Raw genomic sequence first — 288,358 nt, forward strand, 5'->3', positions numbered from 1 at the left:
ATTCAAGCCTTCTGTGAATTCATCTGATGAGGAGGATCTATATCACATCTGGAACCCCGGTTTCAGGGATGTGCCAAGTGTCAGTTGTTGCCTCTCAGCTCTGAATTTACCCCTTCATCACCTGCTCTGTGATACCAGACTGGATTCAGACATTTCTTTGTAGTGATTATGATGTTAACCTTTGCCAGCAGAGGGTGTCGGAGGGATTTTACAGGATGAAGAGGGTTCTTGCTTTTTTTCCACCTGCTGCATGGATGGATTGGGTATGAATATGTGAGGACACCAGTGATGTTCTGCCCAGCCGTGCATGCCCAGAGAGCACAGTTACTGCCTTGGCCCAGGATTGGAGCCACTTTGTCTTGGTTTTCCTGATGTGGACACTGTGTGTCCAGGCCCAGCACCCACAGTGGAGCCCCAAATCCCAATGTGCACCTGCACTCCATGCCAACACTTATGGGATGCAATAAAATTATCATTTAAAGGGAAGTTTATAGTTTTGAAACGTTAATAAAAACAATAAAGACTGAAAAAATATTGAGTTAAGTATTAAAATTGAGAAAGAGCAATGGAGCAAATTCAGAGAATAAGAGGAAAGGATATTACAAAGATAAAGGCATAAATCAATAAAATAGAAAACCACAGAAAAAGAGAGGATGAGCCAAAGAGTAAGTGAAAAAAATAGGAAAAAATTGAGAAAATACAAAGAATACATAAGATGAAACAAAGTAAATCACAGTAAACAACAGATTTTAAAACCTAGATGATTAGAGTACATTTCTGGAAGTCCCCCATAACAAAAATATCCAGGTCCAGATAGTTTTAAAAGTGAGTTCTACTTAAAAATTAAGCTTGTTTTCCATGACATTCTAGTTTCCTTCAATTCAATTCATCAAAACTTTAAGCTCTATGTGGGGCCTGAACTCAAGACCCAGAGATCAAGTGTTGCAAAAAAAAACAAAAACAAAAAAGAGTCACATGCTCTACCCAATTGAGCCAAACAGCTGTCCCCAATTCATCAAAACTTCAAGAGCTGCCAACTCTATACTTGGTACTTTTATCAGTGAAAAATATGTTGACTCATATGATAAATTTTTTTGCTTGGCTACAATCAGCAAGGCACAATGCCATGGGTAGGGATATAGTTATGAATAACTTAGAAAAATCTCTCGCCTTTATGATGCCCATATTCTGTGGATAAAACACACACACACACACACACACACACACACAAAACACCCACAAGTAAATATCAAGCAAATAGAATGAAGTATAGTCACACATGTGAACATTATGTATATTTGTTTATAAATATGGGATGTATTTGAATTCACAAAAAATAAATAGTGGGCCATATTATGCTTTGGCTCTTGAAATTCAGAAATAATTAAATTTTTTAAATTAAAAAAATTTTATTTTAGAGAGAGACAGCATGCATGTGAGCAGGAGGGGGAGGGGAGGAGAGGGAGAGAGGGAGAGAGAGAGAATCTCAAGCGGCTCCATGCTCAGCACAAAGCCCAAAGCAAGGCTCAAGGCCACAATCCTGGGTTCACGACCTCAGCTGAAATCAGTGGGAGATTCAACTAACTGAGCTATCCAGGCATCCCAACAATTAAATTTCTTAATAATTTTATTTATTTTCTATTTTTCAAAAAAAATTAGAAACTGTCCTGGCTTTCTTTTTTAAAATAAAGAAAGGGATGAGGTCACTTACAACAGGCATATCTTTTACGAACACGTACTATGTATCCTGAAAGGAGGAAGGGGGCAAAAATCAAAATATGTTTCCTAGGAATAAGCAAGTTTTTCAGGTCTAAAGCTTAAAATAAAGTAAAAGCATTTCACAATGTGAACATTTTATCTTTTTTTGTTAAAAAAAATTTTTTTAACGTTTATTCATTTTGGAAGGATGGAGAAAGACAGACTATGAGTGGGGGAAGGGCAGAGAGAGGGGGAGACAGAATCTGAAGCAGACTCCAGGCTCTGAGCTGTCAGCACAGACCCTAACATGGGGCTTGAACTCATGAACCACAAGATCATGATCTGAGCTGAGGTTGAATGCTTAACCGTCTAAGCCACCAGGGCACCCCCAAACATTTCATTTTCTTAATCTTGAATAAGGCAAGGACTCAGCTAAATACAGATTTATCAGGAGTTATTTTAACTTGGCTTAATCTGCTAGTTAAAGCTCTTTGTTTAGGTTCAATATTCTTATCAGCTCAAGGTAAGGCCTTCTAAGTACACCATCTTTATATACGACACGTATGTTTTGTAGGCCCAGGGAAGGAGGTTCCTCTTTGTACAAGACTCTTTCCTTTTATTGTTCATTTTTCATCAAGGCCAAGCCAAAGGAGACTCACGCAAGGATGGTTGGTGTTTTAGGGCCCAATATGTGAAAGCATTCTTCCCTGTCTCTTGAATTTTGAACCAATTGAGAAAGCTGTGCAAGAAACAGACAGCTAGAGACCAAAGTGTTAGCTTTAGTACTGATAAAGTTAATTGGACAATGTTGTTTTCCGTTTGCAGACAAGTGGGCAACCAATATTTCGTTCTTGAATGAGACCGAGTTCCTAGGTTCTTGCTCAGGTCCTGGCACACATACTCCTATGCTGGGCAGATAGTGGATCAGAACTCTTGTCTCTGGCAGACTGGTTCAATTCCTTTCAGCCTCACCAGTCAGGTACATCCTCCTCTCGTGGGGTGAGGGGTGGGAATGAAGATCAGGAGAGCAAAGTTATCCTGTATTTTATCTGATAACTCTACTCCCCCTGGTCCCATTTCAGCTCCTTGGGTCACCTCCAGTACATTTTCAACACCACAGTTATGATTCTTAAAATTCTTACCTGATCATGTCACTTTGCAGTTTTTATTTTGTTCAAAATTCTTTGTTCATGTTAAGGTTAAGTCCTTTTTTCTTACTATGGCCCTCCTGTCCCTGCCAACCTCTCCAGCCCCTCCTGCTTTAGATTAGAGCCTTCAACGTGCCAATTTTGCCTCTTACCTTTAGTCCTCAAGCTTTGGTGTCAGCATCTCCTCCAGGAAGCGTTCCCTGATCTTCCAAGCTAAGTCAGCTCCCCTCACAATACTAACTTAATACCTATTTGTCCTTCTAGAGTGTAAAATCCAGGAAAGACCTATAGGTATCTAGTAGGTACCCTCAGGGCCTGGTTACATGTCCAGAGCAGAGTGTTCATTGATAAATGATGAATAAATGAACACAAAACATTTCTTGAACTTTTCTCAAAGACTGGGTTCACCACTGTATCACCCATTATCCTACTCTCTGGGAGATACTGGTGCCTCCACTATATCTCTCTGTTCTTGCCTCTATTTATGTTATTGGCCCCAAGGTGGTTATACTTTTTGAATCAATTTGACTTTTTAAAAAAATATTTTTTCTCTTCTTAACTCTGTTAACTTTAAATATCATCTGTTAAAGTTACTTCTTGCTTGGGAGAAGAACAGGAAACAGATATCTTAATTCCGCCTCACCCCCTCCCACCCCACATCAATCTGCCAGGGACTGAGAACCCAGACAACAAGATCTCTGAGAACCACATTTATTAGATTTTGAGAGGACTGAGGGGTTCGCTTAAAAGGAAAACTCATGGATTTCAGTGGGTTCCTGGCAGTCTTATGGTTTTCTTGTTTTTTCTGGCTATTTTAGGTTGACAGATAAGAGATTTTGAGATAAATGAGATGCCACTGCGTAATTTTTCCACTGCTCAGATGCTGATAGTTTAAAATCGTTTCCACAAATTTCATACTGCTAGATTAATCTTCTGGAAGAGCATATTTAATTAGATCATTCTCCTGCTGAAAAGCCATTGCTTAATTAGAACAAAGCTAAATATTCTTTTCCTAACTTTTCTTACTTTATAACTTTTTCTTAACTTTTATTTCTTTTCTAAACTTAAAATGTCCCAGGCACGTAAGTGCTTTCATGCATTTTATTTAATCTCCCTAATATCTCTATAAGGTAGGTACTAGAGATGTATCATTTTATACCAACACTTATTTTACTCAAGTTCAATGATACTGGCTCCGGAAAGAGAGAGCAAGCAAGAGTGAGTTCTCTAGAAGAAAGGACTTTGACAATACTTCTGACACCCCTGAGGCTCTCTGGTTGGAGCATAAAGAGATAGGGGGGAAAAAAAAAGCATGCATCAAAACAAACTTCCTTAGACCCATGACTTCTAGGTAGGGCCAAGGCTAGGGGCTGGGACTAAGAGAGTGAGACACTTGCTTTCAGCGCAAAATGTAAGGGAAAGCCAAACATTCACTAAGCAAGATGAAATATTTAATACTGTATTTAAAAAGATCAAAATTAACGCAAAATATCCACCAAAAACAAAATGTCAATTTTAAATGAAGACAGAATCTGTCTGACCTTGCACTTGCAGGACTCACCTCCCACTACTCCTAGCCCTGTTTTCCAGCCTAAGTATACTATTCAAATCTCAACCTGTCATTTACTGGTTGTGTGATGTTAGCCAGTTATTTCATTTCATGTACCTCAATTTCTTCATCTGTAGAATGGGGGATGATAATGCTATGTCCTTCATAAGGTTGTTGTGAGGATTAGCTGAACCCTGCTTACAGTGGATTCTAAGTAAACGTTGGCCATCACCATTGTGGAAACAAACACCTTAACAGAATCCTGTTGCATGCTAGATGGTTTTATACCTTTTCCCACTCTTGAAAAGACCTCAGAACTATGTGTCTCACACAACTGCCATAATTTTTGTCATGTATATATGAAAAAATATATACATATTTTTGTATATGTATATATACACATATATTATTTATGTATATAAATATACATATATATATAACATATTTATATATATATAACATATATATGTATATATATATAAATATGTTATATATATATAAATATGTGTTTTATATATATATATATAAATATGTTATATATATATATATCTATCTATCAACTTTTCCTAAAGCAGGATTAAAAGAATTGACTAAAAAGTGTAAAAGCCTTACCTTGGATTGGAGTGAGGGTAACCCTTTTGCAAGTCTGTTCATTCCATCGACCATTCAGTTAAGTGCATATTTTGAATGTTTCCTTAAGCTAGTTCTGAAGATAATTCTAAAAATGCTATAAATGATGGCAACATTGGCTGAGTGCACTGTTTTCCAGGGTGACTAGATCAAGACAAAAATCATATTAATCAGAGTATACTGGGAGAAAAGAAAAATCTCTCTCAAATAAGAGGTACCGAGGGGAGGCCCTCTTGGAAATCGCCTGGTGCCAAAGCATGATTAATTGACCACCACTGCCCTGGTTCCCCTGCTATAACTTTGCACGATTTCTATCTTGACTTTTTTGTAGTCAGTGGTTTGCGTGTTTATCTCCCCAGCCAGACTCTCCGGCAACAGCGGCCCGGTCTACTTCATTTTTTTGAATACCCGACACCAGGCACTTGCCAGGCACGGGACACTCACTACACACTCAGTGAATACATGAATGAATTGAATTTGGGTTTGGGCACATTTAGCCCAAAGGTTTCCTCTTTCAAACAATACAGTTAAGGAGACAGGGGAAAGGAGCCCAATACAGCATCTCCTCTTAACGCTGTAAAAATTATTTACCATAAGTTTCCCAATTATTGTAAATGCAGAAAGGGGTTTGTGTACACAAGCACTCATAACGCCTTCTGTGGCACACCGATCTTGCAGGGATTGCTCTCGGTTGAGAGCCCAACCCAGCCTGCGGAGAGCCCGCTGCGCACGCGCGGACGGGAGGGGCCCTCGCCCGCCCTCCGCCCCTCCGTCCGCCAGGTGGCGCTGGCCGCCCCGCCGCCGCCTCCGCTGCCGCCACCTCCGCCTTTGCCTCTCGCCGGGCCAGACCGGGGCGGCGCTGGCCGCCTCGCGGGCCGCGGGTCCGCCTCCGCCGCGCCGAGGGCGTGGGCTCCCGGCTCCCGGAAGCGGCGGCCGCGGCGCGGAGCCGAGCGGGCGTCGATCCCCGGAGCAGCAATGCGTGGCGGCCGCCCCTTGTGACCTGAGCGTGGCGGCCGGGCTGGGGCCGCTGAATGGCGGCTCGCTGAGGCGGCGGCGGCTGTGGCTGCTCCGGGCGTGGCGTGGCGTGGCGTGGCGGCTGCCGGGGTGATGCTGCTCAAGCTCTTACAGAGACAGACCTATACCTGCCTGTCCCACAGGTATGGGCTCTACGTCTGTTTCGTGGGCGTCGTTGTCACCATCGTCTCCGCCTTCCAATTCGGAGAGGTGAGTAGCGGCGCGGGAGCCCGGGCCGGGGCGGCTTGGACCCGCACGACCCCGGGGCGTTCCGAGCCCAGGCGCGCTTGCCTTTTGCCTCCCCATCCTCCCTGCAGCTCTGGGGACATGTCCCATAGCCTGACTTTTCCCCCGGAGGCTCCTAGAACTCAGATCTCCCCGAGCTCCAGTTTCAGCATCTGGGATCCAGATCTCGTCCGCCTCAGGGTTTGGGGGATAGGGGCTCGTTCTACCGATTCCTGTGCCCTCCAGGTGCTTTCTTCGGGGCCCCCAAGTTATTTGATTTTTTCGCTCGGGCCTTGTCGTCCTCCCCGAAGCCCCCTCCCGGGACCCAGAGTCGGTGTCTTTGTCTATTCCTGAATTCTCCAAAATTCTCATTCCCTGCCCCTCCTACAGTTTTTCTCCTCTGCAGTCACCCTTCTAATCTTTTCACTTTTGACAAAGGCACTTTGTCTTCTTAATCTCGTTTCTTTCCGGATTTCATAACTTTCTTCAAGGGGTGTGTGTTTCTTTGCACGTGAATTTGCAGTGAGGACAGGGTAGTGGCCCCAAATTTAAAGACTTACTTGTGAAAGGGATTTTTTTTTTTTTTTTGCACTTTTGCTCTGTTATTGGGGACATCACCAGTTAGCCTGTAGAGGCTCTACTGGTAGATGTGCACACACGGATGTGAGAGATCTCTTGGCAGCCTCAGACATTCTTCCCTATCCTGAGATCAGCTGGAGGCTGGGGCCCCTTCAATTGACCTGGAAGCCCTGTCTTAAACTCCAGCACCCAGTCTCTTGGGAGCCAACACAAGCCCTTGGGTCATGGGATATGCTAATAATTTAGACTCCGAATAGGAATCACACAAGCCAGGCCTTTCTTGATCTGCCCTTAGGTAATGTGCAATAAAATAGTTCAGTTAGACGCTGTAAATTCTTTAGAGGGTCCACACAACAGGTTTGGGAGATGGAAACACCCAAGTTTAGTAGATTTTGTGCCTCTCTGGATATGTAGATGAAATATTTTCTTGAATGAAACAACCCTTTGGTTTAGGTTGGATGGTTACATTACTGACAGTCTAATTTGGTATTCATCATAAACAAGTGTACAGAGACTGGTTAGGTCAGAACTGGAAGAGCACATGCATATGATTTTAGAGAACATGTTTAAAAATAAGTATAGCAACTCAGAGAAAAGTTGTATTTTCAAATTGTTAAAAATCTGTTTCCTTGTTTTAATATTTATTCCCTGCTTCCTCCCCCCCCCCCCTTTTTGGGTAGGAGGTTGCAGAAGATTTTAAAATTAAGAGAACGGTTTTTAGAAATACCACAGTCTACATTTGCTTAAGGTCTGTACGCATGCTGGATTGTAAACTTCTTCTTTTTTTTTTTTTTTAATTTTAACGTTTATTTATTTTTGAGACACAGAGAGACAGAGCATGAACGGGGGAGGGTCAGAGAGAGAGAGAGAGAGAGAGAGAGAGGGAGACACAGAGTCTGAAACAGGCTCCAGGCTCTGAGCTGTCAGCACAGAGCCCGACTTGGAGCTCGAACTCACGAACCGCGAGATCATGACCTGAGCTGAAGTCGGACGCTTAACCGACCGAGCCGCCCAGGCGCCCCGGATTGTAAACTTCTTAAGAGAAGGTGCTGTCTGTTGAAATACTGTAATCCTGATGCAGGGTACCTGTGCCAGGTACTGCCGGAATATGCAGTCTAAATATTTGTGTAATGAGTGAATGATTTAATTATGTGGCATGATTTCAAGTGTACACTTTTAGTAGTTCTTGTTCTAGAGAACTTTCCAGATTAAATTAAAATAAGTCTTAACAAGTAAGGGTGAGAAAGTGCCCCAGACTTGTAAGTGTGGAATATATACCTAATTATTATACCACCTGCTGTTTTATCTTTGTTCCATATGTTGCAACTTAATACAGTGAATATATCTATGCATAGTTGTCTTATTCTTGATAGAAGATTTTTTTTGGCCCCGAGTAATTTTAAGTTAGCTATTTACTAACACCCCTGGAGTGTGAAGGTGACTTAAAGGCATCAGCTGTTAGAATTTTTCATTTTCTGTATTCCACACATGGTTATTTATTTACCAAAAGAAAGACGCTTGTCAGCTTTGAAATGGTCACCAACCTTAGAGTTTGGAATGGACGAAAGAAATAAGAGGCGAAGAATAGGCATGGGAGGTGGAGACAGCTGGTCTAATGCCACTAATATATTGCCTGTAATATAGTTTCTTTCTTTTAAAGATTTTGTTTTTAAGTGATCTCTACACCCAATGTGAGGCTCGAACTCACAACCCTGAGATCAAGAGTTGTGTGGTCTACCGACTGAGCCTGCCAGATAACCCTGTAGTACAATTTTTGCAGCATAGTGGAAAAGAAAGCCATGGATCTGGGCAGGTCAGGGTTTGAACGCTAGTGCTTGTATTAATGATCATGATGATAGCTAGTAGATAGGGCTTACCAGATACTAGGTGCTCTCTTAACTGCTTTACATATGTTAGTTAACTCATTTAATCTTCATGACATCACCCCTGAGATATGGGTAATATTATAATGCGCATTTTATAGGTGATGAGAGTGAAGCACTTGCACAGATTACTCCAGCTAGTTCATAGCAGAGCTGGACTTTAAATCAAGGCACTATATGGTTCCAGAGCTTGTACTACTCTTCCTGGTCTTTCAGTCTGAGCTGTCCTTTTGTATGATCTTGGAAAAGATACTGAGCCTTTTTGAACTTCAGCTTCCTTATCTTTGAGAGATAAGAATACCTTCCTTGAAGGTTGATAGGATTAAGTAAGGCTTCTTATGTAAGGTACTGCTTGAGGTTCCTAGTAATTGCAGACTTTCTTTAAATGGGAGTAATAAGTATTGGGGGTACCTGGTTGGCTCAGTCGATTAAGTGTCTGACTTTGGCTCAGGTCATGATCTTGCAGTTCAAGTGTGCCGTTGGGCTCTGTGCTGACAGCTCAGAGCTTGGAGCCTGCCTCGGATTCTGTGTCTCCCTTTCTTTCTGTCTGTCTCTCTCTCTCTCAAAAATAATCAATAGACATTAAAAAAAAAAATGGTAGTAAGTATTGTTACTGTTATTATTCTCATCAACTATTTTATGCCGTTTCAAAATATTTAAAATATTTAAAATATCAACTATTTTGAAATAAGCCCTTGAAATAGAATATTACCATCATACAGTTAATGTTACCAACTTGTTAATAACTTTGCTAATTGCAGTGGATAAAAGGACTAAGATGGTCCTTGTTAATTGTGAATTCATTAATATCTTTCTCCCACCTCTTGGTAGAAGTGGTATTGGCTGCTACCTTTTGATAAGCCATTTGTACACTCATCCAAATTTTGAGGAAGGAAAATGTAATTGAGGGAGGGAGGTATTAACACATAACAGTATTTAAAAATTTTTCCCTTTAAGTTGAGCCAGGTACTCTTTAGAGAACTCTTGGGAACTCTGATCAAACGAAAGCAGAGCTAGATCCAAATGCACAGGGAGAGCCCTCAGGATGGGGACTAATAACCACCGCAGTGCACTGCCTTGGGGTGAGGGTAGCAGAGAGGAGCTTGTCTGTTGTAAATTAGTTGATTGAACAAATCATGAGGCTCTGGGAGCCTCAGTTTCCTTATCTATAAATGAGGACACTAGATTAGATTACTATGCTCTGAAGATCATTTTTTGCTCAGCAACTTCTGATTTTAAATATTTGTCCTCTGTTGGTTGCTACTACATAGAGTTTAAAACATGTGCTTTTGAGGTAAAATTTTATTATTTCAGGGCCATCATTATTTGTTGAACCATTTATATACAAATCCACAATTCCATATCTGAAAATTCTACTGAATTAACCTTATAATTAAACATTAGTATCTTTTACAGTGAACATAGGAGTAATCTCACTCAGGACAATAAAGACTATAAATAGCTTCAGGTCAGTTTAGGCCAAGTTTTGCCACCAAATGAGTTCAGCTCAGATCAGATTTTGTTGCCAAGTAAGGTACAAAAAGGTCTTCAATTTTTGAGAACTTTTTGGATTTCAGGATTGCGAATAGAAGCTTGTAAATCACTGTTGGGTGTGTATGTGTGTATCTGCATGTGTGTGTATGGTTTGTGTGTATATGAAATATACCACTTCCTTGTTTCCTTATGGAAACAAGTAAATACCCCAAAATTAACTTTCATGAGGAAGCAGATTCAGATGGAATCTACCTGTAGTGGGTAGTTTTCCCCTGGCCTGCTTGTTCCCTTTGGCTTGTCTGCCTTCCTGCCATTTTGGATTAGTGAGATGTTACTGTTCAGCGAAAAAGAAGGTTGAAAACTGGGTCCAGCCAAAGTCATGCTCAGCTGCTATGACCAGTTTCTCATCCTGGCTCCATTTCAAGAAAGAAATTAGTTACCATGCTTGTATTTGATTAGTTCACTCATTAGACGTATATTTTGAGTGTGTTCTTTCTTTGCCAAAGGCAACAAATAGGTGGAGTCAAAGGGATCTGGCCTGAGAATTGGGAGACTCTAGCTCCTGGATAAACTATGACCTAAGTGCTTTGTTACTTCCCCTGCTTTGTTACTACTTCTAGATGCCTCCTGGGCTGGCGGCAGCCACTCTTATTTGTTATCTTATCTCCTGTGGATTTGTTTTGGGGTGGGGAAAGCTTTCATTGTTAAAAATAATGTCTTAAAATATCAAAATTTCTAAGACCCCCCATTTTAGTTTTAATGTTCTATGAATATACATTTATAGAGTGCTTCCCATGAGAAAGCATGAACTATAATGTAACGTAGTTGGCACTACAGAGAAAATGCCTTGGCCACATAGAGCCCTTTTAAATCGTCTCTTTCTTTTGTGGGATTTGGGAAAGATACACAGTCCTGCTGTCAAAGCAGGGACCTTTTCTTAGTCCCTCTATATTCTTTGTACCTAGGAAGTGCTTGGTACCCAGTTGGTGCCAACTAAATACTTGATGATAGATGGATGGATGGATGAATTAATTGGGGTGAGCTTAACAAACGTCCCTTCAAACTCATTTATTTACAATAAAGATAAGATTTCTACCCTGATGTTCAGACTGTCTCTAGCTACCTTTGATTTCTCAGACACAATTGGTCTGATTGTACTTTGTATGGTGAAAGGTTCTAGAAAAGATACAAAGAATTATAGCTCATCTTTGGCCATCTTTGTCTAGTTGAGGTGAGGCCATGCTGTATATATGAGTAACAGTACAAGGAAGTGAGCGATTGAATGCCTGAATAGATACACAGTATTTGCTTAGAAAATCAGAGGAAAGGAAGAAAACTATGGGTTGAAACGTCCTAGAGGAAGGTGAAATTTTTTACAAGGAGGCAAACTCTTTCCTTTTGAGCTATTAGTGGTTTAAAATTGCTGCAGGTGTTTGTTAGCAGCACTTCAGACAGAATCCGACTCAGACCTGCCTTAAGAAAAAGGTAGGGGCGCCTGGGTGGCTTAGTCAGTTAAGCATCAGACTTAGGCTCAGGTCATGATCTTACGATTTGTGAGTTCAAGCCCCACATTGGGCTCTGTGCTGACAGCTTACAGCCTGGAGCCTGCTTCAGATTCTGTGTCCCTCTCTCCCTCACTCTGCCCCTCCCCCTTCATGTGCGCACGCTCTCTCCCCCTCTCTCTCTCTCTCTCGAATACATAAACATTAAAAAAAGAAAAAAGGTAGTTTTGGGGGCACCTGGCTGGCTCAGTCAGTTAAGCATCTGGCTCTTGGTTTGTCCCAGGTCATGATCTGCGCTGTGTGCAGACTTCTTGGGATTCTCTGTCTCCCTCCCTCTCTCTGCCCATCCCCCCTCACAGAGAGGTTGGGTTGGATAGAAGTGCTCACATGATGTCATCAGGAATCTCATTTATGTCCCTGTTCTCCAGCTTTGTTGGTTTAGTTCTCAGGCTAGTGCTGCCCATATGGGAGGAGATTGCTGCCAGCAACTCCAGCTTCTAGTCTGCTAGTTGAGTAACCTTAGCAAAAAGAGGGTTTCATTCTCGTTAGTGCCAGCTAGGTCCAGGGTGGCCTGCCCAGCCACAGAATGAGTGCCCTTGCTATGCCCTTGTTAGCCATCTGAATCACCCCCAGAGTGAGGGTTGTGGGTGGCATAGTCAGCCTTAAATGAACCACGTGAACTCAGGGGCTTCCCCAGAGGGAAATCATGAAGTTGTTATCAAGCGAAGGGCCAGAGCAACAGATGGCCTAGACACTGCCTCGAGCCAAAACCCATTTCCTTTCCTGGGCATTTAATGTTGACCTTGTGACTATGATAGCTCTTAGCCCTTTACCTTCTTCTAAAAGATGTAAAAGTTGTTTCCCTTTTTTAAAAAGATTTGATTTTTTTGGGGCGCCTGGGTGGCTCAGTCAGTTGAGCGTCCGACTTCGGCTCAGGTCATGATCTCATGGTCTGTGAGTTCGAGCCCCGCGTCGGGCTCTGTGCTGATGGCTTGGAGCCTGGAGCCTGCTTTGGATTCTATGTCTCCCTCTCTCTCTGACCCTCCCCCGTTCATGCTCTGTCTCTCTCTCTCTCTCTCTCTCTCTCTCTGTCAAAAATAAATAAAAAACATTAAAAAATAAATAAATAAAAAATAAAAAGATTTGATTTTTTTAAAGGTAATCTCTAACTCAACGTGTGGCTTGAACTCACAACTGCGAGATGGGTGTGTAGCAGTTGTCATGTTGAATGAGCACAACTGATGTGTAGCAAGTATCTTCATTTTTGTCTCCCGCTGGCCCTTTATATTAACTTGTAGGGTTGGTTCTGCCTCTGCTTCTGGGCGAAAACTCGGGTGGGCCTAAGCCTTCTCTTGTCACTCTAGGTAACCAAAAGTCTTGTGGTCACTTCAGGTTATAAAACATAATGTCATTTCAGCAACTTTGAGTCTGCTGAATTCATAGCCTCTTACCTCCCCGGCTCTGGCAGCTTTGTCTCCCTTTGACAGAAAGCTCTAGGCAGAAAGTCTGCAATTGAGGAAGGAAGATGAGGCACAGATGAGGATGCTTTTCTCTTTCCTCATCTGGTGCTTCTCTTTCTCCATAGCCTGTTTCTGGCCCCTCTTAGGGGTCAGCACCCTAAGAGGTTGGAGCACCTAGAAGAAGGAAAGGAAGTGAGGGCAGGAAGGTCCTTCCAAAACAGGTGCCAGAGCTCTGGAATTTCCAGGTGTCAAAACTTGTTCCCTCTTGAGTGCTTTCAACGCACTCCTTCAGAGACCACACCCTCAGAGCCATGACTGGCTTTAACTCTGATGAGAGCAAATGCGTCTTCATTGTGGCTGGTTGCTTATGCCTTCCTTGGTTCTTAGGAGTCTGATGCCATCGTAAGCCTCTCATCTCAGTGTCCTTTTCTTTTGGGGGGCCCTGGACCTGAACTAAGTTGACCCTCTGCAGGTATTCTCTCTCTTTTTTTTTTTTTTTTTTTAATTTTTTAAATGTTTATTTATTTTTGAGAGAAAGGGTAGATAGAACATGAGTGGGTGAGGGGCAGAGAGAGAGGGAAACACAGAATCTGAAGCAGGCTTCAGGCTCCAAGCTTCCAGCACAGAGCCCGACGTGGGGCTCCAACCACAAACTGTGAGATCATGACCTGAGCTGAAGTCAGACGCTTAACTGACTGAGCCACCCAGGAGCCCCTCTGCAGGTATTCTCTTGTGCATGGCACTCATCTGGTGCATGGAAACCCACATGCTTTGCTTTGTAGGGGAGGAATTTATCTTTTTCCTCTGCTCTTCTAAAGTTCTTGGCTAGGGCCCCTGTAACTAAAGACAGGTTGATAAGAGAAAAGCATACAGGTTTGTTTAATATAAGTATTACATGTTGTAGGAGCCTTCATAAGGAAATAAAGACCCAAAGAAGCAGTTAAAGCTTAGTATTTTTATTGCAGGTTTGATGAAGAGTGGAGAGTTTGGGAAAAACGTGATAGGAGAGAAATGAGTATGAGCTAAGTGTAGTAGGCTGGGGAAACACGAGGCCTGTTCGTTCAGGTTCCTTTTGGCATCGCTTGTTCTTCCGAGATAAGGATGCTCCTTTCCTCCAGGTGTAGGTAAGGCATTTCTCACAGAGGGTCTGATGACCTGCTTCAGGGGAAGGTCAGAAAACCCTTCCTGCACCTGCTGCTTCTCAGATCCCTTCAGCTTGAAATACTCAATAAGCCAATGTGCCATATTTGGGGGTAGCATATCCTGAACCCTGTCAGCTCGAAGTGAGGGAGGGTGGGCTGGCTCCAGCATAGCAGCAACCTCTTCCTTGCCCTCAGTGCAGGTAGCCGGCCAGCCCTTCCATTTCTCAGGTGTGAGTTGGATGTGGCATCCTCCCAATCGCAGGGATCTGTAATGGGCTATCTTGGCGGTCTCACTGAGCCCTTTTCCTGCTTGGAATGGAATCTTGAATGGAAAGATTTTCCACCTGTCCTCTTTAGATAAGGTGGAATGGAGTGCAGAATGCCAGCAGCTTCCTAACCTGTACCCTTCTACCACAATTTGGATAAGTTTTCAACCATCTCCTCCAGAAACTGCCTCTTGTTTCAACTCTTCATTTTGGGACGAGGCATCTGGTCTTTTGGTGCCTCAGAAGAAACTTAGATTTTCTCAACTTACAATTGATTGAAAACTCAATCAAGTTTGCCCTGGAGATGAAACCTATTTGCCATTTCTGTACTCAGCATCCTCAGCACAAAGACATTGCCTTTCTTATCTTGCAGTCCCTGCGCCCCAGCAGAACACCAGAATCATTCATTCATTCAGTCAGTAAATTCTTTGAGCACAGTGCCGGGCCCCTGGGCATGGAGAGTGAACAGAGCAGACAGATTCCAGCAGAGGACCAGTTTATATTCTGGTTGTACAGTCAGACATTAAATGCTTCTTAATGACAGTTGTGAGAAAGGCTATAACCATGAGAGGGTGTTGTGGGAGAGACCAGCAGTGTCTAGTCTGGTTCCTGGGTCAGGAGAGGCTTTCTCGATGCAATTTGAGCTCCACTTTGAAGGGTCAAAATTGCTGAGGCAGAGGACAGAGGTGGGCAGGTCTGTTCTAGGCCATCGGTTCTTAGCCAGAGACGATTTTGCCCCCAGAGGCATTTGGCAATGTCTGGAAACATTTTAGGTTGTCACAGATGGGGTGTAGAGTGGGGTTGGTGCTACTGGCATTCAGTGGGTGGAGGCCAGAAATTCTGTTAAACATCCTACAGTGCACAGGCCAGCCCCACCACAAAGATTATCCAGCCCCAAGTATCAGTAGTGCTCAGGCCCTGGAAACAATGTGAAGGGCTTGAAGTTGGGGTACGTTTGAGAAGGTGAATTGAGGCCTAAGTAGCTGGAGGTTAGAGAGCAAGAGAAAGCGAGGATCTGGGGAACACTGGTACAGTTGGTAGCACCCTCTTCCCAACACTTGGGAAGATTAGGTGTTCAGGATTTGGGTGTTCTAAGAACAGTCAGATGCCATTCAAGGTTATTATGTACTGGCATGTAGTGGGTGGAGGCCAAGGATGCTGCTGAACTTCTTGCAGTGCACAGTATAGCCCCCCAAACAACGTGTTTTCAGGTCCTAAATGTCAATACTGCCAAAGTGGAAAAACCCGGATTAGAGGGAGAGCAAGAATGGCTGCAGGGCACTTAGGAGCCTTGGACAAGGCTGGTAGAAGGGTATGTTAAGAGAAGTGGACAGATTGGAGAGATTTAGGAGGCAAAATTGTCTGGTCTTTATGTTGCATTATGTGCCAGATACTCTGCTGCCATGTTGGGATACAAAAGTGAGCAAGGTAGACAAGTTCATCTCTCCCAGATGCTATCTATAGAGGCTACGAGAATGAATAGGTGCTTTGTTGAATGAATACTTATAAAATTTTATTTTTACTCAGTGATTGTGATCGAGCCTTAGGAAGGATGGTTTAAATGACATGCCTAACGTTTATCAGGCACCTTGCACAGTGCCTGGTACAAGGTGGTCAGTAAATGCCACGTGTCCCATCCCAGGATTGTTCTTCCCTTGGCCACGAGGCTCAATGAAGAGTGCAGCGGGAGACCTACCTTCTGGTCTGGTGCCCAAGGTCCCATTGAAGAGTATATTAATCCTTAGGGACAGAGCAGAAAGGTTCACAATTTCTTTATTATGGTTAATATGAAAACAGAGGGAGCAAGTGCATTAATTTAATACAGCTGTGCTTTACGGTAATGCATATTACTCTGGTTCCTCCTAAAATGTAACTATCAAGTGTAGCAGTGATGAGTTATGCATATCTTTTAATATCTCTCATTGTCCTTTAGATTGATCGTTCCAGTCTTGTGATCCACATGCAGTATCTTTAGCAGGTGATTAGTCAGCCTATGTGTGATTCATACTTTGCACTAAATTAAGCAGGAAAAAAAAGTGATCTTTCAAAAATGTTATAGACTAAGTCACACTTGTGCAGGGATATTGCCCACTTTAAAATTGCTTCCTAAAATTGTTTCTTCTTTTAGGTTCTAGTTTATTCTTCCCACTGGATATACCTCCCCATCCCCTTCATTACCTCGTTCCATTAACTTCATTTCTATCTGTGATTAATTCCAAATTGGATAAAACCAAATTTTTTGAAGCTGATTATTCGACAGAGATTTATGGAAGTGTTTGCTCTGGGCCAGGTACTCTTCTGCTTACTAGAGACACAAAGATGGTTCAGTTTCTTTCTACTCTTGAGGAACTCGCTCTAGACAGGGAGATGGGCAAGCAGATAGACAGATTAAGTTGAAGAAATAGGAATGGGTGTTTCTCAGACATAAGAGTGACATCTGAATTTGATGTTGAAGGAGATGGCTGAGGGAAGAAAGGGGAACTCCCCCGACCCCCTTTTTCAAAAGCGAAAGATGCCCTCGGTGTAAAGGCACTGGTTTGAGAGGCATTATCATCTTGCAGGAACAAAAGAAGTTCTGAAGGGCTGCAGCACACTGGGAGTTGAAGCTGGAGAGGCAGTAGCCTCCAGGTTAGGACTTGCCTGTTGAGTGATGGGAAAGAATATGGATTCATCCTGAAGAAAGTAGGGGCCACGCAGATGATTATTATTTGGCCCTTTATAGAAAAAATTTTGCTGATCCCCTGGCTTAAAAGAACATTCCCTTGATGTGCAGGACAAATGGGAGCTGGCTGATCTGGGTTGGATTTGGTGGGCTCTGCTCCACTTTCCTTCCTCCTCCTGGGACCAGTGGGCCAGCCTAGGTGTGTTCTTCTCAAGACAGTGGTAAGGGCACAAAAAATCAGATGGATACTTGGCAGACCTTTCTGAGGTTTAGACTTAGATCTGGTGTATTCACTGTCTTTTTATTCCCTAAACCCATCAAATTTGTTTCTGCCTTAGGACCTTTGCGTTATTGTCCCATTAGCCTGGAGAGGACTGCCTCCAGACCATCATGTGACGGGCTCCTTCTTGTCTTACAGGTCTCAGCTCAGTAGCACCTTCTCAGATGGGCCCTCCTTACCACCCAGCCTACAGTAGCCTCTTTCACCAGCTCATTCCTTATGATAGTCCCCCTTTTCTTTTTTTAAATAGTACTTAGTCTGAAAGTGTGTGTGTATTTGTATATTTAATGTCTTATCTCTCTCCATCAAAATGTAAGCTCTGGGAACAGGGTTTCTGTCTTATCCAACCTTTCTGTCTTATTTACCACTGTATCCTCAGCTCCTAGAATAGAGCCTGGCACCAAGAAGTAGAGTGCAGAAATACTTTGTCCTAGTATCTAAATATAGTAAGGTCACCTGCAGTGATCAGTTTCTAAATTCAACCTTAATGGAAAGTATATAGGTTTAGATGATATACATGTGTACTTATATTAGGGTTCTTCAGAGAAACGGAATCAGTAGGATGTATGTCTGTGTGTGTATGGAAATAGATTTATTATTTAGAATTGGCTCACAGGATTGTGGAGGCTGACAAGTCTCCAAGATCTGCATTTAGCAAGGCTAGAGACCCAGGAGAGCCAATGGTGTAGTTCTAGTCTGAGTCCAAAAGCTTGAAAACCAGGAAAGCTGATAGTATAATTCCAGTCGTAAAATTGGCAGGCGTTAGACTGAGGAAGAGCTGATGTTTCAGTTCGAATCCGAAGGCAGGAAAAGACTGGCGTTCAGCTCAAAACAGGTCAGAAGCAGTTTTCTCTTACTCAGCTTTTTAATTTTATTTAGGCCTTCAACTGATGCCTAAATAAAATTCAACTGATTTGAATCAGTCTGTTCATTCAAATGTTAGTTTATCCAGAAACACCCTCAATGACATGCCCAAATAATGTTTGATCAAATATCTGGACATCCTCTGGCCTAGTCAAATTGACACATAAAATTAAACATCATGATAATTTAATAGGTTTTCTTTTCTTTTTTTTTTTTTTTTTTTTTTTTGAGAGTGAGACAGAGAGTAAGCAGGGGAAGGGCAGAGAGAGAGGGAGACACAGAATCCGAAGTAGGCTTCAGGCTCTGAGCCGTCAGCACAGAGCCCCATGTGGGGCTGGAACTCACGGAACCGTGAGATCATGACCTGAGCTGAAGTCTGATGCTCAACTGACTGAGCCATTCAAGCACCCCCAATAGGATTTATTTTCTATAGCAGCTTTAGGTTTACAGAAAAAATTGCATGAAAAGTGCAGAGATTTCCCACATACCTCCTCTCCCCCAGCATATTATCCCATTTTTAACACTTTGCATCAGTGTGGTGCATTTTTATAATTGATGAACCAACATAGATACATTTTGAAAAATTTATTTATTTTGAGAGAGGGAGAGGATCCCAAGTGGTCTACAGAGTGCAACGTGGGGCTTAATGCTGCAAACCGTGAGATTAGGACCTGAACTGAAAGATTTGGATGCTTAACTGACTGAGTTACCCAGGCACCCCGATAGATTTTTATTAACTAAAAATAAATTGAACATTAGGGTTCCATTACATTAGGATTCATTCTTTGTGTTGTACTGTCATATCATGTATCTGCCATTTCACTATCACACAGAATAGTTTCATTGCCCTGATAATGCCCTTGCCCTGCACCATGCCTAGTGCTTGCTTTCTTCTCCACTGGCAATCAGTGATTTTTAAAACTTTTTAAAACTGTGTATATAGTTATGCCTTTCCCAAAATGTTATTTAGTTCATTGCTGTTATATAGGAAAACAATAGATTTTTGTATATTAATTTTGTGTGCTGCAACCTTGTATCCTGTAACTAATTGTTTATTAGTTTCAGAAGATTTTTTTTTGGTCAGTTCTGTAGGATTTTCTAGACAGTCATGTCATCTGTCAACAAAGACAGTTTTACTTCTTCCTTCTCAATCTATATACCTTTCATTTCCTTTTCTTGCATTATTGCATTATTTAGGACTTCAATATGTTGTTGAAAAGCAGTGGTGAGGGGTGATATCCTTGCCTTGTTCCTGATCTTAGTGGGGAAGCTTTGTGTTTCTCACCATCAAGTGTAATGTTAACTGTAGGTCTTTTGTAAATATTATTTTTAAATTGAAGAATTTTCCCTCTATTCCTAGTTTGCTGACATTTTTTTTTAAATTTTTTTTTTTTTTTAACGTTTATTTATTTTTGAGACAGGGAGAGACAGCATGAACGGGGAAGGGTCAGAGAGAGAGGGAGACACAGAATCAATCCATTACTGGTAGAATTGTCTACCCATGACAGGGTGACAACTGCCATCCACCACTCGGGTCTCTCGTGATGCAGGGCGGGGAGCCTAAGATGCCTATTCAGTCTATTTGCTGACATTTTTTAAATCAAAAATAGGTATTGGGTTTTGTCAAATGCTTTTTTCTGCACCTATTATGATCATATGATTTTTCTTTTGCCTATCGATGTGATGGGTTACATTAACATATCTAGAATATATCCCATTTGGTTGTGGTATATAATTCTTTCTGTACATTGTTGGGTTTGATTTGATAGTATTTTATTGAGGATTTTTATATCTATGTTCATGAGAAATATTATTTGTAATATTTTTCTTCATAGGATGAGTTAGGAAGTGTATTGTAAAGATTGTAGAGAATTGGGATAATTTCTTCCTTAAGTGTTTGGTAGAAATCACTTGTGAACCTCTTTGGGCCTGGTGCTTTGTTTTGGAAAGTTATTAATTATTGAGTCATATTCTTTTATAGGTATATGCCTATTCACGTTATCTGTTTCTTGTTTGAGCTTTGGTAGATTGTGTCTTTCAAGGAATTGGTCCATTTCAGTTAAGTTGTCAGACCTGTAGTCTTAGGGTTATTCATAACATTCCTTTATTACTCTTGTAGGGAGTATTGTAGTGACTGTTCTTCTTTTGAATTATTGTCGCAAAACACAAATAACAACATTTACCATTTTAACGGTTTTTAAGTGTACAACTCAGTGGCATTAATTACATTTTCATTGTTGTGCAATCATCACCACTATCTATTTCCAAAACTTTTTCGTCACCCCTAACAAACTCTGTAACTATTAAGCAGTAATAGGGACCTGGTAACCTCTGATTTCTGTCTGTATGGATTTGCCTGTTCTGAATATTTTATATCATGGACATTTCATATAATATTTCTTTACTCGTCCTGGCAACGTCTGCTTGTTTTTCAGTGTTTCGGGGGTAGGGGGGAGATTGGATTTGCTTACTCTGCCATTTTGCTGAAATCATGCTTCAGATTGATTAGTTTTGATTGTTGCTTTTTCACATGATATTTTATCAAACATTTTATCCTTTGATGAGGTTGTTTGCTTTGTTTTGGCCATGGCTATGTCCTCAGAGTCTAGAATGGTACCACATAGTATTTATTGACTGAATTAAGTTACTAATTTTTATAATTATTTGAAAATATGATTTTTAATAGCTTTATAATATTTGTATGACTGTACCATAATTTATTTTCCTGATTACCTATGTTTAAGTGTTAAACTACCGTGTCCAGGTTTTATTTTTTAAGTAATAATGGCCATTGTCATATTTATTCAGGTCTTTAGGTACATCTATGATGATTTTCTTGGCATGTATATCTAGAAGTGGCGTTAGCCAGAACAGAAGACATTTTGTTTGGTCCTTTGATACATGATGCTAATTGCCTCTCGTGAAGGGAGCAGTTTTTAAAATGGCCTTGCAGCTGTTTAAAAATATATGACATACTTTTCAACTTATTTATGACTTTTCTGTACTTCAGACTCATAAAAAGAGATCTCTTCTTGTCACGTTTTTAAAAATGTTTATAACTAGCTAATAGTATGAGATAAAATTTGTTGATGGAAGCGAGTGCAGTAATTATCACAAGCAGATACTTTGTGAAACTACTCATTTTACTAAACTTTTTAATATAAATTAAAATTTTATTTAATTTTGCCAAAAAAAGTAAAAAAAGAAACCTTAATTTGATGAGTTTGGGATTCTGGTTTAATAGATTTTCTTAAAAAATTTTTTAGTGTTTATTTTTGAGAAAGAGAAAGAGAGAAGGAGGGAGAGAGGGGCAGAGAGAGAGGGAGACACAGAATCCAAAGCAGGCTCCAGGCTCTGAGCTGTCAGCACAGAGCCTGACATGGGGCTCAAACTCAAGAACCGTGAGATCATGACCTGAGCCTAAGTCAGATGCTTAACCGACTGAGCCGCACCCACCCAGGTGCCGCTGGTTTAATAGTTATAATGGAAATGTTTACCAGGTTCGACTATACTTTCAATCATATTTTGGTTACATTTTTCACGTGATATATTACAATTATTTGTATCATATTTGTCTCCCCAGCAGACTTAAGCCCTTTGAGGGAGTAAATAAATTCAATGTGTTTTCATAGTCTTAATATATTTCCTATAGTACTTTGTAGTTGTCAGAATATATAGATATACATCTGTTCACTTGTTTTTTGCAACAACCCCTTATAGAATAAGGTATTACTTAAATTTTACATTTGGCACTGAAAGAGGTTTAAGTGACTTGTCTAAAATCACAAAACTGGGGCCTTCTTGTGTGACTCTTGTTTAAGGATTGAATGGCCACAACACTGTCCAATAGAACTTTGTGCATGATGGAAGTATTCTATAATTCTGAGCTGTCCCATATGGTAGCCACTAACCCAATGAGGGCTTGAAATGTGGCTGGTGTGACTAAGTTACTGAACTTTTTATTTAATTTTATTTAGTCTTAATTTAAATTAACCATATGTGGCTAATGCATACGGTTTTGGGCAGTGCAGGTCTAAACTCATAGGTAGAATAACTGTTTGCCAGGACATTATAGCAGAGATTCACACACTGGCTGCAGAGTAGAGCACTGGATTTAAAGTCCGTCCTATACAATTCTGTGATTCTATAAACTCTGACCAGTAAAACAAGTAAACCTACGTATATCCCAGAAAGTCAGTTTGAATACATTTTGAAAGTCTCTTTGGTAGGGTTTTTTTTTTTCTTTCATTTTATTTAAGTGTGGTTGTAGGAGGGTTTTTTTTCCCCTTTAGATATAAATTTTTACAGTGAACTACTATCAAAAGGTTTAACATTTTTAATTCTGCCTTTTAATATGGTTTCTTCCATGATGTTGCCCACCTTTCTATCCCTGTGGCAAACAGTCCTCCTTTTCTGTCTGCTCCTTCATTTCCTTAAAAATCTCAGTTTTTGCTCCTAGGAAAAGGAGATTTTGTTAAGTTGCTATGATTAACCCTGTCTTTGGTTATCATTTTCCCTGACAGTAATCTGTTTTAATCTGTACTCATTTAAAAGCTGAAATATTCCTAAATGTTATTTATTTATAAGTAAATATTTCTAAATCATTTCATGTAAGTATTAGTCCTTAACAGGGATGTCAACTCTTTGAGGTCAGAGGCCTGATTTCTATCTTGTGCTCCTTAAAATGTGTAACAAATATATGTTGTGTGTCTAATTCTGTGAAGGATTCAAAGAATGTAGAAATGGTCTAGAAAAGTGTTCTTGAGTTTAATTAATGTTTGAGTAGATAATGGTCATACGTCTTGGGTGTGGGTCATTTCCTCTGTGTGAAATGGGAGAAGTCACCCAGTTTTAACAACCATTCAACTCCTAATAAGAAATGGGTTAATCTTTTAATTTAGTCACTTTGCATTGGGAAATGCTATAGACTGAGTGGTTGTGTCCTTCCAAAATTTATACTGTTGAAGCCTTATCTTCAATGTGATAGTATTAGCAGGAGGGGCCTTTAACAGTGGGTGGTGGGGAGGTCATGAGGGTGGACATTAATGCTCTTCTAAAGAGACCTCAGAGAACTTCCTCACCCCTCTTGCCATGGAAGGTGACACAAGGAGAAGGCAGTCTGTGAACCCGGAAGCAGGCTCTCACCAGACACCCAGTCTGCTGGTGCCTTGATCCTAGTCTTCCCAGTCTCCAGAATTGTGAGCAATACCTTTCTGTTGTTTACAAGCTACCCAGTCTGTAGTATTTTCTCATAGCAGTCGGAATGGTGATGAGCAGGTTGACTTCCTGATTGCTATCAAGGAGGAGAGGAGGGTTAGTAGAAAAGATAAAACTTAGAATATCTTGTCTCTCTTTTACTACCTTTTAATGAACAAAAATAAATTTTTTTCAGAAACTATGAAGAACATGTAATCCAGGAATATTATAAACTTCTTTTTTTAGAATATTATAAACTTCTAGTATTATTATTGATATGTGAAAAGCTCTGTCAGTGTTACAAAGGGTTCTTACTGCTTGAGGTTGGAGAGCCCCTACATTTTAAGTTTTACAGAGTAACAGGTTACATTTCTATGCTTGAAAAATTGAGGAAGGGATATTTGCTTTTACAGAGAGTTTTATACCCTTGTGTACCTAGCCTAGTGTTGTCTCTTTATTAACTCTAGCCTTTAGCTTTTACCTTGAGTATCCTGGAATGAAATCTGAAAGCAGAAAGTCCTGGAGTGACACCATGTCATGTAAACTGTTCTAGGATGTTTGCCTTGTAAAACTAGTAGCCATATTTATTCATTCCAGAATGTTTATTGGTTTTATGTGAGGCACTGAGCAAGGTTCTGTGAAAAAAATTATAAAGAGATCAAGTTCGTGGCTTTGAGTTGCTCACAGAAGTTTACACAGATATTTAAACAGGTAAATTATATTGCAGCAAGAACTGGTGGTGAACAATTTGCGTGGAGGTGTTGTATAGCCCTGTATGATCTACACATCTCATTTACTCATCAGATCATGTGAAATAGGTGGCATTAATTCCCTCATTGTACAAAAGAAGAAATTGAGAGTAGACAAATGCCCTAGATCATTTATTGATAAGTGTCAGATTTAAACTCATGTGTCTGATGTAAATCTTATGATCATTGCACTGTATGCCAGTTCTCTTCTGGATAATAACCTTCCTGTTTTCCTTAACTGGGGAATTCCTCTGATACAAAAGATTATGGAGTTTATGTCTCATTAACTATTATTCCACCACAGGCATGCATTTGAACTTGTTCTGTGGTGACAAAAATCTTCAACCAAAGCACGCATCAGTTTTATAACTCCAAAAAGTTGGGGCGCCTGGGTGGCTCAGTCGGTCAGGCATCTGACTTCGGCTCAGGTCATGATCTTACGGTTCGTGAGTTCGAACCCCGTGTTGGGGCTCTGTGCTGACAGCTCAGAGCCTGGAGCCTGCTTCGGATTCTGTGTCTCCATCTCTCTCTCTTTTTCTGCCTCTCCCTTGCTTGCTCTCTCTGTCTCTCAAAAATAAATAAACATTAAAAAATAATAAATAAAAATAAAAAGTTCATCATCTAAAAATTTTAGTATTTGTGTGTACACGCCAGTTAAAGGACTGTTAGATATTCTAAAAACCCTGGGGAAAAACATAAATTTATTATGTGACTGTGGTCATTTAGAAACACGCATGGGAAACAGATTTGGGTCGTTGAATTAAGGATGGTAAACATACCAGTTTCAGAACTGGTTGAATGACCACATTTATAAATGTGTGTTTGACAAAGCTAGCTCTGTGTAAGTAAGCAACAGAGGAGGCAGCCTGGTGAGGCTGAGAGAGCCTGGGCAAAGCTAAACAGGATCGTGGACTCCAGACTTGGATTGATTCACGTCTCAGCCCCATCATACATTGCTGTGTGGCCTGGAGCTTCTCTTTGGAAAATGAGCCATTGAAGTGCCTACCTTACTGTACCGTGTTGCAGGGATTCAGTGAGGAGGAGCACCTGGCATTATGGTGCTTGGTGAACGCGTGAAGGTGCCCCTTCTCAGTGATCGTTAAGACTAATCTTGGCTGCAATTTGTGAAAAATGATCAACAATTGATCTTGAATACCTTGAATGCCAGGATTATTAAAATAGAGTCTTAAAAGTAATAAATATTGTAAGCTAGTAGAAGAAACTACCTTTAGATGATTTTTTACAATACTTTATTAATAATACATTGTTTTTATGGTATTTCAGAGCTCATATAGTATTTTAATAAATATTATTTTAGTTCCTTGTGTCTTAACTTTTACAACAAACTACTTTTAATAGCAGAAAAAAGTAAATACTCTGAAGAAAATAGTGTAGAGAGGAGATTTGGGGGGTGGGGGACGTGGGGATTGCTCAAAACGGTAAGTAGGAAATTTTTTGAAGGCCAACATTTTGTCTGTAAAAATCACATCAATTTCCTCCATAAAATGTTTGCATTACTATCAATACAATATTTTAAATGTCTTACCATTATAAAAATGATGGTTCAGGAAGATATGCTTTTTTTACCCAAGATTTCTAACATGCCTGGTACCTTCCTCATGCCTTTTGTTTACACACGTCATTTGAGAAGCACTGTTCTCCTACAGCGACACAGCAGACTGATGAAATACACTTTGTACTTGGTTCATAGTTGAGGAAATTGAGCACCCAAGGCTACACGGCTACTAAATAGAAGAACTGGAAGGGTCTTCCCCTGACCGTGTCCCCTATCCCCAAATCCAGTCTTCTGCCACTCCTGCTGTAATGAGATAATACTTAAGAACAAAAAGATGGTATATAATGAATTGTGCTGGGTATGAATTGATGAGTAGAATTGTAAGTAGTTCTTTACCCTCAAGCGGTTTCTAACTCCATTGATCTGATAAGATGCTACCTTGAGGGGGTTGGTAAATAACAAAAAAGCTAAGGGATTCTAAGGCAAGCAATGCTAAGGGCAGTGAGTAATTGATTTCCAAGTAAGCGGTTGAGACAAATGTTAAAGTTCTGAGAAGGAAGCATTCAGGTTGGGCTAAATATAGGGAAGCTTTGTGGACGAAAATGGACTTGATTTTACAGTGTAGTGTTTCTCCAGCCTTTTCCTCTGGTCTTTTGTTTATTGCTAATAATGGCTGAAAACAAGTTCTGATTGCAAGCTTAAGTCTGTTTTGGCTTCTTTGTTGTTTGAAAGGTGTTTATATTTGTACAGCTTACCCCACAATAAATAATTTGGTAATTGCCCATTCAAATTTCTACTCTTTTCCATCCTTGATAGTGTAAGAAAATGATCTGATGCTAGCCCTTAGATGATTTTTATTTCATTTTACAAGGCTCCTTTTTGATCCCCCATTAGCACATTACTCATTCACTTAAAGAATTTGGCAAGATTTCCATAATAGAGTGTAGTTGATGGTTGGGATTAAGCAGAAAAGGGAAATGGTTAAGATGGAAGAGAATCCGGTTTCAATGTTGATGGTTAGGTCCTGGGACCAAAGACCTAGAGGAGACCGAAGACAGGAAGAGAAGAGACATAGTGTCCCAGTGGTGTTGACCTGTGGGTGCAGGGAAAAAACCGTGCCAGTCACACTGCAGTCACACAGCCCTGTGCCTCCTTCTGTCATATGTTCTTAGGGCTGGAAGGTATTTGAAGGATGGTTTGGTCAGACCCACTTCACAAAATGTAAAAGAGATGAAGAAACAGCCTAAACAGATCAGAGAACTTGCTTAAGGTCTCATAAAAGTGACAGAATTGGGATGAAACCCTGTGCCCCCCGAGTCATAACCCAGCATTCCTACTATCTCCCCTGAGAGCATAGTGTGCAGAACTCTGGGCTGATAGGAGCATTCCTCAGTGTATTAGATAAGGACCTTTTGCTGCTGCTGTTCTTTCTAATACACCAAAGTGGTTTGGAGATGGTGAGATTAATTTATCTGATGAAGGAAGGCACGTTGTGTCAACACATAGCGTGTCAGAATTTTTCAGCCATTTATGAAGTGTGCTTTCTCTGATATTATCTTCCCATCTTCTAGGTAGCCCTGCTAGCCAAGAGGAATGATACTGAGCTTCATTTTTTGTGGTTTGTTTTATAAAAATAATATACTGGTTGTCCTTTTGCAACTACATAGGGATATTGATGGAGAGTCATCTCAGTTTGAGCTCAATTAGTTGATCCAAATCAATACAATCGTATTATTAAAAATAGATATGTATTCTATATTTAACAAGGAAGATGGCATTTTATAGCTATATGCCTGCTATATAGTTTGGTGCTATGTATGATACTAAAGTAGAGCTCATTGCCCCGCCTCTTGGAATTTCCAGTCCAGTTGGAGAGGCCAGTTGTATGCACATACAGCCTCAAATCTGCCATGACTAAAATGGGAATCCTACCAGCTCTCATCCCCACTACACCTGTTCCTCCCATGTCATTTAGTGGTCCCATTGTCTCTTCAGTCACTCATAGTAGAAATACTGGAAACCTGGCAATCACCTTTGCTTCTCTTCTTCTTCACTGCCCCATTCAGTCTGGTAGCAGATCCCTGTAACATACTCCCTGTCCCCCAGCTGAACTGCCGTCAGACTCCTGTTCATCCTTTAAGACTGTTAACATTGCTTCTTCAGGGAAGTCTTAAGTGTCTTCCTTCAGTGCACTTGTAGCCAGCAATAAACTTTTCTATTAAGCACTGGCTATAGTTTCTTGAAGTCAAGGAACTTACCTTATTTCTTTTTGTAAACCCAGTACAAGGCACATTAGACCCTAAGTTTTTAAATCAGTACCTTGAGTGATGGGAGGGTTATTAGTTGTATTTATGGTGTTTATGAAACAGCCCAGTGACGTAAGTCTATAAAGATAGGCAGAGGCCAGATGCTGAAAGCCTGAATACCATGCAAAGAAATGTTCAGTTGTAGTTGGGCACATGGGTTCACAAGGTCTTTCCTGTAGCCACATATTGTCATGTGACTGCATTCTGGCCAGTGAAAACAGAAGTGGTAGGTGCCCCTTCCAAGAAGTTTCTTTAATGGAAGGGCATTTCATTCCCTATCTCTCCTCTCTGCTGGCTGGAATGGAATCTAAATGACTGGGCTCCCCCGTAGTCATGTGAGTGTAGCAGGGCCACACATCCTAGGATTTGTAGTGTGGGAAGGAAGCCAGAAGAAGCCTTCGCAGAAAGGAGGACATTCCAGGAAGAGGAATAGTGAGAGGACACACTTGAAGGTCAGATAGAAGAAGATGACCTGGCAAAGGAGACTGAAAAGGAGTCACCAGAGTGATGGGAGGAAAACCAAGTGGTTCAATAAGGAGGAACTGGGCAGCCACTACCAACTAAGATAGAAATGGCAAAAAATGTCACTGGATTCGACAATATGGAGGCATTGGTAAGACCACTGATGTGGCGAGGGCAGAAGTGATATTGGAATAGGCTAAAGGGTGAATAGAGCCTAGGAGGTGACTTTCTAAAGACATTTGCCCTTGAAAGAATTTGGAACAGAGGGACCAGCTGGCAGAGCGTGTGGAGTGAAGGGAAGGTTTTCCTGAGATTACTGGAATATGCTGACGGGAATAAGCCTGTTGAGAGGAAAAGAGAGAGCAGGCAAGGTCTTAAGATGAGTTGATGAGATCCAGAGCAAGTGGACAGAGGTGTGATGTTTGCAAGGAGGAAGGACGCTTCCTTTGTGGTGAAGGGAATGAAGAAGAAATGGGGCACATTGGGTTGGCTTCTAGATTTCAAGTGCAGACATGAGGGAGCTCCGATCTAAAGACTTCCGCTCTCTCCTGAACTCTTCGGCAAGGTCATCAGCTGAAACTTCACAGATAGTAAGGCTTCATATCTTGTCAGTTTCTTCTGTTTTAGCTTTGTTCTGTGCTCTGAGGAGAGTCTCCAAAGTTTTGGATGGATCGTGTCGCTTGCTTGAAAATCCTTCAGTGCCTCTGCTTCCCATGGCACACAGGGCACAACACAGTCAAGGCCTGATTTCCCTTCTCAGCCCCATTCTCTCCACTTACTCCACTTTGCTGCAGCCAAAGCCAACTGCACCATTGCCCTGAAACAACTCATCCTTGCTGCTTCTCAGCCTCGGAACCTGCTCTTGTGATGCTGTCCTTTTCTCCCTACCTGGTGAACTCATTCTTGAAGACCCAGTTCTCATATTGCATCCTTTTAAATCTCTTTGATTTCCCTCCCCTTTCCACAGGCCAGTAACTATAGCTTTTATTTATATATCTGTATAACTTTATATATCTGCGTAGCTTTTTTATCTGGGTCGACCACAGTGTCTGGTATACATGAGTTGGCATTGGGTGAATGGATGAATTTTAATTGCTTTACCTGTTCCTTTAGTGATTTTTAATGAAATTGAAATGAAATGAAAGTTATATACTCTTAGTATTTGATGCAGAGAAAACATTCTTTTTTTTTTTTTTTTTTTTTTTTTCCTAGGTGGTTCTGGAATGGAGCCGAGATCAGTACCATGTTTTGTTTGATTCCTACAGAGACAATATTGCTGGAAAGTCCTTTCAGAATCGGTAAGAAGAAATCAGTTTTGGAGAGTAGCTTCTTTGGACTTAGAGGATGAATCACGATTTCACTCTTGCTTTAAATGTAACAGTTCAGGTTGAAGGGGGGGGGGTCTTTCCAAGTGTAGATATGGTTTAACTTATTCAAGGCTACTCCTATCTGTGAAGGAACCTTGTAGTCTGTCCTCACATTTTATGGTTGAAAAATCTGATTCCCAAAGAGTAATCCTGCCTTGCGGTTTATTGAGTACTTTGAGTTACACGATCTCATTTTATTATTGCCCTAGTTCTATGAGGTAAAGGTAATTCAATCTGTCTGCAGGATGAGGAAACTAGCTGGCTACTCTGGCCAGTAGTCTTCTGTTCCAAGCTCTGGCCCATATTCTTGTTGACTTCACTCTGTTAACCAGAGCCATTCTGTGGAAGCCACTGGAATTGACCCCCTACCTACCCCTGTGGTCACCATATCTTGCTGCCTCACTGTGAGGAGGAGCAAGCCTTACAGGTTGGGTCTTTTTCTCTTTAAGGCCAAGCTTCCTGGTGCAGCCACTCTTAGATGCTGTCTTCAACCTTTTCCTTCAAGATTTTTTTCCTCCTTCATAACACAGACCTCAGAGTGGACTCAATCTTTCCCCACATCTTCCTTCCCTTCCTGCAGCTAAAATGATTTGCACAGGCTCTTTTTGGTTTTTGTCTATAAAATTAGTGCTTAAGTTGTTTTATATCGTAAAAGCAGTTTATGTCTGTGGTTGAAAACAGTTCAAACAGTACATAAAAATAAAAAGTTAAGCCTCTCTGTTCCATTTTGAATTTCCCCTCATCCAGAGGAACCGTTGTTAATGATTTTTTTAAGTTTATTTATTCATTTTGAGAGAGAGAAAGTGGGGAAGGGGCAGAGAGAGAGAGAGACAGAGAGAGAATCTTAAGCAGGTTTCATGCTGTCAGCACAGAGCCCGACACAGGGCTTGATCTCATAAACCATGAGATCAAGAGTCGGATGTTCAACTGACTAAGCCACCCAGGTGCCCCTGTTAACAAATTTTTGTTAATGATTGTTTTGGTAATCATCATTCTAACTTTAAAACAATAAGTGGAGTTCTCTCCTTTTTTATTCATTTTATGCAGTATCTATTGACTCTTTTCCATTGTAATGGTGCATAGCCAGTCGTTATGGGGCTAAGAGCAGTAGGTGACCAGAACAAATGTGGGGTAGCTAACAGGGGTAGTTAACCTCATTAGACCAGAGTCTAAATGTCAGAGGCCATAACCACAAACCTCCCTTGATCCTGACTGTCCATTTTCCCCTGAGGATAGTTCTCATAAATCTTTCCCTCTGCTCTCACTGAACCGGAAAACCTAACGAAACTGCAAATAACTACATTTGATGTCGGTTGGCTCACCTTCAGAGTTATCTGAGGATCTGTAGACTGCATCACCAATTCCTCTGGAGCCCTTGCTCCCTGCTTAGAAGTACTTCCTTGTCCCTCTGTTCACTTTTTATGAGTCCCTATGTGGTTTCTGTCAAATAAGTGTTTTTTTTAAATTAGTGTGCTAATTAGATGTGTGCACTATTATAGTCCTGACCATCTTAGGGAGGAAGGGCTATGAGATTCTTTGAATTGACTAAAGCTTTACTCTTTGCTCAGTGCCCTATGTGTGAATGACATCCCTCAATTTGCTCCTTTAACAGAAAAGGAATCTTTAAGCCTTACTCTGTTTTAGACACTGATATATAACTATCTGTGGTAAAGAATTTCATAGTGTGGTAGGGAGAATGGCTTGTAAGCAAGTAATTAGTGAAGTAGGGAAACTCGAGGCTTTTCTCTTAGGATCTCTTAAAGATAGTTTTCAAAGACTCTAGGGTTCTGCAAAACCCAACTATTTTTTATAAGAGTTCTAAGGTGTTACTTGCCTTTTGTACTGTGCTGACATTTGCACTGGTGGTGTAAAAGCAGTGCTGGGTAAGATCGCCAGACCTTAGCATGAATCACTGTATTCTTCACCACCCTATATTTGCAGGGGTCAGATAAAGGTTAGTTTCACTTAAAAATGTTCTTGTTGAAGCACTAAAAGTTATTCATTTGGCTATATCTTGACCCTTTGGCCACACATCTTTTTAATGTTCCGTGTGATGAAATGCACCTGACCGTATGGTGATTGTCTTGAGGAAACCCTGGTGTGGTTGAGTTGCAACCTAGACCAGCCCTTCTGTTTCATGGGACACCACTGTCATAACTTGAAAGGACAGATGACAGTGTGATTACTCACAATGGTCATTTGACAGATGTTTTCTTGACAGTGAATAAAGCAATTCTGTCTCTTAAAGGAAAATGAATAATAGTATCCGTTGCCAATTAGTATCCGTTGCCAATGATAAAATTTGAGCTTTCAAATGTAAATTAGAATTTGGGAAAACTTGTTTCTATCACTGTGAGCTTAACAGTTCACATATCATAAAGACTTCTCTGACTAGATAGATATGTGGCATTGTCCACAAAAATCACATTCATTAATATTATATAGGAAAATTAAGGAAATATGTCACCATTTGGCAGATGTGTATAACTCAGTAAGCTGTTATTTTCCAGATAACCGATACATTGTTACAGGATCCTTACAGGTGTTTACAAAATCTTGCATGGGTAAAAAAGTCATTCAAAGTGTAAGAAAGACCAATGGATTTTGGTGTGAAAGCACAAAAAGTTCTTTAATGTGGCTTCACATTCCACACTGCAACGAATTTTTAAGCAGCTACCACTTATTTTGGTAGGATCAAAGAAGAAAACCTGCTGTTACCTGAAAAGGCTATTAAAATACAACTCCCCTTTCCAGCTACATTATCTGTGTGAGCCTGGGTTTTCTTTATACACTTCAGCCAAAACAACACGTGGGAACAGATTGCAGACAGAAGATCCAAGGTGCTTGTTCTTTTCTACTAAGTCATTAAAGAGATTGGCAGAAAAGTGAAACAATGCCTCTCTTCTCACTGTTTTTTTTTTATTGTTTGGGAGAGTATTATTTTCATTAAAAAAGTTATTCATGTTAACATTTTAAGATGAATTAAGTATTTTTATAGTGTTTCATTTTCAAATATGGCAAATGTGAATAGTTACAATCTATAAACAAAAGTTTTTGGGGATCCTTAATTTTTAAGTGTAAAGGGTCTGGAGAGTAAAAAGTTGGTAGAGAACCATTTCTCTCACATAGCAGTTCTTAAAACCTTAGTGTGCAGCAGAATGCCATGGAAGGCTTGAGAAGATACAGTTTCCCCCACCCCCAGAGCTTCTGCGTCTGGAGGTCTCACAGGCGCTCACAGAATTTCCATTTCTAACAAGTTCACTGGTGGTACCGAAGCTGCAGGTCTGGTGACTACGGAGAATACTACAGATTCTTGATGAAATACAATTTTCCTACTTCTTCATTTTCATTTTAGCTGATTTTCCTAAGAAAAGCTCAAAATGGATTGTCTTTTTAAAATCAAATATTTATCAACCTACTGTGCTTTATGCTGTGCTAGGTGCTGATGGTGCAGTTGCATGAATCCCTGCCCTGAAGGAGCATCCAAATTTTAGAAGGAAAAGTAGCTTTAGAAAATCCAGATATTGAGGTCAGCGGTTTTAATCAACCATTCTTGTTCTCTTTCTGAAAAATTTTGTGTATGGGTGTTAAATATTTCTCCTCCTAATTTTAGATTGCATTAAAATATAGTTTGGTTTTTATATAAGGATATTTCAAAATTGCCTAATTTTGAAGATGACAGGTAAATAGATCATATATAACATATCACATGTTCTAATACATTTTAAAATACCATAATGTTTATAGGGAGTTTTCATCATTTTGCCAGTTTCTCTGCAAGTCTTTTTAATGTTATTTGAAAAAAAATTTTTTTAATGTTTATTTTTGAGAGAGAGAGTATGAGTGGGGAAGGGGCAGAGAGAGAGGGAGACAGGATCTAAAGCAGGTCTCTGCACTGACAACAGTGAGCCTAGTGTGGGTCTTGGAACTCATGAACTGCAAAATCATGACCTGAGCCAAAGTGGATGCTTAACCGACTGAGCGACCCAGGTGCCCCTTTTAAAAGAAAGGTCTATTCTATATGTCAGTAACAAGTGAATATGTAAATTATCTACTACTAATTATAAGGCATTAAGTCAGTCTGGGCCTAGTCTTGTCATCTCTAAAATGTAGGTATTAGATTAAGTGTAAAATCTCTTCCAACTCTTTGGCACTAAGATACCATTTAAGTTCTGAGTTTTCATACCTACTTTATAGAATGTAGAACCAAAGGACTACATTCGTAGTATCCTTTACATGTCATAGTGCCTGTGTATTCACTTAAACCAAACTGATTAAAATAAAAGCTGTATTACTGTCACCATGGCTTTGGTTCTGAGTCACAGGTGACTTATTTAGTCTTCAACTCTAAGATAAAGGCTTTCTTTCATCTGGAAACTTAGATATAGTGGTCTTGTGGTCAGAAATAAAGACTCAAACTCATTGTGGCCATGTCTAATAGTAGAAAAACAACTGACTCACTGACCTGGGGCAGATCACACGATCTCCTTAGTTTGTTAGTTTAACACCAGAGAATTAAATTGATCTTGTAATACAAACTTATTAGAAGAGCTAGTACATGAATCCATTTTATACTTAATTATTTCCCCAAATGAACATGTATGGATATCTCTTGATTCTATTAAAAGATCTTTAATAGCAGGTGATTACTTTTACAGGATAGCTTTGGAAAGTGCAATTCTTTAAAAAAAAAAAAAAGTTTAAAAAATATGTCATCTAAGCAGTTTTTTCAAATTAATTTTTAGTCTGAGAAATTGAGAGTGAGATGACCTTGGATAATTTAGATGTGGGAATACAAGACCGACCTTCCTTCCTTCCTTCCTTCCTTCCTTCCTTCCTTCCTTCCTTCCACAAAAGACTGATTTATATGTTGAGGGAATGAACTTAGAGTTTTAATTTAGCCAATGAGTATATGTTAAATCCCATTCATGTACCAGGCCCTATTTTTAAGCATCTTGTGATGAACAAGAGAAACTCACTGACCTCATATAGAATTGGCATTTTGGGGGGGGAAGCTTTTTTTTTTTTTTTTAACTTAAAAATGTGAACTACAACCTGCATATAAATCATTATTTCTCAGATTTCTGGACTGGCAGCATTGGCATTACCTGGGATCTTGTTAGAAATGTGAGTTCTCAGGCCCCACTCCAGACCTAATGAGTCAGAAACTCTGGGGATGGAGCCCAGCTATCTGTTTTTACAAGCCTGAAGGTGATTCTGTTGCCTGCTAACATTTGAGAACCACTGGTATAATAAATGCGATTAAAAAACCTAGCTGAGGAAGGTTTGTGTACTGTTACTTATGGTGAGGAGAGAGAGTCTGAAGATATGGGAAAGAGAGGAAGTAATTGAAGCAGAGCACAGAATGCATAGTACCATTTCTGCCCTAGAAATACTCCATCTAGTGGAAGATAGACATGCATAAAAACTAGTACAACATAGTATGCTAAGAGTTCCTTAGAGTACAGAGTACAATGGAAACTGTGTGGTAAGCAGTACATTCTCTTTGTGGGAGGTGAGGGAAGAGGGCAATTGGGGAAGGAGGATATTTTAGACAGTGGGAGAGGCATGTTCAAAGGTGCAAAAGCTTGCAAGTCTTACCCTGCTTGGGTAAGCAATTGGAGTGTCTAGAGCACAAGGGGCACATTATGGAGGAGTTTAGATTTTATTCTGCAGACAGTGGTGAACATTAACAGGAGGGTTGGTAGATGCTCAGCTATCACATATGCCTGAGTATGAGGTGATTCCTGATTTCCTGTGAAGCTCTGGGTCCCTGGTTCCTCTTTGACCCTCATCTTCTCTTATGCTCTTCCTCTTGCTCCCCTTGTCTGTGACACACTGGCCTCTAGTTCCTTGACTGTGCCTGTTGGGTGTCTGCCTCAGAACATTTGCACATGGTGTTCCCATTCTCTGGACCATTCTTCCCCTAGTTACTCACATGGCTTGCTTCCTCTCTTTCACGTCTTTGCTGAAATGCCACCTGCCTATGAGTCATAATGAACTACTATATTATAGATCTGAAGTAGACCTGAAAGATGGGGAGGATTTGGTTAAGTTGGTAAAAGAAAGGGGAAGAGAGCTTTCAGCAGGGTTAAAACCTGAACAGAACACAAACATGAGGGTTAGGTGGGATACTCAAGAATTAGATGCCTGCCTCACTCCTTATTTTGAGGAAAAGATTAATAAGGAAAAACTTTAGCAGTATCAGGAAGGTCTTTGCTAGTGTCTCACATATATCATGGACTCATTGAACAAATACTGAGTGCCTGTATGCTGGGCACTTTTCTAATTGATTGGGTACATTAGGGAACAAAACAAGAAGGTTTCCTGCCCTCTTGGAGCTTACATTCTGGGGGAGGGACACATACAATTACCAGTGTAGGTAACAAGTTAATTATTTAATATGTTAGAAAGGTGGTCAGTGCTATGAAGACAAGAAAATGCAGGGCAGGGTGAGGAGGGTTGGGAGGGGCTGGGCTTGGGGCAGCAGGGAATAGGAGGACTGCAGCATTAAATAGGGCTAGGTCTTCATTATGGACTGTTGGATAACTCCTTTTTGGTAATTTTGTTTTGCTTTTAATTTCTTTTCTCTGTTTGGGGGCATTTGCATTGCAACACCCTTGTTTGTCAAACTGAGCATGTAGCAGTGTAAACTGAGCTTCTGGGACCTCCTGACGGTCTTAGAAGTGGAGTGATGGCAGCTTCTTTACAGGGTGGTTGTGAGGATTAAATGATGCAGAACTGCAGAAATTATCTGCGTGAATCTTGCAGAGAAAGTTTTTTTTCAACAAGTCGTCTCCCAGCTTCAGCTTGAAGTCATGCAAGTCTGTGATACAGTTGGCTAGATTACCTTTTCATTGATTTTTTTTTTTTCATAATCTTTGAGTTTAAGTCCTGTTATATACTCTTATTCCTAAATGTATTGGAAAAATGCATGTAAGCTGAAGGACCTGTGGCTTTGCCCTAGGCTCTGTCTGCCCATGCCAATCGACGTGGTTTATACCTGGGTGAATGGCACAGATCTTGAACTACTGAAGGAGCTACAGCAAGTCCGAGAACAGATGGAGGAGGAGCAGAAAGCAATGAGGTAAAATGGAGTTTTAAAAAACAAAACACACTCTGGGGTGCTTGGGTGGCTCAATCATTTAAGCATCTGACTCTTGATTTCTGCTCAGATCATTATCTCATGGTTCACGAGATCAAGCCCCACATCAGGTTCCGCACTGACAGTGCAGAGCCTGCTTGGGATTCTCTGTATCTCTCTGCCCCTCCACTGCATGTACCCATGCTCACCCTCCCCCCCCTCCCACCGAAAATAAATAGAACTTTAAAAAAAAAAAACTAACAATAATTGGAATTAAAAAGAAACAACAACACACAAAGTTCTATGAATACAAGTAACAGTGCATTTCAGAAGGGTAGGGTGATGTTCACAGTGCTAATCCAAACAAAAACCTGCATCTCAAATTCGTGCCATTACAAGATTTTGTCACCCATGTGTCTGACCCTTGTTTCTTGGTACCCAGTGAGGACTCAGCCACTTTGTCAGATGGCCATTTTATGACTGTGCTATTCTAGTGATGCCTTGCTCTCTGAGGGCCTGAAAGGAAAGGAGTCTCCCACGGGTTCTTGCTTACTTAGTCTGGGTCCCATGTGTGATACCTTCATGAAATAAGGTGTTATTATGGAAAAAAGTTTCATGGTAAGACCCATTATTCCCTTGAAAATAAAACAGGCCTACAGACTTAACTTTTTTCCATTTGATAAATACAGTACAAAGTATGTTCCCTTTACCCCTTTTAATGTTAAATCATACAATATGGAATTAGAAACTGCTAATTTTTTTATATGTGGAATTTTGATCATTTTAGTTCTTTTATCTGGGAAAGGTACAATGCACTTGAATGGAGAGCCTTAAGAGCTAGAAATCTGGCTGATATAACTTCCCCTCTGATTCCTTAGCATTTTCTGAGAATTTCTCCATTTCTCCATTCATTTCTTCATTCATTTCTTCATAAATATGAAGTTGCAGGTCATTGGCCATGTTACACTGCAACAAATTTTCTCTTTCTCTTTGTGTCAGAGAATAGGATACCTTCCCAGTGCATGAAAATAACTTTGGCAGCCTGGTACCATGTTTTAGTAGTAAAATGTAAAAGCTTAAGTCAACTTTCATGTTACTATGGGAGGTATGTGATAATAATTTTTGAGCATATTTCATTGAAACTTAAAATTTATTATGCATATTAAATGATGTAAGCATTGTATTTCCTAACCTACTAGTTAGTCCAGTGGAGTAACTAAGAAAATCATTGTTGTTAGTTACCTTTTGTTCACATTTCGGACTAGTACTAGCTCATGAATATGTAATGAAATATATTTGCTTTCATTAGAGAAATCCTTGGGAAGAACGCAACAGAACCAACCAAGAAGAGGTAAGTGTTTTGATTTTCCTCTTAGGAATAGAAGTTGAAGTGAAACTTCCAGGTTCTTGTTTTTTGTTGGATATACAGTATTTTGTGTTTATTGTTCCTGTTTAATCCCTCATCTGGTAGCTTTAGACCCCCAAATTAATTGCCTCTTTTAGATGGGAAATCTTGTAATGCCAGAGGCATAGTTGATTGAGAACTCTTGTTTGGGTTGTAGCTAACAAAAGCTTTATTGTTTCTGGATGGGTTAGGTTTTTGGATGTAAGGTTTTTCTGCTCTGCTGTTTCCATCAGTCTGTCTTGGTGTGCTGTTCTCTTGGTCCACTTAATGTGTAACTTACACCCAGTGTTTTCATTTATAGGATTTATATCCATCATTCAATTGTGTGTTCATTATATATTTCCTTATTTTTAAAAGCTGTCATAGTTGTATGTCTTATATTTAAGGACTTGGGAAGGGGATTTAGCTCAATGCCAAGAATCAGATGTGTCTATTGTGATTTGAATCCTACCAGACTCTGATAGGTCCTTAAAACAAAACTGCCTCACTGACAAGCAGAAATCTCTGTTAATGGCACTTTCTCACTTAACCATTAGTCTTAAAATAAAAGAGTTATTTTATAGAAATGATCCTGAGGAATTTTGAGATTTACAAGTACCTTCTGAATCATTTCTTTATGTTCTATATATTTATTTATAAATATACCACTGTTAAAACTGTTATTTTTAAATGACAAATAAAATTTTTAATTATTTAAAGTAAGGATGCCATGTTACAAAGGATTGAGAGGAGTGAAAAGAAGATACTTCTATGGCCCCCATTCAACAACTGTGATCATTTTATTATTCCCTTTTTGTGCATATATTTATAGTTGTAATTTGTAATCTCTGTGCAATTTTGTATCCTGCTTTAAAATTTTATATAATCTACACAGCTATGTTCAGAAATTATCTTCATGCTTCTTACTTATTCTTACTTATCAACTTTAATTGTTGTATAATATCCCGTAAAGTAACTGTACTATAATTTACTAAATATTAGGCACTTCTGTATTTTCACTATTGTAAATAGTTTGCAATCTTATATTTGGGTCTGTGGCATTTTCTGTATGTGGGTTTGTTTTTCCTGTTTTGTTTCTCTTCTCCTACTTGGACTAGATTCCTGGAAGTGAACTACTGAGGTAGAAGCATATGTATAAGTTTTTATGGCTCTGAGTATACACACATATACTATGAAATTGCTTCTCCAGAGAGAAAATGGGAACACCCATCTGCAGTGACACCAGCAGTGTTTGAAAGGGATAGGTTTACTGGACTTGCAGTAACATTGAGTCCATTTTTTGAGCGATGCTAATTTAGTAAACAAAATGTGATAACTCTTTTTTTTTTTTGCATTTCTTTATTAGTGCAGTTGGACAATTTTATATATTGCTTAACTAGTCATAGCTCTCTCTTTGTGAATTCTCTAGCCGTGTTTTGTCCATTGTTTATTTAGGTAATATGTTTATTCTAGGCATTCCTTACATTTAGATAGAAATACCTTATACATTTATATTAGAACCTTGTCACATTTGCTGTTGTTTCCATTGGTGTCGTGTCTTTTGAATGTACTTTATTGTATTCTGATCAGAATTGATAAATTGTATCTGGTAGGATGATACTCTATTAAACAGAATTTATTCCTGCTCTGCCAAATGATATAGGCTTCACTGGAATTATGAATAATCTTTAAGATGGTAGTAATGAAATGCTTAGTTTCTTGTGCACCTTTGAGTTAGTAAATTTTGGTGACAATCATATTAATAGGAGTTTGAAAGCTTGAGAGCTGTACTTGTTTAATAATTTTATGTCCTACTTGCTCTCTTTTTCTATTCTTGAGATAAAAATTCTTTGTTTATTAAAAAATTATGATTTTTTTATGGATCTAGAAAAACATCTGCAAAATTCAGTAGTACTAACAAGATTTTTAGTGTTGATCACATTTTCACGAACGTTTGTGAGCATGTTGGTGTTTGTTTCCAGCGAGAAGCAGTTGGAATGTTTGTTGACATACTGCATTAAGGTGCCAATGCTCGTCCTGGACCCAGCCCTGCCAGCCAGCGTCACACTGAAGGACCTGCGATCTCTTTATCCTTCTTTTCATTCTGCCAGTGACGTATTCAACGTTGCAAAACCAAAAAACCCTTCCACTAATGTCTCAGTTGTTGTTTTCGACAGTACTAAGAATGGTAAGATCACCTTATGGGTATTTGAAAATCATGTTCTCATTGGCAGTTTGAATAACAAAATTCTGAATGGAACAGACATGATTCAATTTTAAAGAAGTGTCCGCTAAACTAAAAACATAACAAGAGAGGCAGAAGAGCTGCCGCTGTATTTCAGCCCTAACTTCAGAAAGGGATTTAATACATTTTACTCTGTGTAATACACTTGTCTTTCTGTGCTGTGGTCAGGACCTTAACTTTGTTATGTAGATTAACCTTATTCTCTAGCCTCTGAGTCATTGTGGAGGCTTATTATTATTATTATTATTACCACCATATAACTCTTCAGCAAGGTTGTTTTCTACAGTATGGACAGAACATACCTGGAACATTCTTACTTTACGTCCTGAAATAACTGGTTATACAGTTGATTTGGCCAGATAATAGAATTGAAATTGTAATTTCCGGCCTAGAACAATACCTGCATCTAGAGATCCCATCCTCCTACTTGGCCACTGCGTTGCTGAGCCCCATGCCTGTGTCTCCTCTGGTATGCTGTCTCTCATGCTTCCTCTGCACTGAGCAGAGTCTCCTTAGAGGCTCTATGTTTTTCACTTGTGTAAAATGAAAGCTGTCACATTCCCTTTATAGCATTGAGGCCTAGTCTCAAGTTCCCATTCTTTCAGTGTCATACCTCCCAGCTTAAATCTTTGGAAGTATCTTCGATGTGTTCTTGCTTTTTAATCTCCATCACCAGTATATTGACCTCACCCTATTACTTTTGCTTTCTGCAAATGATTCTCCCCTTTCTTACTCATCTCACCTCCCCCACACCAGACCCAATTTCTTCACACAGGCTCCAGTGATAGCCGCCTAGCTGCTCTGCCTACCTACCTATAAAGTTCTTCTCCAGTCTGTCCTGCACATAACTGTAAATAAATCAGAAAGCTCTGATTTTATTGGTTCGCTCCTTTTTGAAGACAATACAGTAGTATTTGTTTTTCACACGATAGAGAATCCTTTTCCCTGGTGTTCAGGACTCAGCTTTGATTGCCTTGACTCTGCCCATTGTTCCTCACATTCCAGCCCTCCAGCATCTCCTTGAGGCTGCCCTTGTCATCACACGTGGTGCTGCTCTCCTGGTCCCCTTTCCCTCCTACCCCATCTCCTGTTCTTTCCCACCCCATCTCGAGTTCTGTCTCCATGAAGATCCCGAGCAGTGCATTCACAGTGATTCTATTTATTTTGACTTTTCTGTATCCCTGTACTTGTCACCCGACTCACAACTTAGTTGTTGGTTGTGCAGGAGTTTATGGTATTTTCATCTAATTTTTTAATCGAGCAGAAACCTTATCACTTACCAATTTGTGTCCTGAACATTATCTAACATCACACTATCTTCCTGGTACTTAATGAGGTATTTGTAACTTGAAAGGAAATTCAAGTTTCCAAGTTAACCTTTCTAAGTATAGATATCGTCCCTTTATGCTATAGATTTGTTTCTGAACTGTTTTGTATAAAATATTTTTGTTTTTAAGTTACAGTTTAAATATATAGGGAAAGTAAAGGGATAGTCTTGGACAAATTATAGCAAATTAATCTGTTTTCTTGTTTGGCTAAATTCAGCTTTGTTATGTACGTATGTATATATGTATGTATGTATGTATTTCATTTTGAGAGAGAGAGAGTGTGGGAGGGACAGCGAGGGAGGGAGATGGAGAGAGAATCCCAAGCAGGCTCCGCACTGGCAGCACGGAGCCTGATGCGGGGCTTGAACTCATGAACTGTGAGATCATGACCTGAGCCGAAATCAGATTCTCAACCAACCGACTGAGCTACCCAGTCACCCCTAGCTTTGTTCTTTAAGTAACTATAGTTAAGGTGCTCTGATAACATTCCATCTGAAGAGAAAAAGGAATGACATTATGTTAAGAATCATAATAATTCAGTTATAATATCTATGGAGAGAATCTTGGGTTTTTCCTCTGCGAATTTTATAACATGGTAAAGACTTAAGAGGTTGTAAATTTTGATATAAATAAAATCTGTATTAAACTAGAGTCTTCTAAACATTGTTTTTGAATTCCCACCTGGGTTTCTGTTTGCCTGCCCTACTTACTCATTTGTTGAGTAAAGATTTGTTGGGCCATTGCGGTTGTTCCAGGAAAAAGGGAAATGGCAGAGAACAAAAAAGACACATCCCTACCTTCACGGAGCTCATATTTCTAGTGCGCCGTAGACACATTCTTTATCCTCAATTATCTAGATGAAGGATTGCCAAATTCTTTCTTAAAGGATCAGATAATAAACATTTTGGGCTTTATGGGCCAAGAGGCAAAATGGAGGATATTATGTAGGCATTTATATAAGTATTTAACATTTAGCCTTGTTAAGATGTCAAAACTGTCCTTCACTTGGGGCTGTACTAAAACAGGCAGTGGTTAAGTTTTGGCCATGGAATGCCGACCCTGATCTCGATAAAACATTTGTTCCACATTTGATGTTCCATTTATCTCATTTAACCTCTTTTCAGTTAATTATCAAAAACTGTTGACTTTTTTTCTCTTTATGAAATACGTCATTTCTGCCCCTCCGATGACTCTGCTACCCTATCGAGTGGACAGTACTTCAACAACCACACAGTCTAGCCCTGTAGCCTGGGCCTGGGTTTCCTCAGCAAAGTGGTGTTTCCAGTTAAGCTTACTCCCTTTGATCTAGAGGAACTGAATTTTCTCCTGTGATAGATCACTTTACCTCTTGACTACACTGACCTTTACAAGGAATTATAAAGTGTTTCCTTGTAGCTTTCTCATGCTGGTTAAACTTGTACCCTTTGGAATCTTACAGAACTAATGTAATATACTCCCTTTCCCATGTGACATTTCTTTTCATTCTTACTCCTTTAGCTGTCTCTTAGGGGCTTGTGTTCTAGTTTGTTCTTCTCAGAATGAGCTTTAGTTTCTGTTACTTTTATAGTGTGTCAAGTAGAATAGAACCTTTTTTTTTCACTGTGGTTCAGTCTGCAAAGAGAGTGGGTCTGTTCATTCAGTAAGTATTTATTATTGAGTGCATACTCTGTGCCAGGTACTTTTCTCAGTGCTGAAAATGCAGCAGTGAAGAGAGAGACAAAAATCTTTGCCCTCATTGAGTTTACCTCTTGGCAGAAGGAGACAGACAAATACAGCATACAAATAAATTATATAGTTTGTAGGAGACAACTGGTGTACAGAAAAATTGAGCAGGGGAAATCGAGTGATAGGGGCAGACTCACTGAGAAGGTGATTTTTGAGTGAAAATTTAAAGTAGGTGGGAGGACCAACAACATGAATATATGGGGAAGGAGTGATTCACTTAAGTGGAATAGCACTGCAAAGTCCCTGAGGCAGGAGTGTGTCTGGCGGGGAGGCTGGTGTGGCTGGAATAGGGTGAACAAGGGAGAGGGGCAAGAGATAAGCCTAGAGAAGTAATGGGGAACATAGGGGGTCTGCCCTGGCAGCCATGGTGAGGACTTTGGCTTTAACTCAGAGTGCAGTGAGCAGTCATTAGAGGGTTTGAGTACAGGAGTGATATGATCTGACTGATGTTCCAAAAGGAGCAGTCTGGCTGCTGTGGTGGGAATAAACTGAGGAGAGGCAAAGATAGAATCATTCAGGCAAGATTCAGGCAAGAGGGAAGGTGACTTGGATCAGAGTAGTAGAGAGAACAGGTTGGATTGAAGGTCAGTCTAACAGGATTTCCTGATGGGTTCATGGTGGTGAATAGAGCCCCGCTTTCGGTGAGCCCCAGTTCCTTCTCTCTCTCTCTCTCTCTCTCTCTCTCTCTCTCTCTCTCTCTCTCCCTCCCTCCCTCCCCCTCTCTCCCTCTGACCTTCATGGAACACTCTCTCTCTCTCTCTCTCTCCCTCCCTCCCTCCCCTCCCTCACTCAGCACCCTCTGTCTATTAAATAAATGAGTGAGTAAATTAAGCAAGCAAGCAAGCACAGAATTACAGTAGAAATTCAGTATGGCCACAGCACATTGTTGACTCTTACTGAACTTGCCCTGGACTAAAACACCTGTCTTTCTAAAGAAACAATCCATGCTAGGGGCGCCTGGGTGGCGCAGTCGGTTAAGCGTCCGACTTCAGCCAGGTCACGATCTCGCGGTCCGTGAGTTCGAGCCCCGCGTCAGGCTCTGGGCTGATGGCTCGGAGCCTGGAGCCTGTTTCCGATTCTGCGTCTCCCTCTCTCTCTGCCCCTCCCCCCTTCATGCTCTGTCTCTCTCTGTCCCAAAAATAAATAAAAAACGTTGAAAACAAAAAAATTAAAAAAAAAAAAAAAAAAAAAAAGAAACAATCCATGCTAATGCTCCAATACTTCTTAATTTATGCTCGTGTAGTTGGTTTTTGGTACCAGCTTAAAGGTCTTAACCTTTGTAGCAGATTTCATTTTGTTAGGTCTGACTCATTGCTCCAAATAAGAACTTTGGGGAACCCCTAGTATGTTATCCAGCATAATCACTTCTCTGTTGGCTTTATGTAAATCCACACATTTCATAGAAGCATGCCTTCTATGTCTTCCAAAACCTTGAAAGACTGTTGAACAACACAAACCTATGGCACGATCTTCGAAACCTCTCTCTAGGTTAATTGTGGCTTTATAATTTCAGTTTTCAGTCAGAATTGGTTATAATCCACTGAACTTAGGATCTAGGCTAAGTGTCTGTTATGTCCATAGAGATGACGTGAGATGTCATTAGCTACCTTGCTGAAATTGTGCACAGATGACATACCACATCTATCAGAGTTCTCTGATCTGCCAGCATAGGAGAGAGACAGAAAGAGACAGGTGCATATCTGATAAATTTATTTGTTATGAACTCATAATTCTTACTGCTCAGTGCTTCCTTTAAAGATTAACAGTATACTGCAAAGGCTTTGCTTTTTTTCATTGCTCACCAGTTCTATTTTTATGGTACCTCTGAAACTCTTTCCCAGGATCGACAGCCATCTTGACAGGCCAGACCCTGCTTTCCGTGCCCATTTTGAAGATGACAGCCTTCTGACCTCTCCTATTTAACAAGATCCTTGGGCTCTCCAGATGACAGCAGCAAGCAGATGATCTCATTTGTCCCCATCACTTTAGAACACTCTCCCAGTTGGGCTGTGTCATCGCCCCTCTGCACCCTCCAACTTAATCTGCTCTTTTCGGCCTTACCTGATGAATTTTAGGAATTCATTGTCACCCTTGAGGGAACCCTAGGACCTACAGTGGTTCCCTGCTGTTAATCATAATGCCATTGGCCTGGCTTTCAAGGGCCTTTCTTCTGGTTACCCCTTTTTCCTAGTACCCACCACTCCCAATGAATCTCTTCTACAGCACTGCAAAATTTAGCATTTAATTGCACACTGGTATTACATCATTCCCCTTTTGTTGGATGGGTTAATTTTGTTTCCCCCAGCTACCTGTTTTTGAGACCATATAACAATCTGCTATACAGTCTCAAAATGCTTTGTAGTGTCCTGGCAGATATCATAGTAGTATTCATTAAGAATGTGCTTGCTTATTGTATTCTTTATTGTAGTGGAAGATGCCCAGAATGGAATGTTTAAAGGAAACAGCAAACAGACAGTTTGGAGGGGCTATTTGGTATGTTATTTTAAATCAATTGTATTTATACAGTAGGTTAGAATAAAAGTATAAGTAATAAAGCTGTTTTACCTTGAGAGGCTTTTTGATACTTTTCCTCTCAGCCTAGCTTACAAGTATTAATGAGTGCCAATTTAAGTAACTGTAATGTTCTGATTTTGAAGCTGGTTGATAGATGTAGTAAATCTTTACTAGTTTTCCCAGCTGTAAGTTTTTACCAGCCATATGGTGTGGAAAGTGAGTTGTGTTTTTCCCTCTCTTATTTTAGACCACGGATAAAGAAGTCCCTGGGTTAGTGCTAATGCAAGATTTGGCTTTCCTGAGTGGATTTCCACTGACATTCAAGGAAACAAATCAACTAAAAACAAAATTGCCAGAAAATCTTTCTTCTAAAATAAAACTGGTAAGAGCATAGGAACTGAGCAGTGAGTATAACATATTTCATGTAATGCCCGACTGTTCTCTGTGGTCCATTTGAATTCTAGCATAGCTGATAGTCATAAGCAGAGCAGGTCTCTATTCTGCCACAGTGTTGTCTTTCTTTATGGAAGATCCTTACCCTTTTCTTTTTATTTGGGCAAAAGTCGAAGAGTCTTACTTGGTTTACTGGATTCCCAGACAGAAACATGATTCATTTGTTTAACAAATGAGCTCCTACTGTGTCTCAGGTGCTGTTACACCTGCTGAGAGTATAGCAGTAGACAAAACAGACAAAAGCCCTGGTGGAGCTGACAGTGCAAGGAAATGGAAGCACAGGGGAGGGAGTAGGGGAGGTCAAACTCACAGTAAGTCGACAGGGACTGCAGCCTGAGCCTTTATTAAGAGCCTTCACTCATAGAGGAAGGATGCGTCAGATACTTGGAATTTTGATAACGTGAAAGCCTTCTTCACTAATAGCTAATTGAGCCACCAACGTATTTAGAACTTGTACCTATTAACTCCATATGTTTTTGTTTTTTTTCTAAAGTTTTTTTTAACATGTATTCATTTTTTTTTCAACGTTTTTTTTTTTTTTTTGGGACAGAGAGAGACAGAGCATGAACGGGGGAGGGGCAGAGAGAGAGGGAGACACAGAATCGGAAACAGGCTCCGAGCCATCAGCCCAGAGCCTGATGCGGGGCTCGAACTCACAGACCGCGAGATCGTGACCTGGCTGAAGTCGGACGCTTAACCGACTGCGCCACCCAGGCGCCCCAACATGTATTCATTTTTGAGAGAGAGAGAGTGTGAGTCGGGGAGGAGCAGAGAGAGAGAGACACAGAATCCGAAGCAGGCTCCAGGCTCTGAGTTGTCAGCACAGAGCCCAACATGGTGCTCGAACCCACAGACCGCAAGATCATGACCTGAGCCAAAGTTGGATGCTCAACTGACTGAGCCACCCAGGCACCCCTAACTCTTAATGCTTTGATGCCATTTCTTAGGGTTGACTCTGGAGGCTGACCCAAGACATGCCTTTTCCTTAACATTTATTGTTTTCAAGCCACTTGCTCTATTGTGTGGGTGTTCTTTCCTTTTGACCTTATGTCAAGACGCCTGCGGTTCTGTCAGAAACATTCCGGGTTATGAAACATGAATGCCTTTTTCTTAGAACAGAAGGCATAAAGTTCTGGGCTCAGAAATTTTTAGGGTCTGGTTTTCTTGATTTTGCAAGGAAACATTCTTTAAATTCTGCCACGGTCAGGTTCCTGATTCTTACTTCCTTCTATTGATGTCGTTTAACAATTTAGAGGTGAAAGGGTAGAGATGAGGAAGCAATGGTGGGGGAGAGCAGTGATTGGAGAGTTCTTGAGTTCCTGTCTTGACCATATTTTTTATACTCTGCCCCACTCCTAAAGTTCCCTTTAACTTCTTTTCTCCATAAATGTACCACTGTTTTAAGATATACTACATCACCTCTGTAAGTGCGATGGTAATAGAATGATATTTATATTCTTTCTTTTTTTCATATTTTCCTGTTTTTTTTATGGTACCTGGAAATATGGTAGTGTGCAGCTAGATCAGGGTTGAATTATTACTGATCTTCAGTTATTTAAAAATAGATATTCCTCCTTCCTATAAGTTTTTTTGTTTGTTTAAATTGAAAAAGTTTGACATAACACTATGTAAATTTAAGGTGTACAACATGTTACTTTTTTTTTTAATGTTTATTTTGAGAGAGAATGAGCGAGCAGGAGAGAGGCAGAGAGAGAGGAAGAGAGACTCCCAGGCAGGCTTCACGCTGTTAGCAAAGAGCCTGATGCAGGGCCCAATCTCACAAACTGTGAGATCATGCATGACCTGAGCTGAAACCAAGAATCGTCTGCTTAACCGACTGAGCCACCCAGGTGCCCCTATGATATGTTACTTTAAATACATTTATGTATTGTAATATGATTGCCATGGTAGCAGTATTTATCACTACATAATTATAGCACAGTATTGTCTATATTGATTATACTGTGTATTAGCTCTCTCTGGCTTATTTATTACTCATTGCAAAGTTTGTGTTTTAAAACATCGGTCTTATTCCCCAGTCCCCCATCCCCTGGTAAATACCATTTTACTCTGTTTTTTATGAGTTTGACTTTTTTGGACTCCACATATAATTTGTCTTTCTCTGACTTGCCTCACTTATTAGTGTAATGTACTAAGCATTAGGTCCATCTATGTTGTAACAGATAGCAGGATATCCTCCCCTCTCACGGCCAAATGGAATATTACTATATTCCATTATGTATATATGCTACATCTTTTTTTTTTTTTTTTAATCTGTTCACCTGTTGATGGGCATTTTGGTTGTTTCCATATCGTGGCTATTGTGAATAATGCTGTAATAAACATGGGAGTGCAGATGTCTCTTCAAAATCCTGTTTTCATTTCCTTTGGCTATATGCCCAGAAGTGGAATTGCTGCATCATATGGTAGGTTTATTTTTAATTTTTTAAGGAACCTCCATATTGTTTTCCATAGTGGTTGGACCAATTTACATTTCCACCAACAGTGGACAAGGGTTCCATTTTCTCCACGTCCTTGCCAGCACTTGTTGTCTCTTGACTTCTTGATAGTAGCCATTCTGACAGGTATGAGGTGGTATCTCATTATGGTTTTGATTTGTATTTCCTTGATGATGAGTGATGCTGAACATCTTTTCATGTCTGCTGGCCACTTTAATGTTCTCTTTCAAAAAATGTCTACTTAGTTCTGCTCATTCTAATTTATTATTTATTTATTTCTCCTTTTTAAATTGGATTTTGTTGTTGTTAAGCTGCATGAGGTCTTTATATTTTGGATATTAACCCCATTATCTAATATATGGTTTGCAAAAATTTCCTCCCATTCTTTAGGTTTTCCTTTCATTTTGTTAATTGTTTCTCTTGCTGTGCAGAAGTTGTTGAGTTTGATGTAGTCTCATTTATTGATTTTTTATTTTGTTGTTTGTGCTTTTGGCATCACGTCCAGAAACTCATTGCCAAGATTGCTATGGAGGAGATCCTTCCCTTTGTTTTCTTCTACGAGTTTTATGGTATCAAGTCTTATGTTTAAGTCTCTGATCATTTGTAGCCAATTTATGTGAGTGGTGGGAAGGAGGGATCCCTCTTTTCACTGTTCTGCATGTGTTTTTCTCCCGTCACTTATTTTTCGTACTGATTTGGACAGATAAAAGCATAGATTAGCATTCGTTTCCCCCAATGTTTATTTAGCTTCTTGGCTTCCAAGCTATTGGTTCGAGAATTATAGACACGTGTAGCTGTACTTCTGACTGTTAGCTCAACTTCCTTATGCAGAAAGAATGACATTCTTGAATCTGTTTATATGATTCCAACTGTAATACATTTTTAAAGGAAAGAAGGTTCATGATACATCTCCATCCTCCACTCGGGTTTGACCACCCCACTGCTCTTTGGCTGCTGCAGGTGCTCACCAGTGCTGACGGCTTTTGGTGCGTCTGTTGGTGGATGGGTGTGTGCCACCAAAGAATGCCAATCCTAGTAGCAGTTAACCCTTCAGCAAACTACTTTGGGTATGGAGTGGTGTGTGCAGGTAGAAGTAGGGCGGGGGAGTACCTTGAATTGGACGAGGAGTACCAGCAAGCTCTGTGCTCTGTGCATGATGATACCCCCTTCCACCATTCATTCACCCAGCTGGAGCTTTATTTGGACTCCCAGACTTGTCTTTGTGGAGGCTATCACCCCCTCTGAGGGTCAGGCTGAGTACCCACAACATTCATTACAGGTCATTTTCCTGATGCCAACACCTGCAATCAATTTCAGGGATTAGAACTTCTGGTTTTTGGAGGCTAAAGAGAAAATGACCAAGGGGAACAAGAGGAGTGTATCAGCAGTTGAGGCCAATTCTTCGAGTGACTGTTTTTCTGTAGGTTCCTCTTCCTGGTTTTATTATGAATACCTTGAGAATGAAGTTTCCTGTCACTGGGTTCCTGTCACTCCATTTAGAGTGTGAGCTTTTAGTAAATGTCTGCTGTGTGCCAGGGAGTGTGCTAAGGATCACTGAGTGAATAAAAGCATTTAAGTAATTTTGGGGGGTGATCACTTCCAAGTAAGTGTTTATACAGTGTTGTAGGAACACCTGGGCTTTAGTTGTACTGGGGCAAGGAAGGCTTTGCAGAATAGAAGGAATCTTAGCTGGGCCCTGAACACAGCAGCCGTTCTCCTGGCAGAGAAGGGAGGGGGAAAGACCATTCCAACAGTAAGGAACAGCTTGAGCAAAGGACTGGAGGCCTATAAGTCAATGGTTTCCTGAAAACCAAGGCAGCTGGTTCCTGGAGGCTAGAAACCAGGCAGGGATTTTGCTGGTGCTGAGAAAGGGGAAAAGAGATTGAGGCCAGATTGAGAAAGATCTCCTGTTAAGGTGCCTGAACTTTATCCTGGAGACAGGGGGCAACCAGGAGCACTTAATCTGTTTCTAAGGAATGTAATAGGTGAAGGTATGGTAGGCAGAGATTAAGCAAGATGAGGCTGTGCAAAAAACCAGTTCAGCCACTGTGGCTATAGCCCGGCAAGATGTTCAGGTTCAGCAAGTGCCTTGGCAATGGTGCCAGTGATGAGAATGGTTCCAAAAACATCTGCAAGAAGTCCTCAGCATGACCTAGTGACTTATTAGCCATTGGTGAGAGGGAAGGAAAAATGAAAGGGGAAGTGGATGTTACTAGTGAAGATGGAAGTGATGGCTTTAACCACATTTGGAGCCTCCATGGGGGAAGCAAGTTTTTTGGAAAGGAAATCCAGAGCTTAGCTTAGGGCGTGTTATGTTAGAGGTGCTTTGTGGCATGTGGGAGAAGAGGGCTGTTAGACACTGGACTTCAGGACCTGAACGAGCTGGACCGTTTTGCCCTCCCAGGGTCCTCCGGGAGGACTTGAGGTAGGCCTGTGGCCTCCGAGCACCCAGGGCTCGGTTATGTCCTTTAGACCCTGCCTGGGCACGAGTGCCCAGGACAGGCACTGCCTGTTCACTTGTGTACCCCTCATGATTACCACAGGGCCTGGCACCTAGGGGGCCACTCCAGAAATGCTTGTGGAAGGCATGAGCAAGAAGAAATGCTGTGACTGAGAACATACCTGCCGTGTACCATGGCCTGGAATATAAAGGGAAATGTTTGAGCAATGTGATTATTCTAAGAAGTCACTTTGGGTTTTGGTACCATAGTCATATACGTACAACTTTGCATTTATCGTTCTGTTTAGAGCAAAACCAGAATCTCCTCACTCCCGAGGAGGGAAAGTAGGGTTGAGTGTAGTTGCAGTTGCAGAACAATAGATTTGAATTCATTGAAACTCTTATGTGGCCTATAGTTTTACAAATAAGTCTTTTCTATTAAAAGCTTTCTAGTTTGATGTCATTAATAACCCTTTATCTGTAGAATTTTTGTACATGATGGACACAGAATTCACCTTTTGGGAAAGGAGATTATCCTTTGGTCTTTATTTTTAGCTCACTCTAAATCATTCTGTATTTTCAGTCATTTTTACTCATAGTGGAGTTTTCACTTGTTTTTTGATTTTTCGTTCACTTCTTTAACATATGTTAGAGCATGTGGAAGAATCTTCCCAGAGCTCTCAAGTACATTCTACCATTTGGTTTATGCTTCAGTGCTACTGGTTGCTGAGCGAGTGTGCAAAAGAAGTAGAGAACATGGACTTATCTTCGAGCTACTTAGAGTCATGTTTTGGAGACAGTATGTGTGCATGTGAAGTATTCAAGCAGCAAGACAAGACAGTGTGATATTAGGTATCGAGCAGAGTAGCAGAGGCTTCGGGTTGGCATTTAGAGTCAGGAAAGGTCTATGTGGATTAGAGACATGAGAGAAGTTTTCAAAGACTAAGAGCCTGTACAGATCCTTGAAGGCTGACCAGGGTGTTTGTTCCGACAGGAAGGACAGTGCGGGTGGGGGTGAGAACAGCATATTGTCCTACCTGGACTCTGTTCCCTCAAACCTCTATTCAAGGCACATTCAAGGTAACAGTAAATTATTGTAATACTGCATTGATGCTCATTTTAGTGACTTCCCTGAAATTACCTTATGCACCTGCTCTTTTAAAGGATAGTACCCTTTGGCCTGTTTTATTCCTAAAGTAGGCACTTCAGTAGATTAAACAAACAACTCTGGAACTGATTTTAGTTTTAGAAAATTCTTGAGTTGTCTAATTACTGGAATGAGTTTATTTTTCATTTATATTAGTTGGCATGTTTTTCCCCTAACCTTATGCCACCATGTATAGGTATATCGATCCATTATTCTAGATAATGCTATAGTAAACAAACATCCTGAAATCTCTGGCTTAAAAATAACAAACCTTTTTCTCCATCAGGTTAAAGAAATGTCTGTTGTGGGTCTGCGGTGGGTGGGTGTAGAAGTTGTTCTCTCTTTGAGAAACTTATAATTTAAAGAACTTAGATGAAATGATAATTTCACATAAGAAGCTATATATGGAGGCAGTTGCCCATAGTTGCCCAAACTAGGAACTCCAGCCTTGGGCACTTACTACACCCACTTTTCCTTACCACCTCCTGTCTCCCTGCAGAAGTAATTAAGTGTCCAGGATTAGGGTGCCACCTAGTGGCTATCAGAGGATACTTCCTCCCCAACTTTTTCACCACTCACAACTTGATGGCAGCAGAAAAGCTTGTTTCAACATGTAAATAGTTCCTGAAGCTCTTTACCTTTCATCTTTCTAATTAGGAAAATGTCTATGAAATTTCAGAATGGTTTCTCAGACTACAGTCATTTCGGATAAAGAGATTAAGATAAGGATATTTACCCAATGTTAAAACACTACATTTATAAACATTTGGTGATTTTATATTCCAGGGAGCCCTCAGAGGTGCTGTGGGAGGCAGTGAGGGAGGGAGGGGTGAAGCAGGGGAGGCTGGGGTGGGCAGTGAGACTCAGTAGATGTCCGGATAGAAGAATATCTGCCCTGCCTCCTACCTGTCCCACCACATAGCAAGGTAGGATATGACAGCAGTGGGAGCTGACCTTCGGTGAGTGCTTAGTATATGCCAGGTACCATTAGCGTGGAAGAAGGTAATCTGTCAGAAGACAGTATTCACTTGTGCATGGACATGCCCATACACCCACACACAATTTGTGTTAAGGGGAAAAATATAAATGAAATTCTAACTTTAACTTCTAGTTTTTGGCATAAATAAGCTGATGAAACATTGAAAGATGAGGTAAATATAGTCATGTGGCATATACAAGAGTTCAAAATGAGCCCATAATGATTTATGTTTGCTCTGTTTTATAAAGTAAGAAAGGATGTCATAAATTAAGGAACTGGCCCTGTTAGAAGAGTCAGTTGGGCAGAAGGTTTTGCTTTCCAAGATTAGTAGTTTCCAATCCTCCCTACCCTTTAAGGTCTGAAAGCCTCTTTTCATAGGAAATTGAATGATACAGAGTTAGAACATGAAACAGCTCAAGGGTGGTGTGGACTCTGGTAGTGGTGGGAAAGCCTGTTTGTAAAACATGTTGATGTTTGTGATGTTCCCTTAGACATGATTTCTTTGAAAGCTTTGCCCCCAAAAGCGCTTTTCGTATGGAAGTCCTACAGTCAGTCCTGTCAAAGGTACTCCTCTTAAATGTGGGGCACAGAAGCCGATTGGAGACCCTGCTAACAGGCGTGCTCTCTGCCAGTCTGGGCAGTTACTTTGCAGGTTTCTCCCAGTAGAAGCAGATTGGTAATATTCTAGAACAAAGGTCACAATTGGTGACCAGTTGTGTTTTGTTTGAGAGCATGACCATCAAAAACATTCGAGTCAGCATTGAAAAATGGGGAGATTTCTTACAACACTCGGGGATCCTGGTGTCTCAGGATCTGGCCGCATTTGTCAATGTTGAGCAGTGGCTGCAGCTTGTGGATGGCCCTGAAATGTCCCATTTCCCACAACTTCACCACTCGCTCTGCTTTACATGCCTGGTCTCTTCCGTTCACTTGGGAAGTGTGTCTGGCCTCTTCAGGTCTTCTTTTGGTGATAATAGCCTTACTAGTTCATAATCTATATAAAGAAATACATTTAATCTTTAAATATATATACAATATGTTTAAGTATGCATCATACACTATGTATATATTTAAACATTAAAGATCAAACTGGGATCAAACGTGTCTCTTCTTTGAGGTTGAGTTTTTCTCTGGGTAACCCTTCTGTTATTTTACAGTTGCAATTGTATTCAGAGGCCAGTGTAGCACTTCTGAAACTGAATAACCCCAAAGACTTCCAAGAACTGAATAAGCAGACCAAGAAGAACATGACCATTGAGGGAAAAGAACTGACTATAAGTCCTGCCTATTTATTGTGGGACCTGAGTGCCATCAGCCAGGTAAGGCATGAACCTGGATCAAGGGTTTAGATTGTTAAAGATTTGTAAGTCATTATATTAGAAGGAAGAGGATTTCCAGAGAGAGGAGTTGATTGGAACTTTTCTAATTTTCCAATCACTGCCATTGGTTAACATTAACCGAAGTGACCTAGAATCAGATCCGAGAAACTTCTCTCTTTAGAAAGTGCAAAAGGGGGCAACTGGGTAGCTCAGTTGGTTAAGTGTCCAACTCTTGATTTCAGCTCAGATCATGAGCTCATGGGTTTGTGAGATTGGGATTCTCTCTTTCTGTGCCCCCACTCATGCACACGCTTGCTAGCTCTCTTAGAATAAACAAACTTAAAAAAAATTAAAAAGTACAAAAAAAAGTTGGGTACGTATGTATGTATGTATTTATTTATTTAGAGGTGGGGAGGGGCGGAGAGAGAGAGAATCCCAAGCAGGTTCCACACTCCTGGCGGAGCTTGATGTGTGGCTTGGTCCCATGACCTGAGCTGAAATTAAGAGTTTGATGCTCAACCAAATGAGCCACCCAGGCACCCTTGTGTTGTTGTTTTAAATATGCCAAGTGTTTCGCATTTTTTTGTAATGTTCAAATGTAGGGCTTGGTCTTTAAAAGTCTGCCAGAGCCTGAGAGCAGATTGGGCAGAGGGATAGCCAGGAGGAGAAGGTATGACTTAAGTGGTATTTTACATCTTCACATGTGAAATGGTTTTCTCAGTCTAAGCAGGATGAAGATGTTTCTGCCAGCCGTTTTGAAGATAATGAAGAGCTGAGATACTCCCTGCGATCCATTGAGAGGCATGCTCCGTGGGTTCGGAATATTTTCATTGTCACCAATGGGCAGATTCCCTCTTGGCTGAACCTTGATAATCCTCGAGTGACAATAGTCACACACCAGGTCCATGACTTTCCATGTATCACAAGGCTGTGGTTTTTCTGTTGCTCACTGCACCTTTACCTATCCCTCATTTCATTCCCCGTACCCTCCCCCTCCCCACCTGCATCCCCTTCATTTTTCTTCTCATCTCCCTTCTTTCCTCCCATAACCAAAACCAAAACAAAACGATTCTTATCCGCCCTCTTTTTCTCTTGCCTTTTTATGTTGTCATTTGCTTAAAAGGATGTTTTTCGAAATTTGAGCCACTTGCCTACCTTTAGTTCACCTGCTATTGAAAGCCACATTCATCGCATCGAAGGGCTGTCCCAGAAGTTTATTTATCTGAACGACGATGTCATGTTTGGGAAGGATGTGTGGCCAGATGATTTTTATAGTCACTCCAAAGGTCAGAAGGTGAGTGCCTAAGAGGAAGGGATGCCTAGCTTAGAAGTCACTTAGAAGTTATAAACAGTAGGTCAGGACATCGAGTATGCGTACTACTGTATTCAGTTTTGAGTGCTAAGCTCAGGAGAGTTAATAATTTGGGAGTACAAAAACTGTTCCCTAGTAGTTTTTTACTTTTCTGCCCTGTCAGACACCTAGAACCCACGTTCTAAATTATTCTATTACAATAACAGCAGAAAAAAGTAAAGTCACTATGAAATATGAAATCGTGGTTAGAACATCAGCAAAATGGCCAGGATAAAAGTGAGCTCACTTTTCTGCTTACAGCCGTGGATAAAATTTCATTTAAGGCAGTGGTCTCACTCTGGCTTTGAGAGGCATGATGGGGAAGTGGCTTTGAGCACAGAGCCCGGAGCAATGGTTGAAGACCGTCCTGGGCCAGTGACTAGATGTGGGTTTCCTGTCTGCAAAGTGCGGAAGCTAGAAGTACCCCTGTGGCGCTGTTGGAGGGAATCAGTGATGAGTTGGAGACTTAGTCATAAGCTTTTAAGTGCCAGAACCCTGCAAGTGGAAGTACTAACTGCACAGAGCTACTTTCCTGTTGCTGTTTATGCTTCCCCAGAGTGCTCATCCTCTCCTCCCCTGTTCACTTGCCTCCTCTGTGTTTGTGGGGCTGCCACGCTGAGCTGCGGCTCGGCAGTGGAGACGTACAGAATCGGGGCCTTGAACGGCGATTTCCGTGCCGGCAGGTATGCCCTGGTGCGAAGAGTGGGAGTTCAGGAGGCTGAAATCCGGACCAGAGACTAATTCCCATCTGAATTGAAGTGAACTTTGAAGAACAAATAGGAGTTAACTAGATGAAGAAAGACACTCCAAGTAGATGGAGCACGCAGAGGCATGGAGTGCATTTTTTAAAAAATTAATTTAATTTAAAAAGTAACCTTGTGGGGCGCCTGAGTGGCTCAGTCGGTTAAGTGTCCGATTTCAGCTCAGGTCATGATCTCACCACTCATGAGTTCGAGCCCCGTGTGGGGCTCTGTGCTGACGGCTTAGAGCCTGGAGCTTGCTTCTGATTCTGTGTCTTCCTCTCTCTCTGCCCCTCCCCTGCTCATGCTCTGTCTTTATCTCCCAAAAATAAACATTGAAAAAAATTTAAAAAATAAAATAAAATAATAAGGGCGCCTAGGTGGCTCAGCCAGTTAAGTGTCTGACTTCAGCCCAGGTCATGATCTCACAGTTTGTGAGTTCGAGCCCCGTGTCAGGCTCTATGCTGACAGCTCAGGGCCTGGAGCCTGCTTCGGATTCTGTGTTGTCTTCTCTTTGCCCCTCCCATGCTCATGGTCTGTCTCTCTGTCTCTCAATAATAAATAAACATTAAAAAAAAAAAAAAAAAACAACCTTGTACCTTGTCACTCATTTTGAAAGCAGGTGAGTTCACAACTCAGAACACTGTGCTGATAATGTATTACAGGACCTTATGCACAGACGTAAGGATATTGAGAGTTCATCTGCTGCTTTTCTCAGCCTTGGGACAAGATTATACATAAACACATTTGGGAGTTAATGACAGTTGTTAACAGAAAAGCAGTGACTTGTATGATATACTTTCCACCTGCTTTGGCACGTTTTTTATTCACATTCAAGCCTGACATGTTGCTATTTTATTTCAAAATACATTGTAAGACCATGTGAAAAACTAACCCATGAATTGAGTCCTTGTCTGCTTTCCTTGAGTAATGGAAAAGAGTAAATGTACTTAGTAAGAATCATCAACAGAGCAGGAGGACTTTGCAAACTGTTGCAGGTACCTGCAGACTTAATGCAGTATATGCCACATGGATGCAGACAGCCCAGGGAAAATTGTAACCTTTTCTAGAGGCTCACTCAATTTCTTTTCTTTTTTTTCCTTTTCTTCTTCTGTTTTTAAAAAGGAATCCTACTTTGAGATTGGAAAGTGTCAGAAACCATTTTCTTTCTGGCTTTGTCCTAGGTTTATTTGACATGGCCTGTGCCAAACTGTGCTGAGGGCTGCCCAGGTTCCTGGATCAAAGATGGCTATTGTGACAAGGCTTGTAATAATTCAGCCTGTGATTGGGATGGTGGTGACTGCTCCGGTAAGGGTGTGTTCACATGTAATTTATTTATGTTTATGGACTTTTTTCATTCTTTTTTTTTTTTTAACGTTTATTTTTGAGAGAGAGATTGAGCAAGTGAGAGTTGGGGTGGGCAGAGAGAGAGGGGATAGAGCATCCAAAGCGGGCTCCATGCTGACAGCAGCGAGCCCGACTCAGGGCTTGAACCCACAAACTGCGAGATCGTGACCTGAGCCGAAGTCAGATACTTAACCAACTGAGCCACCCAGGCACCCCTGAACGGTTTTTCATTCTTTGTCATTATTGAATATGTACAGTGACTTAAACATTCTGCTTGTATGAAAACAATCAGTAATCCATAGATTCTGGAGATAGTAGGGCTACTGTCCCCATGTAGATCAGTTTTTTCATATTCGCCATTGTTGAGGGCATATTTCCATGCTGGCCCTGCACTTGAAAATGCCTTTTATTATTTAAAATACGAGAGTCAGGAATAGCCTTAATTATGTAAACTCAGAGCAAGAATCATTCTGACTGGGTCTTGTAGGAGCTCACAGCTGGTGGCTTTCAGCAGCAGCTTGCTATTAGTGAGTAACTAAAGAGAAATAAAGATCTTCTGTCTTCAGCATCCCCCTTACATGGTTATGTTTACACTTGTTGATAATAACGTGTTTTTACATTTGTTGATTGCCTTTCAGTTTATAAAGCATTCTCCATTATTCACTTGAATTTTTTAGTCACCTAAGGAAGAGAGAATATGTGCACAGGTATCATCCCCATATTCCACATGCGGAAACAGATTTGGAAACGTGTTGAGTATTAGAAAAAGCAAAGCTTTAAGTTGTAGTCTGGTCAGATCTATCCGATGCACTGAAAAATATAAGCAGCTGCAATAAGAGAATGCAGACATACCCGGTGGATCTGTGCAGTCCAGAGAACTCAGCCCCTAATAGAACTTTAACATTTGGTAGTGATATTGGCACCCATATTTGGACATGTTTTGGCAGTTCTGACAATCAGTCTTCAATAACCTCTTCCTGTTTCCCTGCTCCTCCACACAACCTCCACACGCCCCCCCACACGCCCCTTGGAGCAAGTTTGTACTTCAGGGCTGCACAGCTAGTGAGTGCCAAGGCCTGGTCATCCCATGCCTAATCCTCTGGCAAGTGATGTCCCCTTTTTAGTTTGTTTTCTTCTTAAGGTACATGAAATCTGGGTGAACCTTTTCTGACTGAAATGTAGGCATTAATCTCAATAGCACTATTGAGAAAGAGAAACTGCCCTTTGTTCAAGATGATAAGCACAGCAGGATCCTGTTCTCTTCCTTCCTCTACAGGTAACAGTGGCGGGAGTCGCTACGTCGCAGGAGGCGGGGGTACTGGGAGTATTGGAATTGGACAGCCCTGGCAGTTTGGCGGAGGTCTAAACAGTGTTTCTTACTGTAATCAAGGATGTGCTAATTCCTGGCTTGCTGATAAGTTCTGTGACCAGGCTTGCAATGTCTTGTCCTGTGGGTTTGATGCTGGCGACTGTGGGCAAGGTATATTTATTGCCGTAAAAACATATTTAGAATAAGGGGATCAAAATCCTTGATGAGTAGAGGGGAGTTTGTTGTTATTTAAAATAATTACTCTCTATGTATTCTTCACCCATCCTTGCATTCAAACTAGCAGTAAGTGAAAAGTAAGAGATCTTTAAAAAATAGTAGATACTGGAGCTGCTGCTTTTCCTGCTATTGCACCAGTCTGGCTGATTTTGTACTAAGCAGATATACCTTTGTTGAAAATATATAGTAAAGGTTTAATTTAGAAATAATAAAAAGAGACCTTATAATGTACTAAATCCAATATAATGAATATTGGATCTTTTTTCTTTTAGTGTTTATTCTGAGACAGAGTGAGAGAGATAGAGGGAGAGAACAAGCAGGGTAGAGAGGCAGTGAGAGAGAGAGAGAGAGAGAGAGAGAGAGAGAGAGAGAGAAAGAATCTCAAGTAGGCTCCACCATCAGCACAGAGCCTGATGTGGGGCTCGGTCCCACAACCCTTGGATCATGACCTGAGCTGAAATCAAGAGTTGGATGCTCAACCAGCTGAGCCACCCACGTGCCCCTGGATCTTGCTGATAGCTTATCAGTGGTGGTCGTTTGGGCAGAATGTCATACTTTTTCAAATGGACACAAAGCTGAAAGTTCATCACTGAAATCTGCCATATCTCTATAGTAAGTTAGACCCTGCATTTCATGTTGATAATAGTGATTGCTTCAGATAGTAAAATGAGCCCTATAACAGCAGCTCTTGTGTTAGAATGTTTGACTATTTTGAAGTCAATTTAAAGTCATTCTTAGAAAGTGAAAACTCAAACCTTCAGAATTAAAGGAAAAGGAGGGGAAAATGCCTCATTTTTTAAAGTCATGTTTGTGTTTTTTCCTCTAGATCATTTTCATGAATTGTATAAAGTAACACTTCTCCCAAACCAGACTCACTATGTTATTCCAAAAGGTGAATGCCTGCCTTATTTCAGCTTTGCAGAAATAGCCAAAAGAGGAATTGAAGGTGCCTATAGCGACAACCCAATAATTCGACATGCTTCCATTGCCAATAAGTGGAAAACCATCCACCTCATAATGCACAGTGGAATGAATGCAACCACAATACATTTTAATCTCACGTTTCAAAATACAAATGATGAAGAGTTCAAAATTCAGATAATAGTAGAGGTTGACACGAGAGAGGAACCCAAAGTGAATTCTACAACCCAGAAATCTTACCAAAATTTGGTCAGCCCCACGACACTTCTACCAGAGGCAGAAATCCTGTTTGAAGATATTCCTGAAGAGAAACGCTTTCCAAAGTTCAAGAGACATGATGGCAACACAACAGGAAGATTCCAAGTGGAGATGAAAATTCCCCAAGTGAATATTTCACTCCTTCCGAAAGAGGCCCAGTTGAGTCTCAGTAACTTGGATTTGCAACTAGAACGTGGAGACATCACTGTGAAAGGGTACAATCTGTCCAAGTCAGCTTTGCTGAGATCATTTCTGAAGAACCTACCAGATGCTAAAATAAAAAGAAATCAAGCTATAATAACAGATGAAAGAAATGACAGTGTAGAGGCCCCGCTGGAAAAACAGGTTCACAAAAGCATCTTGCCATATAGCTTGGGAACATTTGAAAGATTACAGAAGTCAACTTTTCCAGCAGCAACAATAAAAGTGAATGGCCACTACCAGAGTCAGAATCCACCCCCAGACTTAGAAATGGAAGGCAAATTTAGATCTGAAATTCTGATCCAAGAAGTAAGAGGCGAAAGTGTGTCAAAAGAAAAACTCTCATCTCGAATTGTTCCACTGCAAGACCAGATGGCAAAAGAAAAAATCACAGGGAAAGAACAAGAGAAACACAGAATGGAGGAAAATGTGAACAATTATATCAATGTTAATGAAGTATTACCTGGCAGAAAACTGCAGCATCACGCAGACAGTTACCTGGGCTTTTTGCCATGGGAGAAAAAAAAATATTTCCAAGATCTTCTTGATGTAAGTTACATCCAGCCTAATTGCGTCCCATGCTCAGGAAGAAATAAATAACCTTGTGAGTAATAACTATAATAGGTGCCATTTATTTAGGACTTCCTGTGCCAACCATTGGACTAAATGTTTTTTTTTCTTTTACGTGGTTTAATATAATTGTCTCAATACCCTTAACATAAAAATACCTTATAAGGTTATCCACTGTCAGGATCCCCATGCTATAGTTTAGAGTGAAACAGCCTTAGAGTGAATGAGTTGGGAAGTTAGCCAGGGGCAGGCCCCGAGTAAGTAGTGGAACAGGGATGGCACCTTACCTTCACTTGGCAGGTTGTGATTTCAAAAAATGCTTTTGTGTATGTTGTGTGGGTCAGACCTAATATTTCTCCAATTTTACTGATGGAAAATACCCCAAGGTGCAGATATATTCATTAGCTTCCAGTGTGAGCCTAGCCTCGAAGTTTGAGTGCTCACCCTCCTGTACCACGGCCTCCGCGGTGTCATGGTGTCATTTGTACATCTGCCAAGTGCTGGCACTGTGGTCACTGCTGGGGAATGCAAGACTATTAGAACACAGCTCATGGAGTCTCAGGGGGCAAGCTGGGAGGACAGATTTGTGTGTAAATAATTATAGCAAAGTGATAGGGGTCTCTTGAGGTAGGGGCAAGGAGTCCAAAGGGAAAAATTCCTTAACTCCAGTGAGAGTATTGGGGAAGGCATCGTGAGGCAGTGCCCCATAAGCTGACCTTTTAAAGGTGTGTAGGAGTTGACCAAGAAAAACACTGTGGTCTAAGCTGGATCGTGAGCAGAGCACAGTCATGAGTAGATGTCCAGCTGGGAGAAAAAGAGGATGAAGAAGGGAACTTATTAATCTCATTGTCTTTGGAAAGTATTTGTTCCTGACACAGTAGTCATTTACTAATTGTTGAGTGAGGGACTGCGGAGTTCTTGCTTATGACGATTTCCTCACTTTTCCAAGCCCCTTTCTTTATTTTATGTTCTAAATGTTTATTTATTTTGAGAGAGTGAGCAAGTGGAGGAGGTGCAGAGAGCGGGAGAGAGAGAATCCCAAGCAGGCTCCACACCATCAGCACAGAGCCCAATGTGGGGGCTTGAAAACATGAACCGTGAGATCATGACCTGAGCCGAAACCAAATCGGATGCTTAACTGACTGAGCCACCAGGCAACCCCTTTATTTTAAGTTACAAAAGTGTTGCAGGCTAGTGGTAAAAATTGCAAGCAATCCAAAAAATACACAATGAAAAAGGGAAAGATCTGCATCTTTCCTTCCTTAATCTCCCTACTTGAAATAATCACTATGAAAAGTTTCGTGGATACTTTTCTGGTATTTTTATATAGATATGCAAACATACAAACTATATAATACCTGTTTTGCAATGGTGAAATGACACTATTTATATCTCTCTGCCATGGCCTGTTGATTTAGTGGTGAGCAAACCCATGCCAATGTCATTGTTTTTTAATAGCTGTGTTTGTTTTGCAATTAACAAATAGGGTTGCAATAAATACTCTTGTACACATATCTTACTCTGGAGGAAGTTTTTACTTCTGTGGGTAGAATTGCTATGTTACAGTTAAATTTGACTGTGTCCTTCTGAAACCCTGTACCGCTTCATACTTCCACAGTGTATAGTACAAGAGTGCTTGTTTCTCCACAGGCTAGCCAAACAGCAGTTAATGTCAGTCTATGGTGTTTTGTTTTACCAGTTTGAGAAGCAAAAATATTTCATCTTCATAAAGTGTGTTCATATATTTTGCAAGTATTCTTTACCCATTCACTTAGTTCTGCCTCTTACTGGTTTTGACAGGGCTCTTTATGATTTATAATATTAACACTATTAAGATGGCAAAACAGTTTTTTAGTCCTTGTGTTCAGAACTCAAGTGCTGACTGCTTTGGTGTCATCAGTAGAAATAACTTGATATTGATCGAGTTATCAGGGGCACCTGGGTGGCTCAGTTGGTTAAGCAGCATCCAGCTCTTGACTTCAGCTTAGGTCATGATCTCATAGTTTGTGAATTTGTGCCCCACATTGGGCTCCATGCTGACAGTGTGGAGCCTGCTTGGGATTTTTTCTCTCTCTCTCCCTCTCTGTCTTCCCCTCCCCTGCTCGTGCTCTCTTTCTCTCCCAAAATAAATAAATAATCTTTTTTTTTTTTAAACAAAGTGCTATCAAATTTGTTTTTAAATACATTTTCTAAATATTGCATTGAATTGGCTATAAAATTTCATGCTTATCCTTGAAGAATACCCTATAGAACTGTATCATACAACAGTTGTTCACAAGCCAATAGTGGTGTTACTTTCACTGAAATCTAGTTTAGTTCTGCACTTAGGATCCTTAAAGTGACCTGTTAGTGCTCATTTCATTTGCCATTGTTAGTGGCTAGTTATATAACATAGTACCTTTATCTGTTAACAGAGTATACACTTGTGCACTAAACACAGCGCTGTGTTACATGGAATTCTCTTTTCAGGAAGAAGAGTCATTGAAGACACAGTTAGCATACTACACTGATAGCAGACACACTGGGAGGCAACTAAAAGATACATTTGCAGATTCCCTCCGATATGTAAATAAAATTCTTAACAGCAAGTTTGGATTCACATCTCGGAAAGTCCCTGCTCACATGCCTCACATGATTGACCGAATCGTTATGCAAGAACTTCAGGATATGTAAGTATTGATTGTTTGAGCTGCTTGCACATGCTCAGAGCTGCTTTAAGTCTGCCTAAAATGACACTTCGCTGTGCTACATGTATGGCTCTAATACTTGATGACTGATGTGTTGAAGGTTTACCTAAATAAGCAGGAAAGAAAAAGATTCTAACTCCACAAATGTTAGAATATATTTTAATGTAGATGAATGTCTATATATATTTTTTAAATGCCCAGAGCTCACTATATATGTTATGTTTGGGCAGGTTTCCTGAGGAATTTGACAAGACGTCATTTCACAAAGTGCGCCATTCTGAGGATATGCAGTTTGCCTTTTCGTATTTTTATTATCTCATGAGTGCAGTTCAGCCACTGAATATATCTCAAGTTTTTGATGAAGTTGATACAGACCAATCTGGTGTATTATCTGACAGAGAAATCCGAACACTGGCTACCAGAATTCATGACCTGCCTTTAAGTTTACAGGTGTTGTATTTTTTTCCCTAAACTTTCCCCTTTTCTCTTACATATTTCAGTACAATGCAGGTAAAAGTAATTCTCTTAATTATGTAATGAAGCTGTTCACAACTAGTCCATTTTTGGTGCCAGAATTAAACCGAATTTGAGGTTCATATTTTATGAGATTACGTTTCTGGCTTTATGCATTGCTATTGTATTATCTGGAGAAGAGCCAGACTGTCCCTGCATATAAGATTGTTGTGACAAGTTCATTCAGGAGTTTCGGGTGTGGCCAACTGGAGTTATGTCTCAGCCAGGCCTAGGTTGTTGCACAATCCCCAGTGTCACGGCATCCTCTAGTCCCAGGAGTGAGAGAGTCGCTAATGGAGAGTGCCAAAATGAATCTAATCACAGGACATCCCATCTGGGCACTCCACTGACCACCCTGTGTAAAATAGAGCCTCACAGTCCAAGACGTATTACTTCTAGATGAAGATGAAATATTTGTGTTTGTATTATCTCATTCTGTTTTTTCTAGGGTGTTTTTATTTCAAGAATCATCTAGTCAGACTCTCTTTGAAGATAGCAGTTAAATTAAAAAAAATTTTTTTAAGTTTATTTTTGAGAGAGAGAGAGAGAGAGAGAGGGAGAGAGAGGGAGGGAGGGAGGCAGGCGTGAACGGGGGAGGGACACAGAGAGAGAGGGAGACACAGAATCCAAAGCAGGTTCCAGGCTCCAAGCTATCAGCCCAGAGCCCATGAACTGCGCATGACTTGAGCCGAAGTCAGCCACTTAACCAACTGAGCCACCCAGGTGCCCAGAAGATAGCATTTAAAGAAGTTTTGGAGACATTTACATAATTTTTATTTTTAAATCATAGTTATTACTTGTATTATACATAGGTTTATCCTTTTATTTTGCTTTGTTAGGATTTAACAGGTCTGGAACACATGTTAATAAATTGCTCAAAAATGCTTCCTGCTAATATCACTCAGCTAAGCAGTATTCCACCAACTCAGGAAGCCTACTATGATCCCAATCTGGTAAGTGGCATGAGTTCCTTTATGTAAAACAGAAAATATACTTTAAACAGTAGAAGCAGGCTCTGTATTTATCTTTGGTAGAAAACAGTAGTCCAGATAATCCAGAATCGTTTATATCTTGCTTTTCTCTTGCCTAGTGGATGATAAACTAACGTTGAGATTGGTTGCTAATATTCTGTAACCAGACATCTGTTCACTAAGTATAGCAGGAGATAGCCAGTGAAAATACTTGAGAGAGTTTTGCTGGTGGCACATCCTGTGTTCACACTCATTCAGGACTTCCCCCCACCTGTACTTCTGTATCTGTCCTTCACTGTCTGTCTTTCCTCCTCTAGTTTTCTTTCTAAAGCTTATAAACTTTGGGTTCTTAGTAAGACTTTACAGTTACCAAACCCCTGCACTTACACAGAATTTGCACGTTTCTCAGGAATATGATTTACAGATAGAAAGCAGTTATTCTTGTGTTGTTACAGGCACAATTAAAGATTATTGAGAGATTTTAGTTCCCTTTTGAAATGCATATTTTCCTTTATTAATTAGCAAAGCATTTCAGTATTTGCCAGCTTTCTGGCATGAGATTTAGAATCAACAAATAAATATCCTTTGTATGTTAAGAATTAAGTAAAGTCTGCTAACGATTATAAGTTAGTCTTGAGGCTTATGCAAATAAACTGCTTGGAGCATGAGTACCAGTTATACTGGCAATATAAGTTAACATTACTCAAGTGAACTCTTAGCAAGATGTTGGCTTCATTACTGTAAGTAACTGATTACATGTAGGTTATTTCCTAATTAGACTTTAAGAATGACAGGTTAGCTTATGAGTATCATGTAGACCAGTTCATAACAGTTTGTTAAAAATTTTTCTTTCTGAAAAAAAAATTGTAACAATAACTTATGAGACTATTTTAACAGATAGTATATAGTAATGTGTGATTAAAAAAAAATTTATAAAAATAGGCTGTTAGCCTGCAGGCTATAGCATGCCAATTAGATATTTTTCAAATATTGGATTAAAATATTTGTCTTTATTACTGAGCCTTTGGTTCCCTCCTCCCCCCTTAAATTTTACACTGAGGTTAGTGCTTCACTTGCCTCACCCTGGTCTTGGCCTGATGCAATGTCTGTATTTTCTCATAGCCACCAGTCACTAAGAGTCTAGTAACCAACTGTAAACCAGTAACTGATAAAATCCACAAAGCATATAAGGACAAAAACAAATATAGGTAAGTAGTACGTACATTTTCTCTGTTTAAGAATAATTGTAGGAGTCTGGTATTTTCATAATTTTACAATAGTTTATCTCTTAAGCCTTTTAAAATTTATGTGAAATTGTTTTCTTTAGTAATACCAAAAGGTTAAGTCATTCTCAGGATGTTGTATTTATTCCCATATAAATATTTAAACTCTTTAAATGTTTTGATAATTAGGTTTGAAATCATGGGAGAAGAAGAAATTGCTTTTAAAATGATTCGTACCAATGTTTCTCATGTGGTTGGCCAGTTGGATGATATAAGGAAAAACCCCAGGTACTTTTTTTTTTTTTTAACCCATAAACTTTTTTGAGTACTTTTTTAAGTTCATAGCAGAGTTGAACAGAAAATAGAGAATTCCCGTAACTTTAAACAATTACCTTTAATTATGCAAACAAACAAGAGAAAGAAGTGGCTTGTTTTGTTTGGAGTAGATGGAAAGGTCTAATGGTGAAGTAGAGTTTGAGCTACAGAAAGCAGTTGCGAGTTGAGATAGGGTTCCCCCAGGCACAGGGACTAGCATGGACTTCTAAGAGTTTGGTGACATAAGCTATTCAGTGAGGCCAAGCCGTGGGCTCCATTGTGGGGAGTGAGGCCAGACAGCTGGGACTCTTGTAGCCTTTCTAAAAAGGTGCTTCCAGAAAAGTTGTTTTGGCAGTTAGACTTTTTAATTCAAAGTTCAGATTAGTTTCTGAGGAAAAAGAAATGTTCTCATAAATGTGAAAATGAATCCAGTAAACTTCAGTCATTCCTTGGGGATGAATAAATGTTCAGGTTTATATTAGCCTTGAAAATTTCCAGCCTGGGAACCCTAACATTTGCCTAAGATAGTTCGATAAAAATTGGTTAAAACCTGCATTTTTGTGTTTTGAACTTTAGTGGGAAGCATTTCATCAGGAAAAATTTCATCAGGAAAAAAAGGTCTTTTTTTCCAGGAAAATTGAGTATTTCTCACCTGAGTCTTTTAAAATGCTTTTGTAAGTCTTTAGTTTCCTTATATGATGATTTTATTTATAAATGATCAGAAGATATAAAATTTCTAGACATTTTAAAGCCATGGTATTTTTTTCTGAAAATCTCATTCCTGGTTGTGGGTGGGGGCAGAAATGGGAATTTTAAGAAAAATGGAAACACCTTTAATGCTTATTTAGTATATTCAGTAATTTGGTACAATACTTCCTACAGAATAACAAGTATTTCCCAGAAGCCAAGCAAACAGTAAGCCATCATAATAATCACCCGGCTTGCAGCTCTCTGTATTTGCTGTTCCCTCTGACTGGAATGCCCTGCCCTAAGTTTTAAAAATAACTTTAAAAACCAATTTCAATACTTGCTTTTTGCTTCTCCCATTTGTTGGTGTGCTCTCTCAGTCATTTAGTTATCTATAGCAATACCATGTGAGAATTTGTAGTTTTCAGTTGTACCTTATACTTTTATGTCTTTGTGCCAGTTTGAAAGTTTTTGGATGAGCAGTTCATAGACCTACATGGTACTTAAAGAGACAGGATTTTAACTAGAAAGACACATGGCAGTCCAGGCTTAGTGTCTCCCCTGCCCAGATACCTCCTGTGACCTTGAACAGTCTTACCATTTTTAACTCTTGATTTGCTTTGTTTTACTTTTATGGGTGCTCATTTATTTTTCTTTTAATGTTTATTTATATTTGATAGAACACAAGGGGGGAGGAGAAGAGAGAGAAGGAGACACAGACTCTGCAGCAGGCTCTAGGTTCTGAGCTGTCCACACAGAGCCCAATGTGGGGCTCGAACCCACAGACCATGAGATCATGACCTGAGCTGGAGTCCGTTGCCCATCCGACTGAGCCACCCAGGTGCCCCTGTGTGTGCTCATTTTTAAGTTAGGAGTGGAAAACCAGTATTCTGACTGAAAGTTTAAGGACACATTTGCACCATTAACAAGGAGTCTGGGCTAGGCTGAATCCAGGCTTTTTCTTCCAGCCTCCTCATCTCTGCTGCCCTCCTGCTTGTGTTGGCTTCATCTTCAGGCGGGAGATAGGGCAGCCACAGTAATTCTAGATGGCCCTGCAGATGGAGCCATCCTCTGAGGCAGAAAGGGACTGCCCCTTTTGTGCTGTCCCTCCACTTTTACTCCAGTCACTGTGAAGAGGAGGGATTCATGTAGAGTCAGGAGCTGCCTCGGGGGTGAAGTGGGCTTGCCTCCCTTTGAATCAGCTCATGGGGAGAGAAATACTGAACAAAATGCAAATTCTCTTTGGAAGAAAGGGAGTGGTGTTTGCTGGGCACCCAGCAGGGTCTGCTTTAGCTACTTGTATCCACCCCCACCCTTTGTCTCATGCACATGCCTTCTTCTTTCATTTTTCCCAACTTTCTGAAAAATTTTGAAGATACAGGAAAATTGAAAAAAGAAATAGTACAATAAGTCTCATAAATACTTAACCCAGATTTTAAAATTGTCAGCATTCTGTCATATTTGCTTGATCTCTTTTTATCTACACATACACAGACACACACAGGTTTTGTTTTTGTTACTGGATGGTTTTTTAACCATCTGAAAATTAGTTTCAGACATCCATATACTTTACTTCTCATTATTCTAGTACATATATTCTAAAGCCAAACCATTCTCCTTTATTTTTATTTTTTAAACATTTTTGAGAAAGAGCATGTGCATGCATGGGGTAGGGACAAAGAGGGGTGGGAGAGACAATCCCAAGCAGCCTCCACACTGTTAGAGCAGAGCTTGACGCAGGGCTCAAACTCACAAACGGAAATCATGACCTGAGTTGAAAACAAGAGTCAGACACTTAACCGATTGAGCCACCAGGAACCCTCAAACCATTCTCCTTTATACCAAAGACCATTAACATGTATCTGAGAACCTTAACAGTGACTAATACCACCTAATCATCTATATTCAAATTTCCCTAGTTGCCTCCAAATGCCCTTTATAGCTATTTTTTTTTAAATGCAGGATATAATTAAATCAAGGCTCATGCATTGTTATTTTGTTAACCTGCCTTTTTAGTACTCCTTTAGTTTAAAGCAGTCCTCAAGTTTAGAGAGTAGATAGGATAATGAACTTTCACCCATCACTCATCTTCAATAAGAAGTGATTTATGGTTGTTCTTCTTTCATCTAAACACATCATTCCTTTACTACCACTTCCTGATTGTTTTTATGTAAATCTCAGACACTGTATCATTTTATCTCCAGATTTATATATATATATATATTTCTCCAAATTATAACAACTCTTTAAAAATAACCAGAATATCATTATTTACTCCTTAATATGATAAACTAGTCAGTGCACACATTTCTCCAGTTGTCTTTTCTAAGCATTTATGTTTTTTAAGTTTATTGATTTGAAGTGGTATCAAGTAAATTCACTGCATTTAAATCTACAGGTTTTCCTTCAACCTCTCTTAGCCATATAATTTTTTGTGTGTATACGAAGAAATCCAGTTATATATTCTGTATTTTTCCTTACTTTGGATTTCTCTGATTGTGTCTCAGTTCTGTGTGTGTGTGTGTGTGTGTGTGTGTGTGTGTGTGTGTGTGTGTCAGTTCTTTAACATGTTCCTAGGTTTCTGTTTTTCCTATAAATTGGTAGTTGAATCTGAGAGCTTTATTAAAATTTGGTGGGGGTATTTTTGTTGTTACTTCTTTTTTTTATTTTAAAATGCACAAGTACTTCAAAACTGGCGTTATCACTGACTATTGTTTCAGTGGGTGACTTTGCCTTGAAGGGAACTTGAAACAAGTAGGGAAGCATCTGTCATGTGCTTTTTGCTAGAACAGTAGTATCTTATTGGTTGTTTGGAGATATATTAAGAAGTCATCAAACTCACAGAATCTATAGCTATAAGGTACCATATCTATGTCACTGTTCTTAGTAGTATAACTGTGGCAGTTTAGAGAACTTGCTTTCAGGTGCTTAACAGTTTTTTCCCTGGCTGCCAACAAAATGCTCTAGTCAGTAAACTACATTTATTAAACACTTAACTGGGGACATGCTAAACAGAAATCATTAAATTAATTTACTCCCAACAGCTAGAAGGCACTTTTAAGATTATCTTCCCTAGCTCTTCTTTGTTTTATAAGTGAGGAATATCCAAAGAAAATTTTATAGGATATTACGCTCCCAGAGAATCATATCCGTACATGCAACAGCTTGGAACATGAGTTCATTTAAAATATATTTGGAATCTACATTTCTTGTTTTATTATGTCAAGATCATTCTTACCCCAGATCTCTATTATCTCTAGGAAGTTTGTTTGCCTGAATGACAACATTGACCACAATCATAAAGATGCCCAGACAGTGAAAGCTGTTCTCAGGGACTTCTATGAGTCCATGTTCCCCATACCATCCCAGTTTGAGCTGCCAAGGGAGTATCGAAACCGTTTCCTCCACATGCATGAGCTGCAGGAATGGTAAGGTCTCATGTTCACATATGGTGTGTGTGTGTGTGTGTTTTAGAGAGATGAAATTTCTTTAATGTATTATTTGATCTATAATTACTTTGTAAAAATACGCTTAAAAGTTTTTATTGAGCTTACTGGCCAAGCACATCTGCTGAGCCTCATTCTCTACCATAAGAATAGCTACCCTATTTCTTGAGTACCTGCTGTATGGGAGGAGAACATAGTAACAGAAGCTGAGTGATTTGCTCAAGGTGAAGTAGCTGAGAAGTGGTAAATCCAGTCTGATTTCCAACCCTCCAGTTCCACTGTAATCCAAAGCTATTTTATAAATGTTTCCTTCATGTCTTATTTTACTACTATTTACCCCATGCAGGGCTAGGAATACATAGACGAGAGGAGTATGGTGCCAGGCTATGAGGCATTCACAGTCCCTTCAGGGAGACAGGCTGCAGGCAAACAGTTGTGATACCAAGTGCTGTGGCATGGTTCAGTGCTACTGGAGTTTGGATGAGGGAGTAGCTAATTCTGTTAGGGGAAGGTGACATTTGGACCTGGTTTTGAATTATGAAAAGGACATTTCCAGGTAGGAAAGCATGTTCCTGGTAGAAGAAATGGCATGTGCAAGGCACAGAGGTGTAAAATAGAGTGCTTTGGAGAGAAGGGAGAGATTGTGAAGGGCTGTATCTGAATTAGGCTTTTTTTCTGTAGAGAATGGGGCTCCCCAGAGAAATTTTTTTAGATGTTTGTAGTGATCAGACTTCATGATTTGGAAAGATAACTAATAGTATGGGGTTGGACTGGTGAGGAAGTTGTTTGGAGTGAGGCAGTATGGTCTAGAAACTGGAGGCAGGGATACAAGTACTAAGCATTTTAGTAGTTATGAAACAGTCAGTCAAGGTGTGAAGCAAGGACACACAGTTCAGGAAATAAGGAGAAAGCAGTAGACAGAATTGGGACAGATTGTAGAGAGAAAATTAGCAATATTGGCAACTAGAATACTTTGGTGTCTTGGAGTTGGGAAAGTGAGACAGCATGTCGATTGCTAATATTTATATGTTTTTATTTTTGAAATGAGAAGTTATTACTAAATTGTGGGTCTTGTCTTCTAGGAATGGTTTCTCCTCATTTTATTTTCCTTTAGCTCAAAGGAAAGAGATTTCTGGATGGTTTCCCCAAATCCAGTTTGTGACTTAATTTATCTTCAAGGGCCTAATTGAGTGAGAAAAGAGTGGGCTTAAGAATAGTTTGAGAGGACTTTGATTTCTGTGCTATACAAATGAGATAAATCAGGTGTAGGACCTTTTTTCAGTTCCCTGATCTGGGGGCTTCATTTTCCTCATCCTGCTCCACTTCTGGATCATCTCTCACTGCTGAGCTCCAACACCACCCTACCTTCTAGAAACTTTACTTTTTCTCTTTCCTTTCATGACATCGTGCTCCTGTGTCCCCTATTACCTTTCTCTGGTTTCCTGATAGGCTTTCTTCTTGTTCCTTGGGTACAGCACTTTCTGCACTGTACAGCAGTCTATAGGGTGCACTTGTCTCTCCTGGTAAACTGTGAGCCTACTTCAGGAGCAGAGATGGTGTCTTACTCTTTTTGAGTCCACAGTGCCTCTCTAGCACATGGTAGGTGCTTGGTGGATGTGAGTGACTGAGGAAACCTCTTTTAAGGTTCTCTGGTTGCTGGGACAATTCTTTAGTTGTGTTACAGTCTGTGGTTTCTTGGCTCTTTAAATTACATATTGATTCTGAATGACACTGTAGACATTAACTGACTGCATTGGTTGTGATCCTATTAAGAGACATAGGAAATACAGGAGGAAAAACAGACGTACCATTATCAATACGGGACTTGAAGTAGAGACATCCACTGCCAAACTGTAAATGAGGTTCTGAACTCAGTGCAGAGGCCTAAATTTGGTAGTCATTAATATATCTTACAAGCCTATGTTAAAAGCATATGTTTAATCTTCATAATAAATTATTTCCAAATTACAGATGAGGAAACTGTGCTTTACTGCCTCTATCCCCAATATCCTATTTCCAAGTCCAGTTGCTTCTACTCTCAGATTGTCTCTTCTGTTGCTTCTTTCATTCTCACTGCCCTTCACTAGGTTTTCATACCCAGACTAATGTGACTGCCTGGCTGGTTACCTCTGGTCACCTGACATGCATCCTTCAGATGGCCACCTTTTTCACCCTGATTGTCTCTCTCACACAGACACACACCTGCCATTTCATATGCTTTCCCACTAGAGTATTATGTCCAAACCCCATTGCATGGTTTTCCAGAACACCTGCAGTTTATGCCCACCTGCCTTGCCGTGGCTTAGCTCTCTCCCTGATGCCCCCTAGGCCTGACTTCCTTCATTCTGCAGGACTCAGCTTGCTAATCTGACTCTGCTGATGCTCACAGCCTTACTCAGCTAAATGCTTTCCCTCTCTGCTTCAAGGCTTGAATGAAATGTCACCATCCCTGAGGTGCTTTCTTCATTATGCTGTTTTCCCCAAGACTTTGCTTTTGATAATACATTTTTGGGTCCATCTTGTGTGATGGCTGTTCATCTGCAGGTCAGTGACTCCCCAGGTCGGTAAACACTTTAGAGCATGGACTTCGTCTTGTTCATCCGTCTGTATCCACAGGAAGTATTGACTGAGTGACGATGAAGAAATGGATATGAATGAATAAATAAAAGTAAATGAAAGTGTGCTTTTGTTTAAATTCTAAATGCTAGAAGTAATTTTCTTTTGAAGTCCTCTTTTCTGCCTGGATAACTTTTACAATTCAGATATAATGTTTACCATGACATAATGAAAAATCTGAACTCGTGTTGGAAACGTACATTGTATTAACATTTTCAAATTGCCTCCAGTGATTTTGTGTTTCAAGACTTTTTGGTAAACTAGCATATAACTAATACAGTGAAACTATGCACAGAAACCAAAGACTGTAAGACAAACATATTTGTTTTTTCTCTCTGAATAGGAGAGCATATCGAGACAAATTGAAGTTTTGGACTCATTGTGTACTAGCAACATTGATTATGTTTACTGTATTCTCATTTTTTGCCGAACAGGTAAGTGTTACATATTTTATGTGGGGATCAAACTGTTTTTTAATATGTGAATATTTGATTCTTTTAGTAAGTGACATTAATTCACAACAAGAAAATTTTAATTTCTTTTGGCATATAACTCAGGTGTCGATATGTCAAACATATTTCAAAATATTCAGGCAACAAACATAATAGCTTTTTATTCATTTACCTTCTGGATACACTACGAGTATTCTTTTTTACCTGGAACTCAGTAGATTAACTTGTAGACATCAAGCTAAAACAAAAAATCTCTAAGTATTTCTAACCAAAAAACCACCTAGAATCCTCATCTGATACTGATTTTGTATGGGCTTCCAATTTTTTTTCTTATAACCTTTCTAAAAGGTGACCACCACAGTGTCTTATCTTCAGGTGTCCCAGTGTTCTGTGGACAGTGCCCATTGTGCTTGTGTTTCTCTCAATTACATTTCCTTTGAATTGCTAGGAGTTCTCTCCATGCAGGCATGCACACAACTCCTTTAGGAGTATAAGGGAGGTTTGTGAGGTAAAAAGAAAGGGATCAAAGAATCCTTATTTGGTGTAGGCATGCAATGCTCTAAACAGAAAGGGCTGAAGAAGAAAGGGAACAGTGTCTGGGCTGACCTGACTTACTGGGGCATGCAAACCTCACCTCAGCCTTCATTTGAGGTGACTGTTGAGTGGAGATTTTATAGCTGTCACTTATGGGAAACTTGCACTGAGTTTATATAAACTGAGAAGGAGGAAGAGGCTGAAGTATTGAGAACCTTAGAATAAGCAGTGCATGGGCCTTCTGCTCCAAATGGAAGGAAATGAAATGGAGATTGGGCAGTTGAACAGGATTGCTATTTAATCTTCACCTGCATCCCAGTAAATCTTGTTCTTGATATTTGTTGCCATTATTCCTGGCAGGTAAAAATCTTAGAAAAAAATCTTCAAAAAAAATTGTTCCTGCTTTAGAACAGAGGTCCAATGAGGAACGTAGGAGTCAGCTGTGTGCTGGCCTGTGATGGGGAAGGAGAGGCATCTCGGCTCAAAGGAACAGCTCATGGCAGTGGGAAGGAGCAAGAGGGCCAGTCTTTCATCTGTGTCATTTATACCAGCAGAGAACAGGGAACTAGAAAGGAAGAGGGAGAAAAGGGAAGAATAAATCCTGTCTTGTCTCCTTGCTCTTTACCTACTTGAAGCAAATTCCTTAACCTCTACCACGCTCCCCAACAAACCAGCCAGTGCTGCTGCTTCCTCTGCCCCACAGTCCCAGCTCATCACTCAAACCGTGGTGGCCTATGCTTGGGCAAAGCCCTGCTTCTACCTTGAGATGGAGGGGTAGACAGTATGATCCCAAATTGAAACCATAAAGAACCCATTTGTTTTTCTCACTGACACTTTGTTATGATGGGGGTCAGGTTTTTTCAGATGTATCATGGATAAATTTTTTTTTTAATTTTTTTAAATGTTTATTTCTGAGACAGAGCATGAGTGGGGGAGGGGCAGAGAGCGAGGGAGACACAGAATCCGAAGCAGGCTCTAGGCTCTGAGCTGTCAGCACAGAGCCCGATGCGGGGCTCGAACTCACAAACCTGAGATCATGACCTGAGCCGAAGTTGGTCGCTCAACCAACTGAGCCACCCAGGCACCCCGGATAAATGGTTTCTATAAGTATTTATCCAAGTTCTAAGCCAATAATTTACAAAGTAGCATTTTGTGTTAAAACCCATTTCAAACTCAACCAACTGAGCCACCCAGGCACCCCGGATAAATGGTTTCTATAAGTATTTATCCAAGTTCTAAGCCAATAATTTACAAAGTAGCGTTTTGTGTTAAAACCCATTTCATAAATTAGGTATTACCTATATTTTCAAATGATATTGCTATGTTTAAGGGGAAAGTGATAGGATTTTAATACACGGTTTTAAAAAAAAAATTGACATATTTAGTCATTTTCAGATCAAGAGGCAGTGTTTTAATAAGCTACACAGGTTTCTAGAAAGACTTGACAAACAGGTATCTTGAAAATAAATGTGCTTGGTAATCACTATGTAAAAATTTGTGGTTATAGGTCTTTTAAATAGTGGAGCTGGGCCAAAATAATTTTAATCCTTGTGGGTTTAAGTATTTTGTGGGCACATATCTAGGCATATTGACTCTATAACAAAAGTAGTAGTTGGTTTTATTTTGGGGAGGAATGATGGAGACTTGTTTGCTTTTTTTTTTTTTTTTTTATGTAGAAGACTGGAAATGATTAAGGTCATATGACTATTAGAATTTAACGTGTGTCGACATGGAGAAAATTTATTTTCTGTCTTTATTATCTAGTTAATTGCACTAAAGCGGAAGGTATTTCCGAGAAGGAGGATACAGAAAGAAGCTAGTCTCGATCGAATCAGGGTATAGAAGATCTTCATTTGAAAATCATCTACCTCAGCATTCACTGAGCATTTTAAAACTCGGCATCACAGAGATGTCTTTGTGACATCAGCCAGCTTGGCCTGAAGAAGGAAAAGCATCCAGTACAATACTTGTTTTGTGGTGTGAATATAGCCTACTGACCAGTAATTGTGTAACCAAGACATGGAAAACTTGTGTGTTGAGCAGCTCTGGACTGGTTTTACTTTAAAGCATTTGCTCCTGGACCCATCATTCTTTTACTGAAAAGGCTCACTGACAAGAGACAGCTGCTAAGTTCCCATAGCAACCATTGCCAATTAACTTTCACATGAGAAGCCTTGGCTAGCTTGGGAGCCATTGCTAAGAGAACCCAGTCTTTGCATTCCAAAGCCTTTTGCTGTGGTTTTACATTTTTGGATTTTTTTGTTTTTCCCATTTCCTATTTTTAAAATAAGTAGCTACTAAGTTAACTAGTTACCTTTGCTTCCGAAAATAATGAATTGGGATATCGAAACACATTTTTATAAATGTTATTTAAATAATGCAACAATACCACCTCCTACTGGCAATACCTAAATTATGGATTTTATTAACATTTAAGACTGTAAGTGGTCAACTACTGAAGAGATCAATGACTGACATCTGAAGTACTTTGTGCTTGTTTACTTCAGCCCCTAAGAATGTGATTTCATGTGGAGGCCTAATTACAAAGGGCTAGAGTTAAGTAGCAGAGCTACCTTTCAGATGTAATTATGTTTTGGAAATGTACATATTCAAACAGAAGTGCCTCATTTTAGAAATGAGTAATGCTGATGGTACTGGCACATTACAGTGGTGTCTTTTTTAATACTCAGTATAGTTCTAGTAGCTATCTCTTTCAGCTGGTTTCATATAATGCAGGGGTCAGCAAACTTTCTGTAACAAGCCACATAGTAAATATCTGCAGGCCATATGTATCTCTGTTGCATATTCTTCTTTATTGTTTAGGTGCTTGTTTTTTTTTTTAACCTTTAAAAATGTCAAAACCGTGTTTAGCTTGCAGCTGTACAAAAACAGGCCACCAGCTGAATTTGGCCCACACGCCATTGTTTGCTGACCACTGGGATAGAGAACTAGTATTTTTATGTATGAGTAAGCCCTGATGCTCAGCTCTATTTTATTTATATCATTATATGGTGGATTTCTGGAGACCAGATTCCGTAAGTCCTTTTTGAACTCTAACAGGTATTTTAGATCATGATCTCAACAGTATTCTTTCAAAATGGCACACATATTTTGTAAAAAAAACTTGTAAATACAGTGTTTGTGCTACAAGAGTTATGTATTTCAAAATGTGAAATCTCATAAAAACTTACATTTTGTCTGATGCTTTGATTTTTAAATCTTTGAGGAATGAGTTTATTGTTATCCAGAGTCCATAATCACTTGAGTGCTTGTACAGTGTATCAGTGTCTACTGAACACTACTGATAATAAATGGAAAGTAGTGTAGGAAGGTAGTACTATAACATACTGGAGAATGTCCTTTTATAGGGGGGAAAATAAGTTCTAAATGGGATTTATTATACAGTAAAAATTTAGGATGTATCTGGGTATTCTAAGCATGAATTTATTATAGAAAAATTGTAGAGAAATGAATGGGTGTACTGGAGATTCTGTAGTTAAATGAATAGTCCGTATCTAATTAAGAACATAACAGATAATGTGATAGAAAACAGAATCCTAGAATATTCATAGAACCATTCATCTAAATGGTTCTGTAGAATTATCAGAGTGGAAGAACCTCAGAAGCTGATGAGTTTCAAAAATTTTAAAGCCCCAGAACCATTAATTCAAATGAAATCCTACCGAAGACTAGTGTGTAATATAGAAGGAAAGCTCCTCATCCTGCTTGACCCCAAGCTGATGCCTCCAAACTCTCAGCCTTGATAGGAAAAATTTTCAAAATGACTCCCTGGACTACCCGTTGCATTTTATCATCAAGGACACCAGAGTTAGGAAGATTATGTGATTTGTCTAAGATCTCACAGTCAGAAGTATATGTAGTCAGACTTCTGGGATTTGATGGACATTGTTTGCTACAATTCAGCTTTCTCCTAAAATGTGGGAGGCAGTACCTGGTGTTTACCTCAGAGACTTATGGTGATGATTAAAATAAATGGCAGATGTAGTATACCCAGTACAGTGCCTGGGAAATGACTCCTGCCTGGTAATGTCGGTGGTGATGATGGCAGGGTGAAAGTGTGTGTGTAAAGGACTGCTATCTAGACCAGGGGTGAGGTTTTTCATCCCATTTCATTGGGATGAAATGATTACATTGCCCTTAGCTAAGAAAGTTATACATATTCTCATTAAAAAAAAATTAATTTTTTTGCCTACGCTGTTTCTCTGAAACTATTTTATTTTTTGAGAGAGCAAGAGTGCACAAGCAAGAGAGGGGGAAAAGGAGAGGGAGAGAATTTTAAGCAGACTCCATGCCCAGCAGCCCCTGATGGAGCCTGATGTGGGGCTCAAAATCATGACCTGAGGTAAAATCAAGAGTCGGATGCTTAACACACGGAGCCACCCAAGTGCCTCCGAAAGTGTTAATTTTTAAAATTATATCTACATATACCAAAAAGCATACAAAGTATGATGAGTAACAGCTCAAGGATTTAAAAGGGAAGTATAATCATAACTCAGGCCAAGATATTTAAGGAAGAAACAGCATTGATCCCACAAAAATCTAGATGGTAGAAAACAAAGGAAACACCATCTAACCTCATCCGTTGAGGTGAACACAAAGCCTGGCTCAGTTACCATAAGAGAGGAAAACCACACACCATCTTATCTCATAAGAATCCCATATGAGGGGTGCCTGGGTGGTTTAGTGGGTTAAGCATCTGACTTCCGCTCAGGTCATGATCTTGCAGTTTGTGAGTTCAAGCCCCACGTCGGGCTGTGTGCTGACAGCTCAGAACCTGAACCCTGCTTCAGATTCTGTGTCTCCTTTCTCTGCCCCTCCCCCACTTGTGCTATGTCTCTCAAGAATAAATTAATGTAAAAAAAAAATCCCATATGAAAACTAAGCCAGATTCAGTTATCCTTCAAAGGGGAACAACTCTTTTTATTGATCAAACTGAGTCCACTCAGGGAATTCAAGGTTGACCCAACACTTGAAAATCGGCACAGGTTTTGGGAACGCAAACTGGTGCAGCCAGTCCGGAAAACAGTATGGAAGTTCCTCAAAATAGTAAAAATAGAACTACCCTACAACCCAGCCACTGCACTACTAGGTATATTATCCAAGAGACACAGGTATGCTGTTTCAAAGGAGCACATGCACCCCAATGTTTATAGCAGCACTATCAACAATAGCCAAAGTATGGAAAGAGCCCAAATGTCCATCGAAGGATGAATGGATAAAAAAGATGTGGTATATATATATACACACACACACACACACACACACACACACACAGTGGAGAATTACTCGAAATCAAAAAGAACAAAATCTTGCCATTTGCAGCTACATGGATGGAACTAGAAGGTATTATGCCAAGCGAAATTAGAGAAAGACAAATATGTAACTTCACTCATATGAGGACTTTAAGATAAAAAAACAGATGAACATAAGGGAAGGGAAGCAAAAATCATATAAGAACAGGGAGGGGCACAAAACTGAAGAGACTCTTAAATATGGAGAACAAACAGCGGGTTACTTGTGGGTTGCGGGAGGGGGGCTCATCTAAATGGGTAAGGGGCATTGAGGAAACTACACCTGAAATCATTGTTGCACTATATGCTAACTTGGATGTAAGTTAAAAAAAATAAATTTAAAAAAATAAGTAAAAAAAGACAACCGAAAACAAAAAAAGAAAATCAGTACAGTTTACATCAGGACTGACAACTGCATGACCATCTCAATGGACCTTTTTTCAAAAAAGATTATAAAAAATTTAAAAGTAGAGTCTAGCATAGGACTTCCATCTGTTCAACAGTTACCAAGATTTTGCCAATTTTTTTGAGCTATTCTTTGTTTTTCTTTGTTGATATATTTTCAAGTAAATCCCAACTTCATGGAGTACAAAGTCTCAGTAAGGAGAGGTGAAGGAGCTTCTTGTTAGTCTTAGTTGCTCCTTCTTCCACTTGCCCTAATGACAGCTACATCTTTGTAAACACATTGTGTGTGCTAAATGCTTTATGTTCATAATCCCATTTCATCCTCCCCACATCCCTACGTTATCATTGGGACCTAACTAGTTTAAGTGGCTTGCTCAAGGTCTGTAACTATTAAGTGGCAGCATCAGCTTTTGACCCAAGTGTCTCCAAAATTAACTCTTAGCCACTAAGATACAAAAAGGGACAAAAAGAAGGTTCAAAAAGAACAACCCACTTAAGGGATAAACAAGGGTGGAGGAGACAGATACCCTGCCAGGACTGTTGTTCAACACAGCCCAACCCTGCCTTGTATGTCAGCATTTCTCCCCAATAGTGGGGTCGTGGCAGCTCCTGGCTCATATCTCTCATAGAGGCAGGAAGTTTCCTCTCTGGCTCTAGTATGGAAAACATTGATGGAGAGGAGTTACTGTGATTTGTGCCTACTTCTATAGACAGGCAGATGGAGACTTTTACCAAAAGAAAGAGGGGAGGGGTGCTGTGGTGACAAACACTAGCTTCACAGAATAAAGTTTGGGTACATGTGGAAGATCAATTCCCTGGGTTACTTAAGTTGAAGGCAAGCTGTCATACTTTAAAAAAAAATTAGAGGAAGGCTTCTGGGAAGATGGTGGCATAGGAGGATGCTGGGCTCACCGTGTCCTGCGGATCACTTAGATTCCACCCACACCTGCCTAAATAACCCAGAAAATCCCCAGAAGACTAGAAGAATGTATTCTCTGGAGCCAAGCATAGACGAGAGGTCCACGGAAGAGGGTAGGAAGGGCAGAAAGGTGGTGTGCACCACACAGACTGGTGGGAGGGAACCGGGGCGGAGGGGCAGCCCGCTGGCAAAGCCGAGCCCCCGCGTCTGGCTTGCAAAAATGGAGGGGTCGGATGGAGTGTGTTCTGACAGCAAGCGGGACTTAACATCTGGAAGGTTATAAGTTAACAGATCTGCTCGGAGAACGGGAGGGCTGCAGGACAATGGGAGGGAAAGTTGTTAAGCCCCAGACAACAGAGCACAGCTTGGCAGGGAACAAAGGTGCTCACCAGCGCCATCTCCCTCGCCCATCCCCCAGCCAAAATCCCAAAGGGAACCAGTTCCCGTCAGGGAACTTGCTTGCACCGCACAAACACCCAACACTGTGCTTCTGTGGATCCATCCCTCCGGCGGGGGGGCAGGTCTGACTCCCTCCCGGTGCAGCAGGGCCCCTCCTGAAGTGGATCACCTAAGGAGAAGCGAGCTAAGCCTGCCCCTCCTGCCCCCGTGCACCTTGCCTACCCACCCCAGCTAATACGCCAGATCCCCAGCACCACAAGCCTGGCAGTGTGCAAGTAGCCCAGACGGGCCACGCCACCCCACAGTGAATCCCGCCCCTAGGAGAGAGGAAGAGAAGGCACACACCAGTCTGACTGTGGCCCCAGCGGTGGGCTGGGGGCAGACATCAGGTCGGACTGCGGCCCCGCCCACCAACTCCAGTTATACACCACAGCACAGGGGAAGTGCTCTGCAGGTCCTCACCACTCCAGGGACTCTCCAAAATGACCAAACGGAAGAATTCCCCTCAGAAGAATCTCCAGGAAATAACAACAGCTAATGAACTGATCAAAAAGGATTTAAATAATATAACAGAAAGTGAATTTAGAATAATAGTCATAAAATTAATCGCTGGGCTTGAAAACAGTATAGAGGACAGCAGAGAATCTCTTGCTACAGAGATCAAGGGACTAAGGAACAGTCACGAGGAGCTGAAAAGCGCTTTAAACGAAATGCAAAACAAAATGGAAACGACGACAGCTCGGATTGAAGAGGCAGAGGAGAGAATAGGTGAACTAGAAGATAAAGTTACGGAAAAAGAGGAAGCTGAGAGAAAGAGAGATAAAAAAATCCAGGAGTATGAGGGGAAAATTAGAGAACTAAGTGATACACTAAAAAGAAATAACATACGCGTAATTGGTATCCCAGAGGAGGAAGAGAGAGGGAAAGGTGCTGAAGGGGTACTTGAAGAAATTATAGCTGAGAACTTCCCTGAACTGGGGAAGGAAAAAGGCATTGAAATCCAAGAGGCACAGAGAACTCCCTTCAGACGTAACTTGAATCGATCTTCTGCACGACATATCATAGTGAAACTGGCAAAATACAAGGATAAAGAGAAAATTCTGAAAGCAGCAAGGGATAAACGTGCCCTCACATATAAAGGGAGACCTATAAGACTCGTGACTGATCTCTCTTTTGAAACTTGGCAGGCCAGAAAGGATTGGCACGATATCTTCAGTGTGCTAAACAGAAAAAATATGCAGCCGAGAATCCTTTATCCAGCAAGTCTGTCATTTAGAATAGAAGGAGAGATAAAGGTCTTCCCAAACAAACAAAAACTGAAGGAATTTGTCACCACTAAACCAGCCCTACAAGAGATCCTAAGGGGGATCCTGTGAGACAAAGTACCAGAGACATCACTACAAGCATAAAACATACAGACATCACAATGACTCTAAACCCGTATCTTTCTATAACAACACTGAATGTAAATGGACTAAATGCGCCAACCAAAAGACATAGGGTATCAGAATGAATAAAAAAACAAGACCCATCTATTTGCTGTCTACAAGAGACTCATTTTAGATCTGAGGACACCTTTAGATTGAGAGTGAGGGGATGGAGAACTATTTATCATGCTACTGGAAGCCAAAAGAAAGCTGGAGTAGCCAAACTTATATCAGACAAACTAGACTTTAAATTAAAGGCTGTAACAAGAGATGAAGAAGGGCATTATATAATAATTACAGGGTCTATCCATCAGGAAGAGCCAACAATTATAAATGTCTATGCACCGAATACCGGAGCCCCCAAATATATAAAACAATTATAAACATAAGCAACCTTATTGATAAGAATGTGGTAATTGCAGGGGACTTTAACACCCCACTTACAGAAATGGATAGATCATCTAGACACACGGTCAATAAAGAAACAAGGGCCGTGAATGATACATTGGATCAGATGGACTTGACAGATATATTTAGAACTCTGCATCCCAAAGCAACAGAATATACTTTCTTCTCGAGTGCACACGGAATATTCTCCAAGATAGATCATATACTGGGTCACAAAACAGCCCTTCATAAGTTTACAAGAATTGAAATTATACCATGCATACTTTCAGACCACAATGCTATGAAGCTTGAAATCAACCACAGGAAAAAGTCTGGAAAACCTCCAAAAGCATGGAGGTTAAAGAACACCCTACTAACGAATGAGTGGGTCAACCAGGCAATTAGAGAAGAAATTAAAAAATATGTGGAAACAAACGAAAATGAAAATACAACAATCCAAACGCTTTGGGATGCAGCGAAGGCAGTCCTGAGAGGAAAATACCTTGCAATCCAGGCCTATCTCAAGAAACAAGAAAAATCCCAAATACAAAATCTAACAGCACACCTAAAGGAAATAGAAGCAGAACAGCAAAGGCAGCCTAAACCCAGCAGAAGAAGAGAAATAATAAATATCAGAGCAGAAATAATATAGAATCTAAAAAAACTGTAGAGCAGATCAACGAAACCAAGAGTTGGTTTTTTGAAAAAATAAACAAAATTGACAAACCTCTAGCCAGGCTTCTCAAAAAGAAAAGGGAGATGACCCAAATAGATAAAATCATGAATGAAAATGGAATTACTACAACCAATCCCTCAGAGATACAAACAATTATCAGGGAATACTATGAAAAATTATATGCCAACAAATTGGACAACCTGGAAGAAAGGGACAAATTCCTAAACACCCACACTCTTCCAAAACTCAATCAGGAGGAAAGAGAAAGCTTGAAAAGACCCATAACCAGCGAAGAAATTGAATTGGTTATCAAAAATCTCCCAACAAATAAGAGTCCAGGACCAGATGGCTTCCCAGGGGAGTTCTACCAGATGTTTAAAGCAGAGATAATACCTATCCTTCTCAAGCTATTCCAAGAAATAGAAAGGGAAGGAAAACTTCCAGACTCATTCTATGAAGCCAGTATTACTTTGATTCCTAAACCAGACAGAGACCCAGTAAAAAAAGAGAACTACAGGCCAATATCCCTGATGAATATGGATGCAAAAATTCTCAATAAGATACTAGCAAATCGAATTCAACAGCATATAAAAAGAATTATTCACCATGATCAAGTGGGATTCATTCCTGGGATGCAGGGCTGGTTCAACATTCACAAATCAATCAATGTGATACATCACATTAACAAAAAAAAGAGAAGAACCATATGATCCTGTCAATCGATGCAGAAAAGGCCTTTGACAAAACCCAGCACCCTTTCTTAATAAAAACCCTTGAGAAAGTCGGGATAGAAGGAACATACTTAAAGATCATAAAAGCCATTTATGAAAAGCCCACAGCTAACATCACCCTCAATGGGGAAAAACTGAGAGCTTTTTCCCTGAGATCAGGAACACGACAGGGATGCCCACTCTCACCGCTGTTGTTTAACATAGTGTTGGAAGTGCTAGCATCAGCAATCAGACAACAAAAGGAAATCAAAGGCATCAAAATTGGCAAAGATGAAGTCAAGCTTTCACTTTTTGCAGATGACATGATATTACACATGGAAAATCCGACAGACTCCACCAAAAGTCTGCTAGAACTGATACATGAATTCAGCAAAGTTGCAGGATACAAAATCAATGTACAGAAATCAGTTGTATTCTTATACACAAACAATGAAGCAACAGAAAGACAAATAAAGAAACTGATCCCATTCACAACTGCACCAAGAAGCATAAAATACCTAGGAATAAATCTAACCAAAGATGTAAAAGATCTGTATGCTAAAAACTACAGAAAGCTTATGAAGGTAATTGAAGAAGATATAAAGAAGTGGAAAGACATTCCCTGCTCATGGATTGGAAGAATATTGTCAAAATGTCAATACTACCCAAAGCTATCTACACATTCAATGCAATCCCAATCAAAATTGCACCAGCATTCTTCTCGAAACTAGAACAAGCAATCCTAAAATTCATATGGAACCACAAAAGGCCCCGAATAGCCAAAGTAATTTTGAAGAAGAAGACCAAAGCAGGAGGCATCACAATCCCAGACTTTAGCCTCTACTACAAAGCTGTCATCATCAAGACAGCATGGTATTGGCACAAAAACAGACACATAGACCAATGGAATAGAATAGAAACCCCAGAACTAGACCCACAAACGTATGGCCAACTCATCTTTGACAAAGCAGGAAAGAACATCCAATGGAAAAAAGACAGTCTCTTTAATAAATGGTGCTGGCAGAACTGGACAGCAACATGCAGAAGGTTGAAACTAGACCACTTTCTCACACCATTCACAAAAATAAACTCAAAATGGATAAAGGACCTGAATGTGAGACAGGAAACCATCAAAACCTTAGAGGAGAAAGCAGGAAAAGACCTCTCTGACCTCAGCCGTAGCAATCTCTAACTTGACACATCCCCAAAGGCAAGGGAATTAAAAGCAAAAATGAATTACTGGGACCTTATGAAGATAAAAAGCTTCTGCACAGCAAAGGAAAAACCAACAAAACTAAAAGGCAACCAACGGAATGGGAAAAGATATTTGCAAATGACATATCGGACAAAGGGCTAGTATCCAAAATCTATAAAGAGCTCACCAAACTCCACACCCGAAAAACAAATAACCCAGTGAAGAAATGGGCAGAAAACATGAATAGACACTTCTCTAAAGAAGACATCCGGATGGCCAACAGGCACATGAAAAGATGTTCAACGTCGCTCCTCATCAGGGAAATACAAATCAAAACCACACTCAGATATCACCTCACGCCAGTCAGAGTGGCCAAAATGAACAAATCAGGAGACTATAGATGCTGGAGAGGATGTGGAGAAACGGGAACCCTCTTGCACTGTTGGTGGGAATGCAAATTGGTGCAGCCGCTCTGGAAAGCAGTGTGGAGGTTCCTCAGAAAATTAAAAATAGACCTACCCTATGACCCAGCAATAGCACTGCTAGGAATTTACCCAAGGGATACAGGAGTACTGATGCATAGGGGCACTTGTACCCCAATGTTTATAGCAGCACTCTCAACAATAGCCAAATTATGGAAAGAGCCTAAATGTCCATCAACTGATGAATGGATAAAGAAATTGTGGTTTATACGCACAATGGAATACTACGTGGCAATGAGAAAGAATGAAATATGGCCTTTTCTAGCAACGTGGATGGAACTGGAGACTGTGATGCTAAGTGAAATAAGCCATACAGAGAAAGACAGATACCATATGGTTTCACTCTTATGTGGATCCTGAGAAACTTAACAGAAACCCATGGGGGAGGGGAAGGAAAAAAAAAAAAAAAAAGAGGTTAGAGTGGGAGAGAGCCAAAGCATAAAAGACTGTTAAAAACTGAGAACAAACTGAGGGTTGATGGGGGTGGGAGGGGAGGGTGGGTGATGGGTATTGAGGAGGGCACCTTTTGGGATGAGCACTGGCTGTTGTATGGAAACCAATTTGACAATAAACTTCATATATTGAAAAAAAAACAACTGAGAACAAACTGAGGGTTGATGGGGGGTGGGAGGGTAGGTAATGGGCATTGAAGAGGGCATCTTTTGGGATGAGCACTGGGTGTTGTATGGAATTTTACAATAAATTTCATATATTAAAAAAAATAAAAAATAAATGTTAAAAAATTAGAAAAAATTGATTATAATACAGTGAACCTTATAAATTTTTTTTGGAAAGATTCAAAGAAATGTTTGCAAAGCATCAGTACAGTACCTGCCACATAATACTCTCTAAATGGTTCACAATTATGGTTATTATGGTTCACAATTGGTCCTACGTTGTCTTTCTGATCTGCTTTTCCTCCCCTGCCAGTCTCACCCCTACCCACACTGTCAGCCACACTGCATTTTCCCAAACATGTTGTGCACTGTTTTGCCTCTGTACCCTTGCAGATAATATTATTGGTTTACCTGTCTTTTCCTTGCTTATCTATCCATTAAACTCCTACTCTTATGTCAAGGTATGGACTTATGGACTTATGGACTTATGGACTTATGGACTTATGTCCATCATCAGTAATCCATCTAATGAGAAGTTTCCTAAGAGACTGACTATATCGCCTTAGTTCTTTAAAGCAATGAAAAAGGAACCAAGGGATGAAATATTTAGGCTTTCAAATGACCTTGCCAAGATTCTACATCACTGGTTGCTAAAGAAAAGGAGAGGACATTTTGTCAGGAATCCAGGTAATTAGAATAAATGGGCAATGATATACATGGAGGAGTATTAATGTGGTCTTCTAAGAATTACCTGAGTTCGCTGCAGCATTATTTATAATAGCCAAGATATGGACACCTAACTGTCCATTGATGGACATACAATGGAATGTATACAATGGAATACTGTTCAGCCATAAAAGGAAGGAAATCTTGCTATTTGTTAACAACATGGATGGACCTTGAGAGTATCATGTTAAGTGAGATATCAGAGAATGACAAATACCATATGGTGTTACTTATATGTAGAATGTGGAAAACAAAACTCATAGGTACAGAGAACAGACTGGTGGTTATCAGAGGGGAAGTGGTTTGGATGGGTGAAAAGGGTAAAGGGAGTCAACTACATAGTGACAGTAACTAGACTTATTGTGGAGGTCACTTTGTAGTATATGCAAATATCAAATTGTTATCCATCTAAAACTAATATGTTGTTATATACGAATTTTATCTGGGACTTTAGGCAATCAAAGTGTGATCAAAGTCAATAAAACCCTGAAGCCTTTGTTTGCCAAATTTAGATACAAGTGGTAAAATATATGGCTAAAAATAGGAAAAAGTTTGCAGAGTTTAATTGCAAATTAAGGCAGATACAAAAGTCAAAAAATATTTTTAAATTATTCAGGGGAAAATCCATTTATGCACAGAAAAAATGAAATACCTAAAATTTAATTGTGTATTATCTCTTGGTAGTGAGATTACAAGTGAATTTCATTTCCTTCATAATTATCTTCTAAAAGTTGTTTTACAATGAATATTTATTACTTTTTAAACTAAGATAACAATTTAACAATACATTTTAGGTAAAATTTTAATGACCCATGTTAAATGCTTACTGGGAAGTAGAATGTGTTTTATTAGCTAACTAAAGAGAAAGCTAACTTTGAAAATCCATAAAATACCCTTGGTTCCATTTTAGGAGACTGTGTAATGAATGAAACAGTCATTCCAATCCTTATGTTTTTATTTAGTTGGATAAGGATTAAAATTTGAAACTTGAATATAAAGGAATTCTCATTTGGAGCTAGAAAAGTCAAAAGAGGACATAATCTAATCTTGGCTATTCAGAGGGCAGGTAATTCATTCATATCTTTTGTTTCTTATTTCCTTTCTGTTTTTCACATCATTAAGTTTCCTAACGTTTGAAAAAATAAGGCACTGGTGTTAGTAAGACATGAGATGGAGATGTTGAGCTGTTCTTGTTAATGTGGCAAATCACATTGGTGGTTCCAAACTTTCATCAGTATGAGAATTACCTGGAGAATTATTTAAAATGCAAATTCCCAGTCCCCACCCACAGAGTTATTCATTTGTTAGGCCTTACATGGGGCTTAAGAATCTTCATTTTAACACTCCTCTACCCATCCCACCCCCCTACCACACAACATGTCCCCACTTCATCCTCTGCAAGTGATCCTACATAGCCTGGCCCATAAACCACTCTTTGAGAAACTCTTATATTTGAAGCCACAGGTATATATGAAAACATTTAGACAAAGAATACAAATTGAGAACTGAGAAAAACCAAGTTCTGGGGAACTACAACATCTGAGGGTCCACTGAAGAAGGAAGAGTTATCAAAGATACTGAGAAGTTGCCAGAATGAGAAGAGAATAAGAGATGCCAAAGGAAGACAAGGAAGGAAAAAAAGTAGCTAACAGTTTTGCCTGTTGTTGAGAGGCAAATGAGATGAGGACCAGAGAACATCCCTTTGACATGGAGGTCACTGGTCACTTTAGAGTGAGCACCAATTTAAAGAGGAAAGGGCCAAAGGTGGTTGGGGTATTTTAAAGGGTATATGGAAGCAGAGGAATTTGAGGCAATAAGCTTAGATAATTCTTTCTTGAATCTGGAATGCTAAAAGGAAGGCATAGGGGACTAACAGTTTGTTTGGAAATAAGGCCCAGGAATTTAAATTGTGGAGAGATTTTGAGTATTTGTAAATGTTAATGGGAAGGGATAGAGCAGAGAAAGGGAAAGAAATAATGGCTAATGTAAGATTCTTGGAGCACAAGAGGCCATGGAATTCAGAACACAGGAGGAACATCTCTAGTCTAAGAGGAGGAAAGAATGGACACAGATGTAGGTAGGTTGTAGCTTTGATGGAAAAATTTTGGAGGTTTCAGTGTGAACTACTCCCTCAGAAAAAAGAGGAGGAGGGTTAAGTACTAAGTGAAAGAGGGGTGACAGTGTTGAAGGCTGAGTAGAGTAGAAAAGGCTTTAAAATGGTAATTGGGGACAATGAGTTGCCACAGGGAAATGGGAGAATCTAGGGCAATGTTGAGGGCCCAACTGAGGCTAGAACTCATAAATATAAGTGCTACAAGTTTTCTCCTTTGGTTAATTTGGTTAATTTTCCCCAGAGGCACTGGAGCAAGGATAGGTAGTACAAAGAAAGGCAATTGGCTGTTTGCAGAAATAACATTTTGCCATACAAATGTAGTGAAAGCACAGGTTGTTATTTGCAAAAGACTGACTAAAATGATGGAATTTGAATCAAAGACAAGAGGGCCAATGGAAAAAGGAAAAGTAAAACAGTAACAGACTGAAAGTCTGGATGAGACTGGCAGGTTATAGTTATATGTATCTGTTATAGTGGAAACAGATGAGACTAAGCTGGAGAGGTAGGAGGTATTGATTGGTTTGAGGGTAAGATGTCTGACAGGAATTTTGAGGGTAGAACAGCTTCGTGTGTGCCCATAAGAGTTGGGGGACTTTGAATGGAGTCTTTGAATGGAGTGCAGGGCCAGGTCATTTTAGATGAGGACCTTAAGGAACCGAGAGGTCAAAGGATGAGGGCAGGAGTCAAGGTGAGAAGATTGTGCCAAACATCACTGTGTTCAGTAAATGAACAGGGAGACCAAGAAGGATATCAAGGATGCTTGGGATATCTGCCTAAAAGATTAACTTTCCAAATTGTGCTCTTTATTCTAGCTGTGATTGCAAAATTATTAACTAGTTATGTATAATTTTATTCTTTTCAAACCTTCTAAGGAGGGTCCTTTGTTTTGGTAACTGGAGTTACAGGGTGAATACAACAGAAGCATGAGAAACTTATCTTGTTTACTAAAGAAAGTAATAGAGTGACCCAAAAGGGAAGATCCAAGGCAACGGGAAAAAGGAAAACTTGGCAAGAGGTGTAGTGGGGAAGCAAGCGAGAGAGATAGTGGGAGAGAACGGATAGCTGCTATGAGGCCCTCTTATGCGGACTTGGAGGGAAAGAGCTCCCTGGTTAAAGAGATGTCTAGGAAGTTGTTCTGTTTGATATGCCAAGTGTCACCTGACTAAACTTAATAAAATCATATCATCTGCCTATTACAGGTGCAATGAGATGGGACATGTGAGAGAATGGCCTCAAGACTGTGAGGGGCACCTGGGTGGCTCAGTCGGTTAAGCGACCAACTTTGGCTCAGGTCATGATCTCCCGCTCTGTGAGTTCCAGCCCTGCGTAGGGCTCTGTGCTGACAGCTCAGAGCCTGGAGGCTGCTTCAGATCCTGTGTCTCCCTCTCTCTCTGGCCCTCCCCCGTTCATGCTCTGTCTCTCTCTGTCTCAAAAATAAATAAACGTTAAAAAAATTAAAAAAAAAAAAAAAGACTGTGAGAGCAGTAACTACCACAGGGTCCTTTCAAACCAGCCTATGCAAGCAGTCTTGCTTTTGTTTACCTGTGGGCTTCTTAGGTCTTTTTTTGAGAACTACTTCCTTAAAGACTCAGAATGACCTGTAACATTTTATGTTCTAAGTAACTCTTATTTTTGAAAAAAAAAACTCATATTTTCTATCCCTAAATCTGCATTTGTTAATAAAACATTAATTTTTATGATTAAAATTTTCTGTTATTTAATATGTCTGGCACTGGTAGGCACTCACATGTTTGATATTCAGGAAATAGTATACCAGTGACTCAACAAGTACCCATTATAATATTAGTAATGTTGATAACTTGTATTTACTGAGTACTTGATATATACTACTACTACTACTGAGTGCTTACTAAGAATTTTTATGCCTTATTTCACTTTTTAAAATCCAAGCTTCTGTGAGATAAATACTATTATTTTTATTCCCCCTATGTTAGTGAAGACTAACAGGTTTAGAGAGGTCAAGTAATTTGCCCAAGGTCTCATGGTTAACAAGTGGAAGAGCCTAATTTAATTTTGTTCTGTACTTTCATGTCATGTTTTAAACCATTTTTATTAATTTCTCCTTGAATAACACTATACTTGCTGTTAGGTGTGAACATGTGACTGATTTTCTAGGTGATAAAATGTAAGCAGAAATAATGTGTGTCACTTCCAGGTCTAGCCCATAAAAACTTCCTACCTGGTGCTCCTCCCTATTCTTTTCCTATTTAGCTGGCTGGGATAGAGACCACTTCTGTGGCAACTCTGAATGCCACAAGTTGAAGATGGCAGAGTTTCCATCAGTTTGGGTCCCTAAATGCCTGCATACATGAAAGCTGCCCTGAGGACCTATTTACTTTCCCAGTATAGTTATAGGAGAAATAACTTTTTTTTTAGTCATTATACATACTTGGTTTTATTTGTTGCAGTAATAGTCTACCCTAGCTAATGCAAACTGGGTTAAAAAAATTCAGTTATGCACTTTTGTATCATTCAGAATTGTATTTGGTTGCATTTCACATGGTGATTTAACCAAATATATAATTGCCCACACTGTAGCAGAGATACAGGGAGGTGCAAAATAGAAAACAGAGGTTTGTAATATCTTATTTGCAGAGATGAATACAATAACGCCTGTGTCCCTGTAAGTACAGATTTATGCTGCTTCTCCCACCAAGAGGGAGAATTTATTTCTTCACTCTTTGAAGCTGGGCTTAGTCATTTGAATAATTTTGGGACATGGGACAAATGCAGAAGTTTGAAAATGATTGTGCCTTGGGGCTTGCTCTCTTTCGGCTTCAGTTAGAACCTAGGAACTGATGTGGATAGGCTTGAACTAGCTTCCTGGAGAGCCCACTTTGAGAAAAACTGAAATACCCCAGCCAACAGCCTACATGTTCCCAAACATTATAGCATCAAACAAAAATGGGTATGTACAATGGGATACACATGAAATATAAAAGGATGTAGAAAGTTTAAAAGTAAACACATGAGAAAAGATATTCTGGATAAATACTGAAGAAACATGAGGACATTTTATTAATATTAAACAAAATAGAATTTAAGACAAAGAGCATTATTAAGGTCACCACATAATGATTAAAGTTTCAACTGACAGAAAGATGAATTCTAAACATATATGTACCTAATTAAGTGTCTTCAAAATACAAAAATCAAAAACTGACAGCACTATAAGGGAAATTTACAAATCCACTATTGATGTAGAATATTTTAACACATATCCAATAACTCTTCCATTATTCCTAGACCAAGGAGACAAAGATATCAGCAAGGTCATAAAAGATTTGAATGACACAATTAGTGAACTTGATTGAATGGACATATCTAGAACTCAACATCTCTAAATTAGACCTTACTCATTCTTATTAAGCACACGTAGAATAATTTTTATGAAGTTTATTATATATTTTGAGAGACAGAGGGAGAGAGAGAGAGAGCAAATGAGGGAGGGTCAGAGAGAGAGGGAGAAAGAGAGAATCCCAAGAAGGGTCCACACTGTCAGCTCAGAGCCGATATAGGCCTCGAACTCACAAACCATAATATCACAACCTGAGCCGAAAACAAGACTTGGATGCTTAACTGACTGAACCACCCAGGCGCCCCTAGAATAATTTTCTAAATGGACCTTGTGCTAAGTCATAAAGCAAGTGGTAACACATTTCAAATCACAGGTATGATCCAGATTATAGGTATCAAGTTAGAATATTTCAATAAAAAAGATAAAACTGAAGAACTACATTTGTTTAAAAGTCTAAAAACATACTAGGTAACTCATGAGTCAAAGAAGAACTCATAACGGAAATTTTAAAATACTTAGCACCGGATAGTAATGAAAATACTGCCTATCACAACTTGTGGGATTCAGCTAATGGGCACATAGAGAGAAATTTATCCTCTCAAATGAATATGTTGGAAAAGAAGTCTTGAAAATAAACAAGTTAATGATCCAACAGAAAAAGTTAGAAAGAGACAAACAAAAGAAAATAGAAATAAGGAAATAATAAACAGCAAAAATTAATGAAAGAAAACTAAGATTTAATAGAAAAGATCAATAAAATATAAAAGTTATTTTTTTAAGCCTGGTGATGTTTAAAAACCAAGGAAAGATTTAGGAGAGAATTTGGCATATGGAGATTAATGGTGACCCCCTGAACCTGAATCTCTCCACACATCCTCTCTGAGAACCATAAGATAACAAAAGAGTGAAAATAAAATCATACACAACCCATGCCTTCAGCATTACCAGGAGACAGAGAATACAATGAACTTCTCTAAGTAGAGAAATGACAAATTCCAACAGAGCTTGTGCCATTGGTGCGAGCCCAGGTATAAGTACAGGTACAGGTATAAGTCTGCGCAGGGGAGGCTTAAAAGACTACGCAAAAGTGGGCTGAAACAAGATAGAATAACGTCTAGCAAGACAAAGTCTAATACTAAGAGCCAAAATACAGAACACAGGCCTAGGATTTGGTAGTTCATGGTACCAGCTAGGTTTTGAAGGTAAGCAGGACCCAGTAGTGGTGGCAGCCTCAGGGCCCCATTGCTTCCAGAGAGAATCAGATAATAAAGAAGGGGTGGTGCCCCTTGGAGATACCAGAAAGTTAGAAGGGTATAATTAAACATCCTGCAGAAGCAAAAGCTAAACAAGTCACCTAACCAAACCTCCTCATTCCCACGTTATTATCACTTAAAGAAACTGCACTTCATTATACTGACAGAAGAAGGTGCTCTTGAGCTAGAAACACCATCCACAAAAAACAAACAAACAAACCCCAGGAATAGGGGAAAACAAAAACAAAACAAAAACAATTCAACTCCACACAAAACTCAAACCAAAAAATCCCAAAACAGACAGGAACAGGGAGGAAATAATACCGCAGAAATTAAAAAAATCTAAGTAGACTACTCTATACATCTCTATGTATATGTTTACAAAACTAAATGAAATCAAGAATTACTTAGAAAAAGACAGTTTACTGTAACTGACCTTAATAAAGACAAGTGTTTAAAATGACCAATTTCTATAAGAGAAATCAAGAAAACTATCAAGGAGCTACTTCGCATGACATCACGAGGCTCAGATTTTACAAATAAATTTACAAAAAAAGCATTTAGAACCAAAGAATCCCAACACAGTTGTTTCAGAGCATAGAAAATGAAGGAAAACTTCTAAATTCTTTTTATGAAGTATAACATGATCTAAACCTGATAATTGCAGCAACATAAAAGATAATTATAAAATAATATTCCTTATGAATGTTAATGCAGAAAACCTGATCAGACTTCAATATTAAAAGAAGAAAATACTGGTCTGGCTGTGGAAAGCTGCGGGGCCACTGCCAGCATCGCCGCAGAGCAGCAGCCCGACCCGTTTCACAGCAGGAAGTATCTCTGGTAAAACTCTCATTAGCCAACATGGCGGAGGCGTGTGTGCGCTGTGAAGGAGGGCGCATGCGTGTGCGTGCACGTGTGTGGGTCCGTGCGTGTGCGTGCAGGGCGCGCGCAGGACGTGGGAAAGGCGCCGGGCAAGAACCTGAGCACGTGTGTCAGCTGCAGGTCTTCGAGCCCCGGCTCCGTTTTCTTTACCTTAGCGGAGCTTCCCAAGCCAGAAACAAACCCCGTGCCGGGTGCCCTGGTTTTGCCCAGTCCGGGCAGTCACTGTATATGTTCATTTCCACTGATAAAACTTACCTAACAATCAAAACAATGGCCCTTGTAAAAATAAAAGAAACAAAATCTGAGAAACGTAATGAAGAACCTTTCGACCTCCAGAACTCCACTCCCCAGAGATAAGCAGTATTGACCTTTTGGTATTTATCCCTTCAGTATTTTCCCCATGCATTCATACAAATTATCTTGCAGGCCAATGTGATAAATTATTTTTGTAAAGTTGCTTTTCAAAAAAAATGCCATTACAGGGGCTCCTGGGGGTCTCAGTCGGTTAAGGATCGGACTTTGGCTCAGGTGATGATCTCGCTTGGTGGGTCCGAGTCCGGAGTCGGGCTCTCTACTGTCAGAGCAGAGCCCACTTCGGATCCCCGGTCTCCCTCTCTGCCTCTTCCCCACTTGATCGCTCTCTCTCTCAAAAATATATAAAGTGTTAAAAAATATAAAAAAAAAATAAATAAAAATAAAAAAATAAAAGAAGAAAATACTACACCATGGCCAAGTAAGATTTATTCTAAGAATACAGAGATGAAGTAATATTAGCAAACATTTTAATATAATTTATATTAATAGGTATAAGGAAAAAATTGTATGATTATCTTGATGGATGCTTGAAAGAGCCTGTAACAAAATCTAACACTCATTTTAAATAAAAATACAGTTGTAAAGTCATCATCTTAATAATTGGGAAATACCTGAGGCATTCTTTCTAAGGTAAAGAACAACACAAAATGCCCACCACCTCCACTACTATTTAACTATTTGACACTGTTTTAACTACTATTTAACCATTTGACACTGTTTTTGCTAATGAAAGAGTCAAGAGAAAATAAAGACAGGAATCAGAAGAAATAAAATGATCTCTACAGATGTCATGAAAAATACCTGGAGATCTCTAGAGACTCAGTGAATAAACTCACTCAAACGTGAAAAGAATTCTGCAAGGTGGCAGGATATAAAAGTAACATGCAAAACCCAAAAGCCTTCATATACACAAAAGATAATCAGTTAGGTTATACAATGAAAGAGGAAATAAATTTCACTTATACTAGCAACAAAAAAGACAACATATTTAGGAACAAACAACAAGAAACATTCAAAACCTACATTAAAATACTTTAAAATACTTCTTAAAGACACAAAAGTATACTTAAACTAGTGGAAAGATATTCCTTGTTCTTTGTTGGAACATTTTAACATCATTAAGATTTCATTTTTTTCCTAAGTAAATTTGTAAGTGTAATGCGATCCCAATAAAAAACCAAGGTTTTTCTGAAACAGGAAGAAACAGAAAAAACTTGGAACAGACCGATAACCAGCAAAGTAATTGAATCAGTAATCAAAAAATTCCAAAGAAACAGAAGTCCAGGGCCGGATGCCTTCGCAGGCAAATTGAACCAAATATTGAAAGAAGAGTTAATACCAAATTCTTCTCAAACTATTCAAAAAAATAAGGAAGGAAAACTTCCAAATTCATTCTACGAGGCCAGCATGACCCTGATACCTAAACCAGAGACTCCACTAAAAAAGAGAACTAAAGGCCAAATCCCTAATGAACATGGCTGCAAAAATTCTCAGTACTAGCAAACCAAATCCAACAATACATTAAAAAAATTACCACGATCAAGTGGGATTTATTCCTGGGTTGCAAACATGGTTCAATATTTACAAATCAATCAATACACCACATTAATAAAAGAAAGGACAAGAACCATATGGGCAGAGTGGCTCAGTTGGTTAAGCATCCAACTCTTTTTTTTTTTTTAATTATTTTTTTTACATTTATTTATTTTTGAGAGACGGAGTGAAACAAAGTGAGAGTGGGAGAGGGGCAGAGAGAGAGGGAGACCCAGAATCCAAAGCAGGCTCCAGGCTCCGAGCTGTCAGCACAGAGCCCAACACAGGACTCGAACCCACAAACCATGAGATCATGACTTGGGCTGAAGCTGGACGCTTAACTGACTGAGCCACCCAGGCGCCCCATAAGCATCCAACTCTTGATTTTAGCTTGGGTCATGATCTCATGGTTCATGGGATCGGGCCCCGAGTCAGGCTTTGTACTGACAGCATGGAGCCTGCTTCATATTCTCTTTCTTTCCCTCTCTGACCGTCCCTCACTTGCACGTTCTCTCTCTCTAACAAACTTAAAAGAAAAAAGAAGAATCATATGATCATTACAATAGATGCAGAAAAAACATTTTACAAAGTACAGTATCCATTCATGGTAAAAACCCTCAACAAATTAGGTTTAGAGGGAACATACTTCAACATAATAAAGGCCAGATATGAAAAACCCACAGCTAATATCATCCTCAATGGGGAAAAACTGAGAGCTTTTTCTCTATGGCCAGGAACAAGGCAGGGATGTTTACTCTCACCACTGTTAATTGAATATTATACTGGAAGTCCTAAGCACAGCAATCAGAAAACAAAAATATATAAAAGACATCCAAATTGGAAAGTAAGAAGTCAAACTTTCACTATTTGTAGATGACATGATATTCTATATAGAAAACTGAAAGACTCCACCAAAAAAATTGCTAGGACTGATACACAAATTTAGTAAAGTCGCCACATACAAAACATATAGAGAAATCTGTTGTGTTTCTATACAACAATAATGAAGCAGCAGAAAGAGAAATTAAGGAATCAATCCCATTTACAATTGCACCAAAACCAGTAAGATACCTAGGAATAAACCTAACCAAAGAAGTGAAAGACTTGTACTCTGAAAACTATAAAACACTGATGAAAGAAATTGAAGATGACACACAAAAAAATGGAAAAACATTCCATGCTCATGGATTTGAAGAATATTATTAAAATGTCTATACTACCCAAAGCAATCTACACATTTAATTCAATCCCTATCAAAATACCAACAGCATTTTTCCCAGAGTTAGAACAAACAACCCTAAAAAATTGTATGGAACCACAAAAGACCCCAAATATCCAAATAAACCTTGAAAAAGAAAAGCAAAGCTGGAGGCATCACAATTCTGAACTTCAAGTTATATTACAAAGCTGTAGTAATCAAAAGAGTATGGTACTGGCACAAAAATAGACACATAGATCAATGGAACAAAATAGATAACCCAGAAATGAACCCACAACTCTTGGGTCAATCTTCAAGAAAGCAGGAAAGAATATGTATATAATGGAAAAAAGAGGCTCTTCAACAAATGGTATTGGGAAAACTGGACAGCAATATGCAAAAGAATGAAACTAGACCACTTTCTTACACCAACACAAAAATAAATTCAAAATGGATGAAAGACCTAAAGGTGAGACTTGAAACCATAAAAATCCTATAGAAGAACATAGGCAGTAACCTCTTTGACACTGGCCATAGCAAATTCTTTCTATATATGTCTCCTGAGACCAGGGAAACAAAAGCAAAAAGAAACTATTGGGACTTCATCAAAATAAAAAGCTTCGGCAAAGTGAAGGAAACAATCCACAAAACCAGAAGACAAACTACAGAATGGGAGAAGATACCTGCAAACAACATTTGCATTGATAAAGAGTATCCAAAATACATAAAGAACTTATAAAACTCAAAGCCCACAAAATTAATAATCCAATTTAAAAATGGACCAAAGGGGTGCCTGGGTGGCTCAGTTGGTTAAGGGGCCAACTTCGGCCCAGGTCATGATCTCCCAGTTCGTGAGTTTGAGCCCCGCATTGGGCTGTGTGCTGACAGCTCAGAGCCTGGAGCTGGCTTCAGTTTCTGTGTCTCCCTCTCTCTCTGTTCCTCCCCTGCTTGCACTCTCTCTCTCTCTCTCAAAAATAAATAAAGATTTAAAAAATAAATAAATGGGCCAAAGACATGAATAAACATTTTTCCGAAAAAGACATACAGGTGGCCAACAGACATATGAAAAGATACTCAATATCACTGATCATCAGGGAAATGTAAAGCAAAATCACATGGAGATATCACGTCACACCTGTCAGAATGGCTAACATCAACAACACAGGAAGCAACAGGTGTTGGCAATCATGTAGAGAAAGCAGAACCCTCTTGCACTGTTGGTGGGAATGCAAACTGGTGCAGCCACTCTGGAAAACAGGATGGAGGTTCCTCAAAAAGTTAAAATAGAGCTATCTACGATCCAGTAATTGCACTACTATGTACCCAAAGAATACAAAAATACTAATTCTAAGGGATACATGCACCCTGTTTATAGCAGCATTATATACAATAGCTAAATTATGGAAGCAGCTGGACTGTTCATCAACTGATGAATGGATAAAGTAAATGTGGTATAGGGGCATCTGGGTGCCTCAGTCGGTCAAGTATCCCACTCCTGATTTTGGCTCAGGTCATGATCTCACAGTTGTGAGATCAAGACCCAAGACCCACATCAGGCTCCATGCTGGGTGTGGAGCCTGCTTAAGATATTCTCTCTCTCTCCCTTAAAAAAATGTGCCAATATAATATATACATATATATTACTCAGCCATAAAAAAGAATGAAATCTTGCCATCTGCAATGTCATACAATTAAGTGAAATATTCAGAAAAAGACAAAGCCATATGATTTCACTCATGCAGGATTTAAGAAACAAAACAAATGAGCAAAGGGGAAAGAAAAGACACAGGGAGGTAAACCAAGAAACAGACTCTTAATTATAGAGAATAAACTGCTGGTTACCAGAGGGGAGGTTGGTGGGGGGATGGGTAAAATAGATGATGGGGATTAAGGGGTGCACTTGCTATGGTGAGCACCTGGTGTTGTATGAAATTGTTGAATCACTGTATTGTACACCTGAAACTAATATCACACTGTATGTTAACTAATTGGAATTTAAACAAAAACTTTGAAAAGTCAAGGTTTTTTCTTAGACATAAGATGATGCTAAAATTCATATTTAAATAATGTAAGAATAACTAGAAAAACTCTAAAAAAATAGCTATGGGGGAACTGGTCTATCAAATATTAAAATATACTCATAAGTGTCTGTAATTCAGTGTGGTACTGGTATATAAACCAATGGCATGTAACAGAAAATCCAGATGTTGACCCACTCCTTATGGAAATAAGTAAAGGCAGTGATAATAAAGGCAGTATTTCAAATCAGTGGGGGAAAAATATTGACATTTTAGTAAATGATGTTGGGATAACCGGATAGATATTTGGAAACAGATGGAATTAGATCTGTTCCTCACACTATATACAATTCTTTCTGCCCTTCAGAGTTTACATTCTAATGGGGGTTGGGGGAGACAATAAAGTAAATAAGTTACCTTTACAATAAAAAATGGTAAGTGTTGGGAGAAGGGTACATGGGGAAGGGGAATAGGGAAAGAGGCGAAATAAGGTGCAGAGTTTACATTTATAATATCTAAAAGTAGGGGCAGAGAAGGCCTCATTGATATGAATAGTAGCATTTGAACAAAACCTTGGTAACGTGAAGTAAGCCATGTACCTAGACTTGATTCCAAACTAGATAAGGGCAGAAAATTACAAGCCAATCTCAGTCATGAAAATGGACACAAAATACTGTACAAACCAAACAACAATGTGCTTAAAAAGTTAATCCATCATAATCAACTTGGGTTTATCACAGGAATGTAGATTTGATTTAACATTAAAAAAACATAAATCTTATTCACCGCATTAACAAAATAAAGAGAAAAGATCATTTCAATAGATATAGTAACAATTTAATAAAATGTAGCACTCATTCATGATTTAAAACAGAATTACAAAACAAGCAAACAAAATCTCTCTTAATGGAAACCTTAGAATCATAACCTTTAAAACAGGAAAGAATGTCCAGTATTGCTGCTTCTATTCATCTTTGTACTGAGCATTCTAGCAAGTGCAGTCAGAAGAGGAAGGGAAAAAAAAAGCCTAAGAATTAGAAACAAAAAAGTCATTATTCAGATGATATGATTATAAAATCTCAGCCTCTACAAATTATTAGAAGCAGTAAATGTTTAGCAAGTTGCTGGATATAAGATCATATCAGAAATCAACTGGATTTTTAAGCAACAGCAGTTAGGACAAAGTAACAATAAGGTATAATTTATAAATAAATCTATTTAAAGTGCAAACCCTGCACAGACAAAAAAAGACTTAACTTTATTGAGGGATATTAAAGAAGGTCTAAGTAAATGGAAAATATACTATATTCAAGCACAGAAGACTCCCATTTACTCAAACTGAGCTACAGATTCATTGCAATTCCAATAAAAATCCAACATTCGCCACCGCCCCCCCCACCATGGAACTTGGAAAACAGATTCTAAGGTTTACATGAAAAGCAAAAGTTCAAGAATACACAGAATACTCCTAAAGAGTATTGCCCTATTAGACAACAAAGATTTAATTAGGCTGGAATGATGAAAAACTCTTGTTTTTGGCACAGGTATAGAGGGACTGACCAGTGGACAGGATAAAGAAACAGACCCCAAAACATATAGAAACCTGTCATACAAACATGGCTGTTGCAGGGAAAGCATAAATTGGGTTCCACATAGGGCAAAAAAAAAGCATAAATTGGGTTCCACATAGGGCAAAAAAAAGCATAAATTGGGTTCCACATAGGGCAAAAAAAGTAACTGGATTCTACCTTGACACTAGGCACAAAAATCGATTCTAGATAAACCCTTAAAAAATAAAACGCTAAAACCTTTATATTTTTGTGACTTCAAGATAAAGATGTGTTTCTTTGGAAAGATACAGAAAACAGTCATAAAGATTAATGGCTGGTATATATAAAGACTTATAAATCAATCTAAAAACCCCAAATAAGAGATTTTCATGGAAAAGGAAATGCAAATGGCCAATAAGCATAACAAGAGCTTAATCTTACAAGTAACTACAGAAACATAAAGACCCCAAAGTAATATCATTTTATACTAGAATGGCAAAATTAAGAAATGTGACTATTCTAGGGGTACCTGTGTGGCTCATTTGGCTAAGACAGACTTCCACTCGGGTCATGATCTCATGGTTCCTGAGTTCAAGCCGCAAATCAGGCTTGCTGCTGTCAACCCCAAGTGTGCTTGGGATCCTCAGTCCCCCTATCTCTCTGACCCTCCCCTGCTGGCACTCCCTCTCTCAAACATAAATAAACTTAAAAAGAAAAAAGAAAAAAGAAAAAAAAATCTGACTATTCCAAGGGGTGAGTATATTGAACAATGAGAACTCTGCCGGTGGAATTGGAAACCAGTTCCCCATTACTGAATGTCATCCAGCCTATGACCCAGCAACTTCACATCCAGATTCTCTGCGAAAACTTTAGCATATATGTAGATCAAAATTTCATAGTGACATTGTTTATACAGGCTATATTCTGAAAGCAATCCACATGTCCATGGAATGAACTATGGAGCACTGAGTCACAATAAAATACTATACAGCAGTGAAAATGAAAGAACTATGGCTACACCTAATAATATAGATTCTCTTAGTGACGTAATGTAAAGAGACGCAGAATATTACAAAGAATACGGTACAATTTTTTCTTTTTTTTTGTATGGCCCAAACGCAAACAAAACCAAACAAGTTTAACGGCACATATGTAAGGCAACAAAATAAGAAAACAGGAGGATGAAGATTTACACAAAATTCGGGATAATTAAAAAAAAAAAAATCTCTGAAAGGGGAATGGTGGGGGATGGGATGGTAAGGCAATCCTGAAGAAATTCCAAGGGTTCTGGTAAAATTCTACTTCACAAATGACATGGTGTTTAACCATGTTTCATTACTTACATATTCTTCTGCAATTTTCAAATACTACAAAAATTTGAAACTTAAATTAAAAATCAAAACTAGAAAAGAACATACCTCAACCATAGTAGACGCGCAGGCTACCACCCGCAAGGCACTCTGGGTCAGCAGTCTCGTGGTCAGTTGCCCGTGGGGGCGGAACCTGTGGCCTTCTATAGGCATGCGCGCTACCACCAGCCAATCAGCGACGCCCCCAGACGAGGGTCGCTTGGCTTTTCTCCCGCGGGAATTCTGAGTTGCCTCAGAAGAACGTCGCGACAGCCAAGCGGATACCTCAGGTGAGGTGCTGGGTTGTAGGATGCTGGAGTGGCGGGGACACCCGTAGAAAGACCTATATCTGTGGTCATCGGCCATTGGGGTTTTTTTCAGGGGTGAGGAGGGGAAGATTTTGTCTAGCGCGGGAGAAGGAGCCAGGGGCTACTCTTAATTTGTGAGGCAAATCTTTCCGACTGGCACTTCCTGGGTGGGGCCTCAGACGGGAAAATCAAGTCCGTGAACTTCACCGAGGGCAGGGCCTTGAGCAGGCGAGGGCCAGGTGGAAAGCCGCGGGCTGAGTGGGTTCTGACAGGTCTGGAGACCCTGAGCAAATTTATCTCTGGGGAGGAGGTGGGCCTTCATCTGTGGGCGCATCTCTCCCTCGTCCCCGCCCCAAACCCGTCAGAAACAATTAAAATGAACCGAGGGCGTCTCTTCGTTTGTCCTCGATGTCTATGTTGTGAAAAATCTTAGGTGGAATTGTTCTTTTCCGAGGCACAGATTGCAGAACGTTTTTATTTTATATTTATTTCGCTGTAAACTCATTTTGGGGCATGCTCACGACCGATCCTGTCAACAACTACAATTTCGCTCTGTGACTGAAATGCACAAACTAGATTCGCCCGAATTTAGCCAGAATCCGGCAGAAGCGGGACTAAAATTCAGATCTCAATCCTCAGGTGCAAACTCACCGTCGACGCTGTCTTTATCTTCTTTGTTAACTTTCGGGCCAACAGATTAAGTGAGAAGACTCCCCAAATGTTATTCACCTAAGATGATCTTTATTTGATAGCGCTAATTTTGAAATTTACCGGTTTACTTAAATGGTGTCTTTGGATTCAGAAGGTTTGAGAGACTTATTTTTTAAAAGTCAGAAAACAACTAAATATGGTGCCGTCTGGAAGAAAGCATACAGGGAAATCTGGGAAGACATCAGTGGAGGATCAGGTCGTAAGAGCCTATGACTTTGAGAAAGAAGATAAAAAGGATCTGAGTGGTTCAGAGGAGGATGTCACTGAAGGTACAGTATATCTAATATTGTTGGGCAGTGACCATGTCCTGTACTTCACTTGTTTTGAATGCACTACATTTTAAACGATAATAAAACTTTATTTGTAAAGCATTTTGATGTGCTTCATGTTTCTCATTTGGAGTTAGAAAAGCTTACACAGCATCTCTTGCCTTTACAGTCATTATTCTCCAGATTTCTGATTGATTGGTAAATAAAATATATAACACTTATGGCATAAATACATATAATATGTAAAAATAAATAAGTACAAACCTGGCCTATTATGACATTAAGACGGGAAGACTTGCAAAATTGTTCCTATAAAATGGTCATGGATCCTGATTTAATTGCATCCAAACTGCAGAGAAAGTACTGTGTTTATATGTCTGCTTTAAACAGTAATGTTGGCAAAAAAATCCTAAAAGGCCTCAAAATTAAGATACTACACCATGAAAAATTACCATGAAAAATGGCATACTTAGTTTTGAAAATATTTTTCTTTCTTACTGTCAATGCAGGGAAGACTCCAGTAATTGATAAGCACGGGAAGAAAAGGACTTCTGCAGGAATATTTGAAGATATGGGGTGATGTGCTCAAAATAATTTTTGCCTGTTATATAAAGTACTTTAAGAAAAGTCTACTTTGGTTGTCCCGCAACTATTGTATGTAAAATACTGGGTGTGTGATATTTTGATCCTTAATTAAAAGCTTTTTAATGTAATTTCACAGGGGCGAAGTACAAAATATGCTGGAAAGATTTGGAGGTATGTTTTAGGAGATATCTATTTTTCATGTTTAGCTTTTTTAAATCATCTCTAAATTAAAAAATTTAGTTAGGAAAGTCAGAATCGGGATAGTAATAGCTGAAAGTTTTCTTAGAAAAAAAGCAGTCTTGCTTTTTAATATTATACTTTAAGATTTAATTTTAAATGTCTTTCCAAAACTGTTGAACCAACTGTACCCCTATTTAATTTGAACATGTGGCAACAAAATAATTTTCATCAACATTAAGTTTTAATAAGTATTTATTTTCAATAAAGCTGACATTAACAAGGCTCTCCTTGCCAAGAGGAAAAGACTAGAAATGTATACCAAGGCTTCTCTCAAGACTAGTAACCAGAAAATTGAACATGTTTGGAAAACCCAACAAGAACAAAGGTAAGGTTGTTGGTTTTTCACAGACACAACGTTTGTATCATTTCTTAGTATCCGTTGGTGCAAATTATGAAAAATACTATCATTTTCTATTTATTGGTGTTTCTAGTAAAAAATATATTTGGCTTTACTTTTCTCTAAGTCCTTTCTTTACTCTTATAACCGTACTCCTTCATAGACTTGAGATGATTTCCTAGAAATCAATGATTATCTTTTTCTCCATTTAAATAACCATTGAGTGGGGCGCCTGGGTGGCTCGGTCGGTTAAGCGTCCGACTTCGGCTCGGGTCATGATCTCGCGGTCCTTGGGTTTGAGCCCCGCATCGGGCTCTGTGCTGATAGCTCAGAGCCTGGAGCCTGTTTCGGATTCTGTGTCTCCCTCTCTCTGTGACCCTCCCCTGTTCATGCTCTGTCTCTCTCTGTCTCAAAAATAAATAAACGTTAAAAAAAAAAAAATTAAAATTAAAAAAATAAATAAACGTTAAAAAAATATAAAAATAAAAAATAAATAAATAAATAAATAAATAACCATTGAGGTTTTTTTACTATAAAGGAATAAAAAGTAAATGTCATCTAAATTATGAGTCTTGTGATAGTTACTTATTTAACAATGTAGAAAAAGATCAATCTTATTGTAAATAATCTGTATATTTTAGCTAATGGCTTAATGTTACTGTTTACAAAATCATTGTCATACCAAAATGGGGAAAAATTAAGTGAAATATTTCTATTTGGAAATCTTATAAACATAGTAACTTCATTGAATCTGTTTATCATATCAGAAACTATATTCAATTGGAGAAAATGAGAAATAAACTGCATGGAGATAAAATGAAGTTTTCTGGAAAATTTGTATATATAATAAAACTTCCATAGATCTTAAGAACTAAAGCATACAAGAGGGATTTTCTGTCAGCTGGTTAGGAAAATAAATACTTCTAGAATCAGCATAAATCATTATTTTACTTTTTGTTTTCACATCTGAAAATTTAAGGAGCCATTATTTCCTTCCTTTATTGTAGTATTAATTATGTCAAATCAATTTTGTTTTGAATGTTTTTTCTATTGGTATGAAATATGATAATAGTCATTCTTATGTTTTAACAGGCAGAAGCTTAATCAAGAGTATTCTCAGCAATTTCTGGCTTTGTTTCATCAGTGGGATATAGATGTGCAGAAAGCTGAGGAACAAGAAGAAAAACTAGCTGTTAGTATCACACTTAGTTTTATAATTAATCTATTATAACCAAGTGTCAAGTAGGAATGGAGAGCCTAGCTGTGTAGTAGATCCGTAACACTCAGCTGGGTTTCACTTCCCATGCTGGCTATGTGTTTTGGCCCTGCTGAACGGTAAACCAGAGAATTATGGGTACACACCGTATTTATAAAAGCTGTTGTTCCTGTATTGGTTGTGATTCTTGCAGTTCCAAGTGACAGAAATTGTCAAGGTACAAAAAACACTATTGGTTTATATAAAAGAAGTCCAGGAATAGTTTGGTTTCAGGCATAGCAGGATGGGTATAAGGAAGGATTGTTTACATAGTGTCATTTGGGCTCTGTCTCCAGCTCTTAATAGGCTGTTTCAGTGTGGTAAGCAAGATAGCTTCTTGCATTTGTAAACTTGCTACAAGTTTAGTAACCTCAGTGGATTAAAATAGACTTTCTCAATAACTTGCAGAAAGAAAAGTCCATTGGAGGAATATCATTGATCTAGTTTGGATTATTTGCCCATTCCTGAATGAGTCATTATGGTTAAAACATGGTTTACTTTTAATGACTAGACTGTTGTTACATGCCCATCTTTATAGGAGATGGAAGTGAGCCCCTCCCATATATAACTGTGTTAACTATCCTTGTATTTAATTCTTTCATTTATAAAATTATCACACATTTCTTATTTAAGAGCTAAGGTACTATTCATATTAAATAATCTTAGGGGTTGGTTGATCAGCTCAGTTTTAGAAATGTTAATATGAAACAACCAAGGGGATGTGTTGAGTAGGCCATTGGTATATGAGTCTGGAGTTCTGGAAAGAGACATGAGTTGAACTTACAAAGTTGGGAATTCTCAACATAAATACATCATTTAACCATGAGATTGGATAAAATCACCAAGGGAGCAATTGTAAATGTGAAAGAGAAGTAAGTCTAAGAACTGAGCTCTGGAATAGGTACTTCAGTGTTTAGAGTTCAAGAAGATGAGGGAGAACCAGTAAAGGAGACTGAGAATGAGTGGCCTAATAGGTAGAAAAAAAGACTCCAAGTGAAGTCAAGAAAGCCTTTGAAGAGAGAGGATAAACTTTGTCATATGCTACTTATAGGCCACATAGGGTGGATTTGGCAATGTGGAGGTTGTTGGTGTTCTTTATCAGAATGATTTGGTAGAAAAGAGAGTACAAAGAGTTGACTGGAATGAGAATAAGAGAGAATAGGAAAGATAGAAATGGGGTGGTAGCCTGAGTAGAAAAGGAATAGTGTGTGGTTTTTTGTTTAAGAATAGAGAAAGAGCAACATGTTTGTGTGCTGCTAAGAATAATCTTGAGAAAAAATAAGGAATTGAAAGAGGGGGACAATTGCTAAATTCTTTAGAATGGTTGGGACATGTGAAAAAGTTGGCTGTAGCAGAGAACAAGTATAGTTCATCCTTAAAAATAGGAAATAAGGTAGAGTATGTGAACACAGATAGATGTAGTTGTGTAGGTAGATATGGTGATGGGGACCAAAGTTCTCTTTGGATTACTTCTATTTATTTCGTGAAATAATTAAGGTCATTGGATGGTAGAAAAGAAGTTGCTTTTTGAAGTCAAATGAGACAGTATAAAATACTTTCCTGAAGAGTGGGCCAGTGAATAGACTAGGAAAATGTAATTTCCAAGTAGCGTTAAGGACCAATTTAGGCTAGTGATCACAGTGATCATGATTTAAAGTGAGACCTACCAGCATATAAGTGTGGGGTTTTCTGAAGTCATGACCAGCTACAGACAGAGTAGCTGGAAAGTTGAATTTAAAGAGTTCAGAGTAGTATCTAACACATGGTTACTATGAAGTTTGCTATTGTTAATATTATGTAGAGGTTGCAGATATTGGCAATTACAAAATCTAGGGTATGAGTATGTGCATGAATGGCTAAAGTAGAATGGGAGACACAAAAACCATTGGTGGAAAGTAGGCCAAGAAACTGAAAAATCAAAATTATTGGAAGGATTAGCCAGGGTGATACTGAAAGCACCAAGAATTAAAACATATTTTGTGTATTGTTAAGTGTTCCTACTCAATAGCTGTTAGGTTTATTACATTATTGTTGTATATGGTGGTGAACTTGGTAATAATAGTTAAAACAGTGTTGATTAATTTTTTTAATGTTTATTTTTGAGAGAGGGGCACAGAGAGAAAGGGAGACAGAGAATCCGAGGCAGGTTCCATCCAGGTTCTGAGCTGTCAGCATAAAGTGAGATGCAGGGCTCAAACTCATGGGCCATGAAATCATGACCTGAACCGAAGTCGGATGCTTAACCGACTGAGTCACCCAGGTGCCCCTTAAAACAGTGTTGATTCAAAAACTATACCTTTTAAATTTAATGCAGAATTATTTTTTGTTAAATTTTAAATTTTATCCAAATTGTTAAAATTTTTTTTCTTTTACATTTGTAGAACCTGTTTCGACAGCAACAAAAGGCTTTTCAACAATCTAGAATTGTTCAGAACCAGAGACTGAAAACAATTAGACAGTTATATGAGCAGTTCATAAAGGTCTGTTGTATTTGGTTATGTAATACATTCTTATATAACATTATATTTGGAAATAGAAGATAATTTTTTCCTTCTAAGGGAAAAATTTTGCTTACATATTTTAAATTCTTACTTTCCATTTTGTTACAAGTGTTAAATATATTTTCATTTCAAGACTCTAATGTTATCGTGGGGATTATTAAAAACAGGAAATGGTGAATTGGGAATTTTACCTAAATGTACATATTATGCATAAAATTCATACTTTATTAACTTTAGTAATAGTTCTGTCTTAACTAAAAATAGAATGTCCATTAATTATTTCTAGGTAGTCTTTTACTTGTCTTTGTATCTCTAATATTTGCTAAATAGAAAGTACCCAATTGAAAATGAGGAATATCTTATTTTCTACTGTATTATATATGTGCTTTATGGTATATTTGCTTTTAGGATTATTACAGTGACTAAAAATAGCTTTATATGCCATCTTATAATCATAAGAGATGGCTCAGACATAGAATAGAATGAAAAAGCCAGTTGATTAAAAATTTGTGGATTGAGAATTAGCTGACACATATGCATATTAGCAAATTGTGGTTTGTGGCATTGCCCTCTTATTCATGCAGATACATATTTTTTTAGTATCAGTTCATAGGAGTTCATTGGAATCCTGCACGTACTTTTTTTTTTTTTTGATGTGGGGGATCCTTTTAGATAATCTTGTTCAAATGTTAAAATGTCACCCCTTTTAAAGGAATTGGGATGCTCTGAATAAACTAGTAAAATAGTTTAAAACAATTATTTTTAAAGAAGTTTAATATGTATGTACACCAAAGTTATTTTTAAAAGTGTTTCCAATCAGGCGCACCTTGGTGGCTCGGTTGAGTGTCTGACTTTGGCTTAGGTCATGATCTCATGGTTCAGTTCGTGAGTTCAAGGCCCACATTGGGCTCCCTGCTGTCATCGTGGAGTATGCTTTGAATCCTCTGTCCCCCTCTCTCTGCCCCCCTCCCAATTGCGCTCTCTCAAAAATAAATACACGTTTTTTTAAAAAAAGATCCCAATCAGCTTGCTTTAATGCACTCTAAAAACCATTTGTTAATTGGTGAAGGTAGATGAAGTACTAGATTTTTTAAAAATCTTATCACTAAATGTTACACTTAGATTAGGAATTTTAGTATTATATTTGATTCCTACATCTCCCTTATTCTTCACATCCATTTATTAGTAGGTCCTGTAATTTTTGCTTCTGCAGTGGTTCTTTCTCTCAATTCCCAGTGCTACTATCCTAGTTTACAACCTCATCATTCTTTGCTTTTACTATTAAACCTCAACTGATCTTTCTGTTCTTCAAACTACCCTTCATAGGTCTGTCATACTATCTTCCTAAAACATCTTTTCCCTCCTGAAAGTCAGTAACTTCTCATTTTCAATTCTTAGGTATTCAAGATCTCCCTCCCGCCCCAGCCCATAATGTTATCTTCTTTTTATGCTTCAATTACTACATTTGTCTGGTAATTCCCACTCCTCCAGATAATTGCTTTCTCTGAACTCACTCACTATGTACTTCCATTATGCTTATGCTCTTGCCCTAAAATACTTTTACTTTTTCTCTCTATTGAAATTGTATTCTTTTGACAACTAAATTGGAATTAATCGTATATTTTCTACTACATAGCCATAGCAAGTTGCATTTCCATTCCTGTTACAAAATTTTGCATTGTTTATATGTTTCTTCTTACTGTGATAAAAGCGTGATCATGTATTATTGTTTCTAAATTTTTCCATACACTTAATATAGTACTTTTTAGATAGTAGGAGTTAAGATCACTGTTTGTTAGATGAATAGTAAAGATTTATAACATAATTTGTTTCTCATAAATTGAAAAAAGTATATTATAGATCATTTTATTCCCTCTAATAAATTCACACCCCACTATTAGTCATAATAATATAATAACATAACTACCTGATATTTTGAAAGCTTATTAGAAATTTTAAAAATTATGGTATTTTTTTTGGTTCTATTTTGACCTTAACAGCTCATTAACTTGTTATTTTGAGTAAAATACACTACTGTCGTACCTCCTATAATAACATTTGATCCATGTCTGATGCTTTTTATTCCTTTAGTGCATGTCTTGGTTTCTTCTATTACTTAGAAAATTTTTATTTAGATAAATAATGCACATTATTTAAAGATCCTACCTTTAAAAAAAATTTTTTAAAGTTTATTTATGTTGAGAGAGAGTATGAGCGTGAGCAGAGGAGGGGCAGAGAGAGAGGGAGAGAGAATCTCAAGCAGGCTCTGTGCTGCCAGTGCAAAGCCCAACATGGTACTCAAACTCATGAACTGTGAGATCATGACCTGAGCCGAAATCAAGAGTGGGATGCTTAACCAACTCAGCAACCCAGGCACCACTTTAATTTTTTTTTTAATGTTTATTTTTGAGAGAGAGAGAGAGAGAGAGAGAGAGAGAGAGAGAGAGAGAGAGCGCACGAGTAGGGGAGGGGCAGAGAGTGAGGGAGACATAGAATCTGAAGCAGTCTCCAGGCTCTGAGTTGTCAGCACAAGAGGCCGATGCAGGGCTCAAATCCACTGACTGCAAGATTGTGACCTGAGCCAAGTCGGACACTTAACTGACTGAGCCACCCATGCACCCCTGAAGATCCTACTTTTGAATACTAATTATACAAGTTTAGAATCTGAGATGAAAAGTGGTGGTAACTGAACTAGCCTTTTGCGTTTTAGAGTATGGAGGACTTGGAAAAGAATCATGATAATCTACTTACGGGCGCACAAAATGAACTTAGAAAAGAAATGGCTATGTTGCAAAAAAAAATTATGATGGAAACTGTAAGTCATTATATTTTAAATTGAGAAAAAATAAGGATTAATGCAAGCACTGAAATATTTTATTTGCTGAAATATGTATAACACTTATCTAAAAATTAAACAAATGTTTAATATTTCCTTTCACATAACAGCAGCAGCAAGAGATGGCAAGTGTTCGAAAGTCTCTTCAATCCATGTTATTCTGATGACTCTTTGAAGGAAGAACTTGAACCTAAATGATATGATACAATTATAACATTAGCTAAGAAGAATGTAATTGTTTAGAGTGGTTTAAAAATTCTAGTTTAAAATAATACATCGTGTTAATTTTAGCTTCAGTGCAAGAACCCCTTTCTGTTAACCTTCACATAAAGCTGAACAGTTATGTGAGTAGTAGCAATTCCTAAATTATATATACTAAGCCTTCAGTTCTTTAATAGTAATTGTGAATTTTTCTCTTTAACACTTGTCAATTAATTTTTAGCAATAAAAATGATTTAATTTCAGGTTTTGGCTTCAGTGTATCTGCATTAGTCCCAAAAGGTAGAAAGCACAAGCATAAAAGGTTAAATTGTTCTTTCTTAAGAAAAAATGTACAAAATCTATGTTATATATACATCCTATCATGTATACTCAGTAAGTTGCACAACCAATTCTAATGAAATTAAGATTTCAAAAGAAAATCTATTCTATTGACTTATAAAATTTATTAAAAGAAACCTAAGTTTGTGTTCAGAAATAAACTGCTAAAAACTATTAAGAAAACCAAACAAGATCTATAATCAGTTTTAAGACGTGGATTTGTGAATATGTCATTTCCACAAAAACATCAAAATGCCATTTAATTGGATTTGGTCCACAATTAAATGACACATGCCCTTAGTAACGATTAAACGTATATCTAACATACTTAATTACTTATGGTTTAAATGCTTCACATCTGTCTTTAAGTTACCTAGAAAATATTTTGTTTTTCAGTTTTAATATTCAGTAAATATATAGAAGTTTGATTACATTCATTTCCAAACGAACAGTTGATTTTATACCTTGTCTCTAAAAATACGCATTTTTTTAAACATAGCATAACATATGAAACACTTGATTTAATAAATATTAAATTGTTTCACATTTGTTTGAAATAAGTTAAACTTACTATTTTTTGCTGAAATTGCTTTCATTGAATCAGTCAAAACAAAAATATGCCCTTGGAGGAAAAGGAGTGATTTTCTCCTGTTTTTCCATGTTTTAAATTCTAATTTTTACCCCTATTACCCACTTTTACCTTAGTTAAGATTTTCCAAGCCTAAAAAATAAGCCCATACTGATTCTCTTTTTCTAGCTGTGATAAGTTATACAAGAAAAAATTAATGATTATCTAAGGAGACAGTTCCAATTTTTTTTTTGCATTTTGTAAAGGACTTCCCTTTTAAGCCAAAGTTGGAATGTAAATCTTAAGTACTATTCAAACACTTTAAAAAGTCCTATCCAAACACTTTAAAAAGTTTACCAATAGTTAGAGGCAAAATAAGTACTCCAGAGTGATTTCTATGTACTTAATTTACATATTTTTTCCTTTTAAAGAATAATCCCCTTTCACTATTTTTTCAATATACCTTTTTATTGTCTAAGACACAGTATGTGTTCATTACTCCTTTAATTTTGATTATTTCATCGTATGGCTTAAGGTCTACAGACTGTTGGATAAAATTAATAAGGTAAGATGGGAGTGTGAATCACAACAATCCTTGTAATAGTTCTAATTTTCATAATGAGCAACATAAATGCTTTTAAGTGAGAGTGGAAAGATAATCAGTACATAATGTATTTAGTGATGGGACAACTGATATTTATCATCTCCCTATCATGAGTCCATGTGTATTTGAGGTTAATTTTGCTGAAATTTTAAAGGGAAGATATTGCCATGTTTTCATAAATTACTAATTTTCTTATGTCAACTGTGCTTTAGCTGCTGTTTTATGATTCATAAAAGGGAATGTTTAAAGTCCACTTTTTTGTGAAAATTAATTTTAACTCAGAATATCAAGGAATGTATAAAGATTCATTTGTTTTCTGAACTGGTAAGACAAATTCCTTTTAGTAAATACAAATTATAGAAAATTCCAGTAGCCCATTTAAATTCTAGTTGCAAGCAAGTATTTCTTTTTATACAACAGTAATTAACATACCTCTTTTGAAAAATGGCTAATTAAAAATCATAACATCATTTGACTCAATAATTACAGTATTACAGTCCATGAACTTATATGGTATTATGAACTCATTTGTCAATTTTTAGCAATTAAAGTAAGCATTGCCCTTAATATGGCTAAAATCCTTTAAGTCCTAAATTTTTTTTTTAATTTTTTTTTTTTTAGCGTTTATCCATTATTGAGAGACAGACACAGAGCGTGAGCAGGGAAGGGGTAGAGAGAGGATGAGACACAGAATCCGAAGTAGGCTCCAGGCTCTGAGCTGTCAGCACAGAGCCGGATGCGGGGCTCGAACTCACAAACTGCGAGATCATGACCCGAGCCGAAGTCAGTTGCCTGACCAACTGAACCATCCAGGCGCCCCAAGTCCTAAATTTTTATGTAATCCCTTAGCAATGAAAACCCAAAGTATCTGATAAAGATTTCTGAGATAAAGAGACTCATCTTTAGAACCACAGTGGTTTACTTTCTTATCCTCAGAAAATTGAAATTTCTTTCTTTGGCTTTCTTTTTAACTAATATATTGTAATACTCTGGTAATACCTGTGATCAAAAATGTCGATATACAGTGAGGGCTTTACAACTGAAATAAACATAATGGAATCTACAGGACTTAATGTTTTACATTCAAATATAACCTTATTTATTGTATACTAGCCTCCTGCAAAGGGGAATTTCCTTCACTCATAGGTTCCCCTAACTGCTTCTCCTCTTTTCCTTGGGCTATTAGTCAATATGCTTGTGAACCTGTTCAGGTGCTTCATGACATGAAGTCTTGAAGATATTTAGATGAAGGTGTCTTGAAATTTGCAGGCACAAAGCACTAAAGTACATCATCATATCAAATGAAGAAATGACCTTTGGAAGCAAAAAAAAAAAAAAAAATGGATTAGGGCCTATCTTTTCTGAAGCAGCAGTTATTTTTCTGTCCCCTTCCCTACCCCACCCCCCAGAATCTCAAACCTTAACCTAAATTCTTCAACGAGAATATTACATTTTACAGTACTTTCATATATTTCATATTTGGACCTCACTATAATCCTCTGGAACATGCAGGATATTTCACAGTTATAAAAACTGAGGCTCAGAATGGTAAAAGGCCTAGACAAAAATACAAAAGCTGGAAAGTAACAGAACTTGTCTTTTGACTCCACATTCTTTCAATTTTCTGCTATGCAACAAAGTCATAAATTTTCTATTAGAAGGGACTATTAGTCACTTAATAAAATCATCCCATCATATACATTTCTTTTTCCTTTGAGATGGTTTTAAGAAATAAAGGCCTGGAAAAGACACAATAGTTGAGGAGAGGTATATACAAAATTGTGTTGAATACAAAATTAAGGAGAAAGGCACACTCTAAAAAGTTTATCAGAGACCAGGGGCAAATGCTTCCTTTCAGAGAAAGGAGGCTCACAGCTCTGCCAGTGGAGAGAGAATTCTCACCCATGAGGGGAAAATCTCCCATATCATTTACTTGAAAAGTTCTGTCTGACCGTTTTCTCTCTGAAGCAAGGACCTTATGTTTTTGTTTGGTCCACAACCAAACTATATGTCATCATATAGTGTTTTTGTTGCTTTTTAATTGTGATCGACATAGTGTTTTAGAGAAAAGTTCAATTTGCCTTCATCACCATAATCTCTACCAGTGGCATAAACCAGGCCAACTCATGACAAAATAAGTACCTGAATTTTTTTTTTTTTTTTTTTTTTTTTTAAGTAGGCTCCATGCCCAATGTGGGGCTTGAACTCACAACCCTTAGATCAACAGTTTCATGCTCTACTGACTGCGCCAGCCAGGCACCTGGTTCTTGAATTTTTAACACCTGATGTCTTAATTACATTAACAATTCCATTTGGCAATGTATATTTAACTTTAGTAAAAGAAACCCTACATTGAATTTTTGGATATTTTGAATAATTACCCCCTATTTTTAAAATTTAGATTGTTTTGGAGCCCTAAAAATATGTATAGTGGATAGCAAATTAAAGAAAATTATTCTGATTTTCGAACACTTTTTAGACTATTGCCTGAAAAACTTCCAAGGATTAAGATTTACATCTCCCTACCATTTAAAAAATGAAAGATTTTTGAATGGACCATGAATGGGTATTAAGCTATTTACTCCAGAAAAAAAATAATACTGTAGAACATAGTATAAGGATCATCAGATGTACTATGGTCCATGCACAGAACAGATAATATTTTAATGCTTAAATCTAACAAATACGGTAAATTATTCAAATTACCAAGAGATTCACTGAAGGATTTCCTTTAGCACACTTTAATATGTGTTTATGTATCACTAACAATTAGGTGAAAGTCACTGAGGTCCAGAGGTAGGGGAAAATACAGCAAAGTTGTTCAGAACCACTATTAACTGAAGACCATAAAGACAATATCTCAATAAAATAAAAAATTGAATAATGCTCCCTTTATCCATGTTTGTGATTAAGGTGTTAACAATAGTGATTCTCTTTTCTTCAGATGGCTAGAGCTTCTCTCTTAAGCACCATAATTCTATGTTTTATAATCATTTTGAATAGAAACTAATATATGTATGACATATATACCACTTTCTTAAGTAGAATGTAGACAATGAGAATTTAACCTTTGCTTGATGAATCATTATTATTGATATAAATTATGCACTGTCCTCATGAGGCATACAGGTACATCAGGTTGCTTAATTCTAGCACAAAATGGTCCCAGAATCCCATACTTGGTAATACTGTCTTTTCTATTTTGTTTCTTCACTATTAGCTGACAGTTCTTGATGCAATAAGTGCCCACATTTGCTAACACTAACTCCATCTAATTTACCAGTTACCTGCTATAAGCTCGGTATAATTCTAACAAGCTTGATTAAGTAAAAGTCAGACACTTAATAAGTATTTGCAGTTCTCTGGGCAGAGTGAAATCATTTTTGACATCTTTGTATTGTTTTTGGTAGGGGAGAAAAATATATTTTTAAGGTACACAGTTGTGTTTTTAAAGATTTAAGTTGTTGGAAGCCTGATCTCCAGATAATGTGGGCCATTTCTATACACACACAAAAATGATTCACGGCTTAAAAGGAGTATATTTTTAATATTCAGAAACATTTACAGTATACATAGTGAGGCTATCTGCTATCTCACTGAAATGACTCTTAAGCATAGGGTTATCTGACATATATTAAGAATAAATAAAAATCTTAGCAGAAAAGAACTTACCATTGCTATCCAAAGAACAACATATTCGTCTATAAAATTATTAAAGTATTGGTCTAAAAATAAAAGACCTGGGCCAAAAAAGACAGTGTCTTGAAGATACAGTTCACTTTTGGTCATGTGAGCTATCTATAAAAAAGTAAACAAAATAATTTCACTATTAAGTTTTAAATATTTTAGCTTTTACTTTTCAGGACAGAATCGTAACTTTAATTCACTATTAAGACAAAGATAAAGAGACCATTTAATCTCACATTTGATCCGGAAATACTGATTCTAAAACTTCTCAAATTCATGACTAGGTAGCTCGTTAAAGTTCCCAATATTTAAATTCCTTGATATCAAAAACTTATAGTTGATAATTACAGCTAAACAGATAATTAAAAGACTTACCATACAGAAAGGAAATTATCTCCCTGAATATAACATTAACTCATTCACAGTTTTACTTAGAACATGAATAGCTATTTATTGTAATGATAACATCATTAAAAACCTAACCATTGTATGGAATACTTTCCAGCTTTGTATTTGAGGACCAAGTACATTATTTATACCATGAAATATAAATTAATTTCTTACCACCAATTTTTGTGAGACTTTAGCAAAGACACATCCAAACATCAGGGTATAAAGACAAGGATGCTTTTCAAACACATTAGTTGCTGACTTTTTATAGATCATTATTGCCAATATAATAATTATTCCTATGTGGAGTCCAGGTGACAAAACACTAGTGCCCTAAGGGATAAATCAGAAAATCAGCATTATATTTTAGCACTACATTTATCACAGTGCAAACATTTTCTGAATATCTATTTTGTGTTAAGAATTAGAGACCTAAAGAAGGGAGAATGGGATGTCCATGGCCTAAAGGACTATGTAGATCTTAACTGTGCCTTCAAACTTCCACAAAACTATAGGGTTACAAAGAGGTAATACAGTGCCACAGATGTTTGATTTCAGTTTTATATACACCACGCATTTTAAACTAACAACCACTAAAAAGTAACAATATGATATATTCTATACAAAATTTTACTATGCTGAAGGCATAGTAAAAATCCAACATTTGGATTGCTAAATTAACATATTTTTGTCCAGATACTGGAATAAAGCTTAGCCTGCCAATTTTATTTTTTATTTATTTTTTTAACATTTTGTTTTTTAAATTTTTTTATTTATTTTTGAGAGAGAGACAGAGCATGAGTGGGGGAGGGGCAAAGAGAGAGGGAGACACAAAATCTGAAGCAGACTCCAGGTTCTGATGTTAGCACAGAGCCTGACACAGGGCTCGAACCCACGAACCATGAGATCATGACCTTAGCCGAAGGCAGACCCTTAACTGACTGAGTCACCCAGGCGCCCCAAGATTTTATTTTTAAATAATCTCTACATCTAACATGGATCTCAAATTTATAACCCTGAGATCAAGAGTCACATGCTTGATTGACTGAGATAGCCAGGCATCCCAACCTACCAATTTTAAAAAATATTTTAACCACTGATTAGGAAGAGTTTAATTCTGCCCTGGTCTCTCTATATACCAACACCTCCCACCCTCACCTTTTTTTGCATTTAGACTGCAAATGCCTTCTTGTGTAACACTGTAAATCCAGCCCATTACATTTTTACCTATGTGAATCAGGATTCTCTCAGTACTGCTTATCCTAAACAAAATTTAGACTAAAAAAAATAGTGCATTTATCTGTATTATGGTTCTGTAGATTTTATTCAAGAAAATCTGCTGCTAAAACCATCGGAAAAGCACCAGTTTAAGAGTTAGAAATCAACCACTTCTTAGCCATAGTGTTTGATTTTTTATCTTCCTTCAAAATATAATCAATTATTTCTTAATAAAATATTCTCTAAAGTAGACATTGATCCTGACTAAATCTTATTTTCTTTAGTGGAATTCATGTTCCAGGTAGTACTCTATCATCCATGGTCAAGCAACAAGTATTCGTAAGTACCTCATGCACAGTGCTGTCCTGAAATCAACTGAAGAAAACACTTCATAAAACGACAAATTAATTTTTCCAAACATATCAGGACTTATGTATCTATATGATTTATATTTTGGTTTTGGATTATGTACATAATATGTATTCATAAATATTGATAATTTATGAATTATGTGGATTCCTTTGAAATTGTCTTGAGAGCTAGTTTATAAGTCATTTAAGAGAATGAGACTTTTTTTTACTAAAAATGTCATATTTCACGTTTACTATTCTTATTTATTAAATCTGGCTCCATATCACTTTCTTTTTCTCAAAATCAAATCTATCCTGAAAGGACAGAAATTTTGAACTACAATACCAAGGAAATCAAGGAGAGTAAGTTACAGCTCAAATGATTCTAAAAAGGCATTCCAACAATGTTTTGACAGAAGATGACGTCACTGGACTAAGTACTTATCTTCTTAGGTTGTTTGTTTTTTTAATGTTTATTAATTTCTTTTGAGAGATAGAAAGAGAGAGATAGGGAGAATCTCAAGAAGGCTCTGCACTGCCAGTGCAGACTTGGCCTTGATTCCATGAACCACTGTGAGATCATGACCTGAGCGGAAATCAAGAGCCAAAGGCTTAACCAACTGAGTCACCCAGGTGCCCCTTTATCGTCTTATGTTTATCTTAAAGATGACAATATGGCTTTTTAAAAACATAAATATTGTATTTGCTTAAAAAGCTGGCAGGAATTCTGACCCTTTCCCACATAAAAGCACTGAAGTTTAAAATATATATATATAAATAAATACATGGGGCGCCTAGGTGGCTCAGTTGGTTAAGCGTCCAACTTCGGCTCAGGTCACGATCTCATGGTTTGTGAGTTCAAGCCCCATGTCAGGCTCTGCACTGACAGCTCAGAGCCTGGAACCTGCTTCAGATTCTGTGTCTCCCTCTCTCTCTGCCCCTCCCTGCTCACGTTGTCTCTCTCTCTCAAAAAATGAATAAACATTAAAAAAAATTAAAAAAATAAATAAATACAAAAGTATTATAGTATGAGCAAAGGGGATGGGGAAAAATAGAGGGAGGGAGGGAGGCAAACCACAAGAGACTCTTAAATACAGAGAACAAACTGAGGGTGGACAGAGGAGTGGGGGAGAGGGAAAATGGGTGATGGGCATTGAGGAGGGCACTTGTTGGGATGAGCACTAGGTGTTATACATAAGCCAATATGATAATAAATTATATTTTAAAAAATGTAAAAAAACAGAAACACACGGTGTACCTATTCAACTTAAGAATTAAGGTTTAAAATTTTACCTTTTAAAATATTAGAATTTTAAAAAATTTTTAATGTTTATTTTTGAGAGAGAGAGAGAGAGAGAGAGAGAGAGCGCACACAAGTGGGGGAGGGGCAGAGAGAGAGAGAGAAAGACACAGAATCTGAAGCAGGCTCCAGGCTCTGAGCTGTCAGCACAGAGCCTGATGAGGGGCTCAAACCAACAAACCATGAGATCGTGACCTGAGCCGAAGTCAGACGTTCAACTGACTGAGCCACCCACGTGCTCCAATAGTAGAATAATTTTTAAAAATATATTTTAGTGAAATTTCACTAAAATTTACTTGATGAGTAATAAATTGCCCTGTATGTGAAGCCATGACCTTTGGCAACTTTCCCGCTATTAAATCAGGAACTCATTCCCTGAGAATGGAAATTCTTAATTATGTACACTAATGAGACAGTAGATGATTAAATAGAATGTCAGAAAAGTCTACAAGAAAAAGGCTTCAGAAAAGAGGAAAAATGCTTTATTGGTTAATATGTTTTAAAGTGCTTTTGTATTACATGCTTAAAAAGAAAGATAGTTCCCTTCCCTGTTCTTGGAACACCAGCATATTTTTAGTATTTCTGTATCTGGTAATAATAAAATTTAGAATAAAATTAGTAATAAATGATGATGAAATTAGTATCTTACTGCTATAGTGGATCCATTCTTGCCAACACCACCATGGAGGATAACATTGAAATAATTTGAACAGGAAAATATTGCTCCACCTACTACTCCAAGAACTGGAAAGATCTTCAATTTTATTTCTAGAATGGGTATCTTTAGGGGTAGAGGAAAGAAACAAATCATTAAGAAAATAGAATTTATTTTCCTGTTAAATAGTAAAGAAACATTATCATATGGCCCTGTATAATAGGCTATCCTTTTTCTTGTATAAGCAAGCCTTAACTCCTAGATGTAGCCTGAAGTGGTCACTTTTCTTTTAGTGGTTTTATTCATTAAGTGAAAAATGAATCCACCAAATTCAGGGAAGTCTACTTACATAACTGTGATGAAATATTTAATCTCATAAGCCTTCATCTGATTTAAACATGAAAAATGAGAGTTCACTTGAATTTAGTACCTCTAAAAGGTAGCATCACAGGAAAAGTCAGACACCATGATCTGCATCATGAATGTGACAAATATCACAGTGTGTGTGCATGCAAGAATTTTGTGTAGTTAATATCCAGGATTAAATCTCTAACAGTATATTTACCTGTTGGTCAATTTGCTGTTCAAGAAAACTTCCAAAGGCAGCAAAGGATTTAAAAAACAGTAACAATAAATTGCCAAAAGCTATAGGCTAATGTGTTTTGAAAATAGACTGAAATTTATACTAACATTTGTGGAAACTACAGATGAACAAATTTAGAAAATCTACATCTAAAATAAGTATTCTTGTTGGTAAGAATAAGCAGGTGTGCTTTCTTCCTATGGTATTGCCAAAACGTTGAATGAAATGATTTTAAGATTAAATTAAATTCTTCCCCATTGTAACTAAATCAGAATTAAATTTAAGGCAACCACATCTGACTTAATAAATAACCCAACTGCCTCTAGGTCAACATTCACCTTTTTACGGGAACCAGCTGGGCAGCTAACATAAAAGACACATCGCATCCCTCTAGTATATTTGAGAGGCCTATAGTGGCATATCCTTGATTCTATCATTCTTACAGGATGAGAAGGAATATGAATGTCTCAGGAAATGTACCACTACTTAAAAATATGCTCCAAGTCTGAGCCCAGTGTTATGATCTGTAGCTGGCAATTCTGAAATTAACTGCCTTAGAGAAATCTTACTGTTTTTTTTAATAGACTTGATTTTTAGAGCAACTTTAGATTCATGAACAAAATTGTATGAAAAATACATAAAGTCCCCATATACTCTCTACCCTCAACCCCCAGGGTATCCCCTACTATCAACATTCCCTACCAGAGTGTTAACATTTGTTATAATACACGAACCTATCCTGACACATTATTACCCAAAGTCTGTAGCTTCCATTACAGTTTACTCTTGATGGTATATAATTCCGTGAGTTTGGACAAATGCATGACAGATATCCACCATTATAGTATCATGCCAGAATAGTTTCACTGCCCTAAAAATCCCCTGTGCTTTTTCTATTAACCCTCCTTCCCCAGTAACCTCTGGCAACTGCTACTTTTCACTGTCTCCATCATTTTGCCTTTTCCAGAATGTCATATCGTTAGAATCATACAATATGCAGCCACCTTTGCAGATGGTTTCTTTTGCTAAGTAATATGCACTTGAGGTCCCTCCATGTCTTTTCATGTCTTGATAGTGCTTTCTTTTTAACACTGAATAATATTCCATTGCCTGCATGTACCATAATTTATCCATTCACCTACTGAAGGACATCTTGATTGCTTCCAAGTTTTGGCAATTATGAATAAGGCCGCTGTAAACATCCATGTTCAGGTTTTTGTGTGGACATAAGTTTTCCGCTTATTTGGGTAAATATCAAGGAGCACAGTCGCTGGATCCTATGGTAAGAGTATGTTTAGTTTTGTATCTCTTACTATTTTTACCGGAGGTATATATATATATATGAGTGACTAAAAACCTAGAGTCTGGAATTAGACTTCTTAATTCCAGTACTTACTAGCTATGTGTCCTTGGAGTAATTACTTAATCATTCTAAGACTTATTTATACAACAAAATAATGATAGTATCTATTTCATGTATTGTACCGAGGGTCACAGTGATGGTAAACTGTGGGAACATAAGGTGTTCAGTAAATGTTATTTGTTAGCTATTGATATTATCCTTCTTATTCTTAACTCTATGGGCATGAGGTTGTGAGTCAGCCATTGTTATGGACTTAGGTTGTAAAGATAGAATCATTTATTTCTTCATAAATTCTCTTTCTATGCAAAGCATGAATTTATCCCAGTGGCCTCCTGAGAGTCAACTTTTACCAAAACACTGAGGCCAACCAAGCAGAAAATAAAAACACTCCTAATATGGGAAACTTTACCTCATAATAGATTATAAAAAATGCAAATTATTAACTTTTATTTCCTGATATTGAGGGACAAGTTTCAAACATGAAATATTTTACTGAATTTACTCTTTCATATATCTGTTTTATGAGATAAATATTAGTCTGGAAAAGGTAGTTCAACTAGCGTGTTAAATTTTGTATTAGGGCAATGGGGTCATTTTCTTCTATGTGATAATATATTCGTGCATAGGGAAAAATGCCATAATAAGGTATATAGGAATAGTAAAATTACAAAATGAAGGAAAAAAGGTTAAGAAGTGGTATGACTAGTAACTACAATGTGAAGAATTTCTAAAGAAAATTAACAATGCATTTTCCTAAATATTTGTAAAGTACTTAAATATAAATTTAAATATTCAGATTTACCGTATAGTCCCACATTGTTGCTCCTCCAAGTGTAGATAATATAAAGACGATCACTAAAGCTACCTGAATTTCAGTTACATCCACTCTAAAAAGGAAGCACAAAGAATAGAAAAGATGTTTGTAAATAAAATTCCTGAATATGAACATCAGTTAACCATATGTTAAATATCAAATATGTAAGAATCTTTATAAGTTTAGCTTATTTGTACCTTTAGGTCTATCACTGAATTATCAATTCACACTGTTGAACTGAGCACACTGAATAGTATGTGCTCATATACAGGTAAACATTAGGATATGCATGGGGGAGGGAAAGCTTGTATATCATGTATAAAATTGCTGAGAGCAGTTATCATTGAAATTACAGAAGGATTTTACTTTCTACTTCATGTACTTCTGTAACATTTGAAGTTTTAAATAACAATCATGTATTAGTCTTGTAATGAGGAAAAATTAGAATAATATGAAAACAACCAGGTAACTTAGGACAAATTCTTAAACACCCAAGTGAATTTCACTTAAAAAGTAGGGAAAATTCAAACAGCTTTCCTAATATTAGGTTACTAATAGTCATTATAGTTTTTTCGTTTCCACAGACATTTTCCCCTACATGAACATGTTAAGTTTAAAAAAAAAACAACAAAAAACAAAAAAAAAAACCTCCACTAAACCAACCAACATCAGTCTCTAGTCTGCATTCTCTGAAGCTACTGACCCCTCTTCTCCTTTGCTCCATAAACAGGATAACTGAAAAGTGGTCTACATTTGTAGTTTCCTCCTCTTCATATTTGCTGCTTTTTTACTGTCGTCTGGTTTTTGGCCCCATTCTACTAAAATTGTTTAAGGTAAACAATGACTTTCAATTGATCGAATCTAAGGGATACATTTCAGTTAATATCTTGGGTAACTTCTCTTCAGTCTTTAAAATGCTGATCATTCCCTTTCTCAATGTTTTGCTATGTTCTTATTTATTCCATGCTCTCTCTTGATTCTCTTGCCTTGCTAGAAACTCTTCTCATGCTCTTTCCTAGACTGCTGCTTCTTCCACATCTGAAATGCTACCATTTCCATAATTACATCTTTTCTCCTTTTAGATTTTCTGAACGATTTTATCTATACTTAGATTACCATCTATAGGCTAAGGACCTCAAAATTCCTATCTCCAAATTCACATCGTTTTTTCTAAGCTCCAGGTTTCTATATCTGTCTACCTACCTGACATCTCTGCTTGGATGCCCTGCAGTCTTCAGATGCTACAGGAATACTTACTGCTCAGCAAATATAAGACATGTAGCGTAATCATTAGATGATAAATTAAAACCAGGCAGGGAAGAAAAGACTTCCAGACTAAGTTACTTGGGGGCAGTTAAGAGGAGAAGGTGAACTGAACATCAACCCACAAAGAAAAGGAAAATATAAAAATGGTAGCCAGTTTTTTTGTTTTTTTGGTAAGATCAGTGGCAGGCAAACCAAGGCCTCCAGGCTGCGTAGAGAAATAGTCAAGTTGGCTCAAAAATGTAAACATAATAGTATAACATGTAGTATTTTGTAGAGTAAAAAGAAGAAAAGTACTAACACTGAGCATCTATTGTGAGTCTTATGAGCTATAAATTATTCCAATAAATTATTTTTTGGAAAGGGAAACAAATGATTTTTCCATGCCTGTACTGGAACAGCTGAAAATTGCCATAGGAAAATGAGTTCATAGCCAAGCTCTCTTCCCACTATACTTACGACTCATACCAGAGTTCTGTGCTCTTTTCCAGTAACAGGGGTAGAATTACACTAAATTATCCATAATTTCCCCAGGGTATGACTAGTGACCAGAAGCAACTAGGAAAGATGGCAGGGATTATAGAATAAATTTTCTCTCAATGAACTAAATGATGCATACGAGGATTGAGCTAGGAACCTGGGTTTCACATATGCATCATCATATCACAGATTTTATATTAAACTCAAAGTTTCATTCTCCCTTAATGACAGTTCTTGAGTCTGGAAACAAGAAAGCTGAAAGAATATGATAAAAAGAGAGAATCACTCACCAAATACTCAAATATTTGAACTATGAAGAAAGAGTTGAAGCTTGAGAAATATATTATGCCTAATATATTTAAATAAAAGAATATTCTGTATAACAGTTTACAATGAGAACTCATTAATGGGTCCAAGTTTTTAAAATTTGGATCCAAAAAAAATACTAAAAATCCAAGAAAGATGGACCCTGGGGATATTGTGTAAGAATATCCTTAATCCCCAAACTGTTATCATGAAGGACAGTCTACAACAGTGCTATTGAAAGTGTGGTCTAGGGTTAGTTACCAGTCTGCAAGGAGTGAAGGGGAGAAATTGAGACTAAGCATTTAAAAACTTCCATGGTAATTTGACAGAGTAATTTTGCATTTGTTGAGTTAAATGAAATATTGAGGATGGTATTTTGTAAGCCTGTTTTTGTTTTTTAGTTTTTAATTGCATGTTATTAGTCCACCATGGGTGGAGGGTAGGGGTAGAAACTAGTCCTTTACCGTAATTTTTTTGACAAATGAACCTAAAACCATATAGAAATCCTCATGCTTTTGAAATAAAAAAAATTAACACCAAGTCTAAATGTTCACATGTAAATAACAAAATAGGACACAATACAACTGAACATTGGACATGGTTTAGGATTTAAGATTAAGCTTTAAGCATTGCTCTATTGAATTACACAAGATATTTGCTACAGGAGAGCAAATGTGCTATAAATAAGATATGCCTTATCCCACAAGACAAGCATTAGTACAGAGACAGATTTTAACTGTAAGTCTATATTGTGCTAAGGAAAACACTAACTAATGTGCCACTGACTAACTAAAAAAATCTTTAAGAGTTAAAAATTATAGTTAAAAATACTTATTAACATTTTATAGTTTAAATGATCTAATTCAAGGTAACAAATTCATATTTGCACTGAAACCCACATATTTTTAAATAACAATGAAAACAGCCACAAGTAGAATAGCATTTACATTTCTCTTCCATATTCCAATAATATAAATACTATAAAAATTAAGTCTCTGAATAGATGAATGGATAAAGAAGATATGAGATAAACACACACACAAGAATATTATTCAGCCATAAAAAAGAAGGAAATCTTTGGACTTCAAGCTGTATTACAAAGCTGTAATCATCAAGACAGTATGTACTGGCACAAAAACAGATACTCAGATCAATGGAACAGAATAGAAAACCCAGAAATGGACCCACAAACATACGGCCAATTAATCTTTGACAAAGCAGGAAAGAATATCCAATGGAATAAAGACAGTCTCTTCAGCAAGTGGTGCTGGGAAAACTGGACAGCAACATGCAGAACAATGAACCTGGACCACTTTCTTACACCAGACAAAAAAATAAACTCAAAATGGATGAAAGACCTCAATGTAAGACAGGAAGCCATCAAAATACTTGAGGAGAAAGCAGGCAAAAACCTCTTTGACCTTGGCTGCAGCAACTTCTTACACAAAAAGAAGGAAATCTTGCCATCTGCCATAACATAAATGGAGCTAGAGGGTAAAATGCTAAGTGAAAGAAGTCAGCCAGAGAAAGAGAGATACCATATGATTCCGCTCATATGTAGAATTTAAGAAATAAAACAAATGAGCAAACTAAAAAAGAGACAAACCAAAAAAGGACTCAATTAAAGAGAACAAACTGATGGTTACCAGAGGGAAGGACGGTGGGGGGATGGGTGATATAGGTGATGGGGATTAAAAAGTACATCATGATTTGTTTATTTCAGAAGACCATGGGGGAGGGGAAGGGGGAAAAAAACCTACAGAGAGGGAGGGAGACAAACCATAAGAGACTCTTAAATACTGAGAACAAACTGAGGGTTGATGGGGGTGGGGGAGAGGGGAAAGTAAGTGATGGGCATTGAGGAAGGCACCTGTTGGGATGAACACTGGGTGTTGTATGGAAACCAATTTGACAATAAATTATATTTTTTTAAAAAAGTACATGATGGGCACTAATGTACAGAATTGCTGGATCACTATACATCATGTGCCTTAACTAACATAACACTATATGTTAACTATGTTGAAATTAAAATTAAAAAAAAAATTAAGTCTCTCAGTGACAAATTTTCAGGAAATCCATCCTAGCCAACAGACCATTGATACTGGCACAGTTTGTAAACATTTCTAAAGGCATGATGTGCTACATATAGACCCTTCTTGTAATGTTAAGCTGAACCATCATCCTACTCAATGCTCCATGATATTTTTACTTTGACCAAATGATAAACTATAGTGCCTAGGATCTCTGCAATCCAGTGTTAGTATTTTATTTATTTTCTTTTAGTATACACACACACACACACACACACACACACACACACATATATATATATATATTTAGTGTATATATATATATGTATATATATATATATTTTTTTTACATTTATTTTTGAAAGAGAGAGACACACAGAGTAAGCAGGGGAGGAGAAGGGAGAGAGGGAGACACAGAATCAGAAGCAGGCTCCAGGCTCTGAGCTGTCAGCACAGAGCCTAACACGGGGCTTGAACTCACAGACTGCAAGATCATGACCTGAGCTGAAGTCCAGACACTTAACTGACTGAGCCACCCAGTCACCACTGTTTATTTTGAGAGAGACAGCGACAGCATGAACGGGGAAAGGGAAGAAAGAGGGAGAGAGAATCCTAAGCAGGCTTTATACTGTTAGCTGTTAGAGATGCAGGGCTTGTGACCTAAGCCAAAACCAAGAGATCGTGACCTAAGCCAAAACCAAGAATTGGATGGTTAACCTACTGAGGCATCTCTCCAGTGTTAGTATTTTAAATGGCTATCCCCACCCCTCCACCCTTGCCCCAGCATTGCAGGATTTCCTTTCCTCTATGTGGTGGAGGAAACAGCCATTTCCCTAATGTTCTGAGTACTTTCTTTCCTCATGCTTCTGCCTAGATTTACTCCCATCTATCTGGCATAGTCCATCCACAAGTAACTCATCTTTGTATGTCTAGTTCTGGGCACACAATAGACTCTCAATCAGTAGCAAATGAATGTAAAATTTACATCTAGGCCAAGATGAACTAATTCATTTCAGAAAGATTTTTAGTGAAGTTGGAAGCCAAAAAGATAAGTTGGTCATTAATAGTAACAACAATAATAATAATTAACCAGAACACCGCATTATTATATTACTCTAGTTTACCATAGCAAGTTCGGCAAATTAAAATGCATTAGATTTTGCAAAGTTACTTTTCTATTTTAGCATCTTAATTTATAAATAGATACAGATTAATTTTCCATAGTTGCCTGGAATTTTTAACCAGGCTTTTTGTTCCTTGGGATCTTGATCAGTAGACAGGGAATCAGCAAAAGAGTCAGATTTTCCATAAAAGTGTTCTTAAACTAATTCAACCTACAATTACCTTTTCCTTACGTAGGATTTCTTCAGTGCTTATGGAAACCTAGCGCAAGTCATTTTACACTTGGCAATGGACTGTATTAGCAGTGTCACAGAAGTATTATATCATCCCTTTGATACACTATACTATATAGCTCCTAAAACAGGAATTTTTAAAAAAATGCATTTTGTATCCTTCCACAGAATCTAATACATTGCTGGTCCCAGGGAACTGAACAACAGTCGCTAAGAGTGTGGGGGGTTTGGAGTCAAATAGACTTGAGTTTTAATCCTGGCTCTATACTTAACAGCAGTGTAAGTTACAGAATCTCTCTGCCTCATTTGTACAGTGGAGGTAATACCCTTACAGGGTACTGTGAGGAACAAATGAGCTAATGCATGTAAAGCACTTAGAACAGTGCCTGACAATGAGAAAGAACGAAATATGGCCCTTTGTAGCAACGTGGATGGAACTGGAGAGTGTGATGCTAAGTGAAATAAGCCATACAGAGAAAGACAGATACCATATGTTTTCACTCTTATGTGGATCCTGAAAAACTTAACAGAAACCCATGGGGGAGGGGAAGGAAAAAAAAAAAAAAGAGGTTAGAGTGGGAGAGAGCCAAAGCATAAGAGACTGTTAAAAACTGAGAACAAACTGAGGGTTGATGGGGAGTGGGAGGGAGGGGAGGGTGGGTGATGGGTATTGAGGAGGGCACCTTTTGGGATGAGCACTGGGTGTTGTATGGAAACCAATTTGACAATAAACTTCATATATTGAAAAAAAAAAAAAAGAACAGTGCCTGAAACATGCAAGTGCACTAGGTGGTACTACAATTATTCCATAATTTAGAATCAATGTGATGAGTTGCCTAAGGCCTTCCCTCTGTTACATGATTCATAGATTTGGGCTTCTCCTGATGATATTTTTAGTATCATCAGAGGTTTTTGTTTTTGTTTTCCATGGCTGTTTCTCCTATGCAGCAATAAAGTGGGGTTACAAAGAATCAGTAGATGCGGAAAGGCAGAGCTGAGAATGAGCCAACGGCAGATAATTCTTGAAGGATCAGGCAGAGAGGGAGCTGATGGGACAGAGGAAAACAGAATCGAATTCTTGTTTTCGGCACTATTTCCTGGTGTCTAAGAAAGGCATCAGAGGCATATTTATCATCTGATGTTTATCTCTAACATTTTCAAGGTGCTTTTACATTATCTCATCAATTGTCTACCACAACTGAACAGTCTCACAATTATCTTGTTGGTGACTGATGTAAGGGGTGCCCCTTTTTGGGCACATGAAGATTTGACCAAAAAGGACCCTTAGATTCCATATTTCATTATTTTATTATGTAAGTCAAATGCTGTTTACTTAAGTACTTTTTACTCAGGTCCCTTATTTTTCTCTTTCTCCTGTATAATGTAAGCTTGAGTTAGTAAGCTACTAAAAGGGAGAAAGAAATAAAATTACTATCAAATACATAACTATTTATAACGTGCAGAATCCCTGCAAGACTTAAATTAAGCTGTAGCATTTATGGATGCTCTAATAAATTAAAAGATAATTTAAATTCCTGATGGAAGCATTGTTCTCCTTATGGATAAATAAAATATAACAGATTGTGAAAATAAATTGAATTATATTTAAAAATGTACAACTTAAAAAACATACTTACTTTCCAAACCTCAATACGCCTGAAACATAAGTCTGCCAGTGAGCACAATAAAACATGAACATCCCAATAAAAGAGCAGAAAAACAACCAGTCAGGATGAGTTCCTAAGCGCACAGCAACCGAAGCTCCAACTGCCATAAATACTGAAAGAAACAAGGTTTAAGAACCATTAAGAATTAAAAATAATTAATGAAATAATTGCCATTATTCATTCAGAGATACAGAGTTCAGAAATGCAGAGTTTTAGGGTATGTAACCTTGGCATCACAATAAGGTACACCAAACAAAATTAATTTTTGAACATACTTTCAAAATACACTGTGAAAATTTGCCCCCAAATGTATGCTTATCCAAAAAGTTGACCAAACAGCTCGGTTCATGTTAGTTTTTAAGCCATTATTAACAACAACAACAACAACAACAACAACAACAACAACAAAATTGGGAAAAACCTTCACTAATAACGCTAATTTACCTGTGGAAAGAGAGTCACAACCGTGGTCGAAAAGTTCCCCTAAGGGAGAACAAGAATTTGTTCTTCTGGCTTGTTTCCCATCAATAGCATCCAGTGACTGGTAGATAAAGAGTCCCAGTGCACATAAAAGGTATGTCCAATATGGTGCCTAAAGATAAACGTGAATAATAAATACTGGTACGTGACAACAAGCTAGCTTCTGTTTGAAAATAGTTCAACCTAAGCCAATTGATACATTTTCTTGTGTTCTCACCTTATATCACCTCAGGGTGTTATAAAAACCATTCATAAGCCTCCTTTGACAGGTGAGAACGAAACTGAGAAATCAGATGAATTGTTCTAGGTCATCTGGGTAGAGGGACACAGAAGTCCAAAGAGTGAGAAACACAAGGTTAAATGAGCAAGGATGAGGACCTTGATTTTGGTTCCTAATTCACAGCTCTTTCAATATATGATTTATATATGGTTTTTGATTTGAAATTATTCAGTAAGTTTTTGCTAGGAAAAAAGATCTTAAAGACAAATCACAGACCTGTGCTTCCATTCATGATGGAGTGTCAGGGGACTGGATCTATGTCCCCACCTTATACAACTAGAAAAGCAATAAAACAAATGCAACAATTTTTCAGACATGGCAGGCAGTGCAGTACTGTGATCCCTGCCAGAGGGAAACAAATGAGATGGGCCCAACAGTGCTCTAGTTTAGTACCTACAGGCAGTTTTCAGACCACAGTACAGGAATGGGAACCTGAACAGAGCCCAGTGATCTTGTTATGCTGAGGAGAAATGTAGCAGAATTCTGGAAGGTCAAAGCAGCTAGATTCTGTAGAGCATAGCATCAGAGAAAAGAGGGACACATGATCTACAGAAGGGTATCTTTGAGTCTTTGGCTGAGAAGTGACCTGTGCCTAAATGAGATAAAACTACTAACCAAGGCCAAGGAAAGAACCATGGGACAGTATAAGGTCACATAATTCTTTTTATTTTTTAATTAAAAAAAATTTTTTTAATGTTTATTTATTTTTGAGAGAGAGACAGAAAGCATGAGTGGGGAAGGGGCAGAGAGAAAGGGAGGCACAGAACGTGAAGAAGGCTCCAGGCTCTGAGCTGTCAGCACAGAGCCTGACGCGGGGCTCGAACTCACAAACTGTGAGTGAGATCATGACCTGAGTCAAAGTCAGATGCTCAACCAACTGAGCCAACCAGGCACCCCAAGGCCATATAATTCTTGAAGGCCACACAAAGCTGGAAATTTTTCATGCTCCCTCAAGGCACAACACAAAAGACTTTGTAATACATTAGGTAGAGTTCTCAGAAGTGTATTGCCTTAGCACTGGGGAGAAATTGGCCCAAGACTAAAGGCCTCTTGGAAGAGTCCTAACAGACATAAAGTCCAGCCTCAAAAGAAGCCAACTGATCCTATGTAACTCAACTACAGCCAACACAAAGTGCAATATCTCAAAGGGATATATAAAAAAAAAAAAATCTAGTACTCAAACATGTAAAATTCACAATGTTTGGCATCCAATCAAAAATTACCAGTCATGCAAACAAACAAAAATTACTAGTCATACAAAAAGCAGGAGAATATGAACTACAACTAATAGTAAAATCAATCAATACAATCAGACCTAGGAATGACACAGAAAATGGAATTAGATGTAATTGGATGGACATGAAAGGTTATTATAAATACGTTTTGCATGTTCAAGAAGGTGAAGGAAAATATAAAAGACTCAAGTGAAACCTCTAGATATGAAAAAAAGGTATTTGAAATGTAAAATGTACTGGATGAGATTGGACAACACAAAAGAAAAGATCAGTGAACTTGCAGAATACTGATGGAAACTATCAAAAATGGTGCACAGAAAGAAAAAAGACTACAAATAATTGATCTGGGTACCAGTGACCAGTGGGACAACAGAAGCACTCTAACATATTTTTATTGGAGTCTCAGAGGAGATAAGAGAGGGTTGGGCATAAAAAATGTTAAGAAATAATGGCTGGAGAAGTTTCCAAATTTGAAATTTATACACTCACGTATCCAACAAGCTCAACAAACACAACAGAATAAATACTTTTTAAAAACCCACCAAGACACATGATAATAAGAAGCCAGAGGAAAACAGAAACATCATATATAGAAGCATAGATAATAGTGAGAGAGAGGAAAGAGTCTGTAAAGTTGAATACAGATGAATAGAAATGATTCAATTTGAAGAAGGCAGAGAAAAAGAGATTTTAAAATGACCATTATTTTCTTTCACACTTTAAAAATATACTCTTCTTCCTCAGGGACCTGTGTGATGATAGCAATGGTCAAGCCAGATTTGTATGTCTTAGGGAGGAAGTATAGCAAAATTATTAAGAAGTAAGGCTTTGAAGTTGGATCTGTGTTCGAGCCCTTGACTCTGTCACTTAATAGCCAGATGACCTTGGGCAAATCACTTAACCTCTCTAAACTGTGGGTACTCACATGTAAGATGTGAATAATCCTTATAGTTGTATCAGATAAAAAATTCTTAGATAGCTCTTTAACAGAGCCTGGCACACAGTAAGTAGGTGCTCAGTAATGCTCAGTAAAGGTTAGCTATTCTCATTAAATTGTCTTGTACACTTTTAGTGGCAAATATAAGTTTTAATATACCAATCTATGTATGGTTTATGTGGTAATTCTACAAATATCCAATCAACCTGCTACTTTATTCTTCAATATTTTTAAGTAAATAGAGGTTTACTTTGAACTTAACTTTAATAGAAGTTTCATTATTTGTTAATATTAGATGCCCAGTATTAACGATTACACTACTAATTGCTTAAAAGGACTTATCAAGTCTCTTCTAGTTAAAAAAAAAAAAGCAGTATAAATTAGAAAAAATTTAAGAATAGAAGTAACCTGAGCTGTGAATATGCATATTAAAATGTCACAAAGAAACAATAAGTGTCTGTGAGGATGCACTGTTGGTGGGAATGCAAACTGGTGCAGCCACTGTGGAAAAGTCTGGAGGTTCCTCAAAAAATTAAAAATAGAACTACCCTATGACCCAGTAAGGGTATTTACTCAAAGAATACAAAAACACTAATTTGAAAGGATATATGTGCCCCGATGTTTACTGCAGTATTATTTACAATAGCCAAATTATGGAAGAAGCCCAAGCCAAGTGCCCACTAACTGATGAATGGATAAAAAAGATATGGTATGTGTATATACGTGTATGTGTATATGTGTGTGTACATATATATACACATAAATAACTATATATACATACATACATACATACATTATATGTGTGTGTGTGTATATATATATATATAAATTATTCAGCCATAAAAGAAAATGAAATCTTGCTACTGGCCACACAGATGGAGCTAGAGAGAATTTTGCTAAGTGAAATAAGTCAGTTGGAAAAAGACAAATACTGTGACTTCATATGTTGAATTTAAGAAACAAAATAAACAAAGGGAAAACAAAAAGACAACCCAAAAAACAGACTCTTAATGATGGAGAACAAAGAGCGTTATCAGAGGGGAGGTGGATGAGGGGACGGGTGAGGTAGGTGAAGGGGATGGAGTGCACTTGTCGTGATGAGCACTGAGTAATGTATAGAAACTATACATAACACTGAAACTAATACAATACTGTATGTTAGCCATACTGGAATTAAAATTTAAAAACTTAATAAAAAATTAAAAAATTAAATGTCACATTCAGTTCTGATTAGCATGTTTTTAAAAGCTTATCTGCAAACTGTAAAACAATTAAGAGAGGGCAAAAAAACAGAGAATTGCTAAATCATCTTGACAGTATAAGAGTGGAAAACACAAAACAAAACAAACCACCTCGAATCTTTTTGAAAAAATCCCAAAGTGTTTTGCAGAGAACAATCCCAGTGACTTTTCAAATAAGCAAATTCTTACCCATTTTTTTCCTGCTATGAAAAATTATATTGTTTTCATTTTGAAAACCAAAGGAGAGAGGTGACATTTCAAATCTATGTAAAATTGGAAACTTGAAATTATTAAAATTTCTGGAATGACATAAAAAGTCACTTTTTTATCATCTATTTTCCACCAAATACTTTCCCCCTAAATGACAGACTTCTCAAAGTGCATCATCTACCTGAGATGTATTCCATTTCTCCCTTCTATGCCCAGAACCTTCTTATACTAAAACAACTGGAGCCAAGGTCCAATTAAGCATTAAAAGCTTAATTCTGACCTCTGGTCTGGGAGACTGGCCACAGGCAAATTGAAAGGTCAAGGTGTTAACGGAAATCCATACTGAAATAAATTCGCTCACTCCTGGACACGACAGTTGGGGGTGGATTCTGCCCCTCATTTGGAAAAAATAAAGGAAGACTGGTTCACTAGTTTAAGACTACTTCATTAGGATACTAGAAGAATTAAAGGTTTAGAGCTTAAACAGGTAAGAGTGCAGGGGAATTTAGACAAGAAAAAGAGAGAGGAACTCTCTGCAGAAACGAAGGTTGAGGCCTGGAAAATGAAAGGTTTACTCATGAGTCAGTGACCAGATCCCTGTTTTGGGACCAAGAGATCAGATTGGAAAGGTAATAACATTATCTAAAACAGTACAACAAAGGGCATTTTTCAGCATTATTTTATTTGATACAGCAATCCACAGAGACAGGGCAGTTACCATGTTCTCTTTATTAAAGACGGAAAGTAAAACCTAGGAAGGGATGACGAAGTCCCATCCAGATGAGTGGCCAGATGGTCCAGGAATCAGGTCTTCCGACCTCCCCAGGCTATGGGATCCATCAGGCTGCAGGCTGCACAGACATGAATTCTTACTTCACTGACTACCTATTTCTTTAAACTTGCTAAGAAGCACTTTCCTGCTTACACAATCCAATTTCAAGTGCAGTGAGCCCTAGGAAATGGCTGTGAGCCATGTGACTGACACTTCCTTCCTTTTAAGCCCAGAAAGGCACACTGGTCCCCAGTACCTGGTTCACTCCTTTCCAGTCTTCCCAAGGCCACAGGGACCTAACCTACCTTCTCTCTTCCCTGCTGTCATCACCTCCACCCCCAGCTGGAAGCTATTAAATAGGCTGCAAACTGTCATCTTCTTTTCTAACCTGTTATCTCTGCAAAACCAGCTCCAGGTTAGAGATGCACTGGCCAGGAACAGGATGACCCTTCCTTCCAGGAGTCCTCAAAACAGGTGTAATTACAGAAGACTCTGGGTCTTCTGTAAGGAGGATCTACAAGAGCCACCCCAATTCATTTCAGGTTTTCATGTGAACTTATTTTCAAAAATTTTAAACATAAGCATGGAAAAGTCAGGCTTAGATTATGCATTATAAAGTCATAAGCAGTTTATCAAAAAACTACTACAGAAGGAACCTATTCCCCAAAGTAGAACTTCTTCAGGTAATATTAAACTCCTAACGTGTAAACTTTTAAATTCTGTAATTTTCATAATATCTACTGTATCTTTTAGGATCAGAATTTAACAGTATGTCATAGGAATCTTTTCAGGTAAACCATGAAGACCTACATTACTCTTGTAAATGACAACATGGTATTCAATGATGTGGCTATACCACAATTTAAGTAATAACTTCATTAATGATGAATCTTGCATTACTGCATTAAAAATTATTATGTAAGTTTATTCTAGAAAACAAAAATAATTACTAAGAATCAATCATAACCCTTAGTCATTTAAATTAAAGCACTAATAAATTTAAATTGCTTTTCAGTAACACCACTAAAAAACAGCTGTATAAAAGTAAGTGGGAAATTTTACTTTTTCGGTTACTTAAATTATAGGATGCTATTATTCATTTTATAATTAGAGAAACCAGAGTTCTGAACCAGATCATATGGCAACTGTTCTCGTTAAAAATAACTCTGGGTCAGAGGGAACACTCACATATAAACCAATTTATCCTCTTTTGATACATGCATCTGAATAAGCACACACGAATCAGGAAAAGGAAGAAAAGACTTATTAGAAAGTGATCGGTGAGCACATCTCTGCTCACTGGACAAACTTCACTTACAAGCTTGGACCTTAAAATACTTGATTTTCTGGAACACATCCTTAGGTCTTTTGTAAATGAAAATGCTAGACTAGATAGTCTCCAAGGTCCCATCTTTCATATTAGAATATAATCCTCTCAAGGATATGAGACATGTTGTCTGTTTTTAAAATCTGTTTTCCATACCACAGGAGCTAAAATAACTAGATGATCTAATTGTTCCTTATCAGGTAAAACAGTTTCCAAAGGGAAGAATTCATGCCCCGGGCTGTTCTTGCACACCTGTTAGAAGTGTGGAGTCCCGGACTCTACCTGTACCCAGATCCTTGCTTTCATCACTGGCTGAGTGAATTGGATGAGTTACTTAACCTCTCAGTGCCTCAGTCTCCCTTTATGAAAAATGAAAATAATCACTGCTCCTGTCTCACTGTGAGGATCAAAGAAAGAATTACAGGGGCCCCTGGGTGACTCAGTCGGTTAAGCAGCCGACTTCGGCTCAGGTCATGATCTAGCGGTCCGTGAGTTCGAGCCCCGAGTCGGGCTCTGTGCTGACCGCTCAGAGCCTGGAGCCTGTTTCAGATTCTGTGTCTCCCTCTCTCTCTGACCCTCCCCCGTTCATGCTCTGTCTCTCTCTGTCTCAAAAATAAATAAACGTTAAAAAAAAAAATTAAAAAAAAAAAAAAGAATTACACGGAAAGTGTTAAGTGCCCGCCATATGGAAGGAGCTCAGCAAATTTTAATTACTGTTATTGTTATTACTGATACTACATAAGACACTTTTAGATGATTCATGGGTCAACTTTTCATTTTAATATTTATGACTTTATATTAATATATTTTGGAAATATTTTAACATATTTAAAAAATAGCTAGCATAGCTGTCAAAATCTATGACTTTATAGATATTAAGGCTTAGAACGAGTCCATGTCTTTAAAAAGTGATTTAAAGCTGATGGAAAGAAAAACAGTAAATAAAAAATAGTATATATAGGTAATACACAAAAGTAAACATCTTCCCAAATTAAAATCTAGGAAATACTGGAACTATATAATGCCTATTTATATAAATTTTTATACTTGAAAAAATTACCTCTTTGCTTTAAATGGCCTTGGGTGTGAGATGACACATATGCAAAAGGTATTATATAATCAGTAACAACTGGATCAGATGCTAACAGGGAGATTTCAATTATCAAAAGAGCAACTGACCTCTCTCTCCATAAAAACGAAAAGTGCGTTTATAAGAGGTAGGAAGAAAGAAAATTAGAAGACAGATCATGCACATGTGGAAAAATGTAATGCTAGTGTGGTGTTAAAAAGTGGATTTTTAAAAGAAAATTCATGGAATTTCTAACAGACTACTAGTCTGACACTGTTCTAACAGTGATTAAGGAGGATTAAGAGATTGTTTACTGTGTGCCTCTGGCTGGTGGAGCACTTCCTTGTTTACAGAGGGAGGGCTCCCAAGGGAGGCTTCCAAGGCTCCAGAAGCAGTTGGTGGTCAGCAAGGATAAGATCATTCTCAGTGCCAATCGGAAAGGGCCTTGGGGGCTTACTGGTTTCAACCCAGACCTTCAGGCCTCAGCTTTGATTAGGGGCCAGCATTTGAGGAGAGTATACCTATTTTCAGGGAATGAAGCAGGTAATAAAATGGGGGAAGGAAAGCCAGCAGCTTATACAAATGCAGTTCAACCAACACTTTGGGACCAAAGGGTTCTTTCATGACAACAGAAATTTGTACTTTGAAATGTAGATTTCTTTCTTTTCATATTTTGGGGAATAGTCCTTTTTCTTTTCCCTATTTTTTTTAAGCCTTCTTCAGTACTTACTAGAGTTCTTGTTGAAAATGCCAGCCTCTCACTGTGCTCAGGGGAACAAGAAGGAGGAGGGATATGAAGAGACTCCCTGGGGTCAGATCTATCAACATCCACTGTACTGGGTGCTTTAACATCTGCTCTGTTCTTTAACTTTGCAAAACCCAAGTGGTCAGAGCCTTTCTGCCCAGGTCAAAAGTCTCAAACAGAAACAGCTTATATACCTTGGGAATCAAGTTAAGGAAAGCCTTAGGCATCAGAGGGATAAACCCCAAGACAATTAGAAGCTCCTTCTACCGGTGAGGAAAGTGAGGCATCCAGGCTTCAGAAGCAGAGGCTTGCATTTACCCCCAGGGTCAGGATCATACATGTGCTTCCTTAAATCCTGAGGCCTGAGTACTTGCTTGCCTCACTTTAGTCTCTGCCCAGATTCTAGAATTTTCAAATCCTGAAAGGAATTGGAGTTTATATTTTGTTTTAGTAAGGGAGGCCACTCCCTTACAAGAGTCCTGCCTTAATAAATGATGCTTGATTTTATTGAGCTGGTTAAAATAAAGAAAAAAAAAAAAAGAGGGAGATAAGTAATAAAAAAGAAAACACTAGATTTCAAAGAAACCAAACCCAATTAAAAAAATGTCTAGGGGCGCCTGGGTGGCTCAGTCAGTTAAGAGTCTGACTTCGGCTTAGGTCATCATATCGCAGTTTGTGGGTTCGGGCCCCGCGTCAGGTTCTGTGCTGACAGCTCGGAGCCTGGAGCCTGCTTTGGATTCTGTGTCTCTTTCTCTCTCTGCCCTTCCCCTGCTTGTGCTCTGTCTCTCTATCAAAAATAAATAAACGTAAAAAAAAAAAAAACCTTTTAAAAAAATGTCTGAATAGGAATCTAAAGATTATTTTCCTTTTCTTAATATTCCCCAACAAATAACCCTTTACAGAGCAAAGGCAACTATAATCTGAATTATTTATAGAGGGAATAAACCATTTCTTAAAGTCTTTCTGATTCTTCAGAAAAACTTCCTTTTTGGTTCAACTTTTTATCATCACAAATAAAATAAATGTATTAATTCCCTGACCAATAGGTACCTATTTGCTATAATTCCTACTCTTTTTTTTTTTAAGTTTGTTTAATGTTTGTTTGTTTACTTATTTATTTATTTAGAGGGCGTCTCCACATGGGGGAGGGGCAGGTAAAGAGGGAGAGAGAGAGAGAGTTCTGAGCAGACTCCACACAGCCAGTGCAGAGCCCGATATGGTTCTTGAACCCACGAACTGTGAGATCGTGTCTTGAGCTGAAATCAAGAGTCACTGAGCCACCCAGGCACCCCTATAATTCTTACTCTTAACAGAGACACTGATGTGTCTCCGACATTTACTCAAGTAAGCTTAAAAGAGAATGGAGCCACACTTTATACCAGTCAAAAGTAAGTGTATGGGTATTTTGTGGTAAAGACTGTTATTAGGCTGGAGCCTAAAGAACTAGATTCAAATCACTGAGTTTTCTTATATATAAATGTAGGAATGGCATTAAATAAGCTCTAAAGTCCTTTATGTAGAAGTCTGTGATCCTATTTTAGGATTAGGTAGCAAGGAATGGGGGCCAAAGACTCCATACAGAGTAAAATTCAGATAGAAATGCTTCATCGAGGTGAGGAGGGGGCAATTCAATTTCTGTTTTCTCTAGTAGCCCTAATTCTTGCTTACTGTTCTTAAAATTCCCAGGCCAAACTGATAAGTATTTATTCCAAGACCAGCTTGAACTGAATAAGAGTAGAAAAACATTACCTCCCAAGATGACATTTCATTCATGCAGTCAATAATTTAGCAAATATTTACCATGCCTCTGCTTTATACAAGGTGCTGTGCGGTGCAGAATGTACAAATGGGCAATCTCTGAACTTTAAAGTTGGTAGGTTGTCCTGCTCAGTAAGGACACACATAAGCAAAAAAATTGGAGAAGTTCCACAGGAAACCTACAAAACCCAGTGGTTGAAGCATAGCTTTCTAGCTTGGAAAGCTGGTCTCCATTTAAAGCTACCTACTCATGGGGCTCCTGGATGGCTCAGTCGATTAAGTGTCTGACTTCGGCTCAGGTCATGATCTCATGGTTCATGGGTTAGAGCCCTTCATGGGGCTCTGTGCTGACAGCTCTGAGCCTGGAGTCTGCTTCAGTTTCTCTCTCTCTCTCTGTCTCTCTCTCTCTCTGTCTCTCTCTCTCTCTCTACCTCAACCCCACTTGCACTTTGTCTCTCAAAAATTAATAAATGTTAAAAAAAATTTTTTTAAAGCTACCTACATAGAAGAGGTTAATTCCCTTCAGTTTCATAATCTATAAAATGGGGATAATAATAGTACTACTTCATAAAGTTGTTGAGAGGATTAAATGAGAAAACAGGCTAAAGCACCTTAAAATAATGCCTGGTACACAGTTAATACCCAGTAAATGTTAGTTGTTATTGTAGTTTTTATTGGAGTTTAGAAGATTAAGTGGTTGATTTGACTCCAGAGAAGGAAGAAAAATTTCATAAGGAAGTCATGTTAGAACTGGGCATTGACAGATGGAAACAGGACAGTAGGAAGGAAAAGGAAGGAGAAAAGAGAGGGACAAAACAAAGAGAAATCCTTGGTGTAGCAAGTAGTTCAATTTGGCTGGAGTGGAAAGTTCCTTAACAGACACAGTGGCTGCAACCCCAATCAAAATAGCACCAGCATTCTTCACAGAGCTATAGAACAAACAATTCTAAAGTTTGTATGGAACCACAAAAGACCCTGAATAGCCAAAGTAATGTTCAAAAAGAAAACCAAAGCTGGATGCATCACAATCCCAGACTTTAGCCTGTATTATAGAGCTGTAATCATCAAGACACTATTGTATTGGCACAAAAAACAGACACATAGGCCAATGGAAGAGAACTAAAAACCCAGAAGTGGGCCCACAAATATATGGCCAACTAATCTTTGACAAAGCAGGAAAGAGTATCCAAGGAAAAACAAAAACAAAAACAAAAACAGTCTCTTAGCAAATGGTGCTAGGAGAACTGGACAGCAACATGCAGAAGAATGAACCTGGACCACTTTCTTATACCATACACAAAAATAAATTCAAAATGGATTAAAGACCTAAATGTGAGACAGGAAACCATCAAAATCCTAGATGAGAAAACAGACGGCAACCTCTTTGGCCGCAGCAACTTCTTACTTGACATGTCTCCCAAAGCAAGGGAATAAAAGCAAAAATGAACTATTGGGACCTCATCAAGATAAAAAGCTTTTGCACCGCAAAGGAAACAATCAACAAAACTAAAAGGCAACTGACGAACTGGGAGAAGATATTTACAAATGACATATCAGATAAAGGGCTAGCATCAAAAATCTATACAGAACTTACCAACCTCAACAACTGAAAAACAAATAATCCAGTGAAAAAATGGGCAGAAGACATGAATAGACATTTTTCCAACGAAGACATCCAGATGGCAAACAGACACATGAAAAGATGCTCAACATTGCTCATCATCAGAGAAATACAAATCAAAACCACACTGAGATCCCACCTCACACTGGTCAGAGTGACTAAAATTAACAACTCAGGAAACAACAGGGGAACCTCTTGCACTGTTGGTGGGAATGCAAACTGGTGCTGCCACTCTGGAAAACAGTGTGGGGGGTTCTTCAAAAAATTAAAAATACAATTACCCTACGACCCAGCAACTGCACTACTAGGAATTTATCCAAAGGATACAGAAGTGTTGATTTGTAGGGGCATATGCACCCCAATGTTTATACCAACACTATCAACAATAACCAAATCATGGAAAGAGCCCAATGTCCATCAACTGATAAATGGATTAAGAAGATGTGGTATATGCATACAACGGAATACTATCAACAGTGAAAAAAAGAATGAAATCTTGCCATTTTCAACAATGTGGATGGAACTCGAAGGTATTACGCTACGTGAAATAGGTCAGTCAGAGAAAGACAGATATCACATGATTTTACTCATATGTGGAATTTGAGAAATTTAACAGATGATCATAAGGGAAGGGTAGAAAAAATAAGATAAAAACAGAGAGGGAGGCAAACCATTAAGAGACTCTTAAATACAAAGAACAATCTGAGGGTTTATGGGGGAGGGGGTATGGAGGGGTGGGAAAAAATGGGTGATGGGCATTAAGGAGGGCACTTGTTGGGATGAGCACTGGTTGTTATATGGAGGTGATAAATCACTGGAATCCATTCCTGAAGCCAGGACTACACTATATGTTAACTAATTTGAGAGTACATTAAAAAAAAAAAAAAAAAAGTAGCTATACAAAGCAATAAAATAAATTAAAAAATAGAAACAGTGACATGATATGCAGTTCAGAACACCACTGTAGAACTTAATATAAATCACTTAATTTTTTTCTATTAATTTCCCTCATCCCCACTTATGTCCTAGAAATTAACAGTAGTAAAAATTAGATGAAGTGTTATTATTAATATAGATAATGTAGTCAGCATTACATATATGTAATCCTATTCGGGTAGGATTACATCCTATATGGGTACATAAACCAAAGTATCTAAATCCAAAAACCTTATGTATTTTCCCTGAGCCTTTCTGGAAGCAATCTGTCAAGTTTGAAAAAGCACTAATAATTCTTAAGACTAAGAATCAGAAAACACATTCCATGCCAGGTAAAAGTCACTTAACCCTCTGGGCCTCAATCTTCTCTTAATAAAAATGTATATACTACTATTACTTCAGGATGGATGGATAGAAGAAATGCTAGAATGGTGGTAAGGCTATTGTAGGAAGGGAAAAAACTTGCCAACCTCCTTGGGTAGACATAAAACACAAAGGCCACAATTGATGTAAAAGCACTTTACATACCTGATAAATCTCATATAAAACACAAGGAATTTTTCCTGCATACCACATACAGAAAGGCAGGAACTCTGGACCAGAAGGTGGTGGTAAATGATTTTATATATATATATATGTCTATGTAGAATACATAATATATATAATATATAATATATATATTACATATATATAAATGAAAGTTTTGGGGTTAGATTGACTTAGATCTGAATATGTATATTATATATTATATAAATATACTATATGTATAATATATATAATATATATTATATATACATATATATATTATATATATATAATATATATATATGTTTTGGAGTCAGATTGACTTAGATCTGAATCCTGTCAGGGCCTGTCATACAAGTTCTGTGACCTGAAAGCAAAACAGCCTGAACTACTGTGTTTCTTTCCTGCTATTGATGCGATTTTACCAAATACACAATGTCAATCCTATAATGGTTTTTCCCCTCACTGCTTCAGCCTCTTACAAGCACCTACAGGATCTAGTGACTTACATTTCAGAAATTCTTGTCAGTTTCACCTTATTATTTTAACCCTTACGCCTCCTTTTAGGGCCATTCTGATTTTTTCACTTTTTTTTTTTAAGTGTCTGAGATTTCCCCCCACCATCACCATTTTTTTAAAGGCAGTTAAGCCTAAAATTAATTAATCATAATTTTACCTCTTCCATCAAGCCCCTCTTGACCCTCCTAAACATAATCTATTAGACTTGTTTATGTGTCCTGCTCTCTGTAAGTGCTCAACAAATGCTTCTAAAGTTAATAATATTGACAAGTTCACAGTTTAATTGGCAAGTATCAGAAACATCCAAATGCGGTTAGCCAAATCTAGGCCCAATAAAAACTAAATTTTATTATATATTTTCAGGATATTTTTAATAATAGTGATATTTTTAATGTGTTGAGTAATATATTTAATTGTTGGGCAAACTACCTTTTTCTACATTTATCTGCAGGTAATGTATTATTTAATTCTCATTGCGTCCTTGTAAAATTGGTTTGGCAAGTATGATTTTCTAATTCACATGTGGGAAAACTGACCAGCAGTTATCTCTCTCTATGGTGCTGTGGAGCCCCATGAGAACTCAAACCTTCCACTTGTAAATCCAGTGCACCAACTCCGGGAAATTCTGCAAACAGACTGCAAAAATGAAAAACTAAAGAAACTTACTTTTTGCAAACAATATGGAAATGAATAACAATGGAAACATCTGCCAAGAACTCATATGTAATAAACATAACCATCAATTGGCAAGGTATGTTTAAAATGTAGGCTCCATTAAATATTTTTTTAATGGACGGATAGTATGGAAGGCATAAAATATTTCCATTGTATTCCTGCTATCCAATTTCAACTTGAATTAATTCCCCACAGAACCTATACTCAAATAGGATTATAAAAGGGATTTCACTATTTGGAGAAAAAAGACAAGAAAGCTGTGTCACAGAATGTGCAATGTGATACTTATCTCATGTACTATGCCTTAAAGCTACAAATGGGAGTGGACCCCCTTTGCCTCCTACCCCATCCACACTGAGCCCAAGGGGGCTTCTGATTAACACTTGTCCAAAGCCCACGTTATCTACTTTTTTTTAAAATTTACTCTTATTTCAGATATATGTCAAATACGCATTGCTAACAAAATCTGTTGGCTTTTGTGACCCCTGGGTCGTGATAATAAGGATTATCGTCTGCTAATAATACCTTAGTTTGTTTTGCAGGTCAATGAGGCAAAGTGGAAGTTACCTCTTGGAAGTAACTTATCTTTGATCAGTGCTACCAGTAATTTCAGGATCACTAGCACAACCGTGAGAAACAGACGATTATAAAAGTGTCCAAAGGGTAACTCCGGCTTGGCCAACCCGACCTCAAGCCCTGGTGCCAGACAGGAAGGACGGAGACTGGGGGCGTTCAGTCCCCAGTGTGCAAAGTAACCGACAGCTTGTCCATCCCACAGCTCGGCGCCGGATGGGATGGAGGCCGGGCAGGCAGGCTTGCTGTGGCCCGGGGGAGGTTGAGTGCATACCGGGTTGAAGCAGTGACCTTGACAACCCCTCCGCCGCCCCGGGAGGCTCGGGGTGGACGCAGGGTTAGGGTAGCGGTGCGACAGCCTCCAGGTGGCCCGGGGAGTCTCAGGGCGGACGCAGCGCGGGGCAGTGGCGGTATCCCACCCCCACCCCCCACCCCCGAGGCTGAGCCTCGCGGGGGTCTCCCGGCTCTCCCGGGCACCTCCAGCTGCGGGACGGCGGGGCATCTCGGGCGGGGCTCGGGCGGGGGACCGGGGCTCCCGGGACAGCAGTTGGGGGTCCCTCCTCCGCGGCCGGGAGGGAGGTGGGCCCTACCTCCTCGGTGGCCGTGGGGCAGTAGGAGATAAGCACGAGCGTGGTGAGCAGGTTGATGGCCAGGCCCAGGAGGGTGATGGAGTTGGGGGCCATCCACAGCGGGATCCACTGGAGCAGCCAGGTCCAGTAAACCTGCAGCGGCGGCTCGAGCAGCGAGACGCCCGCCGCGCTGTAGCGGTGCTCCTCCAGCCGCCGCAGCTGCGCCGCGCTCAGCGGCTCCGCCAGCGCCTTCAGCCAGCGCGGCGCCGGCCTGGCCCCGGCGCCCGCCGCCATGGCCGCCTGCGGGCCCTGCCGCTTGGAGGGAGCGCGGCCCGTGCCCGGCGCCAGGGCGGGGAGAGGTGAAGGGAGGGGCTTGCGGACCGGGGCCTGTGGCTGCCGGGTGGGACTCTCCGGTCGGGCTCGCTCGACCGAGGTCGAGGTCAGGCGGGGCCGCCCCAGGTCCCGGGGCCGCCCCAGGTCCCGGGGCCCCCGCCCCCAGAGCGGCCCGGCCGCTGGTGCGACCGCGGGGGTGGAGTGAGGGCGGGGCCTCCGGGGAGAGGACCTGGGGGAGGGGTTGGGGAGAGTCCGGCGAGGTGTCAGGGAGGGTTGGACCGGCTCTCGCTGGCCACCAGGTCACCACTAGGGTCCCGCCAACAGTAACTTTCTGGTTGGCGTGCAAGGGCCCTGACTTCCCCAAGGGGCTGATGCACCTGCCTCTAAAGTTCGATTCTTCTCCAAGAATGTCTGGTCGGGCTCCCGTGAGGAAAAACTCCTCGCTAGCTGGGCAGTTAGAGGCTGGTTCCTCTAACCTGTGGTCTTGTGCACAACTCTTTTCTCCTGGTGTGGGTGTGCCCTGGCCTTTGGCTAACTACTGAAGGACGACGCTGCGTGTGGAGTCTGGCGGGAGGGGAGGGCGGTTGGTTGTGTGAGAACATGATTTTGCACATCTTGGGTCACCGGCCTCATGGCCCCATCTGTCTGTCCAAAAAGAGGTCCTACTTGATAAACGCACCACAAAAACAATTCTTCTTCCAACCCAAAGAACAGGGGCCCTTTAGCTCTATAGAACTCTCTCTGTGGGTTCAAAGACCAAGATATTGAAAGGAAAAATCAGGACTTGAAAAGGCTTGCTAACAAGGGGACTGAATGGTTGAAACTCAAATGCCCTTTTTTCAGAGCATCCAGTACCAGTAATTGGACATTTTTACACGCAGCCTTCTCTGGAGATAGAGGACAGAGATCCAGGCAGCGTCCTCCCACTATACAGTGGACTGAGCACACTTGCCACACAATGGTAGCTCACCAGCCCCTTACCTCACAATGCACCTCTTTACACAGGGGACATCCTGCCATAAACATTGCACAGCCTGAGATAAGCCTCCCTCTTGCCTTTTTTTACTTCCTGGTTCTGATCTTTATGCAATTTTCTAAGGCATAGAACAAGCTCAGAGACTGCTTTCAAGACAGTGTGTTAAGAAACATGTATCAGCAGATGCAGTTTGTCCCGCAGGATTCACATTATGACACCTCGGAGAGGAGTCAGCAAACTACTAACAGCCCACCACCTGTTTTAGTACAGCCCACGGGCTAAGTATGGTCTTTACATTTTTAAATGGCTGAAAAAAAATCAAAGGAATTTTTTTGATGCAAAATTATATGAAATTCAAACTTCAGTGTCACAAATAAGGCCACGTTTATGCTTCACATATTGTTTAAACTACTTTCTCACTCAAAAGCCGAGTTCTGTGGTTGTGACAAACACCACACGGGCCTGCAAACCCTGGAATATTTACAGTCTGGTCCCTCACAGAAAAAAGTTTGGTGACCCCTGCCTTAGGTGTCTATAGACCAAACCATTCTTTGGATATATACCTCCTAATCTTTCATGTGAAGAAAAAAGTGCTGAAAAATGCAGGAAAGGAATCAGAATGACAGAGATCCATTTTTAACTATGCTGGTTTTATGTACAGTAAACTTGGAGACATCTGTTTTTTTAATTTATCAATGCCATGAAAAATCCAGGGTGAAATCCTTTTTCACATCAATAAATTTAACTATATTACAGATAATTTCTAGTGCACATCAAAACATCAAAGGAGAATGAAAAGACACAAGCCATAAACCAGGGAAAGGTATTTCCCTGAAATAAAATCCACATTGACTACTACCCAGATTATATAAAGAATTCCTAAAATCAACAAGAAACAGAAAAGCAATCAACTGGGCTTATATTCAGATACCTGTAAGAAAAATCCCCAAAATCTGGTGACATAAACAAAATAAGAGTTTATTTCTTTCTCGCATAAAAATCTATAATCGCAGTGGCCTCATGATCATCAGGAACTCAGGCTCTTCTGTCTTTCTCCTCTAACATCCTCTCTCTGACTTGTACCTTAAGGTAATTACTTGGTTCTGAATGGCCTCTGGAGCTCCACCCATTCTATTTGCATTTCAAGTAGACAGAAAGAGAAAGGGAGTGAAAAAAAAAAAAAATAAATAAGTTGGATACCACTCAGCCAAGCCAGCAAAATAAGGTGCTTTTCTAAAATTCCAAACCAACACTTCTACATGCATCCCACTAGCCCAGAACTTAATCACGTGGCCTTGAGTGCAAGTATTAGCAAGGAGGAATAGGAGGGGACAACCATTTTGATAAATAATCTGGCATTATCTGGTAAAGTTGAATATGCACGTACTCTAGCACCACAATTCTGACCCAGGAGTACATCCTAGAGAAATTCTTGCACATGTGTCCTAGGAGATAGGTATAAGAATATTCATCTTTGTACAATAATCAACAACTATAAATACCCTAAATGTCCACTAATACTGAATGGATAAGCTGAGGTGTTTTCACACAATTTAATATTATACAGCAAGTTTAATATAGCAGTAGAAAATAAACCATAGCTACACTTATTAACATGAATTGCACAAGTATAATACTGAGAGACAGGAAAAAAAGCAAGTTACAGAAAAAATGCACATAATATGATTTATTTAATTCACACAGAGTTCAAAAACATGTATGACTTTGTATTTAGGAATATGTACATATGTGACATAAGCTATGAAGAAAAGGAAAAAAAATGATATATAAAATTCCAGAAATGGGATTGTAGAAGGGCACACAGATTGATTCCAAAGTATTGGTAATTATATTAATTAGGATACAAAACCCCATGGTCTAAGTATTTTTCTCTCACCTATTGTCAGGGAATTCTGGGCTGGTATGGCAACTCCAAAGTGTCAGGGACACTGATTCCTTCCATTTTATTAGGACGTGATGGTGATCTGGCTGTGACATCTGTCACCCCATTGATCACCAGGGTTGATTCGGCTTATCTGGCTGGGTAGGCGGGTGTCCCCTTCTTCCCTCGCTGCTGCATGTGCATCCCTCCTGAAGCTGTGCACTCCGTAGAAGAGGACGACCTTCCCCAATACAGGAGGATCATTCTTCGGTCAAGGGTATACGAGTAGTTGCGCTCCCCTGCTAGAACCTCCAAACAAGCTCTAGAGGTCCATTTTATTAGACTGTCACCCTCGGGATGTTGCCCCTTGTCCTTGTAGTAAAAAATGACTAACCACAAGTTCCAACCAAATCAAATGGGAAAAAAGAGAAGCTGTGCTCTTTTCCTTGCTAGGGCGCGGCCTAAAATTGTACCTGTTTCTTCTGCTCTTATCCTATCGGCCAAAACTTGGTCGCATGGCTATGTGTAGCTGCAAGAAAGGCTAGAAACGCAGTTTTTAGCTGGCTAACCATTTTCCCCTGTAAATAATTTCTGTTATTACTGAAAGGTTGGAAAATGGATATTGAAGGGCCCTTTTGCTATCTCAGCCACAATTTAAAAAAAAAAAAAATTTTTAACATTTATTTATTTTTGGGACAGAGAGAGTCAGAGCATGAACGGGGGGGGGGGGGGGGGGGGTCAGAGAGAGGGAGACACAGAATCTGAAACAGGCTCCAGGCTCTGAGCTGTCAGCACAGAGCCTGTGGCAGGGCTTGAACTCACGGACCTCAAGATCATGACCTGAGCGGAAGTCGTTCGCTCAACCGACTGAGCCACCCAGGCACCCCTCTCAGCCACAATTTTTAAACTAGGTAGTAGGAACATGGTATTTATTTTATTTATGCTATATATGTGTAATCATTTTTCTTTGCAAATATGGAATATTATATCATCAAAAAGAGTAAACGTAATAAAAAATTAAAAGCACATTTTCTCTAACACTCATACTCTTAAGCTGCTTTCTACCCTTGTTTTTTGGGGAAAATTTTTGGAAATGTCAAATGAATTCAAGACCTATTAAGGCCTACCTGTCTAATGTCAAAGAAAAGTAGATTAGAGATTTCCCATTATTTCACCTCTTGAATCGTGGCTTCCTTTGATTACCATGGTTTATCACATAGTGATTGATGTTCACAAATTTTCCATTTTTGAACTAACATGGTAGCTTACATTTATGAGCTCCACTGAGGCACTGTTCTAAGCATCAGGAGTTATTTCATTTAATATTTTAAAAATCCTATGCAGTAGGTATGATTCTCATCCCCATTTGCAGATTTTTTTCATTGGATCCCACTGAGGTTCAATAACTTGCAATGACTGCACAACTAGAAAAGTGGTAAAACCAGGATTCAAGACCACATAGTTTGATTCCAGAGCCTATACTGCTAACCATAGCTAAATGCCACCTACTAAATTACATATATAAACATTGGACTTAGATGGATATTTTTGTCAATATTCAACTGTCCAGTTTCTATATATCATGTAGATTTTATGCCATTCTAGATATTATGTAAAAAATGGTTTTATTTAAATACTGAAACTGATGAAGAATTCCCTTGCTCAGATGCCTTTGGTAAAGTCCAACCTCCCTAGCTTGGCATTTGAAGGCTGAATCTACTTTTCCAGTCTTACCTCCCAAATATCTCCTCTAACCTCGCTTCCCTTTCTAAGTCTCGTGCTCCAACTTTCATTAGCTGTTGCCAAACACACCCAGAATTTTCTCATGTCCTGATTTTCTCCCTGGGCTTGGGGAGTACCTTCCATCCCTCATTACCCCTAAAACATTGCCCGCCAATCAAGACTCAGCTTAAATTCCATCTTCTCTGAGATGACCTTGCACATTCTTCCAGTTTGACCTCTCCTGCTTCCACACAACCAGAGCCTTTGTACTTGTATTCCACTCTGTCTTTGGTCACTTACTTATATACCAATCTACCTCTCACCCAGCTTATAGAGTACTAGGATCACATTCCTGCACTGAGTGTGTTCCTCAATACCTGGCACTCAATAGACATCCATACTTTTAAAAAACTTTTCATTTTGAAATAATTATAGACTCAGAAAGTAGCAAAAATAATACAGAGGGGTCTCTTGTACTCGTCACCTACCCTCCCCCAATGGTAACATCTTAACATATTCACAGTACAATAGGTCCACAAATTTTTACTTGATTGTTTAGCTAAACTGAATTTCTTTCCCAAAAGAGAAAGGATATCTTGGTTTTACTTCTGCTTCTCTTTGTGTATGTAACTTTCACTTACATTTCAAAACTCCTTCCTCAGCATCTCAGCCAACTTCCCACAAAAGGTAACATAGTCTCATATAGTCAGATCAGGTGCATCTGTTGTGATATAACGGCTTCAAAAAGCCACTGATTTCCATTGGTTTGGAAAAAGGCATGGGTTGCAATCAAGAAATCACTGGCTAGGGTTGCCTAGCTGGCTCAGTCTGATAAGCCTCAGACACTTGATTTCGGCTCAGGTCATGATCTTGCCATTAGTGGGTTCACGTCCCCTGTCAGGCTTTGCATTGTCAGCGGGGAGCCTGCTTGGGATTCTTTCTCCCTCTCTTTCTGCCCCTCCACGCCTCTCAAAAATAAAAAAATAAACTTGAAAAAAAAGAAATCATTGGCTAGATTTGGGGTGTAGCAGAATGTTATCATTTAGGGAGTCAAGCTGTGTGTTTAGAGGTTTAGACTCATAGGATGGAGTATTTATAAAGATTAGTATGGTTCTGCAGTTCTTTTTTCATTTACTTGCTTTGATCTAATTTATGTTTTTATAGTTTTGTACTTTGAGACTTTAAAGTCCATACTTTATAGAACTATGATACCTTACAAAATCCATGAGCAGACATGCAGTGTTTAATAGTAGGTTGCCAAAACCCTTTGCTCTCTTCTTTTACAAATGCTTGATTTCCTGAACGAAATCAGAAAACAATATTTCACAATATAGTCCCTGAGATGTTGTAATTGTGCTTTTTATCTGAAATTGTGAAAGCAATTTAGGATTAAGGAAACTGATTTCCCTCAGAGACAGTTCTTAGCACTCTTTTTTTATATCCTTTAACCTTTTTAATTTGTTAATCTTTTCTGAGTTCACATCCTACTGCTTTAAGATTTTTTCCACAATATGATTTGAGGAGCACTAGTGGGAATGTTCTTCCTCAAAAATTCCTTCTTCAGCAGTCTAGGGTGCCTGAAATCCTACGAGTTATTCCTGTCTTCCGGTTAGGGCTTTTAGGAGTGACAGGTTAGGTCACATGTCAGTGTTAAGTTAGGTTGTTATCAGGAATACTTTAGGAGGGACACTTTTATCAGACTGACTTTCTTTTGGGCAGGTGAGAGACAATGGCCCCAAATAAATATCCATATAAGGAGCTAGAGAGAAAGAGGGCTGGAGCCACACCTGTCCTGAAGGAACAGGTACAGGACTCACCTGGAGATCCTGTTACAATAAAGGTTCCGAGTGAGGAGATGTGGAGAGTGCATGGTGCTGAGTTTTCTTTCCTAACATGCTCCCGGATGATGCCCATGCTGCTGGTCACAAGACCACATTTCAAGTGCAACATCCACTCTTAGAAGGCTTGGGTATAGGCATTGCTCTGAAGAAGCCCTTTAAACCCCAGGTGGAAGGGGGCTAGGGCAGAACAAAGAGAGAAAGCACTGGGGGCAGTTAAGGGACAAGAAAAGAAAGACCAGTTTGGCTCACTTAATTCTGTTTAAAGCTGTTTTTTTCCAGGACAAAGAAGAGTTAGATGATAGATAGATAGATATTTAAGATTTTGTATTTTATTTTATATTTCTGATTTTATATTATATATATTACATATATATGTATATATTTATTTAAAACTCATTACATAATGTTCTCACCAGTGGAACTGAGATCCACTTGTTGGTCCCTGGTGAAGGTGTTGGCTGCTGGTTGTTGATGAGGCTTTTCTAAGATTATGCCATGCTTCCAAGAACTGGGACACCTTTAGCTCCCTGACAGTGTGTCTGGAACAACATCCATTGGAAGATCTGGGAATAAAAAATGGTTTTGTATTAAAATAAACTCCTATATCACAGAGAAGAATATAACATGTGCATAAAGTTCAATGGGTAAGCATGCAAGGGGTTGTGGTGGTAGTCTCAGGCTATGCTCTCAGGTTCTGTCCAAGGTTTTCTTTTCTTCTGCAAAGAGGAATAGGGAGGGTGGTGGGGGACAGGTTAAGAAACCACTGCTGAGATAATGCCTGTAAAACACAGAAGTAGGTGCTTTTTAAAAAAATTTTTTTTATTGTTGATTTTCTCTTTGCCATTTCCCCTTTCTTTAGTTCCTTGCCTTGTGAGGTTATTTCTGGCTTCATTTTTATCTCACTGCTCTTGATTTCCCCTCCCTTGGTGAAAATAATAATGTGTTAGTCAGTTCTCCTTTTCTCCCCCTGGTTTGGTGTTGATTCTTGGTCTTGCCCTCCACCAAGCCCCTTCTTGCCATCTCCTGCTGATCTGTCCATCACTCTTGCTTAACTTCCTCAGAGAGTGGAGTTACTACTTTGGTGACACTTTGGTTCAGAGTCCATGCTTGCTATTATGAGGACTCAACAATCATGGAGAAACTTGTCTCACCAAGGAACTCCTACTATTGCTACCTAATGTTTGTTGAACCCTAACTAAGAGCTATTGACAAGTGAATAAAGTCACCCTGTGCAGAGATGCTCTGCCTCTTCTTGGCAGTCTTTGCTACCACCCAACCTGGCTCCAGCTCAGCGGTACCTCCCCAGGGCAGGAATGGGAACTGAATGGACAATGACCCCCAGTGGACACTCAGGAGTGTGGCTGGGATGACCAGTCCAATGGCACTTCAGGGGATACATTACTTGGGTGTCTAGTGTCTGGAATTTTCCAAATGACCACATGACTCCAAATCAGTTTTGGTTTATTTTGCAACATGGCTTCTTTCCAATTACCCCTTGTCCTAATCATCCAAGAAGGATGCCTTACAAAGTCCAAATAATGGTTCCTTTTCTTGCCACAGTGTTTCTGGTAACCCCTAGTTCTTTTTTATTTATTTTTTCATTAACAAAACAAAAAAAAAGCCGATATACACGCCAATAAAATTGATATGTAATGTCTTTAAAATGTTTTCTTGGGCTCCAAGACTGGGATGAGGGGGAGAGTTCAGGAATAAAGGAGGGAGCCTCTTGCCTGTGGATAGCTGTGTAAGTGCTTATCTACGAAGAACAGAAAGATGCTTTCTAAAGCTATTGCTTGGGAGTGAAAGAAATTATGGTGGACTATGCGCTTGAGTGCGATGTTTTTTCCTTTCATGACTAGAGTCAGCCGGTGCCCCAAGCCACCCTGAGTGACTTCTCTGGGAGTGTTTAACTGTTTTGCTGCCTCTCTGGTATTTTGTTCCTAGTAATCTACTCCAGAGAGTAGAAAAATATTCAGCTAGGCCATAGGTTCCTCAGACCAGAGCAGTTGGTTGTTCATCAAGTGGTTTGTTTCTCTAGTCCATTCTAAGTTATCAAAGTTTAATAACAAAGGATTTTATAAATATATACATGTAGCAAGCACCTGAATTTTTGGTACAAGGATGGTAATTAATGGCCCAGCTAAAATAAGAACTAAAACACGGGCACCTGGGTGACTCAGTTGGTTAAGCCTCTGACTCTTGATTTCGGCTCAGGTCATGATCCCAGCATCCTAAGATTGAGCCCTGCATCAAGCCTCATTTCAAGCTCTGCACTGAGTGTGGAGTCTGCTTAAGATTCTCTCTCTCTCTCTCTCTCTCTCTCTCCCTCCCTCCCTCCCTCCCTCCCTCCCTCCCTCCCTCCCTCTCTATCTCTCTGAGGCTCAGTCGGTTAAGTGTCCGACTTTGGCTCAGGTCATGATCTCATGGTTCTCGAGTTTGAGCCCTGCATCAGCCTCTGTGCTGACAACTCACAGCTTGGAGCCTGCTTTGGATTCTGTGTCTCCCTCTCTCTCTCTCTCTCTGCCACTTTCCTGCTTGCGGTCTGTCTCTCTCACTCTTAAAAATAAATAAACATTAAAAAAATATTTTAAAAAGATTCTCTCTCCCTCTGCCCCCTCCCCCCACTTGTGCATGCTCTCTGTCTCTAAAATAAAAAAATAAATAAATAAAATAAATGTGGGGTTCAATCTAGAGTTCAATTAATATCATAGGAGAATTGGTACTGGTATTATTATTTCTGATTCTATTCCTACTTCCAGGAAAAAGAGACCAAACTTGTATTTCTAGAATTCTCTTCTATAAAACTTAAGTGAGGAAGGAGATGGAGGGTCAGACTTGGAGTTTGGTGAGTGGAGAAAGGCTGGAGTGGGAGAGAAATTGGATGGAGATACAGGGAAGGAAACAGAGGTGGTTCAGGGTTGGCTACTCCTTTTATTTTTTTTTAATTAATTTATTTTTTAAAATTTACATCCAAGTTAGTTAACATACAGTGCAATAATGATTTCAGGAGTAGAATCCAGTGATTAATCACCTACATATAACACCCAGTGCTCAACCCAGCAAGTGTCCTCCTTAATACCCCTTGCCCAGTTAGCCCATCCCCCCACCCAAAACCCCTCCAGCAACCCTCAGTTTGTTCTCTGTATTTAAGAGTCTCTTGTGGTTTCTCCCCTTCCCTGTTTTCATATTATTTTTGCTTCTCTTCCCTTGTGTTCATCTGTTTGTGTCTTAAATTCCACCCATGAGTGAAGTCATATAATATTTGCCTTTCTCTAATTTCACTTAGCATAATACCCTCTAGTTCCATCCACATTGTTGAAAATGGCAAGATTTCATTCCTTTTGAACACCAAATAACATTCCACTGTGTGTGTGTGTGTGTGTGTGTGTGTGTGCGCGCGTGTGTGTGTATACATATATATCACATCTTCTTTATCCATTCATTTGTCAATGGACATTGGGCTCTTCCATACTTTGGCTATTGTCGATAGTGCTGCTGTAAATATTGGGGTACAAGTGCCCCTTCGAAACAGCACTCCTGTATCCTTTGGATAAATACCTAGTAGTGCAATTGCTGGGTCATAGGGTAGTTCTATTTTTAACTTTTTGAAGAACTTCCACAGTTTTCCTGAGTGACTGCACCAGTTTGCATTCCCACCAGCAGTGCAACAGGTTTGCTCTTTCTCTGCATTGTTGCCAACATCGGTGTTACCTGAGTTGTTAATTTTAGCTGTCTGACAGGAGTGAGGTGGTATCTCATTGTGGTTTTGATTTGTATTTCCCTGATGATGAGCGATGTTGAGCATTTTTTCACGTGTCCGTTAGACATCTGGATGTCTTCTTTGGAAAAATGTCTATTCATGTCTTTTGCCCATTTCTTCACTGGATTGTTTTTGGGGTGTTGAGCTTGATAAGCTCTTTATAGATTTGGGATATTAGCCCTTTATCTGATATGTCATTTGCAAATATCTTCTCCCATTCTGTTGGTTGCCTTTTCATTTTGCTGGTTGTTCCTTCACCGTGCAGAAGTTTTCATCTTGATGAGGTCCCAACAGTTCATTTTTGCTTTAGTTTCCCTTGCACTGGGAGACATGTCAAGTAAGAAGTTACTGTGGCTGAGGTCAAAGAGGTCTTTGCCTGCTTTTTCCTCTAGGATTTTGATGGCTTCCTCTCTTACATATAGGTCTTTCTTCCATTTTGAGTTTATTTTGTGTATGGTGTAAGAAAATGGTCCAGGTTCATTCTTCTGCATGTCGCTGTCCAGTTTTCCCAATACCGTTTGCTGAAGAGACTTTTTTCCGTTGAATATTCTTCCCTGCTTTGTGAAAGATTAGTTGGCCATATGTTTGTGGGTACATTTCTGGGTTCTCTTTTCTATTCCATTGATCTATGTGTCTGTTTTTGTGACAGTACCATACTGTCTTGATGATTACAGCTTTGTAATACAGCTTGAAGTCTGGAAATGTGGTGCCTCCAGCTTTGGTTTTCTTTTTCAGGATTGCTTTTGCTATTCAGGGTCTTTTGTGGTTCCATACAAACTTTAGAATTGTGTGTTCTAGCTCTGTGAAGAATACTGGTGTTATTTTGGTAGGGATTGCACTGAATATGTAGATTGCTTTGGGTTGTATCGACATTTTAACAGTGTTTATTCTTCCAATCCATGAGCATGGAATTTTTTTCCCATTTTTTTGTGTGTCTTCTTCAATTTCTTTCATAAGCTTTTTACAGTTGTCAGTGTGTAGATTTTCCACCTCTTTGGTAAGGTTTATTCCTAGGTATTTTATGGTTTTTGTTGCAATTGTAAATGGAATCGATTCCTTGATTTATCTTTGGGCATCTATTGAGAGGATCATGTGGTTCTCATTCTTTCTTTTATTAATGTGATGTATCACATTTATTGACTTGCAGATATTGAACCAGCCCTACATCCCAGGAATAAATCCCACATGATTGTGGTAAATAATTCTTTTAATGTATTGCTGGATCCAGTTGGCTAGTATTTTGTTGAGAATTTTTGCATCCACGTTCATCAGGGAAATTGGTCTGTAGTTCTTCTTTTTAGTGGAGTCTGTCTGGTTTTGGAATCAAGGTAATGCTGAGGACTGGCTACTCCTAACTTCTATAGCTCATGTACATAAATATTTAGAAGTTATAAATGAAGCTAATGGATGGTTAATAAACTAGTTGTATTCTCCAGTCTTAATGAGCTGAATCCATAATGACTTGGAAGGCCAGGTTTGAATTGTAGAACTGTCAGATTCTTCAGAGATACTTGCCACAATATGGTGACCCACTGCCAGTCTCCCCACTCTTTACATCCTAGCTCCTTCCAGCACCACATCAGGAGGGTTCTTAGACCCACATGAGCAGATGCCCCACCTCATGCACAAGCTCTAGTCACATCCCCACACCCCTGCCTCCTGGCAAACAGGTGTGTCTCTGTCCTAACCTTTGAGCCTCAATGTGCATAAACTGGCCATGTGTTTCTTTTTAGGGAGTTTGAACTCAGGGAAAAGGCCCACAAATTCCCTAAAAGTTAGCTTGGGTGCAGTTTATAAGGGGGATGTGGTAAGGATTCTAAGTAGGCACATCCCCTTGGCTTTGTGGCCCTCCTGCCCTGTGGAGGAAATTAATGGGTGGAGGAGGGCCAGAGTGAAGCTCTTGAAAGTGTAGAATTCCCTCTTGCCCAGGTCCAAGGCTAGTACTAAGTGGTAGAACTGTCCAGTGTTCCCACAAAGAACATCTTTAAAAGTAGCAGGTAAATAGTGAAGCTATGGCCTTAGAGGTCCACACTTATATCCACACTTGTCCAGGAAGTTCAGAGTCTTTGAGTGGACCATAGTGGGTTGGACACAGACATTCCACCAGTATGGAATAAAATGGAGAGACTTTCCTTCTCTCCATTTTCTAGGCACAGAAAATATTCCAGCTGACCCAGGGCCTGAGGTAGGACCCCCGAACAGGAAAGAGAGAATTTCTCAATTTCACTAGCTAGTGGAGAGCTCATCTAGCTAGTGGAGAGCTCATATTTTAATTTGATTTAGAAAAATAAAGTCATGTGGCATGGCCTATACTTCATTCTAGTGTGATACATACATGGATAATAACAAATACATAAACCACATTATCCAACTTCTGAATCCTTATAGGGATCTCTTACACCTGCTGTCTTCCCTGTTTATGTCTTCCCCTTTGTTTACTAGTCTTCTACATTATAAATTCTTTGAAGGCATGAAGTGGATTATTCATCATTGGGTTCTAGCTGAATCCACCACAGTGCCATGTACACATCAGATATTCAATAATTCATTTGTTGAGCTGAATAGAATTTTTCCGAAAGATTAAAAACGAGTGGCTAAGGATATATTACCTTGTTCCAATGCTTCTTGGAACTAGTGGGTTTTTCTCCTATTTCTGTATTAATTTAGATGAAACATTCATTAAGCTTTCTTCTAAAGTAAGTAAATAAATATGATCCTTTACAACATTTAATAAATGTTTAGTTTCTAAAAAGAATTCTTGGTAAGTTTCTGTGACATATAATTTTTCTTTAATAAAGTCAAATTCAAACAAAATTAGAACAAAGTTATACTAAAGGTAATAGCAATGACAGCTTCTGACATTTTTTGCTCTTTGTCATTTCAAAATAGACTTTTTCTTCCTTTTTGGAATTTTGTGGTGCATGAGTACCCTTAAAGAGGTCATATGTAGAAAAATAACACTATCTAGTACAAAATATATTTGAGAGCATGAGTCATGACTGGGAACCAATATTTTGTAAGGATACTTTACAGTCACTTTTAGGCAATGTTTATACAAAGCCTAACAAACTTGACCCTGACTTGGCAAAATCAGTCAATGAGTGAATTAGGCAACCAGCTTAGTTGCTGTCCTGGAGTTCAGACCAAGCAGCTGGGCTGCAGGGGCCCACACCAATTAGTTTTGCCAGACAGTTGTTTATTGGGTTTGCACATAAGGATATGATCTTCTTGACGTTACAGAGATGCCAGGTTTCTTTTACATAAAATATCTTAGTCGATAATGTGTAAATATATTTTCTGATTAAAATGGGTATTTACATAGGGGTTGCGCACATTACTGCTTCACAATGATTAAGGATATGGGGTAGTAGCCAATATTCTTCACAACCGATAAGGCAGGATCACCAACTCATCAGAACAGAAGAGGCAGCCATTATAGTTTGGACAAGAACCCAAGTTTTCTCTTGCTGTTCCCAAAGGTACTGCAGCTACCTGAATACACCACTCCTTCCCTTGATGAGACCCACGTCAGCCCAGGAGTGTGATCTCCCCCATACCTCCCAGCTCTAACCTGGAAAGGAAGCAGGGCAGATATTTTAAAATGTTGTCCCAGGATCCTATGGGCCCACCTACAGGTCACAATGTATTTATCTCCTAGGACAAAAGACCAAAAAGAAGAAATGGGGGGCGGCGAGGGAATAAACAGTAATGGTGAGGTGACTTACTTACCCTTCACTCCCTTAACTGAAACTTTCTCTAGAACAGCAGGAAGAGTCAAAGGAAGCGCTGAAAAGATGATGCGCGCTCCTGCAAATGTTTCTCAGCTTCTAGGATTTTGATGGTCTTCATTAGTCTGAATGGATGCCATCAGCAATCTCTAAATCTATAACCGCTCTGTCGTCTGCAGTAACTCTCTGTCACTAGCACTAGCTGTTTTGGCAGGAGCTCTGGTACATTTGGCCTGGAGGCTGTGCCAGAGACAAATGAAGGTCAGGCCTGAGTTTGGTGGCACCTGGCTCCCAGGCTTTTGTCCTCCGTTCTGTTTGCGCACACACAAACCCCAAGCACATAAAAGAATACTGTGTGATCTCATCATAAGTGCTTCAAACTTATTGTACCATTTATTGAATACAATTTCCCTTCTGTTGAGAAAACTGTGTCTGAGAGACTTTATGAAATCGTCTTATAGGGAATACAAATGGGAAAAAGAGTACAGATCCACTGGTGTTAAGCAGGATTGTGTGAAATAAACAACCCCGTTTTGCTTAGAAAAATCTGTTAGATCAAGAAAAGAGTGACTTTTCAAGAGAAAGATGGGTTTTCAAGATCTGACCGTGGTATATGGTACTATGTCATTTTATTTTGGAAAAAAGAAAGCATTTACAGCCTACTATTTTAAACTGAAACAACAGCTTTTGCTAATTTTCTAGCTTGCTTTTTTTGTAAAGTACACTGACCAAGCACAGACAATCATGAGCAAAATGTTGACTTCAAATGAAATTTTGTATGCAATTTTTAATTAAGCAATCCCGTGCAAACATTTTTTTTTTCTTCTTTAACATCAGGAGGAAAGAAAACAACCACACTTGGGTGCTGGTGGAAAACAGAAAATGCTTTCTCATTGCAATCAGATTTCAAAGCAGTGGAGTGTAGGGAGGCAGGGCCCAGGCCCTTAGTATTCCTCAGGGTTGCTTGATTGCAAGTCTCGCAAATATGAATCAATTATGTTAGGAGGTACGCCTTGCAAGAGAAGCCGGCAGAAGGAAAGACCACCTAGAGAGGACAAAAAGGAAAAGGCCAAGTCAAAACCGTCTACATGAAAAATTACTGAAATACTACTTCCTGACTAGCTGCCTAGAAATGTGACTAATTATGTTCCAGTTAGTCACAAAGATTCATTCAGTCCTACTGGGAAATCGCCTGCATTTAGTACATTTAGAATTTAAAGCAGTTGGCATCTAGAAGGAAAAGCAAGTTCCCGGCAGATCCATAGCAGTTTCTTGTTCCCTGCTATTATTCCATCTTAGTTTAAATTCCTAACTGGTTTTGGAAAGGATCTATTGCTCTTTTGGGTTTTGGGATTCTTCTATAGATGATTTAAGCCTTCTGGTTGAATGGCACAGTAGATGTAGACCATGTTATGAATCAGTGAGAAGAACTGTTTTCCTGTTCGTTAATGTTCCTTTTAATTTAGCACAAAGAACTCCAACTCAAGCACAGTGGAGAAGAAAAAAGGAACCACTCCTTTAATTTTGGCTATTTATACACTATCAAAGTGCAAAAATTGGAAAGATTTTGTTAAAAATAGTAAAACGTGCCCAATGCCTTCTGAACGTGAAAAATCCTACTACTATTTCAAACTTACCTTCCATGTGTCTGAATTATATTTATAAAATAAAAGTACCCCTTCACAAGAGAACCCATGAAACTATAAAAATTCATGGTCCTTTAAGGAAGTGCTTCACTACTTGCTAATAAACTCACGTCCAGGCAAAAACAGCATGCCATTTGAACATTCTTAAAACTTCTTTAATGCAAATTTGGGAAAGTCATTCTCCTTTTCAAAAAAAAAAAATTCAAGTCACATATTGGTAGAAATGATGCCGCTTATGTACATGTCCATTCCTTGATGCAAAGCGTTCAGAATGCTTGGGTATCATTTTCATCAACATTAACTGCATTAATTCATGCTTTACTGCATTCAACAACTTGCTTCATGTCAACAGGAGATTGTTGTGATGAATAAGTACTAGCTGTTAATGTCAAGATACTTAAATACAAATTAAAACTACAAAGTTAGAGATTTTAAATAGTCTATTTTCATTGGATTACAGAATGAAAATCATGCCATACTCCACAGGCTTTGTATGGCTTATGACAGTCATAAGCTTCATATGCCAAAACCATATGAAAGCTTACCTTAGATGATAATATACATTCAAAAATCCTTACTGTGCTACAACTAAGGGAAAGAGAGAGAAAGAGAGAGAGAAGTTGTAAGCATTAATAAAGTGCTAAAACCAAAGTTGAGTACTTGTTGGATGAAATTATAGTCATGATTATGATGAGGTGATTTCATTAATCCTTAGTCATGTGAAAGATGTAGGAAAATAGAAGCATATGGAGTGAAGGGCAGGGATCCAGTCACTTCAAAAGGATAATTAATATGTAAAACATTTATTAATATGCACAACAACTTTGCCTGATCAGGTGGCAAAGCCAACTTGATTGTACAGTGAATATTTATGGTAAAAGCTTCCAAACCATTAGCTTAAAAAAAAAAACCTACAACATATATATATTGTGTTTTTCAACAAAAGAAAAACAGAGACAAGAGACAAAGCATTAGTGTACATATATATATGTTGAAATGCTAAAAGGCAAAATTATCAAGTAGATAAAAATATTAAACTAGTATATTCTATAATATTGTATTCTGAACTGATTATATATGACTGATCTAAATAAACACAAGGCCTAAACAAACTTAGGGTAGAAAGCTACTCTATGTATAATCTACAAAACCTTAAAGAAAGAGCCCTAATTTGGTCATCTTTTGCAAGCTGACATTATCTCTGGGAATCGTAAACTCAGGCATAGATTTACAACATTAGAGTTTACATCAGGTTGTTTACCCAGTCCCAAAGAACTTCTCAATTCATTATTCCAAATGGGGGTGAATTATACTTGTAGAATAGCACTCATTTATTGTTTAATACATTTAGTAATGGGACCCAAAATTTTCTTTCAAGTTCATAAATATATGAAATAATTTTAGTTCCATGAAAATATCCAAAATGTCCAACAGATGGATAGGTCATAGATATTCTATTGGTAAATATTTCATTGGAAATCTTAAATATGAAAGTTTCCAAATATTGGATCTAAATATTCTAAATATTTGTGTCCTCTCTTCATCAAAAACGTCTAGAATATTTTTCCTACAACTTAGTAAATTAAAAATGCTCAACATGAATCTAAGGAAACTACAGCAGAAATTATCTTAAAGGAAGATCATATTTCTCTTCATTTGGAAAATGAAAATATTAAAGAAATGTCATTGATTCCCAAGTTTTGATAATCTGATATCTCCAGTGAGGTCATCTTAAAATGTAGCTCTTTGGCTTTATTTATGGGGATGTGTGGTATGGTACTTAGTTTTCTGACAAAACATAGTGCCTACATTAATTAATATCCTTGAATAATTTGGCCTTCCTGTTCATGGCATAAACACTGTATGCCATGAGCTGCTAACAGATACAATGAAAAGCAAATGAGAAAGTCAAGCTTTACATGCAAAGTGCGATTTCATGTAAGAGGAATGGAACAGAAAGTAGAAATATCCAGTGGGATATGAACTTTTAAAACCTGTTGCTGCCCCTCCAGGAAGATTGGTTGTCCAGGGGTATTTAGTCCTTGATATATCACTGTAGAATTAGAATATTTGTACCAGTATTTATTTATTCTCAGTTGACATTCTTACCTTTTTCTTTTTTTTTTTTTTTTTTTTCACAGCTTAACTTGATTCAAGTCACCTATTATCAGATAACAATCTGATGATAAACAATCTTGGGTTTACTCTTAGGACTAAAAGTTTTCACCAATATACCACAGTTGATGCCTTATTATGAACTCATGTACTAGGATACATTCTTTATATTATTAAATTCAGTTACTATATAATTTACTATATAATTACTATAAATGATATATCATCTATCTGTATAGTATTATTTGCTTCTATGGAGGATCCCAAATGTTGAACCATTTATGAAATAATCATTTTACACCATTAGCAACATTCTTTTATTTCCAAAGCATGCAGAAGTAGTACTAGTTTTTTGTTGGATTTTGTTGGATATTGAGACATAAGTACCAACAATACTTTAAAAAAGCTAGGGGTTGAGAAACCAGATATATTTGCAACTCTTAACTTAGTTTGAATTTAGAACTAATAAACAGATAAAAATAATGCTTAAATTTGTAAACACTTTCTCAATAGTCATGTTTGACACTTTGTAAGAATATTATTGTTTTATATTTGAGAGAAAAAAATTTAAACATTTCTACTTATTCAGTTATCAATCTACTATACTGTATTACTTGAGAATGGACAGAAATCATAGCAGAAAGAATACTGTTTTTTTAAGTTATGAAAAAATTTTTTCCAGAAGTGTCTTTATTTATACTAGATTTAAGACTAAAACCTCTTTTTTAATATTAATACCTTAAGTATTTACTATTTTTTTCTACAATAGATATTTACAAAGTTATCTTTCTGACTTTTGAATCATAATTTCTTCATTACAGAGAGGTAGAAAAAATAAAGATTTTGGCTATCACAGAAAAGCAATATAACATAATAAGAAAAAGAGAAAAGACATTAGGATCATGTCACCCATTATCTCATAACAGAGACTCTGACAGCTATGGTTTTCGTGGTATCCCAAAGTACCATTCGATTGTCAAGAAAAAAACTCCAGTATAAAAATTACACCCAATTACTATAAAAATTGATTAAGATGACAGGTTATTCTGAGACTTTTCTACCACATAAATCCTTATATGTTTTCTTGGTTTACATTAGTTGCAGCATTTCTAAAAACTAGTATAAATGAAATACATACCTGTAAATGGAAAATTTTTAATGAGATTTTAAAAGCAACTGATTATAATACAATAATATGGATATGCTATATTCTCTATGTGCAATATTAAATGCTAAATTAGCAAACTTACCCATATATATATTAGACGTTTCACAAAATAGTAAACTAATTAAAAATAGTGTAAATTCCTTAATTGTAGCTTCATTAGATGAGCTTTTGCACTAGACTTTTTAAATAAATGGATTATATCATGAAAGTCATATTCCCTTGACTTTACTCATCCTCACCATGCTGTACACATGCTAGCGTTCCACTGACATTAATATTCATTTAGTTAACAAGAATTGCAAGAGATGAGAATAAGTCTATTTAAACAAATCAGAGTGAATGCAGAATGTAATAATGTCTTCTGTCCCAGAATTCTCTCTCCCCTTCCTCTGCCACCCCCAAACATTTTAGCACGTAATTTGGATTTTGCAGTAAGGACGATAAATAAATGATTTTCTTTCATTTCAGTTTATACATGAGATCTTTGATGTCATACCTTTCACCTCCAGTTTGCATTCGATCTCCACTGTCCCAAGGTCATTGACAGCTTTGCAGCAGTAAGTGCCTCCATCATAGGGGCTAGGCTTGCGAATCTCCAGAGTACAGACCCCTTGGTTGCTGAACATCCTGTATCTTGGGTCATCCACAATAGCAACTTTGTTTTTCATCCAGGTTATTTTGGGCTGAAGTTAAGATTGAAGAAAATAAGTCAAAATATATCGGTATTTAGCATAATAAATAATAGACCATTAAAGCCAGTGACCAAATTTTAAAGCATGGCTTAGAAAGAAAGTATATCTGAGAAGAATCCACATCTACTTGAGCACTGTTCCTTTCAAATTAAATTCTACATGGTGCTTGGCAAGAAAACAAATGGGCAGGTCTGAAGCAAGCCAGACTTGTTCAGAAGACAGCTCTGGGGCTCTCTTCCCAAATGAATTCAGATGCATTCTAATTTGATCTACAGGTTCCTGATGTCAACTTACCCTGGAGAGTGTATGTTGCTGGGCATTTTTCAGAGAATCCTCATAAGGTGTCACAACCATCTGATTTTCCCCACTTCCTTTTCCTGACATTCTTTTCTAATTCTTTAGGGGCTGCTTATGCCTCCTCACCATTTCATCTCTCCTCAAAGAGCTCTATTCATCATCTAGGGGAATGGGCCCACTTCAGATAATGCAAGATCAGTAACGACCAGTCACCCAGGAAGCTGACTCTATTCTCCTTGGCCTCTGAATTACATTCGATCACCCTTGACCCTCCCCCCTCCCTTCCCATATTCTCTTCTCCCTTTGGTAAATGTACACTCTCCATATTCTCTCTTCTGCCTCTTATATGCTTTTGCCTTGCTCAGACTCTAGAGACTTTCTTTTCTGTCTCCTTCATACCATCATCTTCCTCCCTCCATCCTTCTTCGTCCTTTCAAATGGGAGCATTCACTGAGGCTTACCCCTTGGACTTTGGCTTTTTGCTTACTAGTCTCTTTCCTCAATGATATTCCTTTCTATAGTTTCGGCTCCAAGAGATGGAATATAGCACCCCCATGCCTAGGATGAGTCACAGCTCTGGCCTTTCTCTTAAGCTCTGGTGACCTCTCCTCTCCCTCCTGGTCATTCCTGCTTGTACCGACCTCACTTCCAACTAAAGATGAATTCAGGATCTTCCTCTCATTCTCAGTGTAACTTCTCCCTTGACTCATCTATTCCTGCTGATATTATATGCAGGAATCATACCACTTTGCAATGTTTCCAAATTCTAGGGCACTTTTCCCACGGTGCCACCAGGAAAAAAATATCTCTATGGGCAACATTCATTAATTCATTGCTCTTTTCAAATGCCATCAAGAAACCTTAAAACCTTTCTAAATCTCTTCAATCAGATATGATTTCTTCCTTCCTAGGACAGCACATTTTATATTCTGCCTTGCATTACAGTATCATCATTTGCTTTAATCTATTTTAGAAAATTTGATGAATCAATATTACCACCAGATTTTTCAGGTGAAACAATATTACTTCCATCTCCTTACCTCTCAGTATTTTTTAAAAATGGGTGTTTTGGGTTTTCCTAAATAGTCATCTTTTATTTAGTAAAGAAATATAAGCATTTTTTTACTACTGTATTTAAATAGTGGACCTAATTATCCACCAACACCACAATGCTGCACTCTCCTCCCTATCCCAGAAAAAGATACAATAGCACAACTTATATTGTTATTTGCAATTATAATGTGTCTAACATAAAACAAAAAAGGGATTTGGGGGCGCCTGGGTGGCTCAGTCAGTTAAGTGTCCGACTTCAGCTCAGGTCATGATCTCATGGTTTGTGGGTTTGAGCCCCGCATCAGGCTCTGTGCTGACAGCTCAGAACCTGGAGCCTGCTTTGGATTCTGTGTCTCCCTCTCTCTCTGCCCCTCTCCCGCTCATGCTCGGTCTCTCAAAAATAAATTAAAATGTTAAAAAAAGTTTTAAAAACAAAGGGGAATTTGGGACTAATTCTTAAATTTAACTAATGTGATTGAAAAAATGGTACCTTAGGATTTCCTCTCACACTGCAGTTCAGGGTGGCATTGTAACCAGCCACAGCATAGGTGTTAACCAAAGGCTGAGTAAACATGGGTGCCTCCGTGAAATCAAAATCTTCATACACTGGATTTTTGTAGATTTTACCTTAAAAACAAGCATTAGAAAAACACAAATTGGCCTGAGAATATGTCATTCTTGGCATACTTTATTCATGGTTAAAACTCCCCTGAGCTTATAAAAACATGTAAAAATATGGGTGAATTCCACACAACATTCATTCTGAAGTGTACAAATGGACAATCGCACCTGGGACACAAAGTCAGTATGGTCATCTGAGACTGAAAGAAATACTGAGAAGAATCTGGTATCTGAATATTTTGATCAACAGTATATATTAATGTAAAGGCAATGAGCAATGAGGACTTTAAGGACAGTGGTTTATGAGGAAATGAAATTCCTATCTCTGATTTTAGCCATCCAGACCCACAGCCCAGAAGTTGGAAAGAAGTCAGAAAGTTTATATTTTTTAAAAAATGCAATATTAAAAATAAAAATAAGGGGCACCCTGGGTTGTTCAATCAGTTAAGCCTCTGATTCTTGATTTTAGCTTAGGTCATAATCTCAGTTTGTGAGATTGAGCCCCACGTTGGGCACTGTGCTGACAGAGTGGAGACTGCTTGGGATGCCCTCTCTCCCTCTCTCTGCCCACCCCCTCTCAAAATACGTAAATAAACAGTTAAAAAATAAATAAAAATAAAAATTTTTACTGGTAAAAATCAACATTTTACTCAAACATTTTTACCACAATTTAAAAATGTGTGTGTATCAGTTTCTGAATTCCCTTTCACCACATCTCTATAGCCAGTCTTTTGAGAACATCTAGTCATTGAAAACTGGGGTTTCCAGATGTCCAGTTGTAATATTGTGATTTATAATAAGAAATACATTAAAACCTTGGTTTGCAAGCATAATTCATTCCGGAAACATGCTTGTAATCCAAAGCACTGGTATATCAAAGTGAATTTCAGGAAACATTGGCTTAGTTATGATCACGTGATGACCAGCATCACATACTACTAGCACTGCAAGACAACTCGTTTATCTCATAAAAAGACATTAGAAATGTTCGCGTCCTGCGGAACACTCGCAATCCAAGACTTCACTGTAAATATTTGGTCTTCTGGCCCCATTTCTGTCACAGAGCTCCTAAAACCCTTGAAATTTCCTAAGGGAGGAAAGTTATAAAAGGGTCTTTTGTTAAATTAATGAGGTGACCTTTGGACTGAAGGATGGGGACTTGTTGCCAGCTGTGATTAGTGGTTTCAAACTTTCAGTCCCATCCCCAGACCTCCAGGGAAGGGAGAGGGGCTGGAGATTGGATTTAATCGTGGTAGGGAAGCCTCTATAAAACAAAACAAAACAAAACAAAACAAAAACAAAAGGAAACCCCTCACACCCCCACATACTGGAATTGAGTGCAGAACCTCCTTATATGAGTCCACTGCTAACTCACCATCCTTGGCGATCACAGCACTCTCCTTAGTCATTGTTGCATCCTCGCTGAGGCCACACATGTTCTCAGCAAAGACCCGGAAATAATATTCATTTCCTATGACCAGTTCACTAATGGTAGCATTGGTTCGGTGATAATGCTCAATGACAGTGAACCATTCCTAAAGGAAAAAAAAAATTTTTTTTTGAGAAAAATCATCTAAAAACACACAACTATTCCAACTGTTGATTAGAATAAACAGTGGGGATGTTTTATTAACTATGAGAAAAATAGCACTGATTTTTATATTAAGAGTACTAACAACGTACATTTAATTTGTTTAACATTTTATAATATACTTATACTTGATTATGTATAATTTAATATTTTTAAAATCTTTATTTATTTTTTTTTTTTGAGAGAGAGAGAGAGCGTGAGTCAGGGAAGGGCAGCGAGAGAGGGAGACAGAGAATCCCAAGCAGGTTCCACACTATCAGCACAGAGCCCGATGAGGGACCTTGAACTCACGAACCATGAGATCATGACCTGAGCTGAAAGCAAGAGTCAGATGTTTAACCAACTGAGCCACCTAGGCACCCCTATAGTTTAATCTTCATTTACACATTAGATTCATATACCCTAGATGTCAACTCCTACCTTTATATTTTCTTCCTAAGTGTACAGTGTCTGTCACCTATCTTTTGTATAACAACATCTGATTTTAGAATTTTAGTGTAAACAGGGGTGCCTGGGTGGTTCAGTCAGTTAAGCGTCCAACTTTGGCTCAGGTCACGATCTTGCGGTTTGTGAGTTCGAGCCCCAAATCAGGCTGTCTGCTGTCAGTGCAGAGCCCACTCTGGTCCCCTCTCTCTCTGCCACTCCCCTGCTCTCTCTTTCTCTCAAGAATAAATTTGAAAAAAAACGTTAAAAAAGGATTTTTGTGCAAACATCTATTCTGAAGAAGAGATGATACTAAATCACTAGAGAAAAATTAATATCACCCAATAAGTTTGCCTAATATTATTAAAGCAGGTTCTTCCGGGTCTTTGCTCAGATATTAAACCTCTTCCCTGACTGTTCACCCTCCCACCATTCTGTGCTGGTTATACTCTCTCACCTTAACCTGGCCAAGTTTCTTTGCAGCACTTGCTACCTTAAATTACATCATATATTTACTGTTTTACTTGTTTCCTGTCTACCTCCTCCACTGAAATGGACACAGCACGATGAGAAGAAAACACAACTTTTCTTCTTACCCCTGTATCTCCAGTGCCTATTATAATACCTGGCACATAGTAGGTACTATGCACAAAATAAATGTTTATTGACTACCCGAATGAATGAATGAATGAATGATTGAGAAGCTAAAACAAGTAATTTTCTTTTCAATTTTTCCTCACCATACCAAGAAATATAGTGGTCTCAAAGTTTATCTTGCAACCAGTAGAGAACCACAGATGTTTAGTACCACTAATTGAGAAAATACATTTTTTAGATGTTTTTAAATTTTATTTTTATTTATATTGAGAGAGAGAAAGAGAAAGAGAGAGAGAGAGAGCATGGGGGAAGGGCAGAAAGAAAGAGAGAAAGAGAGAGAGAGAGAGAGAGAGAGAGAGAGAGAGAGAATCACCAGCAGGTTCCACCCTGTCAGAGCCAGACTTGGGGTTGAACCCATGAATCATGAGATCATGACCTGAGCCGAAATCAAGAGTTGGACGCTTAACCAGCTGAGCCACATGCTTTCAGGTGCCCCAAGAAAATACATTTTCTGATAAAAAGTGCATAAAGGAAAAGGATTTTTCTTAGAATTTTTAGGGGCCATCATTATCTCAGTATTTTAGATATATATTTTTTAAGTAGGCTCCATGCCCAGAGTAAGAGCCCAACACAAAGTGGCTTGAACTCACATCCTTGAGATCAAGACCTGAGATGAGATCAGGTATTGGACACTTAACCGACTGAGCCACCCAGGTGGTCCATATTTTGAATATTTTTAGGACACCAGGCAAATGTAGTTATGACTTCCTTTATTCCCAGAGCACTTTATTCCAAAATTTATTCCAGCATTTATTGTATGGCTTTGTCATTTGGTTTTATAATGTTTTTCTTCTTGCCTAGATTGTGAGTGCTCCTTTTTTCCCCCCCGATCCAGTAGCTAGTACAGTGCTCAACATATAGTGAATGAAGAATAAATTAATGTGTTGGCACACATAATGAAAAAAATGTCTATGAAGTTATGAATGACAACAGGAATTTAAGTGAAGAGTAGCATCTGTGGCCACAATGAGACAATGGTGTATCTCCTGGGAGTTACACTGGACAGACAGAAACACAGGGGTGCAGAGGTTGGGGATCAGTCTCTGTCACCAGTTAGAACTCAGTCAACAGTGAGAAAGTCTGTCCAGGTTCACCTGGACTTGACTGGCTATCCAAGAAGACAAGTTCTTCCTGACATCTACTAGCGTAAATGCCTGAAGACTTCCTGTCAATATCATTAAGTATGATATTTCACTCTTCCTATGAGAAGGAAGAGGGGCTCGATGCCATTGTGTGCCCAAATATTCATTTATTCATACATTCACATACAGGTAGGGCAGTAGTACGGTGTAGAGGATGGATTCTGATGCAGGAGCACCTAGACTTTAACATTTAAAATGGTGATTTTAACCATTTTAACCAAATGGCAAGTCATTTATCCTTTCTGAGCCTCAGTTTCCTCATCTATTAAATACAGGTAATAATAAATCATACTCCGACTAGGTTGCCTCTTGAACACACTAATAAGCTCCTTCCCTCTTCAGGAGCTTTGCACATGCTGTTCTCTTCAGAATCTTTCTTTTCTAACTGGTCTCTTTCTATACATGTTATCCAACATTTATTTTACAAGGAGAAAGAGTTGCATGGATATAAATCTGAGTCAGAATCCAGAGTGACTAAATATTTGTTGAACAAATGAATTTATTGAATTCTATTGAGCACTATGTCAGCTGCTTTATACTGTTTTAGCCTCATGATAACCAAGCAAAGTAAATATTCATGTCCTTAAGAGGACCTCATGCCCTGCCCCCCTTTACTTTTGATGAAATGCGATTTTGCTGCTGCTGAACCAGAGATGGCCAGACCTTACCATGCTCTTCTTATCAGCTTTCTGGATCGTGTACCCTGTGATGGCTGCATTTCCATCATCCTTTGGTGGTATCCATGATAGAGCAACATTCTCTCCCCAGACATCCTCAATCTTCACCAGTTGAGGTGGACCTGGACGGTCTAGAGGACGAATTCATGACATCATTATGAGGTCATTTTCCCTCCCAACATATGCAGTGGTCCCCCACCTTAATGGCTGTTTTGCTTTCAGAGGTTTCCATTACCCCAGGCAACCAAGATCCAGAAGCAGATGCTCCTCCTTCTGATACAGTGTCAGAAAGTCAGTGGTAACCTAATGCTACGTCACAACGCCTGCATCATTCACCTTACTTCATGTCATCATGTAGGCATTTTATCATCTCACATCATCAGAAGAGGGGTGAGTACAGTACAGTGAGATATTTTGTGAGAGAGATTAACTTTTATTATGGTACATGGTTGTACTTGTTCTGTTTTATTGTTAGTTACTTTTGTTAATCTCTTACTGTGCCTAATTTATAAATTGAATTTTATCATAGGTATGTATATATAGGACAAAACAGCATATATAGAGTTTGGTACTACTCACAGTTTCAGATGTCTGGGAACCTGTCTCCATCAATAAACAGGACTACTGTACTTCATTGTAGGAAGATATTTTAAAATGCCCTTCCTTCCCTGCATTTCTACCCACATTTCTTTCACCATTCTTAAACTTTAGGAGAGTGGAATGCACTCCAGCTAAGCTCATCTGGAAACTCTTGACTTTTATCTTCATAGAAAGACAAGGATTTTGAAAGGAAAATTTAAATGAAATTTCAAACCTCATCAACCTTCACTCCAAGAGCAGGCTACTGGCAATGAATCACAAAGCTACACTGCCTGATGGGAAATGTAAGCTGACCCTGGGCTCCAAATCTTAGAGCCCATCTGGGCCAAGCAGCTCTGGCTTTTGGCGTGAGGCACGAAGGCCACAGCCTGTGAGTGGGTTCCTCTGCTGTACCCAAAAGGTGCCTTTAATGTGCATGAAGAAAACTTATTTTATCTCTCTGCCAATGTTAAATTTGAAACCAATAAAATAACTAGAATAATAATCATTATTTATTGAACACTTTGAGTGTGCAAGCAATGTCCTGGGCACTTAGAACTACCTGTTAAAGTAACTACATGGCAAAGTGGAAAAGAGAAGTCCTTCTGTGTGTTTCAGAGGGAAGGTGCTCTTCCAGACCTGGAGGCTCCCGTTAGAGTGGGGGCTTCCATGGGGGTTCCCATTAGAATGGAGCCCAGCCAGATCCAAGGGCACAGGGTAGCCTCAGCACTCCCCTCAACTTAACAGAAATCAAGAACGGTTAGCCAGTAGGAAGACAGTACTTAGCTTAAAGGGCGTGAAATTTCAGCCAACAGGAAGTTTCTCCTTTAGTGAGAAAACTCCTAGTTTCAGCAAATTTGCTGAAATATAATAATAAAAATGACTGGACTGGAAACAAGGCTTCTGTAGCTATGCTCTTAAATGCAATTTCTTCGCATTGCAAAAATTACAGAACAGTTCAAGTGAGAAGGGCCTATCTGTGAGAGATCCTCCCTCTATTACCCTAACTCTGGACAGAAGTAAGACCTACACTTATTTATTCATTTATTTGGACAGGAGAGTGAGTATCTAGCCCTGTAGGAATAACCAATTAGGTGTTTAACTATTTAGGTACATCTTCCTTACATTTAAAAAAACTCTTCCCTCTCCATTAAAACTGTATTAGTTGAAAAATTTAGGTGTGGTATGAAACATGTTAAACTATGTTTAGAATCTGCTTTGTTTTTTATGCCAGAATTCAAAACAGGAAATAGTTTCATCATCAAGGAGTTGAGAAACAGAATAAGAGAGAACTGGATTATGAAGCGGTACAGATGGTTTGCACTAAAAAGTACATATATTAATTTTCTTTAACATATATGCCCTAAGTCTCCATGATTAGTTTTTCTAGTAAGAAAAAAGGTATTTTGAAATACAAATTTTACCAATGTAATTTTAATTCTAAAAAAAGAATTTTATGGAAAGCCACTCTAACACAAATTCTTACTCTTGCCTTAATGACAAGGACAATTAGTACAAATATTGCTTTGATAGAACATTCTTCCAGACCTACCAACGATCTGGATATCGATTGAAGCCGTTTCCACGAATTTTTCCACTTTGACTTGCAGATCATATTTCCCAGAGTGGCTCCTTTCTGCTTTTCTGATAAATATGATTGTATCAGTCTCAGAGTTGCGAATGTTTATTTGATTCTTATCAATTTCTGCACCATCTTTCTTCCAAGTTAATTCTGGTCTTGGTTTTCCCTAAAGAGAAAGACAGGAAAAAGTAGAGGGGGAGGGAAAACAGATGGTTTCAAGATTTTTTTTCCGGTGTTACAAAAAATGACAGTTGCTGATCCCATTTTTGGCAAGGTTGGAGACAGCCTGGTGGTCAGCGACTATGGCAGAAACAGTAATACTGGCATTGCCTGTTGATTGCATTCTGTGTGCAAGGCACTACATTAGGTACATGAGGTTTACTATTTCCTTTCATCTTCCCATCAAGATAATAAATGTCATTATCCTCACTTTTTGGATAAAGGAATTAAGTGACTTGCCTAAGGCCTTGTGACTTAAGTAAGTGCTGGAACCAGGTCTTACTGCCAGGTCTCTCTAGCTCCAAAGCCTGTATAACATAGCATAATGGTTAAGAACATGGGCCCTGGAATCTGTATTTGGATGCTGACTCTACCTCTTAATAGCTGTGTGACCTTGGGCAAGTTATTTAAACTCTCTCTGCCTCAATTTCCCAAACTGTAAAATGAGAACAATGACAGTACCTATCTCACAGAATGGTTATAAAGACTGAAGTTCTTTTATTATTATTTTTTTCCAATTTCTTTTTAAATGTTTATTTGTTTTTGACAGAGAGAGAGCACAAGCAAGGGAGGTGCAGAGAAAGGGAGACACAGAATCTGAAGCAGCCTCCAGGCTCTGAGCTGTCAGCACAGAGCCCGATGCGGGGCTTGAACTCACGATCTATGAGATCATGACCTGAGCCCAAGTCGGACGCTTAACTGACTGAGCCACCCAGGTGCCCCAAGACTGAAGCTCCTAAAGCTTCTGCACACTACATACGTGCTTTATTATTATCTAAATGTACATGATATTATTTCCACAGCATTGTACCACTCATTTCAGACTTGTCTACAATTCTCTCTCTGCTCTTTCTAGCTACCGAAACTATGCTTTAACAGCAAGCTTTGGGGGATTATAATCTAATTCAAAAATACATGTTTTGGTTTATATTACAAAGGAACTTCCTAGGATTTCCAAAGACCCAGGCTCACCCTGCAGACAGGAGCCAAAGATTAATTCAGTCAGGTAAGGCATAGCCTTCCTTTGGGCTCCTAACATGGCTTGTTGATAGGTTATGATAAAAAATGTGAGAGACCCACATCAAACCCCTGCCTACAGAGCTTGAAGAATGGTCGGGGTGCTTAGACTTACACGTGGGAAGTGGAGAACAATACTGTTAAAGATAAGGAAAAACAGTTCCAGGTTTCACTTCTGTAAATGTACAATTTGCTTTCACTACTGGGGAAACAAAAACCAGAGTTTTCCGATAATATATGCAGTGGAAAAAAAAAAAAAGGCACTGGAGGAAGTGTCCACAGACAGGGACTCTGCTCTTGAAAGTGCCATTTACTTGTGTGACCTTGGGCAAGTCACCTAACTTCTCTGAACATCAGTTTCTTCTCCTGTCAAGCGGTGGTAAGGAAATCTGCCCTTCTTGCCTCACAAGGTATTTCTTAGGATCAAACGAGATGTTCATGAGAACTCTTGAGGTTCCGCAAATAGATGAACATGACACAATGGTCTCATCGCCCCCTTCCTGGCAGCTGAGCAGCCTCTGGGATGCCATACCTGTGAGGTCTCTGTTCTCATGGTCTTTCCTCCCCCCAGACCCAGTCAGAAGTTAGACACACAGACTCCCAAGATGTGGGAATTGGGATTAGCATTAGTAGACGTGGTACAAAAACTGGAGATTTTGCAGCCCAGATTCAGCAGCCCCACTCCAGCCCACGTGCCTGCCTAGTGCCAACTCCTGGTTTTATTTGAGGCTGTGTGGGGAGAGAAGTGGGAGGAACCTTGTCAAGCCACCTCCTTCCTCCCCTGCCCTGTTTATACTCATGTCCTCCTTGGCTTTCGTTTTGATTTCGCACACTTTATGTAGAAGGTAATCACTTCTTCGAGCTGCAGGCCCCGGGTGCTGATGCTGGAATTGGCTGTCTTTTAGCTTGCTTGTCATGGGAGCCTGGGTCTGAATGAGCTGTATGTGTGTTCAAATGTGTGCAGAGACCTAAATTCTGATTCTAAAGTCTTGCTGTCTGATGTAACAACTACAAGGCTGTTTAAACTAAAGCAAATTAAAATTAAGGAAAACTAAAAATTAATCTTCCCAGTTGCACCGGTTCCAAGTTTCACATTTCAAGTGTTCAATGGCCACATTTGGCTCATGGCTACCATATTGGACATTGAACCTGTGAAATATTTCCACCATCACAGAAAGTTCCATTGAATAGTGCTGTCTAGGGGCCCTAAAAGGAGTCAGACAAGTAATGGGGTGGTGGTACAGTGTGTGTGTGTGTGTGTGTGTGTGTGTGTGTGTGTGTGTGTGTATGCGTATGTGTGTGTTTATGAGACCAAAACTGATTATTATAGGTGAGGCTTGGTCAATCTTGTAAACAATAGAATCTTTTGCTGGAGCCATGATTTAACAGTGTTTGCATCTTTCAGTTAGTGGCATCAAGATTTCAACATTCAGTTATCCCTCTTCCTTTGGTTTGGGGTAATCATGGGAAGTAAGCACATGATGTTTTCCTGAATATTACGCCGAGAGCTTCACTTAAAATGAAGACTACTTTTACGGATATATAGGTCCAGAAAGCATCTTCAAGCATTTCTTGTTTTGCTATCTCCTTGGTGTTTCCTCTCTGCCCCACTGTAGTCCCCGTCTTCAGACCAGTCCAAGCTAGGTGTCATTTATCTCATGCAGAATGAAAATCTATCAGTTTGATAGATTTCTCAACAAGCACGAGATAGTTTAATCACTCCCCAGATCTCTTGCATTATTTATCTACTTTCCCTCTGAGGAAGTCCTGGGTCATGATGAATTTAAGTGCTAGAGTACCTGTCTCTACTTCTTAAACACCCCAGCACTGGAAAGAGAAAATAAGTGCCCCTGAATTATTACCTGGAAAGGTATAACCAGATTGACAGCTTCTCCAACTCTGCGGATATAGGTTTGCTTCAGGTGCCTTGGGATGCGAATCTTCGGAGGCTCTGAGTGAGGGCAGAACAGCATAATTTTGCGATCAGTAGAGTACACTGGAAATAGGCTTACATAAGCATGCTGGCATGAGAGTCACTGGGATATTCTTGTGCTGATGTCTCTACAGTAAAATCTTAGATGTACCATTAAAAGATTATGTATGGTAATTTTAGTCCTAAATGCTTTCTTCAAGCAGAGATATTTTCACAGTCTGACTCAACAGAACTTATCCTTGACGTCCTTGATTTTATAGCAACTTCCTATTTTTACAGTCATTATAAGTCTAAAACAACTTTATAGAAAAACACCAAGTTTTCTCATAGGACTTTATATATATTTTTCAGTTTCTGACAGCAAATGCATTCTGCAATGAACATTCCACAAAAGATCCATAGGCAGCACATTAGCTGATAGGAGTGCCCACTTTTTCTCACCAGAAAAAAACAAAACAAAGTTTTAGTACCTAGCACTTGTTATTTAGGTAATTCTGTTGGAATTGGATAGTAACTTTCTCCCCATGTGGCTACGAGGTACATAATAGGTGGCCCTAGCCCACTATGTACTAATGTTCATTAATTAAACACCATAAAGATACTAGAGCATGTTGTTGCAAACCCATCAGAAGCAGGGAGTCAAAGGCTCATAGGTTCACAGGGATGAGACAGGTGTCAGCACTTGAGGGCTTAGTATGTGGCAGACACTGGACTAAACACTTTTGATGAAGGGACTAATTTAAACCTCAAGGCCACCTTGTAGGATAGGTACTGTTTTACTTTATGATAAAGAAACAGGAGGATAGGAGGTTGAGTAATGTGCCTTTGGTGACACAGCCAGGATTAGAACCTGGAGTTAGCCTTGGGACACCTGGGTGGGTGGCTCAGTCGATTAAGCATCTGACTCTTGATTTTGGCTCAGGTCATGATCTCACAGTTCGAGAGTTTGAGTCCTGCATTGGGTGAGTTCGAGCCTTACTTCAGGTGAACTCAAGCCCCACTTCAGGTGAACATGAACCCCGCTTTGGGTGAGCCATGCTTCTCTCTCTCTCTCTCTCTCTCTCTCTCTCTCTCTGCCCCTCATGGGATTCATTCTCTCTCTCTCTCTCTCTCTCTGCCTCTTGCTCACTTGTGTCCTCTCTCTCTCAAAAAAAAAAAAAGAACCTGGAGTCAGGCTTGAGTCCTATGCTCTACTTAGAAGCATGAACTTCTGAGTTAGAGATCTGAGTTTGAGTACTGGATCTGATACTTGGTAGCTCTGGTTTCAGACACCTGTTCCATAAAATCAGGATGATGAAAGCACCTAATTTGTACAATTGTTGTGAGGATTAATGGTTGAGAATAGTAGGTGTTCAATAAACTTGAGGAGATGATGATGATGATGATTACTGATTGTTGGGATTGGAAGTGAATTTGGAGATCGTGTAACTCCCTAACTTTACATATAAGGAAAAGGAGACTCAGCCAGATTCTGTAGTAAACTAAACCATCATCATAATAAAAGCTAACACATATTGAGAGCTTATTATGTGGCAAACACTCTGTAAAGCAGCAACATGGATCAATATATTTAATTCTGATAGCCTCTTGATGTGTCAAGTACTATTATTAAAAATTTTTTTTCAAGGTTTATTTATTTTTGAGACAGAGACAGAGTGTGAGCAGGGGAGGAGCAGAGAGAGAGAGGATGACACAGAATCCAAAGCAGGCTCCAGAGCCTGACATGGGGCTCAAATTCATGAACTGTGAGATCGTTATCTGAGCCGAACTCAGACACTTAACTGACCAAGCCACCCAGGCACTCTTGTCAAATACTATTATTATCTCCATTTTGCAGATGAACAAATTAAGGCTCAGGAAGATCAAGTCTCTTATCTGAGGTCACTAGCTAATAAATGATGGAAACAGGATTCAACTTAAAAAGATTGGCTTCTGAATCTACTAAGAAAATGTATACTCTTCATGCTTTTTTTTAGAAAATTTTTTTAATGTTTATTTATTTTTAAGAGATGGACAGAGAGACAGAGTATGAGTGAGAGAAGGGCAGAGAGAGGGAGACATGGAATCCAAAGCAGACTCCAGGCTCTGAGCTGTCAGCACAGAGCCCGATACGGGGCTTGAACTCATGAACCATGAAATTGTGACCTGAGCCAAAGTTGGACGCTTAACCGACTGAGCCATCCAGGCGCCCCACTCTTCATGCTTTCTTGCATCCATCCATCCATCCATCCATCCGTCCATCCATCCATCCATCCATCCATCCATCAACTCACTCTCAATTGTCTGTGGCAGACATGGTCTAGAACTTAGATATCCAGGCCCCCAGTCCAGTGTTCTTTCCCCTGGAACAGGAACTCTCAAATGTTTTGGTCTCGGTTTTCTAACATACTCTTAAAAATTATCAAGGACCCGGGGCGCCTGGGTGGCTCAGTCGGTTGAGCGTCTGACTTTGGCTCAGGTCATGATCTTGCGGTTCCGTGAGTTCAAGCCCCGCGTCGGGCTCTGTGCTGACAGCTCGGAGCCTGGAGCCTGTTTCAGATTCTGTGTCTCCCTCTCTCTCTCTGACCCTCCCCTGTTCATGCTCTGTCTCAAAAATAAATAAACATCAAAAAAAAAAAAATTTAGAAAAAGAAAAAAAATTATCAAGGACCCTTCCCAAAAAAGCAATTTCTCAGCTTCTGCTTATGTGGGTTTATCAATATTTACCATATTAGAAATTAAAACTGAACTTTTCAAATATCTAGTTATTAATTTAAAGATAACAACATAAATGACATTTTAATGGAATTATTTTATATTTTAGCAAATCTATTTAATGTCTGACTTAATAGAGGATATCTGGAGTCTCCTATTTGTTTCTGTGTTCAGTCTGTTGTAATGTGTTGTATTGGCTGAAGTCATTTAAATGAAGAAAATCTGGCTTTGCACAGACATGAGAAATATTTTAATAAACTTTTCAGACAATTATGGATATTCCTTTTTGATCCTACACTAAAACATGATAAATTGTGATTTCTTAAAGGTGAGCTGCAGCGTGGAATCTGAAGCCACTTCAATTAACTTTTCATACTCTGTTACATTAAAATCCACTAATCTATCTTACATTTTTAATGTAAATCTTACCCATGCATATTTTTAATGGAAAACATCACTTCACCACATTACGTAGATCTTCTAAATGTTGACATATTCCCTTACTCAATATAAAAACTACATTTATTAATATCACTGCTTATTTCATGAGAAAAAAAAATTTTTTCATGAGAAAAGTTTTTAAGTGTTGAGGGCTGTCAAGTCCATGGCAATGGATAGGAGTTTCCCAAAATTCCAATTTTTGCTTCAAAGTTCACTTTTCATTGAAAGGCTGACAACAAAAACTCTAAGTTGCTTTCTTCACAGTGACAGGCTCGTTCCATTTGTTTTCTTAAAAATGCCTGCCAAGCGGCCATGTTTTCAAGTAAAATGGAATTGTGTGAGAAAAGTCACTAGTTCAGCCTCCCGCTCAGTTGTACCAGCCCTCTTTCTGCAGAAAACCACTGCGCTATAGCACGCAGCGTGAGGTCTTTATATATACTTTGCATTTCACTGCCACATAGAGGTAGGAAAAATGTGTACTCGAGGACCAAGGTTTAATAAAATGAATAATTTTTATGCTTCAGCAAGAACATGCCAAGGCAAAGCCGGCCCTCTGATTTTAACTCCGAGTGCAAGGTGGTGAGGAAGACGGAAGGAACTAGTCTGGTTCCGTGCCGCTGACTTGACCTGTGCTGAGGCACCTGTGGTTTTACTCGCCATTGCTTTTGCACCGTCAGGGCGGAGGTCAGACGCTGAAAAGGGCAAATAATGCGTTCATCTCACCATGAAGACGGTTCTGGCCTCGCAGACCCACTGGAGCCACGTTGCTGAAGTTGGCACCGCTGCATTCACGCTCCCTCCGTGGGAACGGGCAGCCCCGCCAGAGCCGGCTCAGAGCCTGGGGAGGTTAGCTAGCTGGTCCTCATTCCAAGTTACAGACTCTGAGCTGACCTCCACACTGGTAAATAAGAGCTGTTTTGTTCATTTCTAACTCCCAGGAGGCATTTACAATACATCAAAGGAGGGACAGCAAAATAGGAGGTTTTGAGAAAGAAAGGGGTTAAAAAGCAAAATCAAATAACATGAAATGGAGACAAAGTTTTGAAAGCCTTGCCACTTACCTATGATTTCCTTCACCAGGATGGGCTGGGAGTAGTATTTGGGCTCGCTGGCGCCCGCGGCGTTCACAGCCTTCACGCGAACAAAGATCTTTGCATCTGTAGGCAGACCTGTGATGGTGAACTTGGTCTTATCGATCAGATCTGTGTTTGCAACTATCCAATCCTCGGCTAAAATTCATAAAAGAAAAGGACAAGAAGGAGAAATGGTGTTTAGTGAAAAAAAATCATCCTAACTGGTACGGTCGACTCCAAACTAGTATTTTACTTATAATTAAATCAGTTGGAGGAAATATGATTTTGGTATGGACTCACATTACATGGGTAGGCATTTTTCATATTTAAATGAAAATGGCCTAGAATGGCTAATGTAAGTAACAGGAAGAAGGATAATCAGATTCTGCTATTTCTGAAAAACCTCTTATTCAGGATACTATGATACTAGAGTATCCTGAATTCTTGGGGACAGTCACTATGATTCAGGATACTGACGTGATACTAGAGTATCCTGAATCACAGTAACTGTCCCCAAGAATTTTGTAGCAGTTTTACTCCAATTCAGTTTCATAAGGATTGACATACTCATGACATTTAGCCATCTACATATGTTAAAGTTCAGAAGAACAAGAAAATACTATTCTTATGAATGAGAGACACAAACCTTTATAGTTATATAATCTCCCTGTTTTATCTTGGTTGTTTTTTTATTATGAGGCACTCATATGTGCATAGGGAGTCTGATAATGCTTCCATTTATGAATACAAGAAGCTAATATCCATGGCAGACAGGAAACACAGCCCTGGAGACAAGGCTTATAAGGTATTGGCATAATTCTTTCACTTCAATCAAAAATGATGATATTTTTTTAAAAGGTTTTGGTAGCTTTATCTATAACATCAAGAGAATTTGAACCCAGCATTCAAGGGTTGCAAATATTTCAACTTCTGAAAGTTTGTATGCATTATGCGCACAGGGTTGGTTGGGGGAGGCTTGGATCCCACATTATTAGCTCAATGCCTGCCCACCCCCTTGATCTCTAAGGAGTTTTTCATGTGTGGATGGTAGGTGTACTTCATGCTTGGTCATGGAACATTCCCAGAAACTGTATCATATAGTAAGAAATTTTGAAAGCTTTCATAGAATACTTTACCTGGTAGGTCATATGCAGCCTCCCCATTTTCATCAGACTGTTTTGCTGATGTACCTTTGAGAATCCGTCATTAAAATTAATTAAAGACACCCACTTTCACACCAGAAGAATATCGTATCAGTAGTCAGCATTCTCTGTTAGTAAAGTATGCAAAGTATGCAAAGATATTTGTCTTCAGAGCAGTGACGGAAGAGACCAAACACATTGGGGTGGGGGGGTGGGTAGTTCCTCAGGAGAGCCACAGCCTACTCTGTTCAGACTGTGGTTTTTGTCCTGAGGCATCTGCCACAGAGAAGAAGAGGAGACAAGAGGCTGGGCACCTCCAGCTGTGGGAACAAGAGGTAGAGAGGAACAAAGCAAGACCCTGAAGAGAAAGGAGGAGCGGGTCCCGGACTCCATAGGGGAGCAGCACACAGTGGAACAGTCTATCTTTTCACCTGTCCCTGCGACCCCAGCCAGGGAGGGTCCTCCCAGGCACCCAGGTAACAAAGAACTCCTGCTATGGGGTTCAATCATCACAGTCTGGGAGTGAAGGCACTCAGGATAAAGCCAGCCCTGTCTTCCCAGCAGCTCAGGAGGCAGCCTCTGGTTGCCATAACAACAAGTTCTGCAGTCAAGAAAACAAATTGAGCATGCCTGGGTCCCTGCGTTCCACATGACTGGAGGGGATGTTGCTGGCTCATGGGTTGTGGGCATACCCCCACTGGTTTGGGATGATGCCTTTTCACCTGTTATCAGGAGAGGAGCAGGGGAGTGGAACCCCTTGGAACCTTCTCCTCTCTCTTATCCCATCCCTTCTAGGAGTACCTGGGAAAAGGAGCAGGGAGCCAAAATATCCTGGTGGCTGCAAGGGCATGTGGATGATAAAAATTACTTAAGGACACTGAAAAAGAAATACCTCTTTAAGCCAATGGTCAGGTTGGGAGTCACTGTGCTGATATTTTCATAGTGAAGAGACAGTTGATGAGAAAGTGAAAATAGGAGACAGAAAACGTGCTTGAAATAGTGAAGAACTAGTAAAGGAGAAATTTCAAGAGAAGACAGGACGAAACAAGATCAGAGGGGAACAAAAATAGCCCATCCCTTCACGTTTGAACCACTTTAATTGAGGAAAACAGAGAAAGAAAACGGTGTCCAGGGGATGGGGAAGGAATATGAAAGTTATTTGATACATGAGGAGAATTTTTAAGAACGAAAAGAAAGAGCTAGAGTGAAGGAAGAAAACAAAGAAGAGTAATGTGCTGCAGGCATTAAAAAAAACAAAAACAAGAGAAAGGCAGAGTCAAAACCAACACACGATCTTATAAAAGAAAGAATTCTCTTACAGAATAAAACCTGACATATCTAAAAGCATTAAACACTACAGAAAATTAGTCTGGAGGACAACAGCCATTAAAAAGAATGAAGAATAGGGCAGCCACATAAAGAAAGAAAAGACTGCGAGAAGAAAGATATACACGTTATGAAAGAACTTCCATAGAAAGCTAATTCCAAAACGTTATGTGGCAAAATATATACATAATAATGACTGTGTACATATACATATGTATATACCCGTATACATATGTATCTACACAGATCACACACAAAATTATGTAAAATACACTTCGTTGTATTTTATCTAAGGTGGGTAACATCAAAATGACAGGCATCTATCATTTTGCTGTATCTTCTTACTTTTTAAACCTATCAGAAAGAAAAGAGTAAAGAATTTGCTCTGTTTCATACAAACACAAATGTTCGTGCTCAGCAGCCACATCACATGTCAGATGGGGAGATTTTGCTGGTGGGGTGATATAAATAACAGAGTGGAGTACTCATGAGTTTTTGAAATGGGAGAGGAATAGAATGGGAATAAACCATATTCTGAAGTGCTCAAGAATTTACCTTTTTGCATTAGTGACACTACCCCCCTCCTATGCTGGGATGCCTGGGAACTTTCTCATAATGCCCCTACTAGTTTTAGTTAGTGGCTTTCTAAGCCCTGGAGAAATGAAGCAGTGTGCTCTGTGAGCAGAGCACATGTCAATGGAACTGTTACCAGGATGCCTTGTCCCCCGGTCTCTTGTTCCCTCCCAACCAGCACCAACGGTGGTTTCCAGGGGTGCCCCAGTCCAGGGGCCTGGGATTTCCTTTGCCGCAGTTTTCTCTCATAGGAAGTTTCTTCTCCAGAGGTTTTCCTCCTGGGAGGGTGCCTTTGTAGTCACATTCCTGATTTCCCAAATGTGCTCTGTAGTCTCCCTTTCCTTCAGATAAGATCCACATTAAAGTTTGGAGTCCAAAGAGCTTTCTCAGAAGCTAAATCTTGGCCTATCATTTGTGGTGATATGTACAAGCTTCCCCAGTGGGTTGTTTACCTACCTCATCTAGAGTGGAGCCTGAGTTCAAACTGGGACAGTTTTAGTCATCCATTTTCAAATCATGACAAGCAGGATACCAAAAACACAACAGGCTTTCAGTGAATTTCACATCATTTTTGGTTTTAGGTACACTCTGGCCCATATTTTCTTGTGTCATTTTCTCTTTGTCTATTATTTCTATCAACAAGTTTTTTTTTTAACTGTTTCTCTTCTCCTTATAAATTTCAGTGATTACATTTTTATATACTGAGACAAATTCCTGTCACATGTCAAACCTATTGCTTACACCCTCTGAGATTTAATGCTGCCACTGAAAGTTGTTCTTAATTCTCTTCCTCCTCCTCCTCCTCCTCCTCTTCCTCCTCCTCCTCCTCCTCTTCTTCTTCTTCTTTCCTCCTCCTCCTCCTCCTTCTCTTCTTCTCTTCTTTTCTTCTTCTTCTTGAAGGCATGATCAGCAGCTAGCCAAATATATAGTCTCCCTTTATTACCCAGAAGTAGGCAGCTTTTTTGATAGCAGACCTCTACTCTGTATAGGGTTTAGAACGTCCAACTTGCTTCATCCTAACTAGACTTTTATTTTTCTTGGTGCAATTTAACTCCACCAATTCAAGAAGTGGAAATCCCTGAAGTTTTGTCAGAATCCCTTCTTTCTATGTCTTAGACTTATCGTGGTGTCTAATCTGGCCGCCTATCTAGTATATTTTTGAGATCTCCATTTGTTAGCATCAAGTACCAAAAAAGGGCAAATTTTTTATCCATCTTAGAAGGAAGACTTTTGCTTGTTGTCATTTTTGGTAGGAAGGAGAAGAGTTCCCCAGAATGATAACAAAAGAAAGGGGGGAGTATCTCACCTATTGATGATGGTATTCATTTTAACTACGAGTTGTACTTACTTCCTTCAAAGCAATACTCTAGCACATAGCCATCTAAACCTGCTGCACCAATCTGGTCCGGGGGCCTCCACTTCATTGTGACAGTGGTGTCAGTTACGGAGTCAACGGCCAGAAGTGTAGGAGGGCTGGTTACAGCTTCAAAGATAAAAAACAAAAAAGAAAGAAAGAAAAGAAAAGAAAGAAACGGAAGAAATGATTAACTATGGTGTTACAGCACAAGCTGTGATAAAAATTAACTAGGATATAAATAAAAATATACAGAGAGGCCTATGTCTTAATAAAACTCAGTGAAGACTCCTTGAGGATATGCTGCGTGGAAGGTAAAGATCTGCTAGGCGTGGACAATTTCAGAAACGCTGCCACACTTTCCCTCCAGTTTGGGAGGTTGGCATGAGAGGCTGGGAGGCCCAAGGAAGTTGAAAAAAGTCAGAGTTTGAGATCTAATGATCCAGAGTAAATTTCCCATAACCCTCTAATTTTAAAGTATAAATCCTGTACTGAATCTTCTTTCTATTGAAAAAAAGTAGTACTTCACTACCATAAAAGAGGAAAACATCTTATCTTCTATTTCTTTGCCTTTACTGAACTGACTTTGTTAGTTCATTAGATAGCATTTAAGGTGTGATGGTAAAGCAAAGAGACTAGTTTTCAAGAGTGCTTTGTAGAAGTGGTCTCTGTTTAGTTATAGTGTTTACACATAGGTCCTGAGTTATACCTTCAGAAGGACAAATGGGGAGTGGTCATGTGTCAATGGCTCAGCTTTGTGTTTTCAGTGGGAAGCAGCAACCAGATCCACATACAGCTTTCACCGGAATTCTGGTAATAAATTCCAGGGTCTACACTATGAAGACATTCAGTTCTACCAAAGTTGTTTTTCAATTTCTTAGGTGCCCCTAACCACCTCCAACCTCCTGCTCACGCACGACTCTAAGAAACCTTGTTAGAAGTTGGAGGGAAGAAGTCAGGGCAATGATTTCCATGACAGAGACACATCTCCTGACTTACCCAAAGGAACAAAAGGCTTGGAGGGCATACTGGGCTTGGAGATACCAACGGCATTGACTGCAAAGATGCGGACCTCATAAGCTACACCTTCAATCATCTTCTTGGGCTCAAAAGTTGTTTCTTTGCAGAGATCAAAATTTAGCCTCATCCATCTGGAGCTTTGTTTCTTTTTCCTCTCAATAAAGTATCCTGTAGGTGACACGAAATGGAAACTAAGGTTTTTCCATGGCTTCCAAAATTAAACTTTGTCAGATATTAGAATTCATAAAATCTCTAAGTAAAATAGTCAGGTATGCATATATTTTTAAGCCACCTTATTTCACCAGTTGTTTGAGAGAAATTATAGGGAATACAAACATTAACATCATAGGATATAGATAAAAGTAATAGGACTAGAAAAAAATTAAAATTGCACAGGAAGATAAGAGAGAAAAATAAATCACAGCTATATAGACTATAGAAATACCATTGTTACAGTTGAGTAATAGATTTGGCTAGGAGTCCAAACAATGTAGGTTAGAAGAGGGAAAACTCACTTTTGTGAGTTTCAAATAGAAAAAATTCTTGTTCCACAGGGAAGCAAATTCTTTTAAATATTTATCTCTAAAAATTTTTTTTTCATAGACATAATTCTATGGAGCTAGATATTTACTGATTAGAACAACTTAAAGTTAAACCTATAGATGTTGCAAAACTAGATATTAAATGTAGATGTCAAACAAAAAAGGGAACAGTCAGATGATATTCATCAGAGTTATTTCAATCTCAAGTACTTATAAAGAATCCCAAAATATATTTCAATTTGAATGGATATTTAAAGTCATAGTAGAATAGGTTTTCTTCTACATGCAATATTTTAAAATATGCTCTATACTAATAAGCATAAAGAGGACTTCAACTTCAATGGTGGTTTCATAGATTGACCGACATGCAGTTACCTAAGATTGGGGACCCTCCATCATAGACAGGAGGCTCCCAGTTCATGATGCACCAATCATCTCCCACATCTGTCACATTTGGTGCCACTGGAGGATCAGGGATGTCTGTAGCAAACAAAAAATGGAATAGAATAGAATAGGATAGAAAAAGTAAAATAAAGTAAGAGTAAGTGAGAGCACAAGAAAAATGTTAATTGGAAAATCAGTTTTTGGTAATAATCATAGAAGCAGTGTTTTTTCTGAATGCTTTTCCATGTTTATTGAAATGCATGTAGTAACTAATTTGGGCAAAAAGTCATGCTCCATATGGGATAAGGGAAGGTGAGCCCAATAAAGATAAATATAATATGTATTCAAGTCCTTTAAACCAGTGTCACAACATTAGAGAGCAAGCCCCATATGGAACTCAAGATACTTGTCCTTTACCTTGAAAACGGTAAACAAGAAATTATTGCATAATATCAGATGTGATTTCGTGTTGTGTTTTGTTTTGAACTACAAAGTGAACCGTAAATCAGTTGGAAGAATCAAGATGTTGATTGGTAAAAATCCAAGTCAAAAATGGCAAGTTACCATATCTTATTAACATAATTCAGTGTCTGATAAAGTGACCTTAGTTTCTGGTCCATTTGAAATATGATTCTTAAGGGAGAAATAAAGTGAGATGAAGAGATCATGAGAGCTTGGACCACCAATAATCTGCTGGACTCATTTCACTTGGTTTCAAGCTTAGGAAAAATACACCTAAGTTGTCATCTAAGGCAAATCTTACTCTTCTACAATGATTGTGATGTTGGAAATTGTTTAGTGATTGTTTCAGTGACTTTAAAGGAAACCGAAAGGAATACAACTGTGGAGAGCTAATGACCAGCAACCCCAAACAGTTAACTTTAGTTACACATTCCTGCAATTGGACCTCTGGGCAAGAAAAAAGAAGACACGAAGAGAAGAGAAGGGAAGGGAAGGACAGGAAAGAAAAGGAATGGGAAAGGTAGAAAAAGAACAATGGTGATTTATAAAACATAGCTATCTGTGTTTCATTTGTTGACTACCCAGAAGAGTTGAGAGAACCAAGAGCTGGCAAAGTCTACTCTGGATATGGACATGTAAACTTGATTCTAGAAGTTTGTTGAACCAGAGGACTTACCCACAACTTTAATCTTGATGCTTGCATGTGCTTCCCCAGCTTCATTTTTCAGATTTATGTGGTAAACACCAGAGTCATCTCTTTCAGCGACGTCAATAACCAGAGTGCTGCTGTCAGGGTAAGATTCTGCTCTTATCCGGCCACTGCCCTCCATAATAGCCTAAGGAGGAGAGAAACAAAATACGGCATGACCTATATGACAAGGACTATTCCAAAGTACCTTAGAACTTAAGCTGGATGTGGTGCTAAGGCCTAAAATACATGTTCTTAATGTAATCCTCCACCAACCCTAAAGATAAAGGTGTTAACATCCCATATTACAGGAGAAAGCTGTGGCTCAGGGCCACATGGCTAACAATGAGAAGAACTGGGATTTGTCTCCAAAGCCCACTAAGCACGAACCCACCAAAGAGAAAGCTGGAGGACTAAAAATAGGAGTGCAGAAGTGTTATTTTAGTAGAGGAGTCTCTTTGTACATGAAATTAAATATTTAAGAACTAATCATGACTTGCTTATTTATGTGTCTTGAAAATTTAGAAATACTGAAGAGGGTTGAAGAAGACCACAATGCCAGTTTTCCTTACAAGTTATTGAGTATTGATTTTTCCCTTCCAATAGGACAGAATGAATGAATGAATATCTAATTCCCAAAGTAAAGACAGAGTGAGGTTGGGCCTTCCATTATATTTTCTTTCTTTATTTTCTCTTTCTCCTCCTCTTCCTCCTTTTTCTCCTTTTCTTCTACCTCACTTCTTTCCTTCTTTCTTTCTTAAACCAGAAATTTGAAGTAGCATTCCATTTTTCTGATTCCTAGGTCATATTTCCTATATGACAATGAATAGCCAGCATACAAAGAGAAAAAACAGAGAAGGTCAAGGTAATTTAGAAACTGGGTAATTTTCTAATAACTATTAAATTAACTCTTTACTTTTTTGTGTCTGGATTAGGACTCATAAGTCCTCAATAACATAAGATTGTGAGAGCAATAAGAATACCTGAGATAGTTTTCATAATTCTTCTGTTTTATAATAGAACAAAATTTTCTCATATTAGCCAAATTCATTTTTTTTTTAATATATGAAATTTATTGTCAAATTGGTTTCCATACAACACCCAGTGCTCATCCCAAAAGGTGCCCTCCTCAATACCCATCACCCACCCTCCCCTCCCTCCCACCCCCCATCAACCCTCAGTTTGTTCTCAGTTTTTTAACAGTCTCTTATGCTTTGGCTCTCTCCCACTCTAACCTCTTTTTTTTTTTTTCCTTCCCCTCCCCCATGGGTTTCTGTTAAGTTTCTCAGGATCCACATAAGAGTGAAACCATATGGTATCTGTCTTTCTCTGTATGGCTTATTTCACTTAGCATCACACTCTCCAGTTCCATCCACGTTGCTACAAAAGGCCATATTTCATTTTTTCTCATTGCCACGTAGTATTCCATTGTGTATATAAACCACAATTTCTTTATCCATTCATCAGTTGATGGACATTTAGGCTCTTTCCATAATTTGGCTATTGTTGAGAGGGCTGCTATAAACATTGGGGTACAAGTGCCCCTATGCATCAGTACTCCTGTATCCCTTGGGTAAATTCCTAGCAGTGCTATTGCTGGGTCATAGGGTAGGTCTATTTTTAATTTTCTGAGGAACCTCCACACTGCTTTCCAGAGCGGCTGCACCAATTTGCATTCCCACCAACAGTGCAAGAGGGTTCCCGTTTCTCCACATCCTCTCCAGCATCTATAGTCTCCTGATTTGTTCATTTTGGCCACTCTGACTGGCGTGAGGTGATATCTGAGTGTGGTTTTGATTTGTATTTCCCTGATGAGGAGCGACGTTGAACATCTTTTCATGTGCCTGTTGGCCATCCGGATGTCTTCTTTAGAGAAGTGTCTATTCATGTTTTCTGCCCATTTCTTCACTGGGTTATTTGTTTTTCGGGTGTGGAGTTTGGTGAGCTCTTTATAGATTTTGGATACTAGCCCTTTGTCCGATATGTCATTTGCAAATATCTTTTCCCATTCCGTTGGTTGCCTTTTAGTTTTGTTGGTTGTTTCCTTTGCTGTGCAGAAGCTTTTTATCTTCATAAGGTCCCAGTAATTCATTTTTGCTTTTAATTCCCTTGCCTTTGGGGATGTGTCATGTAAGAGATTGCTACGGCTGAGGTCAGAGAGGTCTTTTCCTGCTTTCTCCTCTAAGGTTTTGATGGTTTCCTGTCTCACATTCAGGTCCCTTATCCATTTTGAGTTTATTTTTGTGAATGGTGTGAGAAAGTGGTCTAGTTTCAACCTTCTGCATGTTGCTGTCCAGTTCTCCCAGCACCATTTGTTAAAGACACTGTCTTTTTTCCATTGGATGTTCTTTCCTGCTTTGTCAAAGATGAGTTGTCTTATTAGCCAAATTCAAATCTTAAGATTGTAAAAGATTTTCTGCTTTATTTTTAATGTGAAAAGAAAATACTTAGGGTGGTGTTGCATTATCTTCTTTAGTTTTCTATATTTTGTTTGCTTGTCTGTTGTGCTATATAATTTACATAGAGTAAAATTCACACTTTTTATACATAGAGTTCTATGAATTCTGACAAATTTGTGTGATTGTGTAACTACCACCACCACAATCAAGATACATACCATTTCCATGATCCCCAACAGTGTCCCCATGTTCCTTCACTGTCAACTCATTCACCCCTACACTCTGGTCCCTGGCAACCACCAATCTGTTATTTATCTCTCTAGTTTTCCTTTTTCCAGAATGTTCATATAACAGACTCAAACAGTATGTAGCCTTTTGGATCGGTCTTCTTTCACTCAGCATGATGCTGTTTAGATTCAACCATGTTGCTACATGTATTACTAGCACCTTCTGTTTTACTGCTGAGTAGTATTCTATTGTATATTCCATGTGCAGTTGGGTTATTCATGTACAAATTGTATGTTTGTACAATTGGACTTTTGGGTTGTTTCCAAGTTTTGACAATTATAAATAAAGCTGTTATAAACATTTATGTACAAGTTTTTGTGTGGACATATGTCTTCATTTCTCTAGGGTAGATAGCTAGGAGTTTCACTATAGGATTGTATGGTAAAGTGCATGTTTAACTTTATAAAAAAAAAACTACCAAACTGCTTTCCAAAGTGGGTGGACCATTTTGCATTCCTACCAGTGATGTATGAAAGTCTGATTGTTCCATATCCTTGTATTTGGTATTAGTTTTTAAAAATAATTGTTGTTGTTGTTGTTGAGCTTCTTTCATTCAGCATAATTATTCATCCAAGTTGTTGCATACATCAGTAATTCATTCCTCTTTACTGTTAGTAGTATTCCTTTAATCCTTTTACATTTGTTGAGACTTACTTATGGTCTATCTTGGACATTTTCCATACTCAATTTTTTTTTAATGTTTACTATTTTGAGAGAGACAGAGAGGGAGGGAGAGGGAACAAGCTGGGGAGGGGGAGAGTGAGAGGGAGACACAGAATCAGAAGCAGGCTCCAGACTCTGAGCTGTCAGCACAAAGCCCCGTGAACTCACAAACTTTGAGATCATGACCTGAGGCGAAGTCGGACGCTTGACCAACTGAACCATACAGTCGCTCCTCCATATGCAATTTTAAAATAATGCCCATTCTGGGGGCGCCTGGGTGGCTGAGTCGGTCAAGCGTCCGGCTTCAGCTCAGGTCATGATCTCATAGTCTGTGAGTTCAAGCCCCGCATCGGGCTCTGTACTGCCTGCTTTAGATTCTGTGTCTCCCTCTCCCTCTGCCCCTCCCCTGCTCATGCTCTCTCTCTGTCTCAAAAATAAATAAAAGCGTTAAAAAAAACTATAAAATAATGCCCATTCTGTATGTGTCATTGGAGTATTCTGTAAATGTCAATTAGATCAAGATGGTTGCCAGTATTGTTCACATCTTAAATATCCTTACTGATGGTCTGTCTTCTTGTTTTAGCAACTACTAAGAGAAGAGTATTGAAATCTCTAATTTATCTGTTTTTCTATTGCAATTTTTCTATTGCAATTCTATTATCTTGCTATTTGTTTTCTACTTGCCCTGTTCTTTGTGCCTCTTTTTCTGCCTTCTTTTAGATTAATTAAATATTTTTTGTGATTTCATATGATATCCTTTGTTGGATTATTAGCTATAACTTTTTGTTCATTATTTTAGTGGTTCCTTTAGGGTTTATGGTATACATCTTTAACTTTTCACAGTCTACTTTCATGCGATATTACAACAATACCTCCCTTTTCACCCTCCTAATTCTTACTTTCCATTCTTTTTTTTTTCTTGACCTTATGTTTTTATTGTCATAAATTTTACTTACAGTACAAACAACAGTATATTATTATTATTTTTGTTTAAACAGTCAATTATCTTTTAAAGAGATTGAAATAATACAAAAAAACTCTTATGTTTATCCACACGGTTATCATTTCTGCTGCTCTTTGTTCCTTTGTGAAAATGATTCAACCTGACATTATTTTCCTTATGACTTAAGGACTTCTTTTAGCATTTCTTGTGGTGCAGGTCTGCCAGTGATTATTTCTTTCAGCTTTTATATATCTGAAAATAATTTTATTTTGCCTTTGTTTCTGAAATTTTTACTCAGTATAGAATTCTAGGTTGATATATTTTTTTTAGAATTTATAGAATTTTTTAGAATTCGTAGTATTCTAGGTTGACAGTTTTTTCTTTAAAGATGTTGCCTCACTGTCCTCTCACTTGCCTTGCTTCCAGAGAGATCTGCTGTCACTCTTTTCTTTATTTCTGTATATTTAATGTGACTTTTTTCCCTGTCTACTTAAAAACATTTTTTTTTCTGTTAATCATAGGGTTTGATCAATTTGATTTTAATGGGTCTTGGTGTGGTTTTTTCTTTTTTTCTTTATATTTTTTATTTTTGTTATTTATTTATTTAATATAATTTATTATCAAGTTGGTGTGGTTTTATTAATGCTCTTTGTGCTTAGATTTTATTGAGCTTCTTATATCTGCAATTTTAGTTTTTATCAAATTTGGAAAATTTTAGCTCTAATTTCTTTACATATTCTTCTGTCCTTCTCTTTGGGGACTTTAATTACATATACATTTCACTGTTTCAAGTTGTTCCAAAGCTTAATGATGCTCTTTTGTTTTTTCCTCCAGAAAACAGAAAAGGAAAAAACACTCTTCAACTCTTTTTTTTTTAATTAATAAATTATTTTTGGGGTCAGATTTAGACTCACTGCAAAATTGTGGAAAGTACAGAGAGTTTTCATATAACCCCTCCCCCACACTAACCAACCTCCTCCACAACTGACATCCCACATCAGAGCAGTATATTTCTTATAATCAATGAGCCTACACTGACACATCATTATCATTCAAAGTCTATAGTTTACATTAGGGTTCACTCTTATGTTGTACATCTGTGAGTTTTGCCAAGTCTATAATGACATATGTCCATAATTATAATATCATACGGAATAGTTTTACTGCCCATAACACATTTTATTTTAGGAGCCACAGAATGACACTTGAGCTAGTACTAGTCTACCACCCAACCTTATTTATTATTTTCCTCCTTATTCACTCTGACCCAGTCACACTGGCTTTTCTTCTGTTCCTTCAACACATCAAGCTCATTTTTTCCTCTCTTCTTGTCCTTTGCCCTTGCATTGACTTTACCTGGAAATCTTTTTCCTTTGATCTTTGTATAATGGTTTCTTTGTCATTCATAGAAACTATTGTCATTTACCTTGCAATCACTTGCTAATCATATTACACTGTTTTAAAAAAATCTTCATAGCACTTATTACTATCCACAGTGATTTTGTTCAATTGTTTATTTACTAATTCATTATCTTTTTCTCTTCCACTTCATTCCCTCACACCTATTAGAATGAAAAATGGGATCTTTACAGCACATGAAAACATGCCTGGTCACATAGTAGGTAATCAGAAATATGAAAAGTAGATGAATGATGATTATATTTGCCTGAAAACCAGTGATTTTTCTTTTTTTAAAAATTTTTAATCCTTATTTATTTTTGAGAGATTTTAATAAATATTTAATAATAATTTATTTAATAAATATTTATTTATATTTTGAGAGAGAGAGAGCTGTCAAAGAGAGCTGTCACAGCTGTCAGAGCTATGAGAGAGAGCTCTGAACTGTCAGCACAGAGCCCAACACAGGGCTCTAACTCACGATCAGTGAGTTAATGACCTGACCCGAAGTCGGATGCTCAACCGACTGAGTTACCCAGGTGCCCCAAACCAGTGATCTTTCTTAATCCAAGGAATTACATCTATACTGTACCCTTGTACATTTATTTGCTTTCTTCTTTCATTTGACTATTGGAAGGCAGGAGGTGTGGTTGGGTGTGCGTGTGTGTGTGTGTGTGTGTGTGTGTGTGTGTGTGTGTGTACTTAAAACAAACCTTATCTGCTCGGCTCCAAAGGGCTTTGGGAGGTGGTTCTCCGGTGACAGGAATTTCAAGACGAAGCTTGCTTCCTGCTATTACTGTCACTGTATTGTCAGCATCAAGACCATCCAGGATGATCTTAGGAGGATCTAGAATATTAAATATGGCCTTTGTTATAAGACAATCATTTCCATGTGAATATCTGGGCCAGTACTTTGCTAGTGGTAAATATTGATAGAACCAACATTTTATCTGGACAGAAAGAATATAAGAGGAATCAAGATATAGTTGGTGCCTGGCACCTTGCAAAGCTACTCCATTGTAAGACTTCTTAAGAATCAACTATTATGCTTAGTGACTTACACCAATTCATGTATATCACAGTTTTGAATGTGTTATATTTCCATGGTAAGCAAAATCAAAAAAACAAGAACACAACTCTGCAATGATTTATCTACTCACCGACAACATGAACTTTGGCAGGCAAAGTAACAGAGTAGGTATCTGGTGCAAATACATAATCACCTTCATCCTCAGTAAGAGCATTGGCTATCACTAACTTGTGGATTCTAAGGAAATTAGAAAAACATTTCTAAGAATTTGCAAAGATTTAGATTGTATATGGCTCAACTGAAGAGACACCTGGACTTTATCTGATTAAGAGATAAGCCTATCTCCAGGCTGGAGAGAAAGACCAAGAAACAGAGAGAGAGAATATAAATGCGAAGGCTTAATTATCCTATTTATGGATCTTCATCAAATATTCATTTTTGAGTATACGAAATTATTTGTACAAATACAGCCTGATTATTATGCACACAAGAGTCTAATATTTCTTTTTCATCACATAGCTTTAAAAAAAGGCTAAAATACAACATCTCACTAGTGCCATAATTTAAGATTTAAAAAATTACCAAGAACATTCTTGATTTTGGCGTTATATGCCAAATCTAAAAGCAGTAGTTCTTAACTTTTTGGGGATCAGCAAATATCTGATGGATACCATTGATCCTTTCTCTGGAGAACAGTATGTATTTTTGTACACACAGACTTGGCTTACAACTTCGGAGGATTTGTGGGACCTCCCTGGAGTACATTCATGATCTTAACCAGATTCACAACCAGGATCCCTAGATCCAAGTTTAAGAACTCTTGCCTTAGATCTTTGCTAGATTCTAGGATATTATGTCTGCCCCCAAAATTGTGGGAAGGTCATGTGGCACTTATCGGTTAGGGACAGTTAATCCATTTGATTGAATCCATAGGATTCAGTATCATTCCTTTAACCTTCTGTTTATATGGAAAGAATCAGTTGATGGCTTGTTTTCCTTTTGCCCTTTTTTGTTGTTGTTCATTCGTTTGTCATTGTTCTTTCTTTCTTTCTTTAATTTTTTAAAATTTACGTCCAAATTAGTTAGCATATAGTGCAACAATGATTTCAGGAGTAGATTCCTTAATGCCCCTTACCCATTTAGCCCATCCCCCCTCCCACACCCCCTCCAGTAACCCCCTGTTTGTTCTCCATATTTATGAGTCTCTTATGTCTTGTCCCCTTCCCTGTTTTTATATTATTTTTGTTTCCCTTCCCTTATGTTCATATGTTTTGTCTCTTAAAGTCCTCATATGAGTGAAGTCATGATATTTGTCTTTCTCTAATTTTACTTAGCATAATATTCTCCAGTCCCATCCATGTAGTTGCAAATGGCAAGATTTCATTCTTTTTGATTGACAAGTAATTCTCCACTGTATATATATATACCACATCTTCTTTATCCATTCATCCATCGATGGACATTTGGGTTCTTTCCATACTTTGGCTATTGTTGATAGTGCTGCTATAAACATTAGGGTGCATGTGCCCATTTGAAACAGCATACCTGTATCCTTTGGATAAATACCTAGTAGTGCAATTGCTGGGTCATAGGGTAGTTCTATTTTTAGTTTTTTGAGGAACCTCCACACTGTTTTCCAGAGTGGCTGCACCAGCTTGCATTCCCAAGTTGATGGCTTTTGAATAGACAAAGTACCATACCATGAGGTGCAGATAAAGGATCACTGGTAGGACATGATATAGAACAGAGAAGTCAGACATTCTTGCTATTTGGAAGCCAAGAACCAGAAGAAGATCCTCTCTTTATGACTACTCTCCAAACTTCCTCACCAAATATGTAATTTAGGAAGTAGAGGAAGAGTGCATATTGAGACAAGTTACAGATCGCCTAACTTGCTTACCTTCCTTTGTGAATGACCTTCAGACGGTCACTTTCTTGAACAGGTAGGCCATTTTTAGTCCATTTTCCTGATATGTTTTCAGAGATTTCACACTTCAAGCAGATTTCTTTTCCAAGGTTTACAGTTTGATCAGTCAGAGGTGTCAAAATCTTCAGAGGTTTCACTACAGAAACAATACTTATAAGTGCCAAACCCAAACTCCAGACAGGTCAAGATGGTATCTTGTTTTGAAAATGAGAATTTGTTCCAGTGCAATTGATATATTGGGGGACAACCAGAACATAACACAAATTTTGTGTTTGATTATGCATGATTTCATTCATGAAAAAGAGGAAATGGCACCCAGGTGAACTGAGCCAGGTAGAACTGTACAAAATGCACACACGCGTGTGCACACACAAATGTCAAACATCTACCAGCTGCTTGAATTCACCCATGCAATACAAACCATACTCATGCACATCTGAGATTACCAGTGTCCATCCAATTTCAAATAACCTCTTCTCACCATGTCACAGTATCTCAGTAACCACAACACTCCCCACACTGCTTCCACAAGGAAATTTTAGGTCTCATTTAACATAAAGTGCCATATTTATTAACCATTTGGCCTGTGTAAAACTGTGATACTGTTTTTTATTAGGTTCTTATTGTTTTGTTTTAATGTGTGGCTGACAAAACTTTTGAGTGTCATGCCCATAACTTCATTTTGCCCATTAGTTTTGTGGTTTTATTGCATAACTTTGTGTAGCATATTGATTTTAGAAATGCATATGTTGTATTATAGCAGAACTGACTGTAATTGCTTTAAATGGATACAAATATCTGTCCATGGCTGAAAAAACTGTTTTCGTATTAAAGGAAAATGACCACAACTCCGCGATACATAAGGAGTGAGTGTAACTGAGATAACTTCTGAATAATTCAGTGATCCTATGAATCATAATTGGACTAAGAAAGAAGTAAGGAAGCAGGATTTCTGCTCTGCATGTGTTACTACCAAACTTCCTGTGAGATTTGCTATCTTAATTTTCATGGCCAGCTGGAAGAGACAGACTCTGCCATTGAGGAGTGACTACTATTTGGAGGTATTTGGGGAAGTACATAAATTCTCTCATGCTTCTGGATCTTAGTAGCAAATGGGTTCTTACAATGTTCTCATTTGATCCCCCTTGGTTTGAGTAACTTCCTTCTCACTCCAAATGTAATTGCAGAATGTTGAATGTTTATTTAATGAATTGATAGCAAATTCACTCATGGGTTGCACAAACATTTTCAGGATTTTATATTGTATCTAAGTATTTATCATCTACTTATGTGGTCTTGGGATTACAGTGCTTCTTAACCATTTGGACCATTTCTGTGGCAGGTGATTTTTATACTTCCTTCCCAATCCTGTGTTTTACTATTAAACTGAGTAGTCGATTTCTTTTTCAGAGACCCTGACTGATATGACATAGACACTCAGAATGAATCCAATTTTACATATTTATAATTGCCACCAGTAGAAATAAAATAGATAGAAATGTTCCTAAAATTGAATTAACAAATGCAACACCAGTAGATACACAACTTGGAAGATACCCAAGGAGATCTTACTTACAGTCAACACTAAGTTTAGCAGATGATTGTCCTCCCGTTGTCATTACAGAATATTCTGCACTGTCAGCCTTCGTTGCTCCCTCTATGATCAAAATATGTTTTTTGCCCTCAACTTTAATTCGATATCTTGATTTTGGACCAGGAATAATCTCCTCACCATTCTTAAACCTGAGTTTAAATAGATTATAAAAAGTTTTATAAAAGACCCTTCAGGAAATGGACCTTATTGGTCTTGGTTTTGTTTTTTTTTTTTGTTTGTTTGTTTTTGTTTTTGCTATATCCTGGTATCTAAGAACTATTTGTTGAATTAAAGAATGTACGATCACTACATCAAATGGATTAATAATGTAACAAGGATTGTCTAAAAAATTACATTAAAAGAACATAAGCTCTTTCTTCTCATTCAAGATCAGTTGAATATGCTACGAGAGAATATTACCTCTTCCACTCACTAATAAGAATTGCATCACTTAATATGTTTTAAATTTTTTAATGTTTATTTTTCAGAGAGAGAGAGATAGAGAGAGAGAGACAGAGAGAGAGACAGAGAGACAGAGAGGCAGAGAGGCAGAGAGAGGGAGACATAGAATCTGCAGCAGGCTCCAGGCTCTGAGATGTTAGCACAGAGCCCGAGACAGGACCAACCATGAGATCATGACCTGAGCCAAAGTTGGATGGTTAACTGGCTAGGCCATCCAGGCGCCCCTCACTTAACATGTTTTAAAGATAGCTATGATTCTAGATTAGAATGAACAATCTACTCTGTACCAATTACCACAGATTCATGCTGTGTAATTTACTATACTTTTCAACAAAGCATTTAATTTTATTATGAATCTCTTAGTTTTAATTTTGATGTTACTCACATAGAACTTGAGAAAACACTCTTTAACTGGACAAAAAAATGCTTTTATTTTTTAAAATAATTGGTGATTCTTAGCCTAAAACATTTTTCTGAGGTACTATAAAAATAAGGTAACTAGGGAAAATATATAATATTTTTCCATGTAAGTTGCCAGTGTGGCATGGTGAGAGTAAGCAACTTTTGGAACTTAGGAGCATCCATGGGATTTGGAGTCAAACAGATCTGGACAACCATGAGCTATCCATTTCTTACTAAGTGCCTACTTCCCTACATTTACCAGTCTAATTTTCTGGATCATTTTCTAGTTTCATAGGTGAAAAAACTCCCAGCATCTTTGTAGTTTTAGTTACCATTTCTACTAACACAAATGAGGTTGTGATTTTTTTCATATGTGTAAAAGCCATTTCCTGTTCTCCAATCTATAAAAGCATATTTTTAAAAATCTATTAAAAATGGACAGACCTCAGGAAAGTTACTTACCATTTCACATTAGCATCATCTTCCGACACCTCACATTCTAATTCCACTCTTTCCCCGCAGTAAGCATTCATATCTTCCAGCTGTTTGGTTACCATAATAGGAGGCTCTGTTTAAAAAAAAAAAAAAAAAAAAAAGGAGAATCAGAATCATTAAATGCTTGAAATCTGCTCATGACCACAGATTTGTTCACAGATAAAAGACCAACAGTAAGAAAGTATCATCTACCATAGGGTTATGGTTAGATGGTGGTAGATAGTTGGCAGGTGGTTTTTTGTTTTGTTTTGTTTTATATCTTTGTTGTCAAAATAAATAGTTAGCAGCCCTGGGTAAGTTTTCCCAATTTTCTCAGACTCTTCAAATCAAATCAATTACTGTTCTGGAGAGCAGACAAAACATGTATCAAATATCCTTCCTTTGGCAAATAAGAAACCACGTGGTAGACGTTTGTGATGGAGAATCTCTGACAGTATGATTCTTTGGTTCTGGTTGGAGCTCTGATTGCAGAGCTCTCTGTATTCAGAGGGCTTCATCTACACCCTCCAGCTCCTTTCACAATGTTTTAGTAAAAGATGGTCTTCAGCACCCTCGGTGTCAACCATTGATTCCCTTTCACTAATACAACCGATTTTGAGAGAAGTGTATTTGCAATCAGCTGAATGTGTGAAATGAGGATTATTCAGTAAAGTTTGTTGGGTTTCAGAAGCTATAACTAGAATAATTATACTGTTTGCTTGAGTCAAAAACATGAGGTATTTAGACTCACCAGTCTTTTAGACTCACCAGTCTTCCCCCGCCCCCCCTCCTCAGCTTTTCTAGTCTTCAACAAACTTAAAGATTAATTAGGATACGTAATAACGGCCAGTGTAGAGGAGCTTCCATGCAGAGCCAGACTGTCCCCAAGCAAACCCATTTCTAGGCGTGCTGTTACCTGTGCCCTAGAGCTCAAGAGCTTACCTGTCACACTCATTTTGATAACTACCCTTGGGAGAAGGAGTGCCAAAGGTTGTTGAAGACTACAGTAAGAGATTGCACTTTACCTCGCACAAACAGCTCGGTGGAACATTTCTCATCACCAGCTGTCACATAATACTCTGAATCATCCGTTAGCGCACAGTTATTGATAAACATGATTCTTTCACATCCTTTATGTTCAAAGATGTATCTGTTTGAAATGGGAGGGAGATAACAGTCTGTGAACTTGATTTTATTTTTTTATTACCAGAAAGTTTGGCTTGTAATTCAGCAATGTTTGAAAGTCAAGGATATAATTATGATCTGGCATTTATGTAGCATATCTTACATAGTTAACAGAAAATGTGAAAACTGTTGTTAGCTTCATAATGCACACTGTAATACATATTCATATTTACACATAATATTTAACATCTGTATTTTTATAGAAGTTTTATTTCATATATAAATTAGTACTCACATATTTGCTTTTTAATTTTTTTAACCCATTGTTGGAAAATAGGATTGGCTAAGGTTGTCAGAGAGATTTTGAACTCTGTAAATTTTTTTAAATGACCAATTCATCTAGTTTATTTTTTTAAAGTTTATTTCTTTATTTTTGAGGGAGAGAATGTGGTGGGGGGGGGAGAGAGAGAGAGAGAGAGAGAACATGGTGGAGGGACAGAGAGATCAGGGGAGGGACAGAGAGATAGGGAGAGAATCCTAAGAAGGCTCCACACTGTCGGTGTAGACCCTGAGGCAGGGCTTGATCCCATGAACTGCTGCAAGATCATGACTTGAGCGGAGATCAAAAGTCGGATGTTTAACCCACTGAGCCACTCAGGCACCACCCCCACCCCTGCCGATTCATCTAGTTTACAGGTGGACAGGGACTCAATCTTACTCATTGATTCCTTGATTCCATTCATGGGTTAGTGCAATGACACAATAGATTTTGTTAGGTGAATAAGTGATTATACAATTTAAGCAATAATGTGAACTTAATCACTGTTACAGGCAGTAATTTTTTAGAACGTGATGTTCTTTTAAATGAGCTTAAGAACTAGTATTATCATATCACAGTAACAATCTACTAAAAAAGAACTTGAGCATTTGGAGACAAAAAACTAAAAGCCAGGAATATCACAAAATTTAATTGTCTGTGATCTGGATTATGGATGAGTATATTAGGGCATTATAACACACTAAAGAAAAAGTTCTTATTTGGAAAATCTTCTAATTGAAGACTTCAAGAATAAAGCATTACACAACATCTTATAGATAAAAATAACTGATTAAAATTATGTTTTTGGTAAATTCAAGCCGCTTTCAAGAGATTTTTATCAGACACAAACATTATTATCACAAAGTCACTCTGTAGGCATGACCGCATTAAGAAATTGGAAACCACCTAATTGCACTCCAGAAGTGACAGGTTTTCAGGATTAAAGTCTTTTTATAAATGTGCGTGTGGCTCCTGTTAACTTAAAAAAATATATTGGAGTTGAAAATCTCTCAGGCTGAGAAGGATCTGTGTAAAGTAGTTTCATAATAGACTAGCAATACCATCAGACATCAGGGATTAGTCTGTTTCCTTCATTTGAGAGAGGGCCAAGAAATAAAATACAGGCTTTAGATGCTCTTTTGGAAAAACAAAAGTTCTCTAATTATAAGGTGTGATTCCCAGCTGGTATGTCAAATATATATTTCAAAATTTTCAAAATTTTATTTTAAAAATTGGGAGAAGTTCTGACAGTGCTCTGAAATAATCACATATAACCTATATTGACACAAAACTGGAACTGAAATAACTCAAAATAGTTTGTATAGAATTAAAACATAAAACAAAGTTTTATTTAGATAGCACTGTAATCTTAATGGCTCCAAAACACATGAAAAGTTTTTACTCCCCCTTCATGTGATTTTGCATTAAAAAGGTATAACAAAAGCATGTTTTTATTCATAGAAAATTAAGTCAAACTACTGTTTGATTTATGTAGCTATCACTGATTATTTGCAAAGCCCACTTACTTTGTACTGGGTCGAATCTCTTGACCATTTTTATACCATTTCACCTCCAACTTTGGGTCTGCCAGTTCCACAACAAACCTTACTCTGCCTCCTTTATCAACCTGATATGCAGGGTCAAGAATTTTTGCAAAAGCTGGTAGAGAGAAAAAGCAAAACTATGTCAATATGTGCATACATATGCTGTGAATTTAAATAGTCGATGTATGTATAAGAACCTAAAACTAAATGAAAAATGGAGACTCAAAGTAGAAATAAATTAGGAACCTTCCAAATTATCCTCTATATTTTAGAATTCTGTGTTGATTTATATATCATAATATGGCTTAGCAATTTGAAGAGAACCCACATGTTTTTGAAAGAAACATAAGAGTATTGAAGAACCTTTAAAAATGACTGTCCTGGTATTGAGGAGGGCACCTGTTGGGATGAGCCCTGGCTGTTGTATGGAAACCAATTGGCCAATAAATTTAATATCAAAAAAAAATGACTTCAGGAAATTATAAAGGATCCAGATGAAAGTGAACTCGAAGAATATGCCTATTCTAGCATGATTCCTATCAGGATTATTGGCATTATCTCTGTACTTCTTGTATGTCACAGTTTTTTAACACAGAGTTTATGAGATAAATTCAATGACTCATAAGATGAAATTGAATGCCTTTGACTAATTCAAATAGTAGACTTATCAAAGTTTTGTACTGTGGAAACTTGTCCAAATAGTGACACATATTAAATACTTCATACATATATGGTTAGGAACTCAGGACTTCAAAACATTTTAAATAACATAGAACATAGTAGTTTTAAAAAAAGATTATCTTTGAAAGGTCCTAAGCAGAAATTAACTTCTTTTTAAATTTAATAGTTTTTGGGGCGTCTAGGTGGCTCAGTCAGTTAAGCGCCCGACTTCACTCAGGTCATGATCTCACAGTTTCTGAGTTCGAGTCCCGTGTCTGGCTCTGTGCTGACAGCTCGGAGCCTGGAGCCTGCTTTGGATTCTGTGTCTCCCTCTCTCTGCCCCTCCCCTGCTTGTGCTCTCTCTCTGTCTCTCAAAAATAAATAAACATTAAAAAATTAAAAAAAAATAAATTTAATAGTTTTTCCCTGATTTTAAAGATAATACTCATTTAGACAGTTTGGAAAATATGTACACCTGTGGAATGCCTCATGGAATTTTTCTGCTTCTATTTCCATCATTGAGACTTTGCCATAGTATTGCTTAAACTCACTTCCTCATATTTTAACATGATATAATAAATACTAGCTTTAAAAAAGTTATTTATCATATACCTCATGACATCAATTCAGAGCTAATGGCAAGAATTAGGCCAGTGTGGGGGAAAAGAGATATCAGCTGGCTCTATACTTTGGCATTTAACATGTTTGTGATGACTATATCATCTCAGATACCTCTCAAGAATTAAACTTCTGAAGGTTTTGAAGTTTTGAAATAGTAAGAATGGCTGACTTATGTAAACAAAGCAAAAAACAAAACACTTCTATATTTCTCTGGGTCCATTTCTCACCCAGTTTACAGGGAGGTTTAGAAATAAAGGGCAGATTTTTTAAAAGAAATGTTAAGAGACTTTAAATTCTGCTTGGACATCCAGGTTGGGTGCCTACATAAATAAATAAATAAATAAATTCGATTTGGACATTAACAAACAGTAAACAATAATAGGATTGATATGTTACCTTGATGTGTCACAAAACGGATAACTGACCATGACCAAATATAGGAAACTTTGAAGAGCTTATGATCAGTTTAAAATGTGTCGCTCTTGTTTTTCTTTCTGTAAATTTTAAATTTCAACATCTCAAAGTATTTTTTTTAAGAGATATTTAAAACCACAACAAAATCCATTCACTTCAGATCTCAAGGGAGCAGCATAGCTGTTTTACAACCGCACTGGGTGTGAGAAGTGAATTTCCCAGTCCCCATTTAATGGGTGGAAGAATATGATGGCAAAACAAAGAGACATCGAATCTACTGTAAGTAAGAATCAAGAATTTCAGAGTGAGGGAGATATGGAGTCTGGAGAAAGGGCCACTGAGAAATTCCCAGTGAGAGTGAAGATATTTATTGTTCTGTTACACGCTGTATGAGGTACTTGTAAAGTCAATCTCCGTTACCTTAAGTGTTCACTAGCTACCTGCTATCCTCATAGCTACTGATGTGCAGAGCAGTGAACTCCTCCGCCCAAAGCCAAAGGTAAGAAGTGTAACCCCTGCAAATTCCGCCCCATCCATCCCCGCCTCAAACCCAGGGAGAGACAGGAAGCATCCCTGCAAGGGGTTCGCCGTCATTTGTTTGGTCCGCTTTGGAGGCTGGCCCCGCTGCCACCTCCTCCAGGAGAGCTCACCTGCGCTCTTCTTCTCCACTCTGCGCATGCGCTTGAGCCGCCTGAGCATGCCGCGCAGGTCGGTGATGCCGTACTGGAAGGCGATCTTCTCATACTCGTTGGGGTTCGCATTCTTCAGCAGCTCCCACACGTCTACCTCGGGTTCTTCCTCCTGAGGCTTCACCTCCCTAACCGGGGAGAACATTGCCTAATTTAGTAGCCGTCCACCGGCCCCGAAGCACAAGAAAGGCTGGAGTATAGTACCGATTTGTCGGTTCAGTGTTAAAAGTCCCCCTTTTTAAAGGCTGAGTACTTAAAGGTCGCGGTCTCAAGGAAACTTCCATATAGTTAAAGATCAGGTGTGTGAGCTTATATTGACGCTCTCGCTTTCCTAGTTAACAATACAATATTAGGGAGAGAGAAAGGTATCAGGAAGTGTTCTGAAGATGTTTTTACTTATTTTCAACTTGAAAGTTTAAAGAGAAGGTGAGATTTTGAGGAACTTAAGATCAGTTGACATCTAGGCTATAGGCAACTGAAATAATTCGGAAAAGTGGACTAAGAATGAGAAGATTTAAATATTGGTCTATAAAAGAAAAATGATCTCTTTCTACCTTCATTGTATACATTCTAGCTTATATATGAAGACAGTACATACAAATAAGTATTTCAAATCTTAGGATTTTGCAAATTGCATTTTCCTACCATATTAGTGAATGTGTACACTAACTATTTTTTGCTGTTTTATATACAAAAAAAAAAAATTGACACTGCCAGAATGGTTTTTTTTGTTTTTTTCTTAAATATGATTTTTGTGGATACATTCACTTTTTTAAATATTTTTTTTTTCTAAATTGGCAGAAGAAAAGGAAAATGAGGCCAAAAATTCTCTCATATCTTGTCTTAAAGCACTGTCTTGAAATTTTTTGAAAGCAGGTTGGGTATGATAAAAATATAAGTGTTAAACTTTTGGTTTTTTTTAAAATCTTTTTAATGTTTATTTGTTTTCGAGAGACAGAGCGCGAGTTGGGGAGAGGCAGAGAGAGAGGGAGACCACAGAATCTGAAGCAGGCTCCAGGCTCTGAGCTGTCAGTACAGAGCTAACACGGGACTCAAACCCACGAACCTCAAGATCATGACCTGAGCCGAGGTCAGACACTTAACTTACTGAACCACTCAGGCACCCCTAAATGTTAAACTTTTAAAGCAAATGGCTAAGGTTCCATGAACAAAGGGAAAATAACTTCTTAGTGTAATTATCAAAATTATGATCCCAAATTTTGATCACTGACTAAAGAACATACAGAAAATATAAAGGACACACATGATATGAGATTTAAAGTACACTTGTCTGTCCTTATTTTAAAACCAATAAATGAAAGAAAAAATCAAGAATAAACACTAGTTTAAAAGCAAAATGTAACTTAAATTGATTTCCTTTGTTGGCTAAATAATCCTGATTTTTAAAGAAAGACTTAGTTGACTGTTTTTATCAGGTTAATTTGGAAATGTTACCGTAACTACTTACTGTGAATAATGCTGGTTTGGGCATGATTTTTCAGGAAAACTGGTCAACACATCTTAAACACCAGTGAGAAAACAGATTCTTGCTATCATGTTAGCAAATGATGGGTTACATGTGTTTGCATTGTCACATTAATTACACCTGTTTCTGCACTTTTTGAGAAAATACTGGATTGTAATCATAGGGAAGGAGAGGAGAATATAAATATTAACATAGAATTTAGGGTGGCGTTAGGCAAGGATGACTTCTAAATATCTAATTTACATTGTCGTGTAAGTCTTTTTGCCCAGTGGAGGAGGATGCTGAGGCAAATCTCCTGGAAAGTGGAAGGAAGTGGGAGGTCATTGGCCTGTCAATAACCTTTATGGGAAGGACCAGATAACACCATTAGGGAAATGTGCCTCTTAAAAGCTCAATACGCAAGTATTATTTTCATATGTCACTGAAATAATAACTACACATTCTATTAACACAGATAAATTGAAAAGCTTAAGAAAATTGTCCTGAAGTTGGAATATTGGTAATAATTTGCCAGATCTACTAGGTTTACTGTCTGAAAGCAGTCTAAATTTCAAATACATCCTCTAAATATTTTGTAGAAAGTCTTGGAAAACTACAATTAAAATGTGCCTGTGTACCTATGTATAGTCTTTGTATGTGTTTCTTCAACCACTTTATTAGTGCTCTATTTTTTTTTTTTGTATTCCAGCCTAAATAGTCCCCTCACTGTAAAAAATATGCCATATTACATTGTGTTAAATTTGTATTTCAACCAAGAAGAATTACATCCACATTTCGAGTATCCTCCCAACACTGGTAAAAGGATTTAAAGATACCAAACTAGATTAAAATGGCAAGAAGAACAAGTCAAATACTAAGACATACCTGGATCCATGATGTGAATATTTATATAAGGGAAGCCAGTATAAAGATCATTGTTGTCAGTGTGATTTCTTAAGTCAGTTTTGTTGGTAGATTCATAAAACCAATCATCCTCACCATTTTTTTTCATTAAAACACCAAAATACACCTTGCTCTACTACCTTCTTAATCTTAGCAAATTTGGTATACACACACCAGTAACCTCTTTCCTAGTCCATCTTTTTCTATTACTTAATTCAATTCCAAATTGCAAGGAGAAGTATTCATTATTTTTTACTTGAATGTGAGGTCAAGGCTTCTACCTGTAGCATTACCTTAACTCATCCAGAATATATCTTTACTTACCATGGTGGCTGTGCATGGCCCTATCTGCATGGTTATATTAAATTACAGTAGGAGAGAAATTCATCTTCTATTGGCACTACTGATTCCTTTTCAAGCATTGGGATAGACCTATATAACATTCACAGTACTTTCATCTACATCAAAATTTCTATAACTTGATGGTCCTAGTAAAGTACAAAGCAATCACAGAAATTTTATACAGAATAAAACTTTCAAGGATACTTGAAAGTTTTATTCTATATAAAATTTCTGTGATTGCTTTGTACTTGAAAGTTTATTCTATATAAAATTTCTATGATTGCTTTGTACTTTACTAGGACCATCAAGTATATATATACTTGAAAGTTTTATTCTATATAAAATTTCTATATATATATAGAAATATATATTTATATGTAAATATATATTTATATTCTACATAAAATTTCTATATATATATATACTTGAAAGTTTTCTTCTATATAAAATTTCTATAATTGCTATATATATATATATATATATATATATATATAATATCCCATAACAAGATTTTGCCTAATAGATTTATTCCAATTTAGCTAATGTCTATTTGAAATACTCCAGTTTTGTTCAGGTCAAGGAGATCTTTTGTTGTAGAGAGATGTTGTAGAGAGATATAAAGATATTTATTTTGATAGGGATTTTGCCACACACTCTTGGAGTAGAAATGGTGTCATTGCCACAATGAAAACACATGCAATTCACAAATTAGTAGGAAAACACAATGATTTCTAAAGTTATAATGGTGATTAGTATAGTATATTAAATGAATATAGTCTTATGCTAACAATTTAATTATGAGTCAAAATCATAATTAGGGGATGTAAAGAAAGTGAGAACTGGAGACATGTTTGCTGCCCATTTTGTCTTCAGTAATTTTGATCATTAATTAGATTTCTTTGACTCTACAAACTACTAGTAGTCATTCTTTTTTCTTTCTTTTTTCCTTTTTAATCAGAGCATGGTGTTTAATAATCTATTGTATTACATCTTGATTGATTGATTTGTGTGTGTGTATGTGTGTGTGTGTATGTGTATTATGTCTTTTTATGAATAAAGGCTCTTCAAAGGAAAATGTCACATTTTTGGTGGGAGTGAATATTTGACATCTACTATGAGCCAGCTTTTTACATTTGATTCAAGTAGTTTTTGTTCTCCACGTTTACAGATGTGGAAAACAAATCTCAGAGAGGAATGTAATTTGACCAGTCATGCAGTTTGTAACTGGGAGAGTTGAGACCAACATCCATATTTTTACCACCACCTTTTCCTTCCCACAAATGTGTATTACAGCCCTTTCTGCATTCCAGGCACTGGAAGGCACTGGCACACAGAAGGCACAAAGGAAGCACTTAGTGTTTTCCTGGTTGAGTAAATGATTGCAGGAGGAAAAAAAATCTCTTGTCTTCCTACAGTGTCAATTTGTATTATAAACTGAAGCACCAACTTCCAAAGTAGATTCAGTGTGGTATTTCTGATATGGAATGAGCTGCCTCAGAGGAAAACGTGGATTTAGGTCCCTGCCCTGTCTCTAGCTGTATGACTTGGGGTAAGTTACTTGATAGGTCTGGTCTTTGATTTCTCACCTGTAAAGTGAGGAAGGGTAAGTTTCACTTAGGGTCACTTCATATACTATTGCTTTAAATAAATTTGGGGAATTAATAGATATTATTGAGACTAATGATTATTTGAAGTAGCCAAAGAGGGAAAGGTATATTTGATACTGCCAACGTCTCTTGATTGGCTAATATCCACTGGTAATTAATAAATTACCAATATTTATTAAATTATTAAATATTAACAATACTGTTAATATTTCTATTCTCAACCTCAACTTTTAGACCTGGGGGAATTTTTCATTCATAAGGACTTGAATAAAGCCATCCAACTAAACTGAGAACAGACACAAGTCCATTTTATTCTACTTGTAATTTGTTGTGAAGTGTATTTATACACATTTCTTTAGTAACCATAGAAAGCACTAAAAGTAATAAAAAGTGAACCTGAAAAGTTAATGAAAACTGATATCAATATTATATATTATTAATTTAGAATCATAGTTTTATGATTTATTTGCACATTTGGTAGGTAAATAAAATCTCAGCAAATATCAATTTCTTTTAGTTGTGCTATAATAAATATCTGAATATGTATAGCTTTATACAAAACACATACATAATACATTATATGATTATGTATATGCATATATGGGGAGAAATCCTATAAAATTGTTATGTACTGAATATCCATAATGAAATCTATAAATTTTATTGTAAGAGAACAATGTTAGGGAGTGTGACTGATAATACTAAACATTTATTTCTATTTTACTAATTTATCTCTAAAATGCATATTTTTTGACTTCTAAACATTTTTAAAATAAGGACGTATCCTATAATCAATAGTGTGTCATAATAAACACTTTGGAGCAATGTTTTCATTGCTTACTGATTTATAAAACACATATATTAAAATGAATGGTGTCTTAGATTTGATGAAATACAATCACAAATACTATTTTAAAATAGGTCTTCCTTTAAAAACATTATATATATATATATATATATATATATATATATATATATATACACACACACACACATACACCTGCAGACTTTTACCAAAATTGTGAAACTGAACTGATTTTTTGGTAAAATATCAAAGGCAGGAGAATAGAGGCTCTAGTTATTTGATCATGCTTGAAATGATAGAAATTATTAGAGAAATCAGAGGCTTCTAGATATTTAAGTCTTCTGCCTCAGTTTTCAGATCTCCTCATCCCCAACTAAGAAAACATGTGAAACTCATGAAAGATTTAAAAAGAAGGTTAAAAAGCATCAACTAAAATCTTTAGCAGATTAGTATGCTTTGGTTTCTCTGTCTCTTTCTTAGTTGACTCTGTGTTATATTTTATAAGCGAAACACGTTTTAAGAAATGAGAAATTCTTCGAAAAACATCCACTTTAAACTTGACTTCTCTCAGTGAGTGTCTAAAAGATTTCCAGGCCACAGCGCCTCACTCCATCGCTCGGTTCTCACCTACGTTTCAGGAGACCACTAAAGTCAAGCTCCCCTGCATCCTCTTGACCTTCTCCACTGTCATTAACAAAAAAAAAGCAAATCTGGGTTTAATGCTGAGACATATACACAACAGTTTCCCCCAAACACTCTACATATAACGTATATGCAATTTTGTACTGGCACACAAGTCATGGGACTAAATCAACACAAACTATTTCTTTTCACACAAGTGACATTTTAAGTTTTGGGGTATGTACTTGTGGAAAAGTAAACATGAAGAGCTTGTGTTACTCTATGATTTCAGAAGACACATTTTTGTAGATTGCATATATAAAACTGCTTGGATTTGTGTTAAAACAGAGTAACACAAATGCACTTAAGCCAAGCAACACAAAGTACTTTGTTTTTCCAAGTTTGGGGGCTGTAGAAACATACCTGTGTAAAAAGCAAAGGACTTTTGCTGATCTCTGTTATTGATGTCAGAGATTGGCTTGGAGAACGAAGTATACCAGTGTCAAATATATAAGTACAGAGCTTATATTCAAAGGTAACTTCTTTGTGTCCATCAATAGTTGAATCAGATAATGTGATACCAACATAACAAAAATGGAACTAGTGCAGAGCTTTTTAAAAGATGCATTCCTTTCTGTTTTAAAGGGAAATCATTATAAACTTTTCATTTTCTTATTGATATTTATACCTTTTCAAATGTATTTTTCAAAAATTTGACTTTGAATTATTGATGATCCCTTTACTAGGAATACTTTCCTATAGAGAAATGCATCTTAAATTAGGCATGCAGCCACCTTCATGATTTCGTAGAAACTCTAAATAGAAGCTATGGAGCTGACATTTAAATGGCACTACATATTTACTTACATGTTTAATTTTTTAATGAAGATTTTGTTTCCTGCTCTTTACAAATGTTAGTTATGGTTTCTAAGAAAAGAGTCTGCGGGTTTAAAAACAGTGTGTATAACACGTAAGTTATAAGAATTAAACTCAAATAATGTGTTCCCAAAATTTCTTTAATAGCAGGTATTTAGAGAAGACCTTTTGAAGAAAACACATTTCTATTCTTTTAAAGCACAAAAATTAGTAGATTATGTCTCCCTTTCTTAGAACTATGCTCATAGGATGAGCATAGTTTTAGACCTACGCATTTGCTGATCATGGAGAAAGGGAAGGTGGAAGAAAGTAATAGGATTCGAACGTATGACTTAAAAAAATAACAACTTATTGGTCAGGTAATATTAAATATATTTTAAGTAATTAAAATTTTCATTTATTCATAATTTAGGAGAGAAATATGCCTTTTATTAACAGACTAAATCATTGCTTTATGATAGGTTGGGATGATTTTCCTTATCAACAAAACTGAGTGGATTCAGTCTTGAGAAGAACAAAATATTTGCTCTCATTAATGAACTTACATTATGGAAAAATTAAGTACAGAGAGTAAGATAATGTCTGGAAGGGGCTAGTTACATTTCCTGTAGACTGGAACTTTTTTTGTTTTTCATTTTTCTTCCATGTCCCCCAACCCCCAATTTTTCAGCCTTGGCAGTTGCAAAATAAATCAAATGGGTATCTATATTTTGCCTTTCTACAGTATTCTTTATTCTAGTGGACTCAGTGGTCTTTCATTTAATAATCCAATATTTAAATAGCGCTAACTTCAATAAGTCACTACTTAATTGTGGAGAATGGCTCCATAAGTAATTTCTAGATGAAAAGCAATATAAATAAAAGTTTTCTGACATCACTCAACTGATGCTATATCATTATACATCTTTCTTGGACATTTGGTGGAAAATAATGTAATTAAGGACAAAGTCACACATGAAGAGACTAAAAGTGTGTTTTCAAAAAAATAGGAGCTTCACTATGACCAGAATAATCTAAAAAATGATCAGTATACATCTGATTTGAAATTAAACCTACAGCTTTTCTAGAACACTAACCTTTGGATACATAGTATGTTTGACAAGAGTGAAGAGGTGCTCTCATCTGGAAGACAAGAGTGTGGAGGAAGGGAATATGTGTTTGAAAACCCTGCACTTGCACGTTATACCAAAGCTACCTACATTCCCCTTTTGAAGTTACCTTCTCTTGAAAGCAGATCTGATGTCAATGTTTGGAGTAGTCCCAGTAGATTCTTTGAAAGGAAAGAAAACAATAAAATAAATACCCATTAAGAAGGCAATTTTGTGCTCAGTTCCTTTCCAGGCTGTGGGAATTCCTCAGATGGAAGGAACGCCAGGTGGAGTGGGGGATGTCTCTCCTCCTGGATGGCTGAGCGGCTGAGGCATCATACCTCATCCTCCCTCACACAGAATTGATGTGGGGACTACAGGAGGTACCATATCTAGCTGTCATTCTACCTGCCTTTCCACTAGAATTACCCGAAGAATTAAAAAAAAAAAAAAAAATCAGCTTCTTGATCTCCTTGCTGGAGATTTTGATTCACCAGATAAGGGACAGGCACCCAGAAATTAATACTCTTCAAAATCCCTTCAGGTGATTCTCAGAGATTCCTGGCCAGGTTGAAGAGGCCCTGCTCAGGACCAGATTCCCACTTGATACAGAAATCTCTACAGCACGTCCATGATCACCCAGGCTTTACTTGGCGTCTCTTGAAATGGGGTTTCATACTCTTTCCAGGCTGTGTACATAGCTTTAATGAAAGAACTCATGCTGAAGTTAAGTAAAAAAAAAAATTTTTTTTCACCTCCTCATAACTCCTACCTTTAGATTCTGATTTGTCTGAAACACTTTCATGTGACAGCACTTCCCCTATTTATCTGTTATGGATGCCTGGCCTCGTTCACACCATATTCAGCTGATTAGGGTGTGGTTTCTGGGTTCTTCATCCTGCTGGGTACCTTACTCCAGAAGAGAACCAGGTTGATGTATGGTGCCCATGGCCAAAGACATTACTCTAAATGTGGAACAAGTAGCATGTTGCGAGAGTAGTGTTATTTTCTAAGCCTAGATCCTATTCCACTTGTTATAGCCCAGTATTAAATTACACCAGCTTTGTTTCTTGTGGCTTTATCACACTTTGGATTCATCTTAAGTTTATGATATTTGCCACCAAGTCCACTTTCTGTTTGTATACTTATAGAAGTGGTTTTTTCCTAATCTACATGCACACATTTACATTTACCCTATTAAATTCACTCTGGGCAGCACACAGAACATATGGATGGAGAAATTCCCCATCTGACATTAGTCCTTAGAAGAGAAATCCTCCCTTCCACCTGGGTATCCTGACATCCTTGGTACCATATGAAATTATCCCCCAAACTTGAGTGGGAATAAGTTGACCCAATGAAACAGGCACATTCAGTAGAAGAACAAATGGCATCAGCCCTTATCCAGAAGATTGAAGGAATACAGATAGCATGGACAAGAGGTACCTAGCAGTAAAATCCCCTGAAACTCCATTTTTAAATTGCTTCCTAACAATTTAACTCAGCAGGCTTGCTGAGACTACCACAATCAGAAACACACACAGTTTGAAAGAAAACTTTATTTTCAAAATCTCATAGTATTAAATGACCCTCTTCTCCTCTATCCCCTCACATCCCATGGGGGAAAAAAACCACATCTATCCAGACAAGAAGACTTTCTTACCATGTACTTCAAGATCGAATGTGCAGCTGTCAAACTTATCCTTATAGGTGACCTCGCACCTGTAGTTTCCTGCATAGTTCTCTTTGGCCTTAATGATCTGCATCTCAAATGTGTACATCTGCAACAAAATGCATCCGGCATATTTCAGCCCCACCTTGCCAATGGACAGAAGCTATCACATATTTTTGAAATTCCTCAGCATTGGCTTAATGTTTTTTATCTGGGAGCTCCAGCACAGTCAACATAGGAGGGGGTCAATGTGCTCCCCAGCCTCTGGCACAGCAGGGCAACCAGGCTCAAGTATAGGCACTAGGAGTGGTAACTCTAGAGAATTTTCTGGGGCTGAAATCTCTCAAAGCTGAACCTCAAAATGACACAGAAGGAATGACTGAACTGAACCCTGTGCCAGGAGATAAGGGCCATACCCGGGTGTGCCTTTCGAAGGTTTCCTTCAGCTGAAGGTGCTTCCCAGCTTTGCTGGCCAGATCCATCCATTTCCCTTTGAACCATTTGATGGTGGGTTTTCTAAGAAGGTCTTCAGCCTTGACTTTGGCTATAAAGGTGATATTTTCACCTAGAAAAAGCACAAGCAATTCAGACTGTGGCGTAAAAAGTGCCATTAGTTTTGCTCTCAACTGGAAGGAGTTACACAGGATTGCCCTGCAGAGGCTGTGATGTGACTGGTGCCCTGATTTTTTATGCATGCCCTAGGAGTTCTTAGGGTACTCCAACTTGTTCTGTTTTTGAAGTTACGAGGCAGAAAAGGAGCAATGGGTTAATAAGGAAATACTTTTTGTTTGGCTTTATCATGTATAAATGAAATAAAAATGGAAAGCCTCACAAATGTATGGATTTTTTCCATCCTCTTTATTAGGCAAGATGATGGGAAGTCTGGATTTACATGACTCAATGTGACTAAATAAAATTGATCTTTTTGAAATAAAACTACTTATCCATTTGTATTGATTTTTGGGCCCTAAGGACATAAAAATTCTAGCCTAGCATCCAGCCAAGCACTTTGGTGTCTTCTAGAAATACAAGGGGAACAAATATTTCCATCCACATGTAATGTACTCCTATATTCTAGACCTGAAAGAGGTCATTTTAGAATATAACCAGTCAGCTAGGTGGCTTATTTGTTCTGATCACAATATATTCCTTATAAAAACTTATTTTGTGAAAATTCCCGGACCACTAGGTCCTCTCTAACTTACCACCCTGTTTATTTCCTTCATGGCACTTGGCTTTTGTGATTATCTGTTTGTTTAATTTCTCATTGTCTGTTCCTCCCATTAAGACTGTAAGTTCCGGGGCACCTAGGTGGCTCAGTTGGTTAGGAATCTGACTCTCAATTTTGGCTTAGGTCATGGTCTCACGGTTTGTTATGTGGAGCCCTGCCTTGGAATCTGTGTTGATGGTGCTGAGACTGCTTGGGATTCTCTCTCTCTCTTTCTCTCTCTGCCCCTGCCCCACTTTCTCTTTCTCTCAAAATAAATAAATTTTTTAAAAGATTGTAAGTTCTGAATTCTCACATGTTGTACTAGTATTCAGGACAGTGTCTAAAACAGGAGGTGTGTAATCAATATTTTTGGAATGAATGTCTCCAAAGTGAACCCTCTATCCCACTAGTTTCTGCTGAGATACTACTTGTTATCATATGGTATGTGTGCAGATTTGTAATCATCTTATGGAATGAGTATGCCTCAATGACAGCAAAACTGGCTCAGAGCTTTAAGATACACCAGACATTGTTCAAAGCACCTCACAGGTAGTATCCCCATTTTACAGATGAGGAAAGTGATGTGAACCCAATCTGACTCCTGAGTCTAGGAACTCAACAACTATGTGCTAAAGCTTCCTAAAATGATAGCTTTCACTCTCCGTTTCAGGTTAGAAAAATGAGAATCTAGTATATAAATATGATAGAATAGTATTCAGCCATAAAAAGGAATGAAGTACTGACTCATGCTACAGCTTGTATGGACCTTGGAAACATTATGCTATTGGAAAGAAGCCAGCCACAAAAGGTCACATATTGTGTGGTTCCATTTACACCAAATATCCAGAGCAGGGAAATCCATAGAGACAAAGCAGATTAGCCAGGGGTTGGGGAGGGGGAGGGGACAGAGAAGGGGCAGTAACTGCTTAGTGGGGTACATGGTTTCTGTTTGGGGTGATGAAAATGTTGAGATAGAGGTGGTGGTTGCACAGCACTGAGTGTACTAACAGCCACTGGTTGTTCACTTTAAAATGGTAAATTTCATGCGGTGTGAATTTCACCTCCATTTCAAAAGGAAAGCAAGATTTAATGCTTGGCACTCACCAACTTTCACTGATCCTGTTTGAGGCTTCTCCACAAAGAGGGTGGACAGCTGGGAATTGGCGTTCTGCTTGTCTTGTTCCTCCGCAGCAGGCGATTCGCCAAGAGACCATTCTATTGAGAAGAAAGAAAGGAAAGGATCATTTCAGGGCCAGATCCTTCTTAGGCAGACTTACCTGGGTTTGTCGTTCTTGTCAATGCTGAAGCTTTTCTTTTTCTAATAAACCTGGATAAATATAACATCATTCTTTCCATCCATCTCCCCTGGCGCCATCAGTAGAGTGACAGATTCCCATTCTTACAAGGGGTGCCTCTTCCATATAGAACATTTTCTAATTCCTAGAAATAGTAAAACTTTTCAGGTAGGTTGTTACTATGTGTTTGTTGGCAGCCAGAGTTTCCCCGTCCTGTCTGTCCCCTAACAGATAAATAATGATGGGAAGTATATTAAAGCAGAACTGTGTCATAATAGGTGAATGACTATAATGTGCCACGTCCATACAACAACAGAACTGGAAAAGACTAAAGGAAAAAATCAGTTTGCTGGTCAAATGAGAAGGGCTAGGGCCAGACCTAGCCTGATATTTCTAGATTCCTTGCTTTTATATGATTAGATGATTCCACTGGATTTGCATAAATGAGGCGGTAGTTTGACAATTAAGTATCTGATCATGACCAGCAGGCACAAGTTCCAAGAATACTAGGTGCATCCTGCAAAGGGGGAAAAACAGAAAAAGAAAAATCAACTCTGAGGCTTTCCCATGAAGAGAGAGAAGCTGAAAGTGAAGTTTATTTTTATTTTTTAGGTTGCACTCCAAGTGCTAGGCTGGTATTAATCAGTGGTCAACTCCAGCAAGGAGGGCAGGAGAGAGAACTGTAGACATTCCTTCCCTCTGTCTCCAAGAGCTAAATGCAAAGAAGTTCAGTTTCAGCCACTTAGTAACTGGAAAAAAAAAAAATGCATGGGTTGCCAACTCTCTGTTAATGTTTCTTGAAAAGAAGGAAATGTACATTTAGTTATTTTAGTTTTCAGGTAACAGTCATGCTATCCTTAGAAATCATCATTTTCACAATGAAGTTATACAATGTAGTTACATGATTACGTGTGTGTGTGTGTGTGTGTGTGTGTGTGAGAATGTCCATGATATTCATGGTAAGAATGAATTATGGCCATTCATATTTGGAATAAGAGAGCAGGAATTTGTATTGTTTTGTTCCTTTGTATACCCACAAGTGCCTACAAAAGTGCCTGTCCCTTTAGAGGCCCACAGTGGGATTGTAGTGAGCCCTTAACACGAATTTGTCGAGTGAATGTACGACCTCACAAAATTGTAGTGACTGCTGACAAGATACATTTGGAGGTTTTTACAAACTATAAAACAGTTCTAGAGAAGTGTGAATTATCTCTAACTTTAGCATATCCCCAATATGGAGATTTTCAGTTTCTTGATCTCTTTGTATTTGCTAAATGTTAAAAAATGATATCTACAATAAAACAAACAAATCTGTGATATATGTGGCTGAATTCCTGTATTTGTGTGTGTGTGTGTGTGTGTGTGTGTGTGTCATGCAAAATTAATCATTTCTCAATACATTAGTTTTCTTGTAAGAAGATTTGTAATAAAATATTGCTTTTTTTAAAAAGCTACAAACAGAATAAAACAAAGATTAGAATTAAAACAGCTTCAAGAAATGAGGTCATTAGTGACTATATTAGGATGGGGTCGGGACGCCTTACTGCAGGCGAGCGCTCACCTGAATCTTTTCTTTCCAGGGCCCGACTACCCACACCTGAAAGGAAAGTGTGATTCGGATGATACAAGGGCAAGGGGTGAAAATGGACAGCTGACTCCAGCCTTCTTGGATTCCCCTAAACCCTGTCTCTCCTCATGATGGGGAAAAAAAACTAGAAATCGTCTTGGGGGAAAAAAAATAGAAGTCAGCTTGTTTGGAAAATTAGTAGAAGAACAATAATAAAATAAAAGAATTCAAATATCTAAAGAACAGGGGACAAGGGCATATAGCTGGAAAGGAAAGAAAACCATTTTTGTCCTTAAAATTCATACCCAAGATTTACTAATCTTATTTATTTCACAAAGAAAGTTTCCTTTCATTTAAAAAAAAATCACCATTAAAGCCCAAGTTTTCCCTGCTGGTGTTGGCAGAGGCAAAAGCTGGTGACCCTGCTTTGCACACTGTCTCATCAAGGTTCTCTGCCTTTCCTTTTTCTTTATTGTCAATTAACAATAAATTACAAAGTGGGGGTAAGGAGTTGGAATCATCCTAACCTGGAGGCAGGGCACTAGGCGTGGAGGCTTCCTCTTCATCTGAAACAAGAAATAGGAAGAAAAAGTCAAGAAGAAAAGGACTTTGTCCTGCAAAAGAGAAGTCTCCTGCAAAAAGAGAAGGCTGAAAAAAGAGAGAACACACAAAACACGCTGAATGATGAGTCAGCCTTAGAAGACTCGGTACCTGAAAGATTAAACTCAGTATTACAGACCAAAGAGAAAAATAAATAAATAAAAGCGTGAGAGAATAGAGCAATCCAGTGAAAGTGCAGATTAAGAAATGGAGCTCTGGGCAAAAATTTCATGTGACTGTAGGTTAGGAAAAAAATTAATGCTAAAAATTGAACCTTGACAAAATCAACAACACAAGTGTTTTAGAGTTCTTATTTTGTAACTAAAGTCAGTGTCAGATATAATTTGCATGCCACAGTCATTTGAACATAAGCATAAAAAAGCATAAAAAAGAGAATTTGTTCTTCCCTGCCCCCCAAAACCTTGTGACTAATTCCCCTTTTATATTTAGGAGACAAAAGACAGCACTAACTACATTAATTAAGATAAATCAGTTTGTCATACTTACTAAGTTTACCAATATTTATTTTAGGAACTTTATGAGCATTTCCTCATGATTATATTGGTATTGGCCAAATGCTGTGTAATTTAAAAAATATTTATGAAAACACATGTGTAAAATTCAAAACATGCTTTAGAGTGTTCATGTGCAGAGGCACTGAATATTCTCCTTTTCTAAACTGTCTGAATTTCAAGGGGTCTTTATAATTTTAGATGCTTAAATAGGCATTCGGTGTTATCTCAAACTCTGCCCCTCCTTTTTCGAAGCGTAAAAACTAATGTCGGTGTAAATAATAATAATCTTTGTACTTAAAACACTAGAATAATTGTGAATTTCAAAACAAACTTATGACTATATAAAATAGGATACAGAAAATACATGTACATGGCTGTTAATTTTAAAGTGCTTAAAAATTCCTGACAAAAGGTAAAATAGCACATTTTTATATAATATATCATAATTATAATTATAATATATAATATTATATATAATTATACATAATATAGTCTATTAGAATATTTACTACAAAGATTATTTACTAGCCTGAGATTTCTTTTCTAAAACTGCCGAACAGGAATATGTTTTATTACTTTTTAACAAAATAACTAATGTAATATGTCAAGAAACTTGATGTCATGTCTTCAAAATACAAGAGGGGATTCGCTGAACACTGGGATTTGGGATTCTTCAGAGGAAACTTTCTGGGGTCAAAAAAGCTTGGAAAATGCTAAGCTAAATAAAGTCAAATGTATTTTATTATATTGTATGGATGTGCTCTTACTGAGGGGTATCGCAGACTTCTGTATGCTAATGGACACTGGCACTGAGGGGTGGAGACAAAAATGATACAGCAGTTAGCCCTTCCCAAATTTTGTTCACTTTTCAATCCTTTTCTCCTGGAACATCCATTAACATCCACAAAACCGTGCATTTGGGGAGGTATAGGTATTTCTGAGCTATTCCAGAAGATTGTTAGATAATCAAAATTTTACATAACCAAAAATAAAATACCTTGAGATTTTTCTGTATCATTTGTCATGCATTTAATTCATTATTTAGTATTCTATTCTTGTAACCTATTCGAAGGCTTTTATTTACTCAAGTATGTAAAGAATCTTGATTTAAAGTCCTGTCAAAATTCTTTAAAAAAAATTTTTTTTAATGTTTATTTTTGACAGGGAGAGAGAGACAGAGCATGAGCAGGGGAGGGGCAGAGAGAGAGGGAGACACAGAATCCAAAGTAGGCTCCAGGCTCTCTGAGCTGTCAGCACAGAGCCCGACGCAGGCCCTGAACTCACAGACCGTGAGATCATGACCAGAGCTGAAGTCGGACGCTCAACTGACTGAGCCACCCAGGTGCCCCAGTCCTGTCAAAATTCTTGAAAATGAAGTTTTAAAACTGAACCAAATCCTGGGAAGGAGTTTTTTAACTAGAAACTAGAAGCTGGAAACATTTTGAGTCAAATGAACATTTTATTCAGGTTTTTGTGGTCGCTAGTTTGCTTTGTGCACTGTGCATAGTGAATTAATTGTTTAGAATGCAAAATAATTGAGAAAAGAATATTTACATACTTGCATAAAATGAAAGTGAAAAGAGAAGCCATTTGTTGAGCAGAAATTTGATGGGCAGTAGTTTCAGAGTCTACTAAATGTTAAAACTAATCGGAGGGACATTCACAATTATTTTAGACTATTAAGGCACCACATATTAAAGCAGTGCTTCAAAGTATCAGGAAATGATACTCTGGATGATCCCACATTACTTCCAAACAGCAATTACTTCCCAATTGGCACTTCGTTGTACATAAATGTTCAACTTTACTGAAGTTCTAGAAAATATAATTGACAAGGGGCAAATTTTATGATTCCCTCCTTTCAAAAGTAGCTTTGGTCCTGGCATCCCATAGATTGGAGAATGTAGTTAAGATGCTGGATCCTCATCTTAAATTCTAAAAAAGGTGCCTGCTTGAATTTGGTTGAACTGGATGAGAATGAAAGATCTAATTTTCTTATATACTATGGAAAAACAGGTTCTACTGCTAGAAGGGAAACAGAATATCCAACTGTTCTGGGTTGTGCCTAGTTCCACAACACATATATTAAAGCCAAGGCATCGTACCAATAACATTTTCAAACAAAACAGAACAAAAAATACAATACATAAGTTATATTTTCTTTTTTTCTATTTAAAAGTCACTACAGTGACGATGAAAAACATCTGTTTTGGGGTCTTCAGAATACGGCATATCTGAAGACCACAGACCAGAACACCAGACACTCTCCCCTAGCTCACGGAAGGGAGATTTACCAACACAGAATTTTACTTGTCCTTAGGTCATGGGAAAATAGCACTTTTTGTAAAACCATAAAAACGGTTCTTTAAATAACTGAAGTTCCCAGAGAAGAGGGCCTGGAAAGTAGAGGAAAAACTCTGTCTCATATTACAAGCTTGGGATTTTAGGGGGACACATGTAAAATCTGGAATGCAGGGAGAGAACTCTAGAGATTATAGAATATATAGATTCTTATGATTCTACACATTCTCTTCGGCATAAAATAATTTCTACCTATGGTTGATATAAATTGCCTTTTTAAATTAATTTTTAAGTCATACAAAACTTGGGACAATTGATGAGATTTTTAAAAAGACCAAAAAGCACATGAAATTAAAGTATATGTGACTCTCAACAAACCTCACTTAACCACTTAACCTTGTTTGATTGCGACCAAGTTCTGAATTCCTCAAGCATAGTAATCAGTTGTGGAAAACATTGGCTCATGTGACCAAATTAACCACAGCAGCAACAACAATCATGTATGTAAGGAAATAATATCAACAGCTGACATGAATTCATCATGTTTGGAGGCATTTGATTAATTGATCACATTTTCTTTTTTTTAATTAAAAAATTTTTTATTACATTTCTTTAGTTTTGAGCGGCAGAGAAAGAGCGTGAGTGAGAGAGGGGCAGAGTGAGAGGGAGACACAGAATCCAAAGTAGGCTCCAGGCTCTGAGCTGTCAGCACAGAGCCCAACTGGGGGCTCGAACCCACAAACTGTGAGATCATGACCTGAACTGAAGCCGGACGCTCAACTGAGCCATCTTGGAACCCCTTTTTAAAATTTTTTTAACCTTTATTTATTTTTGAGAGAGAAAAAGAAACAGAGCATGGGCGGGGGAGGGGCAGAGAGAGAGGAAGACACAGAATAAGAAGCAGACTCCGGGCTCTGAGCTGTCAGTGTGGAGCCCAACATGGTTCACGAAGCCACAAGCCTTGAGATCATGACCTGAGCTGAAATCGGATGCTTAACTGACTGAACCACCCAGGAGCCTAAGATCATATTTTCTTAATGAAAAGGCACATGCCTTCATACCTTGATACTTCTTATTTTTTCAATGTTTATTTATTTATTTTTGAGAGAGAGAGAAAGTGTGAGCAGGGGAGGAGCAGAGAGAGAGGGAGAGAGAAAGAATCCCAAGCCGGCTCCACACTCAGGGCAGAGCCTGAATTGGGCCTCAAGATCAGGATCTGAGCAGAATCAAGAGTTGGACCCTAGACCAACTGAGCCACCCAGGCGTCCCTTGCACCTTGATACTTCTAAAGTCAGGATTCATCCTACAGTAAATACATACATTTATTGAGTCTTTTTCTTTTCCAAATCCATTAAATCAATGTTGTATCTTATAATGGCTGTGTCATAAAATTGAAATGTGTGATGATAGTAGTACTTTTTCTTCTCATTTTTTTTAAAGTTTATTTATTTTTTGAGAGAGAGAGAGTGGGGGAGGGACAGAGAGGGAGGGAGAGAGAGAATCCCAAGCAGACTCTGTGCTATCAGCCCCAAAACAGGGCTCAAACTCATGAACCAGGAGATCATGACCTGAGCTGAAGTCAAGAGTCCAATGCTTAACCAATTGAGCCACCCAGGCACCCCAGTGATATTAGTTTTTAACAAAGATCATTACAAAGAAGTAATATAATTAGAAAGCATAAAGTACATTGGATGGTTGGTTGTCTGATACCTAAAGGTAAAATGACACAAAAAAATGTTAGCATGTGAATTAAAAACACCAGAACAATGCTATTGCAGAAAAGGGATCTAAATGAAGACAAAAAATTGGAATCACTCTTTGCATTTAAAAAAAGGATCACATCATTTAGGAGAAAACTTGCTAGAGCTTGCGCTGGTTCACTTCCTCATTTGCCAGCCACACTCATGCCAAATGAAAGGCTCTTCATCTCAAGTTATGTGAGATCTTTAATATGCACAAGGTTCATTCATGATAGTTTATGGGGTAATATTGAAGTTAATGCCTGGAAAAAAGAAATTAAGTCTTTATTCACTTGCAGTGATTACCAAAGTGGATATTTTTCTGAAAGAAAAATAAAAAGAGGCAGTAAATATCCCATTTGGGCTTACCAAAATATATCAAGACGCAAAAATTAAAAAAAAAAAATTGTTTTTAAGTGCCCGAACTTAGGTATTGAAGTGAATAATGATTTTCAAAGTAGTCTCTGATGCTAATGCTCTGGCACACCTGGAATCACTCCCAAGACCAGCTTTGAACTTCCCCTGGGATCAGGTGTTAAGGTGGAGATGAGACCCAATCTCATTACCCTGTGTTCACGTGTACAAGGTTGACTGGCCAAAAAAAAGTATGTTCCCACTTGATCACCAACATTATTCTCTACACATGGCCCTCCATGACAATTGTCTGTTTCCAAAACTGAAAGCCACTGTCCTCTGCTGATGGGTGCTCTCCCCTCCAAAGCTCCCTAAAGTTGGCTCCAGGAGAACAGGACCCAGCAGCCAGACCCATGCCTGGCACAGAGCCGACACTTAGTGAAAAATTGCTGAATAAGTGGACATTGGAATAAAAGACAGATCTTTTGGCCCCACTGAGCATGTAGAAAAGAACCTGTACCTAGCACCCCATTGATTTGCCATCTGTGTTATTCTGAAAGAATTCTAAGCCATAGCAGCATTGTTTTTATAAAGACATTGCTTCCCAGTATGATCACTCTAAAAGGGATTTGTGCATCTAATTTCTGGTATTGCTGCTTGGTTACACACATTTCTATATTGTCATCTCTATTGTTTCAATTCCAGGACAAAGTTATCAGTATTAGGGAACAGGGTAGCTGGATGGACAACTCCAGAGGCAAGCAAGCAAATAAACAAATATTAAAACCCCTTCCTGGGAAATCAGCTATTTCCCAGACAGAGACTCTTAGTAAATGTGAAAGAGTTGGCAAATCTAACCTCAAACACTACTTGTAAGATTGATATAGGAATGAAGCAACATTCTGCGGCTATCAAAAAATTTTCAGAACGTTTCCAGATTGTTCCAGGAAGATCCAGGCAACCTGAGAAAAATATTAAGCCTACACTGCTGTGCAAAATTTTCTTAGTAGTGACAGTCTCGGAGCTACTAACTGACTATACTTCAACTAATTAGATAGAAGAATAAGTTCTGAGAATGCACTAATATCCAGGAGTGGCCATTCTTAATGGTTTTAAGTGAGTTGGCCTCACAGTAAAAATCATCCATCTCTTCTGGGGATGCATAGCACCAGTGTCTCATCCTGAATCTCACTGACTCGAGAGTTTGGGGGATGTTCATACTCCTGCCCAGCAAACATGGTAAGTGGAAATAAAAATCTATCCAGAGTACTACTGTCTATATGACCGAATAGCTAAGCCTGCCTGGAAATTCAATTGTTCATTCATTCTACAAGTATTTATTAGGAGATTGCCATGTGCAGCTCTCTCTGCCAAACACTGGAAGAAATGAGCTGAGGGGACCAAAGAAGTGTTAGGACATGGTGCCTGACAAAAAACTTGAAACCTGTTAGGGGAAGGACTGAACCACTAATATGTGATTAAGTTGAGAAAAGAGTGATCTGATGCCAGAGACCATAGGTCCAAGAGAAATCAGGAGGAGGAAGGGCAGATGAAAGACAGCTAAGACAGTCCAGGAAAGCTGCACAGAGGAGTGAAAGCTGAATTGATGGCTTAAAAAACAATGAGACGGACTGAGGGCTGAGGGAGGGTGAAGGGCAGGTAGGGACATTCTAGTCAAGGCTGGAGAAAAGGTCTGCTACACCTGTCAATTCTGTTTATGCTTATGCAAGCCTTCTTTCTCAACTAGGGAAATACATAAAGCGGTGATTACTGTGTCTACCTTTTACATAGCGTTGTCTTTGAAATTTCCCTCTCCTTGATGAAAGTAAGTAATAGTTCAAGAGGACTGTGTATTAGAAAATAACTTCCATCCATCTACCTTCTTGATTTAGGGATGTCACTTTCTATCCTAAACTGATTTGCTTCCTAGTCATGGAGAGCAAATAGAACCATGGCCGTTTATGTGGCTGGGAGCATGACTGCATGTGGCCATGGGCTTGCTTAATTCTGCAAATGTCAGAAAAAGTGCTGCTAATTTCAAAATTCCCTAGTCATCTGGTCTAGCTCTTTCATCATACTGGGTTCTGTGTTTAGAGAAGAGTTTTTGTTGATTAGTTGACTGGATGATTGGTTGATTTTAACTTACAGGAAGGCATTTTCTCATTTAAGCATACAAATATAATGATGACTTTTCACATTAAGGGTCAGGCACAGGCTTTGTTTAAACATCGACAGCTTGCCCTCTGGTATTATATCATCTACTTTGTTGGTTGAGCCTTACAGCCTGGTCCAACCACCTTTCTAAATTTGGAAACAGAGGGGTATGCCACTGGCCTTGTAGAGAATAATGTTTCAATAGCTTCAGCCAGGATGTCTAAACATCCTTGAACCCTTCTCATGGAAGGAGTTCTAGAAGTTTGCACTGTCTGCATTCCATAAGCAAATAACCTTCAGACTGTAGCCCATGTGGCCAGGATTACTATTTATGTTACTATCCATGGGTGCCACTGAAGGTCAAGGACAAAAGCACCAACATTATGTGTTCATTTATGATATTGTAAATTCAAGTTAACTGAAGAAAAGAGGTCCAATGTACTGAAAGAAAAAAGCATTTTACTAATGTATAGGAGACAATAATACCATAGGAATTAGGTAATGAAATATGACATAGTAAGAACAAAGAAATACTTAGCATGCTTTTGAGTAGTGTCCAAAAAAAAAAAAAAGAAAGAAATATTGCAATCAAGAAATAATTGGTTATTCCAAAATTTAACTGTGTTATTCAATCCACAAATAAAAGAGGAACTTTTAAAAATGATGATACAAACATATAGGCAGAATTCTCTAATCTATATCTGTGAAAACTTTCTTTTGTAGAAGGGTAATGCTCCTTAGCTTAGGACAGTTGGTCCTTCCTCCACGGAGAGACAAAGGAATGAATATTTCATGGATCCACAGTAGTAAGTAGTACATGATAAAGATTATTCACTTTCTAAGACTGGACTATCTTCATATAAAGTAAAAATAGAATAATATTACAATCATAAATGAGTTTCCAATTCAATAAGGATCAACATAATGTTTGCTTAAGGTTGTACTGTCAATATATTTAAACCATCATATAAATCTATGCAAATATACAATGTTACAAAATGAGATGCTAGCCTTAAAAAATTGCTAGTGAAACTTGGAACAGTTCATCAGTAACATGAAAATATTCCATTAAAAAAAAATGTGTAATCCAGATAACTTTCCAAACTGGCACAATCCCAAGAATACCAGATAACTCTTTTCCTTCACATGCACATGGTAACTTGGAAACTACCAATTGATTTGCTGGCATCTCAACAAATGCTTGTGATATTTTTATCATTGTTGTTTTTCTTTTAGAAAGGTGAATCATGAAAACTGATCAAAGCACCCTTCGTTATGCTGACTGATCATGCAGGTAAGATGCAGAAGAACTCTAAACCGCACCGATGAAAGGTAATGTGGAGAAGTTCTATAGGACCACCATGGCAGTCAATACTGACCTCTTTCTACTGACCTCCTTTTGTTGAATTCAGCCTCACTTCCCCTCCCCCGCAACTCACCTTTTGTTGGTGTAGTTCCGGCCTCTTTCCCTTTATTTGGTTCTGTATGGAAAGTACAAGCACATTTTTAAAAGTGTCTCAAAGAAAGCATTTAATTGTGTGATGAGCAATGGGGTGGAGGGTGGGAAAGAAGAAATTAATGGCAACAGTACAGGTCATAAATGACACCACATATTCACTTATTACACTATACATGAGTTATGGATTTTGGAATTTATAATGTAGAATCCCATTAAGCTTAATAAAAGCAATGAATAACTCTGATCACTTTTGAAAAAAGTATACATAGGGACATGCAATACAGATTTTGTTAAAATATACTTAGCTATGCTGAGACTATGTTAAATGTGCTTATGTAGAAGTGAGTATAAAATGTGGGTCACTTCATTTTAGACCCCAAAAGGGACTGACTTTTTAAGGAAGTTTGACCCACATAGTGATTCTAATTGTTTGGACTTCGAGATGATATTATAGTAATAAGCCGGGGTATACAATCTATAATTGTACAATAGTTTCAAAGAAAATATTTTGGTGCATATACTAATTTTCTAGGTTGAATGGAGAGGCAATAATCAATGCAACATGAGAACAGTAACATCCAATTTCATCAGCTGAGGCAGACCATCTAGCTTGCTTCTCTCTGTCCAGAATTAAATTAGTTTAGATATTTGCAAATATGTCTGACTTGTGATATATGTGAGAAAAGAATTATTTTAAGCATGGATTCTTTTATTTTTTTTTCTAGATGGGTGAAGTAGAGGTCTGAATCTTAGTTAACTAATAACTACTTTAACAGTTTGGGAGGAGACTTGCTTTAGCAACAGGAAGTCAGTATTGTGTGATGAATATGAAATATGCCTATGCCATAATAAGGGGAAATTTAGAGCAGCCCAGTGACCTCAACAGATCTGAAGAACAGAAGGGAGAAGTTATGTCTTCAATGGCCTGTAGGTTTTCAGTGTACTCAATATTGGCAAAAATAAATTTGTAAGTGCAAGGAGAAAACACACCAAAGAAGAAGATCCTAAGGAGAATGTCACACATCTATACTGGCTAAAAGAAAACTAAATTGAGATCGTCCCTATTTGAACTCACATGGCACTGAGCCTCGTTCATTCATTTTGACACATGGCAATATTTTTCTACACTGGTTAAGGGTTTTGAGTGTGTGAATCTTGTATTCTTAGCCGGGCAAAGGGGCTCCTGTGGACAGTCAAATTTCTCAAAGTGGCTTCCTGAAAATGATCTCCAGATGGAAGAGCTTCATAATCACCTTTCAAATTTCCATGCAAAAAAATCACCAGCAACTGAGGCCTTTTCAGTTTCTGCTTTCACCTAGACTGGGTTGGTCTACAGTGACTTCTCACCCCTTGACTTCACACCACATTGTCAATTCAAGAAACCTGCATTAAATCACTTTCTGCCTTGTGAGATTCTCACAGTATTTCCTCGTGTTTCAATTTAGTGGTTGTATTATATTTGGTGGTTCTCCAGGCTGTATTTTATTTTCTATGTGGTTGTAAGCAAACTGAATTCAAGATAATGTTTTCTTCTTAGAGTTCCAATATTCTTCTTTTCCTTAGGTCTATGTGAACGTAAAAGCAGGCTCCACCTGTTGTGTGAAATAGTAATGCCCACTGTCACTGGGCATCACATCTACCTGCCAAGGGGTTCACTGGAACTCTTTTTTTTTTTATGTTTATTTATTCTTGAGAGAGAGAGAGAGTGTGAGCAGGGGAGGGGCGGAGAGAGAGAGGAAGACATGGAATCTGAAGCAGGCTCCAGGCTCTGAGCTGTCAGCACAGAGCTGTCAGCACAGAGCCCAACGCTGGGCTTGAACTCATGAACCACCAGATCATGACCTGAGCTGAAGCTGGATGTTTAACCAACTGAGCCACCCAGATGCCCCTTGTTGGAACTCTTTATTCCTGTTTTTTTTTGTTGTCACCATGGGGACAACAGGGTACTATGAAGTGGAGGAGTTGAGCCTCAGAGGCCACCGAACTATCCTGGAAACTGTTTCTTGAGGAGTTGATGGTGACGTAGTTCACAAGAAAGATGTGGGCTTTGTTTGGCTTTAGCTATATGTGAAAAAGCTCTGCAAATCCTTCATCCCCTCAGAGGCCCAGGCTCCACAATGCTAAAACGTGCGCATGACAACAACTTTGGCATAACTAGAAGGGTCTCTGTAAGTGTATGATGTGCCATCCAAATCAGATTAATGTGAGAGGACTATACAAACACAATGTATTATTTTTTATATCATTATTATTATCGTTATTATTATAAACCTGTTACAACTGTGGTCATCCAATTTCTCTGGAGGAGTTAGATTAAAACTCACAGTTTCAGTGGAGGCCAGATCATGCTGGGATGGAGGTTCTGTATTTGCAGCCCAGACGTGTGAAGTAGTGTTTTTACTCACCTGGGGGTGGGGCTGGGGCTGGAGCTGGGGCTGGAGCTGGGGCTGGGGCAGGCACTTCATTTTCTAGAAATGAAAAGAATAATGGAAGTATTAGTCTCACTTCTCCGAGAGAAAAGCTACTTTCCACAGCCCCAGGCTGTGCTCAACTCCAGGCAGTTAATCACCTGCACTGACAAGAGGGACAGAGCAGGAAAAGCATCAACCTGTGACCAAGACACACTGCCTTTTGGTATATGGTGTGAGGTAAGGATCTAAATGGTATTCTATAGATTTCCAGGAGGACTAAATGGAATTCTATAGATTTCCAGGAGGACTAAATGGAATTCTATAGATTTCCAGGAGGTGAGTTCGAGCCCCACCTTAAGTAAGTAGAGATTACTTAAAATTAAAGTCTTTTTTTAAAAAAAGCAACAACAAAACAAAATAAAAAAAAAAACCCAGTTTGGTCTAACAGTCATCACTATGTGCAGTCTAGACAGGCTGGAATGAGTGTATCAAGAATGAACCACACCTCAAAAAAATCAGAAAGGAGCAACACAGGCTGTTAGGATGCATTGATATCTTTTTTCATCACTAATTTTTTTGTGTTGGGTATAAACTTAAATTTAAAAAAATAACTATTTTCATTCAAATGACCATAAGTAAATATATTATCATTTACTAAAGAGAGAGAAAAATATAAAACAAAAAGAGATAAGCATATAGGCTTATAGCAGAAGCTAACATGGCAGGATACAATGTAGTTTGAAGATATAACAAGTGTCCTTTAGATGGCATCAAGGGACATGCTTTAGTTTCTTCACCACATCATGGAAAGGATCTGTGGTGCCAGTGTTAGCCAGAAGACAAAACCCTTGGTAAAAGCCTTTTATTTTCAGAGATCTGAGTGCAGATGGAAATCTAATGTTGACCTCTTGGCTTTGCGTGAGTTGTTGCAGCACACGGATATCAGAATACTCAGAGCAAGAGCCCAACTTCTTTGGCACACTATCTTTTGGACAGGGTCATTGTCACCCAATGCCCAAGAACATCTTCCTGGCTCTCCCTGCAGACAAATTTCTCTGTCCTCTGGTCTCTTTTTCCCATAGCTGCAGGGATTACTTAATGACACAACTGTATTTCATCCTGTTATCCTCTCTAGAGGGTCTTGGTTATCTCTTTAGTGAGGTCTACACTCTTCAAGTTCATATTCAAAGCCATTGCCAGTGGACACTTCCTCCCTCTCTCTTTTTAAGTGCACCCCGGTGACCCCTCTGTTCTAGAGCTGGTTCCTCGTTTCAACTTCTGACCTGTCTGCCACCAAGAAGACGATGATGGTCTTCTCCCCGACAGACCTTTGATTATTTTCTGCATGTGATTTTATCAGATAGACCTTGGTTCAAATCCTGACTCTACGCCTTATTAGTTGTGTAATCTGGGACAATTCCTTAATCTCTGTCAATTTTGGTGTCCTCATCTGTGAAATAACAATAATAAGGTGGTAATCTATGCAAACTGCAAGCACAGTTCCTGCCTGTAGGTAGAGCTCTATAATTTACAACTATAACTACCATCATTATTTTGTCAATCTTTTTCTATCTTGACATTTCTCTTAAGATTCCCAGAGCTAATTATTCCCTTCTTCTCCCCTCCCTTATTCTCTTTGCATTCTGGACCACATGATAATACACTCTTTATTCACTAATTATTTTTTAACTATTTTCCATTTATCTCAGTATATATGTGTTTCTTTTCCCTCCCAGCTGAACAAGAACAGAGACTTTTTTCATTCCTTTCCCACCTCCCTGGGACCTCATTTTATTGTTGGAAATACATTAAATGCATAGTGAATTGACAAAAAAGAATTCGAAGGGCTTCATTGGTTATCACATTGTCCATGCTAAACAAAGGCCAATTTTTGTAAGGGAAGCTGTGATTACTCAAAATCCTGATTTGGAAGTAAGGCCAAGGGTGAATTCTAAACAAATAAATAAAGGAGAATTATCTTGGACACTGAAACCGTAAATGTATTCTGAATGTGAATTGTCCATTTCCATTGTGTCTGTGGCCCCAGTGCTCTATGTAAAAGCCCCAAGATCGAAACAAAATGAGAATTTAAAAGGCTTAGTTCAACTTCCAACAAATCCACAGAATTTCAGTCATTAACAACCGACTATATCATACTAGAGAACTATAGAAATATTATAGGATATTAATACTGATATTTTTAGGATGTTTTCAGGAAATGGAAGTAGGAAAATGCATGCCTGTCTGGCATGGAGGTAGAGCCAGAACTTTTCCTTCTTAAAATCATAGAAACCCTGTTACTATATAGCCATTGGAAGAATAAATAAATAACAACCACTTACAGGCAACAACTGCATGAAGGACATAGTGTATATTAATTCTTTTAATCTTTACAACTCTATCAAATCAGTACTTTTTTAAAAAAATATTTTTTAAGTTTATTTATTTATTTATATATAGAGAGAAAGAGCATGAGCAGGGGAAGGGCAGAGAGAGAGGGAGAAAGAGAATCCCAAGGAGGCTCTGCTGCCAGTGCAGAGCCTGACATGGGGTTCAAACTCACGAACCATGAGATCATGAATGAAATCAAGAGCTGGATGCTTAACCAACTAAGTTACCCAGGTGACCCTTAAATCAGTACTTTAATTATCCCCATTTTGCAGATGGCAACTGAGGCAAGGTCCTATAGCCCATGAAGGATGGAGGCAAGCTCTGCCCCACCAGGTGCAGTCAGGTCTGCCTGACTCAGAACCTGGGCTGCCCAAGATGGGGCTGCACTTCCCTTCTCAGCTGCTCAGACTTGTGGAGGCAGAAGTGGATTGATGGACTTTTCAGAAATATTACTGCATTTTTCCTAGTGTATTGACTGGCCTTATTGTTATGGCCACATAACCTCATATGGATGCTGTCCTTTCTGTAGGAGTGGAATATGCCTCAATTTCCTCATCTATGCAATAGAAATAATAGCATAACCTATCTTAAGAGTTATTGACAGAAACAGATGAATTCCTACAGGGGTAAATACCATATATGCAATCTCTCTTTTTGTGGCTATCATCATTATTGCCATAATTTTACTCTGACACAACTGTGAGAATGACACTCATGCCTTTCCACACATGCCACTTGCTAGGGATTTGCCTTATTTCTAGGTATGTGTCTGCATCATGTCAGAACATGTTTGGAATTGGGGTGGGGGCTGAGGAAGCATCTGGGAACTGAGCAGAGGTTGTAGGGACCATGCTCTTCTACTGTGCAATGGTAATAATAATTGATTTTGATGAAAATTGCATACATTGTAGAGTTTGTTTAATGTAGATACATTGACTAATCAGTCAATCAATCTTGGTAGGACATAAAGGATGAAAAGATGAACCCTCCATAGCTTTCCAAGCCTTTGAAACAAAGAATTCCCGCTGTCCTAAACCTAGAGAAATGGAGAACTGGGTGTAGTGAAGGTCAAGCAGCAAAGGAATTGGACTGGAAATGCATAGTTGCAGGTGAGTCTCAGGACCTGAGGCATCTCCTTTGCCTTAAAAGAGCTGCTAATGCATCTCTCTTACTCCAAGTCATATTTTGTCACTGACAGGTTCTGTGGTGCCCAGCTTTGCCCACCCCTCTAAAAGCCATTTGCATGTTCCCCAGATTCATTAGCTGCCTTTATAACAATCACTCATTCACAACAATTTCCATGGTACTCACTGAATGGGGACCATAGGAAGAAGGGCCCACCCAACCAGAACTCATTAAGCATAAATCCAACATAAATCTCACAAGAGTAGGCATTTATAAGAGAGGCAAAGATGAGGTGCCAGTGTTTAAGAAGCTCACAGGTAAAGGAACTACCCTTTTCTATCAAGTTAGTGACCAAACCAAGTGGCTTTGCTCTCTCAGAACATTCGAGACTCAACACCTCTACAGTCTGTCCGGTGCTTCTGAAATTGCTCTGTGGATATGAATCACCTGGGGATTTGGTCAAGTGCAGATTCTGATTCTGGGGGTCAGCGGCAGGCTTCAAGTTTCTGCATTTCTAACAGGCTCCCAGCTGATACTGATGCTGTCGGTCCACAACCCACACTTTGAGTAAGAAGTCTCAGACTGTGTCCTAAATATCACCTAATTCTGTCCCATTTCAAATGTGATTGTGAATGTAAGGGGTTACCATACATGGGCACTTTTCCTCTCTCTTTGATCACAAGCTTCTTGAGGACAAGGCCTGTCTCCTCCTCCTTTTCAAATTCTGCACAGCAGGTGCTCTATAAATATAGTTGATTGGCAGCCTGTTCAGTACGGCACAAAAGCCCCTTCTCCTCGCTGCCAAGAAATCAAGAACCGTCCGCTGGCACTCCAAGGGCAGCTTTCTTCATCTGCACTACCCACAGGGAACACTATGTCTCCCATTGGCGACCCTTCTGCTGGCTGAATGCTGTGAGGCATTCACCCAACCCCATCATTTCTTAACAAGGGCAGGAGAGCAATTAGGCTAGAGTTTTGGCCCTCAGTGCCGGTACAACCTTGGCCTTTCTAAGGAATTCCCCCTCTCAAAATCTGGGTTGCATTTCTTAGCACATAACCCTCAATCAGCCATGCTAACTCCACGGTCAACTAGCTTAGCCCTGTCCTAACTGTCAGTAGGCACTTGGCCTTGGGAAACTCTCCAAATCTTTAGATTTGGAGCAAAGGTTATTTATTGAAGTGAGGCCCTGCTCTACTTCTGCTAATTCAAAAACCAAAAGGCAAATTTTTCAGAACTTTTCTGCCAGGTGAATAAAGTAGGATTTTTGTCCATCTCTTTCATCCTCCCCGGTTGTCTTGATTAGGAAACATACAGACAGGATGGAGTAAAGGATATACAAGGGATGTAACTTTTTTTTTTAATAAAAGGAAGAAACTTGGAAACCCAGAAAGTAATAAGTCCAAGGAAATATAATATATATATTTATAAATATATACACATATATTTATTAAAAAAAAAAAATATATATATATGTAATGTTTATTCACCTTTGAAGGAGCAAGAGACAGAGCATGAGCAGGGGAGGGGCAGAGGGAGACATAGGATGCAAAGCAGGCTCCAGGCTCTGAGCTGTCAGCACAGAGCTCTACGTGGGGCTCAAACCCATGAGCTGTGAGATCGTGACTTGAACCGAAGTCGGACACTTAACCGACTGAGCCACCCAGGCACCCCAAAATGTTTTTGTGGACAACATAAAAATTAATTAGATTCTGAACCAGCAACTAAAGTTACCTCGTGCTTCCTTAGGCAAGGACGGCTGTTCTTTGATCCTTTCTAGTTCACAGATATAGACTTACCCTCCCTCTGCAACACTGAAGCGTTTTCAAAGGGCTTGATCTATTTATGGTGGATTTTTCCTATGACCACCTACTGTAAGAAGCACAGGTATGCCACCAATGGCATGTCTGCATAGCGAGTGCCAGGGCACTCTAACTGACGGGCACTGGTGGCAGCTGCTAAACACACAGCCCGTATGTGGCCTCTGGGGTCTGCTGAAAGACCAGGAACCCAGAAGCTCCATAAATGGTCTGCTTTCTCCGATGCAATCCATTCCTGTTTTCTACAATCAAGGGTTCCATGGTCAGTAAATTAAAGGGGGGAAAAAAACCAATTCAGGTCTTAGGAGGCATTAACTGACCTGCCTCTCTCTATGTATGTGTCTCTACACCAAAATGATATAAACATCCCAGCTCTCTCCTTCCCATGGGCTCACTGACTCAGATAATACATTGTTTGGATTCTTTAAAAATGTTTTATGGGCTTTCAGGTGCAGTTTAATTTAGCCTTTTGATAGCATGGAGAACACAATTACATCCTATGAATATGTTGCAGAGGCATAGAAAAGACAGGAAGAACATGTAATAACACTTGTTATGTTATCATCGAGTAGTAGAATTACAGGTCTTTTTTTGTGGCTTTCCTTTTGTCACTTTGTTGGATAAAATAATTGTGCTAAAACCATCCTTTGGTAATTTTCTGTGCGGGAGAAAATTGTTATGTTGTCCCTCATTATGTATTCTCAAAGTCACATTCTTGGTTTGAAATAAAATATGTGAATGCTTTATATATTGTAAGCATCGTGGTGAATGAGGCTTTATCTGGCCGACTTCTGTTTTGTCATGTTTGGTAGTATAGCAAATTATCTTTCTTCCCAGGTTAAATATATAAATATTGTCAGGTATATCCCCTGGTGATAGTGGGATCTGGCACTGTGTGCATGTTGCAGCCTATGCCCAGCACAATGGAAACTGCTTTAGTATAAAATATTATTTGTATGGAGGTGTTCATAATACTTAGAGAAGTTTTAATTATATGAATTATAACTGTCACCAAAACTATCAGCAAACACAATGACGATGCCTTTTGTACTGGCCATATTCCTTAGGCATCAGAATCTAGGTTTGAGAAATAAATTAATGTTTAATCTAACGTTTTTACAGTTAGATGCTTAATTTGTCCCCTATTATATTCATTATAGGCTGTGGGTGTGGATATCTTATACCTTGGGATTTAGGGATTTGGGATTAGACATTTTTTAGAGGTAATTCTTTATTGGTTTATAATAGTGATTCTTAGAGTATGATCTGGGTATCCTTGAGAGCTCCTGAGACCTTTCTGGGGATCCACAAGGTCACAACTATTTTCATAATAATGCTAAGACATTATTTGCCTTTTTCATTCATATTCTCTCACAAATACGCAAAGGATATATAATGTGTGATGACATCAACTCTGACAACTAATAGAACATGTGCTGTGTATTTTTATCTCTTAAAAATTTATCAGTTTTAATTTCTAATACAGTATATATTGATAAATATAATGTGTGTAGGCTTTTTAGTTTCTCAATAATTATTAAGTGCCAATGTATCTGAGACCACAAAGTTTGAGAAACATTTAGAATTTATGATAAATCTTCTTAAAAAATTATTTTGTGCGTGGACACTTAAAAAAATAAACTTATGTCATATGCCTCATTCAGGAAAAATCTGTAGCCTTGATGAATTAAATGAATGAAGCAGTCAAAATAAAAACTATAAATTGGTTTGGTGGGCTTAAATATAACTTATTTTCCTATGTGTACAATAATAGAGACAATAATAGAGACAAAATACTGTCTGGTAATACTTCCCCTATTCAGAATTCAGCTATCTAGCAACCTCACTTATCCAGAGAACAGCTGCTGACCAGTCAATTTAAAAGGGTGTCCAAAGAGCAAAATGGATTTGTTTCAAGCTTCTCAAGCCCTGGGCACTAAAAGCCTAAGTGCTTGATTCACAAGAGAGCCCACCCAGGTCCTTAACAAGCCTGGGAATTGGGACTCTGGTGAGGCAGGCCAGGGGTGGGATTTAAGGAGGCACTCACTCACAAGTGCCAACTCGACCCTTGCATGACTCTGAGAGTGCATGCCTCCTTAAATGTGATGCCCTAGGCGCCTTGTGGACACTCCACAGTGTAGCCCCACTCAGGGGGATTCCAGAATCCCCCTGGGGTCCACAGAAAAGAGAGGGGGACAGCTTAAAATACTGCCTGACAAGAGTAATAAAAGAAGATAGTGGACTTCTAGCAAGGGATGAAACAGGAGAGCTATGGAAAATTGCATTCAAAATGCAAATAATATGAGTCCAATTAATACAAAAGCAAATAATTTGGGCTCTCAAGGTGTCACGTGGCACAATAACTGACATCTATAATTTAAGACAAAGTTATTTCCACTGTACTTTGGTTTTTTTAATTAATTAATTAATTTATTTATTTATTTTTGAGAGAGACAGAGAGAATGAGAGCAGGGGAGGGGCAGAGAGAAAGGGAGAATTTCAAGGAGGCCCTGGCTGTCAGCACAGAGCCTGATGTGGAGCTCGAACTCATGAATCATGAGATCATGACCTAGACTAAATCAAGAGTCGGACAATCACCTGAGCCACCCAGGCACCCTTGTACTCTGTTTTTAAAAGTAAGAAGTAGGGGCACCTGAGTGGCTCAGTTGGTTAAGCATCTGACTCTTGATTTCGGCTCAGGTCATGATCTCACATTTCTGTGAGCTAGCAGCACAGAGCCTGCTTGGGATTCTCTCTCTTCTCTGCCCCTACCCTGTGCATGCATGCATGCACACTCTCTCTTTCAAAATAAATAAAAATTTAAAAAAAAAAGCAAGGAGTAAAATGTTACATTGAAGGCATGTTTCTATCCAAATTGGTTGAAATAATACGGTTTGAGAACAAAATAAACTCTGAGATTCCAAGGAGACCAGCTATTCAGAATGCTTCAGTCAATTAAATCCATATTCATTTACTGTGGCTAAATATTGCCAAAAATTGTATTCTAAGGTTCTGAATACATGAAGTCTACTTGTGAATCAGGTATGCAAATTTTCAATGACTCATTATTCAGCTTGATGGAATTTCCCTGAACCCACAGGATTTTTTCCCCTTTCCTTGTAGAATTGTTATTTTTTATAAGATTTTATTTTTAAGTAATCTCTACACACAATGTGGGGCTTGAACCCACAACCCTGAAGTCAACAGTTGGCAGCTCTTCCGACTGAGACGGCCAGGTGCCCCCCCATCCCCACCCCAACCTCCAGTCAGGTTGGTCCGTATGTCTTTCTAATTATGCATGTTTCAACTTCGGAATGTCATTCCACACAGGAAAAGAATTGAAATAGGGTTAGAATTGCACAGCAACAAATAGCTTCTCACTGTTAACATGGGGCTGGATTAAAATGAAGCCTTTTGCTAAGATCTGATGACTTGTTTCTTTAGCGTGATTCTTACCATATTTGAAGTAAGAGTCAAACGGGGGTTGAGTGGCATAGATGGGGTGGAGGTGGTGTGGGAAAATCTTTACTCAAATTGAAAAAGTTTAAAAATTTAGCACAGGTCACAAGGAAATTATTGCAAAAGTGATTCAAATTGTTAACAATTTCCCCTTTTAGTCCCTTATTCTGCCTCTCCCGGGGGTCTGTTCCTGGGCAGACCATCACCACAATCACAGCACTCTTATGTGGTTATACGGTTATCAGATAAATCCCTTAAAGGCCTTGCCCCAACGCATTGCTGGGCCTCCGATTGGGTGACTTTTTAAAAATAGAGGAAGGACAGGCCTGATGCCAGGTGGGGTCATAAAAATAAAATTCCACAGCAGTAAACACAGTGGCACTCAATCAATCACAACCATATGTGGTCATGGAGAGTTCTTTATGTGACTATCTCAGAAACACTCAGACCTGGAAGACCCCACCTGCTAAACGCACCCCTGTGGGGAGAGAAATCTTAATGTTCCACAAACCCAAGCCTTTCAGCCGTTGGTGGCGGATACAGTTACATGTTCAACTGCACAGGGTGACTCTTTCAACTAAGTGGGAAAGGCCATGCTTCCACAACGGAACAGTGGAGAAACAACTGGTTATCTTCGTCTGTTTAACAACTGGAGACCCCTAAGTGGACATGATATATTTCAGTGGGAACACAACATAGGCTCTGGAGTAGAGACCTCTTATTTTATCTGGGCTTCTGTGGGTGAAAACTAAGATGATTCACCCCAAGTTAAAAAAGGAAATTCTCATGGCAGTGGCAGTGATGGCTATGATAATAACAGCAACTTCTTTGGAAGATATTATAAATATTAACAATAGTTATTAAATAAATATTAAGGAGAGGAGCAGTGGTTATTATGTACCTTACAGTGGTTGTTCCATGTTGGTGGAAATGCCCTCAAAGTTTATGTTAAGGGTAAGGCATTTAACACCTTATGCCAGATTCTGAGTTTGCTGTTTTAGAAGGAAAATACTTAAGTTCTTACATGGTAGGTCCTATTCTGAGCTTTTTACTTTATTTATCTTATTTCCTTCATGCAAAGACCTAATGGGTCGGGTACTATTATTATTCACATTTCACAGAGGAGGAAACTGAAGCATATGAAGTGTAACTAACTCAATACATGGTACAGCTGGAACTTGAACAGCCTAGAATGTTCTATGAATAGTATACCTTGTTTATGTTACTGTGTTTAATAATGACTATGACTTAATATGCATAAGGGAAAAGCCAAAATACTATGCAGAATAATTCTAAATCCATCTAACTTTAAAAAATGAGAAATGAAAAGAATTATACAAATATATTATTTTTAAGTTACAAGTAGAGCATTCTGTTGCAAGATATATAAAATTTTATAAAATGCAGAAGGTAATATCTGATACAAGCAAAGAATTCTGAGGAGTTTGAAAAGAGATTTGATACTATTTACAGGAAGAATTGGATGATTTTGGAGAAAAAGAAAAACATTTTCTAGCCTAGGTTCTTGCAAATATCTATAGTACAAGTCAAAGAAAATGAATAACAAAAGTAAAGATCTAACATCTGACATATTAAACATAACTTTAGGTCTTATATTGATGTGCCAAACTGGCCCATAAAAAAGATTCCTGAGGGACCGTAAAAGGGCAAAAGACTTATCAAAGTGGATTTCAGACTTGAAAGGCATAATAGAAGTCAGATTACAGTTAGCTTTTTATGAATTCATTTTTAGAGAGAGAAATAAGCATGTAACGAAATGATCCTGGTTTGCCAAATCGGCCACTTCACTCCCCAATCTGAAGGAATCTAAGACTTTACTCTGGAAATGCATAAATAATACACTGCCGATAATATAGAAATGGAAAACCCATAAATAATCTGCCCCACGAATGGGAACATCCTGAAATTTGGCTTACTGTCTATCTGCGTAGCTGTCCAAAACAAATGTACTTCTTATAAATTAAAACTGGGCCTAGCCACACAGAGTAGAGCACATGATATTGTCCCTTTGATGGTTTGGGGCTGTTTTTATAAAAAGCTGAGGGGACAGAAGCCCTGTTCTCTCTGGTTATGAGACGCTTTGCATACTTACAGGAAATTAATTGATAAAGTCTTCTTTTTCACAGTTTCGTATTCCTTAATCACTATGCTTTCAGATTTTCGGAAACTGCTCTTGAATAAACAATGACTACTTCATAATTACCCCAACTAGGAACACTGTAATTCAGTAACTGCCTTTCCACATATTTATTGGGTTTTCCTCGGGTTTAACAGGCTGGACCAACAAGGACTCCAGAAAAGACAGCTGTTCCTATCAAGAGCTGATATGGGATAAAAACCAAGAAAGGAGACATGGCCGTGTCCCCTCAGGTACACACATAAAATGAGTTTTGATTTTTTGATTTTTGATTTTTGATTTCTAGGGCTTTAATTCTGTTCTTTATTATCTAACACACCCAAGTGTGTCTAGAGATGAGATCTAGAATTACCAGAAATCACAGGCTGCCAAGAGTATATTGTGTCTCTTAATATAGGTTTCAAAGACAAATTAAGGAGGAGTGCAGATAAAAATAGTAATTATTAACAATAATAAAAATTCTTCTCCGTGTGTGCCTAAAGAGCCTACAAATACATGTTAGAGAAAATAATTATAAGAAATTTCTGCAAAAATAACAAAAATGCTTTTGCTTTTTAGGGCTGTAAAAACCACAGAACTTATTTTCTTTCACAACAACTCTCTAAAATTTTAAAAAGGGATATATTTACTTACAAAAGTATGGCAAAAACATTGTTTTCATATTTGCTCAAGTTTTTTAGAAAGACCACTTGTTTATTTATTATTATGCCCGTGCATTTCTTAAAAGTCACTTCAGCCAGGGTGGTTTCTTCACCATTCATGTAGGATTCGGGGATACTTTGAAATGGCTATAAATAAGGAAAGTGTGAATTGTGTGCCCATAAGGGGCCTAAAATAAAATGTTTCAAGGCCATGTCTCGGGTCCAAAATAAAGGGAGTCATTGAGGGAACAGAGGCTTGCAAATGCTTTCCTTTTCTCTTTCACTTGGGACCCTCAGACCCACTGAAGAGCCCAGTCTTTTTCTTTGCTCATTTTCAGGAACTCCCTTACAGCTGACTTTGTTGTACTTTGAAAGACCCGGAGAAGACTTCTTCAGATTTACTGGATGAGAAACAAGGATACAACTTGTTTTTTCCAAAGTTTTTTTAAAGCGATATATTTAGGGCACTTGAGAGGAAAGAATTGGCCAGTCCTTTATTTATCTTCCTAACAGGTGCAGCCCGGACAGTCATAAAAGCAGGCTACTGAAAAAGAATGATTTTGCCAAGTATTAAGCTTCTCTGGTGTGCATGCATTTGTCCCAGAGTATTCCTTCCAACAGCAGAGAGCTCAGATCTACACCACTCCTCTCCTGTACAGAATGGCAAAGTTTTGTCAGGGGGAAAAATATCATGACATTCATTTATACAACTTCTTCATTCCTCATCCAAATCTTCAACTTGACCTAAGTGAACCATTTCAGATTTGGAGGAAAATAGTCGCCCTTGATAAAATAGCTCCTCCCTCTGCTCCCATTCTTTCCCTTACTTCTTACAAATTAACTTTTCCCCAATTTGAATGAAAGGTAATATTCTATATGTAAGGTGACTTCTCCCAAAACAAATTTATTTTGGTGTTTGAAATAGGCCTTCCAGTCTCATGCAGGTGGAAACTGAAGGTCAAGGAGTAAATATGAGAGGAGGTTGGCCATCACCAGGGCACCTTTTCTGATGATGACTAAGCTTTGGGCGATGCTGAGAAATAAGCAAGAGGTGATGAATCCTGCTCTACATTCAGATAGATTTGGGGCAGAACTTTAAGATGTGATGAAATCTCTAGGGACCAAGAAAAAAAGATAAAGCAAAGGAAAAACTTCTATGGACTGAAAGAAAGTTATTCTCCTTTACCACGTTCCCATCCATTCCTACTGAGAAAGGTCAAGATAGTTTTGACAGATAGATCCTGTATGTTGATATAGCAAAAGAATCTGTAGCAACAATGCCATACCTTTGATTCCTGGAGTTATCAGAATGGTCCCTTAAAGTTATGGCCATAAATGAACCTATGTTTTGTCATGTTTGAGTTTCCAAGAAGAGATTTGACATGGAAGGTGAGAAAGCTATAGTGTCTTTCCCAAAGCTTTTTGAATCATACCCAGGCAACAAGGAGAACTTTTGCCTTTTTCCTATGAGTTAAGTACATGAAATACAATAGGGCCTGGTATATCACATAACAAAAAGTGAAATTGGTGTTAAGGCCTCAGATAATTTTTCTAGGTCCTGTAGATTCTGATAGTTAACAATTGTCTAAGTATATTAAAGAACCAGATTTTAATGATCACATACTATAGAGATAAAATTCTGATGAAATCATTTTATGGGTTTAAAAGCCATTCATGGCATTTTTAAAATATTGGAGGTTCTACCACAGAAGTATTTTCTAATTTCTAATTAGAAATTTTCAAGTTTCATGTTGATAAAGTCACTCCTTGAAGGAAAAGAGAAATTTCCAGTGAAAAGTGATTCTTTTACACATTAAATGCTCAGAGGCAATTAATCATGAGGGCTTTTAGAATAGATACCATGTTGTATATGTCTCTGAAATCCCAGAGACTAGCTTACAGTAAGTGCTCAGTTAATAGTTGATGCATAAATACATGTATCAGAAACTCTGGGAGATTCCCACAAATCTGAAACTTCCATCCACATCCTGTTACTATTTGATTGGAATAACTAGGCCTCAGGTTCTGCATGAATCCCAAGCAAAAGATAGGCCTTTTATCTGGAACTGACAGTAAAAATACTATAGTTGTCTAATGAATAAATATACAATTGATGAAGGTGGAGAGGAGGGCAATAGGAAATGGTTACTCCTTAAAAATAACGTTTTCCTGGGGCAACTGGATGGCTCAGTCAGTTAAGCGTCTAACTCTTGATCTCAGCTCAGGTCATGATCTCGTGGTTCACGAGTTCAAGCCCCATGTAGGGCTCTGGGCTGACAGTGCAGAGCCTGCTTGGGATTTTACCTCTCTTTGTCCCTCTGCCATTCCCCAACTCACACATTCTATCTCTCTCTCAAAATAAATAACTAAAGTTAAAAAAAAAAATGCTTTCTTTCTCCAGAAGGGGTTACTGAGCCATCCAGAATGTTTTCAAGAGTCTAAATCAGAACTGTTGGCTAATTACGTCCATTAGACTTCCTCCTTGAGGTCCAAAGTTACACCTGTCCTTCCTCCACCTCCTTAGAAGATTTTAGTTCTCCCAAGACCCAACATGAAGCTCCCAGAATTTGGTCACTGTAGGTTGGGAGGCAGTTAAGGGAGATGTCTTTTACACATTCAGATGCTGAAAACTCAGCCTCTTTTGAGGAGTTACTGCATCCTCCTGGATCCTAGGCTCATGTGTCCTATCAAGAGTCACAGCAAGTGGTCATGTCCTTCTTGGGCATGGTTCTCCCAGGTGGAGAGAAGATGTAAGATTTATAGGAGCTGGAGGAACCTGTCCCTTGGAAGTGTTTCTGCAGATAGTTTAAAGTGACTCTGAAGACTTGGTTTGGTGGCAGGTTTTATTCTTGAGGCTATCTTTCAGAGGGATCCAAGCGGATGGAACAAAACCAACCCCAGGGAAAATGAAGTAAGTTAGGAGGAGGTACAAGGACCAGAATAGTTCCTGAATTGCCATATATCTTACTCTTTAATGTAAATAATATGAAAGTGCAATGATTTCACCAGGAAAATTATGTAAGGTGCAGTTCCTTTAAGAACCCATTCTGCTGGTAAGGAAACGGAAAAAATCCCTGTACTTCCTTAAAGGATTTTAAATACATCAGTAACCCTCTTTTTATCCCCACTCCCCACCATCCAAATTTAAACTAACCGCAGAATCTATGAGTGTAAAATTACTGTCCTGGGGGTGGGGGGGACTGTTACACAGAATATCAACCGTGCATTTATAGCAAAAGAAGATCATGGGGACCTTGGCATCTGTATTGATTTACTCAAAAAGAAAAAAATAAATATTTGGGGGGAGGGGGGGAATGCTGAAGTTAAAGATAGATCTTCCTTTTTGTAGCTCTAAAATTTCATGGTCTCTAAAAGCGGAGTGGGTCAGATTGAGTTGTAAAACCAGACCAAAAGTAAAACTTTATCACATCTAGCAACCAATGTAATTTGATTGGCTTTATAAGCTCTACAGTCTGTCATCTTATTTATTAGTTTTTCAGCTTGTCATTTTCAATTGAGCATTAAAATAACACATGCAAATTTATCCACTAAATGCAAGATAATTAAAACAATATTCTGTCCTTAGCCAGGAAACATAGAATGCATTTCATCCAAATAAGCCTTGAAGAGGCTAGTCAAGTGACAGATCAAATAAAAAGGACACTTAATACACATGTAAATCATTTGCATTACAAATAAGACACTTTAGCAGGGGTTGGACTCACTGCCTGGTAGTTGGGATTAAGTTCCCATATTAATGCATGCATTTGGTGTGGTTATTTCGGGTGGAAGACTTCATCCATCAATGCCTCCACCACTAAGTAAAGCCAACCTGTAAACTGATCACCACAGCCTGTCAACACTGGTTACTTAATTACATAAAGAAAATATATTTCAAAGACTTTTGATAATTTGGGTAGTATTTCAATTTTAGGCCCCATGTCTAGCATCTTTTTCAAGGTTCTCCAAAACAATGACTAAAAGCAGTTTTAAGAATTAAAAGTGAAAATACTGAATACTATTTTTATGCTTCTGCTCATCTTTTTTTTTTTTGCTTTTATTTGCAGAAGTCAAAAATAAACTCCTGAAACCAATACTGCACTGTATGTTAACTAACTCAAATTTTAAATTAAAAAAGAAAAAAATGCAAAAACTAGAAAAACAAAATAAAATAAAATGAGCAGTGTTTTTAAAAAAAAGATGTCAAAAATAAAGATTTGGTAAGCACTAATATGAATGAAATAATATTTTAAAAAGACATTTCCATTAAAAATTAAGCTTCCTGGACTTGTGCTGTTAATTTGTGTTTTTCATTAGTCATTTTAGTAATTTCTAATTCTAATTTATTTATGTTACTAATTAGTAGTTCTTAAATATTGATTTTTTTATAAAAGGAAGAAACTTTATTAGAGGAAGCATTTCTTCTAATGAAGAATCTTATCCTATTTTCAGTGTAATTATTCTTAAAAGGCTACATATTAAGAATATGTCTATAAGAAAAACCATTGAAGAACATAATGTAGCAGCGATATTCAAAGACATTCTCTTTTATCCAGTTGTCTCATTTTCTTTGCATGCAAGAATTTAATAATATAATAAGTAAGAAACTCCAAAAGCACTGATAAAAAAATAGCTGCATCTGTATATCTGTACATTTTAAATGTCTTCCCATGAAAAAAGATATAGCAAATCTGGAGATATTTGTTGCAAATTATTTTTTAAAATCTGATCAAATTTATTAACTAAGAAAGCATTACAAGCTTCTCCCACCACCCACAAATTGCAAATACATGGTGAAAAATTTGTGATTGAGCCTGAGAAAATATGCTTGAGAATGCAATATATTCACCATGAGCAATTAACCTCCTTAAATTACACTTTGAGGATACCTTTCAACTGAATGATAAAATTATAATTTGATCATTTTAGTCACTATCCCTTCATAAGCCATCTTTCTCAGATATTTTTCAATTCGTTATACTCTTCCTATATTTTTCCTCTGGTCTGTGTACTGTAAAGGATCTTTTCCTTAAATCGCAGTGATTCTATATCTTATAGTCTGTTTAAGAAACTGGGTATTTGTTTGAAAATAAATACCCAAATGAGCATACTGTATTCAAAAGTACAACAAAGAGATTTATGGATGAGTCTTACCCTCTTTCTTAGTGGGTTCTGGCATGACCACAATAAAACGTTATTCTCCAAAAGTTTGTTCCCCTCCGATACTAGTTGACAGAAACCCCACAGACAGTGAGAGATGGTGCAGGTCAGCGTGACAAGCAGTTGGGGAGAAGTCCAGTGCTTTTATACTGTGTCTGCACAGCAATCACGTTGGCACCGCCCTTTCTTCAACACAAGGATGCTGGAACTTGACAGCTATGAGGACCTTTCTCACATCTGTTGTCTGCACTCTGCTCTCTCGCCTACTGGAAGGAATCTCCTGTCCATCTCGTGTGGCTCTGAGAACACCTCTAACTTTCTAAATTCAGCTGCAGCTCCGTGTTCCTTCTTACTCTTGTCTTTCTGTCTGATGAGGCATGTGTCGAGTCAGGAGTACAGAATGTTTGCTGGATGATAAAAAATTAAATTAAAAATCATAATATGCCAATTCAACATATACCTTAATTTTCACTAAGATTATAAGGAAAAAAATCTCTGTGTTCAGATGACAATGTTTATGCTCCCATTGGCTTTTTGTATTCATCAGTTCTTAATTATTGGTTTTAATTTTCTTTCTCATTTTTTCAGTAATATGTTAATATTAATTTGTCAAGCCAAATTTCTATACTGAAAATCCTGCCTCATTTTTTGTTTTTGCAAGAATAGCAAGTGTTTCTGTTGGGATATACTTAGCATTTTCCTTTTTTCAAGAAATGTCCTGAAAAAAATACCGGGCATATAAAAGAATGAAATAATGATACATGCTACAACATGGGGAAGCTTGAGAACATTATAGAAGTGAGAGAAGCTAGGTGCATAAGACCACAGTATACAATTCCACTGTTATAAAATGCCCATGTTAGGCAAATCCAGAGTCAGAAAGTCAATTAGTGGTTGACTTTTTTCCAGGGGCTGAAGGGAGCTGGAATTGGGAGTCATTGATCATGGATGTGGAATTTCTTTGGGGGGGTGATGAAAATGTGTTCTAGAGTTAGATAGTAGTGATGGTTGTATAACTTTGTGAATGTGTTAAAAACCACAGAATTGTTCACTTAAAAATATATGGGCCATGAGAAAATACAGTTAGATAGACCTATAGCCATTGTTTTGTTTCAAGGTGGCCAACAGACACACAAATGTAACCTCAGATATTGGCAAACTATATCAGATTTGGCCACTTTCTCCCAAAACTCTCATGGAACTGACAAAGAAATATGAACTACCACATGGTCAAACTAAAAAAGACACCTTGCTTTCTTTGTCCACATGTGTGACACCTCAGAGACCAAGACTAAAATTAGTTCATGTGGAAAGACGACTGTTCACGTATCTTTATTGGTATGTGTTTTTGAGATTATTTTCGAGGGACTTTGATTGATTTGTACTGAACCAGCCACACTGTCTCGTTTAATTTCCCTTGTGGCTGAGAGCGCAGCTGGTCAGACTTAGCTCTACCAAACTCTGTGCCAAGCTAACTTTTCATATAAGGATGGAAACTCAACTTAGAACTCAATAGCATCATGCTTTAGCTATGTGGTGGGGAGGGGGAGGGAAGCCAGTTAAGAAGGTCAATGAACATCTTCTATAAAGAAAGCCTTTTTTCAACCACATAGTGAGACTGAGCACATTGTTTTGCTTTTCTAAAATATTCCCTTGCTCTTAGATGCTAAACAGCTGAATGTCAGCCAGAAAACAGCCAATTTGGTAATATAAAGCTAGATATTCCTTGAAAGAAAAAGTAACTTTTTTTTGTCCTGAGTCTTCATGAGAGTATCAATTAACAGATGAAACAAATAAAAGAGGCTAGAATCTGAAGTCAGATCCTTGGGTTCTATTTTTTGACCTATCATCAACCAGCTGAGTTAGTCTAAGAAAGTCAAGTGGCCTTTCTAGGCCTCAGTTTCCTTTTGTGTAAAATGAGGGACTAGAAAAAATGACCTCTGAAGCCCCTTCTAGGTTTAACGTCTTGATTCTATATGAGTAGTCCCTAAAAAAGAATCTTTTATTTTTCAGTATTCCCAGCACACTGGACACCACATGTAAAATGGACATAAGGACAAAGTGTCATATTGCAGAAGAATGTCTATAGTGATGGGCAGATTTCACGCGTGCCACAAGAGAGGTGCCATGCCATCATTGGCTTTGGCAGAAACTCCATTGGGTTTTTAATGCACTGATCATTTTACTGAAGCGAACAAATGCCAGGAAATATTGCAACCCATGGAGAAAATATTTTATGACCTGAAAAACTTTTTGGTAATATAGGACTTGATTGTAAAAAGACACAAAATTATTGGAGGAATTGGAAGACAAATTCTAGGACAAATGCCATCTATAAGATGGTTGAAGTAAGATTTAAGTTAGAATAACAAGTAGATATGTGTAATTTTTCCAGGACTATATTGTTTTAGGAACACATAACCCTTGTTTTGGATCTTGTATATCCATTTAGTAGGTTACAGACTTCATCTCCAACATCACTCTCAGGAAGTGGGGAGAATAGTCAACAAGGCTCTTATTTTCATTTGTTAAATGCTCTATTGGGTTTTTCCTTTTTTATTATTTAGTGTTATATTTGGGTGAATGTAGCCCTAAAATAACAACAGTTAAATCAAGATAGAACTTTCTTGCTCACACAAAATAAGTCTAAAAGTAACTAATTTAGAGTCATTATAGGAGCTCCACAGTGTCATCAGGATTCCAGGCTCCTTCTTCCTGCTCCACCATCCTCCAGGTAACTTCATGGCTTACTGTGGCTGCAAGTACTCTAGCTATTACGTTCACATTCCAGGCAGCATTAAAAAAAAAAAGAAAAAAAGGACTCAATTTTCCATTTTAATAAGACTTCTTTGAAGTTCCATACAAAACATCTAATACCTATCATTGGCCACAACTTGATTATAAGGCCATATGTGGCTACAAAAGAAGCTGGGAAATGTAGTCCTTTATTCTCAGTTACAATGGACTTCTGTTACTGAAGAGAATGAAGCGAAGGGGTGTTGAATAGGCAAATATCAATCTCTGCCAGGTCTTCCAAAACAAAAGCACTAATATTCCCTGCCTCAACTAAAGAATACAGAGAAGTATAAATGTAAGCTTCATCCTCTCTCCAACCTTGATCTCACTCCATGGTGTGAATGAAAGTCTACATTTCCTTGTGTATATAAGGACACAGCAGGGAGTTATTCATATATGTTTCACATCTTATTTTTCATATATTTTTCATAAGCAGGAGTTATTCATATATTTCTTTAAGCTAATTTTGAGAGAGAAAAAAGAGAGAGCGCATGAGCAGGGGAGGGGCAAAGAGAGAGAGGGAGAGAGAGAATCCAAACAGGCTCTACACTGTCAGTGCAGGTTGGGGTGGGGATGGAACTCACAAACTGTGAGATCATGACCTGAGCCAAAATCAAGAGTTGGATGCTTAACTGATTGAGCCACTCAGGCACCCTTATTCATCTATTTTTTATTTACTCTTTACTTTTTACATTACTCTTCAAGTTACTTTTTCCATTTAACTTGTCATAGACATCCCTTTGTGCTAATGTGTGTGTGTGTGTGTGTGTGTGTGTGTGTGTACGTGTGTGTACACCTAACTCAATCTTTTTAATAGCTGAATAATCATTCATGGTATGGAAGTGCCATAGTGAGGCATATTTTTTCAACTAACTTCCCTTTTGATAGACATTTAGGTTATTTTCAGTGTTTCCCTACCACACTTAATACTGCAATAAGCATCATAGACGATAACCTTATATATCAATACTTTCAAATTAGGAAGATAGATTCTTAATAGTGAGCTTGCTGGTGCAAATGTATAGTTTGAATCTTAACAGATTTTTACTAGATTACCCTCCCAAAAGGTTGCCTATGCTTTAGGTCAATCAGCAACATATGAGATTGCCTATTTTCTTATACCTTGGATTTTATCATTAAAAACCTCCCATAACTTGTCAAATTAATGATTGAGAAATTATTATTTATTATTTGAGTTTCCATTTTTCCAAAAGGTTAAGCAGGATTTCATGTCTGCTGGTGATCTCTGTTTCTTTTTCTGTGAAACTGCTTTTCTCAAATACTTTACTTTTTATTAATCTTAACTCTGTAATATATGTTTCAAATAATTTTATCATTTTTGGTTTTTGATTTTATGATGTCTTTTGCTATCACAAAATTTTAAAATTTGTATTTATTCAAGTCTGTCATCTTTTCCTCTATAGCTTCTGGATTTCCTGTCTTATTTAAAAAAAAAAAAAAAAAGTCCCTCCACCCAGGATTACCCTTATAAATTTTCTCCAAATATTTTAAAATATTAAAATATTTTCTTATGTGAATTAGGGGGCCCAAACTTGTTTGTGTTCCCTTCTCACACATGCCTGCCTGCACCATTTCACTGTTATTTTACCACTGACTTGAAATGTTATCTAGAGTTTATGTTAAGTTCCCAAATAAACGACTCCATTCATAGAGGCAGTGTACCTTTTTCACTTGTCAGTGTGCTTTCTCTTTAAACCCATTACACAATTACTCCCTATTTACCCCCTCCTCAGCCCTCCACAACCAACATGTTTCTGTCTCTGTGGATTTACCTATTCTGTGAATATTGTATATAAATGGACTCATTTGGTATGTGAACTTTTGTGGCTGGAATATTCTGTCTGATATTGATACTGAGGTCTGTTCCTTTCTGACAATAAATAATACCCAAACATTAATAAATAAACTAATGGAGCAAAAGTATCTTCCATCTAAAGAATACATTTCCAATAAAATACTATTTTGTGCTTAATAATTATTTATCATGTAATATCTTTTATGTTGCTTTAATCAATTGTGTATAAACAATACTTCTAACAATACCTTAATTCCAAATACATTGCTAACACTATAAAGCCTTGTGGTCACAGAAAAAAAATGTTTAAAAAAATTTCTATTTATATAACTTTTGAGGCAAAGAAATAGATAAAACATTTTTTTCAACGTAAGGCAATAAATTATATTAAATGGGAATAGAATCCTATGAAGTTATGGGGCACCTGGGTGGCTCAGTCGGTTGAGCGTCCAACTTGAGCTCAGGTCATGATCTCATGGTTCATGGGTTCGATGCCCGCGTCAGTCTCTGTGCTGACAGCTCAGAGCCTGGAGCCTGCTTCGGATTCTGTCTCCCTCTTTCTCTCTGCCCCTCCCCTGCTCACACTCTGTCTCTCTCTCTGTCTCAAAAATAAATAAACATTAAAAAAAAAAAAAGAATCCTATGAGGTTAAGTAGAATGAAAATATTTACCCAGGGAGAAAGGGAATAATGTCAAATTTCCTGTGTTTACTAGAGGAGAAAGCAGGAAAAGACCTCTCTGACCTCAGCCGTAGCAATCTCTTGCTCGACACATCCCCAAAGACAAGGGAATTAAAAGCAAAAATGAACTATTGGGACCTCATGAAGATAAAAAGCTTCTGCACAGCAAAGGAAACAATCAACAAAACTAAAAGGCAACCAACGGAATGGGAAAAGATATTTGCAAATGACATATTGGACAAAGAGCTAGTATCCAAAATCTATAAAGATCTCACCAAACTCCACACCCGAAAAACAAATAATCCAGTGAAGAAATGGGCAGAAAACATGAATAGAAACTTCTCTAAAGAAGACATCCAGATGGCCAACAGGCACGTGAAAAGATGCTCAATGTCGCTCCTCATCAGGGAAATACAAATCAAAACCACACTCAGATATCACCTCACGCCAGTCAGAGTGGCCAAATGAACAAATCAGGAGACTACAGATGCTGGAGAGGATATGGAGAAATGGGAACCCTCTTGCACTGTTGGTGGGAATGCAAATTGGTGCAGCCACTCTGGAAAACAGTGTGGAGGTTCCTCAAAAAATTAAAAATAGACCTACCCTATGACCCAGCAGTAGCACTGCTAGGAATTTATCCAAGGGCTACAGGAGTACTGATGCATAGGGGCACTTGTACCCCAATGTTTATAGCAGCACTCTCAACAATAGCCAAATTGTGGAAAAAGCCTAAATGTCCATCAACTGATGAATGGATAAAGAAATTGTGGTTTACATACACAATGGAGTACTACGTGGCAATGAGAAAGAACGAACTATGGCCCTTTGTAGCAACGTGGATGGAACTGGAGAGTGTGATGCTAAGTGAAATAAGCCATACAGAGAAAGACAGATACCATATGTTTTCACTCTTATGTGGATCCTGAGAAACTTAACAGAAACCTATGGGGGAGGGGAAGGAAAAAAAAAAAGAAAAAAAAAGGAGGTTAGAGTGGAAGAGAGAGCCAAAGCATAAGAGACTCTTAAAAACTGAGAACAAACTGAGGGTTGATAGGGGGTGGGAGGGAGGGGAGGGTAGGTGATGGGCATTGAAGAGGGCATCTTTTGGGATGAGCACTGGGTGTTGTATGGAAACTAATTTGACAATAAATTTCATATAATAAAAAAAATAATATAAAAAAAAAAATTGGGGCACCTGGGTGGCTCAGTCGGTTAAGCGGCCAACTTCGGCTCAGGTCATGATCTCACAGCCCGTGAGTTCAAGCCCCGTGTCGGGCTCTGTGCTGACAGCTCAGAGCCTGGAGCCTGCTTCACATTCTGTGTCTCCCTCTCTCTGACCCTCCCCCGTTCATGCTCTGTCTCTCTCTGTCTCAAAAATAAATAAACGTTAAAAAAAAAAAAAAAATATATATATATATATATATATATAAACAAACAAAAAATAAATAAATAAATTTCCTGTGTTTAAAGAGCTTTTTTATATGTTTTAAATATGTTAGGGTGGGTATTGTACCACTCTGACATTTTTATTCCATGGAGATATTTAAAACAGTAAGGTTAGGGGCACCTGGGTTGCTCAGTCAGTTAAGCATCGACTTCAGCTCAGGTCATGATCTCACGGTTTGTGGGTTCGAGCTCCTCATCAGGCTCTGTGCTGACAGCTCAGAGCCTGGATCCTGCTTCAGATTCTGTGTCTCCCTCTCTCTCTGCCCCTCCCTGCTCACGCTCTCTCTCTCCCTCTCTCTAAAAAATAAATAAACATTTAAAAAATAAATAAATAAAATAGTAAGGTTATGGTTTTATTTTTATTTTTGATGCCAACATTTATAGAAGGCTGGAAATGATATTCTTTGCAACTACTTAAGCTTATGACAGAAACTTTTAAATAGCAATTTGAAAATCTGTAAAGATCATCCAAAATTTGCTTTGAAGGTGCATTAGCTTGGGCTACCCTAACAAAATACCACAGATGGGGTATCTTAAACAACAGAACTTGATTTCTCGCAAGTCGGGAGTCCAGAAGTCTAAGATCAGAGTATCAACACGGTCAGGTTCTGGTGAGGGCCCTCTTCCCAGCTATAGACAGCCACTTTCTCACTGTGTCCTCACAGGGCAGCGAGAGACAGAAAGTAAGGTCTCTGGTGCTCTTCTATAAGGGCACTAATCCCATCGTGAGGATCCCACCCTCATGACCTCATCTAAACCTAATTACCACCTAAATGCCCAATCTCCAAATACCATCAATTTAGGGTTAGGACTTAGCATATGAATTTTGGAGGCACACAGTTCAGTTCATAGCAAAAGGTATGTGAACAAAGTAGCTTCAGGGCTTTGTTTAAATGACCCGTTTTAGGGGCACCTGGGTGGCTCAGTCGGTTGGGCGTCCGATTTTGGCTCAGGTCACGATCTCGCAGTCTGTGAGTTCAAGCCCCGCGTCGGGCTGTGGGCTGATGGCTCAGAGCCTGAAGCCTGCTTCCGATTCTGTGTCTCCCTCTCTCTCTGCCCCTCCCCCGTTCATGCTCTGTCTCTCTCTGTCTCAAAAATAAATAAAACGTTAAAAAAAAAATTTAAATGACCCGTTTTAATAAGAGACTCTTAAAAAATGAGAACAAACTGAGGGCTGATGGGGGGTGGGTGATGAGCATTGAAGAGGGCATCTTTTGGGATGAGCACTGGGTGTTGTATGGAAACCAATGTGGCAATAAATTTCATATATTTAAGAATATATAGAAAAAAATAAATAAATAAAATAAATGACCCGTTTTAGAAGAAGAGAGTGGTCAGAAAGAAGTGGCTCACAGATTTAAGTGGCAATAAAAAGAGCCTGCCCCTCCCTCTGCTTCTGCTTTTCATCTCTTCCTTTGCTTGGGTCCTTGGGGTTTGGGGTGGGGAGCTTTCCCCAAGATTCTGCTCCTGGCCCTCTGCTCTTTATGTATATTCTCCCCCTTGGTGAGCTAACCCTCCTCACCTAGTCATCTACGACTGTGTGAATGACTCCGAGAACCTATCTCTGACCTTGACCCTGAGCTCCACTTCTGAACATACAATGTGTATCGAGTACTAAAAATTTAATCCATTAGAGATGTAACAATTGCTAAAATTGTTGTATTTCCTTCCCTTTGTTTCCTAAGCATATTTTGTGGAGAGTTTTTGAGTTTTAACTAAGTCGTAAAAAGCAGAGTTCCAGGATCCAAAATGAAATTAGTCCAAATACAACAGAAAACAGGTTATCAAGTGATTTAAAATTTAAAGTGTCACCCCACAGAATTATTACTGACATTCTAAGGTCTATCCATTCTCCCAGTCATAAACTGCCTCGTTGTATTTGAAACTAGAAGGAACAAGTGTGGCAAAGGTGGTGACAGCTTGGTGAATTTGTAAAATTTTAGCAGAGTTTTGCAAAGCAATGACTACAGAGAATATTGTTTCCCTTTCTTTCTATGTGGGGTGTGGGGGGATTGAGGTGTGTGTATGGGTATGGGGGGTGGGGTGTGTGTGTGTGTGTGTGAGTGTGGGGTGTGTGGTGTGCGGTGTGTGTGTGTGTGAAATTTGTTCTATGTGCCCTTGCAGCTACCAGGACAGTGATGTTTCTACCCACGACATTACAAATTGATATGATGAATAACTTATCTTTAAATTTAGCCCACTAGTGAACAGATGGTGATAAAATTGAAGATGTTACCCCCCAAAACTCTATAGGAACCTATTCCATTTTTAAAAACTTTCTTGCACAAAATGTTCCTGGACTCATCATTCTTGAAATGAAAAAGAAAGAAACCTGCCTTCTTGACATTCCTTAGTGTGACTTTGAATTTTATCTCACACCAAGTACAAGTTCATGCTGGAAGCCTTGCAGGCTATCAATAGAACTCTGCTCACCCGCCTTATTTTAAAGCAGAAGCATGTTAAGCTCTCTAAGCCTCCTCTCATAAGACATACCCTTCATCTCCCAAATTAGTCCTGGTGCCTTTGCTGGACCCCTTCCAAGATTCAGATGTTCTTTTAAGCTTCATGTCCTACCACACACCATGCAGTAGACTGCCAGCAGTGAGAGTTCCTTTGCCTCAAAATCTCCTTTAATTTATGGACCCTAACAATTTCCAGCGTCCATATCTCTTACTCTGTGCTTGTAGTGCTTACTGAAAAAAACACAAAACTGTCCCTAATTTTGATGACTATAGGTTACATGTACCGTACATTTATTTTCAGTAAGAAGCGAAAACTGAAGCAAAAGAAAAAAACAAAGTACAGTGTCATGTACATCAGAGCTGTCTGACCTTGACCCATCATTTCCCTCTGCTGATCTTCATTCCTACTATTTCCTGCTGCTGAAGCAATGTTCCTTCCCATCACAATGGTGCCAAAGGGGACCCATTTTGGAAGGATAAACTTGAAGGTGATTTCCTCCATAGTCTTCTCTAATGCTCCAGTTGGAAATTATCTCTGGCTTCTCTCAATACTTTATATACAATCCTTGTATGGTGATTGCAGCCTTGTTTACCTCATATTGTCCTTGTTTGTGTGTCTTCGTTGCCTAAGCCAGAGGCCTCAACCAGGTAGCCTACTAGCTAATTCCAGTTTGCAAATGAATTTTGTGTGGCCCACACACTTGTTTCATACAAAAAATATAAATATCATATAAAAGATGAATTTATGACTTCTCTTGGAAATATTTGGTCCAGAAAGAAGCAATAAGCTGGAGCTCAACAGGGGCCACCCCGGTTGGCTTCTTGGGTCACTTCAGTCATTTATGTTACATGCCTAGTCCAGGTGGGCATTTGAACTTGCAGTACTTAGTCTAGACTATAGTATTCTTGAGGCAAGATCTTATCTTAATCGTATTTATAGGCTACAGCAGACACTTAGTAATTTGCAGCTGAAAAACTAAGTGTATCCGGTTTGAGAGGCAAGTCTTTCTTTTTTTTTGAAAGTGACTTTGAGGTTTGTCACTGGGATCTGACCAGTTCATCCCATTCTCCTATCCCATCAAAGTGACTTTGAGGTTTGTCACTGGGATCTGACCAGTTCATCCCATTCTCCTGTCCCATCATAACACTGTTCAAAATTATCAATAAGTATCTATTCACTTTCTACTATGCGTTAAAAACTTGGAGACACAAAGCAAAAAATGTGGCACCCTGCTTCATCCCAAAGGGGACTATTTGAGGTAACAAGAAATATACACATGGAATAATTTGTGAGCAAGATATCATTGCAATTTCAAAGCCGCACAGAGAAGTGTTTAACAGATGAGATGCTGGAACCAGACAGAATTGGGTTTAGATCTTGGCTCTGTACTTAGGATCTTCTAATATTGGACAAATTATTTACCCTCTGAGCCTTAGTTTCCTCATCTTTTGCTGGCCCCTTTCGAGTTCTAGCCTGAGACAATAATAATATCTGTCCTATAGAGATGTGAGAGGATTAAATGAGCTAACACATGTGAAGTCTTTGGTACCGTGTGTGGACGTGCTAAGTGTTCTACAGGTGGAAGGAGTTATACTGGCAGTGAAATGATTCAGAATCGTCTATGGCAGATACAAGAACATCTAATCACTTTACAACATTTGCCAAGCGCTCTTTCCCATATAGTCTGTATTATCAGCCAGGCTGCTATATTCTACTAAAAATGGCTGCTTAATATCCAGAGTTTATTCCTATGTGGGATTGCTGACGCTGTGTGGGTGTGATGGAAAAGATCGGTTCGTCATTATGAGTCCTTTCACGCTGTGGACATGTAAAGGCCAGCCCTAGGTCTGCAGCTGCAGCTGCTATTTGCAGTGCTGGGCCTCTGAGATGGGATTCTGGGGCTCAGATTTATTTTCTGCTCCATGCCTTTGTTTGAAAAGACTGTAGTCCCGCTCAGCTGCCTTGACTGTTGCTGCTGTCCCGCAGTGCCCTCTTTTTGCCTCCCTGGGTGAAGGTGTGCTTCCTCCCTCGGCTGTCTCCCAGAAAATTCAGGGAACCACTGCCATTATTCATTAGTAAACATTTATAATGTCCTGGGCATCTTGCTAAGCATTTTACATGTATTATCTCATTTAAGTCTCACTGTTATTCTCATTTTAAGATGAGGAAACTTAGGGGTTCCTGGGTGGCTGCCAGTTAAATGTCCCAACTTTGGCTCAGGTCATGATCTCTAGGCTCTTGGGGTAGAGCCCCGTGTCTGACTCTGTGCTGACAGGTCAGAGCCTGGAGCCTGCTTCAGATTCTGTGTCTCCCTCTCTCTCTGCCCCTCCACTACTCACTCTCTGTCTCCCTCTCTCCCTCAAAAATGAATAAGTATTAAAGAAAATATTTAAGATGAGGAAACTGAGGTACAAGGAGATTAAAATTTTTTTCAAAGCTCACAGTAAGAAGTGGAACAAGTATTTGAAAGCAGAATCCACGGTCTTAACCATTAAACTATACCTCCTCAAATAAATTTAGGTTAATATCTTTCCTTTGAAAACACATTTCTTCCAGTCCTTAATTGTTTAATCCTCCCTTAGCAGGACAACAAGGGTATCCTCTCTAGGCTCACTTCATAGGCCTCCATAGAGTCACCTGAAACAGTACTGAAGGACTCTGAATAGCATTTGGACTAAGTGAGGAAAATGCAGTGATTTTTTTAAATGTTTATTTATTTTTGAAAGAGAGAGAGACAGAGCATGAGTGGGGGAGGGGCAGAGAGAGAGGGAGACACAGGATCCGAAGCAGGCTCCAGGCTCCGAGCCGTCAGCACAGAGCCGGATGTGGGGCTCAAACTCACAAACCGAACTGTGAGAGCATGACCTGAGCCGAAGTTGGACACTCAACCGCAGAGCCACCCAGGTGCCCCAAGGGTCTTTATATTTTAACTTTGAGGGAATGTACTAATAGATTGATTTCATTAGTTAGGGCCGCAAGTCAAAGTCACAGCATCATTTTAATGTTTCTGAAGAATATATTGTTCTTAGTTTCCATCAAGCAGAAAAGAGAAACATTTTCATATCTTAGGGCTTTGTCAAGTTCAAAGTCTTTCAAGTTAAAAAACATTATATGTATTCAAATTATGTCAAGTCCAAAAGTCTTTAGATATTAATGAGAAGCCTATGCACATATTTAAGAGCTGAAGAAACACAAAATGATCTGATCAGCACGGTTCAGAGTTGGTTGGGAGTTGGGCTCTTAACAAGGGAGAACTAGGTACTGCGAGATAGAGGACAGAGAGCCTCCCATCAATTCTCAAAGCCCAAACCACAGTGACTAAGAGAAGGAGCTCAGGTTGACAGTAGAGGGTGGAGAAGAATCACTAAACGTCTCTGGAGCTCTAGGTGTCATGTCTGGATAAAATCACTGGTCCCAAATGATCACTATTACCTGGTATGGTATCTATCTTTATTGTGAAAAGGGCAACCTCAGTTAACTAGCCTAGTAATTGTCTTCATTAAATGAGGAGGTATTTTTGTTGTTGTTGAGATACTGGGGGAGGGGCGTGAGTGAGCGAGGGGCAGAGAGAGACAGAGAATCTCAGAGAGGTAGAGGGAGACAGACAGGCAAAGACAGAGAGAGAGAGAGAGAGAGAGAGAGAACTGGGGCTCATCTGAAGCAGGGCTCATGCTCACCAGAAGTGGGGCTCAAGCAGGGCTCCTGCTTACCCCACGCTGGGCTGGAGCTCACCTGATGGGGGACTTGAACTCAGGAACATGTGAGGCATGACCTGAGCTGAAGTCAGCTGCTTAACGACTGAGCCATCAGGTGCCCCCATGCATTTTTTTTTTTTAACTCTGGAAATATTTAGAATTAAGTCTAGGAAAAGTTTCAGACAATCAAAACCTATTGTTGTATTGATGTATTGGCATTTGTGCTGTACTATTTAGAAGACAGCCTTGTAACTCCAACTGAAAACGTGTAATTGAGTAATTGGTTTAGAATTGTGGTTTTAAGTTAAAATCTCATTGAGTTTTTGGGCGATATCAGCATATCTAAGGGAATTTTATTTTATACACACACATGAGTTATTTAAGTATTTAAGAATCTATTTAAGAAAAGTAAAATCTTTTAAACAAAACCCAAATATATTAAATTTATAAACTATAGCCTATTATATGTACTACTTTGGAAAAATGATTTAGCTAACTAGATTTATTTTTATTTATTTTTTTAAGTTTATTTATTTATTTTGAGAGAAAGAAAGAACACATGCCAGTGGGGGAGGGGCAGAGAGCAAGAATGCCAAACAGGCTCAGCACTGTCCCTGGGGAGCTGGATGTGGGGCTTAAACTCATGAACTGCAAGATCATGACCTGAGCTCAAGTTGGACACTTAACCAACTGAGCCACCCAGGTGCCCCTAGCTAACGAGATATATAAGTGGAACAATCATATGCTATCTCCTTAAAAGTGATCGCTAAATTTTACCACAGGTAAAAATATAATTATTGTATTTGTAAGCTCAGTTTAAGAGCTTAAAAAAACCTAGATTTATAACGTGCAATTATGATAAACAATACCAATTGTTTATTCCAAAGCAAATCTCCAAATAACCTTTGCTATGTACAAATGCCTCCAGCACACCCTAAACCTTCCATGTGCAGGAAGCATCTCTTGCCTGTCATTTGATTTAATTACAGTCTCCTGAGATATACAAGACTCCTATGACTAATCATTATAGGGGACCTCAATCCAATTCAGTTCAATGTCTATTTGTTGAGCATCTCCTTTGGGTCTACCACAGTGTTAGCACGGGGTATTCAACAATGAAAAGACTCAGTGCCTGCCCTCACAGAGCCTATAGTTTGCTGCGGAGACAGACATGAACAACTCACCTCATGACAGTTCACCACATTATCACACTCATGGTGGAGGGTTGGGTTGAGCACCTCTTCAATACCACCTAGTGGACTAGAGTTTCCTGTTACTGATGCTACTATTTGTGTAGTATGGTTTGTTGGTGACACCATGGAACTATTCAAGAAGCCAGATATGATTTCTTTCATTGGTTGAAGGAGAGTCTGCCCCCACCTGCTCAAAGGACTTCTCGTAGTCAAAGTTGCATTATCCACACAGTATGACTGCTGTTTTTCCCATATTCCTTATCAGGGTTAATAGCTCTACTCTCAATTCAGTTGTCCAAGCCAGAAAATCTGATTTCACATTGTCCCCCTATCCTCCAAGCTCTAATAAGTCTATTTGCACCATAGCATCTTGGTCATTTACCCTCTTGTAGACAAATGGAGATTATCACAATTGCACATATAGGTCAGGTCTCCTGTTACATCCATGTGTCTCTATTTGCATATGACTTGCATCCTGGGACATATTTCCAAGTAGAATATCTACAGAGTCATATCCCATACTTACATTACATAAATGACCTAAACCTCCAATAACATTTTTTAAATCCTACAGTTTGTATGTTTGTGATTCTGGGTCCTCCATACAGGACCTTAGTTGGCTATCTCCCATGAAGTTAGTCTTTTCTATAATCCCAATTAGGGAATTAAACATTTTCTCAAAAAAAAGTTACTAAAGAGGGATGAGGTTCAGATATGGTACCTAAAAGCCTCTTAGACCCTCCCTCATAGGGATTAAGAGCTTTCCCACACAGGCCTTTCTTCTCCTCAGGACTATGTGGATGGGTTCTGAGCTTTCCAGGCTAACACCACAAAACAAATATTTAAACTCTGAAATTAGAACAACCAACTTGAAAATTCTTGGCAATATTTATAAAAGCTGAATGGGACCCTGCAATTCCACTCCACACTTAATGATGTATTCACTTTTCCATATGCATATTATACTTCAGTGCAAACTGATCCAGCTGCTCTGGAAAACAGTGTGGAGTTTCCTCAAAAAATTAAAAATAGGGGGCGCCTGGGTGGCTCAGTCGGTTAAGCGTCCGACTTCAGCTCAGGTCATGATCTTGCGGTTCCTGGGTTTGGGCCCTGCGTCGGGCTCTGGGCTGATGGCTCAGAGCCTGGAGTCTGCTTCCGATTCTGTGTCTCCCTCTCTCTCTGACCCTCCCCCGTTCATGCTGTGTCTCTCTCTGTCTCAAAAATAAATAAACGTTAAAAAAAAAAATTAAAAAAAAAATAGAACTACCCTATGACCCAACAAAAGCACTACTAGGAATTTATCCAAAGGATACAGGAGTTCTGGTTCATAGGGGCACTTGTACCCCAATGTTTACAGCAGCACTTTCAACAATAGCCAAATCATGGAAAGAACCCAAATGTCCATTGACGGATGAATGGATAAAGAAGATGTGGTTTATATATATAATGGACTACTACTTGGCAATGAAAAAGAATGAAATCCTGCCATTTGCAACAATGTGGATAGAACTGGAGGGGATTATGCTAGGTGAAATAAGTTAGTCATAGAAAGACAGATATCATATGTTTTCACTCATATGTGGAACTTAAGAAACTTAACAGAATACCATGGGGGAAGGGAAGGAGAAAAAATAGTTTCAAACAGAGAGGAAGGCAAACACATAAGAGACTCTTAAGTACAGAGAACAAACCGAGGGTTTATTTGGGGGGTTGGGGGGGGTGGTGGGAGACAGGAAAATGGGTGATGGGCATTGAGGAGGGCACTTGTTGGGATGAGCACTGGGTGTTGTGTGTAAGCGATGAATCATGGGAATCTACCCCCGAAACCAAGAGCACACTATATTCAATGTATGTTACCTAACTTGACAATAAATTATATTAAAAAATAACATTTTCTTTATTTCTTTATAAAATAAAATCTTTTAGCTATGAAAAAAATCAACTTTGGGATATAGCTCCAAAATAATATAGGCAGCAAGGGACTTGGTAGAATAAAAATCAAAAAGATTGGCTATGAGTTGATAGTTGTTGAAGCTGGGTGATTGATCATTATACCTATAGAATGATCATACTCTTGTGTTTGAAGGTTTTGATAATAAAAATACAAAAACCAGAGGAAAAAAGCTAATTACCTATCTTAGGCTAATTATAATGGAAAGGCTGACTGGAGGAAATGAAATCACCTCTCCCCACTTTCTCCTAGTGTGAAATCTTTGGAAAATAATAATTTAGTAAAAGCTGCTTTATTCAACATGATAAGAGGGTGGGCTAATAAAGAAAATATGTGACAATTTTTTAATGATATCTATCAATATTTGTATATAGACTTTACAAGTGCACATTCAGTCATCAATCTTTTGATATAAAACTAAGTCTTTTTCTTTTTTAAATATGCTGACTAGAGATCTTTGTTAATTTATCACATAAATGGCATTCATAGGATTTCCAACATTTGTTTCACAAAAGCAGAGCCAAAATTTAGCCCTAGAATTCTTCTAGATTATTATCATTTTCTAAGTCTTACAGTTCATAGTTTCACCACTTGGGCATTTATTTTTGCAATTTGAATTAATTATGTATTCCACCTAGTTATCAAATAACCCTCCACATTCACATTTAATCTGTTTACTTAACATTTAATTAAATTCTAATTACAAGTAAATGGCATAAACAAGTTTGGGAACAAAAAATACTCTTGATAAGGCTGTAACTCCATTGGTAAGAGAGGTAAGCTTGTGTGGGGTGCCTGGCTGGCTCAGTCAGTAGAGCATGCAACTCTAGATCTCAGGGTCATGAGTTCAAGCCACATTGGCATGGAGCCTACTTAAAATAAAAAATAAATGGAAAAGAAAAGAGTATTCCAGGGTGGTAGGGGCATCAGTCAGCACGTTTCTAGAGAAAGAGAGGTGGTTAATTTTTCCGGTTAAGTAGAGTTGGATAAAAATAGTTGATAGTAATGTCTATTAATTCTTGTCTACTTAGTCTGACTCAAGCATTATGCTGAGCATTTTGCATATTTTATTCCATTAAAAAAATTCTTTTTAATGTTTGTTTATTTACTTTGAGAGAAGGGGGCAGGGGCAAGAGAGAAGAGAGAAAAATCCCAAGCAGGCTCCACATTGCCAGTGCAGAGCCTGATGTGGGGCTCAATCCCACAAACTACGAGAACATAATCTGAGCCAAAATCAAGAGTCAGATGCTTAACCAACTGAGCCATCCAGGCGCCGCTACATTTAATCCTTTATTAAGGATTCTGTATTCATTATTTCATTTAATTCTTTCAATATCCCTGAAATTATCATCACCATTTCACAGATGAAAAAGAAAAAAAAAAATAAACAAGTTTCAGATAAATTGAGTCATTTGTCCAAATATATAGATATTTAGAAAATAGAAGAGTCAGAATTTCAACTTGTGTGGTCTGTCCAACACTCACCCTTAGCTGCTGTGGTCTCTGCTTCTCATTTTCAGTAAGTCATGGAAAGCTGGGAAAAAAATGGTTAAAGCATGTCCCCATTACCTAAAGTAGGAGAACTTCATTTGACCAAAAATGCCCTCCACTTCAAAGTGTCTCAGGCTCACATTTTGAGGGCTTACTAAATAGGGAATAGAGCAAGATACCAGAGGAAGCCAACTGTCTGGCTTCATCCTTTCTTAGGAAGCTAGCTCTGAAAGGAGAGAAAGACCTTGGTAAGCATGACGTCATAAAGTAGCCATGAGGCACCCTCAGTAAGACAAGTTCACCTTCTTTAAATAATTTCTGTGGGTATCTTCACCACAAGTCAGATTCTCTTCTCTTCCCAACTGTCTTGGTTATATCATTAGCACAGTCCAGTTGCCCCCTTCTGAGAAAGGGAGGGAAAAAAATTCAAGTTCCATCCAGATGCTTGCAAGTTGCTCAGGGAATTTGAAATAGAAAATTTCTTTCAGATTTAGGTGGTTTGCAACCCAGTTACCCATCAGAATCTCCTGGGGAACCTTGAAAAAAAATACCCATACCGAGGCTTTCACTGCCTTGTTCAAGTCCACAGTCAGATTTAATTGGGGTGGATGGGATGGAGCTCCAGCACCATGATTTTTTTTTTATTAATGTTCTCCCAGGTGATTAAAATCTGCAGCCAAGTCTATAACCACAGGTGTCAACAGTCAGACTTTTAAAGACCGAGTGGTGTAATTGATTGGTCCAAAGGAAGAATTTCTACAGGTGTAGCTCACTTTATACAAGGGGGATATTTCTGAAAGGCCATTGGAATTATAAATGCCACCTTGCTCACTAACTTTAATTTCAAAAGACCTATTTTTTTTCTTTTGTGGCTGCTCATTGACACTCCAGTTTCTTTGTCAAGTAGCAATGATCTAATAATCATTACTAAATTCACCAGGAAAGCTCATATAGAAGGAATTCTGTAGTGAATAGTTTTGTGATTATTTTTTAAAAGCCTAATACTGAGCTGTGTATAAAAGGTCATATTCTGTTCATAAGTCACAGAAAAAAACAGTTTTCTCCCCCATTTCCTTTAAAAGTTATCATGTATCTTTCCTTTAAAATCTCAAGTTAGATGAAAATGGAATTTTGGTGCTGTATCTGAATTAGTAAGGACAAGAAGGTTAAAAAACATAATGTGGTTAAAAAGGAATAAAATATGGTAGAAAATAATTCTATATTATGTAACTTTTCAAAAAATTTTTTTAAAAATGTTTATTTACTTTTGAGAGGGAGGGTGTGAGCAGAGGAGGGGCAGAGAGAGAGGGAGAAAAAAAATATCCCAAGTGGGCTCTGTGCTGACAGCAGTCAGCTCAGTGTGGGGCTTGAACTCATGAACCATGGGATCATGACCTGAGCCGAAGTCAATGCTTAACCCACTGAGCCACTCAAAGGCCCCTATGTAACCTTTTAAAATGTAAGAAAATTCATGGGATGACTGGGTGGCTCAGTCAGTTAAGCATCCAACTTCAGCCGAGGTCATGACCCCATGCTTTGTGGGTTTAAGCCCAGCATTGGGCTCTGTGCTGACAGCTTGGAGCCTGCTTCAGATTCTGTATCTATCTCTGTCTGCCTCTCCCCTGCTTGCACTCTGTCTCTCTGTCCCCAAAAATAAGTAAATATTAAAAAAAAAATTGTTTTAATGTAAGAAAACTCACCACTTATTTTTCCCCCAATATCAATATCATGATATTCCAGGGGAGGGGGGTCAACAATATGTTCAGCTAACTTAGAACAAAACAAAGATATTTTTGTATTTTACTGGTCCACATCACCCAATTATTTACAAAATAATCTGTTAGAAAAGACTCTAACTTTACATTTTCTACTGATTTGAAAGGGAAATGGGAGAAGGAGAGAAAGAAGATCTGGATATTTTTTAAGGACTGCATTTTTGCAGGTTATGCTGATGATAAGCAAACCCTACACGTCAGAGTATAAAATCATCCCCAGAGGGACCAAAGTGGAATTTTCACAATGCTACATGGCGCAATTGGCCAAATGTGTCATAAAGTGTTATTTTCCCCTTCCTACCAAACCCAAAAGCCCATCTTTCTTATCTATTCTGAGAAAATCCCATGTGCTTGAACTATTCTTTATGAGAGACAAGAACTCTGTCGGCACATTTCCATTTTTATAGAAAAGGGAAATCATACATTTCCAGTTCTCTCTTATATTTCTCCTCAAGGTTTACTCAAGGTCATATTAATGTTTTTTTGTAGGAAAAAAATTTACATTCACTTGAATCAAAATGACTTTTTTTAAAGAAAGTAAAATATTAAACTCTTACACTGACCTTTTCTATATTTATTTTAAAAGAAACTGATGCTTACACAAAATGATGTGTCATCACATTTAAAAAAAATATAGCTTGCTGTTCCTTCCTTCCTCCTTGGCCATTTTAAACATGTATATTTATAGGTTTGATGAAATGCATACTTTGTATATATTTATCCCATGAACCCTACATACTTAAGGAGATTTATAGAGTCATTTTCCTAAGCACAATTGACTAAAATCTCTCTTCATGACCTCTCAATGTCCCTGCAACTTTGTGTTCCCCTCAATAAACTGAGCAACCAACACATGAGTCAAAACTTTCTGAGAGAAAAGGACAATTCTGCAGATTTAGAAAAAGTTTTCCCCCCCTCCCCAGAATTTCCCAGTTTCTAAAGACAGAGAACTAGAGACACTGGTTGAGAGGCCCTCCTATGGGGGAAGATTCTTCATCCCAAAATAAACTCTTCCTGCTCAAGTTAGAGCCTCAGGCTTAAAGTCTCAGCGTTCTGGAACCAGAACAATACAAACATGGGCTAAGTGGAATGAGACAGGAGCATTTGTACGTGATGTGATCATCGCTTTGTTAGTGCAGGCTCAGTGACACATTGGGAATGCGTTGAGGTTAGGGGGGATTTTTGTCAATATAAAGGAAGACTAGGTGCCACCTACTGGTGAAGAAACTGAACACTTTCCATTTTTCCAAAACAAAGTTAAGTGTCTTTTCAGACAAGGTAGTGTGCAGGAGCTGTTTGTAGGATATGCAAACCATCATCCTGTGGTCATGATAAGTTAGAAAGGCTGTCTAACACATTCCCCAGCCTGATTTGGAAACTTACATTTCCATTTCTAAAAATTTACTCTACGAAACTCTGTACACAAGATAGTAAAGATTAAGTAAAAGGGTGTTTACTGGGTCGCTGTTTGCAACTAAGAAAATGAGCCAAGTGTCCAGTAATGGGGGTCGGATTAAATATATTATATATATTTGCTACACAATAAGATGGCACATATAAAGGAGTTAATAGCCACCAAAAAGAAATAGAGTTATATTTTGTCATGGAGTGCTACGTTTGAGATATAACGGGAAATAAGCAAGTTGCAGCACGGAAATATATATGTGTATATAATATGATCCTGCTTTGTAAATAATAACAACAATAATAATTATAATAATAATAGGAAGTATTGTTCAATAAAGAAGTGACAGTTTTATACCATGTACCATTTGTAACTAGGAGTAAAACAACACAAATGATTTTTAAAGGAAAATAAGAAATTCGCAAGGTTTAGTAGCTATGTAACATTTTATTGTCTAAATTTTGTACATTAAAAAAAAATTTTTAATATTTTTTTATTTTTGAGAGGGGGGAGGAGGGGCAGAAAGACAGGGAGACACAGAATCCGAAGTAGACTCCAGGCTCTGAGCTGTCAGCACAGGGCCTGACAGAGGGCTCAAACTCACAAACCGTGAGATCATGACCTGAGCCAAAGTCGGACGCTTAACCAACTGAGCCATTCAGGTGCCCCTAAATTTTGTGCATTTTAAACATAAAAATAGTTTATACCCTTCTTAAAAACTTTGATTTACACATGCACCTCCTTTTCTAGGAACTTATTCTACAAAAAAACACTTGCATGAAATAGCAAAGATTGTGTGAAATCATGCAGATAGAGAAAAGCTATAGAAATTGAAAAAAAAATCCATGTGATATACAAAGAAAAAAAATGAATCACCTGCAATTCCACTACCCAAGTGTTCAATGTTGTTGGTATATTTCCTTTCTTTTGGTATCAGTTTCACAGTGTTCTTTACACACACATCTTATGTGCTGCTTTTCTGTGCCACATTATAATAACTCTAGAAATTGCCCAGTTTCAAAAACACTCCTTTTCATTTCCTATGCTGCATCTTGAGGTCATTTAAAACAAAGTGTTCACAGCTTTACCCTCCCATCTCAACCCCTTCTCTTTGTTAACCTCTAAGTTTAAATATTGCTTTCATGCCGTCACTAGGGATAAAACTTTAGCATCTTCCAAAATAGAGACCAAGGAAATGATCAGATTTCTTTAACACTCAACTCAGCATAATAACTTGGCTGATGGAATAAGTACATGCTGAAGAGTGGTGCACAGGACCTCATAAATAAAAGGCTGGTTGCAAATATCACAATTCTTGCAAAATCTGACCAACTAAGAAAATAAGATCCTTTGGTGAAATGAAACCAACTGGAAAGATTGACTTAATCTGATTTGAATCTGAGGGAAGAACTGTGTAAGACACTAGGAAGACTTATTTAGAGAAGTACTTGATAAATCAGGCTTATGTACTTTCTCTTTAACCGACAGGGAGGCTCCTCGTGGACTTGGAAAAGCAAAAAGCAGGGGTTTATGCAACCCTGAGTGTTGACGGAAAATTTTATTCAAGTGCCTGGCTTGCCTAAGAAAGGAGGAGAAAACAATTGAGGTGACAGTGATAGTGAGCCAGAGGCTTGAGGGTTTTGCTATGTGAGGCCCCACTGTATTACACTCAGAGCTATTCTGGGGACGGTCACAAGAGTACTTGAACCCTGAACAAAGAACCTCTCCTTGCCTTATCCCATTGCAGATGGGAGTGAAGTGTTTCAAGTGCCCGAAATCTAAAGCAACCGTGAAACTCCAACCAAAAGGCTAATGGATGGGGGTCTCTTCCATTCTTTTGGTCTGCCCTCCTTCTAAAAAACTGCAACGTCCCCAAACCCATTTTAGCCCCATTTACTCATGGCAATTATAATCGTCTGCTTAAGGGCACATTTGATAGGACTGATGAAACAGAGTGAGCATCTGATACAGCTGGTGACAGGTACAGTAAGGAAATGTCACTAACTCTGGTTACACTTAGTTTTAGCCAACTTCGTCCTCAGAGACTGCCATGGGTACCAGCGGCTATTGAATTTAGGAAAGGAAAAATAGCAATACCAAGAACACATGCCCAAAGTCATTTTCCCTTGCAGGTAAGCAATTCAGGAATATTCAAACCTTTAAGCTTTTCCTGTGACAGATACAGGAGAATAAGTTTTAAATAATAATACAGAGAAAAACACCTTACGATATAAAACAAGCCACACTACAGTTAGTTGGATAATATTAACGTCTTTCCAAGCTCAACATTACTCAGTATCTGCTCTCGAAAATATCTCTGTAACAAGTTAAGACATGGATCCCAAGCCCTAGCCTAGATTAGAGCCAGCTACCTGCAGCCTTTTCCCCCTTCTTTCATTGGCCTGAACTTGACTAAGATCCCAAATGAACAAGGATCTTTCATCTATGCAACAGACTTCCAGGGCAGTTATAAATATAGGCTCAAACTGCCTTACTCATGGAGTTAAGTTTAACTTCTGATATACGAAGTGCTAATAGTTTCAGTGAAGACCTGGCAAAATATCTGAAGTGCTCTCTTTCCTAGTAATATATTATGATTCTATTATCCAAGCTAATTACAACTCATTCAGATGATAACTTCTCCCAGCCCCTTTGCTTTCTATCCTCATTCAGATTTAATTGTAATGTTCAAGTTCTGTTTCATCAAAACATTTTAATATAAGAAGAAAACCATTCTCAGCTCTCCATCTCAAGAGGGCTAATGTAATAAATACTACTCTTTACTGTTTATGAGTACAACAATACTGTGTGGAAGGTATTATTACCATCCTCATTTTACAGATGAAGAAGCTCCTTTTACCCAAGTTACACAGCTAGCAAGTGGTGGAATGAGATCTGACGCTAGACAGTCGGGCTTCAAGCCCATATTCTGAAACTTGGAGAAAATATAAGCTAACATTTTGTCTCCCCCACTAAATAGCAGCTTGTTCCATATATTTTGAGCACAATTCAGGGATGTGTTTGTTGCTGACGTGGTTCTTCAATAATTCACTTCCACACATAATACTTACAGATTTAAACAATAACATCTCCTCCAAAGATACTAGATTATCTTATACCCATGGATAGCATTCATTCATTAGCTGTGCAAATTCTACCATACTAGTGACATCCAACAGCCATATCAATAGAGTAAAAAAGATATTTTAAGTTACAGTCAGGTGGTTAGGTCACCCCTTTCTCCTTTCCATCCTGGCAACCCACCTGCTGTTGTTACTCCTTTCACATGCCTTTCCACTTCTAACTTGGTTCTCCTCTTCCATTTGTCTCTGGCACATTCCTTCCTGCAGGTTGCCAAACATCCTTGTGATGGGACCAAAACAAAAAAACAAAAAACAAAAACACATCCTGTAAGAGTATCTACAACTTTCCTTTCCTTCCTGCCTTGCCAAGGAGAATTCTCCCTCTTCCCAAAGCCCTAAAAAAGGAAGATTCTTGGGGTACCTGGGTGGCTCAGTCGGTTCAGCATCCAACTCTTGATTTCAGCTCAAGTCATGATCTCACAGTTCATGAGATCAAGCCACACATCAGGCTATGTGCTGACAGCGCAGAGCCTGCTTGGGATTCTCTCTCTCTCTCTCTCTCTCTCTCTCTCTGACCCCACCCCCCCCCCCCACACACACACTCGCTCACATGCTCTCTTTCTCTGTCTCTCTCTCAACGTAAATAAACATTAAAAAATTTAAAAAAAAGATTCTTGCTTGATGGAAGAAAAGCTAGGTTAATTCAAAAATGAGGAAACTGAGTCATAGAGGTTGCTTTCCCTAAAGTTCACTCTATGGTTAAATGACAACGCCAAGATTCTAAATGTAAATGTTGCAGCAATTACATCTTATTAATGTTTGTATCCCCATAGCATGGTGCTAAATGTGGTAGCAGGGTACTACGTGTTTGATCAAAATTTGTTTTGTGACTGAAATGGATCGGAAGGAAGAAAGGAAAAGAGGGAAGAAAAGAAAGAAAATTGCTAGCAAGTGGTATGTATTACTATGCTTGAACTCGTGGAAGGCAGAGATAAAATTAGGTGGAATTATGATCATGGTTGTTTCTGCGCTTCTTGTAACTAGAACCTCTTGGGTGACATCTGAACATGACCTAGGTTTATGCCTAATTCTATGTTAGAGTTGGTTGTGTAATAGTGAAGTGTTGAATTTAAGTTGTCCTTGGATGTCACTGAATACTCAATTTTCTTTCTGTGTTTTCATTCCCTGTGGATTTTGCCAACCAACAGATTCGGAGGCCTGCTATCTACTAGTGACTATGCAGGGTGAAAGAGGAACAAAAAATGGGTAGGGATGATAATCTAGTTGGGGAGGTTACAATATGGAGCCAAATAGTTATGGTTCAGGATGGTAAGTGGTCTGGTGGACAAATGTACCCAGTGCTGGGCACAGTGGAAAGTCGTTCCATCTTCCATGGAAAGAAGAAAATAATCAGGGAAAGTTTTTCAGAGGAAAAATTTGGAGGCCGTGAAAGACATTCCTGACAGAGGAAGCAGCCAAAACAACGGCATGGAGGCATACACATCATGCTGTGTTCAGAGACTGGCAAGAAGGCTGGTGGGGCTGGCTAGAAGTGCCTGATGGAGCCTGCAGAGTGCCGAGGGCCGAGACCAACACTGAGGCTGAGCCAGATTCTGAGGGACCTTATCTGCTCTGCTAAGGAACTCAGGCTTCTTCTTCTTCTTCTTCTTCTTCTTCTTCTTCTTCTTCTTCTTCTTCTTCTTTTTCAATAATCAGGCTTATATAGTTTTCTTGCATAGATATCTGTGTGCTCCTTGTTCTTTGATCTCCTTTCTGAGTAGACCTGCTCTAAATGCCTCCACCAGCCTGGACCTTGGTCTTTCTGGCAAGACATCCTAGAAGACTCTATTTTGGTAAGACTGCAATTGTCAGCCACAGCTGGATGAGCAGCCTGGAACAATGAGGATATTCTGGAGGTGTGTGTGTGTGTGTGTGTGTGTGTGTGTGTGTGTGTGTGTGAAGGGGTGTGGGGAGAGACATAAACATTTGTCCCAAGCACACCACAAAACATTATTTTTGTTTTCAAAGGATGAACCTCTAAGAATCTTTTTCCCTTAAATCTGCTTTACATATTATATATGTATTTATGCTATTACATAATTAACCTTAAAGTAAAAGATCAATAAAATCAAAGAGGCAAATAATTCCATGTCAAAATACCAACTACTAGCATTTACAAAATTTATTGACTTTTTGATTTTAATCATTGTGTAAATCATTTTTACATAATTAATATAAAGCACACATGTCCTGTTCTACTTTTTCACTTAGCAGTGTCTCATATAGAGTTCTCCATTTGTCTATTCATTTGCTCATTTATTTTATAAATAATAAAGTACTGGTAGTAATAATAAGGATATGCATATCTTATCTAATCCTCAGAGTAAATCTATTGGTTAGATACTATTGTTATCCCCATTTCAAGATGAAGAAGCTAAAACCCAAAGATGTTAACTGACATGCTTAAAGCCACACAGCCTGCAAGAAACAGAACCAGGACTCAAACACAAGCACAACATATACCTAGTTCTGGCCTTTACTATTGTATTACAATGTACTTAGTACATTATGGTTTGCTGAGTTACTCCCTGATTTTTGGCCATGCAGGTTTTCTATTGCACTGTTGAAGAAACATGTATACATTTAAAAAAATAATAAAAGGGGTCATTCATAAAGAGAGGACAGGTAGATATTTTTTCCAGATATATTCCCAAAGTGAGTATCATTTATTCTAGAAAATTTGTTTATGCTGCTCAGCTACTTTCAACAATGATTCCACTGATTCTTGGGGCCCCCAATTACATGTCAGCATATTTGCTTCTCAACAGTCCTGCCAACATTGAGGGTTTTTTCCTCATATTTTTTTTTTTAATTTAAATTCAAGTTGGTTCATACAATGTAGTCTTGGCTTCAGGAGTAGAACCCAGTGATTCATCTCTTACATATGACACCCAGAGCTCATACCAAAAACTGTCCTCTTAAATGCCAATCATCCATTTAATCCTTCCCCCCAACCATCACCCCCTCCAGTAACCCTCAGTTTGTTCTCTGTATTTAAGAGTCTCTTATGGTTTGCCTCCCTCTCTGTTTTTATCTTATTTTTCCTCCCTTTCCCTTATGTTCATCTGTGGAGTTTCTCAAATTCTTCACACTTTATGTGATTTTATTTTCAAATCTCAGAAGAAATACCTGCTTTTTACCACAAGCCAAACAATACAATGAAAAAGCAAACATTCTTATCTACAGGATTTCCTCTACCACAAATCCCATCATACTCTCTCAAATCTCAAGGTAACTAACAGTATTGGTTGAAGTATATCTTTCCATATCTTTCCCTGTCACATACAAATTTCCTCTTACCTTTTTTTACTTGAGTGGATTGAGCTGTACATATTACAGTACAACTTGTTAATTCCTCTCACTATATCACGAACATTACTTAAAATAAACAAATACAGCATTACTTTTACTAGCATGGATATACCTCAAATTTTCTGGTTTTTATATTAATGGCATTAATATTTTTGCTAAAATAATGCCACAAAAAATCTTTGTGTAAATCTCCTTATATTCTGGTGCTTTTATTTATTCAGGACAAAAGAGTATGAATGTTTTTAATTTTAGTGTATACTGACATTTCTTTCCCCCAAAGTTGTAGTAATTCAAGTGTTTTTTTTTCTTTTTTTCTTTTTTTCTTTTTTTTAGTAACTCAAATTTTTTTGTAACTTAAATTTTTAATAGCAATACATGGCAATGTCTATTCACCCATATCCTTGTCTACGCTGGATATTACTAACCTTTTGATTTTATCTATTTTATTTTTATATTTATTTATTTGCTTGTTTTAGAGAGAGAGAGAGAGAGAGAGGGAGGGAGAGAGAGAAAGTGGGGGAGGGGTGCAGAGGGAGAGAGAGAGAATCTTAAGCAGCCTCTGCACTGTCAGTGAGGAGCTCAACACAGGGCTTGATCCCACGACTGTGAGAGCATGACCTGAGCCAAAATCAAGAGTTGGAGACCCAGCGCACTGAGCCACCCAGGTGCCCATGGACATTACTAATCTTTTTACTATTCTCTGAAATATTTCCTCCCAAATGGTATATCATTGCTTTAATATACATTTCCATGATCACCACTGTGGTAGACTATCTTTTCATGTATTTATCATGTTTATTAGCCCTTGAGGGAATTTTCTTTCCTATGAATCCATTTTTATTTATAAATGCTTTATAATGCATTGCTCTGTTTGAAAATCCACGAAATGAAAAACAACAATCTTTTTAAATCTTTATAAACTGATAAATATTAAAGTGCTTATGTCAGGTGGAGAGAGGAGTTGTATAGATGGGTTGATTGTGAGGTGTTTCTATTTACTATTTAAAACTTTTCTGTAGATCTCATTACTCTGTGCGCGCGCACACACACACACACACACACAAACACATACACACAATTGTTTCTCTTTTCTCCTCATTTTGCTCTTCACTCTGCTTTTCTCTTATCCATAAAACATCCTGTTGGTGCCCTACCCATGACCTCTGGGCACTAACCATTCCATTGCATGCCTGTAGGAGTCCTCTCCACTTAAGGGCCTTTTCTTGGCCCACTAAAAGCAGGCCAAGTGGTTGGAAATTGGAGATTAAATACTTTATCTTCCTTCCCTCTGGGGAAGGCAAATAATTTTGAGATGCCTCTGGATGGTCTCCCCAGTGTGATTGTCTCAGGTGCTCAATAACATACCATTATAGGCCTCCTTGTCTTCCCTGTCTCTCTTCTCTGCCTCTTTATTAGTGCTTCTTCCAGGCATATCTACTTTTAGCCAGGCACTTTGTGAACTCCTGTCTACACTCTGGTGAATAACACACCCAAGGTTCTTCTCCATGCAAACTTAGTCTTATTTTTTTATTTCTATTCTTTGGTTCTGAGCTTGTTGAATAGCATCAGCTAGTGCAAGTTGCAGAAAACAGATGCTACAGAGCCCAACATCATTCATAAGGTGGTCTAATATTCAGATAGTGTTGGAACAAACTCAGAGAGACAGAAAACTTGGAATCTGCTCCTCTACCCATTATTTGTTAAGAATTTGGCATGAACATGTCTAACTTGACATATGTTGCTATAATCAACCCCAAGTGTTTACATTCCTTACCCCAGCCCTACCCCAGCCCTATCTTCCGGTTAGAAACCCTACCTGACTGATATGTAAATTGTGAGTCACAGGAGAATTCAGACCACAATGTTTGATCTTGACTCCATGTCCTGGTTGATGGATTGTGAAGGCTATCCTCTACACACACACACACACACACACACACACATTACCTAAATGAAGAATCAGAGTACAAGCTTCAGAAAATTTCTCTTTTAATACATGGGTTGCTATGGTGATGGGAGGGTGGGATACTATGGTGGAATTGAGAAGGGCTTATGGAAATATCTGTAAATGAGGCTTAAATAATCTTCAAGCACATTTTCCTCTCTAAGTCAAGATTGAGCAAGAGCAAGATGTTAGGCACCTTCAGCTTATGGTGAACACGGTTTTATGTTAATTCATTTAATAACTTCATGTGGTAGGTAACTGGTCTACAGTGGTGAACACATGCCAGTACCTGCCTGCCAGGAATCAATGGTGAAATAAGACACCTTCATTAACAAGTAGGAGCATAAGTAGGATAAATGGTATCAAGAAAAGAACAGGGCTATAAGAAGAATTATATTTTATATTTCTCATTTATTTACATATTATATTTGTGATGACATAATAGGGGAAAACAGAGAGAGGTTTGGGGAAGGCAAGCTCTCAAAGGAAGCACTAGTAAACTGTGGTCAGAAGAATGAGTAACAGTCCTGAGCCATGCCTGAGGGTGGAAATAGAGGAAGTAGAGCAAAGCACAGGTTAGGAGGTGGGGAAGAAAGGTGCTGCATCCTGGGACTGAAAGTGCAGGGAACAGAGAGTCTAGAGAATGAGATGAAGAGTGAGGAGATGGGACTGGAGTTGGAGGTGGCTCCCAGTGGCTTCACACTATGTATGTTTGCTTGTCTGTTTCCGGATCATTATCTCACTCCTAGAAGCCTTTTAAACTTGAATTCTCTGTGCCTCAACTTCCCTCTCTGAAATATACCCCAAGATTGAGAACCGGACCACCTGTTTGGGAAAAGATGAACCTGCTTTTGCATAGAGACAATTACCAGGAAGGAATAAAAATGACGTGTGCCAAGAATCCCACTAAGCCTTCAGGAGTATATCCCTGTGTTGATACATGAGACCACTTGCCAGGGTCACCCATGTAGGCTTTCTGTGCTTCCTGAAACACTTCCTTCCTTGGCTCCCATAACCCATGCCTCTCCTGGTTTCCTCCTGTGTTGACATTTTCTCCTTTTTCTCCTTTGCAGGCTCATCACTGGCTTTGGAATGATGGAGCCTCTCACAGGTCAGCTCTCATTTTTGCTGGTTAACGACTATCATTCAAATCTCACTCTGAGCATCACTTCCTTGGTGAAGGATTTCCTCGTCTCCTTGACAAATCAAACGCTCTTGTGGGCTGAATGTTTGTGTGCCCCCCAAAATTCATATATTGAAGCCTTAACCTCCAATGTGTTGGTATTTGGAGATGAGGTCTTTAGCAGATAATTAGGTTTAGATGAGGTCATGATGTGGTTGGTGTCTTTTTAAGAAGAGGAAGAGACCAGAGCTCTGTCTCTATGCCATATGAGGACACAGAGAAGGTGGCCATCTGCAAGCCAGGAAGAGCTTTCACCAGAACCCAACTATGCTGGCACTCTGATCATGGACTTCCGGCCTCCAGAGCTATAATAGACCTCTTTTGTTCAAGCTGCCCATTCTGTGGTATTTTGTGGCAGCCTGAGCTGAGACACCTCCTCTTCCAGACATGGCACCATGCTCTTGTCCTTCAGCTGTCCTTATAGAGTCATGATTTTAGGTTAATTGGTGTGAATTAAGCTCCATGAGCACAAACGCTCTTGTTTCCTAAGGCTTATCAGGAGAACTGGTTTCATGTAATGCAGTCACACAGTCCCTATGCTCAGAAGGGCCCCGTGGCTGGTTTAATGCTCTACCGTTACCATCTTGAAATTCTTCTTTTTTTCTTTGTTTTTTTTTTTAAAGTTTATGTATTTATTTTTGAAAGAGAGAGAGCACACAAGTAGGGAGGGGCAGAGAGAGAGAGAGAGGGAGAGAGACAGAATTGCAAGCAGTCTCCACACTGCCAATGCAGAGCCAGACGTGGGGCATGACCTCACGGTCATGACCCTTAACTGACTGAACCACCCAGGCTCCCTATCGTCTTGAAATTCTTAATGCTTTTTGAACAGGGGAACTGCATTTTCATTTTTCACTGGCCTCACAAATTATGTTATCTGGTCCTGCTTACCCCTTTCTCTCAGCACCGAGTACAGTGTCTGTCACATAGTAGATTCTCAATACATATTAGTTGAATGAGTGAGTGAGTGGATAACTGACTGGATGAATATAAAATGTGAGAGCTAAGAATTATGGCTGGGTCTGTTTGACCCCGAAGCCCATGCATTTTCCATCACCCCATATAACACTATTTACACTTACATATGGGGCTGGGTTTGACTAAGTCTGCCCGAGGACCTTCCTCTCTCACTTATTGCTCCAGATTATTTTCTCCTGGGACATCTCTGGGGTAGTGTTGCAGTGGCAGTGTTCTCTGGCATAAACATCCCTCTGAGTCATAGAGCAATGCCATCGCGAGGGGCCGGGACAGCTGCAGCTGTCAGGCATCTGTGAGCTACTTTCGAGATGGCATGAAAAATATCTCCCGATTGGTTAAATCTACCTTATGTCCTGCCCCCAGATCTGTAGGATTGACATTTGTAGAGAATACTTTTCTATACATGTGAAAATACACCACCTGCTGCAGAAAGGAATGGGCCTCCTCAAAATCAGTGAAGATTATCCCTCACTTCAAAATTAATTTGGATTTTATCTGAAGCTCTTTGACACTTCTCTAGTCATAGTTAATTAACAGGAGTAACATGAAAGGATTACACTTGGAATCAAGAGCCTGGGGCATTCCAGGAGAATTGATCCAGTTTACGTAAGGGAATTTGCGAATTGGCTTGCCTTCCCAAAGCCGAGAGGTCTGTCTCTATGGTTAAGTGTGCAGCAAGATAGATTTGCAAAATCCTACCTTGAAGCAACCCAAAGCTAAAAAGCTGGGGCTGCCTTTGGTGCAGTGCCCACTGGGCAAATATTTAGCTCTTCCAGCATTCCAGAGTTGAGCTCTGTGCCCATAAACCATCTTCAAATGGCAAGCTGGGGAGACGTTTGGGCTCAAAGAGAATTAGCTTGTGTGCTTTCAGCCATGCATAAATCACACCCTGAGTGAGGGGTAAGGGGCAAGGGTTGCTGTAGAAATGGATCAGCCTTAGGAATAGCAAGGCCTAACATTCTTTAAATAAAAATCTGACCTGGGCTCTTTTCATGAGATTGTGCTTTGCCGCATCAACAATGTCACTGACCCTAGCATGGCCCACACCACCTTTGCTTTAGTTTGTCCTCTTGGTATTATGATGCAGCAATGGGTAGCAAATCCTGTCTACTTTGGGCTCCTTTTAAGGATGGAGGTTATTATCTTTTGGATCTATAGGTTTAAATGGCAAGTTGTTAGAATCTCAAAGAAACTGCAGTCTGCTCAGTGACTCTGTGTACCGTAGAAAAGTCTCAAGAGCTGAGTTTAAGGTCCACATGAGTCTCTGGCAGGTATGGAAAGGACACTCTAGCACATTTGTCTATCCCAGACAGATCAGGAGCTCTCAAAGGCCAATTGACTCACTCTTTCCGATATCATCCCAAGAGAATGTTAGGCTGGAAATGTCTCCTACCAGCCACTCAACTCTCATATAATAGTATTGATAATAATAGCGAGGTAATCACTAACACTGTTCCAGTGATTACAATATACAGAAACTATTCTAATGTATATACATTTTACATGTATTGATTGATTTATTCTGTAAGTAAAGCCCTCTGAGATAGGTACTATTGTTCCTCTCCTTCGACAGATGAGGAAACTGAGGCACAAAGAGTTACGTAAGGTCTCTATGCCTAGGGAAGGGACTACAGTGGTTATCCTCACCATATTTTCAGGACTCTGTTAGGAGTTTGCAAAGATAACTTGATAAATAGGTTTCAACATAAAACATTTGGTGTGGACACAAACATTCAGTCTATAGCACTACTAATTACCAGTCAGGTTTCTGTGATAATTTTTAGATATCTCTCTGTGAAGCTGGGCCTACATTTATTTCTTTTTCTCTGACGTTCAATAGAAATGTTGGAAGATAAGTTTGAAGAAATATTCCAGAAAATATGTCAAAAAGAAAAAGAGATGAAAAATAGGATGTAACACCTGAACAGCAAGAGTTATACTAAGAAAGCAGAAAAAAATGAAGGCAAGAAAAGCCTCAAAGAAATAATTCAAGAGCGTTGCACACACTGGAGTACTTGAGCTTCCAGACTGGAAACATCCATGAAGCACCTTGGGTCTTTCCGATCCATCTACTTGTCATCACGTTTGACGTCACCTCTTGCCTAGTTGATAGCAACAGTGTTCTTATCTCCTTGCATCCTCTCTTAACCTTCTCTAAACTCCCCTCACTCTTTTCCCCACCTATATCTAATTATCTTTTCTTTTCTTTTTTTAAAGTTTGTAAAATTTAAGTCATCCCCAATGTGGGGCTCAAACTCACAACCCCAAGATCAGGAGTCACATGCCCTTCCAACTGACCCAGGAACCCTTCTAGTTATTTTTTCCAAATGTGATCATCTTTCCTCTTTGCTCTTACACAGAATGGAGACTCATTGGTCAGACTTAAAATATGTAAGAGCTTTACTTCCTTTTCTGGAACAGTTGATTTCTTCAGGGGTTCACATATAAGCTGTGGTCAAAACTCCTCTATCAGCTGCTCTGCTAAACACTGAGAAAAACACAAGACTGAGGCTCAGAATTGGTTGGATAACTGAAGAAGAGGAGCTACAGGGAGAACCAGAGGCAGGAGCTAGCGTGGCTGTTGTTACTGGTTGCACTTGATAAGAAATAGAGGCTATGTGTAGCCCTTTGCCTGGTCTCTATGTCTTGGTGTCCTGAAAGTTTATTTCATCATAATTACAAAGAATTAAAATGAGGTTTGACACAGCAAAGAAAAGCATCCCCAAGTTTTGGAGACCCAGTGACAGCTTTCCAATGTTCTTCATGTAAATATAAAATCCTTAACATGGTTATCAAGAACCTGCGATGTCTGGCCTTACCTATTTCCAGTTAAGCCTCAGCCAGCTTCCTTCATGGCTTAAGTATCTCTCCCTCACCAGGCCCTGTCACCCCAGGACTTGTATTCATGCTCTTTCTTCTGTCTGGAATGCAGTTCCCTGCTCTCTCCATCTGGGTAACTCCTACTCATCCAGATCTCAGCCCAATCAGCACTTCCTTGGAAAAAAGCTCCCTGACCAAATCAAATGCCCTCCTCGTAGGCTCTCAAAGCAATCCTTCCTTTTTTTGATAGCAATTATGTCAGTTGACAATTTTATTTGTGTGGTTATTTGGATAACATTTTTCTCCCCTAGTAGACTATAAGCTCATGGGGACAGACTGTATGTTCTGCTTACTATTGACTCTTCAGTACCTAGCAAAATTTCTGGCCCATAGTAAGCCCTCAATATATATTTGTTGAATAAATGGATAGTTAAATGACTGAATATGTAAATGAATGAAAGAATTAAGATTTAGAAACATCTAAAATATATTTTTAAAGTGATCTATAATGAGGGACGCCTGGGTGGCTCAGTCGGTTGAACATCCAACTTCGGCTCAGGTCATGATCTCACAGCTTGTGAGTTCAAACCCCGCGTCAAGCTCTGTGCTGACAGCTTGGAGCCTGGAGCCTGCTTTGGATTCTGTGCCTCCCTCTCTCTCTGCCCCTAATCCACTCACATTTTGTCTCTGTCTCTCTCAAAAATAAAAAAACATTTTAAAAAATTAAAAATAAATAAAGTGATCTATAATGACTTGTAGAATTTCTCCATTGTTTATTCATATGCTGTCATAAAAGTGCCCCAGGTAACAATTAATGTATCATGCTGTTTAGGCCCTCAAATATATCCTGTGATATTAATATGGGTTTGTAGCTATAAGCCATAGTTTCAAGAAGACAGTGCTATCTTCTTACTACAGTGAAGCATGGTTTCAATCTATAAGAGATCACCAGAAAGCAAGCTGGGATGATTTTATAGCTGTGAATCTAATTTTATATCCCAATAAAAATACGATATTGCTTATTTGGAAAATTCAATAAGAATCTATTTGCAGAAGCACCTGGCTGGCTCAGTCAGTAGAGCATGGGACTCTCTTGATCTCTTGATCTCTTGGTCTTGGGGTCGTGAGTTCAAGCCCCACGTTGGATGTAGACCCTACTTTAAAAAAATCTATTTGCAGACTTAATAGTATGAGGAACTTTGTCAAATTACAGGTTACCCAGCTTTATGAAAGCACAGCTCAAGACCAAACTCTCTTTGATAACCTTTGAAGTGAGAGAGGGATTCTGGAGTGTCGTATGATTTTTATCATCGCAAAATACCAGACATATAGCCCCTATTTAGAAAGCTCAGAACAGGACCTTACTGAAAGATTGTTTTGATCATTACAAGGATGTGGTTAAATGTATATTTGATGATAATAAAAGAGCACATTTACTGAGCACCAACTCTGTGTCAGGCAAAGTTCTAAGTGCTCATTTAATCCTCATAACAATTCTAAATGAAGTAGGGACTATCCTGTTTCCCAGCTTTGTAGATGAGTAAACTAACCCACAGAGGTTATGTAACTTTCCCCATATTACACCTCTAGCTACTCTGGCTGTGGAGTACCTACACTGCCCAATATGGAGCCCACTACTCCAAGTGGCTATTGAGCACATGAAATGTGGCCAGTCAAAATTGAGATGTGCTGTATGCTAGATTTTGAAAACTTAGTATGGAACACATATATCTTATTAATTTTTTCTTAAAAAATTTTATATGTTTTTATTTATTTTTGAGAGACAGAGTACAAGAGGAGGACAGGCAGAGAGAGGAGACACAGAATTGGAAGCAGGCTCCAGACTCTGAGCTGTCATCACAGAGTCCAACATGGGGCTCAAACCCACGAACAGTGACATCATGACCTGAGCCGAAGTTGGATGCTTAACCGACTGAGCCACATGGGTGCCCCGTATATCTCATTAATTTTTCTACTGTTTACATGTTGAAATGATATTTTAGATAAAGTTCAATAAAACATTATTAAAATGGGGCGCCTGGGTGGTTCAGTTGGTTAAACATCTGACTTCGGCTCAAGTCATAATCTCCCGGTTCGTGAGTTTGAGCCCCGTGATAGCTCTGTGCTGACAGTTCAGGGCCTGGAGCCTGCTTCGGATTCTGTGTCTCCCTCTGTCTCTGCCCCATCTTGTTTGTGCTCTCTCTCTCTCAAAAATAAAGAAATATACATATTTAAAAAAAATTTTTAAAAGACATGATTAAAATTAATTTTATTTATTTCTTTCCTTTTTTCATGTAGTATGAGAAAATTTTCAATTACAGTCATGGCTTGTATTCTATTTGTATTGAACAGCACTGATCCATACTCTCATACTATATTATACTGTCTCTTCATCCAGTAGCAAAGCATTTCATTGCTAATGGTTGTATTTTGTATAGGGCAACTAGCAATGAGAATGAACCATCAGTGTGAATGATGCAGTGAAAATTGTGGAAAGAAACAAAAGAAGAGAAGAAGAGATGTCACCTGAAATGATCAGCAGTAAAATCTCAAAGCAGTGGGACATGCTGGCAGTTGGCTTCAGCACATAGAGCTCTGTGGCACTATTTGTTGTATGGAATGCCTACTCATTTCTCGACTCTGTCCTGGCTCAAGCCTTTAATAAGGGCAGACACCAGCAACCAATTAACATCTTCCTTTTTCCCTTCTAGACAATTTTTAAAAAACGCCCCCCTTGATGATTTACCTGGGGGCCCATCAACATATTTCCCCCTATGTAGAAATGGCATCCATTCATGGATTTTTTTCTTTTATTCCCAAGTCAGATGAAATCCTTGTCCTTGATGTGTTGAAGAAATACAGCCTCCTTCACTCCCTTTTTTGCAGACCCTAAGGGGCAAAGGATGTAGGGACATGGGAGAGAAGAAGAACAAAACAAGAAGAAACTAGAGAAGGATTCCACATGAAGAGGAGGGGCTGTGGTGGTCATGGCCCAGGACACGAAGATGACAAACTGTCCTTGTCTCTGTCCAGTAGTGGCAACCCCTCATCAGAGTATGAGCTTTGCTCTCCCCTCCTCATTCACCATGCTCCTCACTACTTTGGCTTGGAAGCCTCTTTCAGGATTTAAGTTTTAGTTGTTTTCATCTGAATCTGCAAAGGGGCAGAGTAATCAGCCAGGTTAGTCATGCAGGAATAGAAGAGGGTGGACCATAAGCAACATGGGTCCTGATGACTCCAGAAAATTAAAAAAAAATTGTTTTAATGTTTATGTATTTTTGAGAGAGAGAGAGAGACAGAGACAGAGACAGAGACAGAGCATGAGTGGGGGAAGAGCAGAGAAAGGAGACACAGAATCTGAAGCAGGCTCCAGGCTCTGAGCTGTCAGCACAGAGCCCAATGCAGGGCTCAAACTCACGAACTGCGAGATCATGACCTGAGCTGAAGTCGGACGCTTAACTGACTGAGCCACCCAGGCGCCCCTGAGAAAAATTTCTTTTTAAGACCTAAAAAAATGTTTTAGAGACACAAGATGAAATGATGCCTGAAAACTCAGTAGAATCTGAGATATGAACACTGAGTCCCAGACTTGGGATTCTTTGGCTTTCTGAACAGGATATTCCAAGGTACACAGTATGGGGCCTTCCTTGGACAGTCATTGATCCCCTAAGAACACCACACCCAGGCTAAAGTTCCTAAAGACATAACAAGTATCTATTTTTCCTTTTGCCCCAGAAAACCCCATGTGTCAGCTCAGCAGGCAATGGATGTTAAGGACAGACCTATTAAAAAAACAAAAATTAGAAAATTCTCACAACATAATGGAAAGGAAAATAACCAACAAATGTACAATAGTATAAACAACATTAGCCTGATTTAGTTTTTTAAATCTGTGTATATATTTTCCTGAGCCTTCATATATCATCCACTAGAATGTAACTCCATGAAGGCAAAGATTTTTGTCTAGTTTGTTCACTGCTGTATTACCATCACCTAGAAATCACCTGGCCCATAGCAAATACTCAAGAGATATTTGTTGGGGCACCTGGGTGTCTCAGTCAGTTATTCAGCTCAGGTCATGATCTTGCAGACTGTGAGTTCGAGCCCCGTGTTGGGCTCTGTGCTGACAGCTCAGAGCCTGGAGTCTGCTTCAGATTCTGTGTCTCCCTCTCTCTCTGTCCCTCCTCCACTCGTGCTCTGTCTCTCAAAAATGAATAAACATTAAAAAAAAGTTTAAAAAATATAAAAAAGAGATATTTGTTGAATGAATGAATAAATTAATATATAATTGGAAAAAATG

General features: G+C 38.5%; 4 protein-coding genes and 1 long non-coding RNA gene across 21 annotated transcripts; 2 read left to right on the forward strand and 3 right to left on the reverse strand.

Moving 5' to 3' along the window:
* Positions 1-6,076: 6,076 nt before the first annotated feature.
* Positions 6,077-78,649, forward strand: GNPTAB (N-acetylglucosamine-1-phosphate transferase subunits alpha and beta). 3 transcript variants are annotated; one of them, XM_019446590.2, is made up of 21 exons: positions 6,077-6,182; positions 29,838-29,923; positions 36,960-37,079; positions 38,386-38,427; positions 40,443-40,648; positions 46,187-46,251; positions 46,520-46,654; positions 54,908-55,069; positions 55,791-55,970; positions 56,193-56,363; positions 58,345-58,468; positions 59,784-59,987; positions 60,880-61,982; positions 64,473-64,672; positions 64,921-65,140; positions 66,043-66,156; positions 67,297-67,382; positions 67,587-67,685; positions 71,660-71,827; positions 74,805-74,895; positions 77,212-78,649. In XM_019446590.2, exons 3-21 carry the CDS (start codon positions 36,973-36,975, stop codon positions 77,287-77,289), a joined length of 3,555 nt encoding a protein of 1,184 aa, XP_019302135.2. In that variant the 5' UTR covers positions 6,077-6,182; positions 29,838-29,923; positions 36,960-36,972; the 3' UTR covers positions 77,290-78,649. The 3 variants fall into 3 exon arrangements, with proteins under 3 accessions (XP_019302135.2, XP_019302134.2, XP_019302136.2); XM_019446589.2 differs by having other exon boundaries at positions 6,099-6,249; XM_019446591.2 differs by lacking the exons at positions 6,077-6,182; positions 29,838-29,923; positions 36,960-37,079; ... (1 more) ...; positions 46,187-46,251; positions 46,520-46,654 and having other exon boundaries at positions 40,504-40,648.
* LOC128775044 (uncharacterized) lies at positions 73,765-104,414 on the reverse strand. The gene is made up of 2 exons (XR_008419634.1): positions 104,305-104,414; positions 73,765-76,012 (listed from the first exon to the last, which is right to left on the reverse strand). It is a non-coding gene; the product is annotated as an uncharacterized LOC128775044 (long non-coding RNA).
* On the forward strand, positions 104,345-113,741 carry SYCP3 (synaptonemal complex protein 3). Of its 3 annotated transcripts, none has more exons than XM_019446596.2 (8): positions 104,345-105,523; positions 106,033-106,099; positions 106,245-106,279; positions 106,556-106,673; positions 107,778-107,877; positions 110,322-110,420; positions 113,152-113,256; positions 113,388-113,741. In XM_019446596.2, exons 1-8 carry the CDS (start codon positions 105,391-105,393, stop codon positions 113,439-113,441), a joined length of 711 nt encoding a protein of 236 aa, XP_019302141.1. In that variant the 5' UTR covers positions 104,345-105,390; the 3' UTR covers positions 113,442-113,741. The 3 variants fall into 3 exon arrangements, with proteins under 3 accessions (XP_019302141.1, XP_019302139.1, XP_019302138.1); XM_019446594.2 differs by having other exon boundaries at positions 104,345-104,525; positions 105,374-105,523; positions 113,152-113,741; XM_019446593.2 differs by having other exon boundaries at positions 104,345-104,525; positions 105,378-105,523; positions 113,152-113,741.
* On the reverse strand, positions 113,294-148,328 carry CHPT1 (choline phosphotransferase 1). Of its 3 annotated transcripts, none has more exons than XR_002079164.2 (9): positions 147,947-148,326; positions 132,898-133,045; positions 132,424-132,565; positions 125,338-125,422; positions 122,584-122,715; positions 119,241-119,399; positions 118,662-118,787; positions 116,104-116,303; positions 113,294-113,467 (listed from the first exon to the last, which is right to left on the reverse strand). XR_002079164.2 is itself a non-coding variant. In XM_019446592.2 (9 exons), exons 1-9 carry the CDS (start codon positions 148,217-148,219, stop codon positions 113,423-113,425), a joined length of 1,221 nt encoding a protein of 406 aa, XP_019302137.2. In that variant the 5' UTR covers positions 148,220-148,326; the 3' UTR covers positions 113,294-113,422. The 3 variants fall into 3 exon arrangements, 2 of the variants coding, with proteins under 2 accessions (XP_019302137.2, XP_053751563.1); XM_019446592.2 differs by having other exon boundaries at positions 116,193-116,303; XM_053895588.1 differs by lacking the exon at positions 113,294-113,467 and adding an exon at positions 113,919-114,929 and having other exon boundaries at positions 116,193-116,303; positions 147,947-148,328.
* Positions 148,329-162,534: 14,206 nt separating this feature from the next.
* MYBPC1 (myosin binding protein C1) lies at positions 162,535-250,093 on the reverse strand. 11 transcript variants are annotated; one of them, XM_019446581.2, is made up of 33 exons: positions 249,961-250,093; positions 233,209-233,271; positions 230,784-230,825; positions 222,209-222,247; positions 221,676-221,711; positions 219,924-220,034; positions 218,026-218,174; positions 217,601-217,718; positions 216,068-216,119; positions 213,980-214,036; positions 208,192-208,358; positions 205,829-205,961; positions 203,884-204,008; positions 202,847-202,952; positions 201,503-201,669; positions 199,900-200,062; positions 198,130-198,236; positions 197,683-197,816; positions 191,267-191,426; positions 190,120-190,224; positions 189,182-189,370; positions 188,177-188,311; positions 184,924-184,977; positions 183,776-183,943; positions 179,509-179,597; positions 176,381-176,576; positions 174,241-174,380; positions 171,135-171,294; positions 169,629-169,765; positions 167,593-167,779; positions 165,808-165,866; positions 164,359-164,401; positions 163,142-163,212 (listed from the first exon to the last, which is right to left on the reverse strand). In XM_019446581.2, the coding sequence occupies exons 1-32, from the start codon at positions 249,983-249,985 to the stop codon at positions 164,396-164,398; spliced, it is 3,579 nt and encodes a 1,192-aa protein (XP_019302126.2). In that variant the 5' UTR covers positions 249,986-250,093; the 3' UTR covers positions 163,142-163,212; positions 164,359-164,395. The 11 variants fall into 11 exon arrangements, with proteins under 11 accessions (XP_053750761.1, XP_019302124.2, XP_019302128.2 ...); XM_019446580.2 differs by having other exon boundaries at positions 163,143-163,212; positions 165,799-165,866; XM_019446587.2 differs by lacking the exon at positions 165,808-165,866 and having other exon boundaries at positions 163,098-163,212.
* Between the last annotated feature and the right edge of the window lie 38,265 nt (positions 250,094-288,358).

The sequence above is a fragment of the Panthera pardus genome, unplaced genomic scaffold (genome assembly GCF_024362965.1).
Source record: "Panthera pardus isolate Hobbes unplaced genomic scaffold, ASM2436296v1 HiC_scaffold_6, whole genome shotgun sequence".
In the NCBI taxonomy this organism is placed as follows: domain Eukaryota; kingdom Metazoa; phylum Chordata; class Mammalia; order Carnivora; family Felidae; genus Panthera; species Panthera pardus.

What these genes read in the sequence shown, in the direction of transcription:
- SYCP3 (XM_019446596.2), top strand. Translation starts at nt 105,391, where the DNA reads ATGGTGCCGTCTGGAAGAAAGCATACAGGGAAATCTGGGAAGACATCA. An exon ending in TATGCTGGAAAGATTTGGAG is followed by an intron (nt 106,280 to 106,555) that starts GTATGTTTTAGG and finishes TTTTCAATAAAG; the next exon opens with CTGACATTAACAAGGCTCTC. An exon ending in AACAAGAAGAAAAACTAGCT is followed by an intron (nt 107,878 to 110,321) that starts GTTAGTATCACA and finishes TTACATTTGTAG; the next exon opens with AACCTGTTTCGACAGCAACA.
- CHPT1 (XM_053895588.1), bottom strand. Translation starts at nt 148,219, where the DNA reads ATGGCGGCGGGCGCCGGGGCCAGGCCGGCGCCGCGCTGGCTGAAGGCG. An exon ending in TTGTGACTCTCTTTCCACAG is followed by an intron (nt 132,566 to 132,897) that starts GTAAATTAGCGT and finishes TGTTTCTTTCAG; the next exon opens with TATTTATGGCAGTTGGAGCT. An exon ending in CAACAATGTGGGACTATACG is followed by an intron (nt 122,716 to 125,337) that starts GTAAATCTGAAT and finishes CTACCCCTAAAG; the next exon opens with ATACCCATTCTAGAAATAAA.
- MYBPC1 (XM_019446579.2), bottom strand. Translation starts at nt 249,985, where the DNA reads ATGCCAGAACCCACTAAGAAAGAGG. An exon ending in AGATCTGCTTTCAAGAGAAG is followed by an intron (nt 214,037 to 216,067) that starts GTAACTTCAAAA and finishes TGTTAATGACAG; the next exon opens with TGGAGAAGGTCAAGAGGATG. An exon ending in AAGCTGATAAGAAGAGCATG is followed by an intron (nt 171,295 to 174,240) that starts GTAAGGTCTGGC and finishes TTTTTCCTTTAG; the next exon opens with GAATGGTTCACTGTCATTGA.
- GNPTAB (XM_019446589.2), top strand. Translation starts at nt 6,133, where the DNA reads ATGCTGCTCAAGCTCTTACAGAGACAGACCTATACCTGCCTGTCCCAC. An exon ending in ATGCAAGAACTTCAGGATAT is followed by an intron (nt 64,673 to 64,920) that starts GTAAGTATTGAT and finishes ATGTTTGGGCAG; the next exon opens with GTTTCCTGAGGAATTTGACA. An exon ending in AAGGACAAAAACAAATATAG is followed by an intron (nt 67,383 to 67,586) that starts GTAAGTAGTACG and finishes TTTGATAATTAG; the next exon opens with GTTTGAAATCATGGGAGAAG.